Here is a 288,358-nt window from a genome sequence, read left to right as displayed (position 1 = left end):
TGTGGCTTTCAGAAGATTTAAATAAATATTGCCGCATAGACCTAATTTGTTAATGCTGTTGTGTAGTGACTTTGGGACGATGTCAGTTGTAGACATTACTGTTGGGACAACATGTTCATGTTCCATTGTCTTTCAATTTCCTTTTTTATTTCAGCATATTTCTGGTGTTTTTCACTTACTGATTTCTGTGTGTTATGTGTGTTTGGAATGGCTCTATCTATTAATTAAATTGTTCTTGCATAATAAAATCCTCTCCGGCTTCCAGCTGGGTATAGGTATCGATCATTATCGATGTTTCATTTTGCAAACTCTGCCATCTTCTTCAGGGATGATGCCTGGGCATATCTAGACTGGTGGTATTTATACCCCCATCGTCCATCCCTCCTGATTGGTTAGTCCTCGTCCAGTCAGGTTTCCACTCTGTCACCTTATTTACAATCAAATTCCAGTTCTTACTTAGAGTGAGAGCTTCATCTTTGTTAAAATTCTTTCCCACTAATTTTATTTCAATGCCTTCCTTCACCATGCAGTCCCAAAAGCCATTGACACGACACAGTAGTTTTGTGCTATTGAAGTCAATCCTATGGCCATTGTGAATGCAATGCTCTGCTACTGCCGATTTCTCAGGATAACCCAAATAGATTCACCTCCTGTGCTCCTCAATGCAGGTTTCCACCAAGTGTCCCATCTGTCCAATATACACTGCTCCACATTCACAGGGTATCCTGTAAATACCAGCTGACCTGAGTCCCAGGTCATCTTTGACCCCATAAGCTGTGATTTGAGCTTCCTGATGGGTTTGTGGATGGTATTAATCCGGTATTTCTTCAGGATCCTGGCAATGCTTCCAGAAACCATGGAAATACAGGGAAGACAGGTGGTAGCGATGGGTTCCTCCTCGTTGTTAGGTTTCCTGGTTTTTCCGTCTGCCCTTTTAAGGGACCGATTGATTTCTTTTATCTTGCAGCCATTCAGGGACAGAATTGAGAGCATCCTGACTGGCTGCATAACTGCCTAGTATGGAAACTGTACCTCCTTCAATCGCAGGACTTGGCAAAGAGTGGTGCAGACAGCCAAGTGCACCTGTAGTTATGAACTTCCCATAAGTCAGGACATTTATAAAGACAGGTGTGTAAAAAGGGCCTGAAGGACCTTTGGAGACCCGAGCCACCCAACCACAAACTGTTCCAGCTGCAATCGTCCGGGATGCGGTACCGCAGCATAAAAGCCAGGACCAACCAGGCTCTGGGACAGCTTCTTCCACCAGGCCATTAAACTGATTAATTCATGCTGATGCAACTGTATTTCTATGTTATATTGACTGTCCTGTTGTACATAACATTTATTACAAATTACTATAAATTGCACATTGCACATTTAGACAGAGATATAACATAAATATTTTTACTCCTCATGTATATGAAGGATGTAAAAACTAAAGTCAATTCAATTCAATTCTGTCGGAACATCGTGCATAATTGTCTTATTTCCTTTGGGAGACTCTTCAGGTCTGAAGTAGTTTTCGCACTGTTACTCAAAGTTTATTGGTCATATATGCCGGGAAAGCACTAGATCCTTGTTCTTGCTTGTTTATCCTGTGACATTAAATCCAAATGGATTTTATGGATTGTCCTATCTGTAATAATGATTCAGTTGTAATAGAATTTGTAGGACTTTAACTCTAAAACTGGATCAGACTTGTATTTGTAGCAAGGTACGATGTTTTTTATGACTTTGTATTTTAAAGCATGATTTTGGTGAATGATGTTTGCCACCTGATTGAGCCTGTGTAAGTAATCGTATTGAGTTAAACTGCTACAGGATCCTGTAATGCGTTGGATTGTTTCTGGTTTCTCTTAGCATTTTCTGCAGTTATTGTCTCAAATTTGTTGGTCTTTTCTTATGTATTTCTGATAATTTTTTGTTTTAATCACCTGGTCCTGCATTGCCACAAGGAACCTTTCTGTTCCTGGGAAGAGGTTTCCAACTCTGATCCAGATGTTTGACACTTCCTTGTCGACATCTAGTCTGCTCAGATCATGGGGACATCTTCCATGGAGAGTCATGCTCTTCCATTGGTTAACTTTCCCTACCATTGAGAGTCATGCTCTTCCATTGGTTAACTTTTCCATCCATGGAGAGTTATGCTCTTCCATTGGTTAAATTTCCCTACCATGGAGAGTCATACTCTTCCATTGGCTCCATGGAGAGTCATGTTCTTCCATTGGCTCCATGGAGAGTCATGCTCTTCCATTGGTTAATTTGTCCTTCCATGGAGATCATGCCTTCATTTTTTCTGGGTTGTGCTCTCATTTAAATTTAGTGGAGTTTGCTTCTTATCGGAACTGTATATGCTGACGTGGAGCACTGAATCCAGTTTTCATTGATGAAAAAATATCCTTTGAAGTATTATCTGACTGGTGTGTAATTTTTTTTTCTCTGTCTGCTATTCCTCTTTCTCCTTTTGTTCTAGGCAGTGTTAATCTAAGTGTGTTCGAGTGTACATAGTATTCTCTAAAATCTGTCATTTCAGTACTTCTTTTTCCAGATTTGTAAAATTTGTAAAGTTTCCAGATCAGTTTCAGACCAAGATATCATGCCAAAAGAATACGTCAATATGAGTACAGCGAACGTGTTTATTGCCTTTGTTATATTTTTACTGTTGAGCTCTGTTTGGCAGATTCTCTGTTTGTTCTTTTTCTGATTATTATTATTGTCATCTGCAAGAAGCTGGCAAGGAGCCAGCTAATTAAATCTCATGCTTATGAGGTCGATTCAGGATCTGGCATATCAGAATCACTGACATATGTTGTGAAATTTGCTGTTTTGTGGCATCAGTACAGTGCAAAGCATAAAATATTACTTTTTTGTGTGTGTGCCATACTCTGCCAGAGCCTTGGCGACCACTTTTTCAAGTGGTTGTCTTGGAGGAAAGAACCTGTGAGTGGTCCCCATGTCCTTCTCACAGCGCAGTTTTTTTTTTAAGAGGCTGAGTTGCGAGCTCGACACTCAGCCCGGCATGGATGGAAAGCGTGCCTGGGAGCGGCCTGACTGGGTTCGAACTCGGGAACCTTCGCTCCAGATTCCGGCGCTGATGTCACTGCGCCACCAGCCGGCGCAAAAAATTACGGTAGGTTACAATAAAGAATATTAAAAATAAATGAATGCCAAAAGAGAACAAAATAATGAGTTCGTGTTCATGGGTTCATGGACTGCTGAAAAATCTGATGTCGGAGGAGAAGAAGCTGTCCCTAGAACATTGAGTTTGCATCTTCAGGCTCCAGTACATCTTCCCTGATAGTAGTAGTGGAAAAGAGACCTTATCCTGATGGATGCTTCTTTCTTGAGGACCATCTTTTGAAGATGTCCTCAATGGTGGGGAAGCTAACGCCCATGACCGAGCTGTCTATGTTTACAACGCCTGCTGCGTTCACCAGCAACTTTTATGTGTGTTGCTTGAAATTCCAGCATCTGCAGATGACCCGACGCAGACTGGGAGACCGCTTTGCTGAACATCTACGCTCTGTCCGCCAGAGAAAGCAGGATCTCCCAGTGGCCACACATTTTAATTCCACATCCCATTCCCATTCTGACATGTCTATCCACGGCCTCCTCTACTGTAAAGATGAAGCCACACTCAGGTTGGAGGAACAACACCTTATATTCCGTCTGGGTAGCCTCCAACCTGATGGCATGAACATTGACTTCTCTAACTTCCGCTAGGCCCCACCTCCCCCTCGTACCCCAGCTGTTACTCATTTTTATGCACACATTCTTTCTCTCACTCTCCTTTTTCTCCCTCTGTCCCTCTGAATATACGTCTTGCCCATCCTCTGGGTCACCCCCCCCCCCCGTCTTTCTTCCCGGACCTCCTGTCCCATGATCCTCTCGTATCCCCTTTTGCCTATCACCTGTCCAGCTCTCGGCTCTATCCCTCCCCCTCCTGTCTTCTCCTATCATTTTGCATCTCCCCCTCCCCCTCCAGCTTTCAAATCCCTTACTCACTCTTCCTTCAGTTAGTCCTGACGAAGGGTCTCGGCCTGAAACGTCGACTGCGCCTCTTCCTATAGATGCTGCCTGGCCTGCTGCGTTCACCAGCAACTTTGATGTGTGTTGCTTGAATTTCCAGCATCTGCAGAATTCCTGTTATCTGCAGATTTCCTTGTGTTTCCTTCTGAAGTAACCATGTTTGGAAGCAAACCCACATTTATGAATGAAATAATCTGAAATTTGATCATTGTAAATTAAGACACAAGATGCCAGATTACCAGTAGGTGCTATGGCTTGAAACACCTGGAAAACATACTTTGCATACAGTAGGGCTTTTTCCTTGTGCTATTTTCTCCACAAGTTTTCCTTCGACAGAATTCAATTCAAATTGAAAGCGTGTTTATGATTAAAGAATGTATACATTATACAACCTTGAGATTTGTCTGCTTACAGGCAGCCACGGGGCAAGAAACCCAAGAAAAAATCCACTCTAAAAATAAGAGCAACACCCGACGTGCAGAGAAAGAGAAAAAAAACACAAATCATGCAAATAAAAGGCAGCCACAGATTAATGCTTTCTGTGCTCCTTTTCTGGAGATATAGTGGCCCAGACACCAAATGCCTCCAGCTGCTTCCTAGTTATAACATCTGCTGCTTTTGATTAACTTATCATTGCAAGCAGGCAGAATTGTGGTGTGCTGGGCTATCCGAACACAGCAGAAAAATCTTGCATTGATATGACATGCATTCATCCCAAGGAGGTATGGTATGCAGCCAATTAAATGCTTTTGAACTGACCATTGATCTAATGGAGAAACATTCCACCCAGATTTCTCACATCAAGGTTCCTATATCAGACTGACTTTCAGGACCATATTAGTCAGGATCCTGGATAGAACCCGCCAGCTTTTCTTCATGTTACTTCCATGGAGTCTTTTTCATCTACCAAACATATATCCCTAAAACACATTAGCAAATCAGAGTAATTTTATTGAGATACAGTGCAGAATAATTTATTTATGTTTTTTCTAGATTATCATGTATTGCATTGAACCACTAAGTTAACGAATCTCACAACACATGCCGGTGATAATAAATGATTCTGATTCTCATTCATTCTTCTAAACTCCAGTGAGTACAGGCCCAGAGCCATCAAACGCTTCTCATACAGTAACTCTTTCATTCCCAGAATCATTCTCATAAGCCTCCTCTGAACCCTCTCCAAAGCCAGCACGTCCTTTCTTAGATAAGCAGCATTTGATAATGAGTAAGCCAGGATCAAATGGCAGAGCAGATTCGATGGGCCAAACATCCTAATTCTGCTCCTATGTCTTATGGTCATATTATTGACTAAAAGCCAAATTAAATAATTTAATATCTTAGAAACAAAAACTTTCATGGCTAGGTAGCTATGAAGAAGTTGTGGCAGACTTACTGTGAAAAATTTGTTTTAAGTGTCATTCCTAAATCATGGCGATGCATGACATTGCTTTTCTGATTCTGGTGAAGAATAATCTTTCTATCCCAACTATACCTGTCTTGCTAGGGCTTTGCAAAAGAAGCATGTAATCCTCAAATTTGAATTTGAACTCTCTTGAGTTAATGCCTGACATTCATTAACAATCTAATTTTGAAACTGTTAAGGTGCATTAATTTATCATGACGTTTACATATACCCTCTTCCTGAATTCCCAGGCTCAGAAAACAGAGTATGAAAGGAAAGAACACTCAACAAATTCCATTGGGTGCTTTCTGTACGATTTGCATTTGCGTATCTGACGTGATTTCAGCAAGTAATACATTTAAAATTAGGTCAGCATGAAATAGTTCATGGAGACCGGTTCTCGTTTATATTTCTTATATATGTTTTACTTTGTGGCTGCTTCTTCCAAATGGACATTTCCAATAGCTCTCTGGACAGAAATCTGTCTCAAGCTCAAACACTGGGGAATAATAGTTCACAGGGTTGCAATGGCCCTCACTAACCCCATCCCTCACAAATACTTAGTCTGCTATATCTCCCTACAAGCTACGTACTTCAACACTATTTATAGATATGGTGCAGGATAGGCTCTACTACCCATGTTGCCAGCAACCCCTCATTTAACACCAGACAAATCATGGGACGATTTACAATAACCAATTAACCTACTAAATACCAACCTCCCACAGTCCAAAGACTGTGAGGTGAAACCAGAGTACCTGATGCATTCCACAGGGAGGACATTCAAGCTCCTCACAGAGGATACCAGGACTGAACTCTGAACTCCGATCCCCGAGCTGTAGTAGTGTCGTGCCAACCTGTTATTTATTAAAATATTAACCCTAACTGGTTACAGTGTAAGAAAATAACTTGATTTAGTCTTGACAGTGGCAAAACACTTCTCCAGAAGTTTGATCATATCCTCGTTTGGATGTCTGTGCTGAATATGTCCCATTTTCCCCAGCTTCTAGCCACCCTGTTTTGCTATATGAGGGAGTGTGGCACAGTAGCATGACGGTTAGCATCGTGTTATTACTGCGCTAGTAACATCCGGTTCAATTCCCGCCGCTGTCTGTAAGGAGTTTGTACGTTCTCCCGGTGATTGCGTGGGTTTCCTCCGGGTGCTCTGGTTTCCTCTCACATGTAAGGGTCAATGAGTCAATTGGTCAAATGGGTGAAATTGGGCGGTGTGGGCTTTTCGGACTGGAAGGGGCTGTGACTGTGCTGTAACACTAAGAAACCTCAGAGCATGGTCTATCCCTGTCACGTCCATGCCTGTGTCGAAGATTTCATTTCAGCCGCACGTGTGTTGCAATATTTATTACGTCCTTGTCTCTCACACTTAGTGACACCTGTTTGATGGACGAGAGGTGCTAGCATGAGGATCACAGGTACCAGGTCATGTGGGGTCCCATGAGAAGGAGGTATTCTGGTTGGGAGTATCGCTGCCTACAGGATGGTTTGAGGCAATAGGAATCTGATGGCTACCCCAGTGACACTCCTTGTCATGTCTAGTGCTAGACGGCCCTACCACTAGCATGCTGATTTTCATTCCCATAAACGCTGGAGTGACATGTCTGTGATATTCATTGACATTGCTAGATCGGTTTGGTCACAGGAGACCATCTGGTCGTACAGTGGTGTACATTCCTTTGATTTCCTCAGCCAACCATTTTACCATTTGTTTTCTTTCTTGGCCCAATCTGCCTGACCATCAAAGTTTAGAGCTCGGTATCTCTTAGACATGGACTCTCAGAACACTAAGTCACTAACTCAGAATCAGAGCCTTCAGCTCATCCGGCCTGGGCAAAATCATTATTTTGCCTAGTACCTGAACCATAGCTGCCAGAGCCCACCCTTCCAAACTTCTCTTAAGTGTTGCAATCAAACCGGCATCCAGCACTTCCACTGGCAACTCGTTCCACACGCACCACCCTCTGACTGAAGAACATCCCCCTCATGTTCCCCTTAAACATTTCACCTTTCACCCTTAACCTATGACCTCTAGTTTGAGTCTCACCCAACCTCAGTGGAAAAAGCCTGCTTGCATTTACCTTAACTAAACTACTGGTAATTTTGTATACTCTGTCAAATCTCCCCTCATTCTCCTTTGTTCCAGGGAATGAAATCCTAACCTACTCAACCTTTCCCTACAACTCAAGTTCTGGCAACAACCTTGTATATTTTCTCAGAACTATTTTAATCTTATTGATATCTTAGCTGCAGGTAGGTGACCAGAACCGCACATAATACTCCAAATTTGGCCTCAGAAGTTTTTTTATAACTTCAACATAACATTCCAATTCCATACTCAACACTCTGATTTATGAAAACCCATGTGCCAAAAGCTCTTTTTACAACCCTATCTATTTGTAATGTGCCTACCAGGAATTATGGACCTGTGTTTCTAAACTCACCCCCTGCCCTGCCCCGCCCCACCCCCGGCTCTACTACACTCCACAGTGCCCCACTGCTCATTGTATTAAGTTCCACCCTGGTTGGTTCTGCCAAAGTGCAACACCTCACTTCTAACTGCATAAAATTCCATCTGCCCATTTTTCCAGCTGGCTCAGACCCCACTGCAAGCTTTGAAAGGTTTCCTCACTGACTACTGCGCCCCCAATCTTGGGGTCATCAGCAAATTTGCTGATCCAGTTTACCACTTTATCATCCAGATCACTGATATAGATTTTAAAAAAACTGACCCAGCACCCGTCCCTGCGGCCCACCATTAGTCACAGAGGCAACCAACTGCTATTATCTGGCTTCTCACACATCTGGCATATCTGGTTTCTCCCTCTTGTCAAAACTCAGGTCCCTGATCTGTGTCTTTGTCTGTGTCCTGATGAAGGGTCTCGGCCTGAAACGTCGACTGTACCTCTTCCTAGAGATGCTGCCTGGCCTGCTGCGTTCACCAGCAACATTGATGTGTGGTCCCTGCTCTTCTCCTTTTCCAATCTATCTATTCCACTAAACCTCTAACAACCAGAACTTCTCCATGGATTGTCACCTTGTTGTGGTGGAGAAGCTTGTGTGGTCCTGTGATCCCGAGAGCAATGCCGTCTGGAGCTATGTTCCTGGTAGGGTCACCCATGGCGGTAAGGTCGAGGGTGAGGTCCCTGACAAAGAACAATCCAACCAAGACCTCAACGGTGGAACAGGCGGATGAAGTTACTTCGAACTCAACGGCTGTGAAGGCGGATGAAGGCTGCAACAAATCCATCAGCTCTAATCGTCGTGGTTTCCATGCCATTGGAATCAGTTGGTTGATTTGTGAAGTATCGTGCGCTTCTTGGAGTGCAACATCAAGTACACGTTAAACAAATACATGCACAGGCGTCTTCACTCTGTGGGCCACTTCTTCAGAACGAAGACCATCATCCTCGACTTCGAGGGATAGCCATGATGACGAACAACCAGAACAACCCTTCATTACAAAACATAATTATAGAAAGTACCATAACACTTTAGAGCTTCCTGCTGGCATGTGTTAGTGTTCCTATGCATACAGAGTCCATTTTCTTCAAAGCAGTGATATGAGAAGCAGTAATCTGGTGTTCATTCTTTGAGGTTCTTGTAATAAGATTGGTGGTGGGTTGGGTCCTTTGGTCAGCAAGGGATTGCTGCTGTTTGGGTCATTCCCTGATCTAAACTAATTCCTTATTTGAATTCTAGGAGACAAGAGTAAACTCTACCATGGCTGTCCATTTGCAATTTGCTATAATTACAATCTTTCCAGAAATACCCCAAAACTTCAAAATTCATATGTCAACAATATCAAATATCCTTTAAACTTCAACAAAAATTTTGGGATTACCCTCTGTTACAAACCATCTCCCACCAACTTCAGCTTTTCAACATAAATATACACTAACTACCAATCTCCCAAATTACCAATTTCTCTACAATGTGGAAATATTTGGAATTTGAGGCACTGTAACATTTTTAACACCTTGTCCTTTTGCACATGGCCATTGTGGAATCCAGACCATTCTCTCTCTCTCCCCATCAAATGCAAAGTGAAAAAAAGAAATTAAAGAACACAAATATAGAACAGATGTTTGTAAAAACAAAATCTATGCTTGTATATTCCTTCTGTCACAGCCTTTACAAATAACTGAGAAGTTTTCAATAAACAGTTACTTTCCACAGTGGAAAAAAACTTTAATATAAATTCCAAAGAATAACAGAAAAACTGGTTTGGTGTGGCCCCACGCTACTCACAAATTTACACTGCTTCTTAAAGAGATCGTGTCTCCTAAAACAAGAGTTCCTGTAAATTTATCAGAATCAGTTTTATTATCACTGACATACGTTGTGAAATCTGTTGGCAACAGGACAGTGTGATACACAAAAGATACTATAATTTACAATAAGAAATACATTAAAAAATAAATAAATCGTGCAAGAAGATAGCAGAGTCGCCGACCACTCAGACATCGGATGGTGGAGGGAAAAGCTGTTTCTAAAACATTAAGTGTGCATCTTCAGGCCACTGTACTGCCTCCCTGATGGTTGAAATGAGAACACAAAATACTCTGCAGATGCTGGGGTCAAAGCAACACTCACAACACGCTGGAGGAACTCAGAAGGTCAGGCAGCATCCGTGGAAAAGATCGGTCGACATTTCGGGCCGGAACCCTTCGTCAGGACTGTAGAGGGAAGGGGCAGAGGCCCAATAAAGAAGGTGGGGGAGGGTGGAAAGGAGAAGGCCGGTAGATTCCAGGTGAAAAACCAGTAAGGGGAAAGATAAAGGGGTGGGGAAGGGAGGCAGGGAGGTGATAGGCAGGAAAGGTGAAGAAGGAATAAGGGAAAACACAATGGGTAGTAAAAGGAGGCGGAACCATGAGGGAGGTGATAGGCAGCTGGGGGAGGGGGCAGAGTGAAATAGGGATAGGGGAAGGGAGGGGGAGGGAATTACCGGAAGTTGGAGAATTCTATGTTCATACCAAGGGGCTGGAGACTACCTAGACGGTATATCCCCTATCCCTATGTCACTCTTCTCCCCTCCCACAGCTGCCTATCACCTCCCTCTTGGTTCCACCTCCTTCTACTACCCATTGTGTTTTCCCCTATTCCTTCTTCACCTTTCCTGCCTATCACCTCCCTGCCTCCCTCCCCCACCCCTTTATCTTTCCCCTTACTGGTTTTTCACCTGGAACCTACCGGCCTTCTCCGTTCCACCCTCCCCCACCTTCTTTATTGGGCCCCTGCCCCTTCCCTCTACAGTCCTGACGAAGGGTTCCGGCCCGAAACATCGACCGATCTTTTCCACAGAGGCTGCACGACCTGCTGAGTTCCTCCAGTGTGTTGTGAGTGGTTAAAATGAGAATAGGACATGTGCTGGATGGTAAGGTTCTCTGTTGATGGATGCTGCCTTCTTGAAGATGTCCTCAATGATAGGGAGGTAAGTTGCCATGATGGGATGGAGTTGACTGAGCCCAGAACCTTCTTCAGCTTGTTTCAACCCTGTGCGTTGGAGCTTCCATGCCAGGCGGTGTTGCAACCAGTTAGAATGCTCTCCACGGTATATCGGTAGAAACTTGCAAGAGTTTTTGATATACCAAAACTCCTCAGCCTCCTAATGACACACATAAAAGTTGCTGGTGAACGCAGCAGGCCAGGCAGCATCTGTAGGAAGAGGTACAGTCGATGTTTCGGGCTGGAACCCTTCATCAGGACTAACTGAAAGAAGAGCAGGTTTGCAACCTCCTAATGAGTTCATATTGAGTGACAGAATCTTTCTCTTGCTTGCATTCTAATTCCTTGCAGTACAGGATTAATTCAAACATCCTCTAAGTACCCTAACACAGGTTTGACAAACAGCTAACACACTTCCTATTCACTCCTATTCTCTCCCTCTCTCTCACACACACACACACACTCTCTCCCTCTCTCTCACACACACACACTCTCTCTCTCTTTCTCACACACTCTCTCCCACCGTCTCTCTGCCTCTCTTACTCCTCCCCCCATGCAAAGGGTAACTCTGAAATAGCTCACCAGTTAACAGCATTTTCACATTTTAGGAAAGCCCTGTAAGAGTTAAAACATTGTAAACTACAGTCATATACTCTTTAAGGAGACTATTTAAAGTGTTAAAACCAAAGAATGTTGGAAGTTAATTGATCATGGACAAGTAAACATTCAAACATCCAACATCCACTCAAACTCTAACAACTTCCTCGCATTCCAAACTCTGACCTGTGATTGTACACAGATTACTTGAACTATTTGTTTTACTGTTTTGGGGAATGTGTCCCAACTTTGAACAAGTTCGAATGTGACTGTGATCCATATAGACACCAATGACATAGGTAGGAAGAGAAAAGAGGTTCTGCAGAGTGAGTTCAGGGAGTTTGGTGCTCAGTTCCTCCACAGTTGTTATCTCAGGATTGTGACCAATACCAGGTGCCTGTGAGGCCAGAATAGGAAGGTCTTACAGTTTAACACGTGGCTAAGGAGTTAGTGCAGGAGGGAGGACATAAGATTTTTGGATCGTCGGGCTTTCTTCCAGGGAAGGTACAGAAGAGATGGTTTGCACCTAAGCTGGAGGGGGACTGATATCCTAGCGGGAAGCTTTGCTAGTGCTGCACGGGGGAGGGGGGTTAAACTAGAGCAGCAGGGGATGGGAACCAGAGCGCCTGAACAGATAGTTGACTGGTAGGAGATGTTGTTAAAGACCTCAGACAAAGCCAGAAAGTAAAATGTAAGGCACGGTGGGACGAATGTTCTGAACTGTGTACACTTCAATTCAAGAAGTATCGTAGGAAAGGCAGATGAGCTCAGGGCATGGATCGACTCCTGGAGTTACGAAGTTGTAGCCATCAGTAAGACTTGATTGCCGGAGGGGCGGGATTGGCAGCTCAGTATTTCAGAGTTCTGTTGTTTTAGATGTAATAGAACAGGAGGGATTAAAGTGGGAGGGATGGCGTTACTAGTCAGTGAAAATGTCATGGTAGTGCTCAGTCAGAATGGACTGGGGAATTCATCCAGTGGGGTTTTATGAGTGGAACTGAGGGATAAGAAAGGTATAGCAACACACATCAAAGTTGCTGGTGAACGCAGCAGGCCAGGCAGCATCTGTAGGAAGAGGTGCAGTCGACGTTTCAGGCCGAGACCCTTCGTCAGGACTAACTGAAGGAAGAGTGAGTAAGGGATTTGAAAGTTGGAGGGGGAGGGGGAGATCCAAAATGATAGGAGAAGACAGGAGGGGGAGGGATGGAGCCAAGAGCTGGACAGGTGATAGGCAAAAGGGGATACGAGAGGATCATGGGACAGGAGGTCAGGGAAGAAAGACAAGGGGGGGGGACCCAGAAGATGGGCAAGAGGTATATTCAGAGGGACAGAGGGAGAAAAAGGAGAATGATAGAAAGAATGTGTGCATAAAAAAAAGTAACAGATGGGGTACGAGGGGGAGGTGGGGCATTAGCAGAAGTTAGAGAAGTCGATGTTCATGCCATCAGGTTGGAGGCTACCCAGACGGAATATAAGGTGTTGTTCCTCCAACCTGAGAGTGGCTTCATCTTTACAGTAGAGGAGGCCGTGGATAGACATGTCAGAATGGGAATGGGATGTAGAATTAAAATGTGTGGCCACTGGGAGATCCTGCTTTCTCTGGCGGACAGAGCGTAGATGTTCAGCAAAGCGGTCTCCCAGTCTGCGTTGGGTCTCGCCAATATATAAAAGGCCACATCGGGAGCACCGGACGCAGTATATCAACCCAGTCGACTCACAGGTGAAGTGATGCCTCACCTGGAAGGACTGTTTGGGGCCCTGAATGGTGGTAAGGGAGGAAGTGTAAGGGCATGTGTAGCACTTGCTCCGCTTACACGGATAAGTGCCAGGAGGGAAATCAGTGGGGAGGGATGGGGGGGACAAATGGACGAGGGAGTTGTGTAGGGAGCGATCCCTGCGGAATGCAGAGAGAGGTGGGGAGGGAAAGATGTGCTTAGTGGTGGGATCCCGTTGGAGGTGGCGGAAGTTACGGAGAATAATATGTTGGACCCGGAGGCTGATGGGGTGAAAGGTATGACCAGGTTAATGTGGCTATATTATACACCATCCAACAGTCCATGGGAATTAGAGGAATCTGTAGAGATTGCAGACTGTTGCAAGAAACATAAAGTTGTGATAGTCAGTGATTGTAACTTTCCACATATTGACAGGGACACCCATACTGTAGAAGGATTAGGTAGGACAGAGTTTGTCAAATGTGTTCAGGAAAGTTTCTTTAATCAGTACCTAGAATCCCCAATGAAAGAGTGGCAATTCTTGATCTCCTCTTAGGGAATGAGACAGGGCAGGTGACAGAAGGTTGTGTAGGGGAACACTTTGCATTAGTGATTATAATGCCATTAGTTTCAGGGCAATTATGGAAAAGGACAGGTCTGGTCTTCAGTTGAGATCCTAAATTGGAGAAAGGCCGATTTTGGTGTATTAGAAAAGATCTGGCAAGTGTGGATTGGAACAGGCTGCTCTCTGGCAAAGGTGTACTTGGTAAGTGGGAGACATTCAAAAGTGAAATTTTGAGTGTACGAGTTTGAATGTGCCTGGCAGGATAAAAAGCAAGGATAACTGGTTTAGAGAACCTTGGTTTTTGAGAGCTATTGAGACCCTGGTTAAGAAAAAAAAAGGATGTGCATAGCTGGAACAGGCAGGTAGGAACAAATGAGGTATTTGAGGAGGATAAGAAATGCAAGAGAACACTTAAGAAGGAAATCAGAAGGGTTAAAAGAAGGCATGAGGGTTGCTCTATCAGACAGGGGGAAGGAGAATAGTAAGGGATTCTACAGATATGTTAAGAGCAAAAGGATTGCAAGGGACAAAGTTGGTCCTCTGGAAAATCAGAATGGTAATCCATGTGTGGAGCCAGAACAAATGGGGGAGATCCTAAGTGGAATTTTTTTGCATCCGTATTTACTCAGGAGATGAACACAGAGTCTATTGAGTGAGGCAAAGTAGCAGCAAGATAATGGACACTGTACACATTACAGAAGAGGAGGAGTTCACTGTCCTGAGGCAAATCAGGGTGAACAAATCCCCAAGGTCTCACAAAACTCTTCCCTCAGACCCTGTGGGAGGCAAGTGCAGAAACTGCAGGGGCCTGAGCAGAGATATTTAAATCATCCTCAGCAACAGGTGAGGTATTGGAGGATTGGAGGATAGCCAGTATCGTTCCACTGTTTAAGAAAGGGTCTAAGATTAAACCAGGGAATTATAGTCCGGTGCGCCTGATATCAGTATTGGGAAAGTTATCAGAAAGTATTCTAAGAGGCTGGATATATGAGCTTGGACAGACATGGATTGACTAGGACTAAGACAGCATGTCTTTGTGTATGGTAGGTTGTGTCTACGTGATCTTACAGAGTTTTTCGAGGACGTTACCAGGAAGGTTGATGAAGGCAAGACAGTGGATGTTGTCTATATGGACTTCAGCAAGGCATTTGACAAGGTCTCACATGGGAGGCTGGTCAAGAAGGTTCAGTCGCTTGGTATTCAGGACGAGGTATTACATCGGACTAGACATTGGCTTTGTGGGATAAGCCAGAGAGTGGTAGTACATGGTTGTCTCTCCAACTGGAGGCCTGTGACCAGTGGAGTGCTGCAGGGATCAGTGGTGGGTCCATTGTTGTTCGTCATCTACATCAATGACTTAGATGATAATACAGTTTATGGATCAGCAAATTTGTGGATGACACCAAGACTGGGGGTGTAGTGGACAGTGAGGAAGACTATCAAAACTTGCAGCAAGATCTGGACCAGCTGGAAAAATGGGCTGAAAGATGCCGGGTGGAACTTAATGCAGACAAGTGTGAGGTGTTTCACTTTGGGAGAACCAACAGGGTAGGTATTACAAGGTGAGTGGTAGGGCACTGGAAAGTGCGGTAGAACAGAGTGATCTGGGAATACAGGCCCATAATTCATTGAAAGTGGCGTCACAGGTAGACGGTGCTAAGAAAGCTTTCGGCACATTGGCCTTCATAGACCCAAGTATTGAGTACAGGAGATGGGATGTTATGTTGAAGTTGTATAAGATGTTGGTATGGCCAAATTTGGAGTATTGTGTGCAGTTTTGATCACCTACCTACAGGAAAGGATGTAAATAAAGTTGAAAGAGTCCAGAGAAAATTTACAAGGATTTTGCTGGGACGGGAGGACCAGAGTTACAAGGAAACTATGAATAGGTTATAACTTCATTGCTTAGAACGTAGAAGACTGAGGGGAGATTTGATCGAGGTTTACAAGATCATGAGGGGTATAGGTAGGGCAAATGGAAGCAGGCTTATTCCACTGAGGTTGGGTGAGACTATGACTAGAGGTCATGGTGAAAGGTGAAATGTTTAAGGGGAACATGAGGGGAAAACCTCTTCACTCAGAGAGTGGTGAGAGTGTGGAATGAGCTGCCAGTATAAGTGGTGGATGTGATTTTGATTTTAACTTTCGAGAGAAGCTTAGATAGGTAGATGAATGCAACACACATAAAAGTTGCTGGTGAACGCAGCAGGCCAGGCAGCATCTTTAGGAAGAGGTGCAGTCGACGTTTCAGGCTGAGACCCTTCGTCAGGACTAGGGTCGAAGGGTCTCGGCCTGAAACGTTGACTGCACCTCTTCCTAGAGATGCTGCCTGGCCTGCTGCGTTCACCAGCAACTTTTATGTGTGTTGCTTGAATTTCCAGCATCTGCAGAATTCCTGTTGTTTAGGTAGATGAATGGGTGGGATACGGAGGGCTATGGAGCAGTTCGATGGGAGTAGGTAGTTTAAATGGTTCGGCATGGAGTGGATGGGCCGGAAGGCCAGTTTCTGTGCTGTAGTTTTCAGGACCCTATGACTCTATTTGAAACTCCTCTTTCCAAGCCCATCCTTTATTCCAGATCTTTGCTTCCAGTTTGTCTGGTATATGATGGTCAGTCTTCCTCTGTCCTCATTGGGCCTGTTATTTCCTACACAAAATCTTGCTTGTATTTAGCTCATATACCTGAGAACATCTGACATGATGCTTACATATTGTCTTGTCTCTGCTGATCGGCGCTGCTGTGGGCGTGTGGTATGGTCATGTTGTCTGTGTTTTCACTCATACGTGTTCACCAGCTTTAACTTGCCTTCTCCTGTCAGAGTCTGAAACATTGCTACCCCTCTAACTACTCCTATTCCCAAAAAGGTACCCTCTTTCTTTGGGCACACCCAGAAATCCAATGCAAGTTGCACTCCCCCTCTCTCTCAAGTACCTAAAACTGGCTTCTCTTTGCCCTCATACTTTTGCATCCTCATCAGTCAAAGTCGAGTTGATTGTCCTGGGCACGAATACACACTTGTCCAGTTGCAGCGAGAAACACCTGCAGCTGCACCACAGGTACGTAACGCCACAAAGTTATACTCAACCACGCAAGAAAGAACCAATTAGAATCAAAGGAAACCAACTCCATTGCAATGCATTAAAGTTATGTCGCACCTACAGCTGAGAGATAGCCTTTCAATAACGTTATTGGCAAGGTAAGGTTGTATTTGATATTGATAAACCTGTTCCACTAATGCTTTTCATCACTGGCCCCCTAACACTGCTGCTGAATGCATACTTGCGTGACCATCGCCGACTCGGGCTGTTTGTCCAACCTGCTTGCTGTCCTTACTACGTAGTTCTATAATCTAGTCAGCAACTTCTGCTATTGCAAACGGAGCATGTCCCAACTGGCCAGAGCACCTCTGAATAGTTGAGCATCTTTTTTAGGAATCTAGACACCCAAAACAGCTTTTTAATTTAAGCATTAATACTGAGGGATGACCCTCTGAATACAAAAACATTCAAAATATTGATTAACAGGACATGTATATCTATTACCATGTTTGAAGTCGGTCTGGACCCCTTCCCTTATCTCATCTGTTGTGGGGATGGGTGATGGTTTCCAAGTAGACAGACACAGAAAGGATGCAGATGCTGGAATCTGAAGCAAAAACAAAGAGCTGGAGGAAGTCGGCCGGTTGATCAGCATCTGTGCGGGAAGGAAATTGTCGAGACCTTGCACCAGGACTGAGAGCGACAATGGGAAAGAGGAGGGGGAAATGGATGAGACCAGAGATGGTAGGTAGTAGGTGGGCCGAGGAGAGGTGAGAGGTGATGGGCAGAGGGAGCCAGTTGGGTGGGAAAGGGGAAGAGTTGAAGTTGGGAGACTAAGGCGTGTGTGTGAGAGTTGGAAGTGAACAAAGTACTGGAGCCAGATGGAGCAAGTAGGGAAAGGGGGGTGGGGGATGAGGATGTTGACAGAGGCTGAAGGTGATATGCAGAGACAAAGATACATGTACTGGAATCTGATAAAGAAGGAAGGCGATAATGGGAACCACTTAGGGAGAGGTGACGGGAGATGAAACAAAAAAATTGCCGGATAAACTCCATGGGTAAAGCAGCCTCTGTGGTGGAAGATACACAGTGTCTATTTCTGCACCGGCAGAAATGACAAAGCATGATGTGCTGGGCGTGGAGGCTAGTTGCGTGAGAAGTGAGGACGAGGAGAACTCTCGAGATGTTTGGCCTGGAGGGAGAGGGGTGAGAGCAGAGCCACAGGAAATATATGAGAGAGAGTTCCATCGACTATCAAACAGAACCTTGAAAACAGAGAACTTCTCAGATGTCCTGGAATGGAAGGCTTAATCTTAACAGCAGATGCAGTGGAGATGGAGAAAGGGGTGTCGTCCTTATGAAAGACAAGGTGAGAAGAGGTGTAGTCTTTATAGCTGAAGAGATCAATATTCACCTTTTGCTTTCCCTGTCCACCCCTTTATCTCAACTAAATTATTGCAGCGAGATGGTCACTATAACGAGGCGAAGGGAAGGGGTGGAGCCAGATGTAGAAGAAAGATCTCAGCTTGAAACATCAACTGTTTACTCTTTTTCATAGACGCTGCCTGGCCTGCTGAGTCTTGTGTGTGTGGCTTTGGATCTCCTGTGTCTGCAGATTTTCTCTTGTTTGCAATAGGTGAATCTGGGTCAGGACAGGTTATAGGCAAATTGTGGAAGGGAAAGCGGAAATAGTGACAGAGTCTGGGAGGTGAAAGGTGGGGGTCCAGATGATGGAATGGGACAGGAGAAAGGTAGAACATGGAATCAAGTACTGGAGGTGGTGGTGAGGCAGTTGGGAAGAGTAGAAAGAAGAGAACAGTGAGAGTAATGTTCTGAGAAATGATTGCTCAGTCTGCATTTGGTGTCGTCAACACTGTGAATCTTTGCTTAACCTAGGAAGGCTGACTTTAGGTACCTAAATAGTGATGAGAGAGGAGGGATGGGAACAAGCGTCAGACCTCTTACAGTGCAGGGCGAAGTGCCAGTGGTCAGGGGTGAGTGGCTGGGATGAGATGAGTGGATCAGGGAGGCATGGAGAAAGTGGATACTGTGGTAGTGGAAGGGGATGGAGAGGGGAAGAAGTTGTTATTGCTGGGGGTCTCTTGACAGATGGCAGAAATGACAAAACTGGATGTGCTGGACGTGGAGGCTAGTCACGTGAGAAGTGAGGATGAGGAGAACTCTCCTGATGTTTGGCTTGGAGGGAGGGGAGTGAGAGCAGAGACAGAAGAAATATATGAGAGAGGGTTCCATCAACTATCAAACAGAACCCTGAAAAAATAGAGGACTTTTCAGATGTCCTGGAATGAAAGGCTTAAGCTGGACAGCAGATGCAGTGGAGATGGAGAAAGGGATGGCATCCTTACAAGAGACAGGATGAGAAGAGTCTTGATGGCTGTGAAGATGAATACTGTATTCATCTTTTGTTTCCCTGTGTGTTTGACAGGACAGGTCAGGATCTGCCATTCTTAATGGTTTCAGTATTCTAAAGTAAAGCTGGGTATTACATTATTTAACAAAATATCTTTGAGTTAGTTGTCAGTAACTGATAGCCTGGTGTGGGACGGTAACCCATTATCTTAGCAGATGGTGGTGTCTGTTTTATTACCGTCTGCAATTACATATGGAATAGTTCTCATTGCAGTTAATGGCTCCTATATCCTACACATGTTCGTTCTCACTCTGACTGCTTCTCCTCAGTTTTTTCAAGATACAGCACGGTAACCGGCCCTTCTGGATCAACGGGCCTGTCCCGTCCAGTCACACCAGGTGACCAACTAACCTACCCGCCCATACGCCTTTGGAATGTGGGGGAGAAACTGCCGCACCCAGAGGGAAGCCGGGCGGTCACGGGAGAACATACAAACTCCTTCTATACAGCAGGTCGCTGGTGCTGGAAAGTGTTGCAGAGTTGGGCCATTCACTCCAATGAGAACTGCTCTTTATGATTATGTTATATGTAATTGAAGACAGTAATAAAACTGGCAGCAGCATGCCGAGCTGACGGATAGATTCAACATCCCTCTGGAACAATCCATTGTCCCCTTGGTTTCCAAGGCAGCAACCATCATTCCAGTACCAAAGAAGGTGACAGTAAGCTGCCTAAATGACTATTGTCTGGTGGCATTAACATCAACCATGATGAAATGCTTTGAACATTGGACCCCTCCTAGTTCGCTTATCGCTCAGTTCAATCCACTGACGATGCAGTAGCCTCTGTCCTCCATTCTGTCCTGTCCCACCTGCAAAGTGGGGTCCCATATGCAAGACTGCTGTTTATACATCTCAGTTTGGCTCTCAACACCATCATACCCCAGAAGCTGGTGGGGAATATGTCCTCGCTGGCTCTCAACACCTCCCTCTGTAATTGGATACCGGACTTCTTAACACTAAGGTCACAGCCAGCCCATCTTTCTCTCATCCCACTACGCTGAACACTGGCACTCCCCGAGACTGTGTACTCAGCCTGCTGCTGTTCACACTGCTGACTGTGTGGCGGGATCCAGCTCAAACTGTGTATTCAACCATCGCCCCTGCAAACACATGGCTCTTCCTCAGAGAGAGTTAAGTGCACAAAGTTCCTGGGAGTTCACATCGCATATGATCTCACCTGGTCCCTTAATATCCCCTCCCTGAACAAGGCAGCACAGCAAGTTCCTTCACTTCCTAAGAAGATTGAGGTAAGCAAGGTCCCCCCCACCGCCTGCATCCTAACTGTGTTTTACAGGAGCACCATTGAGAGTATCCTGACAAGCTGCCTCTCCGTCTGGTACGGGAGCAGCCAAGCATTGGACCTGAAGTCCCTACAAGGACTCTGAGAACAGCTGAGAAGATCATAGGGGTCTCCCTACCATCCACCAGGGACATTTATCAGGAGCGCTGCATACGCAGGGCCCTTAATATTATCAGGGATCCCACCCATCCATCCAACATCCTCTTTCACTTTCTACCATCAGGCAGGAGACTCCGATGCATAAAAACAAGGACGGTCAGGATGGGAAACAGCTTCTTCCCTCAGGCCATTAGGCTTCTGAATTCCCTGCTGCATCATATTCGAAGAATCACTGGTTAATCTGTTCCATACCTTATAATATTTAATATTAATGCACTTTAGTTTGTGTGATACATCTGTAGATTTTATCCTTACCTTCATAAATTCTCATGTGTTATGTGTACTACTGTGCTTTACATCCTGGCTTGGAGAAACATTGTCTCATTTCTATATACATTATATGGTTGTATATGTTATATACATGTATGTAGTTAAATGACAATAAACTTCACTGGACTTGAGATAATGGGCTACCTTCTCACACCAGGAACTCAGCTATGTTACCATGTCACCCATATCTGCCATTGCCCTTCTCCTTTCCCATTTTCTTTCTTGTATCTCCCCTCATCCCCTTGATATATTGAGGCAATTGTGCAATTAGTACCCGCCGTACAGTATCAGTTACAATTATATCCTGTCCGAAAGCCACACACGTCTATTCATAATTAGACCATGGATTTGTGTCAAACGTTCCACAATAAGTAAAAAGCAATTTACATCTAGTGATGCAAGATGATGAGATCATCAATTATTCTGACTCATCGGCGTTCTTGTTGTTTACTTTATAACCAGTTCTTTCATTGTTTTATTTACATAATAGCCATTAGATAAAACATAAACCAAAAATGGCCTTTTGCGCTGAATTGCTTGGTGCAGTTAAGATTTGTATCCTGTTCAGGCTTAGCCAAAGTGGCTACCCTTCCTTTCCCTTCCCTTCCTTTTGAAGTAGAAGTTCTGTTGATTGCTATCTTTTAAAGCCGTTCATATGCCCGTCACATAAAGCCTGGTCCCAAATGCAGGTAAAATATGCACAGCGTATCCGTGAGAGGTGCAAAGGGGAATAACTCTCATGAGTTCAGTTCGTGCTTCCAAAAATGAGACACCTGTCTTCTCCTATCATTTTGGATCTCTCCCTCCCCCTCTCACTTTCAAATCTCTTACTAGCTCTTCCTTCAGTTAGTCCTGACGAAGTGTCTCGGCCTGAAACGTCGACTGTACCTCTTCCTAGAGATGCTGCCTGGCCTGCTGCGTTCACCAGCAACTTTGATGTGTGTTGCTTGAATTTCCAGCACCTGCAGAATTCCTGTTGTTTGCGTTTTTAAAATTCACTACTGCGAAGCCTCTTCTGGTGATGCCTACACCGAAGAAGTTTAGATCCTCTCTTCAACGGGAGTTCAGTGAAACCATCTCTCACTGCTCCCCATCTGTAATTTCTTCGGCTCTTCAACTTTTCAACCAAATTTTGACTCAGACTCGCTATCACAGCCATATATCCTTTCTTGGAACGTGCCTCCGTCGCCAACTTACTCCAATTGGCTTTAGGATTCGTTTCCGAGCCTCTCAATTTGGACCTTCTGAGGATCCCAGGTACTCACATTTTATTGACTCTGCCTCTCGCCGCTCCTCCCGTCAAACTCTGAAGGCGACCCTCTCCGCCATGAGGAGGTGTTTGGTGTCCCTATCCCAGACCCTTCCATACCTTCGGGACATTTTCTTCGCCGTCTGTAATGGTCCTACCCATTATTTCATCCTCCGTCGGATCCACGCCTGCAATCGCTGTTTTTTTGACTTTGTCATGTTAGGCAAAGATCGCAAGATCCTACATCTACGGACTCCAGAGCCTGCTGGCCATGAAACTAGCAGGCATGAACTTCAGATTGCAGCCTCTGCCATTGATCTCGCCGGCTCCAACACCTCAGGGCATATTCAGAACCCGGACTCCAGCAACGACCATGGACACCTTCAAAGCGACTGCGCAACCACCAACTGCGACTCCAGCCTTGAGTTCCAGGCCGGGTCTTTATGTGCTGCTATTGTGACTCCCATCTCCCCTTCCCCCACCAATACTCTGTAATCCCGTCTCCTTCAGATCCCAACGTCAGCTCCTGGGTACTCAGAGGCTCCATCTTCCTCTCACCCCAACCCTCCCCTCTCTATTGACACCCCCAGCCTCCCCCCTCCCCCCTCTGATCCCAGCTCTCATCCGTGCCGGGTCTTTACCATCCCCTCCGACCTTCAACTGTCAGAGGCAGAACGCTCTGTTCTCAGTAAGGGCCTCATCTTTGTCCCCCTTCGCCCACACCTCAGCGAGTTCCGTGTTCGCCATGATGCGGAACTTTTCTTCCGCCGTCTCCGTCTCCGAGCCTACTTCTTCGGCAAGGACTCTTCCACCCCCACCAATGACCCCTTCTCCCGTCTTCAACCCTCCTCTTCTTCATGGACACCCCGCTCTGGTCTTCTGCCTGCTCTGGATCTCTTTATCGCTAACTGCTGACGGGACATCAACCGTCTCGACTTCACCGCACTTTGTTTCCATTCCAACCTCACTCCTTCGGAACGCTCTGCTCTCCACTCCCTCCGCACTAATCCTAACCTTATTATTAAACCCGCCGATAAGCGGGGTGCTGTTGTAGTCTGGCGCACTGACCTCTACCTTGCCGAGGCACAGCGACAACTCGCAGATACCTCCTCTTATTTACCCCTCGATCGTGACCCCACTAAGGAGCACCAGGCCATTGTCTCCCACACTATCACCGACTTTATCCGCTCAGGGGATCGCCCATCCACTGCTACCAACCTTATAGTTCCCACACCTCGCACTTCCCATTTCTACCTCCTACCCAAGATCCACAAACCTGCCTGTCCTGGCAGACCTATTGTCTCAGCTTGCTCCTGCCCCACCGAACTCGTTTCTGCATACCTCGACACGGTTTTATCCCCCCTTGTTCAATCCCTTCCTAGCTATGTTTGTGTCACTTCTCACGTTTTTAAACTTTTCGATGATTTTAAGTTCCCTGGCCCCCGCCGCTTTATTTTCACCATGGATGTCCAGTCCCTATATACTTCCATCCCCCATCAGGAAGGTCTCAAAGCTCTCCGCTTCTTTTTGGATTCCAGACCTAATCAGTTCCCCTCTACCACCACTCTGCTCCATCTAGCGGAATTAGTCCTTACTCTTAATAATTTCTCCTTTGGGTCCTCCCACTTCCTCCAAACTAAAGGTGTAGCTATGGGCACCTGTATGGGTCCTAGCTATGCCTGCCTTTTTGTTGGCTTTGTGGAACAATCTATGTTCCAAACCTATTCTGGTATCTGTCCCCCACTTTTCCTTCGCTACATCGACGACTGCATTGGCGCTGCTTCCTGCACGCATGCAGAGCTCGTTGACTTTATTAACTTTGCCTCCAACTTTCACCCTGCCCTCAAGTTTACCTGGTCCATTTCCGACACTTCCCTCCCCTTTCTAGATCTTTCTGTCTTTGTCTCTGGAGACAGCTTATCCACTGATGTCTACTATAAGCCTACTGACTCTCACAGCTATCTGGACTATTCCTCTTCTCACCCTGTCTCTTGCAAAAATGCCATCCCCTTCTCGCAATTCCTCCGTCTCCGCCGCATCTGCTCTCAGGATGAGGCTTTTCATTCCAGGACGAGGGAGATGTCCTCCTTTTTTAAAGAAAGGGGCTTCCCTTCCTCCACTATCAACTCTGCTCTCAAGCGCATCTCCGCCATTTCACGCACATCTGCTCTCACTCCATCCTCCCGCCACCCCACTAAGAATAGGGTTCCCCTGGTCCTCACCTACCACCCCACCAGCCTCCGGGTCCAACATATTATTCTCCATAACTTCCGCCACCTCCAATGGGATCCCACCACTAAGCACATCTTTCCCTCCCCCGCTCTCTCTGCTTTCCTCAGGGATCGCTCCCTACGCAACTGCCTTGTCCATTCGTCCCCCCGATCCCTCCCCACTGATCTCCCTCCTGGCATTTATCCGTGTAAGCGGAACAAGTGCTACACATGCCCTTACACTTCCTCCCTTACCACCATTCAGGGCCCTAGACAGTCCTTCCAGGTGAGGCGACACTTCACCTGTGAGTCGACTGGGGTGATATACTGCGTCCGGTGCTCCCGATGTGGCCTTTAATATATTGGCGAGACCCGACGCAGACTGGGAGACCGCTTTGCTGAACACCTATGGTCCGTCCGCCAGAGAAAGCAGGATCTCCCAGTGGCTACACATTTTAATTCCACATCCCATTCCCATTCTGACATGCCTATCCACGGCCTCCTCTACTGTAAAGATGAAGCCACACTCAGGTTGGAGGAACAACACCTTATATTCCATCTGGGTAGCCTCCAACCTGATGGCATGAACATCGACTTCTCTAATTTCCACTAATGCCCCACCTCCCCCTCGTACCCCATCCATTATTTATTTTTATACACACATTCTTTCTCTCACTCTCCTTTTTCTCTCTCCGTCCCTCTGACTATACCCCTTGCCCATCCTCTGGTTCGTCCCCCCTTGTCTTTCTCCCCAGACCTCCTGTCCCATGATCCTCTCATATCCCTTTTGCCAATCACCTGTCCAGCTCTTGGCTCCATTCCCTCCCCCTCCTGTCTTCTCCTATCATTTTGGATCTCCCCCTCCCCCTTTCAAATCTCTTACTAACTCTTCCTTCAGTTAGTCCTGACGAAGGGTCTTGGCCTGAAACATCGACTGTACCTCTTCCTAGAGATGCTGCCTGGCCTGCTGCGTTCACCAGCAACTTTGATGTGTTTGAATTTCCAGCATCTGCAGAATTCCTGTTGTTTACACCAAACATCAGGTTGCTTTTCACATCTCATTACTTTCTTATTTCAAAAATCAATTTCATTCATTATGAAAAATACACCCAGTAGGCACTGTATTACCCTAGGTTCCAACTGTACCTAACAAAATTTCAAAGGTTTCAAAGGTACATTTAATGTCAGAGAATTGTATACAATATACATCCTGATATTCTTCTTCCTCACAACCATCCATGAAAACAGAGGAGTGCCCCAAAGAATGAATGACAGTTAAATGTTAGAACCCCCCAGCTCCCCCCTCCCTCGCATAAGCAGCAGCAAAGCAACAATCACCCCTCCCCCACTAACTAAAAAAGCATTGGCCTCCCCACCAAGCACTTAAGATTGAGCAAAGCAACAACAAATACACAGACTTGCAGTACCCCAAAGACTACTCGTTCACCCAGTTATTCAACATACCACAGGTTCTCTCTCTCTCTCTCTCTAATAAGGGAAAAAGAGGTGTCTCTGTTTCATAGCAAGAGGGGAGACATAACAAACAACTAGCTGATTTGCAATGTTAGAAGTCCGTTGCATCGCTTTTTCTGAACTCTGTGCCCAAAGAATTCGGGTCATGTCTCCCATGACACACCGATTTCCTGCAGAGGCACCAACCTCAAGTCCATCCGCCTCCAGAGCCACAAAATCCCGAAATTCCGAATGCGTGCTAGTTTTCTAGGCAGCGTCCTTGGTATATTGAATAACGGCCAGTCATGAGACCCCAAGAGTGGGTCCCATTCTCACAAGGAGCCGAAGTCAGCATGTAACTCCAGGTCAGGGTCTTCAAAAGAGCCCTGAAAGGGAAGAATAGAGATATTAAAGATGGAAATAGAGCTGTTTCTGAAGATGCAAGCAAATGAGTCGCCACTAGGCACCATTGTCTCCTGAGCTCCACTGAAAGTATCTTCGCAGTCTTCTGCTGCCCTATAGCCCATCCACTTCAAGGCTCTTCTGCACAAGACTGTTGTAACACATGGTTATTTGAGTTGCTGTCACCTTCCTGTCAGCTTGAACCAGTCTGGCCATTCTCCTCTGACCTTCCTCACTAACAGGGCTTTGTCGCCCACAGAACTGCCGCCCACTGGATGTTTTTTGTTTCTTGAGTCATTCTCTGCAGACTCCCAGGATTTGTTGGTGATTGTTGGTGTCAGACGGGGTGGTTTGAGTATCTCAGAAACTGCTGGTCCCCTGGGATTTCCATGCAGTCTTTGGAGTTTACAGACAATGGTGCAAAAAACAAAAAAAAAACAGTTCTGTGGGCGTAAATGCCTTGTTAACGGGAAGTCAGAGGGGAACAGTTAGACAGGTTCTAGCTGACAGGAAGGAGATACTATGTCTTACAACAGTGGTTTGTAGAAGAGCATCTCTGAATGCACAACACATGGAACTTCGAAGTGGATGGGCTACAGCAGCTGAAGACTACGAACAGACACGCAGTGGCCACTTTATTAGGTACAGGAGGTACTTACTGAAGTGGCTATTGAGTGTAATTTTCCCTTATGAATTTCCTTCTGCCAACAACCTTAAAGCAAGAAAAGTAGGAGCAAAGATCAAATTACCATAAAGCACAACCACAAACCCAAAGGAGCGTGACTTAATTTACTATGTTTTTTAGTGTCTAACTTTTGCTTTTCCTGGTTTCTTATATGTTCAGTTAGTGAGTGATTTAGTTTGCTTTTTAAATCTAGCAGCCAATGCAAACAGCTTCAGTTAGTTTCAAAACATTGTATCTGGGCTTTCCTGCCTTTCATGCAATTTTGCACGCTCGCTAAAAATACACACTAAAAAGGGTGGTAAATCTCACCCTTATCAGTGTGGAACCTGGAGTCCATGTTTTCCTGAGGTGCTAGACAGAAATAACAGCAGTTAAAGTTTGACATCAGACCACACAAGGAGATGTTAGGACAGGTGATGTATGCTTGTTGAAAGTAGTAGGCTTTTTAAATCTTCAAGGGAATGAGAGATTTGGAAGGTTTGGGGAAGGAATAAATACGTGACGACATGATCACCAATAGTAAGGCAAAGAAAACTGCGTATGCATAAGATGTCGTTAATGGAGGAACTGTGAGGCTGTTGAGCATTGTAGCATTGGAGAAGTAGGGAGGGCAATATCACAGAAGGACTTGAACAGATGAAAGAATTGTGCACTGGAGTCCACACCAGTGTTGCACGAGCACCTCAGTTACACGCTAGTGTGCCCAGGACTCAAAGGTTTGTGTGCATTAGAATAGGGCTTAGGGACCTTGCAGTTTTCTTAGCTTATTCACCAGCTCTGCTGTAGTGGAGATTTTGGGAAGGGGAGGAAGAGAGGAGAAGGGGAATGGGACTGCTGATGGAAGCGGATGGTGGGGAGGGGGGAAGTGACATTAGGTCTGCCTTGGAAAATAGTGATTAGTGCTAAGATTGATCTTAGAGTAGGTCAAAAGTTTGGCACAATATCCTGCACTATTCTGGGTTCTCTGTTCTAATGGAATGGAGACTGAGCAGCACAGATCAGGCATCAGACAAAAATCAGCGTTGCACTAGAGGAAAAGGAAAATCAGACATAGGTTGGATTTGTACAGTGGAAGTTGGCAGATTCATTACTATGTTTGTAAGGGGTGCATTCACCTGATTAGGTCAAGTCTAGGCAGAGGAGTCAGTTGGACAAGCAAGTTTGTGGTGGGTGGGGTTATAGCCGCTGGCAATTCTATTATGAACAGGTGAAAAGTGAAAACAGATTGTCTACTTGTGCTAACAAATTCAATATTGAGTTTATTGTCATATGCACAAGTACATGTCAGAGACACAGCATTCACAAGAAAAACATAAATTAAACACAAATTATGCAAATTTATACAAGAAACACAGGTAAAACGAAAAAAAGTCTATTGTAGTGCAAAGCGGTCGGTGTTACTATAATGAAGTAATGATTCTGGTTGTGCAGGACAGTTCAATAACTGAATGGTTGATGAGAATATGCATATCCTGAGCTCACCTCCCTCTGGCTCCCGACCTCCTTCCCTTTATTCAATGGTCCACTGTTCTCTTCGGTCGGATTCCTTCTTCAGCCTTTCTTCCACCAATCACCTCCTAGCTTCTCACATCATTCCCCCTCCTCCGCCACCTACCTTCCCATCTCACCAGGACTCACTTCTTTCCTGTCAGCTTGTTCTCCTCCCTCTCCCCCCACCTTTTCATTCTGTCTTACTTCTCCCTTCCTTTCCAGTCCCAATGAAGGGTCTTGGCCCAACTGTTTATATCCTCCATAGATGCTGCCTGACCTGCTGAGTTCCTCCAGCATTTTGCGTGTGTTTCCAACATTTTGCGGGCTGTTCTTGAAGAAACCTGGCTCCTGGACAACATCCATGCAACATCAACTTACAGGCCATCACACTCAGAGACTTGGGCTATATTATTACTTTGTTAAAATATTATTTGTTCCTCTATGTTTATCTGCTGCCATAATCATAGGTGCTGTGCGTGACTATTGGTTCTGTGTTTTTCACCTTGAGGGCCCTGGAGGAACACGGTTTCATTTGGCTGTGTTCACATGTTTGGTTGAACGACAATTAAACTTGAACTTGAACTTCCTGTGTTCCCACGCATTCAAACTGTGGCACCAAACTATTGTTCAACCAGTCAGGATACTTTCAACAATGCCCCTCCGGATGTTTGTTGGGTCACTTGAACCTAAGAAAGTGAAAATGCAAGTGTGCTTTCTTTCTGATCGCCTCTGATTGCTGCTGCAGCAACCCTCCAGTGAAGTGTTTTGGTAGGAGTGATCTGCATCCATTGCAGATATCAAAAGTGTAATAGAATTAAATGCAAGTGAGATCAAGACGACACGGCCACTGATTTCTCTACACGTGCTTATCAGTTCCTATGTGTAACCCTGTCACGCGTATTGCAAACACTTTTCAAATTTACCGAAAGGTACTCCATGCATCCACAAAATCGATATGCACAATTTGCAACAAGACTTTAGATCGTTCAAAGGCCACAACATGTTGAACCATCCAAAGGAATTCCTGACCCCCTGTGCCGCTCCAGAGTTGTCCTCTGACTCATTTGCAGTTTAAGCATTTCCACCATGTCCTCTGCTGCCAAATCCTGGACAGTCCAATGCCCATCCGAACTGCCGTTATTGTTTTCTGAGCTAATGTATGGCTTCATGTGCAATCTTAGCTCAATATCTTCTGATGAAAGATATTAAGTAACTACAGCACATACAGTGCCTATAAGAAATATTCATCCCCCTTGGAAGTTTTCACGTTTAATTGTTTCACAACATTGAATTGCGGTGAATTTGGTTTGACTTTTTTGACACTGATCAACAGAAAAGACTTTCATGTCAAAGTGAAAATAAATTTCTAAAAATTGGTCTACATTTATTACAATTATTAAACACAAAATAATTGATTGCATTAAGTACTTACCCCGTTCAAGTCAGTATTTAGTAGATGCACCTCTGGCAGCAAATTACAGCGTTGAGTCTGTGTAGACAGGATTGTATCAGCTTTGCACATCTGGACACTGCAATTTTTCCCCATTCTTCTTTACAAAACTGCTCAAGCTCTGTCAGATTGCATGGGGATTGCGAATAAACAGCACTTTTCAAGCCCAGCCACAAACTCTCAATTAGATCGAGGTCTAGACTCTGGCTTGGCCATACTAACTTTGTTGTTTTTAAGCCATTCCTGTGTAGCTTTGGCTTTATGCTTGTGGTCGTTGTCTTGCTGGAAAACAAATCTCTCCCAAGTCGCCCTTCTCTTGCAGACTGCATCAGGTTTTCCTCCAGGATTTCCCTGTATTTTGCTGCGTTCATTTTACCCTCCACCTTCACAATTCTTCCAGGGCCTGTTGCAGTGAAGCATGCCCACAGCATGACGCAGCCACCACCATGCTTCACGGTAGGGATGATGTGTTTTTGATGATGTGCAGTGTGTGGCTTACGCCAGACATAGCATTTAGTCTGATGGCTAAAGAAGCTCAATTTTGGTTTCATCAGACCATAGAACCTTCTTCCAGCTGACTCCAGAGTCTCCCACATGCCTTTCGGCAAACTCTAGCCCAGATTTCATGTGTGTTTTTTCAGCAATGGCTTTCTCTTTGCCACTCTCGCATAAAGCTGTGACTGGTGAAGCACCCGGGCAACAGTTATTTTATGCGCAATCTCTCCCATCTCAGACACTGAAGTTTGTAGCTCCTCCAGAGTTGTCATAGGTCTCTTGGTGGCCTCCCTCACTAGTTTCCTTCTTGGATAGTCACTCAGTTTTTGAGGACAGCCTGCTCTAGGCATATTTGTAGCTGTGTCCTATTCTTTCAATTTCTTGATTATTGACTTAACTGTACTCTAAGGGATATTCAGTGATGGAAATGTTCTTGTATCCATCTCCTGACTCGTGCTTTTCAATAACCTTTTCATGGAGTTGCTTAGAGTGTTCTTTTGTCTTCATGGTGTAGTTTTTGCCAGGATACTGACTCACCACCAGCTCACTTCCAGATACAGTTGTATTTTTACCACAATCAATTGAAACACCTTGAATGCACACAGGTGATCTTCATTTAACTAATTATGTGGCTTCTAAAACCAATTGGCTGCACCAATGATGATTTGGTGTGTCGTATTAAAGGGGGTGAATACTTGTGCCATCAATTATTTTGTATTTTATATTTGTAATTATTTTAGATTACTTTGTAGAAATCTGTTTTCACTTTGACATGAAAGATGCCAAAACCTCCTTGGAAAGATGCCACATTCTCACTGGGAATCTGAACCTATAACAACTTAGTTTGGTTCATTTGTGCTGGCAGAGGAGAGCTTTGAGGGCCTGCCAAAGAACCCCTGCACTTCACAATTTAGCAACCACTCCGCCCGCCCGACTGCGAGTATCTGTCCTGTCTCTGAAAACGTCGGTGGTTCACACATTGACAGCACGTTGGTGCAGCCAGATGAGCTGCTGCCTCTTGGTTCCATTGACTCAAGTTCAATATTGATCTCTCGTTCTGCCTGTGTGGAGTTTACGGTTCCCTGTGATTCTGGGGGTGGAAGGGTTCCTCTTTATCCAAAAGATGTGTACTGGTGGAGTAATAGATCACTAAGTTGTCCCTAGTGTGTAGCTGAGTGGTAGAATGTGGGGGGGGGGGGAGTTAATTAAAAAGTCGGGAGAACAAAATAGCTCGGTGTAATGGCAGTTTGATAATTGGCACAGTCTCAGAGATTCTATTTCCATGTTACAGAGTAAGGCTCTATGAGCCATCAGGCACTAAAAATCCACAAAACCAGAGGGGAAGTATCATTCTTCATCCTGAGGGACAGCTTAGGCAACAAGGATATAATAGAATTTGAGTAAAGGAAATATTTAGAAAGGAAATTTCATAAACATCAGTTTCATGAGTCTCTGTGTTTGCTTGCCATTATTGGTTCTCCCCAGCTTACAAATACCCAATTTGGTGTACAGCCTTAACACCTACAGTATATGAGCATTTGGGAGACTAGTATCTTCTGCCACGGCTGCATTTTCAACTTCCGAACTGCTCAGGTTGTGAACAGTTGATAGGAACGGAACCCTGTCATAATCTGGGAAGGACCTGTAGTGTTCTGGGATCTGTTTCAAGTGAAAGAGGGGAAATCCTGTTACCCAGGCCAACAAACAGCCCAGACTCAACACTGTTAAAAAGAAACACATGATTTTGTCATTTATTATATTGCTATTTGCGGGAGTGTGTTGCGCACATGTTAGCAGCTATACTTTCTACACTGTGAACAGCAACTATATCTCAAAAGTCCTTTATTAATTATAAAAGAAAATCTGCATCTGGATTTGTTGCCTTGTTCAGCAGTTAAGAATTCGGACTGATGGAACAGACAATTTAAAACAAAGTTTGTTTGAATTTAATAATTCTCCTTAACTCAAAAGACCAAAAATGTTACAAGATGTTCTACAAAAGTATTTATGAGTGCCCAGGCAGCCAATGAGCACCCGGACTGCCAATGAGTACCCAGTCTGCCAATGGGCACCAGGACTGCCAATGAGCACCCAGACTGCCAATGGGCACCCCGGCAGCCAATGAGCATGCACATCTCATCTACATTAACATAATACTTATTTACTACACAAGGTCAAATGGGATATTATTGAAGTGATTCACAGAAAGTAACAGATAGAGTAATCTCTAATTACTGACTAAATATAATAACATACAATGATTTCTGATTACAGCTAAGCAAGCATAACTTCATACGTCAATTGTAAGGCACCTGGTTATTTATATTGCGAATGGATATGGATTTTGAAAGGTAACTGACTATATAGCCTCCAACTGAACTGCCAAATGTTTTCAAAATTTTATGTCTCAAAATTTGACAAATTTTCAAGCTGGTAACTTTCCATTTGATTAGAATAGCGGGTGTAGTTGACTGGTCAAATCAAAGGCAACTTTCACAAACATTGCAATGTGTTTAAATGAATGCAAGTCCTTTGCATTTTCTGAGTCATCGTTGAAAATTAAAGGAAAACAAAAATCACTGAGGTTTAAAATGACTTGAAATGTAGCAATATTTCAACCCTTTGCTCGCAAAAATACTTTCAGAGTTAAGTGGGAGCAATCTGGCTCAAACTGGTTCATTAGTGCATGACCAGTCATTTTTGCTAAGGGAATGTCTCCAAATAACAAATTTACTGAACAAAATTATTACAAGGAAGGCAAAAAGACCCTGTGGTAAAAATAGATTGACATGTCCACAAAGACCAAATGACCATAAGATATAAGAGCAGAATTAGGCCATTTAGCCCATTGATTCTACTCTGCAATTTCATCATGGCTGATCCATTTCCCTCTCAAGCCCTTTCTCTGCCTTTTCCCCATAACCTTTCACACCATGACTTATCAAGAATCTATCAACCTCTGCCTTAAATACAGCCAATGATCTGGCCTCTACAGCCACCTGTGGCAACAAATTCCTCAGATCCACCACCCTCTGGCTAAAGAAATTCCTCCTCACCTCAGTTCTCAATGGATGCCCCTCTATTCTGAGATTGTACACTCTGGTCCTAGACCCTCCCACTATAGGGAACATCCTCTCCACATCCACTCTATCCAGGCCTTTCAACATTTGAATCAGTTTCCCCCTCATTCTTCAGAGTTCCAGCGAGTACAGATCCAGAGCCATCAAACACTCATCAAATGATAAGCCTTTCATTCCTGGAATCATTTTGTGAACCTCCTTTGAACCCTCTCCAATGTCAGCACATCCTTTCTTAGATAAGGGGCCCAAAACTGCTCACAATACTCCAAGTGAAGCCTCACCAGTGCCTTATAAATCCTCAGCATTACATCCTTGGTTTTATATTCTAGTCCTCTCAAAATGAATACTAACCTTCCTCACAACCAACTCAACCTACAAGATAATCTCTAGGGGATCCTGCACGAGGACTCCCAAGTTCCTTTGCACTTTGGATTTTTGAATTTTCTCCCCATTTAGAAAATAGTTAATGCTTTTATTTCTTCCACCATAGTACATGACCTTGCACTTCTTGACACTATTCCATCTGCCATGTCGACCCATTCTTCTAATCCTTCTGCAGCCTCTCAGCTTCCTCGACACTACCTGCCCCTCCAGCTATCTTCATATTATCTACAAACTTGGCCACAAAGCCATCAATTCTGTCATCCCAATCACTGATATACAGAAGCACAAATATGTAGCTGGGGTGCCAAAGACTTTTGCACAGTACAGTACTAATTTCTTGTATTGCACTGTACTGCTGCCACAAAAAAAACCCCTTGACATATGTGAGTGATGATAAACCCGATTCTGATATGGGTCTCTATTGCGGACTGAGAGTGGGAAGGGAATCAAGGTTGGGAAAAGGGGAAGGGAGAGGGGAGGGAGTGGAAAGCACCAGAGAGGCATTCTGTAATAATCAATAAACCAATTGTTTCAAATCAAATGATCTTATCTGGTGTTTCAGGGCTGTGTGTGGCTGCCCCTACACCAGCCCCTCCGGCCTAGCACTCCTTTTCCCTCGCCCCATCCCGTAGCTCTTAACCTTGCCATTTCTGATCTCCTTTGCTCCCACCAGATTTACAAACACGCTCTCCACCCCTCATTGACAAAGACTAGTTACCGGCATCTAATCAGAAAAGGCTCCCTTTATTCCCACACTCTGCCTCTGGCCAATAAGTGAATCCTCTATCCATGCTAATACCTTTCCTGTAATACCATGGGTTTTTATCTAGTTAAGCAGCCCCATGGGCAGCACCTAGTTAAAAGCCTTCTGAAAATCTAAGCAAGCAAAATCCACTGCACCTCCTTTGTCTATCTTACTTGTTACTTTTTTTAAAGAATTCCAACAGATTTGTCAAGCTTTCCCTTAAGAAAATCATGCCTATTTCGGTCAATTTTATCATGTGCCTCCAAGAATCCCAAAACCTCATTGTTAACAATCAGCTCCAACATCTTCCCAACCACTAAAGTCAGACTAACTGGCCTATAATTTAAGCAACACAGACAATATGCTGGAGGAACTCAGCAAGCCAGGCAGCAAAAAAGTAGTGTTGATGTTTCGGGCCGAGACCCTTCAGCAGGACTATAATTTGTTTTTCTTTTTTTACTTGTGCCTCCCTTCTTGAAGAGTGGAGTGACACTTGTAATTTTCCAGTCCTTCGGAACCATTCTAGAATCTAGTGATTTTTGAAAGAACATTATTAATGCCTTCACAATCTCTTCAGCTACATCTTTCAGAACTCCTGGATGTAGCCTATCTGGTCCAGGTGATTTATCTACCTTCAGACTTTTCAGTTTCCCAAGCACCTTCTCCCTAGTAATAGCAACTCTACTCATTTCTGCCCCTTGACACTCTCAAATGTCTGGCATACTTCTCGTGTCTTACGCAGTGAAGATTGATGCAAAATACTTATTTTGTATGTCCACCATTTTGCTGTCCCCCCTTACTACTTCTCCAATGTCATTTTCCAATGGTTCGATATCTACTCTCACTTCTCTTCTATTCTTTAAATATCCGAAAAAACTTTTGGTATTCTTTTTGATATATTATGTCAGCTTACATTTATATTTAATCTTTTCCCTCCTTATGGCTTTTTTTCTGTTCCCTTCTATTGGTTTTTAAAAGCTTTCCAATCCTCTAGCATCCTATTAATTTTTGCGCTGTTATATGCCTTCTCTTTTGCTTTTATATTGGCTTTCACTTCCTTTGTTAGCCATGGTTGTGTCATCTTGCCTTTAGAATACATCTTTTCTTTGGGAAGTATCTATTCTGCGCCTTCTGAGTTCATCCCAGAACCTCCAGCCGTTGCTACTCCGCTGTCATCCCTACTAGTGTCCTCTTCCAATCAACTGTGGCCAGCTCCTCTCTCATGTGTCTGTAATTCCCTTTACTCCAATGTAATAATGATACATTTGACTTTAGCTTCTCCCTTTCAAATTGCAGGGTAAATTCTGTCATATTACGGTCACTGCATCCTAAGGGTTCCTTTACCTTAAGCTCTCTAATCAAATGTGGTTCATTATACAACATCCAATAGAGAATAGCTGATCTCCTGGTAGACTCAGCCACAAGCTGCTCTAAAAAGCAATCTTGCAGGCATTCTACAAATTCTTTCTCTTGGGATCCAAAATCAGCATCAACTTGATTTTCTCAATCCGTCTGCATATTGAAATCCCCCTTGACTATAGTAATGTTGCACTTTTGACATGCATTTTGTATTTCCCGTTGTAATTTGTAGCCCATATCCTAGCTATTGTTCAGAGACCTATGTATAACTCCCATCAGGGTCTTCTAACCCTTGCAGTTTCTTGCTCTATCCACAAAGCTTCTACATCTTCCGATCCTATGTCACCACTTTCTAAGGATTTGATTTCATTTTTTACCAACGGAACCACGTCACCTCCTCTCTCTACCAGCCTGTCCTTTTGATACAATGTGTGTTCTTGGATGCGAGGCTTCCATCTATGATCTTCTTTCATGACTTGAGCCCCAACTCAGTGATGCCCACAACATTATACCTGCCAATCTCTAACTGTGCTTACAAAATAATCTACTTTATTCCTTATGCTCTGTGTATTCAAATATAGCACAGTCAGTCCTATATTCATCAGCCATTTCGATTTTGTCCCCATGTTACACTGCATCTCATCCCACTGACTGCAATTTTGCCATATCATCTGACTGTACCTCACTACACACTGTCTCTGCTTGTAAGCCATTTCCCACCTCCTGCCAAATTAGCTTAAACCCTCCTGAACAGCTCTAGCAAACCTACCTGCAAAGATATTGGCTCCCTTCATGTTCAGGTGTAACCCGTCCCTTTTGTAAGGTCGTACCTTCCCCTGAAGAGATCCCAGTGATTCTGAAATCTGTACCTCTGCCCTCTGCACCAGTTCCTCAGTCATGCCTTCACCTGCCAAATCATCCTATTCTTACCCTCACTGGCATGTGGCACAGGCAGCAATTTAGAGATTATTACCCTGTAGGTCTCTTTTCACCTTTCTGCCTAGCTCCCTTGGTGATCTCTTTGAAAAAAACTCACCCGGCAGAAGGCAATGGCAAACCACTGCTGTAACTTGCCTCCTATGTGATTTCCCACTATGTCAGAGCGGCATGGGAGGAAGTCGTCCGTTAACCGGAGAAATTCCGGATGTGACGAACCTTTTCTTACCTAGCTCCCTAAATTCGACCTTCGGGACCTCCTCATCTTCCCTACCTATGCCATTGGTGCCAATATGTACCAAGACTTCTGGCTGCTCACCCTCCTCCTGTACAATGCCATCGGCCTGATCTGAGATGTCCTTTACCCTGGAGCCTGAGAGATTACACATCATCCGGGTATCTCTATCACATCCACAGAATCTCGTGTCTTCTCCCCTAACTATGTAATCCCCTATCGATACTGCAGTCCCCTTCTCCCCACTGTCCTTCTGAACCACAACCCCAGACTCCGTGCCAGAGACCTGGTTACTGCAGCTTTTCCCTGATAGGTCATCCTGCCCCAACAGTATGCAAAGCGCTGCACTTATTATTAAAGGGAATGGCTGCGGGGATATTCTGCACTAACTTCCCACTTGTTTTTCCTCTCCTGACAGTCTCCTGCAACTTAGGAGTGACTATCTTTCTGTAGTTCCTATCTATCATCTCCTCGGTTTCCCGAATGAGGTGAAGGTCATCGAGCTGCAGCTCCAGTTCCTTAACGCATTCTCTGAGGAGCTGCACTCAGTGCACCTGGTGCTGAAGTGGTTATCCGGGAGGCTGGCGGTCGCCCGGAGTCCCCACATTTCACACAAAGAACACAACACTACCCCTGGAGCCATCCTTACTACTCTAACTATGTACAAACAGATGGAGAATGAAGAAGAAACTTACCAGATACATAGCTCGGCCAAGCCTAATGAGCCAATGCCCTCCCACTCTAACATTGGTCCAATCCCATAGCGGCTGCTCGCTGGTCCGTACCTTATTTTTATCTGCCCTTCCTAATGAATCGTTATTTGATTGGACCATCAGAAAATGGCAAAAGCCGGTGAACACTCCTTTTTTAAATCTCACTCTTGGACCTGTGAGTTGCCTTCTCTCTCTCTCCCAAATCGATTGGGCTGCTGGAAACACATAAAAGTAGATAGTCACAACAGAAAGAGTTAATTCTGATTCCAAATGAAAGCATAAGAAGAGCATCACAATCAACAAGGTCTCATAGCTGCAGAAACACAGGTTCTTCAATTCTGACCCTCAGAACTGTCTGTGTGGACTTCACATGTTCTTCCGGTGACCCGATTTTACCCACTGATTACCTCCCACGTCTCAAGGACATGCTGGTATGTTAATTGATTACATTGCTTCTTAAAGTAGGTAAATCACAAAAGAATTAATCACAGAGACACAGAACATGACAGCCCAGAAACAGGCCCTTTGGCCCATCTAGTCCATGCCAGACTATTATTCTGCCTAATAAAGTGGGAGTGCGTGGACATGTGAAAGAGAGTAAATGGCAAGCTCAAGTTTTGCCTCAGCTATTTCCTGTACTAGCAACTTCCTTGGTCCCATTACTACCTGGGTAAAGAAGATCCTTGCAAATTCCTTGCTGGATTTACTGGTAGTTAGCTTATATATCTGGCCTGTGGGTTTGGATTCATCTGGAAGTGGCAACATCTGCCTCATGTCAATACTTAGAGCACCTGCACTCCACCCACCAGAATCGGAATTTCCTGGTGCCAACCATTTTAATTCCTATCCCCAATCCCGTTCTGACCTGCTAACCCACGGCTTCCTCCTTTGCCATGATCTCCTTTGCCACAATGAGGCCACCCTGAAGATGGAGGAGCAACACTTCATATTCTGTCTGGATAGCCTCCAACCTGATGGCATGAACTTCAGTTTCTCCTTGCAGTAATTTTTTTACTTCACCAATCATCTTCTAGCTAGTCCTCCTTCTCCTGCCCTGATCTTTTTACTCAAGCATCTCCCCCCCCCCACTTCCTTTCCAGTCCTGATGAAGGGTCTCGGCCTGAAATATCAGCTGTTTATTCACGCCCATAGATGCTGCTTGAACTGCTGAGTTCCTCCAGCATTTTGTGTGTGTTATTCAAGTCATCTGTGCTTTAATTTCTCTGCCCCAGCCTCTTGCATCCTGTTAACATGTGTAACTACCTAGTGGTGGTATCATAAACACAAGAAATTCGGCAGATGCTGGAAATCCAAAGCAGCATACACAAACTGCCAGAAGGAACTCAGCAGGCTGGGCAGCAGCAATGGAAATGAACAGACAGTTGATGCTTCAGGCCGAAACCTTCCATCAGAATGGGAAGGAAGGGGAAGGTTCCAGAACAGAAAGGTGGGGGAAGGGAAGAGGGATAGTTCAAAGGTGAAGGGCGAAGCCAGGTAGGTGAGAAAGGTAAAGGGCTGGAGATGAAGGAATCTATTAGGAGAGAAGAGTGGACCATAGGAGAAAGGGAAGGAGAGTGGACACAAGGAGCAGATGACAGGCGGGTCGGAAGAGATAAGATGCCAGAGTGGCGAATAGAAGAAGAGGGCAGGGGGAGAGACATTTTTTTTACAGGGAAGAGAAATGGATATTTATACCGTCAGGTTGGAGGTTGTCCAGATGGAATATGAGGTGTTGCTCCTCCACCCTGAGGGTGGGCTCATCGGCACATGAGGAGGCCGTGGACCAACATGTCAGAATGGAAATGGGAACTGGAATTAAAACGTTGGTCCACCAGAAAGTTCTGCTTTTGCTGGATGGAGTGGAGGTGCTCGACAATGCTGTTCCCCAATTTACGATGGGTCTCACCGATGTAGAGGAAACCACATCAGGAGCACCAGACACAGTAGACAACCCCAGCAAGTGTTGCCTCACCTGCGAGGACTGCTTCGGGACCTGCATGGAGCTGAATGGGCAGCTGTAGCATTTTGGTTGCCTGCAGGGATAAGCACTGAGAGGGAGATTAGTGGGGATGGATGAATGGACAAAGCAATCTCAGAGGGAGTGATCCCTGTGGGAAGCAGAGAGAGGGGAGAGGAGGTAAAGATATGTTTGGTGGTAGGATCCCCTTGGAGTTGGTGGAAGTTGTGGAGAATGTGTTGGATGTGGAGGCTCATGGGGTGCTGGGTAAGGACAAGAGGGACTCTATCACTGTTAAGGCAGTGGAAAGATGGGGTGAGCGTGAATGTCTGAGAAATGGAGTAGATAGCGGTTCCAGTTCCCCTCCATCATCACCCTCCTCTGTCTGGCAACCAGTTCCCCTCCACAACCATCCTCCTCCATCTTGTAACCAGTTCCCCTTCATCACCACCCTCCTCTGTCTGGCAGAACTGGTCCTCACCCTCAGTTGGCCCCGCCCACTTTCTCTAGAATTGACGGGCAGCCGTGGGCACCTGCGTGGGCCTCAGCTATGCCTGCCCTTTTGTTGGCTACGTAGAGCAATCCATTTTCCAAGTCTTCCCTAGTAATGCTCCCCAACTCTTCCTCCAGTACATTGACAACTGCATTGGTGCTGCTTCATGCACCCATGCTGAGCTCATCAATTTCATTAACTTTGCCTCTAACTTCCACCCTGTACTTAAATTCACTAGGCCCATTTCTGACGCCTCTCTCCACTTTCTTGATCTTTCTGTTTCCACCACTAGAGACAAACTGACAACCAACATCTTTTATAAACCTACTGACTCCTTCAGCTAGCTTGACTTTACCTCTTCCCACCCTGTCTCCTGTAAAAATGCTATTCCCTTTTCTCAGTTTCTTCATCTGTGCCACATCTGTTCCCAGGATCAGACCTTCCTTTCCAAATCATCAGGGATGTCCTTCTTCTTCAAAGAACGGTGTTTCCCTGCCTCCATCATAGATGCTGCCCTAACCCACATCTCAACAACACACACAAAGTACTGGAGGAGCTCAGCAGGCCAGGCAGCATCTATGGAAAAAAGTACAGTTGGCATTTTGGGCCATCTCCTTCATTCCCAGATAAATGCGCTCACCCCAACTTCACATTATCTTAACAGTGATAGAGTTCCTTTTGTCCTTTCCTACCATCCCATCAGCCTTCTCATCCAACACATTCTCCACAACTTCCGCCATCTCCAGAGGGATCCTACCACCAAACATATCTTTACCTCCTCCACCATCTCCACTTTCCGCAGGAATCACTCCCTCCGTGATTCCCTTGTCCTTTTGTCTCTCACCAATAATCTCCCTCCCAGTACTTCAGAATCAGAATCCGCCTCACGGTTAATATTACTGGTGTATGCCATGTATTTTTTTTGTTATCTCTGCATTTATTCTGACAAGCAGTCAAAGTGCTACACATGCCCATTCACCCAAACAGTCCTTCCAGGTGAGGCAACACTTCACCTGTGAACCTGCTTGTATCTGGTGCTCCCGATGCGGCCCCCTCTACATTGCTGAGAGCCATTGTAAATTGGGGGGACCACCTCGTCGAACACATCCAGCAAAAGTGGAACTTCCCAGTGGCCCCAAATTTTAATTCCGATTTCTATTCCCATTCTGACATGCCAGTCCATGGCTTCCTCACCTGCCATGATAAGGCCACCCTCAGGGTGGAGGTGCAATGCCTTATATTCCATCTGTGTAGCCTCCAACCTGATGGCATGATTATCAATTTCTCCTTCCAGTAAAAAAATTTCCTTCCCCTTCCTCTCTTCTATTCCCCACTCAGGCACCCTACCTCTTCTAACTTGCCTATTATCTCTCCCCAGTGCCCTTCCTCATTCCCTTTCTCCTACAGTCCACTCTCCTCTCCTATCAGATTCCTTCATCTCTGGCTGTTTACCTTTCCTACCCACCTGACTTCACTGCCTAACTATCCCTCTTCTCTTCCCTTCCCCCTCCCAGGTTTTTTTTATTCTGGCATCTTCCTCCTTTCTTTCCAGTCCTGAAGATGACTGTTCATTTCCATGGTTGCTAACTGACCTGCTGAGGGTGTGTGTGTGTGTGTGGTCTCACCAAATTTCTCTGATAGTTTTGCATGACCTCTTCGCTATTCATTTGATCCTTCTGACCCTCAGCGCTTGACTTGTATCTTTTATTCCAGCAGCCAAACCAACTATAGACGTTTTCCTTCAAGTAATGTCCCCATGTAGAACTGCAGAGTAAACTGGAAACAATTATCACAAGCTTTCCTCGCAATGCTCGTGGTTTCTTCAAGGGCAGTGAAGGTGGTGAAGAAGATAGGGCTTCTGCATATTGTTGTTCTTGGGCCATGCTTTGTAGGAACCTGATGTTCTGACTTTGAGACTACATTGGCACTATTGACGATTCTTCAGTCCCAATAAGCAATAGAAACCGATGAATTAAGTGTCAACCATGACTTAGTTCTTGACTCACAGTGAAATAAAGAGACATGTCTATATCAAGTCAAAATACATCTATTATCAAAGTACGTATACTTTATACAACCTTGCGATTCATCTCCTTACAGGCAGCCACAAAACAAAGAAACCCAAAACAACACATGAAGACAAAAGACCGCCAAACACCCAACGTGCAAAGAAAATAAAGAAGAAAAAACTGTGCAAGCAATAAAAGAAAGCAAATAACTGAAGAACTGAAGATCACGGAAGTGAGTCCACACTGTGATAGTTGCAGGCCACAGCTACGGTTCAGTGCAGAGATGAGTAAACCTTGCAGAGCAGCGATTTAACCGGCACGTGCCTGGCCTTCGGCCCCAACACCCTGTCCTTTTCAATCTGGCCCAGCGCTAAAATCGTCTAGACCTTGTTCTTGGACCCCGATCCGGACCCTGCCGCTTTGATACGCTTTCGGGTCCGTATAATTTAATTAAAATAATCATGCAACAGGGTGCAGAACTGGTGACAATTACACAGTCCATCACAGGCAAAACCCTCCCCACCGTTGAGCACATTTACAAAGAGGACTACCACAAGAAAGCAGCCTCTATCATTGAGGGTCCTCACCATCCAGGCCAAGCTCTCTTCTTGCAGCTATCATCAGGCAGAAGGTACAGGAGCTTTAGTCTCATGCTACCATGTCCGGGAACAGATTTTGCCCTGTTGCATGGAGGTAATGCAACACATTTTCACCTGAATTGTATCTTGTGCACAAAGGATTACATTTCAAACAGGGGTTTTGTCAGGCAAAATTTACCGGAATCTTGAGAGGTGAAGGAGTAATATGATCTAAGTTGCCAAGTTAGTGAGAGGAACTGATAGGAAGAGTAAAAGGGGAATTATTTCCACTGCCTGGGGAACCAAGCACACAATTTGAGGTAGGTCTTTTTAAAAAAAACATAAAAAGGCTGATTCTTTTCTCCAACAGCTGTTTATGAGGTGTCAAATATCAGTTTATATCCAAGACAGATAGATTGCTATTAACTGCTGGTTTAGGGGTTATTGGGTAAAGGAAAGTATATACAATTAGATCAGCCTTGTTCTTAGTGAGTAACAGAAGATGCCGGAGGAGTTGTGTTAACTAATTATACTAATTCAGTGGAAAACAAGCAAGATTGCTTTCATCTGCAGACTGCTGCAGGCTTGCTTTTGCCAACAACAGGGACTTGGGCTATATTATAATTTTTTGATGTGGCTGTATGTTTATTCGCCTTATATGTGCTATGTGTGCTGGGTGCTGTATGACTGTTGGTGCTTTGCACTGCGTATGACCGTTGGTACTTTGCACTGTGTATGATGGTTGGTACTGTGTTTTGTACCTTGGCCCCAGGGGAACACTGTTTCATTTGGCTGCATTCATGTGTGGTTGACTGACAATTACACTTGAACTTGAACTTCATGTTTCCATATTCCTAACTGCAGAAAAAACTATTTGAAGTTATGTTATCATTGTGAAAGCATTTGAAATGTGGTTAGCGCAGGAAAAAAATGGCTTCAGTAATGATTTTATGGAGCAGGAATTTTGACAGGTAGTTACTTCCATCTGTGTAACTAATATGTCTGAGTAAGCAAGAAGCTGTGGGCCACTGGCTGGACTTTATTGATGTCATCTCTTTGCTGTGAGACAGACATTCTTCCTGCCTAAGGCAGTCGGTGAATGAACCCTTGGCCCAGCTAAACACCATTGTTCACTGAAACACAGCAAATAAAACTGCAGATGCTCTAACTCCAAGACAAGAGCATACAAAAAAACTGGAAGTATTCTATAGGTCAGGCTGCATCAATGGATAGATTTTATGAATGGATTTTATGAATAGAATTTCATAAATTCCATTGTATTTCTTTATATTCCTGTAAATACCTACAAGAAAATGAATCTAAAGGTGGTATATAGCAACATGTCTGTACATTGATAATAAATTTACTTTGAATTTTGAACGCAATTGCAAGAGAATTAACTTTTGCATGTACCTGTAGCTTTGCAGATTTCAGTTTAGGACCTTCTGCAGTTCTGATGAAGGTTTCTAACCTGAAACAATGACTTTCCCTTCCCCATAGATGCTGCTTGACCTGCTGAGTGCTTCTAGCATTTTCTGTTTTTATAAGACCATAGAACATAGAACAAAATAGAATCTGCTCTGCCATTTGATTATGGCTGATTTATTAACCCTTTCAACCTATTCTTGTGCTTTCTTCCCGTAACTTTTGACATCTTTACTAATTAAGAACCTGTCAGCCTCCACTTTAAATATACCCAAGGACATGGTTTCCACAGCCATCTTTGGCAATGAATCCCACAGACGCACCAGTATCTGGCTGAAGAAATTCCTCCCCATCTCTGTTCTAAAAGGACGTCCTTGTATTCTGAGGCTGATCCCTCTGGTTGTAGCCTCTTCCACTATTGGAAACATCCTCTCTATGTCTCTTCACATTTTTTTAATAAACTGGATGTCTGTACAATAATAAAAAAAGTGAGTCTAACAGATTTTGAAATTCTCCATAGCCTCAGCCTGCCCTAATTTTGTAACCTGTTCCAGCCTTATGATCCTCTAATGTTCTTTTCCAATTCTAACCTTTTATGTAATCCCAATCTGTTTGCCCATTATCAGTGTCTGTGCGTGAGGCAGTCACATCCTCTTCATTTCATCCCAACTATCCATGTGACACAAGAGTCCTTCAAGTCTGTTCCAACAATTCCATCACCTCACTTACTTCCCTGTAATCTTCTCCCCAAACATTCCCGTCCTTTTCCTCCAGATCCTGACACTCGCTTACACATTGGGGCAATTTACCACGGCAGTCTGCACGTCTCTTGGAAAATGGAGCAAACAGGTGAAACTCACACAATACTGAGAGAACGAGCACACTCCGTCTGGACAGGACCAGAGGTTAGGGTTGAAACTCACACGATAACTGAGAGAACAAGTGCACTCCATGTGGACAGGACCAGAGGTTAGGGTTGAAACTCACACGATAACTGAGAGAACAAGTGCACTCCATGTGGACAGGACCAGAGGTTAGGGTTGAAACTCACACGATAACTGAGAGAACAAGTGCACTCCATGTGGACAGGACCAGAGGTTAGGATTGAAACCAGGTTGTTGGAGCTAGGAGGTAGCGGTTCTACCAATTCTTCTCCCGTGCCTGCAGTTTTTTGTACCAAGCGCCAGGCTATCGCATCAGGAAGGCACCGAAGGACTGCCGTGGTCAGAGATGCAGTATTCTAATGAAGCATTAAGCTGAGGCCCCTTCGGCTCTCTCAGATGGACAATGACTCCTTGACACCCTTTTAAGTACAACTGGGGTGATTGTCTATGTCTTCCTCAAGCAACATGTTTAAAGTGGGTGATCTGAGTGTTATTATGACTCTGTTTGCAGTAGTCAAAAACGGAGATTGCTGGCAGCATCTATTGAACAGAGGCAGGGTCAACATTTCAGCTTAATGACCTTTTATCAGAACTGGAAAACTGAACAATAAAGTAAGTTTTACGTTAAAGGAAGACAGAGGCATGGAAAAGTAATGTCTGTCATGGAGTAGAGACCAAGATTGTCCAGGTAAAGCAAGTATTTTCAGAAGCACACAAAAAAATCTGCTGATGCTGGAAATCCAAAGTGACACACACAAAATGCTGGAGGAACTCAGCAGGCCAGGCAGCATCTATGGAAATGAATAAAGAGACACCATTTCAAGCCGAGACCCTTCTCCAGGACTGAAATATTTTCAGTGCCAACAAATAGAAAGAGAAAACACGATGAAGAATCAGTAATCTGAAAGATGGTCCTAAAATTCTGAAGAAGGGTCTTCGCCCGAAACATTGACTATTCATTTCCACAGATGCTACCTGACTTGCTGAGTTCCTCCAGCATTTTGTTGTGTCACAATCTGAAACGTTGATTTTTTTTTCTCTGCTATGCCTCTCTGATGCTGAGTATTTCTGTTTTAAATATAGAAACATAGAAAATAGGTGCAGGAGTAGGCCATTCGGCCCTTCGAGCCTGCACCGCCATTTATTATGATCATGGCTGATCATCCAACTCAGAACCCCGCCCCAGCCTTCCCTCCATACCCCCTGACCCCCGTAGCCACAAGGGCCATATCTAACTCCCTCTTAAATATAGCCAATGAACTGGCCTCAACAGTTTCCTGTGGCAGAGAATTCCACAGATTCACCACTCTCTGTGTGAAGAAGTTTTTCCTAATCTCGGTCCTAAAAGGCTTCCCCTCTATCCTCAAACTGTGACCCCTCGTTCTGGACTTCCCCAACATCGGGAACAATCTTCCTGCATCTAGCCTGTCCAATCCCTTTAGGATCTTATACATTTCAATCAGATCCCCCCTCAATCTTCTAAATTCCAACGAGTACAAGCCCAGTTCATCCAGTCTTTCTTCATATGAAAGTCCTGCCATCCCAGGAATCAATCTGGTGAACCTTCTTTGTACTCCCTCTATGGCAAAGATGTCTTTCCTCAGATTAGGGGATCAAAACTGCACACAATACTCCAGGTGTGGTCTCACCAAGGCCTTGTACAACTGCAGTAGTACCTCCTTGCTCCTGTACTCGAATCCTCTCGCTATAAATGCCAGCATACCATTCGCCTTTTTCACCGCCTGCTGTACCTGCATGCCCACTTTCAATGACTGGTGTATAATGACACCCAGGTCTCGTTGCACCTCCCCTTTTCCTAATCGGCCACCATTCAGATAAGAATCTGTTTTCCTATTTTTGCCACCAAAGTGGATAACTTCACATTTATCCACATTAAATTGCATCTGCCATGAATTTGCCCACTCACCCAACCTATCCAAGTCACCCTGCATCCTCTTAGCATCCTCCTCACAGCTAACACTGCCACCCAGCTTCGTGTCATCCGCAAACTTGGAGATGCTGCATTTAATTCCCTCATCCAAGTCATTAATATATATTGTAAACAACTGGGGTCCCAGCACTGAGCCTTGCGGTACCCCACTAGTCACCGCCTGCCATTCTGAAAAGGTCGCGTTTATTCCCACTCTTTGCTTCCTGTCTGCTAACCAATTCTCCACCCACACCAATACCTTACCCCCAATACCGTGTGCTTTAAGTTTGCACACTAATCTCCTGTGTGGGACCTTGTCAAAAGCCTTTTGAAAATCCAAATATACCACATCCACTGGTTCTCCCCTATCCACTCTACTAGTTACATGCTCAAAAAATTCTATGAGATTCGTCAGACATCCTTTCACATTCCTTTCACAAATCCATGCTGACTTTGTCCGATCATTTCACCGCTTTCCAAATGTGCTGTTATCACATCCTTGATAACTGACTTCAGCAGTTTCCCCACCACCGACGTTAGGCTAACCGGTCTATAATTCCCCGGTTTCTCTCTCCCTCCTTTTTTAAAAAGTGGGGTTACATTAGCCACCCTCCAATCCTCAGGAACTAGTCTAGAATCTAACGAGTTTTGAAAAATTATCACTGATGCATCCACTATTTCTTGGGCTACTTCTTTAAGCACTCTAGGATGCAGACCATCTGGCCCTGGGGATTTATCTGCCTTCAATCCCTTCAATTTACCTAACACCACTTCCCTACTAACATGTATTTCGCTCACTTCCTCCATTTCACTGGACCCTCTGTCCCTTACTATTTCTGGAAGATTATTTATGTCCTCCTTAGTGAAGACAGAACCAAAGTAATTATTCAATTGGTCTGCCATGTCCTTGCTCCCCATAATCAATTCACCTGTTTCTGACTGCAGGGGACCTACATTTGTCTTTACCAGTCTTTTCCTTTTTACATATCTATAAAAGCTTTTACAGTCCGTTTTTATGTTCCCTGCCAGTTTTCTCTCATAATCTTTTTTCCCCTTCCTAATTAAGCCCTTTGTCCTCCTCTGCTGAACTCTGAATTTCTCCCAGTCCTCAGGTGAGCCACTTTGTTTTGTGCCACATTTCCAGCATTTGCAGCATTTTTTTTGCTACAATCATTGTTGATGGGATCTTGCTGTGCTGATGTGTTTCCTACATCCTGACATTGATGTTGTTTGAAAAGTATTGCATTGACTAAAACACCTCAATATTTCTGAGAAGGACAAGTAAGGTGCAAAATAAATATAATACTTTTTTGTACAGTCTTAAAGCTGCTTCTTTGGGAAGGTCCTTGCATGCAGTCATAATGGTTAACAGATTTAAGGTACTTTTGTGTTCTTTGAAAAATTGCACTTGTTAACTATTATCAACTAATCTAGGTTAGGCAATTCACTAAACAACTCTTAATCAAAATTTGCTCTTTAGTTTTTCTACACAAATATCAATGTTGTCCATGAATTCTGCTATCGCCTCCAGTACTGACTCAGATCACTTCTCCAATTTAAAACACTGAAACAAGGAATCTCCCATTGGCCAAACGATTAATCCTGGCATGGGATTCTTCCTTGCAAAGGTTCGTCTCCAGAGTTCTCGCAGCTTTGCATTCAAAGCCCCGAAATCTTATACTTTTTGCTTATCAGTTCAGATGTTGTGTTTCAGTCTCGTTAGCTCTGGCCTATCCAGCTAAAGTATGTCAGCATCCCGTTGGCTCTCGTCCAAGCTGGCATCATTTTGTTGCCCTTCTCACAAGTAACGACATGTAATTATAATTAACCGCCCCGCACTTTTCCTACGCTGCATCGATGACTGCATTGGTGCTGCTTCCTGCACCCATGCTGAGCTTGTCAACTTCATCCACTTTGCCTCCAACTTCCACCCTGCCCTCAAATTCACCTGCTCCATTTCCAAAACCTCCCTTCCCTTTCTCAATTTCACTGTCTCTATTTCCAGAGACAGCATATCCACCGATGTCTATTACAAACCCACGGACTCTCACAGCTATCTGGACTATACCTCGTCCAGGACACTGAAGGGCCTCAGCCCGAAACGTTGACTGTACTCTTTTCCATAAATGTTGCCTGGCCTGCTGAGTTCCTCCAGCATTCTGTATGAGATAATGCTGAGCCTTTATAAAACACTAGTCAACTCGCACTTGGAGTATTGTCGACAGATTTGGGCCCCATATCTCAGAAAGGATGTGTTGGCATTGGAGAGAGTCCAAAGGAAGTTCACGAGGATGATTCGGAAATGAAGGGGTTAACATATGAGGAGTGTTTGGCAGCTTTGGGCCTGTACTCACTGGAATTTAGAAGAATGCAGGGGGATCGCATTGAAACTTACCAAATGTTGAAAGGACTAGATAGAGTGGATGTTGAGAGGATGTTTCCTATGGTGGGGGTATCAAGAACTAGAGGGCACAGCCTCAGAATTGAGAGGGACCTTTTAAAACAGAGACATTGAGGAACTTCTTTAGCCAGAGAGTAGCGAATCTGTGGAATGCACTGCCAAAGTCCATGAGCATATTTAAAATGGAAGTTAATTGTTTCCTGATCAGTCAGGGTATCAAATCATATGGCAAAAAGGCAGGCGTATGGGGTTGAATGGGATCCGGGATCAGCCATGGTGGAATGATGGAGCACACTCGATGGGCTGAATGGCCTAATTCTGCTCCTATGTCTTATGGTCTTAAGCAAATAGGAAGAAAAGTTACATACCTTAAAATAATTTTTTTAAATGTTTTGTAAGTATTTGTGGTGCTTTAACTTTAGTCTAACACAAAAAGTAATTTGTTTTAAATACTTACTACATTTCTACACCTGGACCAGATAAGCATTTGGTGCAGGAGGACAGCAGGCAGAGGGAAGACTGAGAAAATAAACTGTAGCCTGGTCAATTGAGCTTTCTCACATAGTGCGCGAAGGCTGCGCCTTCTTTCTTACTCATTCACATGGTATTGGAAGGCCACAGGTCAGTGGTGTTGCTCTTGCCTGTGAGCCAGAAGCCAAAGACCATAATCTGCTCTCCAGACTTTATATAACCCAGGCTGAAGCTGATGAGGAAGTATTGGTTGTGCTGACTTTCAGAAACGATGACTTCCAAAAACTTAAGTCTCACCTGTGTATTTGCTCTCTCAGGTGGATTTTGAAATCCCATGCTACAATTTTGCAAGAAAACAACATCTGACTCAGGCTCCTGATCAGCTGTGTAGTCAAGTGATTTGACTGCAAGTGATGCCCCCTCCCTTCCCGCAGCACATAACCCAAGGTGTGCCTTTCCAGAACTTCCACTGAGGAGGGCTGAGAGGTTCCTTAGGGGACTCCTGAGTGCTCTTTGTGTACAAGCTTCCCCATCCAGTGGTGGCACCATTGAACTGATGACAATGAATGACCAAAGAGCACCTCATATTGATTGTGCCAGCTGATACACGGTCACCCAGAAATACATTTAAGGTTGATCACTGACTGAAGTACCGAGGAACTGACAGCACTGGGTCAGCACCTGCATGGAAAGAGAAAAGATTTACCCACACGAATGTAGCTTAGGATCAGAGGAGATGGCCGCCTCTCTTACGTGAACTACTGTGCAATAAGATTTAGAAAATCTTTAGTGAACCGTTTGCACATATCCATAACAAACAATTTTGTGTTAACTTCCATTTGTATAGACTGTTCGGTTTGTAAAATTATTAAAAATCATTGGACACAGAGACACCTAAAGAGTTAACAAACTTACAACAAAATTGAACTTTTATTATATTAATAATGTATTGTATTAATTCACAAGACCGGACACCCCAAAGTTGCAAAAGGGCTTTTCTTACCGCACAGAGAATAAGGCAGATGGGAAGCAGGACAGAAAAAAATAAGTGATTGGGATCACATCTAAGATATGTTGCTCAAAACAATGAAAAACTTGTATATTATATCTGATGATGATTGCAGAAGTTAGGATTACTGTGTGTGGGTACATCACCCACACAGCTAGATGAATAACGGCTGCGGTTATTGCCTGCATCCACACAAATTCTTTTGTGAATACATATTTGTCTTATTATTTTTCCAAAAATATATATTTTATTCATAAAATATGCAGATGTACAACGTGGGATATTCTGTGTCACCATTTACAACTCAAGATGCATCATTCCATTGGCTTGTCAGATGTACACTGTCTGCACAGAATCAATTTTCTTTCATCTATGATTGAGGCAAAAGGCTTCTTTTCACTAGCTTCAAGTGTTCATTACATAATGGGGTCTTGGTGATGGTTGCAGCAAGCTTCAGTGTGCCTTGTCAGCAAGCAGCACTGGAATTTGGAAGGTGCCAGTCTGCAACATTCGGCCATGGTCAGATCCTTGGGAGTGAACACCAATGGGCTTTCTTTATTCCCAAAGAGAAAGGGACAGCAATAAATTCCAATAAAGATCAGAATCAGGTATACTATCGCTGATATATGTCATAAAACTTGTTTTTTTTTGTATCAGGATCTCAGTGCAACACATTAAAAACTATAAATTACAATAAGAAATACACGCACAGTGGATTCCTGTTATTGGGACATATTGGGAACAGTACATATTGGCCCAATTAAGCAGCTGCCCCAATTAGCCCATTTCATGGCAACAGTTAAAAAGGTATAAAAAAGACAAACTACCATTCAACTGAGTATCAAATTATGTATTTAAGTGAAATACAGAACAAATCAGAACACAACCAACAGCATTACAGTATTATAAACCTGTGTATTAGTTGCTAATGGTTATCAATGGAGGAACCACACAGCCTGTTCTTTTGATTGTCTGTAAATGAACAAAATCATTGACAGCTTGTACAGCTAATGGACTGCCTTCATCCAATGCTATCGACGATTGCACCCTCCAAATCTTCACTTCCATTGCAACATTCAAGATGATTGTCAGTACTTTTTGTAATACTTTGTAGTTCCTAACTTGTGAAATTGTTTTCATTTCTGACATCTCCAACCCTGAATGCTTGAAACCACAGTGAGCAAAGCAATTCCGAATTGCCATACTGCTTCTACCTCGCCAACTATATCAGTGCAAAAATCATTGTTTTTTGAACTCGAAAGCACGCAACTGACACTATTTAAAATCCATTTGCTCTAAGCACAGTGTAGTGTCTAATGGCCACACAACTGCCTGTGTGATACCAGTTAGAAACTGTTCAGTGTCAATCTCCTACCTCAATTAAGTGGAATAGTGTCCCAGATAAACAAAGAGGCTCTTGGCTATTTTCTTGATTAGATTTTGTTCTTTAAGAATTAGCCCAAGTGGCCTTCCCGATTAACCAATGGCCCAATTAACCGGAGTTCACTGTATACAGTATATCTATATCTACATATATAATTTTTTAAATAATCCAAAAAGAGAGCAAAAGTAGTGGGTAGTCTTCAAACATGTTGGTTCACTGTCTGTTCAGAAATCTGACTGGCATGTCCCAGGTGATGTGGGTTCTTAAAGATGGATGCCACCTTTTTGAAGGATTGCCTTTGAAGAAACTCCGATGCTGGGTATTGTCCATGATAGAGCTGGCTGAGTTTACGAGCTCCTGCAGCTTTTTCCGATCCTGCGCAGTGGCCCCTCCATCATCGACAGTGATGCAACCAGTCAGAATGCTCTCCTCTGTACATCTGTAGAAATGTGCAGAGGGTCTTTGGTGACACACCAAATCTCCTCAAGCTCCAAATGAAATACTGCCACTAACTATATTTTATTGGGAGCTTAAGGAGATTTATTCTCCACGGGGCTAATGGCAGAATGCATTGCAAGTTTCACCAAGTCATTTCCAGTTATCTATCCAGTCCTGATCCTCCATCCTCCACTTGCCCACTCCAACCCTGCAACATTCATTGGATAGCTTATAAATCAAAACCTTAATTTCACCTGACACTTACTTCCTCTTTTCTTTTAATTCTCGCTTTCATTCCGTTAGGATTCTCCCAATGCTTCCAAATTAGGAATTTGCCAGAGCTGCACAATATCATACTCACAGCTGATATTCTGGATGCTTGCCTATATATGGGAGGGTGGACTGTGGGAGTCTGGAGCGGGGAGCTCAGCTGCAGAAAATGGAAACAATTAACTAATTTCCACAAAGCTTAACCCTCTCCTGTCTGAAGTTGTTAAATGCATAACGCTAGATTTGTGATGTACTTTTGTATATTTTTAAATACAATTTAATCTGCCTGTCTCACTGGACCCACAGCATTGGTGGATTTTTGAAGAGGTATGCTGATGATACAGTCTATCTATTCAAAGTTCAAAAATGTTTAAAGTAATTTTATTATCAAGGCAGATATGTCACCTAATACTACTCTGAGATTAATTTTCTTTCAGGCATTCACAGTAGAATACAGAAATACAATGGAATCAATGAAAAGCTATACACAAACTAATACAGACAAACAACCAATGTACAAAAGAAAACAAACTGTGCAGATACAAAAAATATGAATAATAACAATAATAAATAAATACCAAATAAATAACACTGAGAACAGGAGCTGTAGATTTCTCGAGAGTCCGTAGGTTGTGGAATCAGTTCAGAGTTGAGGTGAGTGAAGTTATCCACACTGGTTCAGGAGCCTGATGGTTGAAGACTAATAACTGTTCCTGAACATGCTGGTGTGGGACTTCAAAGTTCAAAGTAAATTTATTATCAAAATTCATATATCTCACCATGTACTGGGCTGACATGTCAGAATGGGAATGGGAAGTAGAATTGAAATGGGTGGCCACTGGGAGAACCCCCTTTTTCTGGTGGATGGAGCGTGGGTGCTTGGCGAAGCGGTCTCCCAATCTACGTTGGGTCTCACGGATATACAGGAGGGCAAACCAGGAGCACCAGACACAGTAGATCACCCCAACAGGCTCACAGGTGAAGTGTCGCCTCTCCTGGAAGGACGGTTTGGGGCCCTGAATGGGAGGGGCAAACATGCACAGAATAGAAGAGGTGGGTGAGGACACCATTGATGGTGAGGAAGGAAAGCCCCTTTCTTTGAAGAAGGAGGACATCTCATTAGTTCTGGAATGAAAAGCCTCATCCTGAGAGCAGATGTGGTAAAGTTGGAAGAACTGAGAGAAGGGGATGGCATTTTTACAAGTGGCAGGGTGGGACAAAGGAGATGATTATCAACTTCACTCACATTCTCTTTACATTAGCAGCACAGTAGCGGAAACAGTGAGCAGTTTCAAACTCCTTGGAGTGCACATCTCACACAACCTCTCATGGTCCCAGAACACATTCTACACAATATCAACACCTCTACGTTCTGCAGAAGCTGAAGAGAGCTGGACAGTGCACATCAATACTCACGTCATTCTCCGGATGTGCAGTACAGAGCATCTAAACATCCTGCATCACTGTATAATATGGAATCTGCCCTGTGGCAGACAAGGCTCGACAACAGGCGGTCAAAACTGTCCTACGTATCACTGGCACCAGCCTACCTGCCGCCAAGGACATATATACAGATAGGTGCTGGAAAAGGGCCAGTAACATCATGAAGGATCCTACCAACCCCGCTAATGGACCGTTTGTCCCACTCCCATCAGGGAGGAGGCTACGGTAGCATCCATGCCAGGGTCACCAGACTCAAAAATGGTTACTTTCCCCAAGTAGTCAGACTGTTCATCAATTCCACCCACTAACCCACCCCTGCACACCTCCCTTATCATTTCCTGTCAGTCACCTTACATACAGACAATCCTGGGCCCAGCGTCTCTTTATGGACACACAATCAATCTATGTATCTAGACCATCTTATGTGTTTATGTTTATTGTGTTTTTATTATTATTGTGTTATTTATCTTACTATGTTTTTTGTGCTGCATTGGATCCAGAGAAACAATTATTTCATTCTCCTTTACACTTGCGTACTGGAAATGACATGAAACAATCCTGAATCGTGAATTAAATACTATCGACGATACCTCAAGGTACCTCACACCACGCACCATTCTCCATTAGACTGACAAACCAGCATTCACTGTATAAAGCGTATCATTTCATTTGTTTACAAGATTCACATCATATCAGCAGAGCCATGCTTTTTCCTTTCACACGTGGTATGTCTAAGAAGTCTTACATGGGCTCCAGCCCCCTCAGTGTGCAGTTTTTTTTTGGGGGGGGTGCTTCAACTGCAGCCTTTCCTGGTGGAGTTTAGCTGTGGCTGAAGCAAACTTCGCTGCCCCTTTCAAAACGTAATCCTGTACCTTGGAAAGGGTGATTTGCAGAGAAATCGATACACTGGAAGGCAAGCAAGTCAGGCAGACCAGAGGGCTCATCCACAGCAGTGATTGATGTTTCTCTCTAGGAACAGTGTGTGGAGCACCAAAATCTTGTACAGAACTGGTCAGACCCAACTAGAACATAAAACATCACGGCAAAATGCAGGCCCTTCAGCGCATCAGGTTCTGCTGACCTTTCAACCTACTCCATCCTTTCCCTTCTACATGGCCCTCCATTTTCCCAACATCCACGTGCCTCTTAACTGTTCCTGATGTATCTGGCTCTACCTCCCCCCAGTCTGTAAGAGTATCTGGCTCTACCCCCACCCCCCCCACCTGGTCTGTAAGAGTATCTGGCTCTACCCCCCCCCCCGGTCTGTAAGAGTATCTGGCTCTACCCCGCCCCCCCCAGTCTGTAAGAGTATCTGGCTCTACCCCCCCCCCCACCCCCAGTCTGTAAGAGTATCTGGCTCTACCCCACCCCCCCCGGTCTGTAAGAGTATCTGGCTCTACCACCCTCCCCCGGTCTGTAAGAGTATCTGGCTCTACCCGCCCCCCCCCGGTCTGTAAGAGTATCTGGCTCTACCACCCCCCCCCACCTGGTCTGTAAGAGTATCTGGCTCTACCACCCCCCCCCACCTGGTCTGTAAGAGTATCTGGCTCTACCACCCCCCCCCCGGTCTGTAAGAGTATCTGGCTCTACCACCCGCCCCCGGTCTGTAAGAGTATCTGGCTCTACCACCCCCCCCACCTGGTCTGTAAGAGTATCTGGCTCTACCACACCCCCCCAGTCTGTAAGAGTATCTGGCTCTACCACCCCCCCCCACCCGGTCTGTAAGAGTATCTGGCTCTACCCCCCCCCCCGGTCTGTAAGAGTATCTGGCTCTACCACACCCCCCCAGTCTGTAAGAGTATCTGGCTCTACCACCCCCCCCACCTGGTCTGTAAGAGTATCTGGCTCTACCACCCCCCCCCCTGGTCTGTAAGAGTATCTGGCTCTACCACCCCCCCCCCCCCGGTCTGTAAGAGTATCTGGCTCTACCACCCCCCCCCGGTCTGTAAGAGTATCTGGTTCTACCACCCTCCCCCCCTAGTCTGTAAGAGTATCTGGTTCTACCACCCCCCCCCCGGTCTGTAAGAGTATCTGGCTCTACCACCCCCCCCCCAGTCTGTAAGAGTATCTGGCTCTACCACCCCCACCCCCTGGTCTGTGAGAGTATCTGACTCTACCCCCACCCCTGGTCTGTAAGAATTAGAACACAGGAGATAGCTAAGTACTGCACAGAACAGGCCCTTCAGCCCACATTGTGGCAGGTGACCCTCTAACCTAATCCACAATCAATCTAACCCTTCTCTCCCACGTTGTCCTTGACGTTTCTATCATCCATGTGCCTTTCTAAGACTTGCCTAAATGCCTCCACCACCACCCCTGGCAGGGTATTCAATGCCTCCACTACTCTCTGTGTGAAGAACTTCCCACTGACATCCCCCCTATACTTTCCTCCAATCACCTTTCTTCCAGATCTTCTTAACAAATGCACACACCAGAAGGAGTGACCCCGTTCCCCATCACCTCACGCCAGGTTTTGTGCACACAAGGGCATTACACAGCCAAAGCCGACCAAGTGGGTGGTGGTGGGACGTCACTAACCTGGTCTCTCCGGTGAATCAGCTGCTTAACTTGTTTGAGCGTTGGATTTTATCATGCACTGAGCTTTCAGACCAGCCAGGGGCACCTGATACTGGATGGAGGCGTAAAAGGGCAGCTTCCCATGGTGGCTGGATTCAGGAAAATGGGAATTGTCAAGATGGCAGAGAGCATCAGAGGTTCGTGATGCAAGTGGGAAGGAGTTGGACAAGGCAGGGAAAGAACTAAGTCAGGGTGAGAGTATTGCATAAACACCAATGCCCATGTACGGAAAAGCCTACCCAAAGTGGTGGACACTGCCCAGTCAATCACAGGCAAAGCCCTGCCCACCATTGAGTACATCTACAAGGAGCGCTGCCACAAGAAAGCAACATCCATCAGCAGGGATCTCCATCATCCAGGCTATGCTCTCTTCTCATGCTGCCATCGGGAAGGAGGTCCGGGAGCCTCAGGTCCCGCACCACCAGGTTCAGGAGCAATTATTACTCTTCAACCATCAGGGTCCTGAACCAGTGTGGATAATTTCACTCACCACAACACTGAATTGATTCCACAATTCAGTTTCAAGGACACTACAATTCGTGTTTTGAGTATTATTTATTTACTTATTTATTTATTGTTATTATTATTATTTGTATTTGCACAGTTTGTCTTCTTTGCATATTGGTTGTCTGACCGTCTTTGATTTTGTGTAGTTTTTCTTCGTTCAACAGTGAATGCCTTTGAAAAAATGAATCTGAGGTCAATATGCGGTGACATGATAATAAATTTACTTTGAACTCTGAGGGGGAGTTGGGAGGAAGTCACTGGTCAAATATTTGGCATCTGGGATTGGAAGGCAATTCACCAACCACAAGAATATGGAAGCAGTCCCTCAGCCAGGGGCATCTGCACAAACCGTGATAGCCAACAAAATTAAATCTCTTCTGCCTGCACATGACCCATGTTTCTCCAAAGTCAAAGTAAATTTATTATCAAGGCATGTTTGTGTCACCATACCCTACATATTCATCTCTCTGTCCAACAGCTTCTTAAACAGCGCTATTGTATCTGTTTCCACCACCATCACTGGCATCACGCTCCAGGATCATGTACAAGACTAGTCCTTTAAACTTAAACTCTCCCTTAAGTGCACGCCCTCTAATACTTGACATTTCTACCCTGGGGGAAAGATTCTGACTGTTTATGTCGCTCATAACTTAACAATCTTCTCTCAGGTCTCCCTCAGCTGCCTCCGTTCCAGAGACAGCAGTGGAAATTTCCTCAACCTCACCCTATCGCTCATATCCTCTCATTCAGCAGCATCCTGGGAAACCTCTTCTGTCCCCTTTCTAAAGCCTCTACATATTTCTTGTAATGGGGTGACCCCAGCAAACATCTTCTGCATCACTCCCAAAGCCTCCTCACGTTTCTTGTGCTGTATGACTAGGATTGCACATGGTACTCCGAGTGTGGCCCAGCCACAGCTTTGAACATACTTTCTTTTGGCTGCAGGTTTGATGACAATGTTGGAGCTGGTCCTTAGTAAGCTGTAGGCTATAACTTCAGGGAGGAGGCAACAGTTCAAGTGGGTGAATGCTAATTTCCTTTCCAATGTTCCTATCACAAACTGAAGATTAAATCTCAGCCTGTGTGGTCCCATAACCATAAACTAGCCCTCTCATCAAAGAGACAGTCCCATCTGCTGTGACTTCACTGTTTCCCTTGTCTGCCGTGCCTTGTGGCTGCTCTCAGTAAATTTTCCAACTTCCTGTCGAGATCCTTCCACATTTCGCTCTTGCTGAGGTTGATCAAAGAATGAGCAGGTGTGACCTTCTTTCCAAAGGAGGCATGAAAATCCCAAATTCTTTCCTTGCCTCTTTGAGTTTTCTCAGCAGAGCCCAGCATGGGTCTCCTGGACAATGTCTCTCAGACTTCCAGCTGTTCCGCAGACGGTTCCGTGGCTGGGACACTCATACCTGACTCCTACCTTTCAATCACCGGTATCCACTCATCCCAGTGTGACGGAGCTTGACGTTGACTTACGTCCCATTGGTGAACTGCACAAAGCTTGGTCTCTTTCACATAGGAAATGTGTGATACTGAATGCCAGTATTACACAGTGAACAATAATTACACTGCAGTGTTACATAGTGTCTGTCTGTTCACTGTACTCTCTCCCTGCCAAGGTAAATTTTTAAATAGATAGAATCTGAATCACATTCCCAGTCAGAAGAGGAATTCGCTGCTGGAGCTCTTCAGTGAACACTATCATTATCTGGGAACATTGGAAAACTCAAAGGAACAGAAGAATGGTATTCAGCTACACAAGTGTGTTCATCATTCAATTAGATCATGTCCAAACTCCATTTATTTACCTACACTTTACTCATTAGAGCCTTGCTTGGGAATCTGTTGCACTCTGTCTAGAAAATTTCAACAGCCTTTCAGAGGTGGGATTTTGGATTTGTGTGGAAAATTGCTCCTTGCCACCACACTAAAGTGCTTAGCTCTAATTTCTTTTTTGCCACCTTGCTAGGAAGCTGTTGCCTTGCACTCTCTCCCCTGTGCAATGCTTTAAATGCACCGGCCACCTTGAGCTGATCATTTTTAAATTTATATATTCATGGATCCATTCGATGGGCCAAGCGGCCCAATTCTGCTCCTATGCCTTGTGGTCTTATCGGCATCGAAGATTACGGGAGACGGCCGGGGAGCGGAGGCCAGAAAATGATCAGCCATGATGGAATGGCGGAGCAGACTCGATGTGCCAAATGGCCTAATTCTGCTCCTGTGTGTTTTGGTCTTATGGATATGCTGGTCAATACAAGCTGTCTTCTTGATTTTCACAGTTTTATAAATATACAGTATTGTTTAAAAGTCTGAGCTAGGTTGATTTAGACTTTTGCCCAGTACTATGTTAATTTTATGTATTGCACTGTACTGCTGTCACAAAAAAAACAAATTTCATGACATATGTGAGTGACGATAAACCTGATTCTGATATGGGTCTCTATTGTGGGACTGACAGTGGGAAGGGGGTCAGGGATAGGGGAATCATGCTTGGGAAAAGGGGAAGGGAGAGGGGAGGGAGCAGGAAGCACCAGAGAGACATTTAATGATCAATAAACCAATTGTTTGGAATCAAGTGACCTTGCCTGGTGTCTCTGCACCCATGCCATGCCCACACCTGGCAATCCTTCTCTACCACCTGTCCCACATCCCTCCTGCGATGTTCCACTCTCAGCATTTCCAACTTCCTTTGTTCCTGCCAGATTTGCAAGCTCAATCTCTGCTCCACGTTGACAAATACAGTACTGTGCAAAAATCTTGGGCACCCCAGCTAAAGACTATTGCCCAGTAGCATGTGGATTAAAGGGGGTGGGCACAGTGACATGGTGGTTAGCATAAAGCTATTACACCAGTGACCACGGATCGATTCCGTTGCTGTCTGTGAGGAAGCTTTCACACCCACCCCCCCGGGACCCCCTGTGTGCTCTGGTTTCCTCCCACTTTCCAAAGGCACACTGGTTGGTAAGTTAATTGGTCACTGGGTGGGTGTCGCAGCCTCAATGGGCTGGACGAGCCTGTTGTATCTCTAAATAAAAATAGAATAAAAGCATATGTAAAGTAAGTCACATATTGGTTTCTGCTGCGAACTAGGCCACCACACCGAGTGAAGAGCAGAACTTTGTCAGGAGGGGACAAGGAAATGAGGCCTGGGTGCTGTTGTGGGGATCTGAATTCCAGCCATCTGTAGAATTAAAAATGCAGACACGAGGAAATCTGCAGTTGCTGGAAATTCAAGCAACACGCACAAAAAAGTGCTGGTGAATGCAGCAGGCCAGGCAGCATCTATAGGAAGAGGTACAGTCGGTGTTTCGGGCCAGGACCCTTCGTCAGGACTAACTGAAAGAAGAGATAGTAAGAGATTTGAAAGTGGGAGGGGGAGGGGGAGATCCAAAATGATAGGAGAAGTCAGGAGGGGAGAGGTGGATCTAAGAGCTGGAACATTGATTGGCAAAAGGGATACCAGGCTGGAGAAGGGAGAGGATCATGGGACCGGAAGCCTGGGGAGAAAGAGAAAGGGGGAGGGGAACAGGCAAGGAGTTATAGTGAGAGGGACAGAGGGAGAAAAAAGAGAGAGAAAAAAGGGGGGAAAATAAAAAATATATGAAAAATATATTAAATAAACAAATAAGGGGTGGGGTGTGAAGGGGAGGAGGGGCATTAACAGAAGGTATTGAAGTCAATATTCATGCCACCAGTTTGGAGGCTACCCAGACGGAATATAAGGTGTTGTTCCTCCAACCTGAGTGTGGGTTCATCTTTACAGTAGAGGAGGCCGTGGATAGACATATCAGAATGGGAATGGGACGTGGAATTAAAATGTGTGGCCACTGGGAGATCCTGCTTTCTCTGATGGACAGAGCGTAAGTGTTCAGCGAAACGGTCTCACAGCCTGCGTCAGGTCTCGCCAATACATAGAAGGGCGCACCAGGAGCACCGGACGCAGTATATCACCCCAGCCGACTCACAGGTGAAGTATCGCCTCACCTGGAAGGACTGTCTGGGGCCCTGAATGGTGGTGAGGGAGGAAGTGTAAAGGCATGTGTACACAGGGCAAACAAACTCTGTTAAGTTGAAATAAATGCGCTATTCTTTTCCCACACAATATTTTCAACGCCTCTCCCTCCCACCCACCACATTAACCATTCCGCTTCCCTCCCTTTCCTTTTTTGTTGGCCTCATATATTTCTCTACTTTCATCTTCAGGGTATCTGTGCTGGTCAGATTATCTGTTTCTGTTGGTAATGACTCCCACCCTGCTGCTCGATTGTGCAACAGCATTAGCTACTGAGTTCTGCTCAATTGCGGCTTTAAGAGACCATACAAAAGTTACTTCCTAACTTGGTAAGACTGATGCCGCAGTTGCCTGAGTCAGTGTAATGCCTCAGCAATCTGGCTGTGATGTATCTGGGGTTGAATGTTAATAACTTCTTCGCAGTTTTTTGGAACTCAGCATTCTATTTGATCCTGAGCTGAACTTTCTCCACAGCCTCTTCAACAAGTCTTTCTGCCAGCAGTGCAACATCTATTCTTCATTAGTTCAGCCACTCAGGTTACCTAGCAATTTGACCATGGTGATAACATCCCCTCCTCGCTGACGATCAACACTGGCGCACCCCAGGGGTGTGTGTTTAACCCACTGCTCTACTCTCTGTATACACATGACTGTGTGGCGAGGCATAGCTCAAATACCATCCATAAATTTGCTGACGATGCAACCATTGTTGGTAGAATCTCAGGTGGTGACGAGAGGGTGTACAGGAGTGAGATATACCAACTAGTGGAGTGGTGCTGCAGCAACAACCTGGCGCTCAACATCAGTAAGATGAAACAACTGATTGTGAACTTCAGGAAGGGTAAGACGAAGGAACACATACCAATCCTCATAGAAGGATCATAAGTGGAGAGAGTGGGTGGGTTTCTGGGTGTCAAGATCTCTAAGGATCTGACCTGGTCCCAACATATTGATGCAGTTATAAAGAAGGCAAGACAGCGACTATACTTCATTAGGAGTTTGAAGAGATTCAGCATGTCAACAAATGCACTCAAAAACTTCTATAGATGCACCATGGAGAGCATTCTGACAGGTTACATCACTGTCTGGTATGGAGGGGCTACTGCACAGGACCGAAAGAAGCTGCAGAGGGTTGTAAATCTAATCAGCTCCATCTTGGGTACTAGCCTACAAAGTACCCAGGACATCTTCAAGGAGCAGTGTCTCAGAAAGGCAGTGTCCATTATTAAGGACCTCCAGCACCCAGGGCATGCCCTTTTCTCACTGTTACCATCAGTTAGGAGGTACAGAAGCCTGAAGGCACACACTCAGCGATTCAGGAACAGCTTCTTCCCCTCTGCCATCCGATTCCCAAATGGACATTGAATCTTTGGACACTACCTCACTTTTTTAATGTACAGTATTTCTGTTTTTTGCACAATTTTTAATCTATTCACTATATATATATACTGTAAACAACAGGAATTCTGCAGATGCTGGAAATTCAAGCAACATACATCAAAGTTGCTGGTGAACGCAGCAGGCCAGGCAGCATCTCTAGGAAGAGGTGCAGTCAACGTTTCAGGCCGAGACCCTTCGTCAGGACTAACTGAAGGAAGAGTGAGTAAGGGATTTGAAAGCTGGAGGAGGAGGGGGAGATGCAAAATGATAGGAGAAGACAGGAGGGAGAGGGATAGAGCCGAGAGCTGGACAGGTGATAGGCAAAAGGGGATACGAGAGGATCATGGGACAGGAGGTCCGCGAAGAAAGACGGTGGGGGGGGACCCAGAGGATGGGTAAGAGGTATATTCAGAGGGACAGAGGGAGAAAAAGGAGAGTGAGAGAAAGAATGTGTGCATAAAAATGAGTAACAGATGGGGTACGAGGGGGAGGTGGGGCCTTAGCGGAAGTTAGAGAAGTCGATGTTCATGCCATCAGGTTGGAGGCTACCCAGACGGAATATAAGGTGTTGTTCCTCCAACCTGAGTGTGGCAAATCCCTTACTCACTCAGTTAGTAAGTTAGTCGTGACGAAGGGTCTCGGCCTGAAACGTCGACTGCACCTCTTCCTACAGATGCTGCCTGGCCTGCTGCGTTCACTAGCAACTTTGATGTATATATATACTGTAATTTATTTATTTATTTATTTATTATTATTATTTTATTTTGTTTATTTTCTTCTATATTATGTATTGCATTGAACTGCTGCTGCTAATTAACAAATTTCAGGTCACATGCGGGTGATAATAAACCTGATTCTGATTCTGACCTTTCCATTCAGCCTTCATCTGCCACACAAATACCCTGCTGCGTACCTCCTTACCCGCTCTGAAAACCATGCCGTACCCTCCTGCACGTTTTCTGTCCTTCAGCAGCTGCTGGTGAAGCAATGCTTCCATTTTTCACCTGGAACCTACCAGCCTTCTCCTTCCCACCCTCCCCCCACCTGCTTTACAGGGCCTCTGCCCCTTCCCCCTACAGTCCCGACGAAGGGTTCCGGCCCGAAACGTTGACTCATCGTTTCCACGGATGCTGCCCGACCTGCTGAGTTCCTCCAGCATGTTGTAAGTGTTGCTTCCATTTTCAATTCCAGTCCTTTCGGCATGTCATTTGAAACTTTGACAAACTTCTATAGATGCATGGTGGTGAGCACACAGACTGGTTGTTTCACGGCCTGGTCTGGAAACACCAATGCCCTTAAATGGAGAAGCATACAAAAAGTAGTGGATATGGCCCAGTCCATCGTGGGTAAAGCCTCCCCCGCCCCACTATTGAGCATATCTACAGCGCCGCCACAGGAAAGCAGCATCATCACCCAGGCCATGCTCTCTTCTCGTTGCTGCCATCAGGAAGAAGTTACAAGAGCCTCAGGACTCACACCACCAAGTTCAAGAACAGTTATTACCCCCTCATCCATCAGGTTCCTGAACCAGAGTGGATCACTTCACTCACCCTATCACTGAACCGATTCCACAACCTATGGACTCACTTTCAAGGACTCTACAACTCATCTTCTCAATTTATTAAATTTATTATTATTATTTTGGTTTTTTTTCCCTTTTCATTTGCACAATTTGTTGTTTTTCCATCTTTGTGTTCAGTTTTCCATTGACTCTACATGGGTTTCTTCGTATTTACAGTGAATGCCCTGAAGAAAATGAATGTACTGATACATGGCGACATGCAGTATATGTCCACAATCCCTTATCCGAAATTCTGAAATCCGAAAAGCTCCGAAAACCACAGTTTTTTTCGCGGAGTGTGGAGTGTGTCGTACCAAGGCTTGTTTGGCACGCCAACAGCTGACGTCACTCAGGTGTGACGTGGCAGCACTAGCAGAGGCCGCCAGACGTCAGTTGTGGTTCAGCGCTCGTACTGGTTACATGTGCATTTGCTGTTCGCTGATATTTTGTGTTCACTGTTGACTTTGTGTTTAATTTCACTGTGAAAATGTCAAAAAGAGCTGCACGGGTAACAATGAGAAAAAGAGAAGGAAGCATCTATCATTATCAATAACGCAGAAAGTGGAGTTATTGCAGAAGCTTGACCATGGTGTGTATATGCGGCGTCTGACTGAAGAAAATTGTGTCGGAACTAGCACTGTATATGACTTAAATAAACAGAAAGACAAGTTACTGAAGTTTTATAGCGGCAGTGATGACCATAAACTAATGGAAAATAGGAAAATACTGTATAGGGCAAAAAATGAAGATCTTGACCATGTGTTGATTGAGTGGATTAGACAATGAAGAAGTGAACGTATGCCACTGAATGGCATATTGATCATGAAACAAGCTAGAATATACCATGAACAACTGAACATTGAAGGTGAGTGTCAATATTCAGAAGGTTAGCTGCAGAAATTTAAGAAGCATCATGGTGTAAAATATCTGAAAATCTGTGGTGAAAAAGCTTCTGCTGATCATGATCACCAGTGAACACAGGTGAAAAAATCCCCATAGACAATATGGTGAAAATGTGTGATCAGTTAATTGCTGGCCTTGAACGATGAGCATTTATCAGTGAGCTAGAGATTATTGCAGTTAACTCAGTTAAAGAGAGATTGTTTAGACATAAACCTATGTTAATGAGACAGATGACACTTGAAGAGGTCTTTAAAAACTGTCGTAGTGGTGTTTCATAACTTGAGAATCCTGTTCCTGGCCCATCAGGTACCTGTAGAGTATTTAGCTTTGTTTGCCAGGCGTAATGCAACTTAACTAGAGGTACCTGCACGTATTTAGCTTAGTTTGAACCTGTATATGTCCTAGAGTATTTACGTTCTACATTTACTCCAATAAGTCATTCACCATGTGTTTGATTCGGTTAGTTTGGAACTGTATATTTTTATGTTTTATTGAACGTTTTTCTTGGAAATAAAATGTACTAGTGTATTTATGGTCTATAATTATCCCATTATTTCATTTATCAGTATATCACTCTATAAATAAACTGTAATAGTATTTGTAAAAGAGCGCAGATTGGGAAAACCCGGAAGTTCTCTCTCCAGCACTCGTTGTTTGGGCATGTACAGACTTTTTTCTTGTCATTATTCCCTACACAATACAGTATAACAACTATTTACATAGTATTTACATTGTATTAGGTATTATAAGTAATCTAGAGATGATTTAAAGTATACAGGAGGATGTGCGTAGGTCCGGAGATCCCCCAGGTCCTAAAGTCCACTCACAGTTAGACAGGTTAATTATCGATATAATTATCAATTTTCTGAAATCCGAAAAATTCTGAGTCCCGAAATGCAACTGGCCCCAAGGATTTTGGATAAGGGATTGTGGACCTGTGCCTTGAAATTTGAACATACTCTTTTTCTCCCTTCCTTTGGAGTCTTCCCCTTCCGATGTCTGGGGGGTTCAGAACTTACTCCCTTCCCCACTTCATTACCCCTGGGCCTTTGGTATTCTAAAATTAAAGATTAGCTTTATTTGTCACATGCGCATTGAAACATGCAGTGAATTTGCATCACTTGTGTCAAATCATATCAGTGAATATCATGCTACGGGCAGCCCACAAGTGTTGCCACGTTTCTGGCGCAAATGTAGCATGTCCGCAACTCAGTAACTCTAATCATACGCCTTTGGAATGTGGGAGGAAACCAGGGCACCCAGAGGAAACACACGCAGTTAGGGCGGAGAATGCGCAATCACCTTACTGACGGCGGTGAGAATTAGAACTTAGGACATAGAACACTACAGCTCAGTACAGATCCTTTGTTGTGCCGACCTTTTACCTGCCTCCAAGGTCAGTCTAACCCTTCCCTCCTACATAGCCTTCCATTTTTCTATCATCCATGTGCCTTCATCTAAGAGTTTCTTATATGCCTCTAACGTATCTGCCTCTACCACCACCCCTGGCTGGGGATCCATGCACTCACCACTCTTTCTGTGAAGAACTTACCTCTGACAACCCTCTATACAAGTTCAAGTTCAGGTTTATTGTCATTCAACTGTACACGTGTACCACCGAACGAAACAACATTCTTCCAGGCCAGGGTGCATAATGCAGTATATATAACTCACACACCATGCATAAAATAATATTACCAAATAATAAAATATACTCCAGAAGATTAACATTTAGCATATGGTGGATTTATGACACAAGTTTAAAAGTAAACAGTATAACGCTACTGGCATTTCGTGTGTGATGAGAGCTGGGTGGTGGCAGGGAGTTCAGTAGACTCACAGCCTGGAGAAGCTTCTCTAAAATCACCTTAAAATGATGTTCCCTGATATTACCCACTTCCCCTTTGGGAAAGACTCACTAGCTCTATGAACCAAAATCTTACAGCTGGTACCATCGATGTTGGCATCTAAACTCCTCCACCCTCTCTATAGCCTTTCTCTTCTTTTATGTACTTATTACAACCTACCATCTGAGCTTTCGGTCACCAATCTTCTTAAATAAAAAGAGAAGATGCTGGAGATTTTCACCAGGTCAGGCAGCAGCTGTTGCAAGAGGAGAGAAGTTAATGTTTCAGGTCAGTGACTGAAGGATCAGTTTGTGTTTTTATTTCAGACTTCCAGCATCTGCAACATTTTGTGCCTATTTCAACTATGTGGCGCAGTGTCAAGTTTTGGATGATAAACGATCCTGTTTGGTTGCCTTGCTATGCCAGGGGTGTTTTTTTTATATAAATGCAGGTTGTTGTTCTGCCTGGTTTTCATATTTATTTGCTTACTGAGACTATCTCTGGCTTAGACTAGGGCCGAAATAAAGACACGCTTCCTGCCGGCTATAGTACTCAATGAAAGGATCCAGTGAAGAATTGAGACTTGAACTGTCCAGAACAGACAGAGGACAAGGCAACGGATGTACACCTTGAGTCAGACCCTTTTCATCCATGCCAGGAACATGGAGCTCTTGCAAGATCATGTTAATCATCACTTCCTTGTCCGTCTGCCAGTGCTCGGGCTTAACATGCTGTTTCTCCTGTCTGCAGAACATTCCCCAAAATAGCCTCATCAGCTAGCACAACCCTTCTCTTATCCACAGGAAATTCTCCAGAGCAACACCCACTAAATGCTGGAGGAGCTCAGCAGAGAGGGGAGTAGGAAGGAGAGACCTGATGCAGGGCTGCAGCCGAAAACGTTGACTGTTTATTCCCCTCCGTTGATGCTGCTTGACCTGCTGACTCCCTTGCGCATTTTGTGTCTGTCCAGCTCTTAGAAACACAAACTTACCCATCATCTGCTGCATGGGTAGTCGAGATAAGGCTGATTTATACTCGTGCGTCAAACGTACGCCGTAGGTACCGCGTACCCTACGCCGTAGGGTGTCGTGCACCTCCCCAAGAATGTAACACATGCGTTGTGGTGATGCAGACTGCAGCAACTGTGATTGGTCTGCTTGGTAGCATCGCATTTTCTCATACGCATTTCCGGTTGCTTTTCTCCACCACGTCTGTACATTGATGCGAAATAAATGGTTGGAGACGATGAACCAAATCATCAAATCTACCTGCCGACATCTGAAAATATTTGAAATGCATTTCCTCGTCCATGTCCCTCACAAAGAAACTCAACACAGTGGCATAGAAACCCCACCGCCAACTAGCGTTTTGGCGGTGAATTGCAGAGTGACACAGACCCAACTACGCATGCTCGCTACGGCGTAGGGCTATGCAAAAGTATAAATCAGGCCTACGGCATAGGCTACAGTGTAGCCCATACGCACAAGTATAAATCAGCCTTTAGACAAGCTTTCTCAAATTCTTACTGTGCTCACTACAGACCGGTGATTGACGAGGTGACACACCTATCATTGTTTTTTGATCTTTGATGTTTTTAGGTTTCCTACACTACAAAAGAGTGACCAACTGCTCATAAAGTACTCGGAGACATCCTGATATTGTGGTGGGCTGTTGTGGGAGCCTCCAGTTAAAAGTAGCTGTAAAATAATACGATATCCTGCTCAAATGCTGACAGTTAAGGTACAGTGGTATGGCCAAAGGGAAGACAGGAGTTACACGGCTAAGGGTTTTTATTTTATTTGAAGACACAACGTGGACAGGCCCTCCCGGCCCAGTCTGTAGCACCACCCAGCAACCCACCTATTTCACCCCAGCCTAATCACAGGACAATTTACAATAATGACCAACTAACCCACTAAGTAGTACGCCTTTGGCCTGCGGGAGGAAACCTGAGCACTCGGAGGAAACCCACGCATGATTCACGGGGAGAGTGCACAAATTTCTGACAGATGTGCAGGAATTGAACTCCAAGTTCTGGAACGCCCCGAGCTGTAACCATGTCGCACTGACGGCGTTGCATGTCAACTTAGAAAGTCAAAGTCATTTTACTATGAAACTGTGTACCTATATGTCACCCTGTATACTCCCTTGAGATCCATTTTATTGCGGGCATTTACAAGAAAATATAGAAAAACAACGGAATTTATGAAAACCTGTACATAAACAAAGACTGACAAACAACCAAGGCAAACTGTGCCAGGAATAGAATGAACAACACTGAGAGCACGAGTTGTCGAGTCCTCGTGAGCGAGTCCGTAGGTTGTGGAGTCAGTTCAGTGTTGAGGTGAGTGAAGCCATTCACGCCGGTTCAGAAGCCTGATGGTTGTTCCTGAACCTGGTGGCGTGGAACCTAAGGCTCCTGGACCTCTTGCCTGATGGTAGTAGCAAGACGAGAGCGTGCCCTGAATGGTTGGGGTCCCTGGATATGGATGCTGCTTGCTTGTGGCAGAGCCCCTTGTCTACATGTTCAATGGTGAGGACGGCTTTGTCTGTGACAGACTGGGCTGTATCCACCACTCTTTGTAGATATTTCCATACCTCGGTATTGGTATTTTCATATCAGGCCATGATGCAACTAGTCAGGATACTCTCCACTACGCACCTATAGATGAACGTCCCAGTTTTAGGTGACACCTACCTTTCTACTCCCACCGTGACCTGTCTGTCCCCGACCTTCTCCTTTCAGGAGAGGGGAAACACAAATCAAAAGAAAAATATCCCTGTTCTGCTTAGAATACGAAGGTTCAAAGGTTCATTTTACTGTCAAAGTGTGCACGTATAATCCAACTCTGATACTTGTCTTCTCCAGATAGCCATTAAAGACCATAGGTGCTGATGAAAGATATCAGCTCCACCCCCAAAAAGAAACAGAACTCGCAGACCCCAACATCACACAGCAAAAAACAGCCGCAATAATAATCAATGACCCCCTGCACATTACAATTCCCGACCCCCTCACTCGCAGAAAACAACGACGGTAGCACCAAATCCCAACAACCCCCCCCACACACATATAAAAATTAACAGATCAGTCACCTGCCTATCATCCACAAGAAAGAAAACACCGAGAAACTGAAGGAAACCGAGATAAATGCAGTCCAATAATCACATAAATCTCAGAATTTGAGTAAGGTCTTTTTGTCTGCATACAAGGAGAGCAGCCGCACAAACTCAGTCCTTCCATAAAGAGTGACCACCAACCTGGGTCCGAACAACCAGTCTGGCTGCAGACTGCCTCTGTTGGGAACCATCTCTGACCCCTCCACATTCACCTCGATGCTTCAATCTTCCTCGCTGCTTTGATATGGAGTCCTTCATGACCCCCCACCTCGTCCCTGGTCTTTTCCACAAGGCAGCTTGTGTTCTTGGTAATTATCTCCCCCCCCCCCCTCCCGCCGCCACCCTGCCCCTGTCTTTGACCTCCACGAGGCAGCTCTCCGGACACAGCATAATGCTGGATCCTTTAATCAAGATTCAAATTGTACGTCACAGGCTCCAACAGTTTCCGTAACACACACGGGACAAAAAGAACAAGCAAAAGGCATAGAGAAAGTGAAATAATTGGAAAGATTTGCTATCTGAAAACGTCACCTAAGGAATCGTTGTTCGCTGGCGCCATCTTGACTGGAAGTTCTGACCCAATGGTACAAATTTTCTGACATCAGGGATCCCACACTCCCAGCTTCCTCCCACTCACACTTCCCTGTGCAGCTCGTTCTCATCTCCTTTCATTCATTCCTCCCATCCCCTCCCCCTACCCGGTCTTATCTCCCCATCATCCCCCTTCCCAGCTGGTTCCACCTATCACCCACCAACCGCCATCACGACCACTACATCCTGTTGCCTACTAGCAATTCTTCCTGGTCCCCCTCAGCCCCAATGTAGAGCCTCAACCTGAAATGCTGACTTACGCCTTCTGCCTCTACAGACGCTGCCTGACTTACTGTTCTCACAGCCGCCTGCTTTTGTTCTAGATTCCAGCATCTGCAGCCTCTTTCACCTTCTTTGTCATCTTGCACAGCAACATCAGCATCTTGTACAACCTTATGCACCCACCCCCCCCCAAAACATTCAACCAATGATGTACTGGGATGTATTGTCAGCTGTATTTATCAAACATGTCAGATAATTTGTATTTAGCAAGCATCCATACACTGGTCCTCCTCAGCCTACAAATGCCCATCTTATGTAAATACCACCACGTGTTTGGTACGGATCCTGTAAGGCTGCAGACATCTTCTGTCGTGTGGGAACACAGGTCAGAATCAGATCTTACTAGTTCTGACTTAAGTATGATCTGTTGTTCTGTTGCAGCAGTACTGTGCAAATGTATAAAATTACTATAAGTTGTCAAAAAATAAATAAGTAGTGGAAAAAAGATATATCGAGACATTGCTCACGGGTGCATGGACTGATGGCAGAGGGGAAGAAGCTGTATCGAGATCACTGAGTGTGGGTATCTCCTCTCCAGAGGTAGTCATGAGAAAAGGGCATGGCCTGAATTGTGAGAGCCCTTAATAATGGATGTGGCCTTCTTGATGTCTTCAAAGGTGGGGAGGGTCACCCCCCCATGATGGAGCAGGCTCGGAATACAACCCGTGGCCCCCCCACCCCCGCAGCATAGCATTATCATTGCACCTTGCAGAGAAATGTGGATGATTGAGTTGAACGTTGTATATCTACATGTTGCCCTTGGTTGCCCTGTGTTTTGATTTAAACATATGGCTGGGCAGCCACATTTCAAACACGAACTGTTTAGGTTAGGAACAGTTCTCAGTAACAGAGTCCTGTTGTAACCTGGGGAAAACCTGCAGCGCAATACGAAAACACTGATGTTTGACAGGGAAATATTTAACCTTACTTTCTTTATTTAGACAGTACTGTGGATTTTTTATATCCATCACAGAGAGAAATGTCCGGTCTTATGTTTCATAACCATTGCAGGGAGAAGGCAGAAGAATGGGGTGGAGAGGGAAAATAAATCAGCCATGACTGAATGACAGAGCAGACTCAATGGGTCAAAGGGCCTCTCTGCTCCTATACCTTATGGTCAGTGGAGGACTCTCATGGGATAGGTTTAAGAGTAGATTTTGTGTTCAAGTCTTTTGCAATCATCCATTCACGTTCTAACTCCAAGGCAAGAGTTCCACAACAGGAATGGTGTAAACGCATTCCTCGCCATGCACCAGTCAGTGTTCCAGTCAAAGTGCCAGAGTCAACAGTCAGGACAGCTTCACTGCACCTGGTAGTGGTTCCAGTCCTGTCTGGGTTTTTTTTCTGTATGTTTCGCAAGTGCGAAGTGTGGTCGGGGATGAAAAAAAACAATGGTCTATCAGTTATAGACAATGAGTCAGGGGATTGGTTCTCAAAGCTGCACAGAGCAAGGCAGTTCCTCAGTCAGACAGCAGTCTGCTGCAAATGCCTTGCAGACTGGCGCATAATAAACAAAGGAGGGGCCAGTCGACAGATGAGCTGCGGATGGATGCGAGGCACCTGAAGTTTGATCAAGCACAGAGCACCTCTGTAAAGGGAAAGGGAGAGAAACAAGAGAAATGGCTTTCTCAGTAGCTGCTTTGAGGTTAGTATGTGTACTCCAAACTGGAAATAGGCAGTTTGCCTGAATATACCCCAGAGGGCCCTTTCCCCTTCTCTAGACTGCTTAACCTCCTCATGAACAGTTTTTTTCTTTATTTGGCCAAACTGAGAATGCTAGGGAAGAAAAAGAATTGCCGTTCCTTACAGTCAGCACCTTAAGGGAATTGAGAGGAATTTTTCATTCTGAGAGGGTCTGAGTATATTTTCCTCCAGTTGCTGGACCAGGATGGTGGGTGGTGGGAGCTTGCCTGGTAGGGTTGGGGAAGTGCAAGATGCTGTGGGGACCCCTTCCCAAATTCATCACACTAACATCCCACAGCCACGTCGTCATGCCGGATCAAGAATTATATTATCAGGGTGTTTTGTTCATGTAAACAAAGGCAAATACTGTTTCCAAAGCAGGGTAATTTGAGGTAATAATTGGACTAAGTGGTTAACAGTGTTATTTCTAAGAAGAATACAGAACGAGTTAAGAGCCCGTGGATGAGAAAGCGTTAGCAAGAAGACAGACAAGTAATGAAGACAAATGGTATATTGGCCTTTATTTCAAGAGGAACAGTGTTTAACAATTGAGTAGCATTGCTGCATTTGTACATGGTGTCAGTGAGACTGCACCTGCAGCTTTATTTAAGAAAAGCTATGCTAGCATCGGAGGCAATTCAGAAAAATGTTCATAAGAGTAATTCCTGGAATGAATGGCTAAAAACAAGACAAGATACTTTCACTGTGGCTGGGATGCTGGACACATCCTGAATGGCTTAAGACGGAGTTAGATCTGTCTTCTATTGTGTTTAAAGGGATGTGAGATGATCTTATTGATGGCTGGGGGAGGTGTGCGTGACCAGAGTAGATGTTGAGGTTATTCGAACAGTGAAACAAAAGTTACAAGATAAGGGGGCAGTCACTGAAAACCGAGCAGAACATAGAACGTAGAACATTACAGTCCAGTACATCCAGTCATCCACGCGCCTACCCCTCTACCACCACTCCTGCCAGGGCGTTTCACGCACCCAGCACTCTGTGTAAAGAACTACCTCTGACATCCCCCTGTATTTTCCTCCAATCACCCAGAAATTATGCTCTCTTAATTAAGCTACATCTGCCCTGGGAAAACATCTCTGCCTATCCCCTCTATCTGTATCTCTGACCATATTATATACCTCTATCAGGTTAGATCTCATCCTCCTTTGCTCCAAAGAGAAAATCCTTAGCTTGCACAAACTATGTTCATAGGGCGTGCCCTCCATTCCAGGCAGAATCCTGAGAAATCTCCTCTCTAAAGTTTCTACATCCTTTCTATAATGAGGTAGCCAGATGCAAAGCATTTTCTTCACCCGGAGGCTGGGCATTCCCTCCCGGAGGGGGTCATTCTCTCCCGGAGGGGGTCATTCTCTCCCAGAGAGGGTCATTCTCTCCCCGAGGGGGTCATTCTCTCCCAGAGAGGGTCATTCTCTCCCGGAGGGGGTCATTCTCTCCCAGAGAGGGTCATTCTCTCCCGGAGGCTGGTCATTCTCTCCCGGAGGGGGTCATTCTCTCCCAGAGAGGGTCATTCTCTCCCGGAGGCTGATCATTCTCTCCCGGAGGCTGATCATTCTCTCCCGGAGGCTGGTCATTCTCTCCCGGAGGCTGATCATTCTCTCCCGGAGGGGGTCATTATCTCCCGGAGGCTGGTCATTCTCTCCCGGAGGCTGGTCATTCTCTCCCGGAGGGGGTCATTCTCTCCCAGAGGGGGTCATTCTCTCCCGGAGGGGGTCATTCTCTCCCGGAGGCTGGTCATTCTCTCCCGGAGGCTGATCATTCTCTCCCGGAGGCTGGTCATTCTCTCCCGGAGGCTGATCATTCTCTCCCGGAGGCTGGTCATTCTCTCCCGGAGGGGGTCATTATCTCCCGGAGGCTGGTCATTCCCTCCCGCAGGGGGTCATTCTCTCCTGGAGGCTGGTCATTCTCTCCCGGAGGCTGATCATTCCCTCCCGGAGGGGGTCATTCTCTCCCAGAGGGGGTCATTCTCTCCCAGAGGGGGTCATTCTCTCCCGGAGGGGGTCATTCTCTCCCGGAGGCTGATCATTCTCTCCCAGAGAGGGTCATTCTCTCCTGGAGGCTGGTCATTCTCTCCCAGAGGCTGGTCATTCTCTCCCAGAGAGGGTCATTCTCTCCCGCAGGCTGGTCATTCTCTCCCGGAGAGTGGTCATTCTCTCCCGGAGGGGGTCATTCTCTCCCAGAGATGGTCATTCTCTCCCGCAGGCTGGTCATTCTCTCCCGGAGGCTGATCATTCTCTCCCGGAGGCTGGTCATTCTCTCCCAGAGAGGGTCATTCTCTCCCGGAGGCTGGTCATTCTCTCCCGGAGGGGGTCATTCTCTCCCAGAGAGGGTCATTCTCTCCCGGAGGCTGATCATTCTCTCCCGGAGGCTGGTCATTCTCTCCCAGAGAGGGTCATTCTCTCCCGGAGGCTGGTCATTCTCTCCCGGAGGGGGTCATTCTCTCCCAGAGAGGGTCATTCTCTCCCGGAGGCTGATCATTCTCTCCTGGAGGCTGGTCATTCTCTCCCGGAGGCTGGTCATTCTCTCCCGGAGGGGGTCATTCTCTCCCAGAGGCTGGTCATTCTCTCCCAGAGGCTGGTCATTCTCTCCTGGAGGCTGGTCATTCTCTCCCAGAGGGGGTCATTCTCTCCTGGAGGCTGGTCATTCTCTCCCGGAGGCTGGTCATTCTCTCCCAGAGGGGGTCATTCTCTCCCAGAGAGGGTCATTCTCTCCCGGAGGCTGGTCATCCTCTCCCAGAGGGGGTCATTCTCTCCCAGAGAGGGTCATTCTCTCCCAGAGGCTGGTCATTCTCTCCCAGAGGCTGGTCATTCTCTCCCGGAGGGGGTCATTCTCTCCCAGAGAGGGTCATTCTCTCCCAGAGGCTGGTCATTCTCTCCTTGAGGGTGGTCATTCTCTCCCAGAGGCTGGTCATTCTCTCTCGGAGGCCGGTCATTCTCTCCTGGAGGGTTGTGGAGGCTAGGTTATTGGGAATATATGAAGAGAAAGTAGGAGCACTTCTGCTTTCTGTGATCTGGGAAGTGAGGACTGTGGAGAACTGGCTCAAACAAGGAGCTGAGTAAGGCCTGGTGCAGCCAAGCTATGAACATATATAAGAGTGGAAAGGTTGAAGAGCCTGGTCCATTTCTCCTGTGTTCTTGTCCCAAAGCCAGGAGAAATGTCATGGAAGTGGAAATCTTCCACTTTTTAACCAAGTCTTGGATGATAGCAATTGCAAGTTGCAGATTTATCTTCACTTTCCACCCTCCTCTATATCCAGAGGTACTGAAGTCATTCATACTTTTTTTTGGATTGCATATTCAGTCATTACTTCACCCAGAACTGTTTAAGCTGTGGTGCCCAAAAGGCCTTTGAAAACATTTTTCAATTTGTAGGTGGGCTTTGTTTGGCCATTGACTTGTTTTCTTTGCTTTTGCCCCATTTTGAAGAATATTTTATCGCACATTTAATATCTGCAGCTGTTTATTTTGTTGACATTGTTTAAAAAGCAGGAGGCAGCAAAGGAGGGTCAAAGCAGAGACTTACTCACTGCCTGGCAAACCATCCACCAGTCAAAGGGCAAAATCCTGCAGGGACCATAAAACTGAAATAAACACTCTAGATTACAAGAACACAGAACAAATGTGTGAGCAACACGAGGGATTTGCCCCAACTGACTATTAAAACAAGAGATTGTATTTAAATGGCACCTTTTTAGATCTAAAGTATTCTATGGTAAACTATGGACTTTTGAAATGTTGTCATCTTGAACCTCCATAAACACAGGCAACAAATTTAGATGTATCACCACTTCGATCTTCAGTCGCTAACTCTGACTCAATCAACGGTGAATCCTAGTTGATGGGTGGGACTTGGTGACTGCAATGCTATTGAAAGTTGTGACAAACAGAAACACACCAAGATCTGATGAGAAGTGATGTGTTAACAGCCAGCACTCTGTTCTAACAAAGGAGAATTATTGGCCTGGATCTTGGTGAAATTTCTTCTGCTCTCTTTCAAAATAATACTCAGTGATCTCTGATCAGGTGGACAAAGCAATGGTCAAATACTTCATTCGAAAGACATGGAAATGGATTAGATGCAGAGAAGACTGTGAATTAAACAGGTTTACACAGCCCAATACTGTGTGTATAAGAGGTGAAATTCATTAAATTTGTGGTCAGAACATTCCTTGAGACAACGAGAGGGGCACAAAACCATACTGTCATCCACAGAATCTCAGCACTGAGTGGTGCCATAACAACTTCTCACTCAATGTCAACAAAACCAAGGAGCTGATTATTGACTTCAGGAGGAGGAAACCGCAGGTCCATGAGCCAGTCCTCATCAGAGGATCAGAGGTAAATAGGAACACCAACTTTAAATTCCTCAATGTTGTCATTTCAGAGCACCTGAACTGGGCCCAGCACAAAACTGCAATTACGAAGAAAGCATGGCAGCTCCTTTCTTTCTTAGAAGTTTGCAAAGATTCAGCATGACATCTAAAAACTTGGCAGACTTCTATGGATTGTGGTGGAGAGTTTATTGACTGGTTGCATCATGATCTGATCCTGGTATGTAAGCACCAATTCCCTTGAACGAAAATCCTCAAAAAGTAGTGGATACAGCCCTGGCCCACGGTAAAGCCCTCCCCACCATTGAGCACATCTACACAGAGCACTTCCACAGGAAAGTAGCGTCCATCATCAGGGAACCCTGCTGCCCAGACCATGCAGGCTTCTTGGTGCAGCCATCAAGAAGAAGGTACAGGACTCATACCACCAGATTCAGGAACAGTTATTGCTCCTCAACCATTAGGCTCTTGAATCAGAGGGGATAACTTCACTCGGCCCGTCACTAAACAGTTCCCATGACCTATGGTCTTAGTTTCAAGGACTCTTCAACCCATGTTCTTGATATTAATTGCTTATTTGTTTTCCTATAATCTTTTTATCTTTTGTATTTGCACAGCCTTTTGCACATTGGCTGTTTATCCTTCCTGTTGGGTGTGATCTTTCAATGATTCTATTATATTTCTTTGATTTACTGTGTATGCCCTCAAAAAATGAACCTCGGGGTTGTAGATGACGACATGAATGTATTTTGATATAAAATTTACTTTGAACTTTGAACTTTAAACATCACAGGCCATGAGGTAACTGAAGGCCGGGAGCAACAAGCTGAGGCTGGCTGATTAGACGAGTAAATAAAGATTGTGGAAGAGAGCTGGGATAAATAGGCTGCCGGTGATGAGTTGGAAATGGGTGGCAGGTGACTCCGTTTAGCTGGGTGGAGACTGGGAGGAACCTGCATGCACAGGCCCGACAAGATCACCTCCCCTACAGCCAGCCCTCGATGGCCCAGGCCAATCAGATGGGTCTGGAGGGACTCCTCGAAGACCAATGGATCCAGGATGTAAGTGGCCGGCACCCAAGACCTCTCCTCCCACCCGCACCCTTCCCAGTGGACCAAGTACTGCACAGCCCGTCCAGGACAATGAGAATCCATCTACCGGCAAACCGTGTACACTGGACCACCTTCCACCACCCTTACATGGTAGGTGTAATCCTGAGGGATGGCGGCAGCTGGAGATGGTAAGTAAGTGGGTTGATGTGATGGGTAATCTTGAAGGGACCAATGAAGTGGGACAAGAGCTTGCGGGAGTCGGTGCACAGCGACAGATCTCAGGTGGACAGCCAGACACGGTCCCCAGGTTGACGTAGTCTGGCTGGATGCTGATGGCAGTTGGCCTGGTGGCAGTAGGCACAGTTAGCAGCAGGGATGACCCTCTTCTTTCGACATTGGTGAACTAGGGCCCTGGCAGACGGGATCTCCCATGCTGGCTCCTACATGGGGAACAACAGGGGTTGGTAGCCATGAAGCACTTTAAAGGGTGGCATATCTGTGGCAAAGGAGGTGAGTAGATTGTGGGACAGCTTGGCCCAGAGCAGATACCTCTTCTGTGTGGAAGGGTTAAAAGCCTGAGAGCATTGTAGAAACTTCTCCACTTGCTGGTCGGCTCTTTCTGACATATCCATTAATCTGCAGATGATGGCCTGAGGACAAACTCACTGAGGTACAGAGGAGGTAGCAGAAGGCTTGCCAGAAATGGGAAACGAATTGTGGGCCTTGTCCGACACAATGTCCTGAGGGAAGCCAAGGTGCAGAACCAGCGGCTGATGGAAGTTTGGGAGGGTAATGGAGTGAACTGCCTTGGAGAACCGGTCCACCACTGTCACGATCAGTGTGGCTCCATCGGAAGGTGGCAAATCCATAATGTGGGACCATGAGTGTCGAGCGACTGGTAGGAGCTGCAGGAGCCCAGAGGGCTGTTAAAGAGATTAGACTGGAGAAATTGAGGGCAGGCAGTGACGAAGTGATGTGCTGAGGGTCTAACTGTCGTGACAGGGCATCTGCCTCAGTGTTCTTGGAACTGGGTGGGCAGGAGATGGTGAAGTTGAGTTGCTTGAAGAACAAGGCCCAGTGAGCCTGGCGTAGGTTGAGTTAGTGGGTCTGTTGTATGGATATGAGGTTCTGGTGGTGAGTACAGATCAGGAAGGGCCTGACGTCTCCATCAGCCAAGGCCCATTTATTGGTGAGTGGCTCCTTGTCTCCTGCTCCACAATGCCACAGTGTAGAGTGGAACTTCCATGAGAAGAAGGCACAAGGCTGTGTCTTCCCATCTGGTCCTGGCTAGAAGAGAATGGCACCAGCACCCACATCAGATGCATCCACCACTACCATAAAAGGTCCAGAGGGGTTTAAGTGGCAGAGAAAGGAGCGGTGGTGAAGCATCTCTTGAGTTCCTAAAAAGCAGCAGCACACCAGGTTATCCATGAGGTAGGTGACTTGATGAAGGGGGTCAGATGAGAGGCGATTTGGCTGCAGGTTCTGGTGAAAGAGCAGTAGAAGTTGGAGAAGACCAAGAAGCACTATAGCTGTTTGAGGGAGCGAAGTCGGGGCCACTCAACCACAGCGCGCACTTTGTCTGGGTCTATGGTTACGGCTTGGGGTGGAAAGGACGTAACCCAGGAAGGAAATGACCAGGGTCTTGAACTGGCATTTCACTAATTTGCAGGACAGTTTGTTTTCGAGGAGATGCTGAAGGACGAAACAGACCTGGCAGAACTCTGCAGATGCTGGAAATCCGAGCAACACAGACAAAATGCTGGAGGAACTCAGCAGGCCAGGCAGCATCCATGGAATAATGTACACGCTCATTGTCGACTGTTTGTTCTTTTCATAGATGCTGCCTCGCCTGCTGAGCTCCTCCAGCATTTTGTGTGTGAGACCTGGCAGACGTGGACTTGGGGATCCCTGGAGAAGATGAGGATGTCGTTGAAGTAGACAAGCACATATCTGTGTCTCATGTCTCAGAGGATTTTGTTAATGAAGGCTTGGAAAATTGCTGAATGGCATCACCAAGTATTCGTAGGGGCCAGTGGGTGTTATGGACGCCATCTTCCACTCATCTCCCTCGTGAATGTGGTTTAGGTTGTACACACTTCGTTGATCCAGTGTGGTGGAGACCTGGGCCCTGTGGAGAGTTTCCAATGCGCTATCCATCAAGGGGAGAGGGTAGTGGTTGTTAATGATGATTTTGCTGAGAGCACGGTAGTCGATGCAGGGAGAAAGACCACCATCTTTGTTTTTGACAAACAGGAATCCTGCACCGGCTGGCGACTGGGATGGTCAAATGAGTCCGTGCTTTGGCGATGTAGCCATTCCTGGATTGGACCTCGGGGGGGAGGGGAGGGGGAGAACAGATGACCCTGTGGAGGGCTGGTGCCCGGGAGGAGGTCGATCATACGGTCGCGTGCTCTGCCAGACATCAGAGTGTTGGCTTCCCTTTTACTGAAGGCGATGGCAAGATTGTATTCCTGTGGGAACTCGGTGAAATCAAGTGTTTCCTATGTCTCCACGGATTTACGGGCTGAATTCAACTGAGGATGCAGGCAGGCACCCAGCAGGTTGGTCCCCAACTCAACAGTGAACCGGATGACCATGCAAAGTGAGGGCCATGAGTGGAGAGCCGGGGGTAACCCAAGATGAGAGGAGTGTTGGGTGAGTCGATCAGGAGGAATTGGATGGACTCGCGGTGCTCTCTGATGTTCATGTACAGAGGCCGTGAGTGCGCTCTGACCATCCCAGACGCCAAGGGACACCCGTCAGTGGCCGTGTTGCAGAAGGGCTGAGAAGGCTCAGTAGAAAGTCCAAGCTGCACACACAGCCTCCAGTCCAGTAAGTTGCCTGCTGCACCGGAGCCCACCAAAGCCTCCTGTGTACATACAGAGAGGCCCAGGGGGAGCTTACCGGAACGGCCCCTCACCTCTACCTGGTGGGTGATAGCCCTGTGGTAGCTCTGCAGCAGGCAGTTGTTCCTCTACTGATGCTCACACTCCTAGGGAGGTAAGGAAACTCACCCTAACTGCCTGGGTTCTGGAGGTGTTGGCGAGAACGGCCCTGCAGCCTGAAGTGGTTCTGGAAATGTAACAGGGGCTGTGGCTGACAATCTGGAGGGTTGTTCCATAAGAACATGAGAAACAGGAGCAGGAGTCGGCCATCTGGCCCATGAAGCCTGCTCCGCTGTTCGATTAGATCATGGTTGATCTGGCCATGGTCTCATCTCCACCTACCTGACTTTTCCCCATAACCCTTTATTCCCCTACTATGCAAAAATCTATCCAGCCTTGCCTTAAATATATTTAATGAGGTAGCATCCGCTGCTTTATTGGCCTGAGAATTCCACTGATTCACCACTCTCTGGGATAGCAGTTCCTTCTCATCTCCATCCAAAATCTATTCCCCCGAATCTGGGGGCTATGTCCCTGAGTTCTAGTCTCACCTACCAGTGGAAACAACTGGTGAGGCTTTTCATTCTAGGACGAGGGAGATGTCTTCCTTTTTTAAAGAAAGGGGCTTCCCTTCCTCCACTATCAACTCTGCTCTTAAACGCATCTCCCCCATTTCACGTACATCTGCTCTCACTCCATCCTCCCGCCACCCTACTAGGAATAGGGTTCGCCTGGTCCTCACCTACCACCCCATCAGCCTCCGGGTCCAACATATTATTCTCCGTAACTTCCGCCACCTCCAACGGGATCCCACCACTAAGCACATCTTTCCCTCCCCCCCTCTCTCTGCATTCCGCAGGGATCGCTCCCTACACAACTCACTTGTCCATTCGTCCCCCCCATCCCTCTCCACTGATCTCCCTCCTGGCACTTATCCGTGTAAGCGGAACAAGTGCTACACATGCCCTTACACTTCCTCCCTTACCACCATTCAGGGCCCCAGACAGTCCTTCCAGGTGAGGCAACACTTCACCTGTGAGTCGACTGGGGTGATATACTGCGTCCGGTGCTCCCGATGTGGCCTTTTATATATTGGCGAGACCCGACGCAGACTGGGAGACCGCTTTGCTGAACATCTACGCTCTGTCCGCCAGAGAAAGCAGGATCTCCCAGTGGCCACACATTTTAATTCCACATCCCATTCCCATTCTGACATGTCTATCCACGGCCTCCTCTACTGTAAAGATGAAGCCACACTCAGGTTGGAGGAACAACACCTTATGTTCCGTCTGGGTAGCCTCCAACCTGATGGCATGAACATCGACTTCTCTATCTTCTGCTAAGGCCCCACCTCCCCCTCGTACCCCATCTGTTACTTATTTTTATGCACACATTCTTTCTCTCACTCTCCTTTTTCTCCCTCTGTCCCTCTGAATATACCTCTTGCCCATCCTCTGGGTCCCCCCCCACTTGTCTTTCTTCCCAGACCTCCTGTCCCATGATCCTCTCGTATCCCCTTTTGCCAATCACCTGTCCAGCTCTTGGCTCCATCCCTCCCCCTCCTGTCTTCTCCTATCATTTTGGATCTCCCCCTCCCCCTCCAACTTTCAAATCCCTTACTCACTCTTCCTTCAGTTAGTCCTGACGAAGGGTCTCGGCCTGAAACGTTGACTGCACCTCTTCCTGCAGATGCTGCTTGGCCTGCTGCGTTCACCAGCAACTTTGATGTTAGTGGAAACAACTTTCCTGCCTGTATCTTATCTATCCTTTTCATAATTTAATGTGTTTCTTTAAGATATTCTCTTATTCTTCTGAACTGCAGCAAGTACAGTCCCAGGTGACTCAATCTCTCCTCATAGGCTAACCCCAACATCTCTGAAACCAACCCGGTGAACCTCCTCTGCATCCACTCCAAAGCCAGTATATCCTTCCTCAAGTAAGAAGACCAGAACTGCACACAGTACTCCAGGTGCAGCCTCACCAGTACCCTGTACAATTGCAGCATAACCTCCCTGCTCTTAAATTCAATCCCTCTAGCAATGAAGGCCTTCTCGATACTTGTCAATGTGGAGGGCCAAGGTGATGAAGCTTTCGAGGTCAATGAGCATCTTCCCAGGTAGCCAGCTCACCTTTCAAGTGCTCTGAAAGGCCACAATGATAATGGGCCAGGTTCAGATTTATTTACCACATGTACTATACATCAAAACTTACAGTGAGGTGTGTCGCTTGCGTTAACAACCGACTCAGTCAAAGATGTGCTGGGAGTAGCCTGAAACCTGGCATAAACGTAGCATGTTCAGCACAACAACACAAGCAGCAGCAACAACGATAGAACATAACAAGACAGCAAGGGGAAAACGAGCCCTTTCTCACTCGCCCACCCCCTCACACACACAGGTCCCCAACCCAAACAACAGGCTGCCTCCAGACTCCAGTCTTTGGCTCTGGACTCTCAATCTTACAGACATCAGGCCTCCGGCCTCCGGCCTCCAGCCTCTGGCCTGGGCGCGCCCTCTACATCCAGACCTGCTGAGTGATGGACTTTGACCTTCCGCTTTGCCCTCTGCACTTCACCGACCTCGCGACATCAATCTGAAGACCCGCCAATCATGGGTTTGACCTTTGCACCTTGATCCTAGGAGGTCAAACCTGCAATTGGGGAAATGAGAGAAGTAAGAGCTGTTTATGTTGTTTGGCAAAATAATAAATTCAAGTGACATTAACCTACCACACCAGCCAGCAATATACACCAGAGCCTCACCACACTGTGGGAGAAGTACTTCAGGTCTAATTCATTACTGCACAAACATAATTTGAATTTCTAGCAAGCATCAGAGATCTAATGGCATATCAAGTGAGCACGATACGATCTTTCCATTACTTAAAGGGGTCCCTCCCTGTCTCCTTGAAATCTGTGCTACACTAATAAGACTGAGGTACTTAAATCTATCTGAGAAGATTTATTTTTAAATCTACAAATTACTGTTCACTTTTCTCAATCATTTGCAAAGTAATTTTATCATCCAAAACGTGGAGAAACAAAACTGCAGATGTGGTCTGATCATCAGCGTCTGCTGAGTAATCCTTTGATTTGTACGGAATGTTTCCATAGTCATGACTCAATACCGTGTTAATTTTAGCCGTATTTTATCAGCCTTGCCAAGACTTTCAGCACAGACAGTCAGTGGCTTCTTAAGTGCTCTGTAGTACAGAACAAGTACAGTAAAAAGTCTATGACAAGACAGACAGTCCTCTTTTGTGGAATGCTGCATTGGAAACTTACTTTTGGAAGCCTTGTCCTGGGCCCAGCACGTAGAGCAGTTACAAAAAGACCACGGCAGCATCACTACTTACTCAGGATTCAGCATGGCATCTAAAAACTTTGACAAACTTGTGCAGATGTCTGGTGGAGAGTATATTGACTGGCTGCATCACAGCCTGGTATGTAAACACCAATGCCCTTGAATGGAAAATCCTACAAAAAGTAGTGGATACAGCCCAATCTTTCACAGGTAAAGCCCTCCCCATCTTTAGGCACATCCACAAGAAACGTTGTCGCAGGAAAGCAGCATGCATTTTTAGGGAGCCCCACCACCCAGGCCATGCTCTCTTCTCGACGCTGCCATCAGGAAGAAGTTACAAGAGCCTCAGGACTCACGCCACCAGGTTCAGGAACAGTTATCACCCCTCAACCATCAGGCTCTTGAACCAGAGGGGATAACTTCGCTTGCTTCATCACTGAAATGTTCCCACAACTTATGGACTCACTTTCAGGGACTCTTCATCACACATTCTCGATATTTGTTGCTTATTTATTTATTATTTTTCTTTCTTTCTTTTTGTATTTGCACAGTTTGTTGCCTTCTGCATACTGGCTGAATGCCCAAGTTGGTACGGTCTTTCATTGATTCTATTATGGTTATTATTCTATGGATTTTTTGAGTATGCCTGCAGGAACATAAATCTCGGGTTGTATATGGTGACATGCATGTACTTTGATAATGAATTTAATTTGAGCTTTGAGCATCTCCTGAAGCTGGAAGTCAATTGAGTATTTGTAAACTGCATTGACTCTTACAGCAAGAACGGAGAATTCATTCACAGGTCCGTTATTGGAGCTGTTGACAACTCCCGTGACCTGAGTTGCATCTTGTCCTCCAATTCTGCCTGTGTGGAGTATGCATTCTCTCCCTGTGACCGTGCCAGTGCCCGTTTCTCCCTGGTGCTTCAGTATCCACCCGCAAGCCAAAGGGGGTCTGGTCCACAGGTCAATTGGCCATGGTAACTTATGCTTAGTCCCGCTGGATTGAGAGTTGGTGAGCGAGCGAGAGAGAGAGGTGATCACTCAGAAATAAATGAGTGGATAGGATTGGACTGGCAGTCAACACAAACTCATAAAGCCAAGCGGTCTATGCCGTAAGAAAAACTGAGTATTTGATTATTGTTGGAGCAGACTCCAAGCACCATATAGTCTATTTAACTCTTACGTTTTTTACAAGAATTTGCAAAGAAGTATATGGATCTCACTCGCAAGCTTTCATCCCAAACCCCAACCCCCCTGTCCCATTTCCTTTAAGGGTTTAGGAGCTATTGGATAATTATCTTAAGCATACTAGGGCACAAGCTTTTCATTATCTTTTACTGCATGTGTTTAGTCCAGTTCCAGCAACACTGGGGAAAGGAAAATGGACAACAAAAACAGCGTCATAAACACTGGAATAGCCAAGTGGCATCCTTTGTAATGCTCAGTCCTTCAGTCAAGTTTTCTGGTACCACTCAACTTCACTCAAGATGATACCACTTAGTCTAAATGTCAGTGTGCTTCCCTCCAAACACAAGGGGTCTTTCTGCACATGTTTTGCAGGTATACTTCGGCACTTCTGGTAAAGAACAGTGGTGAACAGTGGAGAGTGGAGTGGAGACCAGTCAGTCTGTTTTAGTGAGGATGTTCTGAATGACTTGCTTCAATTGAAATACTTGGCAAGTGGTCGAGAGTTGAGGAGTAGTTGGGGAAATATTTTACAGATATGGTCTTAAGGTGAGCCTCAACCATGATCTTATCGCATAAGATAACAGTGCACTGGTATGGGGGTACTATACTGGCATAGTCAGGGACTTGTCTAGAGTGGGATGCATAAGCCGTGTTTCAAACTGATAATCTATAACCAATGGAGCAACACCAGATCAGAGCTGTAGCCTCAACTATTGAGCCTGTATTAATAACTTCCAATTAACATCTTCTGTTCTAACTGGAAATGAATTTTAACTCTTATGAGTGTTATATACACAATTAATTTCACATAAAGAGAGGGATCGGAGGAGGAGCGGGTAGTGTTGAGGAAACAGAGAGCCTGCAGAGAGACTTAGATAGTTTAGGGGAATGGGCAAAGAAGTGGCAAGTGAAATACAATGTTGGAAAGTGTATGGTCATGCACTTTGGTGGAAGAAATAAACGGGCAGACTATTATTTAGATGGGGAGAGAATTCAAAATGCAGGGACGCAAAGGTACTTGGGAGTCCTCGTGCAGGATCCCTAGAGGTTAACCCCAGATTGATTCAGTGGTGAAGAAGGCAAATGCAATGTTGGCATTCATTTCTAGAGGTACAGTATGGAATATAAGAGCACGGATGTGATGCTGAGGCTCTATAGGGCACTCATGAGACCACACTTGGAGAGTTGTGTGCAGTTTTGGGCTCCTTCTTCTGGAAAGGATGTACCGACGTTGAAGAGAATTCACAAGAATGATTCCAGGATTGAAAGGGTTACCATATGAGGAACATATGGCAGCTCTTGGGCTGTATTCCCTGGAGTTCAGGAGAATGAGGGGGCATCTCATAGAAACGTTCCAAATGTTAAAAGGCCTGAACAGATTAGATATGGCAAAATTATTTCCCGTGGTAGGGGATTCTAGGACAAGAGGGCATAACTTCAGGATTGAAGGACGTCCTTTTAGAACAGAGATGCAGAGAAATTACTTTATTCAGACAATGGTAAATCTGTGGAATTTGTTGTCACGAGCAGCTGTGGAGGCCGTCATTGGGTGTATTTAAGGCAGAGATAGATAGGTTCTTGATTAGCTAGGGCATCAAACAGTATGGGTGAAAGCAGGGGAGTGGGGATGACTGGAAGAATTGGATCAGCCCATGATTGATTAGTGGAGTAGACTCAATGGGCTGAATGGCCTACTTCTGCTCCTATACCTTATGGTCTTATGGAAATGTTCTTGAATTGTAGAATATATAGATAGCTTTCAAGAGCACATAGGGTGAATATCTGCTGGGACACTGAGGATATGGAACAGTGCAGGTAAAGTGAATAGTGGAACAGGTTCACAGCGAAGAATAAGTTCAAAGTAAATTTATTATCAAAGTACATAAATGTTACCACATACAACCCTGAGATTCATTTTCTTGTATTTACATATAAAAGAAATACAATAGAATTTCATGAAAAATTATACAAAAACAGACAAAGAATGATAAATAACCAATATGCAAAAGAACCTGTGCAAATAAAACAAAATTAAGAACACAAGTTGTTAAGGGTCCTTGAAAGTGAGTCTGTAGGTTCAAAGTTCAACGTTCAAAGTACATTTACTTTCAAGGATGTATACAAAGGTCAAAGATTCATTTATTATTAATCTAGCGTCTTCTTACAGGCAGCTGCAAAACAAAGAAACCCCAAAAGAAGCCATTAGAAAAAGACTGTTAAACACCCAATGTGTGAAGAAAAAAGAAAACGAATTGTGCAAACAAGTAAGCAAATAGAATTCAGCAAGTAGTTTCATGAGAGACACGGAGCCAGGCCTCACTGCAGCTGGAGAAGGCCAGAGCCTCAGTTGAGCGCAGAGCTGAGTAAATGTCACAGAGCAGCGAGCTGAACTGGCCCATCCCTCAATCCTGATACCGACACCCTGACTTTCATAATCTGGCCCAGTGCTTAAATCACCCAAACATCAGTCACTATCATTCCTTGCCCTTGATTTGCTCTGAGACCTGGATTCTGCCACCATATCCGGCCCATACCCGACTTTCCAATTTTGCATGGCTCTTAAATCGATCAAACATTGGCTTTTCCCTCGCTCTCGGGGATGCCTCGACTCTGCTTCAACCCTGTCTCCACTTGCCTCAACCATGCCTCGCCTTCACACCCATCCCCATCTCCGCTCACCTCGCCTCTCCATTGTCAGCGGCGATCGTTATTAATAAGGTCCTTAGTAGTTTTTGTTGTTTTGTTTGCCACTGATAAGCAGTCGCTGGGCATCCCCGGCGCCATTTAAACTGGAAGGTTGTAAAGTCAGTTCAGAATGGTAGCGAATGAAGTTGCCCGCACCAGTTCGGGAGCCTGATGGTCAAATGGTGATAACTGCTCCTGAACCTGGTGGTGTGGGACCTAAGGCTCCTTCTCCTCCTTCATGAGGGTAGCAGAGAGAGGAGAGCATGGCCTGGATGGGGGAGAATTTTTAATGATGGACGCTGCTTTCTTGTGGCAGCGCTTCATGTAAACATACTCGAAGGTGGGAGGGCTTTGCGTGTATCCACCACTTTGGTGACATGCTGAGTCTATGCAAACTTCTAAGAAAGTAGAAACACTGTAATGTCTTCTTCATGATGACATTTATATGTTGGTCCCAGGACAGGTCCTCTGATACATTAATCCCAAGGAATTTAAAGTTATTGACCCTTTCCACCTTTGATCCCCTGATGAGGACTGGCTCATGGAGACCTCTGACTTCTTCCTCCTGTAGTAAATACTCAGCTCTTTGACCTTGTAGATGCTGAGTGAGAGGTTGTTATGGTACCACTCAACCAGTGTCATGGTCCAGATCGGGTTCCCTTTAAATTTACCTTGTTTGTGTTACGATCCAGACCGTTGACTCCATGTTTCCCTTTGGTTCCCTGTTTTTCCGTGTCCCTCGGGCTTGGTGATTAGAGGCAATTTACTCTCAGCTGAACCAGCAGTTTATAGTCTCCAGCTTTCAGCCGCTCGGCACGAGAGCGTTTACGAAGTCGCCGAAGGTAGTACCAGCCAATGTCATCTGGCTGGAGTCAACTAAGTTTCTTGCCAGAGCAAGCCTAGTCTCCTCCCGAAGCAAATGCCAGCAAGCCGCCTTCCCTTGCCAGAGCGGGTCAGTCAAAGTTAACCCGCCGGGGTGAGTCAAGAACTCGCCACTGCTTGAAGCATACTTGTGCCCAGTTATAGTACTGTCTATCGTTGTGTGGTCTCCGTATCCATGTCCTGCATCTAAAAGGGATCCTGGCCCTGTACCCTGGAAGGGTCCTGATCCTGTGTCAAGAAGAGTCCTGACTCTGTCCTGTGTCTGAGGAGGATTCCCGGCTCAGTGTTTTATGTTCTGTGTCCAATGAATAAGAAGAGTCCCTGGCTCTGGAGGTTTCAAGCATCAAGTCCTGGCCCCGGAGGTTTCAAGTGTTAAGTCCTGGCTCTGGAAGTTTCAACTATCAAGTCCTGGCTCTGGAGGGTTCAAGTATCAAGTCCTGGCTCTGGAGGTTTCAAGTATCAAGTCCTGGCTCTGGAAGTTTCAAGTATCAAGTCCTGGTTCTGGAGGTTCAAGTATTAAGTCCTGGCCCTGGAGGCTTCAAGTATTAAGTCCTGGCCTTGGAGGTTTCAAGTATCAAGTCCTGGCTCTGGAGGTTTCAAGTATCAAGTCCTGGTTCTGGAGGTTCAAGTATCAAGTCCTGGCTCTGAGGTCCGTGTTCCGAGTCCTGGCTCCGAGGTCCGTGCTCTGAGTCCTGGCTCCAAGGTCCGTATTCCGAGTCCTAGCCCAGACCTTTAGTCCCATCCTAGTCCAGGGCCCGAGTCCTTGTCCATTACGCTATTCTTTACTTATACTTTGTACTTTATGGTCGCCAAACAATTGATACTAGAGCGTAAAATCATCACAGCGATATTTGATTCTGCGCTTCGCACTCCCTGGAGTACAAATCAATAGTAAATATTAAAAATTTAAATTATAAATCATAAATAGAAAATAGAAAAGGGAAGATAAGGTAGTCCTAAAAAACTGAGAGGCAGGTCTGGATATTTGGAGGGTACAGCCCAGATCCAGGTCAGGATCCGTTCAGCAATCTTATCACAGTTGGAAAGAAGCTGTTCCTGTCATGGTCCGGTCCGTGAAGTCTGCATTCCGGTTCACGGTCTGGTCCGTGAAGTCTGCATTCCGGTTCACGGTCCGGTCTGTGGACACAGGACTCCAGGTCTTCCAGCTGTCCCTTGTTTGAGTTAATCATAGGCACCAGATGCCCATCTTTGGGCTTGCAATATAAGTAGCCTTGGGATTGAGTGTGGGCGGCTGGTTTGTCTTGTCAGTCCCCCTTGGAGCAACCTGCTGATGGAAGGCTAGTGAAACCATTTGTGATCTCTAGGCCTGGTTGGAGGACCACTGCTTCATGGAGACTTGTTGCCACTTGTTGGAGTTGTCTTTGCGGTATGGATTTGACTGTTTCCCAGGCCAGCTGAGTCGTTGCCAGCCACTCCGAGCTAGGTAGGGATCTGGCTGTTTCTGTAGCCAGCTGAGGTTGCTGGCCGAACTGAGACTCGGAGCTTCCCTGGAGCAGAGATGGAACTGTCTGTTGTTCTTTGGTGTTTGTCTCTTCTTGTCCTTGCCTCTGTGGGGTAAGCCAGGCTGTGCTGCCGTTGCCCTGCAGGGGGATCTGTCTTGTCTTGTCCTCACCTCCGTGGGGTAAGCCAGGCCGTTTTACCGTCGCCCTGCAGGGGGATCTGTCTTGTCTTGTCCTCGCCTCCATGGGGTAAGCCAGGCCGTTTTACCGTTGCCCTGCGGGGGGATCTGTCTTGTCTTGTCCTCGCCTCCGTGGGGTAAGCCAGGCCGTTTTACCGTTGCCCTGCGGGGGGACCTGTCTTGTCTTGTCCTTGCCTCTGTTGGGTAAGTCCAGCCTTTCTGCTGTTACCTGACGGAGAGAGCTGTCCCACCTCGGTGTGGAGATGAAGTTGAGTCCTGGCTTGTCGTAGGATAAGTCCCAGCTCTATGTCTATGTTCTGCCTGTCTCATGTTTGTGTTGTGTTAAAGATGAGTCCTGGCTTGTCAAAGGATAAGTCCCGGCTCTATGTTGATGTTCAGTTCCCAGTCTGTCTCTCAGCTCCAGTCTCCGAGTTATCAGCCTCCGCATTTCAAGACAAAGATCCTGCAGCCAAGCTCCAAGAACCCTAACCTCGACGATCCTGCAGCCAAGCTCCAAGAACCCAAGCCTCGAGGATCCCAAGCCAAGCTCCAAGAACCCAAGCCTCAAGGATCCCAAGCCAAGCTCCAAGAACCCAAGCCGCAAGGATCCCAAGCCAAGCTCAAGACCCAAGACCCCAGCCTGCAGCCAAGCTCAAGACCCAAGGCCCCAAGCCTCAAGGATCCCAAGCCAAACTCAAGACCCAAGACCCCAAGCCAAGCTCAAAATCCAAGACCCCAAGCCTCGAGGATCCCAGCCAAGCTCAAGACCCAAGACCCCAAGCCTCAAGGATCCCAAGCCAATCTCAAGACCCAAGACCCCAAGCCTCGAGGATCCCAAGCCAAGCTCAAGACCCAAGACCCAAAGCCTCGAGGATCCCAAACCAAGCTCAAGACCCAAGACCCCAAGCCTCAAGCCATGTCTTGTCTTTGCCTGGTTCTGGGGTCCGAGCCCGAGGCAAGACCCAGGTTCTGAGTCCTTGTCCAGTCTCGGGCTCGGAGTTCAAGCTTTGTCTCCTAGTCCATGGTTCCTAGTCCTGGTCCTGCTTTCCCTAGCCCAACTCTGCGTTCTTGTCCCTGCTCCTTGCCTGAATCCTGTCACGTCCCTACTCTAGTCAAGTCCTGTTCCTTGTACTTCAGTGTTTGTCTCTTGCATTTGGGTCCGTTCCCAGCACCCCCTTGTGACAGTTCCCAAATCTGGCCGTACGAGTCTTCAAGCTCCTGAGCCTTCTCCCAGAGGGAAGAGGGACGAAAAGTGTGTTGGCTGGGTGGGTCGTGTCCTTGATTATCCTGGCAGAACTGCTCCGACAGTGTGCAGTGTAAAGTGAGTGCAAGGGCGGAAGATTGGTTTGTGTGATGTGCTGGGCTGTGTTCACGATCTTCTGCAGCTTCTTCTGGTCTTGGACAGGACAACTTCCATACCAGGTTGTGATGCACCCTAGAAGAATGCTTTCTATGGTGCATCTATAAAAATTAGTGAGGGTTTTAGGGGACAAGCCAAATTTCTTTAGCTTTCTCAGGAAGTAAAGGCGCTGGTGGGCCTTCTTGGCAGTGGACTCTGCTTGGGTGCTTCCGCTTTGCTCTCCTTGTAATGAGCAATAAACTCAATTTAGTGAACCTCACAAGACGTGTTTGTGTCTTGCATCTGGGTCCGCTCCCAGCGCCCCCGTGTGACAACTAGATTTTCCATCTCCCCCCATATGCCAATTTGTCACCACCTTTGATTTGGCCAACAAAAGTGGTGACGTCAGCAAAGTTAAATATGGCATTGGAGCTGTATTTAGCCACACAGTCATAAACGTAAAGCGTGTAGCCTTGTGGAGCACCTGTGCTGTTGATGGGCATGGAGATGATTTTGCCCTATAGTATTAACTGAGGTCTGCCAGTGAGGATCCAGTTGCACAGGGAAATACTGAGGGCTAGGTCTTAGAGATTAGTGATAAGCTTTGAGGGTTTGATAATGTTGAACACTGAGTATCTTCATTGTCCAGCTGTTCTGGAGCTGAGGGAAAAACTAATGAATCCTGTTGTGCAGTACTGAGATTATATGCTTCATTATGGATTTTGCGTAAATGACAAAGACTTTCTGTACAGGGGAGGCATTTAGGAAAACTATGGAATACAAGTTTTGAGTTGGACCTCTTGGATTCAGTGCTGTCTGTGTAGGATTGGCACATACTCCCAGAGATGCATAAGTTTCTGCTAGGTGCTCTGATTCTCAGATCTGGCTCAAAGATGTGAAGGGTTGACTGACCAGCCACTGTGAACACTGATAAATAAAGGTAAGGCAGTGACAAAATCTGGCTGGAGTTGATGGAAATGGAGGAGGGTGTAAGAATAAACAGGATGATGATAAAGAAATATGTAATGGGATGTGGTCTGAGTGGCCTAAATCTGTGTCTTGTGAATCTGTGACTGCAAAGAACTTCTTACTAATGCAGGCCTAGGGCTCCCACCATTTTTCCAACCTATCCCTCCTGCCATTTCCACACAAGCTGCTCCCACCCAAAACAAAAGCACACACCAAGAGTCCTGATTGAGTCCGGACGAAGAGTCTCACCTGAAATGTTGACCCATCTCCCTCCATAGATGCTGACTGACCCCCTGAGGTCCCCCAGCGTTTTGTGTTTTGCTTCACATGCCAAGACGCTGGAGGAACTCCGCAGGTCGGGCAGCATCTGTGGAAACGAACAGTCAACGTTTCGGGCCGAGACCCTAGACTGTTCATTTCCACGGACGCTGCCCGATCTGCTGAGGTCCTCCAGTGTGTTGTGCATGTTACTTTGACCCCAGCATCTGCAGAGTATTTTGTGTCTACGATTCACACGCCAAGGATGTGTTGAGGGTCAAGGTGTCAATTGGAACTGACAGTTAGTTATTGGGCCGGATCACTAAGGATATCAAGGGTCAAGGGTCAACTTTATTCGCCATATACGTTTATATGTTGTAGGAGTTTACAGTGGTGTGTTGGTGAGACATGCAACAATTATAAAGAATAAAGAATTATGTAAAAATATACATTTTATGGTTAAAGAAATAAAATGTGCATAAATGCATAAGTAACCACTTGTATTTGCAATGTAAACAGCATTGTATGTGACCAGTGAGAGTAAATAGAGTTAAGATACTGAACTTTAAATGCATTCCAGAACATTTACCGTAAGTGGGTGAATGTGCTCTGTCTGTTATAGCAGCCTGGTACTGGGATTAACGTGATGACAGGAGCAACCGAACAGAGCATAAGCTCACTCAATTAGAGTGTAGTCATGGACTTAATGCCATTACATTTTGTAAAGCCGGTGTTTTGGGCTCCGGTTTGTTGTTAAGATGTAGCCTGGCACTCATCACCTACTTGACTCAGTGTGGTAATTCACAGCAGATTTCCGTTTGAGTCTAGTCTAGTTTGCTCTGAGCAAGTTGTTTACTAGCTCTTTCAGGTAAGGAGAGAGAGATATCCGTGACTGATCAGACACTTTGCCAGATTCGCCGTGTTCTAGTTTAAATATCAGAGCTTGGAAACATTTTGAGGTCAGTTTGCCCTGACACTTGGAAAATGGGGAGCGGGCTTGTTGCCAGCTGACCCTGGTTTGGATTTCAGTTCAAGTCACTACTTCCTCTGCAGCTTCCTGTTTTGTTTGTCAACCTGATTCTCACCGAGCACGTGATCAGAGTATCCCACGGGATCTCTCAAGCTGCATTTATGCACCACTTAGTGCATGCAGATCATCAAACAGCTCCCTATAGATTGATGAGGAAACTCTGGCAGACAGCATGGATCAGTGGGGTTTACCTGGGGTGTACCAGAGTGGAATACAACTTCCACACTACCGCTGTCTGCAAAGTAACACAACGAGCAACTTAGTCACCACCTCTGAAACCACATTCATGCTCATTTCAAGTCAAGTCACTTTTATTGTCATTCCAACCGTAACTGCTGGTGCAGTACACAGTGAAAACAAAACAATGTTCCTCCAGGACCATGGTGCTACATGAAACATGGTGCTACACAAAACTACACTAGACTACCTGAAACAACACAAAACTACATTGGACTTCAGGCCTACACAGGACTACATAAAGTGCACAAAACAGTGCAAGACAGTACAATAATTAATAAACAAGACAATAAGCACAGTAAAGGACAAATTACAATATAAAAATAAATTATGTAAATGTAAACAATGTAAATGAGCAAAAATTGCAAAGGGAGTGGAATGGTCAGGTGGGTGTGGGTGTGTGTGTGTGTGTGTGTGTGTGTGTGTGTGTATGGTTGGAACCAATTTCCCCCAGGATTAATAAAGTATGACTGTGGCTATGACCATGACTATGACTATGTGTAGGTTGGTGTCAGACTAGACTCTGGGAATTGAGGATTCTAATTACCACAGCTACTATTACCACAGAACCAGTGAGCACATTTCCAGGTAGTGCTGCCGCCCCATCGGCATCCTCCATCAACGACCCCCACCATCAGGCCATGCTCTCTTCTCACTTGGGTCCCACACCACCAGGTTCAGGAACAGTCATTACCCAACCACCACCAGGCCCCTGAACCAGTGTGGATAACTTCCCTCACCCAGCTCTGAGCAGATTCTACGACCTACAGACTCACTTGAAGGTCTCTATCCACTCATGTTCTCGACATTATTCATTCGCACAGTTTGTCTTTCTTTGCACATAGGCTGCTTGTTCCAGTATATTATCATTAAGGAGACACCCACGATTAAAATCCCTTGGGTCACAACTAGAGGAGCCACATGAAAATGTTAGTTGAAAGAGCAGATCTGAGGGTAGGTAGTCTATGCCATCTGACTCATCTCCTGGCTCCTCAAAGCTTTTGCTCCATCTACAAGGCAAAACTGCAATGGAGAGCAGCAGCAAGAATACTCAGGGGCAAGCAGACAGCCTGAACATCGCCAGTTAATATTTATTGTTGCTGAATCTACAAAATACAGTCCAGAAGCTCACCTTGGCTGCTTCAACAACACAGCTCAAACCCCTTAAAATGACAAGGGCAACAAAAGCATTTAAAGCCATTAGCTGCAGCTTTCTCCTTAAAGTCTATCAGTATCTTTACTGGATAAACGTACCTTATCCTTCGATGACTCTGTGCTAAACCCTGCCAAGGGTTTGTTTCTCATGTTCTAAGGATGCCATGGCAGCATTGCAGTTAGCGTGACGCTGAAACTTTACGGTAGTGTAGCAGTCAGTGCGACGCTGAAACTTTATGGCAGAGTAGCGGTCAGCGTGATGCTAAAACTTTACTGTAGTGTAGCGGTCAGCGTGATGCTAAAACTTTACTGTAGTGTAACGGTCAGCACGACGCTGAAACTTTACTGTAGTGTAACGGTCAGCACGACACTGAAACTTTACGGTAGTGTAGCGGTCAGTGCGACGCTGAAACTTTACTGTAGTGTAGCGGTCAGCATGACGCTGAAACTTTACGGTAGTGTAACGGTCAGTGCGACGCTGAAACTTTACAGCAGAGTAACGGTCAGCGTGACACTGAAACTTTACTGTAGTGTAGCGGTCAGTGCGACGCTGAAACTTTACGGCAGAGTAGCGGCCAGCACAACACTGGAACTTTACGGCAGAGTAGCGGTCAGTGCGACGCTCTAACCTTACAGCAGAGTAGCGGTCAGCGCAACGCTGAAACTTTACAGTAGAGTAGCGGTCATCGCGATGCTCTAACCTTATGGCAGAGTAGTGGTCAGCGCGACGCTGAGATTTTACGGCAGAGTAGCGGTCAGCGCAACACTGATACTTTACGGCAGAGTAGCAGTCAGTGCGATGCTCTAACCTTACAGCAGAGTAGTGGTCAGCGTGATGCTGAAACTTTACGGTAGTGTAGCAGTCAGCGCAATGCTGAAACTTTACGGCAGAGTAGCGGTCAGCGCGATGCTGAAACTTTATGGCAGAGTAGCGGTCAGTGCGACGCTCTAACCTTATGGTAGAGTAGCGGTCAGTGTGACGCTGAAACTTTACTGTAGAGTAACGGTCAGCGCGACGCTGAAACTTTACTGTAGTGCAACGGTCAGCGTGACACTGAAACTTTACTGCAGTGTAGCGGTCAGTGCGACGCTGAAACTTTATGGCAGAGTAGCGGTCAGTGCGACGCTCTAACCTTATGGTAGAGTAGCGGTCAGTGTGACGCTGAAACTTTATGGCAGAGTAGCGGTCAGTGCGACGCTCTAACCTTATGGTAGAGTAGCGGTCAGTGTGACGCTGAAACTTTACTGTAGAGTAACGGTCAGCGCGACGCTGAAACTTTACTGTAGTGCAACGGTCAGCGTGACGCTGAAACTTTACTGCAGTGTAGCGGTCAGTGCGACGCTGAAACTTTATGGCAGAGTAGCGGGCAATGAGACGCTCTAACCTTATGGCAGAGTAGTGGTCAGCGTGATGCTGAAACTTTACGGTAGTGTAGTGGTCAGCGTGATGCTGAAACTTTTCGGCAGAGTAACGGTCAGCGCAACGCTGAAACTTTACAATAGTAGTGGTGGTCAGTGCGATGCTCTAACCTTATGGCAGAGTAGTGGTCAGCGTGACACTGAAACTTTATGGTACTGTAGCGGTCAGTGGGACGCTGAAACTTTATGGCAGAGTAGCGGTCAGTGCGATGATCTAACCTTACAGCAGAGTAGCAGTCAGTGTGACGCTGAAACTTTTCAGCAGAGTAACGGTCAGCGCGACGCTGAAACTTTACGGTAGTGTAACAGTCAGTGTGACACTGAAACTTTACGGCAGAGTAGCGGTCAGCGCAATGCTGAAACTTTACGGTAGTATAACAGTTAGTGTGACACTGAAACTTTACGGCAGAGTAGCGGTCAGCGCAATGCTGAAACTTTACGGTAGTGTAATGGTGAGCACGATGCTGAAACTTTACAGTAGTGTAGCAATTAGTGCGACACTGTTATAGCTTGAGTTTGAGTTCAATTCCGATGTCATCTGTAAGGAGTTTGTACGTTCTTTTGTGTTCTCTGGTTTCCACCCACAGTCCAAAGCTTTACTAGTTAGTAGGTTAACTGGTCATTGTAAATTGTCCTGTGATTAACTAGGGTTAAATTGGAGGGTTGTTGGTGGAACAGGAGGGCCTATTCTGCACTTTATCTCTAAATAAATAAATAAACTCCATACATCCTAGCATTATGTCAGACATCATGCAGGATATATTGGGTCAGAAAGGCGGAAGATATTGCTAATGGTGCCTCACTTCCTATGCTTGCTGCTGATGTAGGGAAAAGCTTTGCACTTACCTCTTGCCTCGTTATTGACGTGTGCAATCAATAACAGGAGTAGCAAAGTTTGTACGGCAGCAGGCATCAAGAGAATGGGCCAAATCGAGCACCATGAAATGACAGACATGCATAGTGACAGACAGCTAAGCCAACCTACTGCTTTACCACCTGTCAAAGATGGTAAACCCTATGAATGTTTCTGAATGTCCCTCATTTGCAAACATTCAACAAATAATAAACCAATTTAACTATAAGAGGTATTAAGATTTATAAATATTTAAAAAGTTAAGAATTAAAATTATTAAAGCAAATTATATTAATTTTTATATGCCATATTTATATAAATAGCTCATTTCTTCACTTTTGTTCTCTTAACCATTCCCCATTCATGACAGTTCCTGCACAAAGTTAACTAGCCACAAGTTCAGTGAAGTCACCTCGAGCATGTTTGGAATTCAGGAAGGTTGTACTGTGCCAGAGTCCAATTTAGGATCACAGCTAGATCCCACCAACAGAAGCAAGCCAGGAGATTTGGGACTTCCAATTCATGAGGAGTCCAGAAGCTGCTGAAGCATACAAGGCTAAAGGCTGGCAAATTGTTGGGGAGTTGCTAGAATTTCCCTTGGGTGTTCCCAACATTTTCTGAATACATTTCTGCTCTTTGTAATCTGTGGACCAAGCAAGCAGTGTGAATGATCAGGAGATAAAGATGGGTTATGGAGAGATTGATCTAAGTGCATACAGAGTTGCCTTCTTCCTGGTGGCAGCAGCTTCCCCTATCAGACAGAAGCTAGCGAGTTCCAGGTCTCAGACCAGACCCCTGCGCGGTAAATGCAGGTGAAATGGAGTGCTGCATTGCTAAGGCTGTCATCCTTCGAAGTGTATCTGAAATGGATGGCCAATCTGCTCTCGGAGGGACGTTTTGTAATTCTTTCCGATATCGAAGGTCATTCAACCTATCAAGTCTGTGCCAGCTCTCAGAGTCGTCCCATTCCCCCACTTATTTAACCTGAAAAATATTTCCCCCACAAGCCTGTTTACTCTACTCCATCACCCCCCTCTTCCCACCAAATCGACACATGGTATATTGGCTACAGCCAGTTAACCTTACAGTCCAGGCCAGTGGGACAAGGGCGAAAACTGAAGCAAACCCGCCCAGGCACAGGGAGAAAGTGCAAACACCACACGGACAGCACCAGGAACTGTGTGCATAGTCTGCTGCTTCCCTCTATCCCAGTCTGATCTATATGTAATATAACCTGTTCCTCTCTATCCGTGTCCGATCAGTGTGTAATATTCCTGTTCCTCTCTGTCCCAGTGTCCGATCAGTGTGTAATATTCCTGTTCCTCTCTGTCCCAGTGTCCGATCAGTGTGTAATATTCCTGTTCCTCTCTGTCCCAGTGTCCGATCAGTGTGTAATATTCCTGTTCCTCTCTGTACCAGTGTCCGATCAGTGTGTAATATTCCTGTTCCTCTCTGTCCCAGTGTCCGATCAGTGTGTAATATGGCGGGAGGAGAGAGAGCAGTGCACCGTGCGTGCACAGCCCTCCGGTGAAAAATAATATCGTATCCGTTAAATAGGGGCCGTGGACAATTCTGATTTGATGGAGACAGATGTGAAAGCACAAAGGAACATCTGGAGAAATTTCTGAAACGCTCGATCGCTGCTGTCGTGACTGCGTGGTCGGGAATCTTCCAGAGGGAAGGCCTCAAAATCCCTGGCTTTGCCTGCTGTTCACGACCGAGATCAAGGTCGAATCGTTCGGACAGAGATGGCGCTCAGTACTCGGTGTCGGGAGCTGATCGGAGGCTCGAAGTTTTCAGATGACTCAGAGTTGGACTGTGGTCGGCATGGCAGGGAGAGTTTTTCTTCCTTCTCCCGTCTGCGTGAGATGTGGGACATTTGAGAGACTTTGAACTTTTTACTGTGCTCATGGATTTCTTCATCAAGTTATGGTATTGTTGCACTGTTGTAACTATATGTTATAATTATGTGGTTTTGTTAGTTTTTTCAGTCTTGGTTTGTCCTGTGTTTTGTGATATCACACCGGAGGAAATATTGTATCATTTCTTAATGCATGCATTACTAAATGACAATAAAAGAGAACTGCGTGTCTTCATTATCTAATCTAATCTAAATATGACCTGTTCCTCACTGTCTCAGTGTCCAATCAGTGTGTAATATGACCTGTTCCTCTCTCTCCCAGTGTCTGATCAGTGTGTAATATAACCTGTTCCTCTCTGTCCCAGAGTCCGATCAGTGTGTAATATAACCTGTTCCTCTCTATCCCAGTGTCCGATAGTGTGTAATATAACCTGTTCCTCTATCCCAGTGTTCGATCAGTGGGTATTATAACCTGTTCCTCTCTGTCTGTGTTCAATCAGTGTGTAATATAACCTGTTCCTCTCTGTCCCAGTGTCTGATCAGGAAGCGAAATAACTTGCCCTCTCCTCTCTGTGCCTGAGTCAGATCGGTGTGCAATACAGCCTGCTACTGCTATCTCTACCTGTCCCTTCCTGTTTATGTTTCCACGTCTCTGTGTGAACTTCTTGCACTGATTATCTGTCCCTTTCAGTGCACCGATCTTTCTCACTGACCTAAACTTCCTTTCCTGTTCTCTGTCCCTCCTACACTGCTTTCCAGATGATCAATTTTCATGTCTTCACTCAGCAGCAGTGCCAATCATCTTAGAAAGAATAGGACAAAGGATTGTGAGGACTTCTGAGAGGATCATCGCGGTCTCTCTTCCTCCCATTAGAGGTATCTATTAGGATCACTGCGTACACAGGGCCTTCAGCATTGTCAATGATCCCTCCCAACCATCGAACGACCTCTTTGCCCCTACCAGCAGGCAGGAGGCACCGTAGCATTAGGAAAAGAACTGTTAGGATGGGAACCAGCTTCTTCCTACAGGTCATAAGGCCACGGAACTCCCTGCCACCATGCATGAACCTCATCATATGGCGTCATCACATATGAAGCACAAGTAGGGTTATACTGCTTACTTTTTAACTTGTATCCTATATGCACCCTATCATTTGTTAAATTATTGTATGTGCAGTGTGTGTGAGTGATGTGTACCGCAGTCTGGAGGAGCGTTGTTTCGTTTGGCTGCATACATGTCTGCAGTTGAATGACAATAACCCTAACTTGAACTTGATTACGTTGTGTTTGGAACTGCTTGGGTAATGGACTGGAGTGGTTTACTGGGGATGTAATTATAGGTTGCATTTTTAACATCTGTTTGTGGGAAGTTATCAATCTTTCCCTTGAGTGATCCAAAATTTCAACATTACTTAAAGATGACTTGCTAAAAACTCCATGTCCCACCCTTCGCTTTGCAGAACATTAGACTCAGCAGCTACAAGGGGTGATTCAGATTTCTTTATATCTTGTTTAAATTGACCAGTCTCTTTCCAGATCTCACCAAACCTAGACAACCACAACCCATGGTTCTTAATCCATGTAATTCATCACTATTTTCCTACTTTAGGAAGTTGGTTGTGTGTTTTTATTATTCTGGTTCTTTTTCATCTGACTGTTAGATGGTGGGTGGAACATTCATTTGAAACAGATGGTAAGAGGAGCCCGATTTCGTAGAACTGTGCAAAGGCCCCGGGAGTGTATTACATCATTCTTTGAAAAGAATAGGTTGAGATGTTTGCTTAAAATAATTCAGAATCCCTTCAGATGAGAAGCTACATTCTTAGGTGCATGCAAATGACATCATTTCAGAGAAAAGTTGAAAAATCGAAGTAAATATATTATCAAAGTATATCTATATACATATGTCACCATATACCGCCTTGAGATTCACTTCCTTGCAGACATTTACAGGAAAATTTAATTGAATTGACTTTATTACTTACATCCTTCACATACGTGAGGAGTAAAAACCTTCATGTTACTTCTCTGTCTGAATGTGCAATATTATAGGAACTTGTAATAAATATTATGTACAGTAAGATACAACAGAACAGTTAATATAGCATAGAAATACAATTGTGTCAGTGTGAATTAATCAGTCTGATGGCCTGGTGGAAGAAGCTGTCCCGGAGCCTGTTGGTCCTGGCGTTAATGCTGTGGTACCGTTTCTGGTACCAGTATTGTATTTTAAAGAAATACAATAGAATTTATGAAAAGATATACCTAAGCTAGGACTGATAAACAACCAATGTGCAAAAGAAGACACATTGGGCCAATAAAACATAAATAATAGTGAGAATGTAAGTTGTAGAGTCCCTGAAAAGGTGGAATATGGTGACTTAGGTCACGGAATCAGTTCAGAGTTGAGGAGAGTGAAGTTACCCACGCTGATTCAGGAGCCTGATGGTTGAAGGGTAATGTCTGTTCCTGCACCTGGTGGTGTGGGATCTAAGGCTTCTGTGCCTCCTGCTTGATGGTAAGTCATGAGAAGGGACGTGGCTGGATGTTGGGAGACTTTGAAGATGGATGCTGCTTTCTGATGGTAACACTCCATTAAGTACACTCAGAGGTGGTACACTGGCTGGTATCCACCACCTTCTGTGGTTTTTTCCATTCCAGGGCATTGGTGTTCCATACCAAACCGTAATGCAATCAGTTAGAATACTCTACACTGTGCATCTATAGAAGTTTGTCAAAGTTTTAGCTGGCATGCTGCATCTATGAAGACTTCTAAGAAGATAGTGGAGCTGCCATGTCTTCTTTGAAGGCATGCTTGAGTTTTCCCTGGAGACCCTTGAATAGATGATCACTTGAAACAGATGTTCACTCTGGTTTCTTTCCTTATAGGATCTTGCTGGGTTAAGTCATCATTTCCCTTGTTACAACTGTGGCTACACTTCATGGACAAACGTTTGGAAATGTACCAGTACCAGGAAAGATAAAGGATAAATCAAAGTTTCTAAGATTTCCAGCAATTGTTCCCAATCAACAAGAGAGTGGGATCTTCTGCTGCCAGACCTGTGCAGTATTTCTGACATTAATATTTTTAAAGATAGACTCAATCAAATCAATTTAGGGGATTTAGTCAAAAAAGCTTACTTTACAATTTAACTCCCATGCCATTTACACCGACTGCGCGTTGTAACAGCCGTCCGGCAGTGCTTGCGCAGTACCAAGCAGAACGAACACCAGAGCACCCAGTCCTTAACCATATGCAAGGAGAATCAGACGGATTGACCATGCTTGCATTAACAATGAGTCTTATCTACGTACCCAGCCTGGATATTTGGACACCTTCCAAAGAGGTTGAGGAAAGAGAAACAACCACTGGGAAGCCAAGCAAAACTCATTTCCATGACACCAGGGTTAAAACTCCTGATTGAAGAGATATCTGAGTACAGGAATAAAAATAAACACCCTCTTAAAATGGTCTCTCGCCCCAGCTGTGAAGGAAAATGTCTTGGGAAGAAAGTAGAGGTTGAATCAAGCCAATGAGAAACACCATCCTGGGTCAGAAGGTTAGGTGGTCGAGAGTGGGATGGTTAGGGCAGGGTATTAAAGTACATGACGGAAGTCAGTGGGCGGTCACAGATGAGAAGCAGTGGAGCCTCAGACATCAATTGCCACCAAGGGACACAGGTGGTCAGTTTCTAAATGTGACTCTGTGTTTGAAAGGGTGTGGGGTCTTTTATTTTGCAAGCATATGTTCTTTGTTGGTGCAGCCCCCATGGAGAATTCCCAGACAAAACCTGGGAAAGTGAGTTGTAGGATAAGGCTGAAGCAATTAGTGCAGGGATGGCAACACTACAACAAAGTGATTAACTCATGCTTCTGTCTGTTTAATGTGCTTCAGGATTGAAAGTGAAACATGAAAAGGGAATTAAAAATTGATGATCCATGTTCTTGTCACAGCTTCCATGATCTTGATGTACAAGGTGCTTTACAGCTAATGTAAAGAAAACAGGCCGTCAGTGTTACAAAGCTCCACCAGTACGCTTTGATATTGGCAAGACAATCTGATTTAGTGAGGTCTCTTGCGAGTTTTAGCCGGCCGGTGGTGTAGTGGCATCCGCACCGGACTTCGAGGTGAGCGGTCCCGAGTTCAAATTCGGCCAGTTCCTGGCACACTTTTCATCCATGCTGAGTTCGGTGTCAAGCTAGCAACTCGGCCTCGTAAAAAACAGTTAAATGCTGAAGAAACGGCAAAGTTGCCATCCAATGCGTCACAAGTTGAGGGTTATGTATTTCCTAGGAAGCCTGGAAAATACCCTGACCATATTGCCAAGGGATCCAGAGATACATTCGCCAGCACAGAGGATGAGTGTCTCATCATGTGGACAGCCCCTCTGATAATACCGCATTCCCTCGGTGTCAAGAAACCAAAAGTTAAGAACAGAAAACTGCTGAAAGCTCTCTGCAGCTCAGGCAGAATCTGTGGGAGGACTGTGTTGTAACGTGGATGAAGTCACCGGAGAGACAGAGTCACTGGTAGATACAAAGCAGCTTCTTTATTCGACACAACAAGGTACAGCAGGCGTCATACAGATGGAGGCGCTTTCGGTAGAAAGGTCTGCTAGCCCAATGTGGGCTCGATATTTATATGCTAAACACAAAGGCAATCGCTACTTAAAAAGTTATAGACAATGCATAGACAATGCTTCCTTTGGAAGCTACATACAAAATATCACACCACCTAACTTCATCCTTTCCTTCCAACGCCAACATGTCTGGATTGGTACTCACAGCCTTTAGGAATGCAAGTTAAATCCACAATACATTTATTTGGCATTTTACGTGCTAACATAGAAGACAATTAATATTTATAATGTATAGATAATAATATCTTTGAAACTACAGCATCTGGTCAAACTACGGCACCAGAAGCATCTGGTATTCTCACCTTTTTAGGAAGCGCATTGTTGTGGACTCCATCTACAGTACTTTGTCAAATAGTCAAATAGAAGTCTGGTGGCCAAAGTCATTTAAGCGTAAACAAATTGTCTACCCAAAAAGACTCACTCTAACAGAACGTATGTTAACATTGGGAAAAAGAGAAAATAAGTTAGCCTTAATGTGGAAGATGGTTGGCTAGGACAAAGCGGATATCCTTGGTAGGGCTGGTGTGCGGATAGGCTATAGAACTCAGCTGGTCGATGAGACAGAGTGAGGTGAGGACAGCTGGAGGGTAGGTAGACAAACAAAGAAACATAATCGTTGCAATTCATAAACACCAGAGATTCCACAGATGCTGGAAATCCAGAGCAACACACGCAGAATGCTGGACGAGGTCTGACTAAGCAGCAACTATGGCGAGGAATAAGCAATCAAACTTTCAGGCTGAGACCCCTCATCAGGATTGGAAGGGAAGGGGGAAGAAGGTGGAAAATGAGGGTGGGGTTGGAGAAGGAGTACAAGCAAGCAAAGTTTGCAAAATGCAAGGATAAGAGCGCAGCGCTAAAGGAGAGGGAAAATCTGATTCAATCTCACAAATGGATAAAGTACAGAAGAACTGGCTAGTCCCAACACAGACCACAAAAACAGCCCTGAAGTGATGTACATCCAGAAAGCTACAGTGTACTCGGACAACAGATGAGGTGTATTTTTCAAGCCTATGTTCGGCATTGTTATAATGCTGCTGATAAACCAGGATGGAAATGGAATGGTGGCCTGGAGTGGCAGACAACAGAGCATCCCTAAACTCCCCAGGTGCTCCACAAAGTAGTCACACATCTGTATCCGGACTTGTTATGTCATTCAAACACTCACAAATTTCTGCAGGTGTACTGTGGAGATCATTCTAACTGGCTGCATCACTCTTTGATATGGTGGGGCCACTGCACAGGATTGGAAAAAGCTGCAAGGGTTGTAAACTCAACAGCTCCATCATGGGCACCAGCCTCCCCAGCACCCAGGACACCCTTAAAAGCCAATGCCTCAAAAAGGTGACATCCATCATTGAGGACCCTCACCACCCAGGACATGCCTTCTTCTCATTACTACCATCAAGGAGGTGATACAAGAACCTGAAGCCACACTGAACATTTCAGGAACAGCTTCTTCCCTTCCAGCACCAAATTTCTGAATGGACACTGAATCCATAAACACTACCTCACTGCTTCTGTTCTCTTTTTGCACGACTTACTTAATTGTAATTTATATTGTTAACATTATGTACTGCTGCCACAAACGAACAAATTTCTCAACATATGCCAATGATATTAAACCTGATTCTGACTCTGAATGAGGAGGAGCCACTGCATGAAAATTCAAAGTTGTGGGACTTTAGAACTCCCTTCCTCAAAGAATGAAGAAAATTGAGTCTGTTTGTTTTTAAATGCCATGTTTGGATTCTTGATAAGCAAAGGGGAAAGCTAATGTGGGTAGCTGGGAATGTGAAGCTGAGGTGCCAGTCAGAGTAGCCATCATTATATCAAAATGGTGGAGCAGGCTTGAGAGGTCAAGTGGCTAGATAGACGGACATTGAAAGGATGTTTTGAATCGTGGAGAGTCTTGGATGAGGAGGCGCAGCCTCAGAAAAGGACATCCTGAAGGAGATGAGGAGGAATTTCTTTAGCCAGAGGGTGGCAAATCTGTGGATTTGATTGCCACAGACGACAGTGGAGGCCAAGTCATTGGATATATTTAAAGTGGAGGTTTTTGGTTTTTGATTAGTAGGCATCAAAGGTTACAGGGAGAAGGCTGAAGAATGGGGATGAGAGGGATATTAAATCAGCCGTGATGGAGTGGTGGAGCAGACTCGATGGGCCAAAGGCCTAATTCTGCTCCAGTGCCTTGTGGTCTTCCAATTCACCTTTCACATACTGTATACTAGCATGCCAGAAATGGAAACCTTGCCAGGAAAGCAGACCACAGCAATAAAGAGAAAAGGCTATGAATTTGTGTTTACATAAACTCTGGGTGTATGGTGGGCATGTCAGGAATAGCACAAAATCAGATTATTCTATCAAGAAGTGGGCTTTACTGGGCTTGGTCCATTTGAAACAACAAGCACAAGTTTATCTTTAGAAGTCTGAACGTTTTTGTTAGGAAACCCCCTCACAGCCTCTGTCGAGATAAGATCACAGGACATAGAAGTGAGGGTCAGCAAACCTCTCCAAAAATCAGAATTTACGGTCTATTTTTTACACCAAAATAGGCTTGCTCTTACTTATTGTACTTCAATTTTTACGGATATTTTTGAGCTCAAATATAAATCATCATTGTTGTTGGATTCTGTCCAGTATTCTACAGTTAACTCTTTCCCTTAAGCTTTTGTCTTTGATGGTATTCCATTTAAGGTAGGGAAGAGAAAATATAAACACTCAACCATCAGGCTCTTGTACCAGAGGGGTAACTTCACTTACCCCACACTCACATGTTTTCACACCAATAGATCCACTTCCAAATTCTCTTCATCTCAGGTTCTCGATATTTTTTGTTTATTTATTTTATTACTGTTATTTCTTTGTGTGTATATTTGCACAGTTTGTTGTCTTTTGCACGCTGATTTTTTGAGTATGCCTGCAAGAAAATGAATCTTAGGGGTGTATATGGTGATATATATTACTTTGAAAATAAACTTACTTTGAACTTTGAATCTAATTACAGCCCTCTCACTGAGATCTGATAAGGAATCCATTAAACTGATAAAAACAGTAACAAATAACAGTAACAATTTGTTTCCTAATGTGGTGGATTACTTTCTTTTTCAGTTCAATTTATTTTTTGTATTCTTTATTGACATATTACAAACAGTTGGATGAACTATCCTCAACCCTATCTACAATTGGTCAAAACAATTACACTTAAAAATCCATGCTAAATTAAAAATAACTTGAAGTTGTTTGTGCCACTAATCAGATTAAGCCCAGTGAGAACAATTGCGATCCACGAAATTTCCTGAACAAACTGTTCAATAGTACAAGTATGCACAGATTGTACGGATCTCATAGTTACCTGATTGTGGACACATTTTATCTAAAGCTCCCCAGTTGAAGGTAGTCCTGAATTTCTGCACTTTCACATTGAAAATAGTTCTGTAATTCTATATGCCCATTGGAAAAAAAAGTTCTGCATTTCTACAATCTCATGTTAAAGATGGTTCTGCATTTCTAACCTAAGGTAGTCTTGCATTTATAAGTCCTCACAATGTAGATTCTTGCATTACTCTCACTGAAGGTAGCCCTGTATTTCGAAGGTGTCTCATTCAAGGTTTTGTTGCATTTCTAAATTGTTACATTGCAGTCAGCCCTGTATTTCTGTGTTCTCACATTTAAGATAGTCATGGGTTTCTAAGCCTTCATGTTGAAAAGTTATACATTGAGGCTGGTCCCACAGTTCATTCAAGACTATCGTGCATTTCTGTGTTCTTACCTTGAAGATAGACTCTCATATTGAAAGTAGCCCTGCATTTCTAAGCGTCCACATTGAAGACAATCCTGCCTTCCAGGGCACCCACGTTGCAGATGGTTTTGCATTCTACAAGGGGTGATTGATAAGTTTGTGGCCTAAGGTAGAAGGAGATGAGTTATACAGCTCCCGTTACATGCACATGCAGTTCAACTCTTTGAGTGATTATGCAGAAAGTTTGAAGTTAATAACTCATCACCTTCTACCTTAGGCCACGAATTTATTTATCACCCCAGCTGTGGACCACTTCTGGAGGTCCAAGACGCCGACTTCTACAAAGAAGGGATCTGTATGCTCCATGACCGCTGGACTAAGTGTGTACATGTAGGAGGGGACTATGTTGAAAAATAAATGGACTAGGTTTTCTAAAATTGACTCCTTCTACCTTAGGCCACAAACTTGTCAATCACCCCTCGTACATTCCAATTTTGTAATCTGCCCTGCATTTGTAGGATGTCACATTGAAAATAGCTTTGTATCTCAATGCTTCCTTGCTGAATAGCCCTGCACTTCAAGCTGTCTACTTCAAGGTAGTCCTTCATTTCTGCACACTGAAGGGAGTTCAGAATGTCTAAGCTCTCTTGTTCAAGGTAGTCCTGCAATTCTAAACTGTAATGATCACGGTACTTATGCACTTTGACATCCTCGTGTTGTAGAGAATTCTGTATTTCAACCTCGTCAAGTTGAAGGTAGTCCAGTAATTTGACACCTTCAGTTTGAAGAGAATTCTGCATTTCTACATTCTCATATTGAAGATAGCCCTGCGTTTTGACACCTTTGTGTTGAAGAAAATTTTGCATTTCTACATTCGCATGTTGAAGATAATCCTGTGTTTTGACAGACTTGTGTTGAAGAGGATTCTGCATTTCTGCATTCTCATGATGAAGCGAGCACTGCATGTCAAAGCATTCCTGTTCAAGGTAGTCCTGTATTCCTCTGCTACATCGTTCAAAGTAATCCTGCACTTTGACACCCTTGTGTTGAAGAAAAGTCTGCATTTATTACATTCACACGCTGAAGATAGTCCTGTGTTTTCACACCCTTGTGTTGAAGAGGATTCTCCATTTCTACTTGAAGACAGTCCTGCATTTCTAAAACGCTGGTGAACGCAGCAGGCCAGGCAGCATCTATAGGAAGAGGTACAGCTGACATTTCAGGCCGAGACCCTTCGTCAGGACTAACTGAAAGAGGAGATAGTAAGAGATTTGAAAGTGGGAGGGGGAGGGGGGATCCAAAATGATAGGAGAAGACAGGAGGGGGAGGGATGGAGCCAAGAGCTGGAAAGTTGATTGGCAAAAGGGATACGAGACCGGAGAAGGGAGAGGATCATGGGACGGGAGGCCTAGGGAGAAAGAAAGGGGGAGGAAAGCGCAGAGGATGGGCAAGGAGTATAGTGAGAGGGACAGAGGGAGAAAAAAGAGAGAAAAAAAATTAATAATAATAATAAATAAATAATGGATGGGGTACGAAGGGGAGGGGGGACATTAACGGAAGTTAGAAAAATCAATATTCATGCCATCAGGTTGGAGGCTACCCAGACAGAACATAAGGTGTTGTTCCTCCAACCTGAATGTGGCTTCATCTTGACAGTAGAGGAGGCCGTGGATGGACATATCAGAATGGGAATGGGACGTGGAATTATAATGTGTAGCCACTGGGAGATCCTGCTTTCTCTGGCAGACAGAGCGTAGGTGTTCAGTGAAATGGTCTCCCAGCCTGCGTCGGGTCTCGCCAATATATAGAAGGCCGCATCGGAAGCACCGAAGTGTCGTCTCACCTGAAGGGACTGTCTGGGGCCCTGAATGGTGGTGAGGGAGGAAGTGTAAGGGCACGTGTAGCATTTGATCCGCTTACAAGGATAAGTGCCGGGAGGGAGATCAGTGGGATCCCATTAGAGGTGGCGGAAGTTACGGAGAATTATATGTCTACTATAAGCCTACAGACTCTCACAGTTACCTGGACTATTCCTCTTTCCACCCGGTCTCTTGCAAAAATGCCATCCCCTTCTCGCAATTCCTCCATCTCCACCGCATCTGCTCTCAGGATGAGGCTTTTCATTCCAGGACAAAGGAGATGTCCTCCTTTTTTAAAGAAAGGGGCTTCCCTTCCTCCACCAGCTCTGCTCTCAAATGCATCTCTCCCATTTCATGTACATCTGCTCTCACCCCATCCTCCTGCCACCCCACTAGGGACAGAGTTCCCCTGGTCCTCACCTACCTCCCCACCAGCCTCCAGGTCCAACATATAATTCTCCATAACTTCTGCCACCTCCAACGGGATCCCACCACCAAGCACATCTTTCCCTCCCCCACCCCCCACTTTCTGCAGGGATCGCTCCCTACGCGACTCCCTTGTCCATTCGTCCCCCCTATCCCTCTCACCGATCTCCCTCCCGGCACTTATCCTTGTAAGCGGAACAAGTGCTACACATGCCCTTACACTTCCTCCCTCACCACCATTCAGGGCCCCAGACAGTCCTTCCAGGTGAGGCGACACTTCACCTGTGAGTCGGCTGGAGTGATATACTGCGTCTGATGCTCCTGATGCGACCTTCTATATATTGGCAAGACCCAACGCAGGCTGGGAGACCATTTCGCTGAACACCTGTGCTCTGTCCGCCAGAGAAAGCAGGATCTCCCAGTGGCCACACATTTTAATTCCACGTCCCATTCCCATTTTGGTATGTCTATCCACGGCCTCCTCTACTGTCAAGATGAACCCATAATCAGGTTGGAGGAACAACACCTTATATTCCCTCTAGGTAACCTCCAACCTGATGGCATGAACATTGACTTCTCTAACTTCCGTTAATGCTCCACCTCCCCTTCGTACCCCATCCATTATTTATTTATTTATTATTATTATTAATTTTCTCTCTCTCTCTCTTTTTATTCTCCCTCTGAGCTTCTCACTATACCCCTTGCCCATCTTCTGGGCTTCCCCCCCCCCTTCTTTCTCCCTGGGCCTCCCGTCCTATGATCCTCTCGTATCCCCTTTGCCAATCAACTGTCCAGCTCTTAAATCCATCCCACCCCCTCCTGTCTTCTCCTATCATTTTGGATATCCCCCTCCCACTTTCAAATCTACTATCTCTTTTTTCAGTTAGTCCTAACGAAGGGTCTCAGCCCAAAACGTCGACTGTACCTCTTCCTATAGATGCTGCCTGGCCTGCTGCATCCACCAGCAGTTTTTGTGTGTGTTGCTTGAATTTCTAGCATCTGCAGATTTCCTCGTGCCTGCACTTCTAGGCTTTCTTATTCAAGCTAGTCCTGCATTTCTGTGCTGTCATATGTTAGTGAGTATCCTCCAATTCTATACCGTCACATTGAAGGAACTCTTACATTGTTTTTAGTGCCTCTATCAACCTGAGTTGCCACCATTCACTCTTCTGCTACTGAAGTGCTTGTTGGATCAAGTTATTTTCATAATATGAGGACTTGTAACATCTTCATTTGGACACCCATAAGTCTTGAATATTTCACGGAAAGCAATACAGAAATGAGAATGAACATTTTTGAACTTGAATCTAATTTACTTCTTAAGTTAGGTTGAGAGGGTTCCTACAACAGGCACGTGATGTCAGTTTAATAAGTTCAACAAGTGTTATTAAATTTGCGGCTAACGTGTTTCTATTTCAGTTGTTACTATGTCTGGGTATGATTTTTATAAATGTGCGATGTCATTTAATTTTCTGTGGAGATCTGAGGTTTCAGAGAGAATGGTGTGTTTATGGCACGACATCATGACCTGCTGGTGCAGTGACACAGCATGATCACATGATAGTTATCTGGGAGCTGATTGGTTTACAGCAGGGCAGGTGATGTTCTCTTGGTTCCAAGGTACTCTGTTCCCAGGCCTTGGTTGGACTGTAATTACCGATGAAGGCAGACAGATTTTAAACCATCTGCACTAGTAAAACAAAGAAACTGATCTTTCCTTACTATCTCTTCTTTCAGTTAGTCCTGACGAAGGGTCTCCACCCGAAAAGTCGACTGTACCTCTTCCTATAGATGCTGCCTGGCCTGCTGCGTTCACCAGCAATTTTTATGTGTGAAACTGATCTTTCCACTGGAAAACAGATCTGCATAATTTGTATTCATCTAATCAGTTGATTTCACGAACAGCAAAGAGATAAATCAGCAGCTTTTGTCTGTTAATTCAGAGTGGAGTACGTTTATTATCAAATAATGTATAAAATATACAACCTTGAGATTTGTCTGCTTACAGGCAGCTACAAAGCAAGGAACCTGATTTTAAAAAAAAGTAAGACCAACCCCCAGTGCCCACACAAAAAGAAAAACCATAGAAACCATAGAAACTACAGCACAGAAACAGGCTTTTTGGCACTTCTTGGCTGTGCCGAACCATTTTCTGCCTAGTCCCACTGACCTGCACACGGACCATATCCCTCCATACACCTCCCATCCATGTATCTGTCCAATTTATTCTTAAATGTTAAAAAAGAACCTGCATTTACCACCTCGTCTGGCAGCTCATTCCATACTCCCACCACTCTCTGTGTGAAGAAGCCCCACCTAATGTTCCCTTTAAACTCCCCCCCCTCACCCTTAACCCACGTCCTCTGGTTTTTTTTCTCCCCTTGCCTCAGTGGAAAAAGCCTGCTTGCATTCACTCTATCTATACCCATCATAATTTTATATACCTCTATCAAATCTCCCCTCATTCTTCTACGCTCCAGGGAATAAAGTCCTAACCTTTTCAACCTTTCTCTGTAACTGAGTTTCTCAAGTCCTGGCAACATCCTTGTAAACCTTCTCTGCACTCTTTCAACCTTATTTATATCCTTCCTGTAATTTGGTGACCAAAACTGAACACAATACTCCAGATTCGGCCTCACCAATGCCTTATACAACCTCATCATAACATTCCAGCTCTTATACTCAATACTTCGATTAATAAAGGCCAATGTACCAAAAGCTCTCTTTACGACCCTATCTACCTGTGACGACACTTTTAGGGAATTTTGTATCTGTATTCCCAGATCCCTCTGTTCCACTGCACTCCTCAGTACCTTACCATTAACCCTGTATGTTCTACCTTGGTTTGTCCTTCCAACGTGCAATACCTCACACTTGTCAGTATTAAACTCCATCTGCCATTTTTCAGCCCATTTTTTCAGCTGGTCCAAGTCCCTCTGCAGGCTCTGAAAACCTTCCTCACTGTCTACTACACCTCCAATCTTTGTATCATCAGCAAACTTGCTGATCCAATTTACCACATTATCATCCAGATCATTGATATAGATGACAAATAACAATGGACCCAGCACCGATCCCTGTGGCACACCACTAGTCACAGGCCTCCACTCAGAGAAGCAATTCTCTACCACCACTCTCTGGCTTCTTCCATGGAGCCAATGTCTAATCCAATTTACCACCTCTCCATGTATACCTAGCGACTGAATTTTCCTAACTAACCTCCCATGCGGGACCTTGTCAAAGGCCTTACTGAAGACAATATCCACTGCCTTCCCTTCATCCACTTTCCTGGTAAGAGAAAAGAAACACAAAGCAAATCATACAAACAACAGAAACGAGCAAAAACAACAGCATTCTGAACCAAATTGTGCCCTTAGTTCCAAATCCCCAAGCAGCTCGAAGTAGGCCCAAAGCCTTGGTATTCAGTTCGTCGCATTAGCGGGGCAAATCGCTGCAGAGTTCACAGACATGAAGCACAGCAGCTGGGGTAATCTCACAGCCTTAGCTTTGCGGAGAGTGGAGCCCCCAGACTATCTGCGCCAGTGTTTAAATTGTTCAATCCCCACACTAAGTCTTGGCCCTGCTGCTCTGGGCCTAGATTTCACTGCTGGAGAAGCTGTTCTCAACCTCTCCAACTCGGCTTGGTGCCCAGAGCAATCCAACCTCGCCTGACACCATGCCTTTCCATTCCATCTGGGCCGGCACTAAGATTGTCTAAATAGTACCTCACATCAGGACCCGGGCTTTGCTGTGGCAAATTGCTCCGGCCGCCGCCCAGCGATGTGCTTCCAACCTGGATTTTGCTTCTGAAGAAGCCATTCTCGAGCTCACCGAATCAATTCAGCGCTTAGAACAATCCACCCTCGCACCTGGGCTCGCTGGACGGACATTGTAACTCCTCCTTCTCTCCAACCAGCACGCTTCCAACTCCAAGTGCGTTGATTTTGCAGCACACCAGCAAGGCACACCTTATGAGTTTGCTTCGCCTTCTCTCACCTCCTCATTCTTTGTGCTGATAGTTTACCACAATTTACTTCAAAAAAATGGTACTAATGATGTTTTTAATCAAATTCCTCCGCTTTCTAACTAGTAGTAAGCTATGTGTGTCTTTGGTAGCGCCATCTTAAACCGGAAGTTGGTTCAGGTGTAACATTAACTAAGAGAATGGCAAAACTAAACTTGTTATTCTAATTAATGCCTAGATTTTTTTTAGTATTGTTCTTTGTTGCGTAGCAGACTGGACATATTACACTGGCTTTTCCATGAATCATAGTACAGCTTTCCTTTCACAGTTGGACATTTGATTCCACAAAGTAGGCTAATGATTATAATGGGGAGGATGATTTTTGCCAGATGTCGAGTAATCAGTAGAGTAGGCACAAAGATGGAAGTGAATGGGAACAGGGCAACTCTGCATGGTAACACTGGGCCCGTTTCCAGGGTTTACTCTGACTATGCAGCACTTTCCTGACATTCACCCAAGATTCAAGATTGTTTAATGTCATTTCCAGTACACAAGTATAAAGCGGAAAAAGAGCTGTTATTCTGGATTTATTGCAACACACGAAAAAAAACACAGTAAGATTAAGTACACAATGAAAACTAAAAAACACAATAAATTCAAATATGTAAGACAGCTACATATACACAAACACGAGGAATTCTGCAGATGCTGGAAATTCAAGCAACACACATCAAAGTTGCTGGTGAATGCAGCAGGCCAGGCAGCATCTCTAGGAAGAGGTACAGTCGACGTTTCAGGCTGAGACGAAGTTAGTCCTGACGGAGGGTCTCGGCCTGAAACGTCGACTGTACCTCTTCCTAGAGATGCTGCCGGGCCTGCTGCGTTCCCCAGCAACTTTGATGTGAGTTACATATACAGATTGATTGAGTGTCCATAAAGTAACATTAGGCAGGATGGCAGATAGAAAACGATAATGCAGTGCTGTTGGGGGTGTGGTGGGGTGGATTAGTGGGTGGAGGTGTTGATCAGTCTTACTGCTTGGGGAAAGTAACTGTTTTTGAGTCTGGTGTCCTGGCGAGGATGCTATGAAGCCTCCTCCTTGATGGGAGTGGGACGAATCTCATTTCTGAAATGAGACTTGAGCCTTCTGTCAGAGGGGAGAGTGCTCCAGGCTGAGCCAACACTTACATGAACAGCTGTTTTCCACTACATTGAAGGCAGATCCCATGTGTGGAAGGTAGAGGAGACAGAGCTGAATTCCTGCTGGATGGAACACCATGCTGGACAGCGGAGTTACCGGTCCACCTTAGAAATGTTCAGCACCCCTGGGTCCTCCTGCCTGGTCATCAGTTCCCATTAATGGTCACCTGGCAAATTCATCCTCCTTCCCAGACCAATGACAAATGTTTGTAGAAACCAAGTATATTTTGACCATCCTGCTTGATAACTCTTGGTTGTCACTCAAACCATCAACTCAATCCTCACTCCTCACGCATCAGTTTGCTGAAACCAGAGTGGATAACTTCACTCACCTCGACACCAAACTGGTCCCGCAACCCATGACCTCCCTTCCTATGACTTTACAATTTATGTTCTCAGCATTATTTATTTATCTATCAATTTATTTATTACTTATTCATTTTGTATTCGCATAGTTTGTCTTCTTTTGCATATTTTTGCTTGTCAGACTTTGTGTGCAGTTTTTCAATGATTCTCTTGTATTTCTTTGGCCTACTGTGAATGCCTGCAAGGAAATTAATCTCAGGGTTATATATGGTGATATATATGTACTTTGATAACAAATTTACTTTAAACTTTGAACAGATGTTACTTCCTATGTCCAATATTAGTAAAAGATAAGGTTGTATGCACTGTGAAGTGTGTGTCAGAAAGTGGCTGGGCAGTGCACCATGACCATCTTGGTTACACAGTAAGTCCAATGTGGAAAACTTCAGTTGCACACAGCTCCAGTATTGTGGGTGCCATTGAATTGTACATGAGTGTAAGTTTGGCATTCACTACCTGAGGGTGGATTCAGGCAGGCATGGTGTATGTGGAAAGGTGTAAATGTGGTTGCCTTAGGCCTAATGAGGGCCAGTGGTGGGCAGGGGTGCATTTGGGAAATGGGCACCAGGACAGGAGGCAGAGACAGCGGACAAGAGGATTGCATGGGAAATGGTATCACTGCACATCTGGTGTACAAATCAGGTCAGGTGTGTGCATGTGACCTGCACTGGGAGCTCCAGAGAAAAGGGCCACTAGCATAAACTATACCGGCTGCTTGTATTTTGTTTATTAGTCTTACAGTTGAAGGCAGCAATGATAAAGAGATCAGTTCTGAACAGGTCAACACAAAAAGGCTGGCAGATCTTTGCTGAGCTGTGCTCCTGGCTGGTAGAGGTCTAGGACATCTGGCTGACTGACACAAAGTGCTCCGGCAACCCCTTTCCCTGATGACTGGGCGGGAGACAACTGCTTTGTTGTCACAAATATCCCACAAGGTAACCGGTACTGTACTTCTGGAGCGAGGCCTTTGCTTCAGACACTGAAATGGAGGACTAGTACGGAGGAGCCCCTGCACAGGATCGGAAAAAGTCCAAAGTTTTTTATCAAAGTATATATATGTCACCATATACAACCCTGAGGTTCATTTTCTTGTAGGCATACTCAGCAAATGTATAGAATATAGAATAGTAACTATAACAGGATCAATGACAGATTAATCAGAGGGTGCAGAAGACAACAAAACCTGCAAATGCAAATATAAATAAATAGCAATAAATAATGAGAACGTGAGATATTGAAATAAAGAGTCCTTAAAATGAGGTCATTGGTTGTAGGAACATTTCAGTGATGGGGCAAGTGAGTGTAGTTATCTCCTTTTATTCAAGAGCCTGGTAGTTGAGAGGTAATAACTGTTCTTGATCCTGGTGTTGCGAGTTCTAAGACTCTGATGGCAGCAGTGAGAAGAAAGCATGACCTGGTTAGTGGAGATATCTGAAGATGGATGCTGCTTTCCTATGAAAGCATTTCATGTATAGTAGATAAGACATGGGAGCAGAATTTGGCCATTCAGCCCATCGAGTCCACTCCGCCATTCCATCATGGCTGATCTTGGATCCCATTTAACCCCATACACCTGCCTCTCACCATATCCCTTGATGCCCCAACCAATCAGAAATCTATCAACTTCGGCTTTGAATATACCCACGGACTTGGCCTCCACCACAGTCTGTGGCAGAGCATTCCACAGATAAACTACTCTCTGGCTAAAAAACATTCCTCCTTAATTCTGTTCTAAAAAGTCACCCCTCAATTTTGTGGCTGTACCCTCTACTTCTGGATACCCCCACCAGAGGGAACATCCTCTCCACATCCACCTTATCTAGTCATTTCAACATTCGGTAGGTTTCAATGAGATCCCCACTCATTCTTCTAAGTTCCAGTGAGTACAGACCCAAAGCTGCCAAATGCTCCTCGTATGTTAAACTCTTCATTCCTGGAATCATCCTCGTGAACCTCCTCTGAACTCTCTCCAATGACATTACATCCTTTCTGAGATAAGTAGCCCAAAATTATTAACAATGTTCCAAGTGCAGCCTGACTAATGTCTTAATATGATGTGCTCAATAGTTGGGAGGGCTTCACCCATGATATACTGGGCTAAATCCACTACCTTTTGTATGATTTTCCATTCAAAGGCATGGGTGTTTCCATACCAGGTCGTGATGCAGCTAGTCAATATATTCTCCAATACAAATCTATATAAGTTTGTCAAAGTTTTAGATGTCATGCTGAATCTCCACAGACTTCTAAGGAAACAGGGGTACTGCATGCATTTATAATTGCACGTGTGTATTTGTCCCTGGACTGGTCCTCAGAAATAGTAATACCAAGGAATTTAAAGTTACTGACTCAATCCATTTCTGATCCTCCAGTGAGGACTGGCTCATGGACCTCTGGTTTTCTCTTCCCGAAGTCAATAATCAGCTCCTTGGTCTTGCTGACATCGAGTAAAGGCTACTTTTGTGTCAAAATCAATGCCGCAGGTACGGCGTCGCTGCGAACCCTACGCAGTACCTACGCGGATCCCTACACCGTAGCCTGACGTGCACCTCTCCCAAAATGTAACTACGCATTGTGGCAACGCAGACCGCAACAACTGTGATTGGTCCGTTTGGTAGCATCGCATTTCCTCCTAGGCTGCAATAGCTTCCCATTGGGCGACTGAAGGGCAGGGAAGGAACTCTGGCTGCAATGCTTTCCATAAAGCTTTACAGACCTCCAAAATTATGGAGGACACATTTCGCTTTTACAAAAAAAAAGATGCTCGCTTTAAACTTGTTTACCCCGAGAAAGACTGCCATGACCATGAAGCCTTGCACGGGCAGGTGTGTGCACATGCATGACGTGTTCAAATTGCAGAGCGACACAGACACACCAATGCACAAGTATAAATGCTCACAATGGCGTTGCCCACTTGCGTAGGCTACGGCGCAAGCTTGACGCACAAGTATAAATCAGCCTTAAGAGGTTGTTATTATGGCACCACTCAGCCAGAGTTTCAATCTCCTTCCCACATGCTGATTCATCAGCATCTTTTTTTCAGCCCACGACAGTGGTGTCATCAGCAAACCTCAATCGCAGGACTGCAGAGGGGGGTGCAGACAGCCCAGCACATCTGTAGATCTGAACTTCCCACTATTCAGGACATTTACAAAGACAGGTGTGTAAAAAGGGTCCTAGGGATCATTGGAGACCTGAGTCATCCCAACCACAAACTGCTCCAGCTGTCACCATATGGGAGACGTTACCACAGCATAAAAGCCAGGACCAACAGGCTCCGTGACAGCTTCTTCCACCAGGCCATCAGACTGATTAATTCATGCTGATGCAACTGTATTTCTATGCTATATTGACTATCCTGTTGTACATAATACATGCTATTTATTATAAATTACAATAAATTGCATATTGCTCATTTGAAAGGAGTCATAACATAAAGATTTTTACTCCTCATGTATATGAAGGATGTAAGAAATAAAGTCAATTCAATTCAATTCAAACTTGAATCTGGCATTGGAGCTGTGCTTAGCCTCACAGCTATAGGTGTGAAGTGAGTAGAGCAGGAGGTTAATCACACAGCCTGCAGTGCAACTGAGTGATGGAGATGTTGTTGCCAATCCAAACTGACTGGGGTTGTCATCGTGGCTATCCCTCGAGGTCGAGGATGATGGTCTTCATTCTGAAGAAGTGGCCCACAGAGCAAAGGCGCCTGTGCGTGTATTTGTTTAACGTGTACTTGATGTTGTACTCCAAGAAGCACACGTTACTTCACAAATCAACCAACTGATTCTAATGAAATGGAAACCATGACGATTGGAGCTGATGGATTTGTTGCAGCCTTCATCCACCTTCACAGCCGTTGAGTTCGAAGTAACTTCATCCGCCTGTTCCACCTTTGAGGTCTTGGTTGGATTGTTCTTTGTCAGGGACCTCACCCTCAACCTTACCACCATGGGTGACCCTACCAGGAGCATAGCTCCAGACAGCATTGCTCTTGGGATCACAGGACCACACAGGCTTCTCCACCACGACAAGGTGACAATCCATGAAGAGGGGAAATCTAGGATTCAATTCCACAATGGGGTATTGAGGCCAAAGTTTAGGAACTTCTTGATTAATTATGAGGCAATAATGGCTTTGAATGCTGAGCTGTAGTCACTAAACACCATCCTGATGCATGCACCTCTGCTGTCCAGATGCTCCAGGAACAAGTGAAGAACCTAAGAGATGACATCTGCTGTAGACGTGTTGCTCCGGTAGACAAATTGGAGTGGATCCTCGTTGCTTCTCAGGCTGCAGCTGATATGTTTCATCACCAAACTCTCAAAACACTTCATCACTGTGGCTGTAAGTGCTACTGGATGACAGTCTTTGAGGCAGGTCACCTCGCTCTTCTTGGTCACTAATATAATTGAAGCAGGTGAGTACCACACACTGTCGATGCAAGAAGTTATAACTCTTAGTGAACACACAAAGCCATTTGGTCAGCGCAGGTATTTAGTACGTGGCCAGGTACCCCGTCTGGTCCGGATGCTTTTTGTGGATTTACCATCCCGCACGTCGGCTTCAGAGACTGAGATCATAGTATCATCGGGGATGTGGGGGTTCGCGATGATTTCTCCATGTTCTGACAGTCAAAGCTGCAGAGGACTGCGAATTCAGCCGTCTTCCATCATGGGCACTAACCTCCCCAACATCGCGAACATCTTCAAAAGGTGATGCCTCAGACAGGCGGCATCCTTCATGAAGGACCCCCACCTCTTCTCATTGCTACCAGGGAGAAGGCACAGGAGCCTGAATAAAGACACTCAACACTTCATCCCCTCTGCAGTCAGATTTCGGAATGGACAATGAACTAACCCAGGAAGACTATCTCACTGTTTTTTGCTCTCTTTATGCACTACTTATTTAATTAAATTTTTCCAATATATTTTATTATAATTTGTAGTTTTGTAATGTATTGCAATGCACTGCTGCCGCAGAACAATGTCACATGCCAGTGATATTAAACCTGATTCTGATTCAGAAAGAAAGTTGCCAAAATTTTCATACAGTAACCCAAAACCCTGTTGATATTGACCCTTTTTCCAACAGACAGTGAACTCCAGATCACAGCAATATGATCAGTGAAAAAAAGTGTTCTTCAAGTCTTGAGTCAATTATTTTAAATAGCCACCGAACAGCTGTCTCATTATAAATTTTCTGCACGTGGAGGAAGACTGCATCAGTTGAATGGGAAAACGGGCAACGTAGCTTTGTGATAGTAATCTCAGCTGGCAGTGCCCCTGTGCTGGTTCCTCAGTTGTGAGACTCATTTGTAAATGATTTATGGTGTGTGTAAAGGCACAGAAGAAATTCCCAGCTGTGACTGTGTGATGCAGGGGAGGCTTGTTTCATGGTATGTACCTCTGGCAGTGTTGTATTTTCCCAGCCTTTGGGTTAACGGAGGAGGGTGGCAAGACTGTATGAGACAATTTATCACCGGGTTTGGTTGTAAGGGGTTACTTAAAGCGAATTTTGAATATCAAAACACAATGACTGCATTTCATCCCCCCTTGCATCTTTGAAATTTGCTTTCAAGCCATTGTTCAGAGGGGAGGGGACTGGGCACAGTTTGCACTCAGTCTGCCCACAGAGTCAGAGAGCTCTACTGAACAAAAACAGGCCCCTCATCCCATCTGGACAATGCCAAGTTATTAATCTGCCTCGTCCCATCGACCCGCACCCGGACCACGGGCCTCCATACCCCTCCCATCCATGTACTTACCCAAGCTTCTCTTAAATGTTGAAATCAAACCTGCACCCACCACTTTCACTGGCTGCACATTCCACACTGTCACCACCCTCTGAGTGAAGAAGTTCCTCCTCACAATCCCCTTAATTATTTCACCTTTCACCCTTAACCCATGACCTCTAGTTCTAGATTCACCCAACCTCAGCGGAAAAAAAAACCTCCTTGCTTTTACCCTGTCTATAGCCCTCATAATCTTGTATACTTCTATCGAATCTCCCCTCTTTCTCCTACACTCCAGGGAGTAAAGTCCTAACCTACCCAACCTTTCCCTCTAACTCAGGTCCTCAAGTCCCAGCAGCATCTTTATATATAAATTTTCTCTGCACTCTTTCAATCTTATTGGTATCTTTCCTGTTGGTGCAGTAGGTGACCAGAACTTCACTCAATGCTACAAATTAGGCCTCATCAACATCTTATACAACTTCAACACGACATCCCAATTCCTGTACTCAGTACTCGGATTTGTGAAGGCCAATGCGGAAAAAGCTTTCTTTACAACCTATCTACCTGTGATGCCACTTTCAAGAAATTATGGATCTGTATTCCCAGATCCCTCTATTCTACCACAGTGACCTACTGTTCACATATCCCCTGGTTCCTGCTGGGCTACGTTTTCACTGGGTCTGGTTTCCCAGAAATACTGGAAATGCCAGTCTACAAAAAATGGTGGATGCAGCCCAATCCATCACAGGCAAAGTCCTCTCCACCCCTGAGTAATCTGCAAGGAACACTGCCAGGAGAAAGCAGCATCATTCATCAGGGACCCCCACCACCCATCCAGGCTCAGCTCCCTTGTCGCTGCTGCCATCAGGCAGGAGGTACAGGAGCCTCAGGTCCCACACCATCAGGTTCAGGAACAGTTATTCCCCGTCAACCATCAGGCTCCTGAACCAGCGAGGATAACTTCACTCACCTCAACTCTGAACTGATTCCACAACCTACAGACTTCCTTTCCAACTCATGTTCTCAGTTTTTTTTATATTTACGCAGTATGTCATCTTTCATTAGAGTATAGAAGAATGAGAGGGGATCTCATAGAAACGTTTCGAATGTTGAAAAGGTTGGACAGAGTAGATGTGGAAAGGTTGTTTCCCTTGGTGGGTGAGTCCAGGACAAGAGGCCATAGTCTTAGAATTAGAGGGTACCCAGTTAAAACAGAGATGAGGAGAAATTTTTTTAGCCGGAGGGTCATGGATTTGTGGAATTCGTTGCCACGTACAGCTGTGGAGGCCCAATCATTGAGGGTGTTTAAGGAGGAGATTGACAGGTATCTAATTAGTCAGGGTATCAAGGGATATGGGGAAAAAGCTGGAAATTGGAACTAAATGGGTGAATAGTTTAGCTCATGGGGGAGCTGCGGAGCAGAGTCGATGGGCCGAATGGCCTACTTCTGCTCCTTTGTCTTGTGATCTTGTGATCTTTTGCACATTGGCTGTTTATGTCTTTGTTTATGTGTAATTTTTCATAAATTCTATTGTATTTCTTTATTTTCCTGAAAGTGCCTGCCAGAAAATGAATTTCAAGGTCGTATACGGTGACAATGTTCAAAGTTCAAAGTAAAATTTACTATCAGAATGCATACATGTCACCACACACAACTCTGAGATTCTTTTTCTGCAGGCATATTGAGCAAATCTTCAGAAACGTAGCTGTAAAACTGTAAAGATCAGCAGCTATAAACTGTAAACAAACTGCAAATGCAGATGTAAATAAATCGCAATAAGTAACAAGCATGAAATAACAACATAGCGAAGTCCTTCAATGAATATCGTTACGCCCTTTTGTTCAAAAGCCTGATGATTGAGGGGTAGTGACCGTTCTTGAACCTGGAGGTGCGAGTCCTGAGGGACCTGTACCTTCTACCTGATTGCTGCAGTGAGAAAGAGGATTGCCTGGGTGGTGAGGATCTTTGATGATGGATGCTGCTTTTCTACGGCAGTGTTTCATGTAGATGTGTTCAGTGGTTGGGAGGGTTCTATCCGTGATGTACTGGGCCGAATCGAATACCTTTTGTAGGATTTTCCACACAAAGGCATTGGTGTTCCTGTACCAGGCCATAATGCAGCCACTCAGCAGACTTTCCACCACACAGCTATAGAAGTTTGCCAAGTTTTTTGATGACATACCAAACCTCCGCAGACTCCTGAGGAAGTAGAGGCACTGTCGTGCTTTCTTTGCAATTATATTTCTCTGATGGGTCCAGGACAGGTCCTCTGAGATAGTGACACCTGGGAAGTTAAAGTTACTGACCCTCACCACCTCTGATCCTCCGATGAGTACTGGCTCATGAACCTCTGGTTTCCCTCTCCTAAAGTCTACAATCAGTTCCTTGGTCTTATTGACATTGAGTGAGAGGTTGTTGTTATTACACCACTCAGCAAAGACTTCAACCTGCCACCTGTATGCTGATTCATCACCCCCATTGATAAAGCCACAACAGTGGTGTCATCAGCAAACTTGTACAGATCGACCTTCTATAATCCAGCACCATTGGGACCTGAGGAGTGCCGGATTAGTGAAAATGCCGAATTACAGAAGGATCACATTAAGCAATAGCTAACCGCCTCATCGTACCTTTAAAATATCATGTAAATCAGTACAAGCTAGATAATAATGAAACAGAAATATTAAATGAGTAGCAAGTGAAGTTTTAATAAAGTAATATACTGTACAGGCACAGATAAAATAAAGCATATAGGTAAATGTACAGGAATTGACATGCAGTTTCTGAAGGAATCCTCGTTAGTTTCTTTTCCTCCGCTTAAGTAATATGCTTAAATTCAGCGGGTCACCACGTCTGATCTGAGGTCGTAGGCAGAAGAGAACGGATTGCCGGCCGGGCAACTGCGGCTGGAGGGCAGTGCGCGACTGCCGGCAGGTGGGCGAGAAGGCGGACCGACCCAGCGTGCGCCAGCTCCCCCGCCGCTGGCAGGTGAGACGGGCGGGTGCTGGGCAGCTGCGCCTCACGCAAATGATATTAATAAATGCAGGAAAACAAGCAGGAATCGCCTGTCTGTGCTTACAAGAGCACGCCAACACATGAACAGATCTAGCGCAACCAAAACAATGCGCAGCAGATTGGTACGGTGGCCCGGGAAATTTGAAATTACAGTTGCGTGGAAAATTTGAAATCAGTGCCAGATTACCGAAGGAACCGGATTACAGGTAGTTGGATTAGTGAAGGTCGACCTGTATATGTTCTTGGAGTTTACAGATTAATTTTGAGAGGATGATGGTGTTAAATGCCAAGCTGTTATCAATAAAGAGCATCCTGATGTCTACATCTTTGCTGTCCAGATGTTCATGGGTTGTGTGATAACCAGAGATGGCATCTTCTGTGGACCTAGTGCTTTGGTCGGTGAATTGGAGTGAATCTAGTTGCCATTCAGATAGGAGCTGATATGCTTCAACACCAGCCTCCCAAAACATGTCATCACTGTGGATGTAGCTGCCACTGGGCGATAGTCATTTAGGCAGGTTACCATGCTCTTCCTGGGATTGAATCCTGCTTGAAGAAGGTGGGTACCCCACACACTGCCAGAGTGAGAGGTTGAAGATATCTGTATACAAATAGGTACTTTGACAATAAATTCACCCAAGTTCCTGTTGATAATATTATACAGCCTGTAAGTTATGACATTCACCCAGAGAAGGAATCAGGTATAACCTTCAGTTACGCTGATCTTCGGGGTTCATTGTCCATAGAGAAATCTGATGGCAGAGGGGAAGAACCTGTCCCTGAAACATTGAATGTGAGTCTTCCAGCTCCTGTACATCCTCATTGATGGTAGCAGTGAGAAGAGGGCATGCCCTGGGTGATGTGGGTCCTTAATGATGGATGCCGGATCTTTGATGCATCACCTCTTGAGAGTTTCCTCGATACTGGAGAGGCTAGTGCCCATGATGGAGGTGGCTGAGTTTACAACTTTCTACAGCTTTTTCCAATCCTGTGCAGTGGCCCCTCCATAGCAGACGGTGATGTAACCAGTTAGAATGCTCTCCACAGTACATCTGTAGATATTTGCAAGAGTTTTTAACGAATGCCAAGTCTCCTCAAACTCCCAGTGAAATATAGCCACTGGTGTACCATCAATAGGTTGGGCCCAGGTTAGGTCTTCAGAGCTGTCCACTTTTCACTGATTTTCCCGCAAGGAGGATTGTTCCCTCAACTTCCTCTTCCCGAAGTCTACAATCAATTTGCTGGTCTTACTGATGTTGAATGCAAGGTTTGTCCTTACCACCCTATCTAGCTGTGTTGCAAATTTAAGGATCAGTGAAATATCAGCTTGTAGTCTAAAATCCTTTTGGGAAGGAGGGTGGGAAGAATGAAATAGAAGAAGCAGGATGGTACCAGCGACCAACAGCAACATTTTTCACACAGTTCACAATACTAGATACACTAATCGATATACTTCTTCTGAACTGCAATTGCTATAGACAGCAGCCTGTAATTTCCCTTTTAAGGATGTTCTTTTGCACTGACTAAACAATCTGGCACTTCTTCACTCTCTTGAGGGATTCGGTGAACTAGACTCTCAAGAGCACAGCTACAGCCAGGGCAGCCATTGCAGGGGTTGGACACTGCGTCAGGTGAAAGACAAACCTATTCCTCCTGCCTATGACCGGTCTCCCTCTCTTCTCACTAGTACTGTCGGGCAGGAGGTGCAAGAGTATTGGGTCCCACACCGTCAGCCTCGGGAGCAGCTATCAGGCTCCTAGACCAGCTCCACTTGCCTCAGCGTTAAATAGGCTCTGTAGCTGTGGCCTCACATTTGGGGACTCTGCAGTTAATGTTTGCGTGTTACTTGTTGACTTTTTTTGTTGTTTGCACGATTTGTTCTTTTTTCATACATTGGGTGTTCGACAGTCTTTGTTGTGCGGGGTTTTTAATGGGTTCTCTTGTGTTTCTTTGTCAGTGGCTGCCTGCAAGGAGACGAATCTTGATGTTGTGGACAGTATGCATACCTTGAACTGTGATCAATGTAGAATTAGTGTAAATGGGTGCTTAGTGGTTGATGTGGACAGTGTGTCAGAGGGATTATTTCCAAGTCTAGAGTCTATGGTTCAGCTTTTAAAACTGTCCATATAAAATTGATGACTGGTTTGTGATTGTGACAGGTATTGAGGTTCAGTCTTGCATTCTGTTCACACAGAACAATTCAGTACAACAGTGCCTTGAGGTAGTACAAGGTAAAACGATAACAGCAAACATGAGAAATCTGCAGATGCTGGAAGTCCAAAGCAAACACACAAAATGCTGGAGGAACTCAGCAGATCAGGCAGCATCTATGGAACAGAGCATACAGCCGACATATCAGGCCGAGACATTTCTTCAGGACTGAGAATGAAAGGGGAAGACGCCAGAATAAAATGATGTGGTGGAGGGGAAAGAGGTTAGCTGGAAGGTGATAGGTGAAACCAGGTGGTTGGGAAAGGTCAAGGAATGGAGAAGAAGGAACCTAATGGAGAGGAGAATGAACCAGAGGAGAAAGGGAAGGAGGAGGGGAGCCAGGGGGAAGTAATAGGCAGGTGAGAAGAAGTGAAAGGTCAGAGTGGAGAACAGAAGGGGGAGGGATTGTTTACTGTAAGGAGATATCAGTATTCATGCCACGAGGTTAGAAGGTACTCAGACAGAACATCAGGTGTTGCTCCTCCACCCTGAGGGTGGCCTCACCTTGGCACAGGAGGAGGCCATGGATCGACACATAAGAATGGGAATGGGAACAGAAATTAAAACGTTTGGCCACCAGGAAGTCCAGCTTGCGGACAATGGTGCGGAGGTGCTTGGTGAAGCAGACCCCCAATTTACAGCGGGTCTCACCAATGTACAGGAAGCCGCATCTTGAACACCGGACACAATAGGCGACCCCGGCAGATTCCCAGGTGAACGTCTGTCTCACCTGGAAGGACAGTTTGGGGCCCTGAGTGGAAGTGGGGGAGGAGGTGTCACACTTAGTATAGAGTATCGTGCTGTGGTTCTGGAGAAAATGCAATGCAGTCAGACAATAAGGTGCAAGGTCTTAACGGGTCAGACTGTGAGGTCAAGATTCCATCTTGTTGCATTAGGGAACCATTCAATATTCAAATAGAAGTCATGGGTCCATGAACCTAGTCTTACATGCTTTCAGACTTTTGTATCTTCTTCCAGATAGCGGGGAGAGAGAAAACAGGATGTCTAGGTGTCTTTGATTATGCTGGCTACTTTACTGAAGCAGTGAGGGGAGGCTGGCTGTCGTGATGTATTGAAGTGTCCTGACAACCCTCTGCACCTTCCTGCGGACACAGGCACAGCAGTTGCTGTATTAAGACCTGTTGGGCATGGATAGGAAGCTTTCTATGGAGCATCAGTAATTGGTGTGGGTCCCCGAGGGTGTGCCCAATTTCTTTAGCCTCCTACGGAAGTAGAGTCATCAGTGAGCTTTCTTGGCTGTGGCATCAACGTGGCTGGATGAAGACAGGCTGTTGGTGATGTTCCCTTCTCGGAAACTGAAGCTCTTAACCCTCTCCACCTCAGCACCATTGACATAATAGAGGCATTTAGACTGCCCTCTAACTGGTCAATGACCAACCCTTTTGTTTGCTGATATTGAGGAAAAGGTTGACTCCATGACTCTCCATCTCCTTGCTCAGTGCTATTTTTGATAGGCTCACTACAGTGGTGTCTGTAGATGGGGTTAGAGCAGAGTCTGATCACACAGTTGTGAGAGAGTAGGGGGCTGAGGGCCGCCATGTGGAGTGTCAATATTGAGGGACAGAGGTGTTGCTGCCTGTCCTTACTGATTGCGGTCTGTTGGTCAGGAAGTCAAGGATCCACTTGCAAAGGGAGGTGTTCAGTACCAGGACTAATAGTTTGGAGAGATGGCATCTACTATACTCCTGTTTTGACGGTTGGCGAATTGCAGCAGGCCAAGGTCGTCTGGGAGGCTGGAGTTAATGCATGTCTTGAGCAGCCTCTTGAAGCACTTCACGATAGAGAATGTCAGCGCCCGCAGACAGTAGTCATTAACGCACTCTGTTTTTCTATGATAGCCATCTTCTTAAGGCAGGTGGGAACCTCAGACTACAGTACAGAGGTTAGAAATGTCTGGTAACACCCCTGCCAACTAATCTGGACAGGATCTAAGGATTTAGTCAGAGATATCATCCAAGACAGGTTCATCTGATCTTACATTCGCAGTGGTGACTGTGTTCAGGTGCACTGGAGGCCGTCGGGGTGGGTGGTGACATTTGTCTTGTTAATCACCTGCAGTGTGTCGATTTTGTGGACAGCTCTGGAAGCCCATGTGTTTCTGAGCAACCTTCTGCTCATTTGTCTGCGCCAGGGGAAAAGGAATCCACATCACTGGCTGGAATGCTAGGCTTTGCCTCAGAACTGATGACTCACCACTGCCTAGGTAAGGTAGCTTGATGACTTAGATGCAGAGTTTGCTCAGATGTTAAAAATACTAAACCAGATCAAAAGATTGCTTATCTTTGTGCATTGGCAGGCTATGTCATGCATGGTTCAACCCTCCAATTTAGAGCCTACTTACTATGATGGCGTCTGCGTCGTCAGGGGGGGTTCGGTTATCAGACAAATGGTTCTGCTTTGTCCTGAAAGTAACTTGCCTAGCTGGAGACAAACTTCAAAGAGAATTTATCTTAGTTTACATCTCAGCAGTCAGTAGAGTAGGATCACAGGAACAGGAAACCATTCAGGCTATTGTGCTTTTCAACTATCTGATCTCCATTTAGCTTTCATGGCTGCACCCAATTTTCGGTGAACCGAAACAAGATCAATGTTTGCTAAGTGTTTACTCCCTTGCAGTAATGCAGAATGTGGCCATTCAGCCCATCAGATCCATGTTAGCTCTCAGTAAGCAATACCACCCCCCCACCGCAAAGGACCAACTAGGACAGATACGTTCCAGTAGGAAGTAAGATCCAGGATGTTGAAAGTAAGGGAAACTTAGATGTCTAATGCATGGTGAATTTAGTCAGGGAGTAAAAAGAACCACTAAAGAACGCACAGGGTTTAAGAAGCTAAAATCAAACAAAGCCCTTGAAATTTATAAAGAAACCAGAAAAGAACTAGCAAAGCCAGGAGGGGACATGAAACAGCAAGCAGGATTAAAGAGAATTCCAAGGCATGCTGTACACACATCAAAGGGATAACTAGGAGGTGGGTAGGACCACTCAAGGATAAAGGAAGGAACATGTGCTTGGACAAGGAGGATATTGGTGAGGTCCTAAATGAACCACGGAATTTAGCAAGGAGATGGATGTGGAGAAAAGGGTGGAGTGTGCTAATTTGCTAGAGTATTTTGAGATAAAGAGGTAGATCTGGGTCTCTTAAAGGATATTAAGATGGATAAGTCCCCAGAGCCTAAAGGGATAGACATCAGTTATTGAGAGAAGCCAGAGATGAGATTGCTAGGGCCTTGACCAATATCTTTGTGTCCTCTCTAGCCACAGGCAAGGTCCCAGAGGACTGCTGTTCCATTATTCAAGAAGGAAAATAGGGATAATCCTGGAAACTATAGTCCAGTGAGTCTCACATCAGTGGTAGGGAAACTATTGGAGATAATTCTTAGTGATAGGATTTAGACCATAAGACCATAAGATAAAGGAGCAGAATTAGGCCATTTCAGAATCAGAATCAGGTTTATTATCACTGGCATGTGATGTGAAATGTGTTAATTTAGCAGCAGCAGTTCAATGCAATACATAATCTAGCAGAGAGTGGGGAAAAAATAAAATAAAACAAAATAAATAAACAAGTAAATCAATTATGTATATTGAATAGATTATTTAAAAATGTGCAAAGACAGAAATACTGTATATTAAAAAAAGGTGAGGTAGTGTCCAAAGCTTCAAAGTCCATTTAGGAATCTGATGGCAGAGGGGAAGAAGCTGTTCCTGAATCACTGAAAAGGGCAAGCCCTGGATGCTGGAGGTCTTTAATAATGGATGCTGCCTTTCTGAGACACCGCTTCCTAAAAATGTCCTGGGTACTTTGTAGGCTAGTACCCAAGATGGAGCTAACTAGACTTACAACCTTCTGCAGCTTCTTTTGGTCCTGTGCAGTAGCCCCTCCATACCAGACAGTGACGCAGCCTGTCAGAATGCTCTCCACAGTGCAACTATAAAAGTTTTTGAGCATATTTGTTGACATGCCAAATCGCTTCAAACTCCTAATAAAGTATAGCCGCTGTCTTGCCTTCTTTATGACTACATCGATACGTTGGGACCTGTTTAGATCCTCAGAGATCTTGACACCCAGGAACTTGAAGCTGCTCACTGTCCCTACTTCTGACCCCTCTATGAGGATTGGTATGTGTTCCTTCATCTTACCCTTCCTGAAGTCCACTATCAGGTCTTTTGTCTTACTGACGTTGAGCGCCAGGTTGTTGCTGCGGCACCACTCCACTAGTTGGCATATCTCACTCCTGTATGCCCTCTCGTCACCACCTGAGATTCTACCAACAATGGTTGTATCGTCAGCAAATTTGTAGATGATGTTTGAGCTATGCCTAGCCACACAGTCATGTGTACACAGAGAGTAGAGCAGTGGGCTAAGCACACACCCCTGAGGTGAGCCAGTGCTGATTGTCAGTGAAGAGGACATGTTATCACAAATCTGCACAGATTGTGGTCTTCCCATTAGGAAGTTGAGGATCTAGGTGCAGAGGGAGGTACAGAAGCCCAGGTTCTGCAACTTCTCAATCAGGATTGTGGGAATGATGGTATTAAATGCTGAGCTATAGTCAATGAAGAGCATCCTGACATAGGTGTTTGTGCTGTCTAGCTGGTCTAAAGCCGTGTGAAGAGCCATGGAGATTGCGTCTGCCTTTGACCTATTGTAATAGTCATAGTCATAGTCATACTTTATTGATCCCGGGGGAAATTGGTTTTAGTTACAGTTGCTCCATAAATAATAAATAGTAATAGAACCATAAATAGTTCAATAGTAATATGTAAATTATGAAATAAGTCCAGGACTATTGGCTCTGGATGTCTGACCCTCCAAGGGAGGAGTTGTAAAGTTTGATTGCCACAGGCAGGAATGACTTCCTGTGACGCTCTGTGTTGCATCTCGGTGGAATGAGTCTCTGGCTGAATGTACTCCTGTGCCCACCCAGTACATTATGTAGTGGATGGGAGACATTGACCAAGATGGCATGCAACTTGGACAGCATCCTCTTTTCAGACACCACCGTGAGAGAGACCAGTTCCATCCCCACAACATCACTGGCCTTACGAATGAGTTTGTTGATTCTGTTGGTGTCTGCCACCCTCAGCCTGCTGCCCCAGCACACAACAGCAAACATGATAGCACTGGTCACCACAGACTCATAGAACATACTCAGCATCGTCCGGCAGATGTTAAAGGACCTCAGTCTCCTCAGGAAATAGAGACGGCTCTGACCCCTCTTGTAGACAGCCTCAGTGTTCTTTGACCAGTCCAGTTTATTGTCAATTCGTATCCCCAAGTATTTGTAATCCTCCACCATGTCCACACTGACCCCCTGGATGGAAACAGGGGTCACCGGTACCTTGGCTCTCCACAGATCTACCACCAGCTCCTTAGTCTTTTTCACATTAAGCTGCAGATAATTCTGCTCACACCATGTGACAAAGTTTCCTACCATAGTCCTGTACTCAGCCTCATCTCCCTTGCTGATGCATCCAACTATGGCAGAGTCATCCGAAAACTTCTGAAGATGACAAGACTCTGTGCAGTAGTTGAAGTCCAAGGTGTAAATGGTGAAGAGAAAGGGAGACAAGACAGTCCCCTGTGGAGCCCCAGTGCTGCTGATCACTCTGTTGGACACACAGTGTTGCAAGCACACGTACTGTGGTCTGCCAGTCAGGTAATCAAGAATCCATGACACCAGGGGAGCATCCACCTGCATCGCTGTCAGCTTCTCCCCCAGCAGAGCAGGGCGGATGGTGTTGAACGCACTGGAGAAGTCAAAAAACATGACCCTCACAGTGCTCGCTGGCTTGTCCAGGTGGGCGTAGACACGGATCAGCAGGTAGACGATGGCATCCTCAACTCCTAGTCGGGGCTGGTAGGTGAACTGGAGGGGATCTAAGTGTGGCCTGACCATAGGCTGCACTTAGGCCATAATGATAGGCAAACTGCAATGGGTCCAGGTCCTTGCTGAGGCAGGGGTTGATCAGGGATCAGGGCTGATCCAATTTTCCTCTCAGTCCCAGTCTCCTGCCTTCTCCCCTATCCCTTCATGCCCTGATCAATCAAGAATCTAACAACCTCTGCCTTAAATATACTTAACAACTTGGCCTCCACAGCTGCCTGTGGCAAAGAATTCCACAGATTCACCACCCTCTGGCTAAAGAAATTCCTCCTCATCTCCGTTCCATTGGATGCCCCTCTATTCTAAGTCTGTGTCCTCTGGTCTTAGACTCTCCCACCAAAGGAAACATTCTCTCCACATCCAAGACCTCTCACCATTTGATAAGTTTCAATGAGGTCACCCCTCATTCTTCTGAATTCTAGTGAGTACAGCCCAGACCCATCAAACGCTCTTCATATGACCAGCCTTTCAATCCTGGAATCATTATCGTGAACCTCCTTTGAACCCTCTCCAGTTTCAGCATATCCATTCTAAGATAAATCCAAATAATGCAAATGAGGCCTCACCAGTGCTTTATAAAATCTCAACATTACATCCTTGCTTTTATATTCGAGTCCTCTTGAAATGAATGCTAACATTGCCTTTGTCTTCCTCACTACAGACTTAACCTGCAAATTAACCTTTAGGGAAGCCTGCACAAGGACTCCCAAGTCCCTTTGCACCTTGGAATTTTGTATTTTTTCTCTATTTATAAAATAGTTAACCTTTCTTCTCCCAAAGTGCATGACCATACACTTCCCAACACCGTATTCCATCTGCTATTTCTTTGCCCATTCTCCTAATCTGTCTAAATCCTTCTGTAGCATCTCTACTTCCTCCAAACAACCTCTCCTTCCACCTATCTTCATATCGTCTGCAAATTTTGCAACAAAGCCATCAAATTTACAAGCATTTGGAAAACCATGGCTTAATTAGGGTCAGCTTTATGTGAGGCAAGTCTTCTCTTATTAACAATTTGAGTTTGTTAAGGTGGTGACAAGGGTAATTGATGAAGGTTAAGCTGTGGATGTTGTCTACATGGATTTTAGTAAGATGTTTGACAAGGTCCCTCACGAGAGGCATATTCAGAAGATTAGGATGCATGGGATCCATGGAATCTATGGCGAATTGGCTGTTTTAAATTCTGACCATAGAGGCAGAGGGCCATGATCAATGGAACATATTCTGGCTGGAAGACGCAGCAGGCCAGGCAGCATCTCTAGGAAGAAGTACAGACGTTTCAGACTGAGACCCTTCGTCAGGACTAACTGAAAGAAGAGCTAGTATGAGATGTGTAAGTGGGAGGGCGAGGGGGAGATCCAAAATGATAGGAGAAGACAGGAGGGGGAGGGATGGAGCCAAGAGCTGGACAGGTGATTGGCAAAAGGGATATGAGAGGATTATGGGACAGGAGGCCTAGGGAGAAAGAAAAGGGGGAGGGGGGAAAAACAGAGAATGGGCAAGGGGTACAGTGAGGGGGACAGAGGGAGAAAAAGGAGAGAGAGAAAAAGAATGTGCGTATATAAATAAATAACGGATGGGGTACGAGGGGGAGGAGGGACATTAGCAGAAGTTTGAGAAGTCAATGTTCATGCCATCAGGTTGGAGGTTACCCAGACGGAATATAAGGTGTTGTTCCTCCAACCTGAGAGTGGCTTCATCTTTACAATAGAGGAGGCCGTGGATAGACATGTCAGAATGGGAATGGGACGGGGAACTAAAATGTGTGGCCACTGGAAGATCCTGCTTTCTCTGGCGGACAGAGCGTAGGTGTTCATGTGTGTGTTTTATGTATTTTATGTGTGTGGCTTGAAATTCCAGCATTTGCAGATCTCCTCGTGTTTGTGTTTTTATATTCTGGCTGGAGATCTCTTACCAGTGTGTTCCCCAGGGATTTATACTGGGACATCTGCTGTTTCATATATATATAAAGGGACAGCATACTATGGGTGGTAGGATCCTTAACAGTGTTAATGTGCAGAGGGAGCTTGGGGTCTAAATTCATAGCTTCCTGAAAATGGCTAAAGATTGATATAAATAAAGAAACAAACAAATTAAAGAACAAACAAACAAATGAAACAAAAAATAAAGATACAATTTCCAGCCCTGCCGAGGGGTTTCGGCCCGAAATGTCGACTGTACTCTTTTCCATAGATGCTGCCTGGCCTGCTGAATTCCTCCAGCATTTTGTGTGTGTGGCTCAGATTTCCAGAATCTGCAGACTTTCTCTTGTTTCTGATATATAATTCTGTTTGTTTACATTTCTTTTTGCAAATCATGCTAGTTTTTAATGTCTCACACTGCAATGGTGCCACAAAGGAACACATTTCACAACATATGTTAGTGATAATAAAGCTGATTCTAATATATGGTGAAGAAGATATTTGGTATTGTAGTCTTTAACCAGTCGAGGAATTGAGTTCAAAAGACGAGGTTATGTTGCAGCTTTATAAAACCACATCTGGAGTACCCCACCTCCCCCTCATACCCCATCTGTTACTTATTTTTATACACACATTCTTTCTCTCACTCTCCTTTTTCTCCCTCTGTCCCTCTGAATATACCTCTTGCCCATCCTCTGGGTCCCGCCCCCCCCGTCTTTCTTCCCGGACCTCCTGTCCCATGATCCTCTCGTATCCCTTTTGCCAATCACCTGTCCAGCTCTCGGCTCCATCCCTCCCCCTCCTGTCTTCTCCTATCATTTTGGATCTCCTCCTCCCCCTCCAACTTTCAAATCTCTTACTAACTCTTCCTTCAGTTAGTCCTGACGAAGGGTCTCGGCCTGAAACGTCAACTGCGCCTCTTCCTAGAGATGCTGCCTGGCCTGCTGCGTTCACCAGCAACTTTTATGTGTGTTGTCTGGAGTATTACATTCATTTCTGGTCGCCCCATTATAGGAAGGAAGTGGAGGTTTAAGGAGTAGCTGAATAGGTTTGGATTAGAGGGCATGTGCTATAAGGAAGAGGGTGGACAAACTTGGGTTGTTTTCTCTTGCCTTGCAATGGCTGTGGGGAGATCTGATAGAGGATTATAATTTTATGAGAGGTATAGATAGATTCCTCCGAGAGGACCACAGCCCACAGCCACATCGTGGTTTGGAGGCTTGCGTGCTTCAATGACCCAGACGGCTATGTTGGCTGGAATCAGGGTCCTGTGCCTTGACTCTTGGTAGGGTCACAGGTCAAAGGGTAGAGGCCAGATCGAAAGAGGTCCACCGGTCCTCCAAGTTCGGGGGTTCAGCTCAGGGCTAACACCACTGACTGGTTAAAAAAAACGTTGTTACGTAAACAGCAATGATGATCCTTCTGCATCTGTGTATGACTGTCTAGATAAATTAGACAGCTTGTATCTGTTTCACAGGGTTGAAATGTCTGCTACCAGAGGGCATACACGTAAGGCGAGAGGGCTTTAAGTTCAAAGGAGATGTGTGGGGCAAGTTTCTGTTTACACAGAGAGCGGTAGGCGTCTGGAATGCATGCCTGGGGTGGTGATGAGGTAAATCTGATAGAGGTGCTCAAGAGGCTCAGCAATGTGCAGTAAATGTAAGGATATGGAAATCGTGTAGGCAGAAGAGATTAGTTTAGTTGGGTATGTAAGTACTAATTAAGTTTGGCACAACTTCATAGGCCAAAGGGCCTGTTCCTGTGCTGTTCCATGTTTCCGTGTCTTCCATATTTCCCTGAAACTTATTCTCACTCACAAGCCTACCAGCTTCCCTTTGATTATTTTGCCCCTTAACTACACCAAGGAGTAATTTATGGTTGCCAATTAACCCATCACTAGCCGGCTGCTGTTTCTGGAATGCGGGGGTTAAGTAGAGCACCTGAGGGAAGGCACGCGGGAAACAGTGCACATTCCACACAGCCCGCCCCAAGGGCCAGGATCAAATCCTGACACGGTTCAGTGGGACCATGAGGCGGCCCATTTGAATTAACCCCTGTCACCTTGGTCTCACCTCAACCTTAATATTTTTGGGGGAAGTGGCCTCCGGAGAAAGATCTTTGAAGAGGCTGGCTCCAGTTTACTTCTCCTTGCGCTGGAAGTTCACCTCTACTACGCCCACTACAGCACAGGCCCCTTGGCCCACCAGGTTCTGTGACCTTATAAACTAGGATCAATCTGACCCTTCCCTCCTAGATACAGTAGCCCTCCATTTTTCTGTCATCCATGCGCCTACCTAAGAGTTTTTTAAATGTTCCTCCACCACCACCTCTGGCAGAGAGCTCCATGCATCAACCACTCTCCAGGTAAAAAAACTTACCTACGACATCACCCCCATACTCTCCTCCAATCACCTTAAAGTTATGCCTCATATTGTTAGCGATTTCTGTTCTGGTGAAACGTCCACTTGAGCTATTCCTTTTGTCATCTTGTAGAACTCTATCAAGTGACCTCTCACCCTCCTATACTCCAGAAAGAAAAGCCCTGGCTCGCTCAACCTATTTTGATAAGGGATGCTCGCTAATCCCGGCAGCATCCTGGTAAACCTCCTCTGCACCCCCGCTAAAGCTTTCACATCCTTCCTATAACTGAACACAATATCCCAGGTGTCACCTAACCAGGGTTTTAGGGAGCTACAAGATTACCTCGTGGCTCTTGAACTCAGTCTTCCAACTAATGAAGGCCAAAACACTATACACCTTTTTACCAACCCTACCAACGTGTATGCTATCAATCTCCTAGTTTAACATTGTCCTTTTAATCATCAGTCCAGGTAAAGGGGGGACTTAATTTGTTCACCAAAAAAACTCTCAAGAATAACGCCTGTTGTTTCAAGTATAGCAGCAAAATACTAAAACATAGCTGACTTCAAATGGTTTGTGAGAGACAGAAGGAAACAATTTCAATATCAATCATTCACACTTCTCCAGTCCTTTTAAAAATGCCTTTCATTTTAACAGTTCTCTTAACACAGGAATGACACAACAAAAGGTTACAATGGTCCACAGAAAATGGTATTAGGGCAATTAGAAAGGGCTGTCTTAAAGAAACAGCGAGGCAAGAAGACAGTGTGAAGGATTTCCAGGCGTGGGAGTTAGATAGGAGATACATTCTTGCCAGTCATTGGGTGATGAAAATTGGGTAAGTATGTAAGGGTAGAATTGCGAATTCTGTAAGTAGCTGATGAGTTTAGTTGCTCAGTACAAAGTATCAATCTTGTTCTGGCATTTCTTGAATGGGACTTGAAAGCCCCAGTCTACTAAATGACCCAGTCAGACGCTGGGAGCTTCTTTCTATCTGAACGCAAGATCATCCCCGATAATCCCGTATAACATTTAAAGGTGTTTCAATGAAAAGAATTGACTTGCCACAATGGAGTAATCTCTGTGTAACACACATAAAAGTTGCTGGTGAACGCTTACAAGGATAAGTGCCGGGAGGGAGATCAATGGGAAGGTATGGGGGGAGCGAGGGAGACGAATGGACAAGGGAGTTGCGTAGGGAGCGATCCCTGTGGAAAGCAGAGAGGGGGGAGAGAAAATTGTGCTTAGTGGTGGGATCCCGTTGGAGGTGGCCTGTCTCTGTGTAAGCTCACCACAGTCTAATACCGGTCCAGTTTAAATACCAGGCAGACGAAAGCCAGAGCAACACACACAAAATGCTGGAGGAACTCAGCAGGCCAGTGTGGCCTTCTCCACCTTCCATGAGTGGCAGTCTTCATGAAGACAAGGGTGATTTTATATTCCAGCAGTGTCGCTGATTCAGAAGTACAGCTTCCCCAGTGGGCCAGATGCTACAGCGCAACCAGGCTCTTGTTAAATGTGTCAGCCCAAATGGTCTGATGCTGGATTAGGGCTTTATAAAGATAATGCAATCTCCTGCACTAAAAAGTTCTTGAATCTGTACATCATCTTCCATGACTTTGTGTTGTCCCAAAGTGCTTTACACTCAACGAGTTGTCTTTGAGATGGAGGTACATTGTAATATAGGAAGTACACACCTGATCTGTGCACAGGAAGCTTCCACAAGCAGCTGTTAAGTGGTGAACAGACAAACTACCTTTTTTCTTCACTCAGAGGGTGGTGAGAGTGTGGAACAAGCCGCCAGTGGCAGTGGTGAATGCGGGTTTGATTTCAGCACTTAAGAGAAGTTTGGATAAGTACATGGACGGGTGGGGGACAGAGGGCTATGGTCCTGGAGCAGGCTGACGGGACGAGGCAGAGTAATAGTTTACCATGGAGTGGATGGGCCAAATGGCCTGTTTGTGTGCTGTAGTGCTCTTGGCTCCATTTAGTATGATTGGGTGAGAGAAAATATTAGGCAAGATATGAAAGCTTTCCCTGCCTCTCGAAAAAGAGCCCTGAAATTTATGTCTGAGAACGCAGACGGATCATTGGTTCATCACCCATCCCAAAATGGTACTCGGCACTTGCTCAACAATGTGCAGGAATTCTTCCTTCCTTCCTTGCGCCCTTAACACCTGGTGGAGTCATTGGGGTGCCGTCATGACAAGCTTTGCACCAGTCTGTTCCATCTATCATGGTTGTGTGCCAGAGCCTGGGTCACCGCAAATGTTTTCCCTGTCCATTCTTTAATGTTGTTCATCCATCTTTTCCTCTGTCTGCCTCTCCTTCTTTTCCCCTCCACAGTTCCTTGTAGAACGGTCTTTGCAAGGCCACTGGATCTTGTTACGTGGCCATACCATCTCAGCTGCCTTTTCTTCACCGTTGTGAGAAGGTCTTCACGGGGGCCAATATGGTGCTGGACGGTCTTGCGGACCTGCTCGTTTGTGATGTGGTCCAAGTATGAGATGCCCAAACTGTTGCGATAGCATCTCACTTCCAATGCCTGTATCTTCCTCTGTAGCTCTGCTGTGAGGGTCCATGTCTCACATGCGTACAGGAAGATGGAGAATACCAATGCACGCAGGAGTGTGATCCTGGAGTAGAGGAGTGCAGGAATTGTACCAATGTTATTGTTGTCTTCAGTCTCTGGGACAGAACCTGAAACTGTTGACTTTCTTGCTCAGTACAAAAATGCTACCATGGCCGAAAGTTACAATCAACACAAGCGCGAAAGATGTGATGCAAAACAGCTCAGCTGAACACATAAAGGAGAAAGAGGCAGGTGACAGAGCTATAGACAGACAACATAGAAAGAGAAACACAAGCAAGTCTGCAGATGCTGGAAGTCCAAGGCAACACACACAAAGTGCTGGAGGGACCCAGCAGGCCAGGCAGTATCTATAGAAATGGATAAACAGTTGATGTTTCAGGCTGAGACCCTTCTTCAGGACTGAGAAGGAAGGGGGAAGATGCCAGAATAAAAGAAGGAGGAACCTGATAGGAGAGAAGAGTGAACCATAGGACCACTATGTTACCGTACATCCCGCAATGAAATGATTTGTGTTGATGGCATTCAAAACAAGTTTTTATTGTACCTCAGTACATGTAACCAATTTATCAATCTCCTCTGCATCTTCCCCAGTAAAATCATGTCAGGTCCTGTAATGTACTAACCAGGACAGTGCACAACATCCCAGCTATGGCCTAACCAAGGTTTTATTTAAGTGTACCAAGACCTCCCTGTCCTCATGTTCTGTGCCCAGGCTAATGAGAGTAAGTATCTGATATGCCTTCTCCACCAACCCATCCACCTTTACTTCCCCAATACTCCATCAGGACCTGTACCTGACACATACCCTATCCTACCTGGCCTCCCAAAATGCATCTCACTGTACTTCCCAGAGGGCTGGGTTATTAAGTTTACAGATGACATGAGGGTGTGTGGAGTTGTGGATAGTACAGAAGGTTGTCATAGGTTACAATTGGACATTGACAGGATGTAGATCTGGGCTGAGAAGTGGCAGCTGGAGTTCAACCCAGAAAAATTCACTTTGGAAGTCTGAACTTGAAGGCAGAATAGAGAGTTAATAGAATTCTTGGAAGCTTTGGAGAGGGTACAGAGGAGATTTACCAGAATGCTGTCTGAATTAGAGATCATGGCTTATGAGGACAGGTTGAGTGAGCTAGGGCTTTTATCTTTGGAGTGAAGGAAGATGAGAGATGACTTGATAGAGGTGTACAAGATGATAAGCAGCATAGATTAAGTGGACAGCCCAGGGCGGAAATGTCTCAACGAGGGGGCATGATTGGTTGAAAGTACAGGGAAGATGGCAAAGCTTCGTTTTTCACATAGAGAGTAGCGGGAGCATGGAAAGCCCTGAAAGGGGTGGTGGTAGAGGCAGATACATTACGGACATTTAAGAAACTCTTAGATAGGCATATGGATGATAGGAAAATGGAGGGTAATGCAGGAGGAAGAGGTTAGATTGATTTTTTTAGAGTAGATTAAAATGTAGGCACAACATCATGGGCTGAAGGGCCTATACTGTGCTTTAATTTTATATGATTATCCAGATTAAATTCCATTTGCCACCGCCATTCCCAATTTATTAGCTGAACAAAATCATTTTGTAGCCTCAGCTATCCTCCTCACCATCCATAGTGCAAATATATGAACGTACTTTGCTACATTCACATCCAGGTTGTTAGTGTATCGAATCGCACATGTCTGACTGGCAGGAACAATTGTGAAATCGGGCGATTAAACGCGTCTATTCAGTTTCAGTGTACTTCCAGTACGGGATCGGAATTAATGCAGCTCGTTAAAGTCGAGAAAGGTTGCAAGGCCCTTCACACAAGTGCAAACAAACACATTTGATGCCGTTTCATACCCAGTCTTAACATTGGTGACTAAGGATTTGTTTCAAGAGGTAGGTCTCAATGAACCTCCCTCTCTCCTTTTCAGCCTGGTCAAGTGGAGAGGCAGAGACTGTCGGAGGGAATTGCAGAGACCCAGCCAGCGTGCAGTAGAGGCACGGCTAGAATATTTGCAACTTCAGCAATAAACTTCCACTTTAATAAACTTCCGTCCTTCCCCCACCAGTACTTCAATGTCCCTGACTCAAAATATATATAAACAAGGATTTGATTTAATCAGTCTTGGAGGATGTTTTTGATATATAATTAAGTATGTTTAATTTAACCCAACTACATCCATACAATAGCCTTGGGCAAGGGACTTTGAAATACTTTTGAAGTGAAGTCTGTAGCCTTTGTCCATTTATTAACCAGGATTTGTGAATGTCTGTTTCTTTACTGGAAGGGAAAGGTATCAGGATGGATAGTCAAGAATTCTAATGACATCATTCTCTGCAGTAAATCCCTGTGATTCAATGAATCCCAAGGTTTATTCTCAGTGCAAACTATGTACGGGCAGATCCCGACCGAGATGGTGTCCAGTTACAGTTTCCTCACCCCCAACAACATTACTCCCCTCACTTCCTCCCCAACTCTCGCTCCTGACCGGCAGCCGATGAGTCAAACAGGAAAGCTAAACCTTTCACTCTCAGGGCTGAAAACAGCTGGAACATTCTGATCAAAACAGCAGAGCTGGTGTGATTCATTTGCACAGGAACAGCCCAGAGCAGCCTGCCTCGTGCCCGTGGCACAGACTGACGCACGGGGATTACACTATAACAGAGTGCTTGTAAAATACACTCGCACATTGCAGAAGGTCATTGTAATTCCAGTATAGTTCTGGGGGCATAAGTATGAAGACATTTTTGGCAGGAGTCCTCATCACCTGTGAAAATTCAGAACCTAAGCCGGGTAAAAGGGTAAAGTGATCGAAGTTAATGAATTGCACACAAGTTCACAACATGGTAAAAGAGAACAAGATTTATATAGAGAGATAAACAATAAAACAGGGAATTTGGTTAATGCACATGAAGTGCTGGAGGAACTCAGCCAGTGGGTCAATCAGCTTCTATGGAGTCAACATTTGGGCAGACACCCAGACTGGAAAGGAAGATTTGGTTGCCAGAGGCTTGGTTAAAACACGCTTGCATTACTTTGTACAAATCTGGATAGAAAAGCAAGGGGGACAGAATAGATTTGATAGAATGATTTCCTTTGGGCAGTCCCTTGGGATTGAGGAGGGCTCTGCTTTGACCTCAGCATCGAGGACATCTTGAAAAGGCAACGCCTCAAACAGGCGGCATCCATCATGAAGGGCCCCCATGACCCAGGACATGCCCTGTTCTCCATCAGGGAGGAGGCACAGGAGCCTGAAGACACACACTCAACATTTTAGGAACAACTTTTACCTCTCGGCCATCAGATTTCTGAATGGACAATGAACCAACTCATCAACACTAACTCACTATTTTTGCTATCTTTATGCAGTATTTATTTATTTACATATTTCATTGTAGCATAGTAATTTTCTTTATGTATTACGTTGTACTGGTGCCACAAAACAACGAATTGCACGGCGTATGTCAGTGATATTAAACCTGATTCTGATTCTGACTTTGTGAGCTCGAGAAAGGACAATGTGGGAATGCCAGGTTCTTCCGCAGACAGGGTGGGTGAATGCGTAGTTTGTGAAGTGATACCATTTGTGCAGGTCTTCTGTACAGTACTGTTTCATGTCCTTAAGGTTCTCAATTACACCCCAAGTGTACACCCCACATGTTCTAAACTTTTGTCAGTCAAAAGCCAGATGTTCCCGGGATCAGCAGGTGAAACTGCACTTCTTCAAGGAAACTTTTACTGTTCACCTGGCAATTTTTTTCCATGACCGTGCAGACAGGGAATAGTGTCTGATGCCAGGCATTGAAAGTGACAATGGAGTCAACTAAATGTAATTAGAAGCCACATGACTGGGAATATTGGCTAAGAAGAATGGAATGACGCCAGGGTACAAAGAAAAGAAACAATTGAATAAGCCAGGTGCCACTTCCTTTCAAAATATTTGACTTGATAAGCTTGTAATGAAAAGCAACTAGAAAGTAACTGAGGAGAGGATATGTCCAGGCCTGGGAATCCTAAATTTGGGCTGATGGATGGAAGATGGTTACTGAGCCTCAGGGGAAAGGCTCATGGCCTAACAAGTGATGAGAATATAAAGAACCTGTTTCCAGAAAGAGTAGTTGGTTAAAGAATACCTTAATGGAAGCTGGCTTCGTAGATGTGTCTCATAAGGATAAAAGGAGAGGTTGCTAGCATTAGAGAAAGTGAAGGGAACTCCGAAATTTGAGGACAAATTGTGATATTATTAGAAAAAACATACAAGCCGGAATGGATTTCAGAAATGGTTGTGCCAAATCAAATTTCAGAAAGAATTAAGTGTTAGTCAGAACTCTGAAGTACAGTGAAAGCAAAAACATCTGCCTAGCTCTGCAGAAATTAAACACCAGCCTGGAGTGATTGGATGAAACAGTCTGCTTCAGCTATGCAACAGTTAAATGCAACAGTATATTCTCTGTAACTTCCGCCATCTCCAACGAGATTTCACCACCAAACACATCTTTCCCTGCCCCCCACTTTCTGCATTCCGCAGGGATCACTCCCTAAGCAATCCCTTTGTTCATTCGCCCCTCCCGACAGATCTCCCTCCTGGCACTTACCCTTGCAAGTGGAATAAGTGCTTCATCTTCTCCCTCACTACAATTCAGGGCCCCCAACAGTCCTTCCAGGTGAGACCCGACACAGATTGGAAGACCGCTTCGCCAAGAACCTTGCTCTATCCACCAGAAAAAGTGGGCTCTCCCAGTGGCCACCCATTTTAATTCCACTTCCCATTCCCATTCCGATATGTCAATCAATAGCCTCCTCTACTGCTGCAATGAGGTCACACTCAGGTTGGAGTAGCAACACATATTCTGTCTGGGTAGCCTCCAACCTGATGGCATGAACATCGATTTCTCAAACTTCCAGTAATGCCCTCACCCCTTCACCATTCTCCATCCCCTTTCCCACTCTCACCTTATCTCCTTACCTGCCCACCGCCTCCCTCTGGTGCTCCTCCCCCTTTTCTTTCAGCAATGGCCTTCTGTCCTCTCCTATTGTGTTGGGCACATGGCCAAGTGGTTAAGGCGTTCGTCTAGTTACCTCAAGGTTGCTGGTTCGAGCCTCAGCTGTGGCAGTGTGTTTGTGTCCTTGAGCAAGGCATTTAATCACACATTGTTCTAGTCTGTGCAAGGAGATGCGCCCCACATAGACTTCCAATCTGTGCCTTGTAAGGCATGAAAATGCCGACGCAGGCCTCTCATGGTCTGAGTCAACGTTCCCCTCCCTCTCCTATTAGATTCCCCCTGCTCCAGTCCTGTATCTCTTTCGCCAATCTACTTCTCAGCTCTTTACTTCATCCTTCCCCCTCTCAGTTTCACCTGTCACCTTGAGTTTCTCCCTCCCCTCCCCCCACCTTCTAACTAATTCAATCCGAAACATCGACTATACTCTTTTCCATAGATGCTGCCTGGCCTGCTGAGTTCCTCCAGCATTTTGTGTGTGTTGCTGGAGTTTATTTCTGAGCTCGGAGTTGAGTGAAATTTAACGTAATCTGCTGTACATTTCAGTCATGGTGAAGGGCAGATTTTGGAGATGGGCATACTTTGTCCTTTACCACTCATTTCATTTGAGCTTGTCTATCTGTATGGCAGGTGAAGGCTTGATGGAAGACGGTCTCTATTGAGTGTACAGGGCAGGAATTCAGTGAGCAGTGGATTACAATGGAACTGAGGAGAGGTATTGCTTGATATTTCACCAAAAATACACAGATATGTAGGCAATAACATTAATTTTTAAACATTAATTTAAACTTACAGCATAAAATGAGAAATCTATTCACAGAGGCAGAAAGGGTAGCTGAGGTAATGGATGATTACATTGTACAGTAGACGGTTAGAAAAAAGTGGAAAGGTGGTATAAATCAGAGGGCACAATTCAAAAGGTTATGTGTTCAATCTAACTTAGCTGGGGTTGGGCATAGGAAAGCAATGTTGAAAAAGTGAGACAGATGACATTAGATCAAGAAATAGTAACATTTTATTATAAGTCACTGAAGCTGGCAGGAAGAATTGAGAAAATGGTTTAAAGAGCACACTGGAACTTGGCTTTATTTACAGACAGAAAGCACAAGAGTAAACAGAAATCACGGAAAACCTCCATAAAACCCAAGTACAGCTCTAACTATGTCCCTCATTCTGCAGAGGTGTGAAAGTTTTGGCAAGGCTTCAGAAAAGATTAGGCACGAGAGAAACTGTGGTATTCCACAGAATAGAGGAGGGTGTGACGAGTCGACGGGCAAGTGGGAGGTTTTTAAAACTGCAATACCAAAAATCCAGGAGCAGAATGTTGGTAGATTTAGGGAATCCTTGTTGATTTGAGACATATAGGCTCTGTCAAGATAAAGAAGGAGACATACACTGGGTTTAGGCAATCAGGAAGAAGCAAATCCCTCAATCTACATACGTATAGGAGCACACTTAACAGGGAAATCAGGAGGGCAAAAAGAGGGCATGAGATGGATCTGGCAGGCAAGAAAATCCCAAAAGGTAGCGTTAAAGAAACTAAAAGAGCTCTGAGGGAGAGAATAGGTCCTTACAAAGAACAGCATGGCCATCTATGTGTGGAGCTGCAGGAGATGGACAAGACTCTTAATGAGAACTTCTTAGCAGTTCTTACTGTGGAGAAAATCATGAATTCTTAGAAACTGAGGCAAATGAGTTGTGATGTCTTGGACCATTTACGGATTACCAACGAGGAGGGATTGGTGGCCTTAAAGAACATTAAGATGGATAAATCCCCAGGGCTTGACTGCTCGTTCTTAGACCTAGTGGGAAGTTGGAAAAGAAGTTGTGGAGGTCCTGGCAGAGAGTTGCTTCATCATTAGCCACAGGTGAAACTTTGGAAGACTGGAGGGTAGCTAATACTGTACCATTATCAGGAAGGGCAATAAAGACAAGTCATGGAACTACAGACTGGTGAGTCTGACTTCAGTGGTGGATAAATTACAGGAGGGGGTCTGAGGGACAGGATCTACCATCATTTGAATAGACAAGGGATTAGGGAGAGTCAGCATAGCTTTGTGTGTAGGAATGAGCATCTGACAAATCTACTAAGAGTTTTTTGATGAGGTAACCAAGAGGGTAGGGTGGTGGACATCGTCTATCTGTCTTTGACAAGGCCCCACATGGTGAGCTAGTCTGGAAAGTTAAATGGCATGGAATCCAGGGAGAGCCAGCAAACTGAATTCATAATTGGCTTGATGATAGAAAGCAGTGTGTGATGGTGGAAGATAGGTTCTCAGAACCTTCGACTAGTGGTGATTCTGGGACTTTGGTTGTTTGTTATTCATATTAGCAATCTGGATGAGAATAGACAAGGCATGGTCAGTAAATGGCTAAGTACTGGCAAATGCTGTTCAGTTCATAACTGTGAGGTAGGGCCCTGGGGAATGTGGTAGAACAGAGGGACCTAGGAGTACTGTGCATAGTTTGCTGTAAGTGATCATCATTCAGAGCATTGAGCACAAAGTTGAGACACTTATGCGGCAGTGTTCATAATATGATAGAATTCACCCTTTAGTTTGAGAGAGAGAAAATAAAGTCAGTATTACAGTGAAGGAAAGGGAATAAAAGAAGCACGAGAGAGGAATTGGACAAAGTTGATTGGAAGGAGACACTAGCAGGGGTGATGGCAGAACGGCAATGGCTGGAATTTCTGGGGGCAGTTTGGAAGGCGCAGGACAGATACATCCCAAAGATGCAGAAGCATTCTAAAGGGAGGATGATGCACCGTGGCTGACAAGAGAAGTCAAAAATAGCATGAAAGGAAAAGATAGGGCACATAACGTAGCAAAAATTAGTGGGGAGTTAGAGGATTGGGAAGCCTTTAAAAACCAACAGAAGGCAAGAAACAGAACTATAAGGACAGAAAAGATGAAATATGAAGGTAAGCGAGCCAATGATATAAAAGATGATACCTAAAGTCTTTTTTCAGATATATAAAGAGTAGAGAGTGGATATCTGATCACTAGACAATGATGCTGGAGAGATAGTAATGGGGGACAAAGAAATGGAGGAAGAACTTAACGAGTATTTGGCATCAGTCTTCACTATGGTAGACACCAGCAGCATGCCAGAAATTCGAGTGTGTCAGGGGATAGAAGTGAGTGTAGTTGCTATTACTAAGGAGAGGGTGCTTGGGAAGCTGAAAGCTGTGAAGGTAGATAAATCAGCTGGACCAGATAGTACACCCCAGGAAAGAGGTAGCTGAGGAGATTGTGGTGTAATTGGTAATGATTTTTCAAGAATCACAAGATTCTGGAATGATTTAAGAGGTCTGGAAAATTGCAAATGCCACTTCACTCTTTAAGAAGGGAGGGAGGCAGAAGAAAATAAATTGTAGGCCAGTTAGCCTAAGTTCAGTTGTTGGGAAGATGTTGGAATCCAGTTTTAAGGAAGAGGAGTGGTACATGATAAAATAGGCTGAAGTCAGCATGGTTTCCTTAAGGGGAAATCTTAACTGACAAATCTGTTGGAATTCTTGATGAAATAACAGGCAGGATAGACAAAGGAGAGTCAGTGGATGTTGTTTAATTGGATTTTCGGAAGGCCTTTAACAAGGTGCTGCAAGATAAGAGTCCACGATATTACAGGAAATTTACTAGCATGGATAGAAGATTGGCTGATTGGCAGGAGACAAAGAGTGGGAATAAAGGGGGCCTATTCCGGTTGGCTGCCAGTGACTAGTGGTGTTCCACAGGGGTCGGTATAGGGTCCGCTTCTTTTCACTTTATATGTCAATGATTTGGATGACAGAATTGATGGCTTTGTGGCCAAGTTTGCGGGTGATACGAAAATTGATGGAGGGGCGGGTAGCAGGGAGTCTACGGAAGGACAGATTGGGAGAATGGGAAAAAAGTGGCAGATGGAATATAGTGTAGGGAAGTGTATGATCATGCAATTTGGTAGAAGGACTAAAGGAGCAGATTATTTTCTGAACGGGAAGAAAATTCAAACATCTGAGGTGCAAAAGGGAGTTGGGAGTCCTTGTGTAGGATTCCCTAAAGGTTAACTTGCAGGTTGAGTCAGAGGTAAAGAAGCCAAATGCAATGTTAGCATTCATTACAGGAGAATGAGAATATCAGAGCAAGGATGTATTGCTGAGGTTTATAAGGCATTGGTTAGACCACATTTAGAATTTTGTTAGTAGCTTTGGGCCTCTTATTTCAGAAAAGATCTGCTGGCATTGGAGACAGTCCAGAGGAGGTTCAGAGAAAAATGATTCCGGCAACGAAAGGGTTAACATGTGAGGGGTGTTTGATGGTTCTGAGCCAGTACTACAGTTTAGAAGAATGAAGAGGGATCTCATTGAAACATATTGGATATTGAAAAGCTTAGCATGGACATGGGGAGGATGTTTCCTATAGTGGGTGAGTCCAGGACCAGAGGGCTCAGCCTCAGAATAGAGGAATATTCAGTTAGGACAGAGATGAGGAGGAATTTGCTTAGTCAGAGGGTGGTGTATCTGTGGAATTCATTCCCACAGAGGGCTGTGGAGGCCAAGTAATTAGGTATATTTAAAGTGGAAGGTGATAGGTTCTTGATTAGTCAGGGTGTCAAAGGTTATGAGAGAAGGCAGGAGAATGAATTTGAGAGGGATAATAAATCAGGCACAATGGAATGATGAAGCATACTGGATGTGTTCAATGGCAGAATTCTGCTCCTATGTCTTATGGTCTGATGTTGTAGTTGTATAAGGTGATGGTGAGGCCCCATTTGCAGTATTCTGTAGTTTTTGTTACCCTGTTGTAGGAAAGACGCCATGAAGCTGGAAAGAGTGCAAATAAGATAAGTAAGAATGTTACCAGGGCTTGAGGGCTTGAGGGACAGGCTAGACATTCCAGGACCTGAGGGACAGGCTGGACATTCCAGGACTTTATTCCCTAGAATACTGAGGGGTGAACTTACAGAGATGCAGTATATAAAGTCATGAATGACATAGAGTAAATGCACGGTCTTTTTCCTGGGGAAAAGGAACCAGAAACTGGGTTTCAGGTGAGAGAGGATAGATTTCAAAGAGACATCTTGATACAGAAGGTGATGAGTATATGGGATGAGATACCAGACAAGGTAGTTGAGCGAGGTAAAGTGACGGCAGTTAAAATACATTTGGATAATTATATGGACAGGAAAGGTCTAGAGCAGGGGTTCCCAACCCTTTTTATGCCATGGACGCTTACCATTAAGCAAGGGATCTATGGACTCCAGGTTGGGAACCCTTAGCTTAGAGGGACGTAGAGCAAAATCAGGTAAATGGGATAAACTCAGGTGAGCACCTTATTTGAATGTAGAGTCTGATTCAGTGTTGTATGACTCAGAATCCTGATTGCGGCATTTAAAGTGTTGAAGAGTACGCACAGAACACCTTTTTTCACTTGGTGGAGGGGTGAAGAACCATAAGACCATAAGGTATAGGAGCAGAAGTAGGCCATTCGACCCATCGAATCTGCTCCACCTTTCAATCATGGGCTGATCCAATCCTTCCAGTCATTCCCACTCTCCCGCTTTCACCCCATACCCTTTGATGCCCTGGATAATCAAGAACCTATCCATCTCCGCCTTAAATACACTCAATGACTTGGCCTCCACAGCTGCTGGTGGCAACAAATTCCACAGATTGACCATCCTCTGGCTAAAATAATTTCTCTGCATCTCAGTTCTAAGATGTCCTTCAATCCTGAAGTCGTGCCCTCTTGTCCTAGAGACCCCCAGAATGGGAAATAACTTTGCCATATCTAATCTGTTCAGGCCTTTTAACATTCGGAACGTTTCTATGAGATCACCCCTCATTCTCTTGAACTCCAGGGAATACAGCCCAAGAGCTGCCAGACGTTCCTTATATGGTAACCCTTTCATCCCTGGAATGATGCTAATGAAGCCGTGGAGCATCATTGATGAAAGAATCAGAAGTGACACGAGGAAACGCTATTTTGCACAGGGAGTAGTTTAGTTTGGGTCCGGAAAGTACTCCAGCTGGGATAGTAGAAATTAATAAATTCTTAAAAGGGGGGAAAATGGAGTGGCTGGAGAAGTGAGATCATTGGAACTGCACTTGCATTGAGGTACAACTCAATGGGCTGAATGGCCTCGTTGCCTGCTCTAGTCGGTCGTTTCGGGGTTAGGGTGAGTTCAGACGGTACCAGTCTAACCTTGGGTTAGTCGGAACAGAACAGGAAACTGCTGTGATTTATTAAATGATTGAACGTTCCTTTGTAAATAATTAAATCTAAATTGATAGGGGGAACGAGCTATCTCTTTGAGAATTCAAAATAAACGAAAATCAGATCCTCTTTCTGTGGAATAACTCAGTCCCTGTGGGTTCCTGCCGCTCTGACGGGGCAGGGATGTCTGGGAGGGAGGTACGCCGGTAAATTTTGTAAGCAGGCTTGCCTTTTGGCAGTGTTCCCTCTCCGGAATTGCACACCATTCAAAACGGTTGCCGTGCTGCCCTCAGGCTAACCGATAACAAACGGCGTCTCGTCTCTTATCGAGAGACCCTGTACTGCATACTCAATCATTGACGTTAGCCCTGCAGACTCAATTGCAAATAAACTTCGAAAGAATTCTCTTCGCTTAAGGCGCAAGACGCCTAAATTTTGCCTGAACGCCCTTCGCTTCTGAGCAATAGTTTTTATTCTGATTGAAGGAGATTAATATGTTGACTCCTGTTACATGTGTTGCTTGTTTTACTATTCTGCTTCAAGGTGCTAGACTATACATGTGGTCCAATCCCTTCCTTGCTAGTATTTTTAATGCAAATACAAAGCTTAAGGGGTTCTGATCCTGATTATGCCTCAAACCAGTAATGCGGTTCTGATCCTGATCACTCCAAGCCCACTGCCAACACCGAGAGTGCCGATTTACCATAGGGATTGAAACATCAAGTCCTAGTAGCTCTACTAACCAGCTAATGGAGTGTTTCTGCGAAGCTCGATTTTCATTTGCTTTTGGTACAGTTCTTAGACCGATCCAGATTGGCTGCGTTTAAGAAAGTGTTTGTCACTTACTCTGCACTGGAGCCAAATACAACCGCTTATAATCCTACCTTTTGTAAAAGTATAAATTTGCGGAGGGTGGAATAGATCAGTAATTGCCTCTTCAGCGGAGTCTGGATTATCAATTCCTTATAAAAATCAAGGGCTGTTTCGGTGCCCCTCATAAACTACCCTCCCCCCTCCCGCAAAGTATCTCCTATTCGCATATCCCCCATTGGAACCGCTCAGAGCAAACAACATCGCACATCTTCCATTAGAAGTGCACGCATTCTGCATGACTCTACTTTTTATATCTGTGCATCGTGCGAGTGACTCGCAGATCTGATATAAAATAAAATCTCTTGTCGTGGGGCTCCAGGGCCGCCGATCGAACATCCCCGCGCAGTGCTGGCGCGGTTTACAGCTCGTTTCGAGCCGGACTCGAGCGCAGCTCCGGGCTCGAAACGCTGTAGTACTGCATCTGGAAACAGGCGCCCTTTTTTTTGCGTTCTCGTAACACAAAATATTCTTTATTGCAAATAAACAGTTCCCAGTGATGATTAGCCAATCTTTAAATGCTTGAAAGCTCTACCAAGTAAATAGCTGGCAAGAGTTTTAAAAAAAAACCTGACTTGATTAATATATGTAAACTTTTTTGTCATCAGTCTTTTTAGTAGAGTGGTGATATACTTAATATAATAACTTTCCCTTCTGTTTGCTCGTGGCTCATCTCTAATGGAGGGCAAAAACAGCAGTAGCCCTTTAAGAGAGACGCCTTGTATCTCCTCGGAGTCTGAACAGATATTTTAAAGTCATGCAGTGATGTCAGCACCAGACTTGTAAATATTATTGAAGCACCCCCCCCACACACCCCCCACCCAAGCTCCTCCTCTCCTTCCTGGCTGGTGTGGCAAGGAGTAGAGAACGTTATAAAGGGGGTTGGAGGGACAACTATTCGATCACTGACTGGCAAGGTGTAGAGAGAGGAAGGTTGGTATTGGAGCGCCTTCTCCCTGCTCTGGCAGATCATCCTTTCAATGTGCCAGTGCCTGCTGTCTCTCCACTGCCTGAGATAGAGGGGTCTCCTTGTACCTACTCCACCGAACTGTCTAGGGAGCTCCTGTGCTGAGAAGATGCACCGCTCCATGCTCGAGGGCTTCCTGTTGCTCGCCTGTCTCAGTGTAACCAACGGCGTGAGGCCCAACAAGAGACAAACTTACAACGCGCCTACCCAGAACCAAAGTAAGTATGAGCAAAAAGCTTTCTTTAAATCCTCTTGAAATGTTCTCCGAGATCTCATAAAATTATTAATATTGCAATTTTAACTTCTATTGCAATCTCTCAAATGTCTGTAAGGAACATGTTAAAGTTGCATATTAAAATAATGAAATCATTGGATTTTTCCAATTATCAGGAAGGTTTTTTTTAACTTGTGCATTACCAAAGTTGACTTTTCTTAAAGAGGTGTGTATTAAACTCCCAAGGTGTTTTAAACATGTTCAATTTCTCTGTACTACCACTGTTCAAATAACTTTCATAGCCCCCCTGAGACTTAAAAGCTTTTTGAAGTTTAAACTTCCAAATTATATTCCTTATAGCCGTATGCCAATTCCCTATTAATATTCCATGATAATTCTTGTAATTCTGCAAATGTGGAGAAAGTGACTGTTCTGTAATCAAATCTTGCATTTATGCAAATCTGTTTGAAGATGCATCTTGGTTTACATTCAAAGTGTGTCGACTTGGCTGGTGTAGCGAACTATTGTGGTATTTTTTGCTGGGTCCCTGATCAAAATGACCCTTTCAGTGGTAGGTGTGATGGCTTTGTAGGTGCCAATTGTTTGTAGATGAATTTAGATGAGAAACAGGCTCTCCACATAAGGGGTTAACCCAATATTCATGTTGGGTCTGCAGCTGGGAGTTGTTCATTGTTCTAAGGCTGCTGTTAATCTTCCTCTCTCCACTCCAGACACTTACTTTCAACAGCATCTAATCTAATACAATTCATTTTAAGGACAGTGTTGACAAAATACCATCAACTGCTCTTTCTTTTCTCCCAACAGATGTTTCCTGACCTGCTAAATGTTTGCAGTTATTGTGTTTGTGTCAAAAAAAGTGTTATCAGCAATATTTTGCACTTCTGGACCAATTCCATTAGAACATTAATTGGAGCATTCACCTCTCTAACCTAACAAAGAAACTCTGGCAGTAGGAGTCTGTTTGCTTTCTTTCCCTTGTAGTGTTTTGTGCTTTAACCCTGAACATTGGACAGATGTTTGACAATGGACAGGGGAGCTGGATTAAGCATCAAGATCCATTCATGTCACTGAATTGCATAACTGTCCTGAAGGGATCAAAGCTCAGGCTGACTCTGTGTCATAAAGCTGTGTGGAGTGTATTACATGGGTAATTAGGTTGGCCTTTTGCCAGGAGAAATCCTGACAGATCCATTAACACTAGAGACAGGATTTAGGAAGGTATGCAGTTGGGTTGCATACAAAGGGAGACTGCAGTGAGTAAAAATTTGAAGTGGGATTAGTTCACAATTCACTCACTGACTGGTTTAACTGAGTCCAACTGAGTTCATTTCATTCAGCTTATCAAAACATTTCTGAATGATCTAAGACATGCAAATTGCTGGAGGAGCTCAGCAGGTCAGGCAGCATCTATGGAGGGAACAAAGGCTTTGATGAGACCTGAAACGTTGATGGTTTATTTCTCTCCATTGACTCTGCCTGATCTGCTGAGTTCCTCCAGCATTTTGTAGGAGTTGCTCCAGATTTCCAGCATTTGCAGAATCTCTGCATTTCATTTTTTGATGTCTACCGTCTGGAATATGAGCTGGAGCGTGTGGTTGAGGCAAGGAACTGAGTTATTCTGAAGGAATTGCTTAAATGGGGGAAATCATTTGTGTTAAATATTGTATATCTGCAAGATAAACGATCTGGAAACACAGTAATGACTAAGAAGAAAAATAGTTCAATATCATCCTCACTTTTGTTTTGCTGGAATCTCAAGACCATCATTGCTGCCACATTTTAAAATAAATGTGAAGCAACTTTGAAAAATGGATTGGTGTTTAACAGTGTTTGGGCAGAGTTGTATAACTCTCACCAAGCTGAAATAAGACAGCTGTGAAAGGGAGCGATGAGTTAATGTAAAAGTTGGAAGACTCTGGAAATGTGAAATAAAACAGGATGCAGAAGCTTGCAACAAGCCAGGCGTCGTCTGGGGAGAGGGCAAAGCAGTTAATGCTTCATGTCATTGACTGACAGAAGTATGAGCCTGAAGCATTAACTCTCTTTTCTCTCTATCCTCTTATGCTGTTTCACTTGCAAGTTTACTCCAGAACGATCATGGTTCAAACGATGTCCTCACCACGGGTGAGGAGTTCAGCAGCCTGAAGAGCCACACTTAATTCAAGAGCAGCTTCTCTCCCCGTGGACACTACCTTCTTTGCCCAATTTGTAATGGTAATTTAAAGGAACTTTATGGATTTGCAGTGTACCACCGTCACATAGCAGCAGATATCACAGCACATTAGTCAGTAACAATAATAATAACCATTAGTGATCATCGATTCTGATGGTTCAGGAGTGGCCCCGCCACAACCTAGAGATCTAATCGGAAATGCAATTTTGGCATCTCAGTTACAATGAGTGTTTAGAGCTCTTGGAATGCATCCTTGGTCTTTCGGGAGACATTTGATTTGATCTGTGTGTGTGTGTGTTTTGCCCCGTTCAGATTCTTGCTATGACAACGGGAAGGTTTACCAGATCAACCAGCAGTGGGAACGCACCTATCTGGGTCGAGTGATGATATGTACCTGTTATGGCGCAGGTCGCGGCTGGAATTGTGAATCCAAGCCTGATGGTAAGCAAACAGTTAATAGTCTTTCCTCCTCCGCATCCCTTACAATCCATCTTGGGGTTTTGCATTGACTGCAGGCAGCAAATGTCACAACTATTTCGCCCCGATTTTCAGGAGTTTGTACATTCTCCCTTTAATGCGTGGGTTCCTCCAAGTGTTTCTTCCGCTAGTTCAAAGACGTACTGATTAGTAGGATATTGTAAGTTGTCCTGTGATTAGGCTGGTGTTAAATAGGTTGGTTGCTGGGCGGAGGGGCCCATTGGGCTAGAATGGCCCTGCCTCATACTTCTAAATAAACAAATAGACGACACATACATACATAAATATTTTATATATATCTACAAATTAGGTTGTGGCATAACCAGAGGTGGGACACTAGTACAAGTGAACGCCATTCTGTAGTGGAATGTGCTGTATGGCCCCTGCTGTCTCTGTACAGCTGCCCTCTGGTTATGTCTACTTGGTGATGTGTCTGGTTGCACAAATATGCCTGGAAAATTGGGCTGCTGGAGCTGGACACAGTTGTCTACCATTGGTGCTGGGCTCTCACCCAGCTCCCCCACTCTTGCCTGCGACAATTGCTGTCAGCAGAGCAGGGCAGCGCACCACACGTGCCGTGGCCATTTACTTCCTCTGGAGGGTGCTGTACTGATGCCTAATTCACAGTGGGGCTGGGACTTGAACTCCCTCCACCCTCTACCTGGATGGCTGTGACTAGCCTCCTGAACTCCCTCCACCTTCTGCCTGGATGCCTGTGACTAGCCCCCTGCAGACCCCACACCTAGCCTGGTGTCTTATCCCTCTGTGCGTGGCACTCAGTTTGGGATTTGAATACTGAGGTCAGGCTGCTCTAAACTAGTCCAAGTGTTAGGTCTGGGGAGAATTTGTGTCTTTGAGAGAGAGAGTTGGCTGCAGGGAATTGACGAAGAGAATGCCACTGATGGGAATGTGGTAGACTTGATGGGCTGAATGGCATCCTGCATCATCGATTAAGAGTAAAAGATTTACATTAAGAGTAAAAGATTCCACAACCTATCAACTAACTTTCAAGGACTCCACAACTTGTCTGTGTTAATTAATAAATACTGTTTTACATTTGAAGTGTGTCAACTTGGCTGTGACTTTTTTTGCTGAGTCCCTGATCAAAATGACCCTTTCAAGGGTAGGTGTGATGGCTTTGTAGGTGCCAATTGTTTGTAGATGGATTTAGATGAGAAACAGGCTCTCAACATAAGGGGTTAATCCAATATTCATGTTGGGTCTGCAGCTGGGAATCGTTATTGTTCTGAGATTTAAAGTTTAAACATTAGCTTTATTTGTCATAAGTCCATCGAACATCTGGGTGGCGGGCTGGAGATACAGCTACCCAAAGGAGGTGTAAGATGTTCCTTCCCTCCACTAGCCTATAAGTCACTCTTGGACAAAGTATAGCACCTGCCTAGCCCCGTGATCAGGGTCACGTGAAGTCATAGGAGCTGGTGGGGGACGGTCGCATGAGAAGCTGGTGCACATCACAAGTCCTGGTGATGCAACCACTGATGCCATGATGCAGGCAGACAATCCCTGAAGATTATCGATGATGGCTGGGGTCACCCGTCTTGTAAAGACGCTGCTCAGAAGGCGGCAATGGGACCATGATCACCAGCGTCATACGACACAGCACATAATGATGATGATGGTGACATTGAAAAATGGGTTGTTTTGTGTCAACAACCAACACAGTTCAAGAACTGTGCAGGGGCAAGCGTCACCCACATAGCATGCCAATAACTTATTGATCCTAACCCGTATGTCTTTGGAAGATGGGAGGAAACTTAGAGTACTCAGAGGAAACCTGTATGATGGGGAGAGCGTACACGCTGCTCACAGGCAGTGGTGGGAATCGATCACTTATCTTACTGCTGGCGCTGTAAATCGATGGCGCGAACCATTATTGTGACTTGTAGGCTAGCAGTTAGCATAACGCTTTACAGGGCCAGCGATAGCGATTCATTCCCTGCTGCCGCCTGAAAAGAGTCTGCACTTTTCCCCGTGACCGCGTGGGTTTCCTCTGGGTACTCTCCATTTCATCGCAACTCCAAGGACCTACAGGTTAGGGTCAGTAAGTCGTGGGCAGGCTACGTTGGTGCCAGAAGCCTGGCAACACTTGTGGGCTGCCTCCAGTACATCTCGGACTGTGTTGATCTTTAACGCAATCGACACATCTCATTGTATGATTTGATGCACGTGTGACAAATAAAAGATCATCGAATATGGGTCTTTAGCTTAGCTGGGGCAATCTGCCTCCTCTATTGGCACAGCTAATCAGGCAGACCAGTAGACCCAACGAGTGGACTGACAGTGGGCTGACGGGCCCTGTGGTGGTGGGTGATGGTGAAGGCTGAGCAAACTGTTTGGAAGGACCTTCAGAGGCTTTTGAATTTAGCACCCCACCCCCCGCCTTGCCTTGACTGTGCTTTGCTTGTTTCAGTGGAGGAGATGTGCTTCGATCAGTACACTGGTAACAGGCAGCGTGTCGGTGACACCTGGGAGCGCCCGAAGGACGGTATGATCTGGGACTGCACCTGCATCGGAGCGGGCAGGGGCAGGATCAGCTGCACCATCGCAAGTAAGTAACACCGTTAATGGGCAACCTGAAGGGCAATGAATATGACGGGATGTAGCCACTGCAAACTTCTAGGGTGTGGTTAAAATAGTTCCAGACCTGACTCGGGTATCCGGTGGACTCTCCCCGACCACTTCCTTCTGTCATCACCTGGATGACGGGCATCTGTTTTGTAAAAGCAAGTCAATGCGGATACATGTTAGATATTGGGGAAGGTTGCAGAGGGATCAGGAATTTTGACTTTTATAAGAAGGTGGTTAATATTAAATTAAACAATATTAAACACTAGGTGAGGTTTTAATCACAATAAAGGCCAATATTTCTCCCTTGTTGAGAGACCATATGCCTCTCCCTCTCATATTGTGCCCCAAATCTCTCAGAATCTATTATGGGGATTGGCCATCAATATTCTTGTGCCTGCCGTTCCCTGTCTGGGTGTCCGTCATCAGTAAAGCCCAACCCTGCGTGCCCTGCTGCAGAAATCTCATTCGCTTGCCCCTTCATCTTCCCTGGATACCTTCCCCAATGTTGTACTCCTCACAGATGCATTCCTTAAAGTTCCTGGCGCACCATCTCCATTCTCGGCTCCTATCCCCGATCACATCCGTCGCTGCCTTTGGGAAGGAGGTACAGGAGCCTTAGGTCCCACATGACCAGGTTCAGGAACAGTTATTACCCCTCAACCATCAGGTTTTTGAACCAGCACGGATAACCTCACTCACCTCAACACTGAACTGATTCCACAACCTATCAACTTAACTTTCAAGGACTCTGCAACTCATCCTCAGTGTTAATTAGTAAATCAATTAATTCATTAGTTAGTTTTGCAGTTTGTCTTCTTTTGCACATTGGCTGTTTGTTAGTCTTTGTGTGCAGTTTTTAATCGACTCTAATGTATTTCTTTGTTATATTGTGAATGCCTGCAAGAAAATTAATCTCAAGTGGTATATGGTGACATATATGTACTTTGAAGTTTGCATGTACCTCCTAGTGATTTTGCAGATCTAATCAGCCCTCTCCTGACTTCTTCTGCCAATGCCAGCAATATTCTTTCTTTTTTTTCAAATCTTTATTATTATTATTATCCAAAATTAACAAATACATCGAAGTAGACAACACTTATAATGTCTGAAGAAAAAAACATTGTTTTAAAGATTGAAAAAATTTTGGTGACAAAAAAAAGAGAAAAAAGGAAAAAAAAACCCTACTAAAGCAAAGTGAGGGAAAAAAACCCATTAGGTATTCAACCCCGGAGCCATGCGTCATACAAAAAGCTTCCAAATATAAACATCAAACCGCCAGCAAGAAAATAAAATGTACCAAAAATTTACAATTAGATCATGGAGGAAATCTATCAATTAACTCAAATGGTAGTAAGGAGCAAATGAGCCTCATCTTTTCTCAAAATCAAACATGGGTTCAAAGGTTGGACTTATAATTTTCTCCAAACTAAGACATTGAATTGCTTGAGAGAACCATTGTGACAAAATGGGAGCCGACGTATCTTTCCACTTCAATAGAATGGCCCTCCTAGCTATCAATGTAACAAATGCAATATTCTTCACATTCCTTCCAATCCACAGGGAATGAACCTCCCAATTACTCCTTCCACCTCCATTAACTAATGTACATAAGACAGCATGAAGGTGAAATTTCAAGCTTCTGCTGCAGACCAACCAAAGCACTGTCCACAACAACAGAGCTATTTCTGAAGATGCTGAATGGAGCCTGCCTGTCCTGGGGTTAGAAGACTGTGTATGTGGGTGGGTGGGTTGGTTGGAAAAGGAACGGGGCTGTTTTTGTTTCGCTGTTGTTTCTTTGCCACTTGGTATGTTCTGTGTTCTGAAGAGCATGTGAGTATGCAATTTTGGCGCCACTGGAATGTGTGGCAACACTTGCGGGCTGCTTCCGGCACATCCTCGGGTGTGTTGGTTGTTGACGCAAACGACTCACTTCTCTGTATGCTTCGGTAAATCTGATGGTGAGTGGGCTTCACAGGCACTGAGCATTTCCCTCCCTCGCAGATCGGTGCCACGAGGGCGGCCAATCCTACAAAATTGGAGATACCTGGAGGAGACCTCATGAGACGGGTGGCCACATGCTGGAGTGTGTCTGCCTTGGAAACGGGAAAGGAGAATGGACCTGCAAACCAATAGGTACTTGCTTCTGTGTTGGTATCAAACTCTTAAGTGAGAATGCCCATTCTCTACTCTCTGCGCAGTGTGCAGCGTGAAACCATTAAACTGGGGATTGGATTTCACCATTACAAGGGAGTTTTTGAATTGCGCCCCGAGTGACATCACAACATTGAGAAATGTCCAATCCAGAACAATGACAAATTGGTTCGGTCGTTGTACTGTTTCACCCTGGGGGAGGCAGAGGAAGGTGTGTGGAATGCCCTGCCTCTGTCAAGGCAGACACATTGGGAACATTTAAGAGACTCTTGGGCTCGTGGATGACATAAAAATGGAGGGTTGGTTATGTGAGCTGGAAGGGTCAAATTGATCTTGGAATAGGTTACAGGGTCAGCACACTGTGGACTGGAGGGCCTGTATTGTGCTGTCTTCTGTGTTCTTTGAAAAATTTTCATTAGCTTTGAAGATTAGAATTTAACATCCACTTTGGCTGCAGACTTTTGAATGTCCAGGTGCTGTCAAAATGCAAATATTTCTTCCACTCTGTAAGACTGGGGTTAAAATCTCCTACAATGGAGAGAATTGTGAATTGATACCAAAAAGATTAAAATGGAATTTCTCAAAGGCTGCAAGTTCACAGTTATGTTTTCTGGAATGACTTGGATACAGTCTCTGCTTTCTGTTAATTTTAGTTCAGCCTCATGAGAATTAGATTCAGTCATTGAGAAAGCACATATCTTCAGAAAGCGTCCAGCCAATGGGGTGGACGCTTCATTGTCTCCATTGATACTTCCTACACAAGCATGGACTCATTGATAGTTGCCTATGCAACTGCATCCAACTGAATCACCTTCAAGTGAAGGGAAATCGGATAAACTGGGAGGCACAACCAGTAGAGCAGTGCTCTCACTGTTCCAGCGACTAAGGTTCAATCTGACCTTGTGTGGGTGCACTCTCTGTGTGAAGCTTGCACATTCTCCCTCTGGCCCACATGTTTCCCTCTGGGCGTTCCGGTTTCTTCCACATCCCAAAGATGTGCAAGTTGGTACGTTCATTAGCCACGTGTAAGTTGCCCCGTGAGTGTAGGTGGTTTGTAGAGTCTGGAGTGGGTAAGCTGCTCGGAATGTGTGGGGAGTAGCAAAAATTAGTGGGGAACGGGATTGTTCTGTGAAGTGGCATAGACTCGATGGGCTGAATGGCCTCTTTCTGTGTTGTAAGGGTATGGAATATGAACTGTGCAAGTAAGTAGCATAATCGAGGAGAAGGGGGGAGTGAGGAATAGAAATGTAGGGACAACTCTTTTAGAAAATGTTATCTGTGTGAATGGGTGGTTGGTGGTCACTGTGAACTGTGTGTTGGAGCACTGTATAACACTGATCCTGTGTCCATGTAGCGGAAAGGTGCTATGACAATGTGGCTGGGACTACCCATGTTGTTGGAGAGACTTGGGAAAGGCCGTACCAAGGCTGGATGATGATAGAGTGCACCTGTCTGGGAGAAGGCAATGGACGCATCACTTGCAGTTCGCGAAGTAAGTTTGCCATTTAATCTTGAGGTGCTTAGTTTAGACATTCAACCATCTACTAAAATCGCCTGAGTGTAGACTTGACTATTTATGCAATCTAATTGAAGTGCTTAAGATGATTCAATGATATGATGGGATCAATAGGGAGAAATTATCTTCTCTGCTGAACAAACCCAGAACAAGACCGCTTAACATCAACTGTTCACTGGAAGTCCCTAGGGCACTTTCTCACATATTCAGTAAATGAAAATCTGGGGCTCTTGTCCCCAAACACCTGAGGCAAGAGTAAAGATTTCAACATTGAGAGGGATCAACTTTTCAATCTTGGTTGTTGACACCAGATGAAAAGTAGCAAAATCATGCAAATGCAAATACAGGTTAGCCATGTTGCAATTCCCTGGAGAGGCCTGAGGGGTTCAGGGGACTCCTATCTATTGGAGTGAAAGAATACATGATCTTTTTTTTACTGTATGTATTGAACTGTTTGTGTCCAGTATGATCCAAGTGCAGTAGAGGTGTTGATTCCATGGTTTAAGAATAATGTCTGAAAGCTGTACCCAGCCAATCATTTACCCCTTCCCCCTTCCCTCTACCCTTTCATACTCGCTATCTCCCAGCTTCTTTTCAGTCCTGCTGAAGGCTGAAATGTGCACCGTCCATTTCTCTTCATAGACGCTACCTGACACGTTATGTTCTTCCATCTTTTTGTGTGTTGCTCCAGATTTCCAGCACCTGCAGTCTCTTTGTGTCTCCTAACCAATCTCCAGTCTTATGCATCTGAACCTACAGTACGTAGGGTCCCCTTCCAGTAGTGCCTCTTTCTTTACCATCCCCCCCAAGGCTTCACTCTTCTTTCTCCTGTGACCTCCATTTCTGTGCCCTGAAGAATTGAGTCTTGGGGGCACCCATGATTTTCATTGGAGCAGTGTGCATTCAGCTGTCAATAAACTCTGGAGTACTTTCCCTTGTTTTTTAATTTAAGCCGTGTCTAGAGGCCAACCTCTTTGTATCCGTTTTGTTTTCATGCATGGTTTGGACTAAAAATTAAGACTGCTTTAAAAAGGTTTTGGCCTGGAACATCGACTGGTTATTTATTTTCGTAGATTCTGCCTGACCTGCTGAGTTGCTCCAGCATTTTGTGTGGGTTGCTCTGGATTTCTAGTATCTGCAGAATCTCGTGTGCTTGTGTGTTTACATTAGTACAAGTTTGTGTTCTTGGCCAATTGGCAATTCATTGAATGAAGTTGTAATGTTTCTTCTGCCAGCTCTGTCACTGAGGTAGCTCAAGCAAGCACCTCAACTAGCTCACTTAATGACAGTTTGGGACCCTCACCTTTGTTAACCTATATAAATCTATGACTAGTATGTTTTGCTTATAATTACTGATTTCAAAAGATATAAGTGTTAGCCTTTTCTTGAGTCTTTCTCTTCATGAAAAGGGAGATAACTAAAGTATTTTAAGGAAATTCTAGGAGGGAATGTCAGAGGTAGGTATTTATGCAGAGAGTGGCTGGGTGCATTTAATGGCCTGCCAGAGACAGTGGTAGATGCAGATCAATTAAGAAACTCATTGGATGATAGGAAAATGGAGGGCTATGTGGGAGAGAGGTGTTCAACTGGTTGTTAGAGGGTTGCCACAACAACATGGACTGAAGGGCCTGTTCTATACAGTACTTATCCACATTCTACGTTCCAACTCTTACAGACCGATGCAACGACCAGGATACCCGGACGTCCTACAGAATTGGTGACACTTGGACCAAAGCAGATAACAGGGGAGGCCTTCTTCACTGCACCTGCTTTGGCAAAGGCCGTGGAGAGTGGGAATGTGAACGCCACACAACTGTAACATCAACAGCTATTGGTGAGTGTGGGATAATTTCAGGGTTGGCCCGCTGTAGTCCAGTAGGGGCATGTCATTGGCACAAAAGCAACACTTCGAAGCATCCAGATTCGATGATCATACAAATCGATTATAATTCAGGAGTCAGGCAGGAATGGAAAATCACAAATCACTCCAGTCTTTAAGAAGGGAAGGAAGCAAAAGGCAGGAAATTATAGGCCAATTAGCCTGACTTTAGTGGCTGGTGTTTAGAGTCCTTTAGCGAGGATGAGGTTTTGGAATACCTGAAGGCACATGATAAAATAGGCTGAAATCAGCTTGGTTTCCTTAAGGGGAAATCTTGCCTGAAAGCTTTGTTTCAATTCCTTGAAGAAATAACAAGCAGGCTAGACAAAGGAGTCAGTGGATGTTTCTGACTTGGATTTTCAGAAGGCCTTTGACAAGGTGCTGTACATGAGGCTGCTAAACAAGATAAGAGCCAACGGTATTTTAGGAAGTTTACTAGCATAGATAAAAGATTGGCTGACTGGCAGGAGACAAAGAGTGAGAATAATGGGCCTGTTCTGGTTGGCTGCCGGTAACTAGTGGTGGTCCACAAGAGTTGCTGTTGGGCTTGCTAATTTTCACATTGTATGTTAGTGATCTGGGTGATGGAATGGATGGCTTTCTGGCCAGGTTTGCAGATGATACAAAGATAGGTGCTGTTGCAGAAGCAGGGAGTCTGCAGAAGGAATTGGACAGATTAGGAAAATGGCTGATGGATTACACTGTCAGGAATTGTATGATCATGCACTCTGGTAGAAAGAATAAAGGCATAGGCTATTTTCTAAACGGGCAGAGAATTCAGAAATCGGAGGTGCAAAGGGAATCAGGAATCCTAGTGCAGGATTTCCAAAAGATTAATTTACAGGTTGAGTCAGTAGTAATGAAGGCAAATGCGATATTAGCATTCATTTCTAGAGGACAGGAATGTAAAAATAAGGATGTAATGCTGAGGATTTGTAAGGTCAGTCTCCATTGGGTATTATGAGCAACTCTGGGCCGCATATCCAACAGAGAATGTGCTGCATTGGAGAGGGTCCAGAGGAGGTTCACGAGAATAATCCCGGGAATGAAAGGGTTAACGCATGTGGAGCATTTGATGACTCTGGGCCTGTCCTTGCAGGAGTTTAGAAGAATAAAGGCCATCTCACTGAAATTTACTGAATATTGAAAGACCTCTCTAGAATGGCTGTTTTCAATAATGGGAGAGTCTCTGACCAGAGGGCACAAGGGTGTCCCTTTAGAACACAAATTAGGAGACATTTCTTTAACCGGAGGGTGAATCTGTGGAATTAATTGCCACAGATGGCTGCAGAGGCCCAGTGAATGGGTATACTTAAAGCAGAGGTTGATAGGTACTTAATTAGTAAGGGTCTCAAAGGTTATGGGGAGAAGGCAGAAGAGTGGGGTTGAGAGGGAAAATAAACCAGCTGTGATAGAATGCAGAGCACACTAAATGGCCTAATTCTGCTCCCTTGTCTTATGGTCTTATATTTGGCTGTTGTTTTGTCAGGATTGTTGCTGATGCGAGGTGGAAGATGGTGGAATTTTGGTGGTGTGCTTGCATTGAGATACTGGCCATATTGGGAGGGAGTGTGAGGGCAGTGATCAGCAAAGTGAGTGGAGAAGTGGCCTGTGATGACGATGAATATTCTAATTCTGTCTCGAAGAGTTTCTGCAAAGATAGCATTCAGATCTCGGTGGTTGGTGATGTGGCAGCTGCCACAGGTGGTCTTGCGGAAGGAGCCTAATGCACATTCCAGGGGTCAGGACCAGTACCCATACGGTAGCTGGCCCGTCTCCTCCTCATTACCGCTTCCTCTTCTGCCTGCCAGGTTGGAGGCTTTTTATTGGCCGACAAATGGGAGGTGCTGGATCAGATTACTAACTTCAGGCCGACGAACTTTAGTCAATGGGAGTATTTTACACGGATTGCTAATTAGAGTGCTTGATCAGGGCCTTTTCCCATCACTCTGACTCCACCGCCCTCACCCCCACCTTCAGGAAGGAGGCACAGGAGCCAAGAAAATTAATCTCAGAGTAGTATTTGGCGACATATACGTACTTTTACTTCCTGACCAACCAACCACCTAAACCTTCTGACACATTGATTCCAAATGGATGGAAAAGTAGGCATAATGCTGTAAGTGGGAAGCAAATGGAGGAATGGCTGCCGTAGCAGAGCGGACTAGATCAGCTCGAGGAAAGTTTGCAAATTCTCCCTGTGACTGGATGCTTTGGTTTCCTCCCATGTGCCAAAGGCATGCTGGTTGGTGGGTAAACTGGCTGCTGTAAATGTTGGCACATGGCAGGAAAACCAGAAAGAATTAATGGACCTGCAAGAAAGATTAGGTCACGGGTAAATAAGCCGAGAACGAGACAGGAATGGACTCAATAGGTTGAATGGCCTCCTGCGTTAACAAAAAATAAAGGGTTTGTTTACTGAAGGCTTCTCTTTTAACAAAGCCTCATTTCTTATCTAGATAATAGCAATCAGGGGCGCCGGCACCCTGTTCCGGCAGTTTACCAGAAGCAGTGTATGAGTGATGGAGGCATTTTGTACTCTGATGAGATGCAGTGGCTGAAGATGCAAGGGAACAACCGAATGCTGTGCAAATGCCTGGGCAGCGGCGTCAGCTGTCAGGAGTTGTGTGAGTATTAACACCCGCTATGTTACTAGTCACTATGCATTAGTCACTTCCTCGAACATTACATCACACCTGATTTTAATGGTTAGCCCCCTTCAGTCCCCATAAACTAGAGTGTAGCATTATCTTCCCCTTGGCTTGAAAAAGAGAAATATTAACTTTATTTGTCACGTGTACATTGAAGCACACAGTGCATCAAATCAAATCAACAACAATTGTGCTCGGCAGCCCGCCAGGCTTCCAGCACTGATGTAGCATGCCTGCAACCACTAACTGTTCAGCTTTGGAAAGTGGGAGGAAACTTACAAGGTCACAGGAAGAAATACAAGCTCCTTATAGACAGCAGCAGGAATCGAACCCCAGTCTTCGCAGCTGGTGCTGTAAAGCATTGTGGTCTCCACGAATTGCTCCCCTGGTGACTTGCACTATGCTACCTACTGTACCTGGGGTATCGGGAGCGAGAGGACTCGGGTTTAAGGCAAGAAGATGAGTTTGTAAAGGGGTTCTTGGTTGGGGGGGGTAGTATTTTACAGAGTGGTTAATATCAGAACTTGCTGCCAAAGGGGGTGGAATGTGATAAATGTCTAAATTAAGTATTTCGACGGGCACTTGAATAGGTTAGGCTGGAAGGTTATCAATACAATGCGTCCAAGTGGAGTTAGTATAGGTGGGCAGAAAAGCTAGCATAGATGTGGCGGGCCGAAAGGCCTGTCTGTGCTGTATGATTTGTCCTCAGACTATGTTAGTCATTGATAGAAGTCGCGTATTCCACTGCAGGGTTCGATGTACGTGTGGCAAATAAAGCCAATTTTTGAAAGGTCTTTATCCTGAAGACTTACCAATCACAGAAGAGTTATAGCGGCTGTGTTCTTGTTGGAATTTGCAAGGTCAGGGAAGGGATTTGTGTGTGAGCGGGGGACACTGAAGCTGTAAGGAAATGCAGGTTCGCAGGATCATTGGATTTGTGTGCCCTGCATGAGTTGCTTCCCTGGTGATTTGCAGTCTTGCTAAGGAGAGCAAGAAGTGGGGTGATTTTTGTTGAAATAACTGTCCCTGAAAGTCTTGCCAGTCATTAGTTTGAGCAATTGAAATATCCTCAAGGTACATTCAAACTCAATTCATCCGATCTGGTAAGATGTGAAAATAATAAGTACTAACTGCAGACCTTGCATATTCACTCTTTCAGCATCCCAGGACAGAGTCAGGAATAGCTCTTAGTTTTGCAACCTAGTGCATTGCTCCTTATACACGGAGTGAATGTGACAGCAGGTTCTGTCATTGGTGCTTAGCTGGACCAGCCTGGGAATTTGGAGAGGGTGCATTATCAAATTTGCTCTGTCATCGTCCCTCACATTCTCCCCTGTCCCTCAATAGAAAAGGAGGCTGCTCTGCATTAATTTTGCCCCTGAGCTCCAGCTTTCATCTTCTTCCCTGTCTTGCAATCACATTGCATGAAGCTATAACCTTGTGCTCTGGAGAGAGTGCAGAGCAGATTTACAAGGATTGGAGGGCGTACCTTATGAGAATAGGTCGAGTGAATTTGGCCTTTTCTCCTTGGAGCAACGGAGGATGAGAGGTGACCTGATAAAGGTGTATAAGATGATCATGTGATGATCATGTGGACAGCCAAAGGCTGTTTCCCAGGGTTGAAGTGGCTAACACGAGGGGGCATAGTTTCAAGGTGCTTGGAAACAGGTACCGAGGGGATGTGAGGGGTAAGTTTTTCACACACAGAGCGGTGGGTGCGTGGAATGGACTACCAGCGGTGGTGGAGGAAGCGCATACGATTGGGTCTTTTAAGAGACCCTTAGGTAGGTACCTGGAGCTTAGAAAAATAGAGGGCTATGCGCTAGGGAAGTTCTAGGCAGTGGATTACATGGTTGGCACAACATTGTGGGCCGGTGGGCCTGTAATGTGCTGTAGATATCTATGTTCTAATCCATAGTGACACTCATGCTGATGCTAGCCAGGGCGTGGGTTCAGGTGTGTTCAGGAGACTCATCCCACTCCAAAGAGCTCGGCACTAAAGTGCAGGCTGACCTTTGTCGTGTGGTATCAAGGGAGTGCATCACTGCCAGGAGCTTTGTCACTTAGGGGAGAATCATACTTGAGAGAGGGCAGATGGGTTCTCTATGCTGTCTGGTCATGGTCAATCTTCACCCCTCAGCTAAAGTATTGATCTACATTGGAACTTCCCGTGCAGAATCTGAGTGAACTGTTTCCCCCATTAGAACGGTGACTACAGTCCCAAAGGCTGTTTGGTTGTGAGGTGCTTTGGGACGTTCTGAGATGGTAAATTTTGTTTTGTTTTGTTTCATCCAGTAAAGCACACTTACTACGGAGGGAATGCAGATGGAGCTCCCTGTGTGTTTCCCTTCACCTTCATGGGAAAGACCTACCACGCCTGCACCACAGATGGACGGCAAGATGGCAAATTCTGGTGCAGCACCAGCGCGGACTTTGACAATGGCCGCACTTACTCCTTCTGCAACCAGCAGGCCTGTAAGTGAGGACGCCTTCCCGAGTCCGTCTTCGCGGTCGTTTTATGGTTCAGCTTAATAGTCCGGTGCACAGCAGTGCCCCCTACCTAACCCACTGGCTGGCTGACTTGAGTTGGACAGGAACCACAGGCCGTAGCGGTCTGCAGGTACCTGCCCCATGTCCCCTCCATTTGGGGTGGTGCCTGGGCTGACCGTCCTGTGCTGTTTGGCCATTCGTTAATGAGGGGACAGCACAAGCATGGCTGAGGGGAAACTGGCATTGAATCCCCACCCATGTCAAATAACTTGCTAGGATTCACTTACAACACGGCAAAATAGACTGATACCCAGTGCCGAAGGTGTAATTAAAGGGCATTTTAGGAGAAAGTGGCTTGGCAAGTGCTTTAGGGGGATGAAGCATTAAAATGCCTGAAAATAATATGGCATTGCTCCCTCCTGAGTTCGTTGCCTGCAAGTTTCTTGTATGTAAAGCCTCTTAATAGAGCATGTGTTGGGCACATGGCCAAGTGGTTAAGGCGTTCGTCTAGTAACCTCAAGGTCGCTAGTTCGAGCCTCAGCTGTGGCAGCGTCTTTGTGCCCTTAAGCAAGGCACTTAATCACACATTGCTTTAGTCTCTGCGAGGAGTGGCGCCCCATACAGACTTCCAATATGCGCCTTGTAAGGCATGAAAATGCCCTACGCAGGCCTCTCAGTCAACGTTCCCCTCCCTTAATAGAGCAGGCCACATTTGGTTTCTCTAGGAAGAGTCTCAGGGAGTAAACTGTTTCCTGTCGGCTGCATGCGGGCAGTCGAGTGCCCAGGTTGTGCCAGGGTTCCATTCTGGAGAATTGCTGATCACCCTCAGTTGTTCGTCAGGTCAGAGATGAAGGGCAGCGTGCAGGAGAGGATCACAGAAACAGCTGTGATGGGAGTATGGGCAGGCACAGGAGAAGCAGCAACTGGTGCAGCTCACTGACTCGGTGAGTGAGCAGGTCAGCCTGCCGCACAGCTCGACCCAGCCCTCCCCCTTCCCCCCCCACACCCCAGTTGTTGCTCAGGAGGAGCATTGGGTGGGGAGAGAAGCTGTGAGGAAATGCCCTGTCACGATCCACCAGAAGATGCTTGTAACCCCGCCGCAGCTGTAAATCCCCGTTCGTATGCACGGGATGTCCGTCTGTCAGGCAGCTGTAACTTGTGGAGGCCTGCATCACGAGCTTTGCAGTCGTGACGGGAGGACCATCAATGCTGTTTTCCTTCAGGTGCAGTAGGCAGGCCGACTCGCAGGTGGTCAAGTGGGTTGAGGGCATTGGAGAATGTGTATGAATCTTCTGCGGGGGTTGTAAGCTTTTCTCTTCCACTCTCTCCTACCCCACCCCACCCCACCCTGACCTTGCTCAACAATTTGCTGCAAGCAGCCAACTACGTCCAGACGAGAGGAGGGAACTCGAACGGTGCCCTGTGCCACTTCCCCTACTTGTACAACAAACAGAACTACACTGCCTGCACATCAGACGGCAGGAAGGATGGCATGAAGTGGTGTGGGACAACTGCTAACTACGACAGCGATGGGAAGTTTGGCTTCTGCCCAATGGCAGGTATGGCTGGAGAGAAATTTACGGTATTAGACATTCTAATATTGCAGAAGAGACAAGGGAATAGTGAAGACCTTTAGAGCTTTGTGCTTCTAGACCTGTATACTGAGCTCCTGTTCTAAATTCATGGAGCAAGCCATTCAATCACTCGCTCCTGTGCTAATTCTCCAGTAGATCCACCCACCAGCCCCCTCTGTCTCGCTTACATCTGTCCATGCCGTACCCTTATCCAGGTTACAAAAGTAACTTAGATATTCTGCATCGGAAAGAATCCATTTTGCCAGTAGGCAACTTGGAAGTGTAGACCATTCCTGGCCTTGTCTGTCACTGTTAGAATACTGCTGATCCACTTCTTCTCTATTTATTCATCTTGTTAACATACCCTTCGATGGACTTTCTTGCAAATGTCTTTTAATCTCACTTTCAAAATTAATATCTGTCCCCAGCCTCCAGAAGTTTTTTTTTGAGGGAGAAAATTCTGTATTAGTACCATGCACTGAGTAACAGTTTAAAGGTTAGCTTTATTTGTCACACCTACATTAAAACCTGCCATGAAATGTTGTTCTGCATAAATGAATAACACGGTCCAAGGATTATGCTGGGGAGCAGCCCACAAAGATCACCACACTTCCAACACCAATGTAGCGTGCCCACAACTCTCCATACCACATCTTTTGGATGTGGAAGGAGACCGGATCACCCGGCGGAAAACCCCACGGTAATGGGGAGAACGTACAAACACAGACAGTGGCGGGAATTAAACGTTGACAGGCTAACCTCTATGCTACCCTGCCACCCTGACCAAGTTGGCTCCTATTCCAAGCTCATGCCCCAAACACTACAAGTCAATCTGGTGTCCCTTGTAATCTACAGCAGTATCTCCATACAGTAAGAAAGCTCAATGAATTTAAAATAGTGACTGGAATTACATGAAGTTTGGGAGAAGTGTTCAAATGCAATGAATCACATCAATACAGCATGCTGTGTGAGTACAGTGTGAACTTTGTGCAGATTGGTATATGATTTCATCACTAGCTCCTTCGGACTCCTGTTGTTACTTACGCTGCCACTCCATTCCCTTCGCTCCTCATTAGAACATGAAGAAGTGTGCACCACCCAGGAGGGGGTCATGTATCACGTTGGAGACCAGTGGGACAAACGCCATGACCAGGGCCACATGATGAGATGCACGTGTGATGGAAATGGCCGTGGGGAGTGGAGCTGCATTTCATACACTCAGCTGCGAGGTCAGTCAACGTGCTGTCTGTACGTTCCGGTTTCTGCTCACAGCCTGACCAACCTGTGTACTTGCTCGTCCAGTAGTGATACCGGAAACGGTATACTCTTTATCTATCACTCACATTACTCCTGCTTCCCAATCTCAAACCCCATTCCATTGTTTTCTAATTTGTGCCTTTCTGTTTCTGTCTCAATTTGTTCTTCTGTCTTCCCCTTCTCCATCCTTTCTTCTCTCCACCCCCCCATTGTCTCTCTCCCTCTTTCTCACTTTCACCTCTCTATCCTTTTCTGAATCCTTTTTTCTGTCACTTTCCCTCTTTTTTTCTCTCTTTATCTTACATATCCATTTTTCATCCGGTTGGAGCTGAAGAACAACTACAGAGGGGAAAAAATGATTTAATAATCTGTATGAGTGGAGAAATGCAAGTGATCTCAGCAATAACCCAACAGTAGAACCCACCTGTCGGCGTGTGCTGAAAGAAGTAATTGAGGTGACTGTTTAGACAAGTTTCAACAAGGGAGCCTTTATTTCTGACAGGATTATATTATAAACACTGACTTCAGGTGCACTAGCATAACATACACAATGTCAATACATGAAAGCTATAGTTAGTATAGAGGAAGATTGCGACAAAAGTTCATTCAGAAACTTGCAGGATGATGGAAAATAAATCTGTGTAGATCAGTGCAAGGTGTGGTATTTGGTGTGTAGACTAAGGAAGCCGTGCACAGAGTTGGACGGAGATGCAGAGGGATCTGGGATACAAGGTACAAATCATTACAGGCAGCAAGGCAGAAATGTAATGCCCTTTGCAAAGCAAAGTTCTGGAGTTCCTGTGTAGCGGGATGGGTTTGGAGGGTGGGAGCTTGTACAGAATACTATGGCACTCTTTGGAGGACAGTTCTGCTCCTCGCATTTGAGAGAGGGTACAGGGCTGATTCTATAGGATGGCATCAGAGTTGAGGTACCATGCACTTCAGGAGCAACGCAACGTCCCAGAACTGCTTCTTCGGGCAGAGGCGTGACAGGCGAGGTTCTTGGAGGGTGTTTCCTGTGCCAGGGGAGAGGAGGCTGAGGGGTTACTGGATAGATAAAGGACAGCACAGATGCCCTGTCTGTCAGTACGTTTAGGAGAGAGACGAGCATGGAATTCATGCAGGAAGGTAGTGGTGAACAACTGGGTATTGGACAGGCTGAAAGGGCTGGATGTTATGTTCATCCTGCTGAAGTTCTTCCTGGGGTTTGATGAGATAACGAGCGGGGGTTGTGCTTCTCTTCGTGCAGGAGACACTTCTTAAGCCAGTGAGTGGGGAACCGGTCGCCACAGGCTGTGAGTGAAGGAAATGTTTTAGATTTCTTTAAAGAGAAGCTAGGTAGGTGGGATTCAGGATTCAGATTTATTTATCACATATGCATTGAACCATACGTTAACCAACACACCCAAGGGTGTGCTGAGGGCAGCCAGCAAGTGTTGCCATACATTCCAATGCCAGCATTGCACACCTTCAGTGTTCAGCTGAACAACACAAAACACAGCAGGTGACACGACAAGAACAGCAAAACAAGTCCCTTCCATCCTCTCACCCACGTACACAGTCCTCCAACGACAGTACGGGCCATCTTTGGCTTCCAGCGGACTCAAACTCATAGACACTGGGCCTGCAGCCTCCCCAGTGTGCCCTCAGACTCGGGGCCTCGAGTTCCGGACTTCCAATTGTGTGAGGGAAAGTGGAGCAAACATTTGGAATGGTAGGGACGGATGAAGGAGAGACTTGGAATGTTGAAACTGAGTAGTGGTGAGACTTGCCACTGTGACCTGACGTAACTCCACGTCTTCTATTCTGCCCACAGACCAGTGCGTGGTGGACGGAGTAACGTATGATGTGAACCAGAGGTTTAACAAGCTGCACGAACAGGGTTACCAGATGAACTGCACCTGCTTTGGGCAAGGCCGAGGACGGTGGAAGTGTGACGCCATTGGTATGTCTTCCCCCTTAGAAGTGATTTGAGCTAAGGTCTCTGGTTGCTGGGGGGGGGGGTAGTCTTGGGGTGAATTTTCTTTCCACCCCACGCAACAAACCCACAGTGGGCTGATAGAGAGTTGGCCCAAGGAAGGGCAGCATAAATCTTGAACCTACTGTGTTTTCATTTTAGTTAGTTAGTTATTTAGAGGTACAGCTCAGAACAGGGCCTTCTGTCCCAATGAGACGCACCACCAGCAACCCTCCTATTTAACACTAGTCTATCCACAGGTCAACTTACAATGACCAATCAATGTACGTCTTGGGCTTGTGGGAGGAAACCGGAGCACCCTGAGGAAAGCCACACGGTCACAGGGAGAACGTACAAATGGCACTGGGATTGAATTTTGAACTCTGGAAGGCCCCCGAGCTGTAATAGCATCACACTAACCGCTACGCTACCGTGGCGCCCTTTTCAAATGACATAAATGGAGACAGATCCAGGGGGGCTGAGGGAGGGATCACTCAGGGTCAGAATCAGATTTGTTGTCACTTTTGCGACGTGAAGTTCATTGTGTTGTGACAGCAGTACAGTTCAAAGACTTAATTACTACAAATTACAGAAACAAATAATGCAAAAACAAAGGAATAATGGAATGGGCAGTGTACGAAAAGGAAGGCCCCAGGAAGTTGTTCCCTTACAGAACAGGTGAGGGACAACCTGACCAGCCTGGTCCTGGAGGAGCAACATGGTGTCGTTAGGATGGGCAAGGATGGGACCAGGAGATGTTACCGATGATTGTAATCATGCCAAGACCAGATAGGATGGTAATATTGAGCGGCAAGAAGTTCAGGCACAGGTTAGATTAGATTAGTTTAGCTTTATTTCTTGCATTCATCTGTGAAATCATCCTATTTTTACCCGCACTGGTGCGTGACACAAGCAGTAATCCAGAGATTACCACCCCTGAGGTCCTACTTTTCAGCTTCCTATCTAGCTCCCTGTATCGCCTCTTCAGGGCCTCGTGCCTTTTCCCTCTGAAACACGCTGGTTCCATTGGCTGTGTAAGTCTAGGGGAGACACCCTCCGGCCCTGCCAAACGTGGGAGATTGAAGCGCAAGTCCCCGAAACCCCCGTTTGTGTGGGTGCTGAGTGATTTGTTACCCCGTTACAAATCAGTACCACGAAATAACAGTACACTGCATACAATTAAATGATTTAGCTTTATAATTCTTAATTTGACTAAAGGGTTAGTAACGAAAAAGCAAAAATATAAAAGGGCCCATTTTAATGAGACAGTCTAATGTGCACAAGTTGGATCTCACCGTTTCCCCTTCGCTGATCCTCCTTCGACCTCCCTGGGATTCGTCATGTCATGGCCCCGCTCCTGGTTGAGTCCTACGACCTCTTCTCTCTAGCATCTTCTCTCTTCTCCCCTCTCAAAATCCCCAAGCCCAACCTTCGTGTCCCTCACCAGAGAAACCTCCTCTAAACCCGGCCATTCTAACTGAATGGGATACAATTCCCCTATCTCTTATCTTCAATAGTAACCCAAACAAGCAGCGTACACAGAACAGAGCAGCATACCAGAGAGAAACCACGAGCCATATGAACCAGGGCATTACACCCGATGTTGCTGTGCCAATATGTATGGCAGCAACATCAAGAAACAGAGTGACATGCATCATTTTGCATCGACAGTCAGCACCGTCTATGTGCTGGGGCCAGCCCACAAGTATTGCCACACCTCCAGCACCAACATAGCATGCCAGCAACGTACTAACCCTAACCCTTTGAAACGTGGGAGGAAATCGGAGCACCCAGGGGAAACCTGTGTGGTCATGGGGAGACAGAAGCAGGAATTGATCACTGATCTTTAGAATGCTGGTGCTGTAAAGTGTTATTCTAACCCCTACCCTGCCCTGGCACTTGGTTGAGAGAACTTTGGAGGGAGAGATTCAAGATGGGACAGGGTGGTTGCATAGACAAGGGGGTGCACATGGTTTTCCGAGGAGGTTTGCCGAAACAGCACGTTGCGACAGATTTGTCGGCACAGGACCCAGGAAGGGGAGTTGGGAGGCCAACAGGTTTTTGTGGGGTAGAGAATGAGAGAAGGAACAGCTTGTGCTGGGCCTGGAGAGGGCTTGAGGGAGAGTAGTTGGAAAGAGGTGAGAGTGTGGGGCACCATCTTCTTAATTAATGCATTCCTAATTATTGAACACTGGCAGAGTAGGAAAAAAGGGTTTCTCCTCATTCCCCCCCCACCATACCCCCAGACCAGAATCTCCGGCCAATTAAGTTCAATTAGTCTTCTTTGATTACCAGCTTTCCTCTCCTTGTAAAGTACGGCTAGCTGAGGTTAATTCCTCCTCCAGTCATAAATCAAGCCCCTATTTCAAAACAAAGTGCTGCCAAGGAAGTGGTAGACTGCTGAAATCCTTTTGAACTTTCATTCCAAATCTGAATGAATTCCCCTTAGAATCCTTCACCAGCACCATGTCTGGCATTCCAGGCAGCTGGTGAACCTTTTAGCAAACACGGCTCTGATTTTAACTTTACACATGTTGAAACAAATGCAGCACAATTGTTGTAAGAGCAGAAGCAGGGAATCTCCTCTTTGTACCCGTTTCCTGCTGGCTCATGCTACCCGTCCCCTTGTCCCTCGGTGTGCAGTACAGATTTTGCACAGTGTTACACTCAACACAGCTGGGCGTGAGTCTGCGAAGCCCAGGCATGCCCAAATATGTGAGATTAGACTATTAGATGTAATACTATACAACATTGTCAAATGTGCAGATGATTTCAGGCATAATCCCAGTTAAAAGTAGAGCTCAGCAAGTTTTTGTGCTTTTTGTTTCTCTTTATGTTTTTTTACTTTTGTGGTGAGTCTAGATTTTGAGGCTGAAACTTCCTGGCATTCACGTTCCTGTCATAAGTAAACTGAGCGCTCCAGTGGTTTTAGTGGGCAAGCCTGCGCCCTGATCTGAAAATGGTGTCTTTTCATGATCTTATTGGAGACAGCATTGACTGAATTTACAAAACCACGTTGAAGAGGAAAGACTTAATGTATTTCACCTTTCCACGTAACAGTGAAGGAGACCATTGGGTTATAGCGGCTCACAGAGCAATCTGATTTGCCGCCTCGTTGCTCAGTGGCCTATTCCCATCATCTCGCCGCAGGTTCTGCAGCTCATCTTCACTATAGGCAATTAACCAGCCAACCTGCACACTTTTGGGATGTGAGAAGAAACCAAGCGTTCACAGGGAGAATGTGGAAGCTCCACCCAGACGGCACTGAATCCAGGCCACACGAACTACAGGGCAGCATTGGGTCACCAACTTTACTAAAGTGTCAGCCGAGGGGTGACTGGATAGAGTTAGTGCAGGTCCTCCCTAGGTTGTGATCATCCATCTTGTGTACGGCCTGTGTTTGTGACTGGACAACTGAGAGACCACCGAGATGGATTTTCCATCGGGTATCTTCTGTGCTGCACGAGTAGGGTTCACAGCAGTAGTGAGTGAAATGAATTGGATTCACGACATGTTGCCCTTGGCCTGTCTATGTTTTTATTTAAGTATATTGCCGGATGACCACAATTCAGACATGCAAACTGTTTGGGTTCCAAATGGTTCTCGGGAACCCAGGGAGAAATTGTCGTTATACAAGTAGGTTTTTACACTTGTACAGCAAGCTAAAATTAAGAAGTCCGGGTAAATCAAATGAGTAATTTTGGAGAAGCTATTTTACTGTAAGAATGATGAAAATGTGTGGAGTGGTTGAGACCCTCTTCTCAACACTACCATCAGGGAGGAGGTACAGGAGTCTGAAGACCCCTCTCAACACTACCATCAGGGAGTCTGAAGATACACATACCGTATATATTTTACTGTAATTTATAGTATGTTTTATGCACCGTACTGCTGCCACAAAACAACACATTTCACGACATGTGTCAGTGACAGTAAACCTGATTCTGGGGAATAGGATTGAGGGGTTACGGGAAGCTGGAGAACTTGGAGTGAATGTTATGGTGAAGGAAGCGGGAGGGGGCTTGTTGAGAGACAACACTTGCCGCTAAGTGGCCTGCTGGTGTACTGTCTGTGACCTTGTGTCCGCTGTTCCAACCACTCTCTAGATCAGTGCCAGGACACCGAGACAGGCCAGTTTTACCAGATCGGTGACTCGTTTCCCAAGTATCTCAACGGCATCCATTACTTGTGCCAGTGCCATGGCCGGGGAGTTGGTGAATGGACCTGTGAACCAGAGAACTCGGAGAGAGGTAAGCATGTGTCCAGTGTTGAACTCTGACCAAGTGCCCAGCAAGAGTCACCAGATGATGCTCAAGGATGAGAGCCCTGGTTGACCCCTGTGTTCACTGACCCAAGAAAATTGAGGCCTCCTGTACAAAGCAACCATTGATTTGGCTGAGTGATTTAGCCTTGGAATGGTGGTGCTGCTCTGACTTGTGTGTTCGTATAACACGGGACCGTGGCTCATTCCGGACCCGCGCCAACCTACTGCTGGTACCGTGTTTGGGAGTGCGTCTCATTTTCCAGATGGGCTTAAGAGATGTCAAGAAAGGCATGGGAGCTCACGGGCCAGTGCTTGCTGCTCAGTCTGAGGGTCACGAAGTAACTGAGAGATGCAGGTGTTCTGTGCAGGCTGCAGAATGGAGTTGTGCTTCAGTGACCAAGTGAGCCACCAGCACTAAAGCCAGGTCCAGAGCATCACGGACGGGCTACTGGGCCTAAATTTTACCCAAGGTGGGGTAGGTCAGTGATCTGGGTAGGCAGGAAATATGTGATCAGGTTCGGAGATATGGTGCAGTTAAGATTGGAGGGTCATGGCCTTGGGGAGACTGTTGGGTTGAGGGATTGGGACCTTGGGGTAATTGAGGGAGTACTGAGTGCTGTAGGGGGTAATAGGAATCTGAGCTGAATGGCTTTGGATGAGAGGAGAGGATGTTGGAGGTGAGATGGTGTAGAGGGAGCTTCACTCTGTGTCTAATCCTGGGAATGTGATAGGATAGTGTAGCGGGAACTTCACTCTGTGTCTAACCCTGGGAATGTGATAGGATAGTGTAGAAGGAACTTCACTCCGTGTCTAACCCTGGGAATGTGATGGGTTGGTGTAGAGGGATATTCACTCTCTGTCTAACCCTGGGAGTGAAGGGATGGTGTAGAGGGAGCTCCACTCTGTGTCTAACACTGAGAGTGTGATGGGATGGAGTAGAGGGAGCTTCACTCTGTCTAACCATGGGAATGTGATAGGATAGTGTAGAGGGAGCTTCACTCTTTCCAACCCTGGGAGTGTGATGGGATGATGTAGAGAGAGCTTCACTCTCTGTCTAACCCTGGGAGTGTGATGGGATGGAGTAGAGGGAGCTTCACTCTCTGTCTAACCCTGGGAATGTGATAGGATGGTGTAGAGGGAGCTTCACTCTGTGTCCAACCCTGGGAGTGAAGGGATGACGTAGAGGGAGCTTCACTCTTCCTAACCCTGGGAGTGTGATGGGATGATGTAGAGGGAGCTTCACTCTCTGTCTAACCCTGCGAGCGTGATAGGATAGTGTAGAGGGAGCTTCGCTGACTTGGCCGGGAACAGAGACCCCGGATATGTGTGTGCACAGTCGCCTGTGCCAGTGGCCTATCTTCTCATGAGTTCAAGTTCATTGATAAGTGGTAGTGATCACTGGATAAAATTTACTCTCCCTACACCTGAATTCCATTGAGTTGACTGAATTTTAAGAGACCTGTTAAGAAATAATTGTTCATTTAGACGGGTACTATCTGCCTTCAAAGGAAAAATTGAAGGCTAAAACTGTTGGGCCAAGATACAAAGATGGATAAATTGGGTTAAACTAGAGGTCAGCCAAAGTCTTAAGATGCCAGATGGCTTCATTTCAACTTGGACTCTAAAAGCACTGAATGCCTGAGAGAATAAATGTCAAATCTGAAAGTTGATCTTTGATAAGAACATAAAATTCGGCCAGTCGTCCCATAGAGTCTGCTCCACCATTTCGTCATCGCTGATCTATTCCCCCCAACTCCATTCTCTTGACTTCTCCCTGCAACATTGCACTCCCTGACTAATCAAGAACCTATCAGACTTTGCCTTAAATACATCCAATGGCTTTTCTTCCACAGCTGCCTGTGGCAATGAATTCCAAAAATTCACCACCCTCTGGCTGAAGGAATTCCTCCTCATCTCCATTATAAATGGACATCCCTCTATTGTGAGGCTGTGCTCTTTTGTCCTAGGCTCACCCACTACAGGAAACATCCTCTGCACATCCACTCTAACTAGGCCTTCCAATATTCAGTAGGTTTCAATGAGATTTCCCCTCATTCTTCTGAATCCCAGCATGTAAAGGCTTAGAGCCTTCGATCGCTCCTCATCTGATAATCCTTTCATTCATGGAATCATTCTCGTGAACCTCCTCTGAAACCCCTCCAGTGTCAGCACATCCTTTCTTACATAAGGGCCAACAACTGCACAATACTCCGTGAGGCCTCACCAGTGCCTTATGAAGCCTCAAAATTACATCTTTGCTTTTATATTCTAGTCCTCTCAAAATTAAAGGTAGCATTGCATTTGTCTTCCTCACCACCAACTCAACGTGCAAGTTAACCTTCAGGGAATCCTACAAAGGACTCCCAAGGACTTTGCAACCTTGAATTTTTGAATTTTTTCTCAGTTTAAAAAATAGTCTACCTGTATGCTTTTGTTCCTCCTACCAAAGTGCATGACCATACACCTCCTGACACTTCTTCTCCCGTTCTCCTGATCTGTCTAAGTCCTTCTGCAGCCGCCCTGCTTCTTAACAGTACTTGCCCCTCCACTTATCTTTGTATCATCTGCAAACTTGGCCACAAAGCCACCCATTCCATCATCCAAATCATTGACATGTAATGTAGAAAGAACAATTCTCAACACTGACCCCTGCAGAACACATCTAGTCACCAGCAGCCAATCAGAAAAGGCTCCTTTTATTCCCACACTTTGCCTCCTGCCAATCAGCTGCTGATCTATCACGCTAGTATCTTTCCTGAAATGCCATGGGCCCTTAATTTATTAAGCAGTCTCGTGTGGCATCTTGGCAAAGATCTTTTGAAAATCCTAGAACACAACATCCACTGGTTCTCTGTGGTCTGTCCTGCTTGTTAATTCCAACAGATTAGTCTACCAAGATTTTCTCTTAAGGAAACCATGCTGACTTTGGCCTGTTTCATCACGTGCCTCCAAATAGCCCAAAACCACATCCTTAATAATCAACTCCAATACCCTCTGAACCACTGAGGTCAGGCTAACTGGCCTATAATTTCCTTTCTTCTGCCTCCCTCTCTTCTCGAACAGTGGGCTGACATTTACAATTTTCCAGAATTTAGTGATTCTTGAAAGATCATTACTAATCCCTCCACAATACCTTCAGGCATCTCTTTCTGAACCCTGTAGGCCATCTGGTCCATGTGACTTAACTATCTTAAGACCTTCCAGTTTCCCAAGCACCTTCTCCCTAGTCATGGCAACTTTAATCACTTCTGCCCCCTGACACTCTTGAATTTCCAACATACAGCTACAGTGAATGAAGACTGATGCAAAATACTTGTTCAGTTTGTCCGCCATTTCTTTGTTCCCCATTACTACCTCTCCAGCATCATTTTCCAGTGGTCTAATATCTGCACTTCCTCCCTTTTACTCTTTATGTATCCTCTTTGATAGTATTGGCTAGCTAATATTTCATCTTTTTCTCTCATCTTTTTGAGCTGCGTTTTGTCGGTTTTTAGAAGTTTCATAATCCTTCAAACTTCTCACTAATTTTTGCTGTGTTATATGCCCTCCCCTTGGCTTTTACATTGGCTTTGACTTCCCTTGTCAGCCATGGTTGCAATATCTTGCCTTTAGAATACTTCTTTTTCTTTGGGATGTATCTGTCCTGCACCTTCCGAATTGCTCCTGGAAACTCCAGCCATTGCTGCTCTGCCATCATTGATGCTAGTGTCTCCTTCCAGTCAACACTGGCTAGCTCCTCTCTCAAGCCTCTGCATTTCCCCTTACGTCACTGTAATACTGATACATCTGACTTTAGTTTCTCCCTCTCAAACTGTAGTGTGAATTCTATAATATGATGGTCACTGCCTCCCAGAGATTCCTTTACCATAAGCTCCCTCATCAAATCATGTTTATTACACAACACCCAATCCAGATTAGCTGACCGTTAGTGGGCTTAACCATAAGGTGCTCTAAAAACCCATTTTGGGGGCATTCTAGAAATTCTCTCTTGAGATCCAGCACCAACCTGATTTTCCATATCTACCTGCATATTGAAATCCCCCATCACTATCATAGCATTGACCTTCTGACCTGCCTTTTCAAGTTTATTAACTATGTACATGTATATAACATATATAACCATATAACCTATGTGGAAATGAGACAACATTTCTCCGAACCCCTAAGTGTTATGTGTACTACTGTGCTTTACATACGATAATTTATGAAGGTATCCCCCGTTGTAATTCGTGTCCCACTTTCTAGCTACTGTTCAGAGGCTTGCATATAACTCCCACCAGGGTCTTTCTACCCTTGCCATTTCTTAACTCTACCCACAAGGATTCTACATCTTCTGATCCTACGTCACCTCTTTCTGATGATTTGATTTCATTTTTTACCAACAGATCCACACCACCCCCTCTGCCTACTTGCCTGTCCTTGCGATATAATATGTATCCTTGGATATTAAGCTTCTAATTATAATCTTCTTCCAGCCATAACTCAGTGATGCCCACATTGTCATACCTCCCAATCTCTTAACTGTGCCACAAGATTATCTACATTATTCTGTATACCATGTGCATTCAAATATAGCATTTCCAGCCCTGTATCTGTTCAGCTTTCTAAGTTTTGCCCCCTTTTACACTGCTGCTCATCCCACTGACTGCAATTTTGCCCTGTCCCTTCTGGCAGCCTCTACTTGTAAACCAACAGAGGGAAAATGACAGAAGCTTGCACTGTGGAAGGAGGTCACTTTGCCCTCCAACCCAATCTCTGTTGGGTCTTTCAAAGAGCAATCCCGTGCCTTCTGCATTTGGCTCTTTACTGGTCAAGATGCACAAGGTCCTCTTGTTCTTCCTGCCCACTTCGAGCAGGGACACAAGACTGCTCATTATTTGTGCTGTTTGATTTGAAGTCCCAGTCACATGGAAAGAGGACAATTAATTGTTGGCAGTCACCCTTCCTAATCTAGTTGATTTATCCCACTTGGCACATAGGACACTTTTAGTGCTCTCCCTGGGGACTTGTCTTCAACATTTTTTAATCATTATGGCCCAGCAAGCTCTGCCAAGTACACACTTAGCTGGATTGGATGTGCTTTCACATCTTTGCGAACACCATAAAGTTTGTATGTGGGTGGTCTGTGAACCAAGGACCTGATGATGTCACTATGCTGCAATAGAGGAGCTGTAGGCTCAGGACACTTGGTGTAGATCCATTATAGATGACCAAGGTAAGACTCTGCTGCTGCATTCATTCCTGCTACAGCGAGGTGTGAATATTGGCCAAGAGACTACCTGCACATTCTCTGGTCTTGGTGCGGACCGCAGGAACAGTGAGACACTTAGGACAAAGTTTTTGCTGTGCGGGCCTATCACTGTGTTTCCCTGGGCCATATCACAGGCATGTTAATCAGTGTCAATGCATGGAGAAGGAATTGGCCCCCAGCGGGCCATTGGCAGTCTGGACACGAGGTGGCGTGTCTCTGGAAGGACTTCGAAAGTAATCATCCTTCAAACTGCCTCGGTTCAAGTCAGTGAGGATGTTGCAGTGCTCAGTTCTTCTGAATCAAATTTAACAATAGACAAAATGCAATAACGGGCAAGTATGTGGATAGGCTTCGAAGGGAATGTGCTAAACACAGTCCAGTACGATTGGTTTGATGGACATCTTGGAGGCCATGTACGAGTTAGGCAAAAGGACTGGTGTCCATGCTCTGTCCCTCTGACTCTATGCCTGAGTACAAGTAGGCCAGGTGGGAGGAGTGGGAGAATGGTAGAATGGGGATTGGTGTGGTGTCGGGAAGGCACTCTGATCAGACACAGTAATGCAGACCAATTAGAAAGGTGGCAGAATCTCCAGCATCACTGTTGCCAGTTGCTCGTAGAGCATGGATGTTAGAGAAATGGAGGGCTGTGTAGGAGGGAAGAGTTAATTTGATCCCAGGGCAGGGTAAAAGATTGGCACACTCTAGGCCGAAAGGCCTGTACTACTGAAAATGAAGAGCAACACACAAGATGTTGGAGGAGCTCGGAAGGTTAGGCAGGCTACGGAGAGGACTGTCCTGATGAAGGGTCTCGGCTCAAAATGTCAACTACAGTATTTATTCACCTCCATTGATGCTGCTTGACCTGCTGAGTTCCTCCGGCAGAGCTGGTGTGCTTCATAAGTCAAATGAATTTCTTAAATCAACTGTGTAATTCGGGGTGGGGAAGTCAAGAGCAGAGAATGATATCTGGTGAAATAGAGCAGCTGGTCTGAGCAGCACTTTTCTGTCCTTATTTGGACTCTGTTATTCTAACTCAGTATCAGGTTTAATATAACACGCATATTTTGTGAAACTTAACATGCAAAGTGAATTTTTGGCCATTGTAAATTGTCCTTCAGGAACTGGACCTGTGCAAGTGATAATCACAGAGATGGGGAACCTGACCAATTCACATCCTATTAAATGGAGCGCACCAGACTCTGTTCACTTCAGGAGCTACATCCTGCGCTGGAGGCCTGTAAGTAAACCAGCCGACCTGCAGTGATTAATACCAGTGTAGAACCTTTGCTGTCCTCGATTGCCTTGTCCTTCGGCAAATAACAGTATAAAGGCTGTGGCCCCCTATTATTGCATCTCACTGGAGAGAAGTACTCGTAGCTTTGAAGCAGCCTCTTTATACGACAAAGCAAGATACAGCTGGCATCATACTGAAACCCTTTCTGGAAAAGATCTGCCTGGCCCTGCCCTACACATTATTTAATGTGCTGACAGATGCATCTGGGTGAAACCTCTCCCAGAAATATCTCCACCAATTCCCACACTACGCGAAACGTAAATGACAGATACAAGTTAAACAGTGCACACTTAAAATCGCTGAGTATGTACTCCACAATTTGCCACTTTTGTGTGTCTAAACTCATGCTGCCTGCTGTACGTCACACTCGTAAAACGCGTATGCTAAAATGCAGCTCTTGGAACGAGTACACACGCCCCCACTCTGGCGTCCCGAATCATCGGTAACCACCCTTTGCAACTGGTGGCTCCGTCTCACTAAATTAACACACAAAGTTTAGTATCACACATGAAAACACACACACAACTTTTATATCTATCAGTTCAGCTCTCCGCGTTCATGATACCTCGTGTTCCTGTGTACCATTGACATGAACAGATCCAAGTGTGAGTGCTAATTTTAAAAATACTCACCCACTTAACTGCTAATATCACTGGGCACATGATGGGTCACATAAGGTATCCAACTCCTGACACCAAATGTTGTTGCATGAATGAAGTCACTGGAGAAAAGTACTGGTAGATATAAAGCAGCCTCTTTATTTACCAAAACAAGATACAGCTGCCATCATATTGAGACTCATTCTGGGAAAGGTCTGCCTGCCACAGCAACTTCAGATCAAAGAAAAATTGAGGACAATTCAAACAAATCCATGTGCTTCCTTTGAAACACACATCCCTTTTACAACTCCCCCCTTGCACCTATACTACAGACATCCAAATACACACAAATATTGAATTTCTGTCAGCGTTGTCTACCTGTTGCTCAGAATTGCATTTTAGGTTTAATCTTCATTGCATATTCAGATCTGGTCACCGAAGTCAATAAATAGTGTCCTAACCCCAAAAATGCCTTACAGCCCCAGGCCTCCTTGGGGTTGCACTGAGCTCCCTTTATTTCTGGCGGAAGAGCTAACAGTGTCCAGACTGCTCTGCCTGTCTCTCAAAGCTGCATTCCATGTCCACTTGAACTAGCAAAGGCTCTTACAAAGGAGGTAATGGATTCAGTTCAAAGCAAGGCTCTTCTCCCAGACAAATTCTTAACACATCCAGGGCACTGTGATCATTATGTCCTTTGCACAGTGTATTAGCTGGTGTGAAACCCCCTGAGTCCTTTCCTTGACATGTTAACTAGTGTGAAATTCCTGGAGAGTACACGATCATTTAAAAAGGTTGGAGCCTGGAAAAATAATTAACCACTATCTGCAAAAAAAACTATTGCCTACAGTTGTATCCTTACTGTGCCCTTCAGTCATGGGGGCCAGTAGATGTGTATAGGGAAGGAAGATCTAAACCTTGTTCTCAGGACGTGAACAGTTATTTTTTGTAAGTTTCTATGATGTGTAGTGAGCATGCCAAAGGTTCACATTCATGTTGATATATACATATACGTTTGTGTTAGCGGCCAACACTCCCAACGAGGACTAAGGAATGGCAGATGGAATTTAATTCTAACAAGTGTGAAGGGATGCAATTTGGAAAGCTAAACCAAATTGGACAGAAATAGAATGGTGAGAATTTGGGGCCAAAGAATGTTTAGCAGCACAACACAAGCAACAATAACAACAAGGGGAGTGTGAAGAAATCTAAGTTGGCAGTGGTGTCCTTATTATGAAATGCTATATCAGAGATGTGACTTTCAAATAAAATGTTGGCATGATGGAGAGCTGAGAGTCCATGGACAGTTTAAAGAGCAGTAGAGTTCTCTCAACAGCTGCACTTCAATCAATATCACATTGTTATCAGTAGGACCTTTAACTATTATCTGGTAGAATGAAGTGGCAGCACTTCAGAAGCACTCTGTTCGTTAAATCTCTTTAAATACCCTGAGGTTATGAAAGTCACATTCTTTTACCTGGATGTAAACACAGGAGGAGACTGGACTTTAATTAGTAAGCTAGTGCCTCTTTTAATTTGTTTAATGTGCAGAAGTCCACAGGATTTCACAGTCGTTTAAAACAGCCCGCAAATTGCCCAGCTCATTGAATTTATTTTACCACAGTGTGATTTCAACTAACAAACTTTTGGGTTCTCAGTATGGCTTTGTAACCACGGGTCGCTTGTACAAAATTTGCCCAGAATCCATTCCCCGGTGCTTCAAGCCCACCAGGCTTATTTATCCTGCTTGTCCGGTTCACCTTCATGTGGCAAGCAGGCAGGCCAGACCTGTCCCGAGTGGATAACAGCTTCCTGAAACATGAGAAGTAATGCACGGAAGCTGAAAGAATTCGCCACCCAACTTTACAGGCAGAAATCCTGAACGTTATCGAGTTCTGCAGAGCCATAGAATTGAAGGAACAGAAGCGAGTTATTTAGCCCTTGTCCATGTTGCCATACACTAATAAAATGCTGAATAAAATCATTAGGGCTGACGCCCTTCACTAATGAGCAGCCCCAAATGAAGGATCTAATGAAGACCCTTCACGGCCTGAAACATCAGCTGTATTCCTCTCCATAGATGCGGTCTGACCCGCTGGGTTCCTCCAGCCGTTCGTCACATCTGCATCTACAGAATCTCTTGTGTTTGTGCAATACATGAATCCCATTTTCCTGCACTAGGTCAATAGTTCTTTCTATCTTGACGATTCAAGTACTTGTCATGAGTGTGTCTGGCTCGAACACCTCCTCAGGTCCACTGCGGGCTCCAGCCGCTCTTTGGGGAAAAAAAACCTGCCCCTTCCATCCCTCCTTCCTGACACAAGTTGCAGTCAGCCTGCCCTTTGACTTCAAGGGTCACTGTACAGAAGGGCTAGCTAGCTTGGAGAAAACAGGATGGAGCTTGCACAGTGTTCCATTGCTCAAGCCGTTCACAGAAAGGAACTTGTTATTTCCAGCTTGGTCTTGGCATATAATCAGGAGCCACTGGAGGCAGCCAAGTGTGCTACAACTTGAAGGCCCACACATTGGAAATTAAGACCTAAGACAGGCCTTTATTTCATGCCAAAAGATTCCACATCTCTGAGGTTTCTTTTGATGCCTGTTCTACTTTTAAAACCAAGACAGCCTCTCCCCAGTGGCCAACCACCTGAAACCTCATCCACTTACAAGATGGCCACCGGACTGCAACTTCTCTGATGGGTTCTCCTGGTCGTCTACTAACTTCAGATCAAAGATGCCCAGAGTGGTTGTGAACCCTGCAAAGGTGTGAGTTCCCCCGTCACTTGATCTGAAGTGAAGTTTAAGTTCTCTGGCGTGATCATATCAGTGGCTCTGTCCTGGGCCAGCATGTGAATGCCATCACAAAGAGGGTACCCGACAGCACTTCCATTTTCTGAGAAGTTTGCACGGATTTGGCATGTTACCTAAAACTTTGGAAAAGTTCTATGGTTTGTGGACGGTGGAGTGGAGAGAATGCTAACTGAATGCATCTCTGCCTAGTATGGAAACACCAATGCACAGGCATGGAAAAGTGGTGGACACAGCCCAGACCACCACAGGCAAAGCTTCCCAACATTAAGCACATTTACAAGGGACTCTGCCAGAGGGAAATAGCATCCATCATATCATCAAAGACCACCCCCGCAACCCCACCTTCCAAGCCATGCTCTCTTCTCACTACTACCATCAGGCAGGAGCCTTAGATACAAGATACAAGAGCTACACGACCTACACGAGCAGATTCAGGAATAGTTATGACCCTATCAACCATCAGGCTCCAGCATCATTTTTTCTTTGTAAATGCTTGCAAGAAAAGAATCTCAGGGTGGTTTGCAGTAACATACACACACTTTGACAATAAATTTACTTTGACTTTGACTTCCCTACAGGTCTGTCTTGGGCACACTGAAGTAGGTGGTGCCTCTGTTTAGAGAACTAACTTCTCGCTCTGCTGTAAGACCGGAAGACATAGGAGAAGAATTAGGCCATTTGTCCCGTCAAGTCTGCTCAACCATTCCATTGTCGCTGATTTATTACCCTTCTTGACCCCATTCTCCTGCCTTCTCCCCATAACCTTTGACACCCTGACTAATGAAAAATCTATCAACCTACACTTTAAATATACCCAATGACTTGGCCTCCACGGCCATCTGCGACAATGCATTCCAAGGATTCACTACCCTTTGGCTAACAAAATTCCTCTTCTAATTTCCAGCGAGTATAGGCCCAGAGCCATCAAACGCACCTCTTACATTAACCCTTACATTCCCAGAATAATTCCGGTAAACCACCTCTGGACCCGCTCCAATACTAGCACATCTTTTTTTAGATAAGTGGTACAAAATTGCTCACAAAGTGCAGTCTGAACAGAGCTGTATAACGCCTCAATGTTACATCCATAGTCTTGTATTCCAGTCCTCTCAAAATGAATGCCAGCATTGCATTTGCCTTCCTGTAAGTTAACCTTTAGGGAATCCTGGGCTCCCAACTCCCTTTGCACTCCTGATATTTGAATGTCTCCCCAACTAGAAAATAGTCTATGCCTTTACTCCTACCAAATTGCATGACCATACACTTCCCAATCTGTCCACGTCCTTCTTTAGACTCATTGCTTCCTCAACATTACTCGCCCCTCTTTGTATCAACTGAAAACTTGTGAACAAAGCCATAGAGTCATCCAAATCATTGACAGAAAATGTGAAAAGAAGCAGTCCCAATGCTGACTGATGCGGAACACCAGTAGTCACTGGCAGTCAACCAAAAAAAGGCTCCCTTTATTCCCACTCTTTGCCTCCTGCCAGTCAGCCAATCTTAGTATCTTCCTGAAAAACCATGAGCTCCCATCTTGTTAATCAGCCTCATATGCAGCACCTTGTCAAAGGTCTTCTAACTCTCACTAACTCTCCTTTGTCTATCCTGCCTGTTATTCCCTCAAAGAATTCCAATAGATTTGTCAGGTAAGATTTCCCCTTGTGACCCCAAGAACCCCGAAACCTCATCTTTAATGATGGACTCCAACATCTTCCCAACCACTGAACTCAGGCTAACTGGCCTATAATTTTCTTGATTCTCTCTCCCTCCCTTGAAGAATGGAGTGACATTTGCAGTTTTCCATTCCTCCAGAACCGTTCCTGGAATCTATTGATTCTTGATCGTTACTAATGCTTCCACAATCTCCTCAGCTTCAGCTAGTCCATCTGGTCCTGGTGACTTATCTACCTTCAGACCGTTCAGCTGCCTGAACACCTTCTCCTTAGTAACAGCAACTATACTCACTTCTGCCCCCTGACTCTGGCGAATGTCTCGGATTCTGCTTGTGTCCTCCACGGTGAAGACTGACACAAAATACTCATTTAGTTTGTCCGCCATTTTTTTGGCCCCCAATATTTAGTGGCTCCTGCTATAAGGGAACAAGTGAGTGTGAACACTCTGATGCCCCCCCCTCCCACTGGGGCTCATATGTGAGCTTCGACAACCTGGACAAAGTGTCAGATAGACCTCCAGAGTATAGCTGGATAGTTTTGAAGAAGCGTCCAAGACCCGGAAGAGTATCTATCATTTGGAATAAGTCAGGAGACTGGAAAAAGTAACCATTTATGCACAAAAAAAAAAGGATTGCTAGTAATTGCATCCTGATTGCATGCTTCCTGCTGGATGAAATTTTTATAAAAAGCCCCTCAGCAGTTCTGCAATAATTTACTAGTCTGAAACAGCTTGCGATTTGGCACCTGACCAGCTGGTGAGCAGAAATGAGATTGGAAAAACCTTGTTAACCATTTAAAAATGTGGAGCAGTTACATGGTCTGGGCTGGCCGTTGGCAGACTGGAGAGAGATCCTGGCACACTGTGGCATTCAGTGCACATGCATGGACACGGGTCTGAGTATTGGTTACGGCTCGTGTCTGCATGGAATATATTTGTACACGAGAATATATCTACAAGGGTGTAAATTGTGTCCTTGCATATGCAAATATCTGCACACATTCTACACGTGTGCGTGCACACACTCTCTCACTCTCACGCGCGCATGCAGGCAAATTTGAATCAGAATCAGATTTGATATCACTGACATATGTCATGAAATTAGATTTATGGCAGCAGTGCAGTGCCAACATAAAAATACTATAAATTACAATAAGAAATATATAAAAGTGGTGCAGAACAAGCGAGATAGTGTTGATGGGGTTCATTGTCTGTTCAGAACCTTGACAGCGAAGGGGAGGAAGCTGCTGTTAAAATGTTGAGTGTGTATCTTCGAGCTCCTGTGCCTCTGCTCTGATTGTAGCGATGAGAGACCGTGTCCTGGGTATTGTGGGCCCTTAATGGATGCTGCCTTTTTGAGGCATCGCCTGTTGAAGATGGCCTGGTTGTTGGGGAGGCCAATGTCCATGTGGGACTGGCTGGGTTTACAACTTTCTGTGGCTTATTCCGATCCCGTGCGGTGGCCCTTCCATACCAGGCGGCAATGCACCCAGTCAGAATGTTCTTCGCAGTACTTCTGTAGAAATTTGTTAATGTCTTTGGTGACTTACCAGATCTTATCAAATCTCGCTAGTGCCACACTCCTGCACACGCACACAGACATACACACACATGCACACACACTCACACTCACCATATCTGAGCACGCGTACACACTCCACACACACAACAAACGTGCACACTTGGACGTTGCCTGAGGCCACCCTTAAACCTGACCGGTGTGTATGTGTTTTTGAACAGAAAAACTCAAGGATCCAGTGGCGCAGCGTGACCATTCCGGGCAACATGCACTCCTACACCATCGATGGCCTGAAAACAGGCCTCATCTATGAAGGCCAACTGATCAGCATCACACGCTATGGCCGGCGAGACGTCATCCCATTCGAATTCTCAACTTCTGTTGCACCTCGTAAGTAACAGATCTAGGTGGGTGGGGGGGGCACTTCCTCCTCCTATCCCTACCCCTCCTCCAGCCTTTTTGCCAGTGTTACGGAGTGGGGATATTGGGTGGCCACACACAGCCTCTTGACTGCAGTGGTCCTGTATCTACCTGCCTGTCTTGTTGTGACTTAACTGCGGGAGCAGGCGAAGAGGTCACATTATCATTCACCACAGCCCCTTCCCATCCTGTGTCGAGGCCCACTCTCTAATATGGTCCCTGCACGTGCCTCTCCTTTGCCCCAAATGAGCATGCGATCACACCCATGAGTGTCCTGGGCATGGGGAGAGGTGAGGAGGAACACCCTCCAATCGACAGGTTCACCAGGTTAATTCCTGGGATGTCCGGACTGTCTTACGCAGAGAGGTTAGAGAGACTGGGCTTGTACACGCTGGAATTAAGGAGATTGAGGGGGGATCTGATTGAGACATATAAGATTATTAAGGGATTGGACAAGATAGAGGCAGGAAATATGTTCCAGATGCTGGGAGAGTCCAGTACCAGAGGGCATTGTTTAAGAACAAGGGGTAGGTCATTGAGGACAGAGTTGAGGAGGAACTTTTTCTCCCAGAGAGTTGTGGAGGTGTGGAATGCGCTGCCTCAGAAGGCAGTGGAGGCCAATTCTCTGAATGCTTTCAAGAAGGAGCTAGATAGGTATCTTATGGATAGGGGAATCAAGAGTTATGGGGACAAGGCAGGAACCAGGTATTGATAGTAGATGATCAGCCATGAGCTCAGAATGGCGGTGCAGGCTCGAAGGGCCGAATGGTCTACTTCTGCACCTATTGTCTATTGTCTATTTACAGTGGCCCACTTTGCACCATGAACCAAACCCTGGAAAAAGTGGCACCGAATGAGCACCAGACCGTGGTCTTAATTTGAGCTGTTGATGGTGCAGGTGTGATGTGTGGCAGTCTTTGTGTAGGATACTCAACAGCCATTGTGATGTGCTCTAACCCTCACATAGTTAAATTTATTGTTTGTATATCCATGCCCAACAAGAGTCGTCTATCCAATTGACGTCTTTTATAGTTTTTGGGGAGAGATCAGCATCATCCTGGTGGGTCAAATATGATGACAGAATATAGTATTAATGGAAAGACTCTTGACAGTGTGGAGGATCAGAGGGATCTTTGGGACTGAGTCCATAGGACACGCAAAGCTGCTGCGCAGGTTGACTCTGGTTAAGAAGGCATACAGTGCATTACCTTTCATCAATCGTGGGTTTGAGTTCAAGAGCAGAGAGGTAATGTTACAGCTGTATAGCATCCTGGTCAGACCCCACTTGGAGTACTGCGCCCAGTTCTGGTCGCCTCACTACAGGAAGGATGTGGAAACCATAGAAAGGGTGCAGCGGAGATTTACAAGGATGTTGCCTGGATTGGGGAGCATGCCTTATGAGAATAGCTTGAGTGAACTCAGCCTTTTCTCCTTGGAGCGTCAGAGGATGAGAGGTGACCTGATAGAGGTGTATAAGATGATGAGAGGCATTGATCGTGTGGATAGTCGGAGGCTTTTTCCCAGGGCTGAAATGGCTAACATGAGCGGACACAGTTTTAAGGTGCTTGGAAGTAGGTACAGAGGAGATGTCAGGGGTGAGTTTTTTACGCAGATTGGTGAGTGTGTGGAATGGGGTGCTGACGACAGTGGTGAAGGCGGATGCAATAGGATCTTTTACATTGAGCTTAAAAAATAGAGGGCTATGGGTAACCCTAGGTAATTTCTAAGGCAAGTATATGTTTGGCACAGCTTTGTGGGCCGAAGGGCCTGTATTGTGCTGTAGGTTTTCTATGTTTAGATGGCAGGATTCCCATTGCTCTTCCTTCAGGGATTCTGCACCACTTACAAATGACTGTCTCAATTTTTACTGCTGTGTCTTCTCCCCCAATCTAATTCGCCAACTTCAGGGCTCAGCTGGTATACTTCAGTGAAGCCCGAAGCAGAAGCCTTTTCTCTGTCTCCAGAGCATTAACTCCATTTCTCTTTCCGTGGATGCTGCCTAACCTGCTTCACATTTCCAGCATTTTCTGCTGTTGTTGCAGATTTCCAGCATCTGCAGTTTTTGTGATCTTTCACCTCAGTCGGATCATCATCTCTGCTCAGGAGGACGCAGGCCAGGCCCCTCTAACCTGGTCTCATAACCCTAAGCCAGCAAGGTTCTGACAGATTCTCAACCCTAAACTGTTGTGATTGTGTGTGTGTGTGTGTTCTTTCCCCTCTACAGCAACTGACTATCCAGGCGTTACAGATGTGCGTGATGTGCAGGACCGAATTATTGAAACATCGGACTCCGAATCCATCACAGAGGTCACCTCCAGCAGTTTCGTTGTGTCCTGGTCATCTGCCTCTAACATGGTGTCAGGCTTCCGGATCAAATACGAGCTGAGTGAGGATGATGCTCAGCCCCAGTACCTGGGTAAGTTGCCCCCGCCTACGGCGCCGTGCAGGCATGAGCTGGTACCGAGGGAAGGGCACGAGGTGTCTGCTTGGGTGCTCCCCTAGATTTATAAAGTGAAGACAGTGAGATGGAATTCAAACACCACTAAAGCAGATCCTTCAGAATAAATTACATCCCTTTAGATCAGAGATGAAGAGGAATTTCTTCAGACAGAGGGTGGTGAGTCTGTGCGATTCATTGCCACGGATGGCTGTGGAGGCCAAGTCTGCGTATACTTAAAGTGCAAGTTGATAGATTTTTGAGCAGTAAGGGTGTTAAAGCTTACTGGGAGAAAACAGGAGAGTGGATTTGAGAGGGATGATAAATCAGCCATGATGGAATCACAGAGGAGACTCGATGGGCTGAGTGGCCTAATTCTGCTCCTGTGTCTCATGATCTTAGCGTCTTCAGCACACCCCCACCCCTCCAGTCTGTGCTGACAACATTTTTGTATGTATTCTACAGTATATTGTCTCATTCTGTTCTCCCCACCACATACACCCACCCCCACCCAGGATTATTCGGCTTCACCCAGTAAGGGCAATTTGCAGTGGATCTGCTGACCTGCTTACTTTAGGGACGTGTGGGGGAAACTGGGGCAGCTGGAGAAAGCCAGCATGGTCATAGGGCGAACGCGAAAACTCCACGCAGGTGGTACCAAGGGTCAGGATTGTGTCTGGCTCACTGGAGCGGCCCTTCCTCACTGAACTCTCCTGCAGGTCTCCTCAGGAAGGGCCCTTGCTGAACCATCCTCCAGCGCTCGCCTGAGCCTCAACCTCCCAACTGTTGCTAGTGCCTCTACCCTGATGCCTCTCCAGGCTTCTTTAGGTCTGTGCTCTGGGGGGGGGGGGTTTCTTTTTCCTCATTTGGAAGGGTAACTACATAAAGGGTTGCTGTGACCGAGCTAACCTGACACTGACACAATGCTTGCCAGAGCATTGGGCCCTCAACAGTCTTAGCCGACAGGTCAATCGGCTCATGATCTGGGTTGAAGGGGTGCCTGCCTGCTTTGAATCAGATGGGAGCTTGACTTCTGTTACAGATGAGCTCGTAGCTGAGTGTAGGGGGGTTTCGTCTCTTGTGTTACTGTCTAGGCTAATTAAAATGGCTTCTTTGTTATGTTAAACGCTGAGAAAGTCCTTCCCGCTAGCTGTTTGTTTTGTATTATCTATTGATATGAGGACGAATATCCATGAGTGAACTTGACAGGACAAGATGGCAGGAGGACAAGGGGTTATGTCCAGATCCTGATCTTGACATAATCCCTTGCTGCAGGGAGCATCTGAAAGGGAAAGTCGTACTGATTTATCACATTGGAGTTTAACTGGAGGGTAGTCAATGTTGTCACAAAACATTGCTACCAAGGTACTAAGCCTGCAGTAAGCAGTGTTATTGACCAGGAGTCTGTTATTGTAAAGATGGTTGATGACTAAATATTAGCTTGGATCTCATTTGGAGCTTCCCTTTACTATCTGACATCGTTTATATCTACCTGAGAGAGCTTATTGGCCGTCAGTTTGATGGCACATTGTAAAATCTGTACCTGTGAGTGGCGGTACCATGGAAGCAGGATTTCTGTGTCCATTCCCTGCAATGGAGTTCAAAATTGTTTCCCTTCAGACCACCTATCAGAAAGCAGTGGTGGTCTCTTCACCGTCTATCAAGCTTGTTCTGGTATGTGGTGGGAGTGGGCACAGCAGTGGACTGTTCCTCCCAGTACCACAGCCAAAATGAATGGGTTCAGCTCGAGGCTGTTCTTGTGTGGGGAGGGGCTGGTCTGGCAGTGCCACTCGCCCAGCTAACAGCACAGTGACCTGTTCTAACAGCGCGCTTTTAACACGGATGTGATGGGGTTATGACTGCTGACCAAACGCAGGGTCGAAGAAGTAGGTGTTAAGAATCAGTTTAAAGGGGAAAGGGAATGTGGAGATGTTTAGGGAGGGAATTCCCAAGCTGAGGACCATAGCAGCTACCAATGACGAAGCTTTAAATACATTTGACTGTACAAGAGGTTAGAATTGGAGGAGCACTAAATTGGTAAATTGGTGTAGTATTGTCCCATGTACTGAGGTAGAGTGTAGGAACTTGCACACTTTTTGCACAGGTCTATTGATTACAACAGTGCATTGAGGTAGTACAAGGGAGACAATAACAGAATGCAGAATAAAGTGTTACAAAGAAAGTGCAGTGGAGGCAGATCATAAGGTGCCAGGCCATGACGAGGTGAGGTTAGGTCCATCTTAATGTACTATCAGATGTTCATTAGTGGGATAGAAGATACCCTTGAGCCTGTTCTTACATGCTTTCAGGCTTTTTGCATATTCTGCTTGGTGGGAGGGGTGAGAAGAGAGAATATGCGGGTTGGGTGGGGCCTTTGTGATTACACTGGCTGCTGTACCAAGGCAGCAGGAAGTGCAGACAGAGTCCAGAGAGGAGGTCAGCTTCCCGTGACGTGCTGAGCTGTGTCCACAACCCTCGGCAGTCTCTTGTGAGTCGCAGGCAGAATGATTGCCAAGATGTTTTCTATGGTGATCAATAAAAATTGATGCCAGTCAAGATGATATACCCAATTACTCCACAAGGTGTTGGAGACTTGAGGGGTGTTGAGGAGGCTGCAGATAGGGAAGGGTGAGACTGTGCAGAGTTGAAAATATGGATGAAAATATAATGAAAGAAGGAACATTATTCAGTTTTGAAATGCTCAAAGAGGAACACTTATTAGAAAAGCAAGACTTATCGGTAATTACAGATGCAACAGTATGTTAATAGGATGGTTAAAAATGTAACCAAGGCAAGTACATGTTTGATAGAGCTACTTAGAAAAGCATATAATTCAGACAACGATAGTAAAATCATTTCAAGCGTGTATAAGGGTTTGTCAAATCTTAAAACATGTTCAACTTCATACATTAAAACAAAATGGGAGAAGGAAGGAGGGATAATAATATCTGAGGAAGAATGGACAATAATATCAGTGGAAGTGTACCAGTTTCCAGAAGTGGAGGGAGTTCGGGTGGAAAAACTTAAGATATTTTAATATACCCTCTCAGAAATCCCATTATGATAGTAACCTCCCTGTTTGCTGGAGAAATTGTGGAAATCAAAATGCAAACCATTATCATATTTTCTGGGAATGCCCCGTTATCAAAGACTATTGGAGTGGAATACACAATGCCCTACAAGACATCTTTAAATGTGAAATACCGTTAGCAAGTAAGACCATATATTTTGGGCATATACCTCAAGAGTGGTTTAAAAGAGACAAATATTTAATGAATATACTGCTGATGGCTGGTAAAAAGACCCTTACCAGGAAATGGTTATCACAGGAGAGCCCAACTGTAAATGTATGATGGAAGTTACAATGGACATTTACAAAATGGAGAAGATAACCCCATCTGTTAATCATAAGTTGGAACAATTTGATTCAAACTGGGAAAAATGGTTTAACTACATAACTCCTCATAGGCCTGATTTTATTCTCGCAAGTCAATGGGTGTGTTGTTAAAAAAAAGATCACTCCCTACTCTGTACATAGTTTTCTTTTGATTGTTCATTCTTTCCTCTCCTTTCTGTAAGTGTATACCTCAGATAAATATTATGTGGAAATTTGTGACATATATGACTATATGATATATATGTACAGTATCTGAAATACATCTTATGGAAATGTTTGATGATGAACTTCACTAAAAAAATAAATTACAAAAAAAATTTAAAAAAAAGAAAATATGGATGAGAGTTTTACAGCGGAGCTGCTGGTCTGTAGAGATTTATGTAGGACGTTAGGAAGCCACGGCAAGATGAGTTTTTCTTCTAACAATCTTTCCCTTTGGACTTCCAGATGTTGCAAGCACAGCCACATCTGTTACCATTCCCAATCTGCTGCCAGGGCGCAAATACATTGTGAATGTTTACGAAATTTCTGAAGATGGAGAAAAACTGATTCTAAGAAAGACGCCCACGACAGGTTGGTCACCATCTCGGGGGACAGCTCTTCTGCACAAGCAGTAATATTTCTGAATTTATTCAATAACCTTCTGCCTTTCCTCACAGCACCGGACACTCCCACTGATTACAATGTGGACAAAGTGGATGAATCCTCCATTACTATCAGTTGGTCCAGTCCTCAAGCCCCCATCACAGGTACCTTGACCCTTGTCTGCAATATTTGAAACAACAGGATGGAGCTGTTTAGAGATAGTGGGATCTGTTCTGAGACATAAGGACAGTGGTGTAAATTACTTATATTAAATTTTTTTAAATCCTGGGGTAATAACTGTTTCTTTACCTTTTTCTTGGTATCAAAGCTAGTGCTTATTGCCCATACCAAATGACTTTAGAACTGAGCGGCCTCCTAGGGGCATCAAAAGTCAACCACATGGAATGTGCTCTGAGTCACATATAGATCAGACCAGGTAACAATGGCCACCTTTGTTCCCTTGAAGGATGTAAGTGAAAAAGGCGGGCTAACAACTATCCGTTAGTTTTAGTAGTGATTATTATGGGTGATTAGATTTATTTTTCATTCAAGTAAAATTTTGGATTGCCGTGGTGGGATTTACTTTATTGTCGCCAAACAATTGATACTAGAGCGTACAATTATCACAGTGATATTTGATTCTGCACTTCACGCTCCCTGGAGTACAAATCTGAACTGCACAGGCTTCTGGGTTTTGAATCTCAATAATTTAACCATCACGATACCATAAGTATCAACTAAAGTTGTAATCATTTCAAAAAGAGTCCTTTTTTTTTAAGTGTAAGTTTTACAGGGGTGCATCTTAATTAGGAGGCCAGTTAAGAGCTTCAGATGACCAGTTTGCCACCAGGACTAAGTAGTGCTGATCTTGTGGGGTTCTGTTGAGTGTTCTGCATGACTTCCTAGCTTCCCTTGTATCCACTGGGAGGGGGAGGTCTTTATGAGAATAACATTGTTCTAATTCCCAATAATTGAATGTTTTTGCCTGTCTATACATAACTGAGGAATACAGTGATGCCCATGGCTGTGGAACAGCCCAAAGCCCCCTGGCTCAAAAAACATTTTGAACTTATTTGCTCTTCAGACATTTTTAACTTAATGGGAGGTGAAAGGATAGAATAGGCAGGAGCAGGAGAGGGCATGGAGCCAGTTGAAGATGGTGGAGATATTCTGTTAGGCAAGCAGCATCTACGGAGAAAGAAATACATTTAATGTTTGAGGTCAGAATTGGAAAGGAGTGAAAACAAGATAGTTTTCAGCAATAGAAGGTAGCAGAAGGATCATTGGGCATTGGTGATAGTTTGGCAGAAAGAAGGAACCATATTGCTTATGGTGTGGCTGACGTATTGCCTGGGTTTCACTCTGCAGGCTATCGGGTGGTGTACACACCGTCTGTGGAAGGAGCCAGCACGGAGATCATTCTGCCCAGTACCACCACCAACCTGACCCTCAGCGACCTCTCCCCCGGCGTCCTATATAACATCAGCATCTACGCTGTGGAAGAGAACCAGGAAAGCGTCCCTCTGGTCATCCAGAAGACTACACTGGGTGAACCACACCCAGGTACAATGCTAGTCCGCGTGGGCCGTGGTAGTGAAGGGGTAAACCGCTGGGTTGGTGAGCACTGACTACTTGCAGGCAGGTGTGAAGAAAGGGAAGAAGAGCTAAAGAAATGGTGGGCAGAGAAGGTCCTGCCTGCATGTATTTTAAAAGGAAATAGCAAGGCTGTGTAAGTTGGTACTGTTGCAAAGGGTGAACTTCCATTACTAAAGAAAGAAGGAATGGCAAAGGACCTTGGGTAGTGATGGCATCCGAAGCTACACTGGAGTGAAGGAGGAGTGCCCAAGCCCATATTCAGCATGAAGGGCCACCCACAACAGACTCTGTCCTCTTCATATAAGATCCACCAGTTAAGAGCTGTCAGCTAATTCTCACCTCAGAGCCAAAGGTTGAAAGGAACAAAATTATTGAGAAGTCCAGTTGGCATTTTCAAATAGCCACTTAATTGAACCCCGTTCCATCCATTTCTACTATTTCACCGATCACCTGCCAGCTTGTTCCCCTTCCCCTCCCCCACCTTATTCTGACACCTTCCCGCTTCCTTTCCAGTCCTGATGAAGGGTCTCGGCCCGAAACATTGACTGTTCATTCCCTTCCACAGAATACCTTCGTGCTGAGTTCCTCCAGTAGTTAATGTGCGTTGCTCAAAGACTTCCAGCATCTACAGAATCTCTTGTGTTTATCCATTTCTTGTAGTCATACAGCGAAGAAAAAGGCATTTAGGCCCCAAGACTGTGCCCCATCGAGTGCCGCATCTATACTAACCTGACGATCTTCAGCCCACGTTTTCAGAGTCTACCGCTCACCTACGCACGAGGGCAATTTATAGTGGCTGGTCAACGTACCAAGCTTCATTTCTTGGGGTATGCGGGAGGAAACCCACACAGTCACGGGGAGAATGTGCAAACTCTACCCGGGGGGGGGGGTGGAGCGGGGTGTCAGGATTGAGCTCAGCAGAAGGAAGCTCTCTTACATGAAAACGAGGGAGGGGATGTGGGTAGTGGACCAAGGGTCAGGGGTCAGTCAGCTTTTGCTTTCCTGACAGAATACAAGGCCTTTTGTGCAACTGTTCACTTGAACAGTATTTCCAACTTGTGGTAGTAAACAGGAAAATTGTGGGATTCCACCAGCGGATGAGATGGATGCTGGGAGGAAACCCATCGACAGCTTGGACCACGCTGTCAACTCCTTCCATGAGGTGGAATTGGCCTTCAGAACACACAATGGCAACTGGGAACTGTCGAATGTCTGTTCCAAAAGAGACACTGCCAGCAAGGGCTGTTTCTTGTCTCTTCTCTTCAGTTTACATGTCCTGTTGATCGCAGCCACTGCCAAGAACTGCACACGATGCTGCTTTCCCAGAAAGTGGCTGGGCAGGAGGTCACTGACAGGGCACTGACCAAGAAATTGGAGAGGGTTGTTGGAGTCTGTCAGTAGTCAGAAAACAGCTGGGTCTGGAGAAATTAGAGGAGAGGTTATCTGGAGGAACAAAGGGCAGTCGGCACCACCCCAAATACCACCGCGGCCGATTACCATGAGAGAATGCAGGTGATGTCCTGGGTAGTGTTACCGACAAGAGCCCACACTATCGGTTTATTTCATTTGAGATCAGAGAGTGTCTGGTATTCCACAGAACCGAGGGATTAATGAATGTTTGAAAGATTCCCAGCCAGGCCCTCATCAGACTTTAGAGACATTATGTCTCGCAGCTGATGAAGCCGAATGATATCTTGGTTTGTTCTCAAGCTTCCAGATGACGTTGAGGTGAAAAGAAGGAGTGGGATGTCTGCACAGAAACTTTGACCTAGCGATAAGTTCTGCCTGCTTCTGAAGTCGGGGTTATGTTTTTTGTCTAAAGGCAACTGACAGATCAGCTGTGGGTACTGGTAGGAAGTTCCCTTCAGAATCCCTGGTGGAAGCGGCCTCTTTTCTTTCGGCTTTCTATGGTTATTAGTCTGGAATCTTCCACTTTGCAGACGTGGTAACAGTGCAACACACAAAATGCTGGAGGAACTCGGCAGGTCAGGCAGCATCAATAGAGAGGAATAAACAGTCAATGTTTTCAGTTGAGACCCTTCATCAGGACTGGAAGTATGGGGATAGAAGCCAGAATAAGAGGGTGGGAGAGGGGAGCGAGTACAAGTTGGGAGGCGATAGCTGAAGCCAGGTGAGGGGGAAGGTGGGTGGGTGGGGGAGGGATCATGAAGTAAGAAGTTGGGAGGGGATGGGTGGCAGGGGTAAAGGGTTGAAGAAGGAATCTGATAGGAGAGGACAGTGGACTATGGGAGAAAGGGGAGGAGGAGAAACTAGAGGGAGGTGTTGGGAAGGTGAGAAGAGAAGGGGTAAGAGGGGAGCTAGAATAGGGAATTGAAAAAGAAGGGGAAAGAGGGAGAAACTGCCAGGAATCAATGTTCATGTCATCAGGTTCGAGGCTATCAGACAGAATTTGAGGTGTGGCTCCTCCAACCAGAGAGTGGCCTCATTGTGACAGTAGAGGAGGCCATGGACTGATATGTCAGAATGGGAATGGGGAGAAGAATTGAAAAGGGTGGTCACCAGGAAATCCTGCCTGTTGTGGACAGACCAAAGATGCCCGATGAAGTGCCCCCACCCCATCTACATTGTGACTCATTGATATGGAAGAGGCCACGTCAGGAGCACCGGATACAGTAGATGACCCTGACTGACTGTGGAGCAGTAAAGGTACTTTTGCCCAGGTCTCAGGAATGGGGGTTTGGCGGGGCTAGAAAGGTAATGTTGCTGTGTCCATCCCGTGCTCATGTCTGGCCTTTTTCCCAGTTGTCGTCCAGCCTCCTTCAAGCCTGCAGTTCATTGACGTCACCGAGACCAAGATTACCATCACGTGGACCCCGCCGATCGGCAAGATCACGGGCTACCGGGTCACGGTTCAGCCAGTTAGTGAGCAGGGCATGTCGTCCATCAGGCTGCCTATTTCCAGGAATCACTACGCTGAGCTCACCAACCTGTTCCCAGGGACTACCTACCGCTTCTATGTGTATGCAGTGGACAAGGGTATAGAGAGCACCCCGCTGGTCGGGGAGCAAGCCACCAGTAAGTCTGAGAAATGTTCATGTTTATTGTCATTCAGCTGTTTGTACACATATACAGTATACAGCCAAACGAAACAACATTCCTCTGGACCAAGGTGTACAGCACCGTACATATAACTCACCTACAACACATAAAGTAATGTTACCATAAATAAACTACAATATATATTCCATAAGATTGACTTTTAGCACAAAGTACATATACAATATGGTGAAAAGTAAACAGTATAACACTACCGGTGTTGGCGCGTGGACAAGTGGTTAAGGCATTGGACTAGTGATCTGAAGGTCGTGGGTTCGAGCCTCAGCTGAGGCAGCGTGTTGTGTGCTTGAGCAAGGCACTTAACCACACATTGCTCCAGCACGTTTATAGCCCCGAGGCAGTGGTTGGTGCAGTACGGACAAGACAAGACATAGGGATGAGACCTGGGTGGTGGCGGGGAGTTCAGTAGTCTCACAGTCTGGGAGAAGAAGCTTTTTCCCATTCTAATTGTCCTTGTCCTAATGCGACGGTACTTCCTGCCTGATGGTGTGGGGGGCGCCTGTTACAGTTGGGCTTTGCTGCCAGTTGAGTTGGGGGCAGGTAAAGTTCTGAGATTCACCATTTCTGAGATTCTGGGATCTCAGAATGGGAATGGGGAGTAGAATTGAAATGGGTGGACACCAGGGAATCCTGCCTGTTGTGGTGGACAAAGTGGCCCCCAGACCAAAGATACCTGATGAAGCGCCCCACCTCCATCAAGAGCACCAGATACAGTAAATGACCCTGACCGACTGTGGAGCAGTAAAGGTATTTCTGCCTGGGTCTCAGGAATGGGGGCTTGGTGGGGGGGTATGGAGATTCATGAATGGTCATTGTTTCACCTTTCCTCCCATCCAGTTCTGAGTGTTGTCATTCTAGATTGGACTGTTGTCTTGCAGCCATGATCACTACAGGCTCTGAGGTTACAGCCCCTGTGTTGTCCTGATAGTACGTTTTCATATGATACTAAAATAGGAGGTGTTAGAGACAGTGAGCATGATTATCAAGAAATACAAGGGGATTTTGATAGCTAGGTAAGTAGGCCAAAGAATGGCAAATGGCACTCAATCCAGATAGGTGTGAGGTGTTGCATCTTGGGAAGACAAATTAGGGTAGGACTTTCAAACTTAACCATAGTCCCTAAGGTGTGTTGTACAACAAAGGGTCCCTAGGAGTACAAGTACATGGATTCCTGAAACCACTGTCACAGCTCATTAAAACCACCTTCAGGCACGCTGTCCTTCATATATCAGAGCATTGAGTGTTGAAGTCATTTAGTTGTGTCCCAGTTCTGCAAGATGTTGATGAGGCCACATTTGGAATATTGTGTTCAGTTTTGGTCACCCTGCTTTAGGAAAGATGAAAAGAGTGCAGAGGAGATTTGGGAGTTATAGAGAGGAGTTGAGCAGGCTTAAACTTAATTTATTGGAGCATAGGATGAAAAGTGATTTGAAAGAAGTGTATAAAATCATGAGAGCATTATAGCGTGAATGCAATCTTTTTCCCAGGTTTGGGAAATCAAGTACAAGAGGGCAAAGGTTTAAGGTGAGCAGGGAGAGATTGAATCGAAATCTGAGAGGCAACGTTTCAGTCAGAGGGTGTTCTGTACGTGGACTGAGCTGCCAGAGAAAGGGACTGGCACAGCTACATGACACAGCTGGAAGGTGCATGGAATGGGAAGGTTTCGAGTGATGTGGGCCAAACCGAGACCGATGTAGATGGGAATTTTGGTCAGCATGGACTATTTGGGCCAATGGGTCTGTTTCTGTGCTGTGTGATCCTGTTGATCATCACCATGTATTTCATTCACCCCCTCCCCCCTTCAGAACTTGACGCTCCAACCAGCCTGGACTTCAGAAACATCACAGAAACCTCAGCGACAGTGATCTGGACCCCTCCCAGAGGCAAGATTACCAACTACATCCTGGCTTGGCACCCGACGACCACCAACCAACCCAAAACTCTGAATCTCCGGCCGAGTGTCACACGCCGACAGCTGACTAAGCTGCAGCCTGGGACCGAGTACATTGTGTTTCTCACAGCAATCCGAGGCCATCTTCAGAGCGCGAGGGTTCACAAAATTCTGACGACTTGTAAGTTATTTTTCCACCCATTGTGTCCAGTTCTCGGCGTTTCTCTCCTTCCATTCCCACACAGCCAAAACCACCATAACCAACTGTGCTGCAGAGAAGGTCCTCGTGTTCCTCCCGTAGCTGATTGTGAACCTCCTGCAGCCACAGTTGCAGAGGCTTAACATACATCCAAGTGGGGTGGGGGTGAAGGGAGCTTGTAATCATCATACTGGCCGATACACCCTGGGCCTCATATCCATGCACAAATGCACAAATGCACAACCGTCCCAGGACAGCCACTGCAGGCCAGTCTTGCAGCAGAGCAACTCTGCAAAGCCGAAGTTAACAACGGGGCTGCGCCCTCACCAATGGTGGGGGCCTCCAGCCCCTTGAGTAGATGGTCAACATCTGGCAGTTGCTGCAGGCGGAGCCCCAGTTCTTGCGGTGCAGGCGGAGGGTGGTGCGGCTACAAGTTCAGTGCAAGCCCCAGCCCCATCAGTTCCTAGCTTTTCCCACAGCTGTGTGCCTCCTGGTAGTAGGTTCAGTAGCCTATCTACGCCCAGCACCTGTAGGTTTGGAGTTGCCTCAGCAGTTTGAGAATTTAAGGAGTTTTAATGTCTAAAGTACTAGTGATATTCCTTCCTGGGCTGAGGAGAGTAAGTTGCATTGTCTGCTTCACTGTTAACACCCACTGTTCCTCCCCTTGACATTTCAGACTGGGCAATGTCACCATTTTCTTCCATTGTTGAGGCGTTTAATCTAGGGTGAGTCTTTCAAAGTGTGAGTGGTGGAGGAGGGGCTGTGCGGCTCATGACCTCTCCCTTCCATCCCTTTAACCCAACTGCAAGCATAGGTCCCTTTCTGATTCCTGCTGCTCCAGACAGTTACCGAGGCAGGGGGAAAAGAACACCGACCAACCATTTAAATATCTCCCAAGTTCACACTGACCCACTGATAATGGGAGCTGAGTGAATCCCTCCTTCATCTGCCCCCCAAAAAAATCTCAGAGCAACTTGCATCAGCTGTGTGTTTAATTAGGCCATTTTGTATGTTGCAGCAGAGGCAGTGGGGCCAATACCCCACTACACCACTGACGTGACAGACACAACGATTACAGTCCGTTGGACACCCACTCACAGCGTATCGTTCAAGGTAAACAGCAGCAAAGACGTGAATTTCAGAGCGTATGTTCAGCCATGGTAGAATGGGGCTGGGTATGTGGAAATGAGAATGTTTTCCTGTATTTGGGGGAGCAAGGGCCAAAATGGGCAGTGGGATTAGGGTACAGTGTCAGCGGCCGTGTTCATTTCCTGCTACTGCCTATAAGCAGATTGCATGTTCTCCCAATGATTGTGTAGAACTCATTTGCATGCTTTGGTTCCCTCCCAGCTGCCGAAGATGTACAGGTTAGTAGGTTTATTGGTAACATAAGTGTATTCGGGTGGCACACGTTTGTCGGGCTGGAAGGCTCTAGCGATAATGGACGAATGAACAAATAAGTAGGAGGTTTTGGAACAGTTGAATGTACGCTTATTGAATCGGGAGGATCGGCAGAGTGGTGCAGGAGGTAGTGCTGCTGCCTCTCAGTTCCAGCTCCAGCAGTCCGTATGAAGCTGGTACATTCTCTCTCTGAGCCCATTCATTTTCTCTTGACTGCCCTGGTCTCCTGTAACATCCCGATAGATGCGCAGGTTGGTTGGGCGAATAGCCACTGTAAATTGCCCCAGTGAGTGGTAGACTCTGGAGCGAGTTAAGGGGACTGTGTGGAGAGCGGGGTTGCTCAATGAGCTGGCATAGGCCTGAGGATCTGCGGTGATCTCTGTGCCATCTGGGAAAGGGAGATGAGGTAGGTTCAAGCCTCAGTCCTGTGACCAGCACCAAGCTTGCTTGGTCATTCTTGTGCAGAACTGATGCTTTGCTCTCTGGGACATTGAGCCAAGAGCTTCAGTGCTTTAAAGCTCAGTTTAAAAGATCCCAAGGCAGTAGGGTGTTAGCACTCAAAAGTATTCCGTCACTTCGTTTGCAAAGATCCAGCAAAGTGTCGAGGGGCTCCATATTTTGCATTACGTTCCTGGGGGAGGGGAAGGTTTGGTGGGGGAAGATGTTGGCCATGAAGGAATTAAAATATAGAAGAAAGAAGAGTTAATCATTTGACCAACAGGAGATTCATCCCCCCCCCCATTTTAGTATTATATAAATTGGGGGAGTGGTCTGAATGAGTATTTGGTACAAAGGAAACAGAATTTATGATTTGCTTTGTGAGCCTGGGGTCAACATAGTATGACTACGTTCATATATGGTGTTAAGACAATAAAGTGCGAGATTTGAATTAACAGAGTTGTGCAGTGAGTTGCTTAGCCTAGGTCAGTTGGCGATGTGTTAACATTACCTTAAAGAAGTGTGGGTTTCTGCAGTGCCAAGTATTCCCTGTCACCATCCTGTTGTTTGCAGATCCACCTAGGTGCAGATGGACTCCTGCATTCCAGTGTACCTCCCGAGGTCATGAGCCTTAACTGGAACTCTCTGACTTAAGTTCTGCAATGTGATACCAGGATATGTAGACTTTGAGAAAGTTGGGACAGAATGGGAGCTTTGATGTAAGGTGCTTGCTGAATGGTTTGAGGGATTGGAGATATTTTATTTACAGAGCTAGGAATTGTGGTCTGGAACACAGAGAGCACGAAAGGGTAATGGAAGCGGGTTTAATGATAATGTTCATAAGGGAAGTTCTTGAATAGCAGAGCTTTGAGGAAGGCTAAATGGACAACCAGCGTAAATACTGGGCCAAACAGCCATTGTACAGTTCTTGAGGTGCACACACACACAAAGTGCTGGGGAAGCTCAGGAAGTCAGCCAGCATCTATGGAAGGGAATAAACAAGTTGAAGTTTAGGGCTGAGACGCATCATTAGGACCGTTGAAGGGTCATGAAGTCAGGCGTGTTGCTCAGGATTTCCTGCATTTGCAGAATCTCTTGTGTTATTGTATGTTTCTCACTCGTCGCCCCATTTTATTCTTAAAGGTCAAAGTTTGGCCGTCCCAAGGAGGAGAATCTCCTCGTGAATTAACCACGGACTCCGGAACTATCATGTTCACCAGCTTGACCCCTGGCACAGAGTACACCATTTCCATTACAGTGCTGGTGAATGACGAGGAACAGGACACCGCCCTCGTCAAGAATGTTGTTACTGGTGAGTCTCAATGACACGATCACTCCCAGACAGTGGTAAGTAATCTGCCGAGGAACACGTAGTAGTTACAACTCGACTTACTGCTCTCTTCCCCCATTCTGTCAGCAGGACCAGCCGTAATTTCCTTGTGGACCTGTACGCTTCTTTAATAGGTCTCCTACTTCCACTGTATCTGATTGGAGAGATCTCCTCTCCTATGAGATTACTTCTTGCATAGTCCCTTAGCTCTTCCACCTAGCACCTCCCAGCTTCTCACCTCATCCCCCACCCACCCACCTTCCCCTCACCCAGTCTTACCTGTCACCTGACAGCTCCCTCTCCCCACCCTCTTATTCTGGCCTCTTACCCCTTCCTTCCACTCCCATTGGGGTTCACTGCCTGAGACGTCAACTATTCATTCCTCTCCATAGGTGCTGAGGTTTCCCAGCATTTTGTGTGTGTGTTGCTTTGGATTTCCAGCATCTGCTGAACGTTTAGTGTCTCTGACTTGTTATCTGTTGTGATACGACCGATGGAGCGTCTGCTTATGGTGGAGGCAAACTAAAGGACAGTACCCTAAATTCATTGGACTGAATTAGATGCACTGATCTTGCCTTCGTCATGAACTCTGCCAATAGCAGTAGTGTATCATGTAGAAAGATACTTAGCAGAGCAAGGCTATTCCATGCAGTGACCAGCTTACTCATTGTGACTTATTGCCCAGGTGTCTAGCCCCATCCACCTGACTTTCCCTCCCCATCTCCATAAGACACAGGAACAGAATTAGGCTATTTGGCCCATCGAGTCTGTTCCACCATCCCATCATGGCTGATTGATTAGCCCTCTCAACCCCATTCTCCTTCCTTCTCCCCGTAACCTCTGATGGCTTTACTAATCAAGAACCTATCAACCTCCACTTTAAATTTACCCAATGACTTGGCCTCCACAGCCATTTGTGGCAATTAGTTCCACAGATTCACCACTCTCTGACCAAAGAAATCCATCCTCACCTGTGTTCTAAAGAGACATTCTTCTATTCTGAGGTTGTGCCCTCTGGTCCTAGATGTCCCCACCATTGGAAACATCCTCTCCACATCCATTCTCTCTAGGCCCTTCAATATTCAATGGATTTCAGTGTGATTCCCCACCCCACCTTCATTTTTCTCAACTCCAGCAAGTGTAAGAGCAGAGCCATCAAACACTCCTCATACATTCGCAAACACGAGGAAATCTGCAGATGCTGGAATTTCAAGCAACTCACATAAAAATTGCTGGTGAACGCAGCAGGCCAGGCAGCATCTCTAGGAAGAGGTACAGTCAACGTTTCGGGTAGAGACCCTTCGTCAGGACTAACTGAAAGGAGAGATAGTAAGAGATTTGAGAGGGGGAGGGGGAGATCCGAAATGATAGGAGAAGACAGGAGGAGGAGGAGGGATGAAGCTAAGAGCTGGCGAAAAGTTGATTGGCAAAAGGAATATGAGAGGATCATGGGACAGGAGGCCTAGGGAGAAAGAAAGGGGGAGGGGAAGCCCAGAGGATGGGCAAGGACCATACATTAACCCTTTCATTCCGGGAATTATTCTCATGAACTTCGTCTGAACCCAGTCAATTTCCGTTCACCACCTCGTACCAACGGCAGGCCCGGATCTTTGCGGGACATTGGGAATGCTTCCTTGTGCATATTTGAAAACAATGTCACGTGGTGGAATCAATCGTATCCCAATCGGTTTCAGGTTGGCATTGTATGAACGTTGTTTTCTTTGTGTGCTCCTGTAGAAATTGCCCCGCCCACCAATCTGCAAGTCCACTCGAATCCAGCCACCGGGCAGATGACACTGACTTGGCAAGCAGGATCGACACCAGGTAAAGGCTGACAAGGGTCTGGCTGTTTTGCTTTTGGCAGGTGCCAGCCATGGATTAAACCTTGCAGGGGTACCCTCTGTGGTAACAGTAATGTTTTGCATCTGGGAGCCATTATCTGTACCATAGTGTGCAGCACTACAGCTAAGATGTTAGGACCATCCCAGTCTCCCTCCTTGCCATGGTTGTGTTCTCAAATATGACCTCAATAAGAGCAGGAGAATGCCCATTTGTTTCCTTGTCAACTTTGCTGTCTGCCTCAGTGCTACTTTTTAGCACAAACCTCACTTTTTTTTAAGAGGCCCAACAATCCCACACTGCTCAGTGACAGCTAAGTGTCTGATGAACCTACTAAACTGTACACATGGGAGGAAACTGGAGCATGCGGAGGAAATCTGCACGGTCATAGGGGGAACATAGGAACTTCTTAGAGACAGTGGTGGGAGTTGAGCCGGAGTCGCTGGCGCTGTATAGATTTGCGCTAACAGCTACATTACTGTGCGCGCAAAAAGAAATCTTGTCACCTTGTCACAACATTGCCATCCCCGGTGGTTCCTGTCAAGGGTACCAGCTGGTGCCCGGGCAGTAGAAACACTCTGGCACCTTTGCTTCTGTGTCCTACGGGCCAGGTTGCATTGAATAGCATCAGTCTGTCCCCTGTCCACAGCCTTTTGATGACCATCATACTTTGAAGCCGGTGAGGTTCGAAAGCACTTACTGCCTTGTTCTCCCCACTCGCCCCAGTCAGCGGGTTCCTACGTCACAGGGCGGCACAGTAGCATAGCGGTTAGTGCCAGTGACCCTGGTTCAATTCCCGCTGCTGTTGGTCGGGAGTTTGTACCTTCTCCCCGTGACTGTGTGGGTTTCCTCCGGGTGCCATGGTTTCTTCCTACAGTCTTGTGGGTCAGTAGGGTAATTGATCACATAGGCACACTGGGCCTAAAGTGTTGTTACCCTGCTGTATCTCTCATTTAAAAAAAAAATCACTTTCCATGCCATCCTTTTCATCTTCCACTACCCACTGTAAGCCTGAAGTTCTTCCCAGATCCTTTCTCCCACTCCAACCACAATCGGCCACTTGGGTCTCTTGACACCTCACTCCTGGGCCTCTAGCGGCCTTGAGCAGTTTACCAACCCATGCCAAGAGAAAGCAGTATCTACTACATTTTCTTTCCTGTGCAATGTCGTGGCCACCATTGTCTTCCCTGGGCCTCTATCTTCCACAGGTTCTGAGTTCTATGGAAGTTTTAATTCTCCTTGAAGAGGGTTCTCTTATCTGTTGTAAAGCTGCAGCTCCTTCACAAGCATCCTTTAGAAAGGAAGCTTGCCTTGCTGAATCACCCAGCACCATCACATACTACACGTCACCCACTGTTACTTGTGGGAGATTGGTTGCTTGCATTAAATTGGTTGCCATGCATTTTCCTTCACAACGGTACCTTAACGAGTAGTTAACTGACTGAAATGCACGTTGGGCTACTTGAGGTTCCATAGAAATGAGGACCTCCTTTACTTCAGCAATACCACCCTCGAACCTTGTCGTGCTCCCCCACCAGAGTTGACAGCCTGTTGGCAAGTGAGGCACTGACTCATTCCACTCTCAGACTCTAACCTCTCGGCCCACAGGGCTTGCTGTTGGCCCGTCAGGAAGGTCCAGGCTTTGCAGACACCTGCCTCCCTCTCCAGTTCGTTAACAATTCGGAAGCTCACTTAGATTTGAGGCAAAAAACAGCCGGGTCACAGAGGCACCTGCCTTGTTTCTGAAGCATTTCAATTATGGCAGAAAAAAAGGCTTTCCTGCACTTCTGACTGAAACGTTCCTTTTCTGTTTGTGCATGTCTGACGCAGGTATCAGTGGCTATCGGGTATCCTGTACTCCAACAGAAGGTCAACATGGTAACCTGGTGGAAGAGGTCGTCGAACAGACATATTGGAACATAGAGAACCTGAGTCCTGGCATCGAATACCTCATCAGTGTTTATGCCCTCAAGGATGACAAGGAAAGTGTTCCGGTATCCACAGTGATAACCCAAGGTAATTCAGCCAATAGTTGGGCCTAGTCTTTCATCTCAAGCCCAGGCGTGAGGACGGAGACTGATACACAAGATCCCACCCACAGAGTCCCTACCTTAGCTTCTGAACCTGCACGCTTGCTTTCTCCCAATCCCATAGCTGAAGCGCTCCATTTTCATGCTTGAAGTGCAGGCACCAAAGCCACAAAATGGCTTCCATTAAGAGCTTGGGCTTTGTTTTTATTTGCTTCAGATTTTTTATTTAAAGCTCTTGTTTTCCTTGAGCTGTGCCTTTCAACTAACTTGATCATCAGTAATTTAAAGCTTTCCATTACTAGTTGTAAAGGTGATATGAGGAAGATTCTAAAATTCCTTCCATGTATCAAACACGGGATCATCCAGTGTCCCAATGCCTGGAGGCTGCTGGGAGCTCAGCTGGAAAAGGCAAGCATGCAATATTTGAGGGTGATGATGAGATGTATGGGTGAGAGCTGCTGAAATGCTGTAGTTAACATCCACAACTGAGTGGGACCACTTCTTGCTCCTCTGACTGGTCTTGAAGGGGAGAACAGGTCGGTAAGAGAATCTGCAGTTGCTGGAGATCCAGAGCAACATGCACAAAATGGTGGAGGAACTTAGCAGGTCAGATAGCATCTGTGGGGGGGCTGAGCTTCCATAGATGCTGCCTGACCTGCTGAGAGCTTCCAGCATTTTGTATGTGTTGCTTTTGGCTTGGGTCATGGCACTCAGCCATACATGGGAAAGATGGGGCCCGTACATCTGTTAGGCAGATTTTTGCAGTGGGTGGAGCTGGGTAGGGAAGAAATCCCCATTGCTGTGGAAATATCTCCTAGGACTAAGGAGATAATGGACATTGTGTCGGTAGAAAGGATGAGCTTAGGGTGGGTGTTTAATTAATTACTGGTTCAATCAGTTCAACATGACATCATGGGCCAGAGCTGTACCGTTCTACATTCGAATTAATCCCTAGCCCCTACAGTGTAAAACCACGTGTGGTTGACATTTAGTAAAACTGCAGATACTGGAATCCAAAATGCAAACAGAGGAAGATAGGAGCATTCAGTAAGTCGGGCAGCATTTGTTGGGGGGGGGGGGAGAGAGAGAGGGAGTTGGGGTTATGTGTAATGATGGCTTGTATCCCATTGGATGGCGAAGAGAAGATCCTGTTGCATATCACCTTTCGAACGCTTGCTATCTTCATCCTTTACTGCGCTGTGTGGCATTTAATCTTTTGTTTTGCACCTTTAATGCTTCCTTGTCGCCATTCAACCGACCAGAAATCCCCCAACTCACTGACCTCACCTTCGTTGACGTAAGTGACTCGACCATCGGCTTGAGGTGGACGCCACTTAATCTTTCGGCCATTACTGGCTACCGCATCACTGTCCTGGCGGCGGGGGAGTCCGTTCCCATTTTTGAAGACTTTGTGAGTGCGTCGACGGGATACTATACTGTGCAAGGCCTGGAACCCGGAATAGATTACGACATCAGTGTTATCACCCTGATAGAGGGTGGCCAGAGTATTGCAACCACTCGGAAACAGCAAACCGGTGAATTTTTCAGCTCGTTTTTCTCCCACCCCTTCGTTCTAACATCTCCCCCACCCGTCGCTGCACATGGAAATCGATGGCCAGTCTGTGTTCCCCGAGTGTGCGAGGGCCGGATGTCTTTCCCGCCACCGACCCTCCTCCCACCCATCCAGACCTTCCTTCCCCCCCCCCCCACGAAGGTGTGCATGACATCAGTTTGGGCCAGGGGTGCATGCATGCAAGGGTGTAGGGGTGGGGTGGGGAGGTAATCTACAAGGGGTTGTACCCTTAACGTAGAGTGCCAACAGACGGGAAGGACCCTTTTCTTCACACAAAGGCCAGTGGAAATCTGTACCTTTGGAAACAGGGCAACTGAAGGTCCTGGCATCACGGTGGGGTGGGTTCATTAGACGGCCTTGACCAAATGCAACAGTAATCGAGGGCCTGGCCCTTCGGTTTTGTGGGTTTGGGTAGAAACCTACCCGTTGAGCCCCCTGAGGTGATACTACAGGCTTCATCCTGCCAACGTTGTGAGTCCCAGTTCCCGAGTGAGCACAGAGGGAGCTCTCCGACGGGAGGATGAACCAGGGCACCCGGAGGAGTGCAGAGTTCTCTCCTGGTGTCCTGCTCGAAATTCGTCACCCAATCACTGCTGACGGTCGGCTCGTTGCTGTGCACAAGATCTTCTTGTCTTGAACCCCAATGACTGTGGTCTCGGGGCAATCGCCTCGTTGAGTAAGGGGCATTCGCGGACCGTGAGACGAGGCTGAAGTGGCAGACTCACTTTGGCTCAGATCTCCCCGGCTGTTTGAGACTGCTTGGGGGGGGTGGGGGGGGGGGAGTGACAGTAGGATTAGATTCTGTGAAGCACAACGGCCGAGAGTTCGAATGCAGTTTCCCGTTCCTTTCTGTGAAGATAAGGCTCCGTGGGTGGGGAGGGTTATTTGCAACATCCCTGACCCCTCCCCTGAGCTGGGCACCCAGTGCTAGTGTAACTGCTAGCGAGCGGGCCCGGTGTTGAGGCGTGCGTGCATGCAAACCTAACGGTCCCAGCCTGCGTGTGTTGGCATGTGTCCTTGCTGCCCGCTCACACCGAGAGCTGTCACTGACCAGGACGTGTCTCCCTTCCCTCCTAGCGGTACCGTCTCCCACTGACCTGCGCTTCACCCACGTGCAGGCAGACACCATGAGGATCATCTGGTCTCCACCAGACTCTGTCGACCTCAGCAACTTCATTGTGCGTTACAAGCCGTTGAGGGACCAGGACACCTTCACTAACCTCACCATCCCTCCAACTGACAGCATGGTTATCCTGACAGGTATGGGAACAGGTTGAGAGTGTGTTCAGTGCACAGTGCGTGGCCATTTGTATGATGTGTGTGTGTGTTTGTGTGTTGGTGAAGGTTTCTTTGAGTTGTGCATGCAACAATATGGTTGTACGTGCGTGACTACGGGTGCACAGTTCATGTATGGGATCACATGCAAGTACACGTGTACCTGTGTGTAGGACGTATGGGTAGCTACATGCATGTTTATTGCACACAGGATACTTTCAATGTTAGCCCATTTAATTCGTCAGTGGATAGAGAAAATGGTGTTTCACTAGAACGCAGACCAGTTTAGATTCTGGGTCTCACCTGGTCTCGCCTCCGCCCCGGTTAGAAGCTCCGAGTAGCTTGTAAAACGGGACTGTCAGGCTCTCGTCGTGACAGAGCCACAAGAGGAAAGGCTTGGCCCATTGATCTCTCTCCTCCCTTTGGCCTTGTCGCAGAACCTTCTGACCAAAGCCCTCCGTCACGAGTTTCCCCAGTCACTTCATTGGTTCTTCAGGTCTTGTCACTGAGTTGGCTCACTGATGCCCCCTGTGGCGAGTGAGGTTTCTCAATTTAGTCACGTTAGCTGTGGGCTTCCTCGCACCCGCCCCCCCCATCCACCGCCTTGTCCACCAGCTTATCTTCCTTTCTCACTACAACTGCCTGATAGAGCAGCTCGTTCAGTGGAGCACAGTGTCAGATCCTCTTGTAACCAAGGACCCGTGCCCACCATGGTAGCAGTCCCTCATTCTTTGCGGCAGAGCTAGGTTGTAAGGATGTGGAATAGTCGACCTCGGCTTAAACCAGCCCAGGTGGTTCTTCAGTTGAAGGTGGTCTCCGCTGGGCTGCTGACTGAACTTGCATAACTCACTTAACATTTCAGACACTCCAGAGGAAGGATGTGCACTGGGGTGACGGTTGTGGTTAAGGTCCTGTATCCCAGCACAGGCAGGTGCTTCAGGAGAGGAGGAGGTAAATCTCGTGCTGTCCCCTGCAGCGATCTCCAGAGAAATGTTATTTTTAGTGATTTTGGGGGTGGCAGGTGAGGTTGGGAGGTGTCGTGGTTTCCAGTTCTTCTTCCAGGTTCCGGCATAATTAGTTTGATCTAACCTGATTGACTGTGACTGTTCCTCAGGTCTCCTGCCTGCTACTACCTACCTAGTGAAGGTCTACTCCGTGATTGACAATAGGGAGAGTGCCCCGCTGACTGAAACCCAGACAACAGGTAACCTCTGAGCGAGAACTCCGTGGATCCTGGGCGCGGCTGGGGGCGGAGGGGGCCACCTTAGACTCAGCTTGCCAGAAGTTGGGGTTTCCGCCATGCTTCCCATCTATATTGCCGGGTCATTCCGTGCATCCAGGCACTGTGAGGTTAACTCTTCCCACTTGGAGTTTCCAACTCCCCCCACTTTGACTGGGTCCCTTTAAGGGAAGAGAGTGAGGCGAGCCCCCTAAATCAGATGGTAAGCGCCAGTGTGAATGGTGGGCTCCTCACACAGAGTTGTCGCTAGGGTTAAATCTGTCCCGCTGTGAGGCCTGGTTTCACTTGCATCTTCCACCAAACGCACACAGCATAGTGGTGCTCGTCTGGCAGCTTAAATTCTTGCCCGGAAGCTGAGTGTCCACTGAAAGAAATGATTTTGGCATTGGCAGTCTCAGTTAGGCCGAGTGTACAGCCTCCCATCTGCTAACACAAGTTCCACACCTTGGGGCTGGAATACAGGCCTAGACATTTACCGGAGTGGAGATTGACAATTCAGAATCAGAATCAGCTTTATTATTGCTGACATAGGTCATGAAATTTGTTGTTTACTGGCAGCGGTGTAGTGCCATGCATAAAATACTTCTTATTAATATACAGCAGTGTTCATGGGTTCATTCTCTCCCCCCCCTCCCCCCCACTCTCCCCCTCACTCTCCCCCTCGTGAGATGGGAGATGGTACTGGATAAAACATTCTGTGTTTTCTAGCTTGCATTAACACCTGTCTTTTATCTCTGTGCCACAGGTATCGACTCTCCAACTGGCATTGACTTCTCTGACATTGCCACCAACTACTTCACCGTGCACTGGATGCCACCCGTGGCCCCCGTCACTGGCTTCCGGGTGCACGTCCAGCCAGAGAAGGGGGGCAGGCCCAGGATTGACAGGTTGCCGTCTTCCCACACCTCCCATGTGCTGACCAACCTAATCCCTGGCACTGAATACATCATCAGCATCTATGCCATGAGCGGCCGGAAGGAGAGCTTGCCTTTGGTTGGGCATCAGTCCACCAGTAAGTGTAGCAGGTTGTGCGGGTCTTCGGTTCAGGCAGAGTACTTGGAGTCGAGGTTGTCTGCAGCCTTGGTTGCTGTTGGTGATGGGTCTCCAAATCTGAAGGTGGACCCTCATTGTGGGGGGTAGGTTAGGGGGTCTGGAGTGGGGCCGAGGTTTCAGTATACTTCTGGGGGTGATAGAGAGGTGAGGGAGTTGGGAATTTGTGCTGGAACTGGATGCTCTTTGGGCTGATACTAGGAGAAAGCAAACCAAGTCCTACCATTTGCGCAGGATTCTTGGACCCCCTGGTCTGATGTCTCTCCAGAGCAATTAGATTGCTAGCACCTGGCTGGAAAATGAGGTGGAAGTGAGGTGTTTAAGGTGGTTATCTGAATGCTACATGTGGTCAATATAGCTTTTCCCCTCTTGACCACTGGCCACTAGGAGGGGCAATTGGTGAAGGCAGGGGATGTGACTGCATGTCAGCTATCTACTGATAAGCAATTGTGTCAACGTGCGTCAGTCCAAGCAGTTGCCCTCTTTATTGACGTTGAGTCGATGAGGAGCATGGCAGTGAAGTGAATGAAGATGAGACCAGGTTGGTGCTGAAGTAATACAGTACTTTTGGAGTGCACCATTCGAAAGGAAAGTAAATTAACTCGCATACGGTCTCCTGTTTGGGTAAGTGAGACCTTGCTGTGCTCTGATTCTGTCCTTGCAGCAAGAGCTGCTTTTCATTGAACCTGGGTTTCCTGGCAGTGTCCTGAGCTGGTGCAGTGACAGTGCAAAGCTTCCTCCTTGTGCACGAGCTGCTGTGGCCTTGTTTACAACTCATTTTTTGTCTCTCTCTCTCCAGTCACTTGAGAGGGAGAGGTGGGCAGATTATGTATTGGAAAGGTTTCACTACACCCATGCTCAGTATTGTGAGTGCAAAGCCCCAGGCTACTTTCACCTCCAAGAATTCTCCTGAACAGTCAGGTTAAGGGTGGAACATTCCTGTACTGATTAACTCCACTGAATTGTTCCCTTTCTGCCCTCCCAAATCAACTCCTGCCGCTGCAGTCTCCGATGCGCCAACCAACTTGGAATTCTCCCGGGCCACGCCTAAAAGCCTGACCATCAGCTGGACCCCACCGCCTGTGACCGTCAAATTCTACCGGATTACCTTCAAAGAGACTGGTAGGTCCTGGCTTCATCCTTCACCTAGCTGGGGACTAAACTTTATTTCAGCTTGCCGTCATTGAAGACTTAGTACTGTCATTGCTGCCAGTCTCGAACTGGAGGCACGTTCTCACCTCGGCCCTGCACCCGGACAGGTCCCTCAGCAAAGCCCCTGCACCCTGACTATCTCCCCTCCGATAGGGAGCAAGAAATGGCAGCTGACAGAAATGTATGTAGGGGATCACTTTGGATCATAATTCCATTTGCTTCAAGATTATTATTAAGAGGGATAAGTCTAGTCTCTGGTTAATATCCCAAATTGGAGAAAGGGCAATTTTGATGATATCAGAAAGGATGTGGGAAGTGTGGATTGGGACAGGACGTTCTCTGGCAAAGGTGTGCTTGGTAAGTGGAAGGCTTTAAAAATGAAATTTCGAGAGTAAGAGTTTGTATGTTCATATCAGAACAAAAGACAAAGCTAACAGGTTCAGGGGCCCTTGGTTTTTGACAGATATTGAGGGATTAAGGAGAAAGCAAAGAGTAAACCCCAGGTATAGGCAGCAAGGAACAAACGAGGCACTTGAGTACAAGAAGTGCAAGAGAAGGCTAAGAGGAAAATTAAGAGGGTTACAGAAGTCACGGGGTTGCTGTAGCAAACCAGATAAAGCAGAAACAAAAGGGCTTCCGGAGGTTATATAGTAAAAGCAAAAGGATACCAGGGACAGAATTGATCCTCTTGAAGATCAGTGTGGTCATCTGTGCCTGGAGCTGAAAGAGATGGGGGAGACCTTAAATGGACTTTGGCATCTATATTTACTCAGGAGGTGGACACAGAGTACAGAGGTGAAGCAAAATAGCAGTGAGATGGACCATACACAGATTAAAGAGGAGGAGGTGTTTGCTGTCTTGAGGCAAATTAGGTTGGATAACTCCTCAGGACCTGTAGGAGACCTTGTTCATTCAGATCTTGCAGGAGATGTGCAGGAATTGCAGGGATATTTAAATGTCCTTAACTACACGTGAGGGACTGGAGGATAGCTAACGTTGTTCTGTTGTCTAAGAAGGGCTCAAAGAATAAGCCAGGAAGCTATTGGCCAGTGACCCTACATTGGTAGTGGGAAATTTATTGGAAGGCAATTTAAGAGATTGGATATATACAGAAAGTATTTGGATAGTTTGGGACTGACTAAGAATGGTCAACATGGCTTTGTGTGTGGTAGATCATACCTAACCAGTCTTTTAAAGTTTCTCAGGGAGGTTACCAGGAAAGTTGATGAAGGAAAAGCAGTGAACTTTATCAAGGCCTTTTTACAATATCCCACATGGGAGGTTGGGCGAGGAGGTTCAATCATTTGGCATTCAGGATGAGATAATAAATTGGATTTGACATTGGCTTTGGGAGAGAAGCCAGAGATTGGTAGTAGAGGGTTGCCTCTGTCTAGAGGACTGTGACTGGTGGAGTGCCACAGGGATCAGTGCTGGGTTCATTGTTGTTATCTATATCAACGATCTGGATGATTATGTGGTAAACAAATTTGCAGATGACACCAAGTTTGGGGGCATTGTGGATAGTGAGGAAGGATATCATGGCTTGCAGTGGGATCTGGACCAGCTGGAAGAATGGCAGATGGGATTTAATGCAGACAAGTGTGAGGGTTCCACTTTGGGAGAACAAGCCAGGGTCGGATTTACACAGTGAAAGGTAGGACACTGAGGAACAGAACAGAGGGATCTGGGAATACAGATCCATAATTCCTTGAAAGTATGGTCACAGGTAGATGAGGTTGTAAAGAGAGCTTTTGGCATATTGGCCTTCAGGTTGTTACCTTGTTCAAGAAAGGGAGTAGAGATACCCAAGAAATTATAGACCAGTGAGTCTTACTTCAGTGGTTGGTATTTTGATGGACAAGGTCCTGTGAGTCAGAATTTGTGAACATTTGGAGAGCCATAACATGATTAGGAATAGTCAGCATGGCTTTGTCAAAGGCAGGTCGTGCCTTACGAGTCTGATTGAATTTTTTGAGGATGTGACTAAACACATTGATGAAGGTAGAGCAGTAGATATAGTGTATATAGATTTCAGCAAGGCATTTGACAAGGTACCCCTTGCAAGACTGGGACCCCTACTCTTCATGATTTTTATAAATGACCTGGATGAGGAAGTGGAGGGATGGGTTAGTTAGTTTGCTGATGACACAAAGGTTGGGGGTGTTGTGGATAGTGTGGAGGGCTGTCAGAGGTTACAGTGGGACATCGATTGGATACAAAACTGGACTGAGAATTGGCAGATGGAGTTCAGCCCAGATAAGTATGAGGTGGTTCATTTTGGTAGGTCAAATATGATGGCAGAATATAGCATTAATGGTAAGACTCTTGGCAGTGTGGAGGATCAGAGGGATCTTGGGGTCCAAGTCCATAGGATACTTAAAACTGTTGCGCAAGTTGACTGTGTGGTTAAGAGAGCATACGGTGTACTGGCCTTCATCAACCGTGGGATTGAGTTCAAGAGCAGAGAGGTAATGCTACAGCTATTAAGGACCCTGGTCAGACCCCATTTGGAATACTGTGCTCAGTTCTGGTCGCCTCACTATAGGAAGGATATGGAAACCATAGAAAGGGTGCAGAGAAGATTTACATGGATGTTGCCTGGATTGGGGAGCATGCCTTATGAATAGGTTGAGTGAACTCAGCCTTTTTTCCTTGGAGTGACAGAGGATGAGAGGTGACCTGATAGTACGTACAGAGGGGATGTCAGGGGTAAGTTTTTTACACAGAGAGTGGTGAGTGCGTGGAATGGGCTGCCGGCGACAGTGGTGGAGGCGGATACAATAAGGTCTTTTAAGAGACTCCTGGATACGTACATGGAGCTTAGAAAAATGAGGGCTATGAGTAACTCTAGGTAATTTCTAAACAGACATGTTCAGCACAGCATTGTGGGCCGAAGCATCTGTATTGTGCTGTAGGTTTTCTATGTTCTATGTTTGTAAATCAAAGTACTGAGTACTTGAGATGGGATGTTATGTTGAAGTTGTACAAGATGTTGCTGAAGCCCAATCTGGAGTATTGTGTGCAGTTCTGGTCACCTAATTATAGAGAAGACATCAATCAGATTGAAAGAGTATGGAGAAAATTTACAAATATGTTGCTGGGAACTGAGGACCTGAGTTATAGGGAAGGTTGACTTAAATTCCTGGAACGTAGGAGAATGAGGGGAGAAGTAGGGGATGATGGTTTGATTTCAACATTTAAGAGAAGTTTGGATGGGAGGGGTATGGAGGCTACGGGCCAGGTGCAGGTCGATGGGACTAGTTTGGCACAGACTAGATGATCCAAAGAGCCTGTTTCTGTGCTGTAGTGCTCTTTGACTCTTAATTAAGTGAAAGGCCAATACTAGCTCCAAACAGGTTAAACTCTGGACTTTGAAATGAACCCATTTAACAAAAGGCCTAATGGCTGCTCTAAACTTTGACCCTAGGATTTGAAGCTTAGTAGCGCTTAAGCCCAGAGTGCATCAAAGAGAGGGGCCGATGGCTTCCTGCCTTGTTTCGGTGGTCTGCTGGCTCCACCTAAGGGTTGGAGAGTGTGGGTAGCGGCTGGAGGTAATGGGAGAAACAAACAAGCAGAGGCCATTCATTTTCAGCAGCTCATGGAATGAGCATTTAACTTGTCTATCGGATGCTGGCGGCCCTCCTTAGAGTGGTTAAAGAAGCTTGGTATGTGGTCCTTCGATCTGCTGACCATTTTGACAAGAAAAGGCACAAAGTGAGCGTTAGGCAAGGGGCCCAACTTTGGCGTGAGTGCTGGCTCTGTATCTCAACAAAACAGAACCTCAAATTGTGCCTCCTTGGAGTTACTGCCGCTGACTATGTACACATGAAATTAAGTTTACACTGTTTCTCACTGGCAGTTTTACGTGTGATGTGGTTTAAGGATAATGCTTAATTCATGTTCACCTCTTCCCCTCTAATTCTCTGCCACCCCCACCCCAACACACGCAGAAGGCGAAGGGCCCAGGAGGGAGATGACAGTGTCGGGAGCAGACTCATCAGTCACCATCACCAACCTCCGCCCAGACACCGAATACACCGTCACCGTGTCTGCCGTCACTGGCCGTGGCGACAGTCCGGCATCCAGCAAACCTATCGAGGGCTCTGAGAGGACAGGTAAGATGGGGATCAGCCGATTGTGACCATGCAATCCACCAGACCCTTTTGCCCGTACAGGCTGGGTTACAGACTCCTGATTTACAGACACACTTGTGTATGAGCAAACTCCCTCATGTATGGTGTTCTTGTACTTGTGCACTCTTCTGTACAAATTGTGTGTAATTAACGTTTTCGTTGTGAATGCTGCTTACACTATTCTATATGCCCGTGGCGCTGCGGTAGGTTTTTTATTGCACCTGTACACACGTACTTGTGCATATGACAGCAAACTCCCCCTCGCCCTCCCCATTCTCTCTCCCCCCTCTCCCCCCCTCCCCCCCTCTCTCCAACCCCCCCTCCCCTCCCCTCTCTTTCTAATTAGGTCTTGAACAAATTGTTGATGGCACCCACCAGGCCTGAAGCGATCACTTGTCAGTCACAGTCCTGCAGAGCACTTTGCCATACCTAGCCCATTATATTGCTATCTCTCCACTATCTCCAACGGGACGCAAGAGGGACTGCAGACGGCTGCCTCCTTATTGAAGACTCTGCCTTTTATCTTCCTGCAGAAATTGACATGCCAACTGCTCTGAAGGTGGACAATGTGCAAGACCACAGCCTGACCGTCAGCTGGACCCCTCCCGTTTCACCGGTTAAGGGTTACAGAGTCACCAGCACGCCGAAGAATGGGCAGGGCCCAATCATATCCAAAATGGTCCCCCCAGGTCAGTCAAAGGAACTGCAGTGTTTGCTCGACCGGGGCCACAGGAGATGGGTTTGTTACCACGATTGTCACCGTCTCTCTGTTAACTTCATGATTATGTCAGTGTGTTGTGTTGTAGGCTGGCTGATGTTACCCCAGTAGGGGTCAAACACATGGGAAGGGAGGGGTTTCGTCAGAAATGTACAATGTGGTGGGTGTGCCTTGCGGCCTTCAATTTTATCTTACCGTTTTTTAAGTCCACCCCTCCCCCAACTCATTTGAGTGGAAAGTGAAAGGGGACCATTGCCACTTCCTGATGACTCATTCTCTCATTTTTAATGTGTTAACATGGTAATTTAATAACTTATCCAGGGAAACGAGGGTGAATTCAAAGGGAATGTGGAAATGCAGCCTGGCAAGTTTGAAAGGAGCATGGGAAATGGGGAGCAGTGATTAAAAGGGAATACAGGAAATAGAATGGAGAAGGGGAAAGGCAGCCATTTTGAGTACAGTGATTGCTGGATAGAGATGACAGCTAATATGGAACCGATTCTGTGGTGTGCGGCATCTTTTCAAATGTGCAGTCAGCTTGAGAGTGAAACTCAGAACCTAAACATGTGGACTGGCATGAATATGGAGTGTCTGAGAGGTGAGGTTCAGGAGAAAGGTAACTTTTCGATTGTCATCTACTTTCAGGTCAGAACCGACTGACCATCGAGGGTTTGACGCCAACAGTGGAGTACCTGGTCAGTGTGTACGCTCTGGGAGAGCGCGGGGAGAGTCCGCCCCTCACCGAAACAGCAGTAACGAGTAGGTATTCGGAAGGATATTTATGGGAAATCTGAGGGGGAGCAAGGTTCTGAGAGTGTGGAGTGACTGCCAGTGGAGGCGGTGGATGTGGGTTCATTTCAAACATTTAGGGGAAGTTTGGAAAGGAACGTGGATGACAGGATTATGGAGGGATATGATAGGGGGGAGCTGGCTGGTGGCGTAGTGGTATCAGCGCCAGACTTCGGAGCGAAGCCTCCCGAGTTCGAATCCAGCCGGCTCCCTTGCACGCTTTCCATCCGTGCTGGGTTGAGCGTCGAGCTAGCAACTCGGCCTCGTAAAGAAAGCCTGCTAAAAAATGCCGTCATGAGGGTGTCCCAATGACTCCACTTGGAGTTAAGGGCTATTAAGTAAGTGATGATAGGTTGGGGGGTGTGGGGAAGAGAGTGGGAAACAGTGTGTGGGGAAAGAGAGGGAGGGGAGGGGGTGGGAGACCTTTTGGATGCTTTGGACCCATTAATAGGCCTGGAAAATTCTGAAGGGAGATGGTGCTAACAATTTGCAGGGAGGATTCAGGGGAAAGATTTGGGGCAATTGCTAAAAAGCTCGGATGGGGTGTGTACTGGATAGGACAAAACATGCCAGTTTCCCGCTGGTGTTCTTTCTCAAGCTGCAGTCCAGCTCCAGTGCAATCTGTTCAGTGTCCTTTTAGACCAGAGGCAGCCGGTCAGCAAGAGATGCTTAAAAATTCCTTTTGTTGCTTTCCCCTTGTTTCTTGTAAGCGCACACTGGCCGTCCCAAAGAACTGATCTTCTCGGACGTGGATGCAGATTCCATGCGGCTGGCATGGGAGAAACCAAAGGGGAAGGTCACGGCCTACAGAGTAATCTACTCCAGCCCCGAAGATGGAGCCCGGGAGCTCAGGCCCAGCCCCAGCTCTAGGGATGTTTCTGCTGAGCTGACTGGCCTGCGCCCGGGCACGGAATACCAAGTGGAAGTGTACGCTGTATACGACGGCAGAGAGAGCTCCCCTTTCATGGGCAAACAGACTACAGGTAAGCACCTGGGATTTGACGATCTGTGAACAGCAGGTGGTGACAGATTTGAGACAGTTTGTTTAATCCATCACCCAGTATTAATTTCACACACCTAGTCTGTGTTATGTAGAAACAAGCACGGTAGCATAGTGGAGGGCATAACACTATGACAGTATCAGATGTGAAGTAGGGGTAATCGTGTTTCCTCCCACACTATAAAGATGTACAGATGGGACTGGGGAGTCGTAGCCACGCTACGTTGCATAGCGGTGCTGGAGGGTAGCGCCCAGCACAGTCCTCACTGGTTTGTCTTGATGCAAACAACGCATTTCATTCCATCTTTCGAGGTACCTGCAGCAAACCTTTAAAAAGAAGCGAAACGCAAACTCTTGCCGTATTTTGACGGTGAAATAATCCTGCTCTTATCGGGAGACTCAGCACTGGTCATGGTCTCTGTTTGAAATGGAGTGGACATTTTGCCCCCGCTCGTTTGCTCACTTTGGGTTATCAGTACTTAATTCTGAGGGTGAGAAGGCTCTTCCAATTACATGCTCTGTCTCTCTAAACCTGTGCAGCCTTTTAGCCTACTGAAAGGTGGCAAATTAATCTAATTGAATGAAGTAAATAGGTTGGCACAATTACTCTAGGCCTTTGTAAAAAGGGAGCTAAATTTCAGCCTTGTTAATATGGGACATGAGTCACAGATCGTCCTGGGTTCATTCATACTGGGAAGTATATTTTTCTTCCAAAAGCAACATGCATGAACCTACTTGAGTTCTTGCAACGGACCCACAGCTTCAACAGATCTTCCTTTACAGGCTTTTAAAATTAACTCCTGACTTTGCGAGGTGCCCTTTGAGTTCACTTTCTGGATTATTAGTTCAGGGGCCAAGAGAAACAGGGAAGTGTGACCTCAAGCTGATTTCCCCTCCCTCGCCCCAGCCCAAAGTGGCTGGTGGTCTGACCAGGCCAGCTCCATCACAGGCTCTTCTGGCAACTAACGGCTTGGATGCAGGTCAAAGGCTGGCCCAAGCTTGGGTCCCAGAGACAAGTTCAGCCGTTGTTCTTGTGTGATCGGCTGCAGCTCAGTGGCGATGCTGTTAAAGGCTAAGGGTGAAAAAGCTCTTCTCCGGAGAACTAGGCTTAACATCTTAAAATGAAAGCGAACGATTAGCTTCATTTGTCACATGCGCATCGAAACATACAGTGTAATGTGGCATTTGCATCAAATTAAATCAGTGAGGATTGTGCTGGGCGACCCAAAATAGCATGGCCACAACTCACTAACCCTAGCCGCATGTGGGAGGAAACCAGAGCAACTGGAGAAAACCCGGGTGGTTACGGGAGGAATGTACAAACTCCTTACAGACAGCGACGGGAAGCGAACCCCAATGGCGCTGAAATGGCGTTACACTAAACGCTACACTACCGTGATTCTGGAGAGTGCGACAATAGCACATCAGCATGCTTGTTCCCCCATTTGGATGTAGAGGCCTTGGCCAAATTTTCAAGCCAACGCAGAGATAATGGTCAAGCAAGAGAAGCACTCAGAAATCAGTTGACCTGTTATTCCCCATGTGTGTGAGCGCACGTCAGAAGTCATTTACAGGTCAGAAAATACTTGTGTTTCATGAAGTTGTTGAGGTGTGGAATAACTGCCGATTTCTCTCTTCCTTGCAGCCATTCCGCCACCGACTAACCTGGAGTTTGTGCAGGTGACTCCGACCAGTTTGACCATTAGCTGGCACGCCCCTAATGCCGAGCTGACTGGTTATCGTGTGGTGGTGAAACCAAGGGAGAAGGCCGGTCCAAGCCAGCAGCTGACCATTGGCCCCGATAACACCAGTGCCACCATCTCTGGTCTCATGGTGAGGCTCCCTCCTGCCACCCCTGTACTGGCTCCTGTGGGACACAAGTGCCAGCACAGAGTTGTTGGGCCAAATGGCCTGTTTCTACTCTGAGTAGATAGAGGTGCACTAGATAAGAGGCTACTGGATAGCCAGAGACTTTTTCCCAGGGTGGAAATAGCTAATATGAGGGGGCATAATTTTAAGATGGTTGGAGGAAAGTATAAGAGGCAGGGGGGAATGTCAGACGTAAGTTTTTTTTCACACAGGGAGTAGTGGGTGCATGGAATGTGCTACCGGGTGCTGGGTTGGTAGTAGAGGCAGATACATTGGGGGCATTTAAGAAACTCTTAGACAGACATTTGCAGAGACGGGTTAGATTGATCTTAGAGCTGGTTAGAGGATTGTACAGTATCATGGGCCGAGGGGCCTGCTTTGTTTGTTATGTTCTGTGTAATTCCTGTCCAATCCTATTTCTGTAAACACAGGTCGCCACTAAGTACAACATCTTCATTTATGCAGTCAAGGACTCCATGACCAGTCAGCCCTTGCAAGGCATCAAAGCTACACTGGACGGTGAGTTCTCTCCTTTGTACTCGTTGTCCTCTCTCACTGTCTGCAGAAACTCTCACCCTCGCGCCTCCTGGACCCGGCTGTTCCCTGCCAGCTTGTGCCCTCGGTACCCGGGGGGTATCCTAAAGCTCTCCCCCCATCCCCCCGTGGTCTCTGCTGACCCCCGATCTCTGCCACCCCCTCTAGCCTTCCACGTTTGGTGCCTTATCTGCCCCTGATTTTTATCACCCCACCCCACCAAATGATCGGCAGCCAGACTTCCCACTGCTGAGGGCCTCATTCCCGTCAATGGCCTACTTAACTTCCTCGTCCAAACCTCTGCCCGCCTCGCCGTGCGTGGATGAGCTCCTCCATCCGGTAACGCCGTGCACCTGACAGCTGATGTTGCACCCCTCTTCCAGATATTAGCTCGCCGCGTCGGATCTACATCAGCGACGTGACGGAGACCAGCATCACGCTGCAGTGGCGCACCAAGATGGAGCCCATCACCGGCTTCCAGATCGAAGCTGTGACTGCTGGCAGTAGAATCCCCATTCAGAGGACACTGGGACCTGATAGTCGCACCTACACCTTGACAGGTAAAGCCAGTGGCATTTGCTGCCCACAGGTTGAATAGCTCCAGTGTTTTTTCTTCCATTTTACCACCCACTTCGCAGCATCCTACAGGCGTCCACAAGGAGAGTACTTGGCCCACTGCAGCCCTGATTAAAACATCAACTCTGAGTTTTGCTTGTTCCCTTGGTTCTGTGTTCTCTCAGTTACTGAATATTATGAGTAGAGCGGATCTCTCTTCATTTTCGACCAGACACTCAGCACGCCGAGGAGTCCTATGGTCTACCCTGTCCGTGCCATTTTACACTAATCCCATTTTATTCTCCCCATGTTCCCCCATATCCCACTGCTCACTCATACACCAGTGGCCTATTCATCCATCAACCCGCGTTCCTCTGAGATGTGAGCGGGAAGTGGAGCGTCCGGGGAAATACTCACACAGGGAACACGGCTATCGCCAGAGGTCAGGACTGACTCTGGGTCTCTGATGCTGTGAGTCAGCAGCTCGACCAGCTGTGCCGATATGTTACTGTGTTAAATCTTTCCTTCGCGTTCTCTCCTCTTCAAGGGATTATAGTCTGAAGTCGGTGGCCATTACCTGTCTGCACACCCGTTTCATCCTTTCCAAGGCCCTGGTCCGCACTGGTGTGTGGCGGTCCCTCAGAAGTAATTCGTTCAAGGAGTTCTGAATTATCCGTGACATGATTGTGCTGGGGTATACGCTGCTAAACTGCCTCTTCCTCATCACATTTTATTCCTGCTGTGACAGCACTTCATTTCCCTTCAGTCTGATGGTGGTGTTTTTCCTTCCACAGGCCTCAACCCCGGCACGGAGTACAAGATCAGCATCTACACCCTCAGCGGCAACTCTCGCAGTCCACCTGCCATCGCCACAGCTCGAACGGGTGAGGACCCCCTCATCTACGTGAGGTGGGGGGTTGGGGGGTGATTCGGGTTGCTTTGACAGTGTCGTAGCGTTGAACAGGCCCTAAAGCGCACCAGCTCAATGCTGACCAATGAGCACCCACCTACGCTAACCCTGTTTACTCCATCAAGGGAGAGAAGGACTTCTTAACTATTGTGAGAGTAGCTCCCTCCACCTCTCCAAAAAAAATCTTCTGATCCCCTCTCTAAATTTCTTAACCCTCTACTTTTAGAGAAGAAAGTAATCTCCATGTTCCCTGTTCTATCTGACCCCTCGAAATTTTGCACACGCACCTTTTCAGGTTAACTTTTAGCCCCCCTCTGAAAGCAAGCGCGGCCTGTTCAGTCTCTCACTTGAAAACTGAATCGGCCAGCCCAGCCTGCTTCCAGTCAAGATCGTGCCAAGCTGTGGTCTCCGCCAAGGTCACAGCTCAGACAGTTTTTAAAGAGTTTTTTAGGTTCATATGGGTGATTTTGGGGGCAGTCAGGGGTCAGGTTAGGACTCGGGAGACAGGCATGTGGTCGATTCAGAGGTCAGGCCAGAGTCTAGGCCTCTGCTCTACATTCAAAGTCTCTGCGAGTCTGCTGGGAAAGTTGAAGCGCAGTGTCTGCATATCCACAAGTCTGCTGGAGGTCGAGGTCGGCCTGTCCTCGGGTTGGACGGATGGGATGAGGGTGGGAGGGGGGAATGGGGCTCGTTTTTTGCTGCTGCTGTTGTATTGCTTGTTGTGTTCTGCCGAGCCTTGTGGGCACGTTATGGCGGCTGTGCTTGTGGGCTGCCCTCACCACATCACTAGGGTGTGTTGGTTGGTAACGCAGTGCACTGTTTTGATGTTCAGTATGTGCGATAAGTAAACAAATCTGAATCTGCTCTGCCAGTGTGCCATTGCCGCTCCCTGAAGAGCGGGGTGGGCCTGTCCTTGACTTGCTATTTCAGGGCTTGACCGGCACATCGTGGAGAAAGGAGAGTTCAGTGGGACATCTTCTCTGCGCCCACCGATTCAACCATCTCCTTATTGTGACGGTGCCCGATCTCTGAAGTCAAGGCTGAGTGTGTTGGGATGTCGGGATGGGCGAGCTGCAGCTTGGAGGCCTTGCCTAGAGCAGGAGCTGCCATTCTGGACTTTGGGGTGGTTACCAGATGGGGAGGTGGGATGGCATTCATCTCTGAGCAAAGAAAGTGAAGTAACCTGTTTCTCCCGTGTTTCAATCCCTCCTCTCCTTTCCCAGCTATTGATTCTCCCTCCAATCTCCGATTCATCTCTGTGACGGAAAACTCCATGATATTCACCTGGCAGCGCCCCCGCGCGAAGGTCACGGGGTATCACATCACCTACCTCCCCAGGGGAGGCTACCCCAAGGAGCTTCGCCCTCAGCCAGGACCCAACACTCAAGAGGCGATAATCACAGGTAAACGTCACCCACAAGCACCCCAACGGCAGCGGCTGATGGCTCCACTTGGCAGGCAGGGAGCTTCGGGGTACATGAGATCACCAAGTCAACTCACAGCCATCTTGGTTTTGGTAAAAATGAGCTGCTGGAGGAACTCAGGATATATGAACATTTGGAGAGGTATAATATGATTAGGAATAGTCAGCATGGCATGACTTTGTCAAAGGCAGGTCATGCCTTACAAGCCTGGTTGAATTTTTTGAGCATGTGACTAAACACATTGATGAAGGTAGAGCTGTAGATGTAGTGTACATGGATTTCAGCAAGGCATTTGATAAGGTACCCCATGCAAGGCCTATTGAGAAAGGAAGGAGGCATGGGATCCAAGGGGACATTGCTTTGTGGATCCAGAACTAGCTTGCCCACAGGGGGAAAAGAGTAGCTGTAGACGAGTCATATTCTGCATGGAGGCTGGTGATCAGTGGATCCCTCAGGGATCTGTTCTGGGACCCCTTCATGATTTTTATAAATGACCTGGATGAGGAAGTGGAGGGATGGGTTAGTAAATTTGCTGATGACACAAAGGTTGGGGGTGCTGTGGATAGTGTGGAGGGCTGTCAGAGGTTAAGCGGGACATTGATAGGATGTAAAACTGGGCTGAGAAGTGGCAGACGGAGTTCAACCCAGATAAGTGTGAGTGGTTCATTTTGGTAGGTCAAATATGATGGCAGAATATAGTATTAATGGTAAGACTCTTAGCAGTGTGGCGGATCAGAGGGATCTTGGGGTCCGAGTCCGTAGGACACTCAAAGCTGCTACGTAGGTTGACTCTGTGGTTAAGAAGGCATACGGTGCATTGGCCTTCATCAATCATGGGGTTGTGTTTAAGACCTGAGAGGTAATGTTACAGCTATATAGGACCCTGGTCAGACCCCACTTGGAGTTCTGTGCTCAGTTCTAGTCACCTCATTATAGGAAGGATGTGGAAACTATAGAAAGGGTGCAGAGGAGATTTACATGGATGTTGTCTGGATTGGGGAGCATGCCTTATGAGAATAGGTTGAGTGAACTCAGCCTTTTCTCCTTGGAGAGACAAAGGATGAGAGGTGACCTGATAGAGGTGTACAAGATGCTGAGAGGCATTGATCGTGTGGAGTTTCAGAGGCTTTTTCCCGGGGCTGAAATGGCTAACACGAGAGGGCACAGTTTTAAGGTGCTTGGAAGTAGGTACAGAGGAGATGTGGAGTAAGTTTTTACGCAGGGATTGGTGAGTGCATGGAATGGACTGCCGGTGACGGTGGTGGAGGCGGATACAATAGTGTCTTTTAAGAAGCTCCTGGATAGGTACATGGTGCTTGGAAAAATACAGGGCTATGGGTAAGCCTAGGTAATTTCTAAAGTAAGTTCATGTTTGACATAGCTTTGTGAGCCGAAGGGCCTGTATTGTGCTGTAGCTTTGTAGCTTTTCTGTGTTTCTAAGATACAGGAGCAGAGTAGGGCCATTTGGCCCATCGAGTCTGCTCGGCCATTTCATCATTGCTGATCCATTCCCTCTCAGCCCCAGTCTCCTACCTTCTCCCCGTAATCCATCGTTTCCGGACCAATCGCGAATCTAGTAGGACGTAATAAAAAGTAAACAAGTAGTACAAAAAGTGAAGTCGTGTTCCTGGACCGTTCAGAAATTGGATGGCGGAGGGGAGAATGGCTGTTCCTGAAACGTTCCCGACTGTGCGCTGTCAGGCTCCTGTACCTCCTCTCTAATGGTGGCAATCGGAAACGGGCACATCCTGGGTGGTGGGAGTCTTTGATGACAGATGATGTATCACCTTTTGAAGCTTTCCTCATGCTGTGAGGCTAGTGTCCATATTGGCTGAGTTTACAACCCTCGTCAGCCTTTACTGATCCTGGACAACCAGTTAGAAGTACCTCATCTTCCAAACTACATATATACGATCAAAGTACAAAACTCCACCAACGTCCCAACCAACTGTTAACCATCACAGCAGCATCCGGATCTTCAGGAAGCAACGGAGATGCGCAGTCTATTGCAACAATATAAATTACATTTTCTCCCCCTCATTAGGACTAAAGCCTGGAACCGAGTACATTATCAACATTCGAGCTCTTCAGTACTCTCAACAGAGTGAACTGCTGACCGGGAGGAAGAGTACAGGTGAGGGGTTTCTTACAGCAAATAAGATGCGGGGCAAACCATTTCTCGCACCTCTTTGTCTTGTATGTGGGCCACTCGTTCAGCACAGTTTGACTTCACCCCGGCAAGGCGAGGTTTTATTGCAGCTTCTCACAGTTTAAAACGAGGATCTGTCATTTGTGGAGTTTATTCCCCTGAGGGCAAATTTACAAATGGTGCATAATAACCTCAGAGTTTGGATGGCAACGAAAGCCAGATGCTTGGACTTCAGAAACTGCTGGCTTTAATCAGGAAAACTTTTTGGCAGGTCTCGGTAAGTTCCAATTAAGCAATCCATGTTTCCGGCTGCCTTGATGAAAAGAATGTCTCGGCAGCAAGATCAGCTAGTTGACAAGACCGATTTTTAAGCTGCTGGTACCCGTTGGTGCAAACTGTTCTTGCGCTGTGGTGTGGTGTGGAAAACATAAGTCAGTGGAGTGTGGGGTGCACACGTGATTGTGTCCATGTGTGAACATGCATGTGTGGGTTTGTAGAATGTGCCTTTGTTGCAGGTGCACTAATGGACGTGTGTGTGTGCAGTACAGCAGTTTCCCTTCCAGGGTATACACCATTCTGACTTGGCATCTCCTTTCCCAACACCACTTTAGAATCGTAAGAAGTCCTCGCCTATCAAAATGGTGGGGGCACCTGTGTTCAATTCAAGAAGCTTCCCTTCTCAAAATGGTGGGGGCACCTGTGTTCAATTCAAGAAGCTTCCCTTCTCGCCTGGGACCCACAGAAGTGGCCAGTAATTGTTGGTCCCGGTAGTGACATTTCCTTCTTGGACTCGTTGAATGTGATGATGCCTTGCTGTCTTTCTAACACAGTATGCATGCCTGCACATTCTGAGATCTACGACCAAGTTGAAGTGCTTACAGCCCTTTCAGTCTTTTTTTTCTTAATCAGGTTGAGTATACTCCCGAGGCCAACTAAAGAACACAAGTCAGTTTCATTAATACTCCTCAATCGTGAAATATTTGGGTGTTAACTATCTGTCCCAAGCTCCACTGTCCATTGCCCTTGCAGAGCACAGATGTCTTTGCTGTGCTGTTGGACTCCAGTCTTCCCTACCCTTCACGAAGGTAGCTCTCCTGGCTCAGGCCTGGCAGTGCCAGAGTAACCTTCAAAACAGCTAGCTGCGCTCTTTGCTGGCTCCTGGCTGCTGATCGCCCGGTAAAGTTACCCTTGCTCTGATTTGCTGGTGGGGTGTGCTGAGCATTCTTGTCTTTCTCTCACCCTTTCAAGCAGTGAGTTTCAAATCCCTGTCGTCTTCAGGGTGAAAAAAGGTTCTCCATACCTGTCCTCTAATCCTTCGACCATTGACTTTAGATTTTTTTTGCATACTCTTCCCATTTACTCTGCTCCCTCACTGAATTGCTAAATGGTACCGGTGCGCCAGTGCAGGAATACATTTTTCAGCCGGCCACCTTGCCTGCAGGCTCTTACTTTGGCCAACCCGCACGCTAGCTCAGCCTGACCCCTGCCTCCTTATCGTGGGTGCTGGATAGCCCATGCTGCCCCCTAGTGCATGCTTTGTTCAGTACATGCAGACCATCTTTGCTTGTGTTTTTTTAACCCTGCTCTGCGCAGCCATCAAAAGCAATCGCTGCTTGCTAACCTGCACCATTCTTTTGCTTCAGAAGCTCTCTTCCCGCAGCTTGCCACTTCCCTGCCGCCTGAAAGACCCCAGCAGCCCGCGTCCTGGAGTGATCGCTTGCCCCTTGACTCGTCAAGGCTGCCCACAGATTCCAGTCCTGACAGGGGGCATGGTGTATCAGTTTCAGGATCGGGTCAGGGCCACTGGACCTACCCAGTGCCTGTCGGGGCGAGCGAACGTGACAGCCATAGGAGACCGCCCATCCATTTCAAGCCGATCAACACCACAGTGGACCACCGGGAAGGCGAGGATGTCAGTGAGACAGGGCACTATGTCATCACCCCCACCGTGCCCTCCCATCATGTAAAATTCGTGGAAGAGAGTGGGCGGCAGCCAGACCACGCCGGCAGCCATCCGCATGGAAGGGACGTCTTGCATACGTATACCATCTCCTGGAATCCGGTTGCCGATGCCATTGAGTACCTGGTCTCGTGTTACCCTGCCGACAGTGACAAGCTATTGCTTCAGGTAACAGCAGGCCTCCCGCTTAAACATTCACTTCACCATATTGCACGCACATCAGTGGGCCCTTCCTGCACCTGGAGAACGGGCAAATGTACCAGTGCTCAGGGTTGAGCTCAGATCAATGGAAGTGTGAGGGAGTAGGTGTACTGGCTTTGGGCCACAATACAGTCCTAGGGATCTGCAGCAAGATCCTATTCAAAATATCCTGTCCAGAAGTCCCAGGCCCTGTGTAGCTCACTGTGTCATCAAAAAGACCCACCCAGACACTAATTCTGTGGGTTCTGAGGAAACAGGGGCACACTAGCATACCCTTGGTCAGATAAAAACGAGAGCATGTCCTCGATGACTGGAAAACAAGGGAGGGTGAAAGTGCAGAGAACACTATCAAGCCAGGCAGCGTCTGGGGAGAGGAACACAATTAGTGTAATGTGATGGACTTTGTCAGAACTGGGAAAGGGGGAATAAATGGGGAAGCTTTAAGCAGCCGACAAGGGTGGGTATCCCCTTTGAACTACCCTCGATAGGACGAGGCCAGGGCAGCCGTGGTGATAAAGCTGTTATGTTTGCCTTCCAGGTGCGGGTACCAGGAACCGTATCTTATGCTGTGCTTCACGACCTGAAGCACGGGGAGCGGTACAATGTAGTGGTGGAAGCTCTGAATCACGACAGGAGAGAAACAATACTGGAGGAAACCATCACCGCCGATCAGCAATGTAAGTCTGAATTAAACTTTTGCAGCAACCTGGGGGCTTTTTCACCTCCCCCTTCAACAGCACCCTTCTCTATCCGTCATCAGTGGTGGTGAATCTCCTCACCTCCATTAGCAGTCCAGCCAATCAAACTGTCTCCATCTGGCTTGTCTGCCTCCCACCAGGATGGCCTGTGCTAGCCCATACTCGTTCCACATTCCGCTCCTACCTTGCTGAAACACTTCCCGCCACCTCTTGTCAGACATCTTCCCCTGTCTCCTATCCCCACCCCCGATGCCCGATGAAGCCGCATTCCGTTCAGAAGTGGTAGGGCATTGAAATAACCACCCCCTCCTCCCCAAACTCTTTCATGGATCTTCTTTCTCAAGTTGTGTTTGACCAGCGACACAAGATGTCCTCTGGCCTAGCCCTAGTGTCCAGGGGTAATGTGGACGAACTACAGGACCCTTTGGAAGTGCAGCATATCTCCACGTGGACTCTTTATGGGCTGAATGGTCACGTAAAACTCTGTAGCACAACGCCTTCTCCCACCTTCCCCCTCTTCCCCAGCGGTAGCAAATCCAAACCAAGCTCCCAGCTAATTCGCCCACAAAATCTCAGAGATAATCAGCACCAGAGACTCCGTAACCGACCAAGCTGGCAACTGCAGTGTGAGAGAAGCACAGGCCATCTACCTTGCCACAGGATGTTTGTGTTACAAGGGAGATCGGCTGGGTTGTGGGCTGTCGACCCTGACCACGTTCGGTAGTGCGACTGTGACCTGAAGGTAAATGTGGCTGGGCGAAGAGGGGCGTGTTTCGCTCATTGCGAATTCTGCTTTGATGCACCTGGATCTCCACCAGAAGGGCTGTCCAACAGAAGTGGGGAATAAAGTTGGGATTGAGAAGCTGAATGGTCATTTGGCCCCGTGTCACGTTCTGGCAGTGAAGGGAGGAGCGCTTTAACCTTTGCTGGAGTAATCACATTTCAGAGGGACACCAAAATCCCTCCCGTTGCCTTGGCAACTGAATGTGCAGCAAGGTGGTTGATGTCTGGTTGTCCTGCCTCAAGGTGCGCCAGGGCCACAGGTGCTGGGGCAGATTCACCAGTCCTGCAGGTCCATGATGGAATATAGAAGATAGAATATTACAGCACAGTACAGGCCCTTCAGCCCACAATGTTGTGCTGACCTTTCAACCTACTCCAAGATTAGTCTAACCCTTCTTCATCCATGTGCCTAAGAGTTCCTTAAATGCCCCTAATGTATCTGCCTCTACCACCACTCCTGACGGGGTGTTCCACACACCCACCATCCCCTGTAAACAAAATCCTACCTCTGACTTCTCCCCTGTACTTTACTCCAATCACCTTAAAGCTATGCCTACCAGTATTAGACATTTCCACCCTGGAAAAGTCTCTGGCCATCCACTTGATTTATCCGCCTTATCATCTTGTATGGGGTGTCTGGAGAGGGGTAGCACCTCTGGTGGGGGGGCCTGCCATGTCCTTTTTCAGGACAGCTCGTCCACCTGGCGCTCAGCTCTCACCTGTGGCTCCAAGTAGCTGTAGCACGCGCAGCGGCCACACCCCGGTAAACCGTCTTGGCAGACGGGCCAAACCAGGTGAGGGTAGCCAACGGGTCTTCGACCCTCGGTGAGGTAGGGGATCTGCTTGTCCCAGCATGTGAAGTCTGGCCCTGGCAGACTGAGCGGAGGAGACCGATTAATGGTCCAACGGTCAAGAAGGCAGGCCAGCAGGCATGGTGGAGCGCTAAGAGCACGACAAGGCACTTAGACGTCGTGGTCATCCACAGCAAGAGGTGGTGTCCTCTTTAAACTCACCCGGCAGAAGGCAAAGGCAAACCACTGCTGTAACCTGCCACGAACATGATTTCCCAATATGTCAGAGCGGCGTGGAGGAAAATCATCCACCAACTGGAAATTCTGCCAACTGGAAACAACAAATCATCTTGTACAGCGCTGTCAAATTGCCTCTAATCCTTCTTCGCTCTAAAAAGAAAAGCCATAGTGCACTTGGCCTATCCTCATAAAACTAGCTCTCTGATTCAGGCAGCATCTTGGGAAATCTCCCAGCACCCTCCATTATTGTGTGTGTATGTGTGTTGTGTGCGCGCGCCCACACGTTTAATCCAGGCCAGGTGAATTTGCTGTGTCCGGACCATGTGTGTCATATTGGAGTCTGGGCTCAGCTGCTCATCATGTGCACAAGCCTGGAGAGTGGAGTATTTAGCCGTGTCAGTCATGTTCACTGCTGCAGTTAGGCGTGGAGAGTAACAGCCTTAAGTCAATAACAAGCAGCCCATGGCATCTGAGAAAATTAACCATAGAACTAATATCCAGAGTTCACCTCAACTCAGCTTCTTAGTATTCGTTATTTATATAGTTTTTCATTTGCACTATTTGTCTTCTTTTGCACATTGTTTGTCAGTTTTTACTTATGAATAGTTTTTCTTTAATTCTATTGTATTTCTTTATTTTCCTATAAATGCTTACAAGGAAATGAATCTCAAGGTAGTATATGGTGACATATATGTACTTAGATACTAAGTATGTCTTGACTTTTAATTCAGTCTAGGATAGACCTAAAGAGAGAAGTGTACTGATGTGAAAGTTTACCCTTAACATTTAGAGTAAATATTCATGTATCGGATAATTCCACCCCCCCCCCCCAACCCCACTCACAAGGCAGAACCCTTCCTCTGCTGCCTCCAGGGAATTTACCACTCCTCTTTGAAAAATATTCTGCTTGTTAAAATTCCAGACATTCGTGTCTGCACCCGACCGTACATATACACTGGCAGGATTCTCTGTGGGTAGCCCACTTCCTTTTAGTGTTAAGATCCAGCAGTCCCACAAACGGCGGTGCCTGTGTGTACAGCCACTGTGCCCGGCTGGGTTTCAGCACAGTGTTGGCCAACCTATGAGGCAGCACCACAGACTGTGCTGGACTACCTACAGGACCGTCAGCTCCTACGTGAGAAGAGGGTCCTGGATGACCACTGAAAAGATTTGTGGTTGGCGAGTCACGGTTGGCAAGGGTTCGTGCCTGGCGAGTCACAGTTGGCAAGGGTTCGTGCCTGGCGAGTCACAGTTGGCAAGGGTTCGTGCCTGGCGAGTCACAGTTGGCAAGGGTTTGTGCCTGGCGAGTCACGGTTGGCAAGGGTTTGTGCCTGGCGAGTCACGGTTGGCAAGGGTTCGTGCCTGGCGAGTCACAGTTGGCAAGGGTTTGTGCCTGGCGAGTCACAGTTGGCAAGGGTTCGTGCCTGGCGAGTCACGGTTGGCAAGGGTTTGTGCCTGGCGAGTCACGGTTGGCAAGGGTTCATGCCTGGCGAGTCACAGTTGGCAAGGGTTCGTGCCTGGCGAGTCACAGTTGGCAAGGGTTTGTGCCTGGCGAGTCACAGTTGGCAAGGGTTTGTGCCTGGCGAGTCACGGTTGGCAAGGGTTTGTGCCTGGCGAGTCACGGTTGGCGAGCTGGTCCTGGTTAATTGATGCCATTCTTTGTATATCCTCCCTACAGCTCCCACCCAACCAGATCGGCTTGTCCCTTCACAGGAGTACTGCTATGACGCCATCACCAGGACCAACTACGCGGTTGGCGAGGAGTGGGAACGCATGTCTGAGACCGGATTCAAGCTGTGGTGCATATGCACAGGTTATGGAAACGGTTATTTCAAGTGTGACTCATCTAGTGAGTAGTCGGTGGTGCATTCTTCAAACCTCATTCCAGCTGCCTTTACCCTTCACCCGCACCTCCCTCAGCATGTTTGGGACAAGCAGATTTCTCTGGGAATAGCACGGAATGAAGCAAACCTAAACAGGCCAGAATGGTTGACAATCGCACGGGCAGTGCAAATTTTCAGAGGTGACCACTGGCACGTGACCTCAGTAGTCACGTGGATAGTGCCTTGTTTCCAGATCTCATTCAGACCAGTAAGTTGGAACACTGGCTGAGATACACGTGGAATGAGTTTTACTTAGCACATAGAATAGTTCATAACGGCCCACGATCCTGTTCGGATCTTTTAACTCAAGATCGATCTAACACTTCCCTCCCATGTAGTCTTCCATTCCTCTTTCATCCATGAGTCTATCTGAGTGTCTCTTAAATGTCCTATAATACCTTAAGACATAGAAGCAGAAATAGGTCAATCAACTCATCTAGTCTGTTCCCTATTTCAACATGGCTGATTAATTTTCCTCTCAACCTCATTCTCCTTCCTTCTCCATGTCATCTTTCGTGCTCTGACTAATAAGAACCTATCGGCCTCTGCCAATGACCTAGCCTCCACAGCCATCCCTGGCAACAAAATCCACAGATTCACCACCCTCTGGTTAAAGAAATTCCTCCTCAGCTCCATTCTGAATGGATGCCCCTCTGTTCTGAGGCTGTGCCCTCTGGTCCTAGACTCCACCACTATAGGAAATATCCTCTCCACACCCACTCTATCTAGGCTTTTCAATATTTGATAGGTTTCAAAGAGATTCCCCCGCCCTCATTCTTCTAAATTCCAGCAAATACAGACTCAGAGCCGTCAAACCCTCATACGGTAACCCTTTCATTTCCGGAATCATTCTTGTGAACCTCCTCTGAACCCTCTTCAATGTCAGTACATTCTTCCTTAGATAAGAGGCCCAAAACTGCTCATAATTCTCCAAGTGCAGTCTGACCAATGCCTTGTAAACCCTCAGAATTACAATCTTGCTCTTATATTCCAGTCTTATCAAAATAAATGCTAACATTGCATTTGCCTTCCTCACCACAGACTCAACCTGGTAAGTACAGTTAACCTTTAGGGAATAATGCGCAAGGACTCCTAAGTCCCTTTGCACATCTGGTTTTTGAATTTTCTCCCTATTTAGAATAGTCTACACTTTTATTCATTCTACCAATGTGCATGACCACACACTTCCCGACACTATAGCACTGTATTCCATCTGCCACTTCTTTGCCCATTCTCCTAATCTGTCCAAGTCCACTTTCAAATCTCTTACTGTCTCTTCTTTCAGTTAGTCCTGACGAAGGGTCCCGGCCTGAAACGTCGACTGTACCTCTTCCTATTGATGCTTCCTGGCCTGCTGCATTCCACCAGCATTTTGTGTGTGTTGCTTGAATTTCCAGCAATCTGCAGATTTTTTCGTGTTTGCGTATCCAAGTCCTTCCGTGGCCTCCCTGCTTCCGCAACATTACAGTGCCTTGTAGAAGGATTCAACTGCCAACCCTTTGTTCACATAAATGAGTATTAAACCAGGGATTTTGATCAGTTTAACTGAGAATTTTTATTTGTGTGTCATATGATCTGCTTTTCAAGTCGATCGTAAAAAAGAAAATTGTAAGGCATGAAAAACTAAAAATTTAAGAACAAAAATGTCAACAATTCAAAAGTATTCATCCACTTTGCTCCGTACTTAGTTGAACTTCCTCTCACAGCTATTACAGTCCCTTTGGATAAGTCTTTATTAGCTTTGCACAGTGTGATGGAGCAAGATTTGCCCTTATTGCAAAATTACTCAAGTCATGCCAGATTAGTTGGGGAGCAGTGGAGGACAGCAATCTTGAGGTCTTGCCAGAGATGTTTGATTGAAGGTCAGGACTCTTAACATCAATTTTTTAAAATTTGAAGCCACTCCATGGTTGCTCTGGCAATGTGCTTTGGGTCAACAGCCTACTGAAAGACGAACTTTAAGTTTTTTGGCAAAGGCTAGCAGGTTTTTATCCAGGACCTCTCTGTATTTAGCAGCATTAATTTTCCCATCAGTCCTGACCAGATTTCCAGTCCCTCCTGCTAAAAAGCATCCCGATAGCATGATGCTACCTCCACCATACTTTAACAGTAGGGTTGGTGTTCTCTGGGTGATTCGTAGTATTAGATTTACACCACACATACTCCTTAGTGTTAAAGGCCAAAAAGTTCCAGTTTAGTCTCAACCGACCACAAGACCTTCTTCCACATTTTTACAGTATCTTCCAAGTGACGCTTTGCAAAGCCGCTACAGGCAAGGATATGCTTATTTTCTTAGATAGGATTTTTTTCCTTACCACTCTTCCATAAATAACCTTTTAGTGCAAGGCCTTGGAGATTTTGGAGCCACAAACTTTATCTCCAGTTGCAGCCACTGACTTCTGCAGCCTCGCCCAGAATGATTGTTGGCGTCACAGGAGCCTCTCTTACAAGTGCCATTCTTCTCTAGCGACTAAGTTTAGAGGGGCTGTGGTTTCATATTTTTCCACTTTTTTTACGATGCACTGCACTGAGCTCCGAGGGATGTGCAGTGCCTTTGAGATGGTCTTGTACCCTTCCCTAGATTTGTGCTTCTCTATTACCATTTCCCTGACTTGTCTTGAATGCTCTTTTGTCTTTGTTTTGGTCTGGCCTATTGAAAATCTACCATACCTTACAGAGAAAGGGGGTATTTATTCAGGCGAGCCTCCAATTTTCTACACAAACAAATTGGGTGAGTTAGTAAGATAATATACAGTATTGCACCTGAGGAAAGTTAGCATAGTAACTACAAAGGAGATGAATACTTTTGCAGTCTCACAATCTTGGTTTTAATTTGTAGTAAATTGTTGACAGGTTTTGGAATTTTTCTTTTGATTTGTCATGATGCACGTTTTATCGATTAGCTCAAAAATCCTACTTTAATATATTTTATATTTAGAAAATGAGATAGTAAAATCTGAAAATAGTTGTGGGGGCTGAATACTTCTTCAAGGCACTACACTTGCCCCTCCACCTATCTTCATATCATCTGCAAACTTGGCCACAAAGCCATCAATTCTGTCATCCAAATTATTAACACATAACATAAAAAGAAATGGTCCCAATACTGACCCGTGTGGAATACCATTAGTTACTGGCACCTTATCAGAAAAGGCTTCCTTTATTCCCACTCTTTGCCTTCAGCCAATCAATGAATCCTCTATCCATGCTAGTATCTTTCCTGTACCACCATGGGATCTTACCTTGTTAAACAGCCTTATGTGCAGCACCTTGTCAAAGGCCTTCTGAAAATCCAAGTACACACATCCACCAATTCTCCTTTGTCTATCCTGCTTGTTATTTCCTCAAAGAATTCAAATTTGTCAAGCAAGATTTTCTCTTAAGGAAACCATGCTAAATTTGGCCTTTTTTTCAATCTTGTGCCTCCAAATACCCTGAGACCTCATCCTTGACAGTCAACTCCCAACACCTTCCCAATATTGATGTCAGGTTAACTACCTTATAGTTTCCTTCCTTCTGCCTCCCTCCCTTCTTGAAGAGTGGAGTGACATTTGCAATTTCCCATTCTACCTTCAGACCTTTCTGTTTCCCAAGCACCCTAGTGATAGCAACTGCAGTCACTTCTCGAACATCCAGCATACTGCTAGTGTCTTCCAGAAGACTTGCAAAATATCTATTCAGTTTGTCCACCATTTCCTTGTCCCCCATTAGAACCTCTGCAGCATAATTATCCATTGGACCTCTCGCCTCTCTCTTTATATCTGAAAATACTTTTTTGGTTTTCCCTTTGATATTATTGGCCAGCTTACCTTCATATTTCATCTTGTCCCTCCTTATGGCTTTATTAGTTGCCTTCTGTTGGCTTCCCAATCCTCTTAACTTCCCACTATTTTTGCTCTATTATATGCCCTCTCTTTTGCTTTTGTGTTGTCTTTGATTTCCTTTGACATGCGTGGTTGTGTCATCCTCTTTAGAGAACATCTGTGAGGCATATCTATCCTGTGCCTTCTGAATTGCTCCCAGAAACTTCAGCAATTGCTGTTCTGCTGTCATCCCTTCCAATCAACGTTGGCCAGCTCCTCACTCATGCATCTGTAATCCCCTTTACTTGTCTAATACTGATACACATCTGCTTTAGCTTCTCCCTCACAAACTGCAGGGTGAATCCTATCATATTAAGATCATTGTCTCCTAGGGGTTCCTTTGCCTTAAGCTCCGTGATCAGGTCTAGTTCATTATACAACACCCAGTCCCCAAGTGGGCTGAACCACAAGCTGCTCTAAAAACTCATCTTGTAGGCATTCTACAAATCCTCTCTCTGGGGATTCAGCACCAGCCTGATTTTCCCAATCTACCTGCCTATTGAAATCCCTCATCACTATCATTTCATTGCCCCTTTGACATGTCTTTTCCCTCTCATTATAATTTGTATCCCATATCATCGCTCCTGTTCTATCTTGCACTGCGACTTTGTGGGATGGATGAACATGGATCCCACGGTCCCTTCTACTGAGAATCCCGACAGTAGTTGGATACTCTGCCTTCAAATTCCACCTTCCAAAATCTATCTCTACACACTGTTCCAGAATGAACTCCAGCTGGAATTCAGGATACACGTGAACTACTTTGTCTCAAGTCTGAGGAAATGTATTGAAATGCATCTTAAAATATGTCACTTTATACAAGGGCAGTTACATGAGTCTGCTGACTTTTAGAATTTGTAAAATTTACCCGGGGTTTATGAAGGTTACACTGAACCTTTCCATACGAGTGATTTGCCTTGAACTGGGGTATTGTGTCGTCACTCCTGAGGAATAGAGAAAGTGCAGATTTAGTATGAACAATGAGCAGAGAAAGGGTGGGAGATGTACCAGAGCTGTTCTAGTCTGCCTGGCTTTAATGAATGGATGGTTTGCACTGGCAAGAGCCCCAAACCGATTCAAAAGCAAACTTAAGTCAACTGTGGTGGATATTTTTGTGATCCTGTATAATGGTACATTCAGCAATCAGGACATCAGAGGGAACTTGGCTAAGTTCATCGAAAAGATGGCATTACTACAAAAGAAAAGCAAGGGGAGTAGAACTAGTTTAATGACTGATGAGGATATTAAAACAGCCTCCCTTGAAGTTGTTCTGGTCAGACGGACTTTTTTTGTGCACCCATTATTGCACAGAGTACAATGGCCCATTCTAGGATTGAGCCCAGGGGACTTGGGGTGGCCAATTAGATATAACTGTCAGTACTGGTCTCTCTCCTACTCCACATTTTGTTCAAATGATGCATGAATATTCCTAAATTTGGTTGCTTTTGCTGATTAGGCAGTTATGAATGGCCTTGTGCAACTACCATGGCCACTGTCAGCTAGAAGACAAATGCAAAGTGGGAGTGAAGGGATGGTCTGCTAAAGGGGTACTGATTGTGGGTTGTTATTTCCTTGCGTTGGCTCATGTGATTAACCATTGCCTTCACAACCTCTCCTGTCCAGAATGGTGTCATGATGGTGGCAACAACTATAAAGTGGGTGAGAAATGGGATCGACGGAATGAAAATGGACAAATGGTCAGCTGCACTTGTCTGGGCAACAGGAAGGGAGAATATAAGTGTGAACCACGTAAGTTCTTGGACAAATGTTCTTGTTTCTGACTTCTATCGGATTCTCCTTGACCGTTAGGTTCAACCAGTAGCAGGAATCGTGTGCACCCATGGCAGATGTGGTCCCAGATGGCTTGGGCCACCCAGGTCAAAGTGTTGAGGGTTGGGGTGTCCAGTTCTACCTGTGCCATGATGGGAAACTGCTCAACATGGAGAAGCCCAGACAATAGCTGATCTGCACCGTTGAGATCAAAGCAAAGCATTATACTCCATACACCACAGGTGTAATGTTGCATGTACCTCGTGACCAAGGCTGAATTCTTACCCCCTGTGAGTGCACACATACCACAGGTGTCTCCCTCTGCCCACCACTTTCAACTTTGCCAGAGTCGATTCTGCCCCATGTTCACATTAAAAACTAAGCTGGAGCTGGCACTGAAACTTAGCCTGCCTTACTGACTCTATCTCCTTACAAATTGAGGAAGTCCTCCAAGCTACTGCACTAAACCCTCAGCACCAAACCCCACTCACACCAAGTTAGTCTCAGCAGGCTGTGGCTTTTCACGAGACCCTTGATACCCCGTCCCCCACAGCCTCCCAATAAGATTCTCATCTCTAATTCAGGAGAACCTTTAATCTAGCATACATCCTGAACTCTCTTGGATACGTGGCAGTGTCAAAATGTTGTGTTTGTTCATTACACAGATGAAGCATCATGTTACGATCAAGGGAACATGTACAACGTGGGCGAACAGTGGCAGAAGGAGTACCTGGGTGCCATTTGCTCATGCACCTGCTTAGGAGGACACCAGGTACTTTAGTTTGACATCTACACTTTCAAGTGATTACCATTCCGTTGCGATCAGCCTCCGTAGTTTGCCACAGTCTTCTCCCAATAACTGAAAGGGTCCAAGGTGAAATTCATTCGGACCCAACCTTGCCTGGTAATTTGTGTTTCAGAGGGGCAGAACAAAGGGGGCGATTCCCACTGGAAACATATATATATATATATATATAAAAGTTGAAGAATCGACCCCACTTACAATCCACAGCACTCTGTTCAAGTCCAACTTCAGCCCTGAGATGGAGCACACACAATCCAGGCTAAAAATGTGTTTAAGACCAAGTTGCTAAAAGTAAGGATGTAAAGGCTTCAACTAAATTCTGCACTCCTGTTTTCACTTGAAAAGATTCTCAGAAAAATACTTGTCTGATTAGGAGCATCGGGGATTGCCAAATGTGGTGCGATAGTCAGGAAACGGCAGAACTCTTGTGCAGTGCTGATCCCTGGCAGAAAGGCGGGTGGGGAGGGTTAGGGGCTGCTGTAGGGGAGGTCGAGCTGAAGCGTTGTTCCAACTTGAAAGAGAGAGCTTGCATTCCTATTGCGCCTTGGGACACCCAAAGAGGTTTTGTGCTGATGCAGTTCTTTTGGAATGCAGCTGCCCTTGTAATCTAGGGAACACAAGCAGCAAATAAGGTCATTCCTTGATTTAGAATCTATTTAAAGATTTTGCAATTATGCCTTTGTTTCATATTCTTAGTTATAATGGACGGTGTACCATTTCTGCATGTAGGGATAAGACTCTAAAAACCTTTTTACAAATTTCAGTAAATCCCTGGAAAACATTCCTTTTGCAAATGTAGAAATTACTGTTGATAATAGTTTTCACTTTTTGTGGAATTGTGCTTTTACACAAAGTTATTCCAAAATTACATTTTGACCACGTCCCCTAAATTACATTGGGAGCTGCATTCTGAATAAAACAGTATCAGCTGTAAATCCTGAGGTTGTGACAGGTGCTTAAGGGAATGCTGCTGTGAACTTGAAGGAAGCGGCGAACCCCACTGCAACACCCTTGTCTCCAACAGTCAGTACTGCAGAGAGCCCTGCATTTCACCATTGTTCACCACGCATGGGAATGCATGATCTGAACAAGCAGGGAATATGAGCATTCTGTGGGAGTATCTTTCACCCTGCTGTCCACACCCTACCCTGGGTCTATGCTGTAATTCTCAGCCATGCAGCAGCTGTGGACAAGTCCTACAACGCTAGAATGCGCCTGTAGCAGTGGGAACAGTGGCACACCCAGGATAAGCTTTTGGAGGCCAGGATTGACACCGAGCAGTTAATGATTCCAAGTTCACTCTCTTCAAACGCTGAATGTTGTTGCTTTTGTGAACTAGTGTCTACTAGCTCTGAAACTTCCCACTGCTTGCTTTCTGCAACATTCAGAAGTGCAAGGGGGAAGAGATGAGGACATTCACCTGTGCCAGGAGGGTGTGATTAAGGTAGTGAAAGCGATGAATGCTCCCGCTTGGACTCTCTGAACCTCACCCTTTCTCCTGGCCTTCTGCCCCATTGGTCAATGGTCTCGGGACCAGGTGTCACACTCGATTTAAAACAAGCACCCTGAGACGTCTGAAGTATCATTTGCTGCTCTCACACACGTCTTTACTTCCAGGGCTGGCGCTGTGACAACTGCCGAAGGCCCACACTTGACACGACGGGAGATGGACGCAATTTCGCCAAGCCAACTACCAACAGGCCAAGGGTGAGTACAGCTCAGAGGGCAGAAGTCTCAGAATGTTACAGTGCAGAAGCAGGCCCTTTGGCCCATCTAGTCCATGCCAAACCATTAATCTGTCTGGTCTATTAACCTGCATCCAGACCATACACCCCCATCCATGTACCCATTCAAGTTTCTCTGAAATGTTGAAACTAAACCTGAATCTACCACTCTGTTGGAAGCTTGTTTAATACTCGGTAAATAAGTTATTCCTCACGTTTCCCCTTTCATCCCTTAACCCATAATCTTTAAGTCTTACCTAGCCGCAGCAGAAAAACCCTATCTATACCTCTCATCAAATATCTCCTCATTCTCCTGTGCTCCAAGGAAGAAAGTCCCACAGTACTTAATGTTTCTCTGTAACTCAGATCCTCAAGTCTTAGCAACATCCTTGTAAATTTTCTGTGCACTCTTTCAATCTTATTTTTATATTTCTTGTAGGTAGGTGACCAGAACTGCCCACAGTACTGCCAATTTAGGCCTCACCAATGTCTTCTACAACTTGTCCTGCAGGGCACAATGCTGAGGGCTTTAGTGAGCTGCTCACACCACAGGTAGTTGGAGGGTGCAGGATTCCCTTTGTGGCCATTTTGCAGATACGATTGTTGGGGAAGACTTTAAGATTGCGTAGTCACGGGCAAGACTCTAGGATGGCGTGTTACTTTCCTGGGGTCAGAGTCAGATAGATGGCTGAGCCTTGCAGGCCATTCTGAAAGGGGAGGATAGGCAGCCAGATGTCACTGTTGTCACTAATGAACAGTGTAGGGCTATTCGTGTGACTACTCTCCTCGGCAACAGCTATCACTCTCTGGGTTCTGCTGGGGTTGGGGATGCCCTTTAGCGAGACAGCAGTAACAGCCACACCTGTGACTGCACTCTCTTCTGTTAAGTGAGCCTCAGCGATAGAGGACTCACTACCTAAAGGGACAGACAGGAGATTCTGTGCCTGCAGACAAGGCACCAGGATGGTGTGTAACCCCATGGCTGTCAGGGTCTGAGCAGTTGCAGGCTGCCCCTCCCATTCTCATCGTGCACATTGGTACAAATGACGTGGGTAGAAAGAGGACAAGGTCGAGGTCCCGCTGAGTGAGTATAGGACAGAGGGTGGTGATTCCCTTCCCGTGCTGCCTGCTAGTGGGGCAGATGGAAGGTGGACCAGGTGGACGCGTGGCTGAGGAGGAGCTGATATGGGGGTAGGTTCTTGAATCATTGAGATCTCTTCAGGGGGACAAGATGATATGTACAGGAGGGTTGGGTTGCATCTGAACTAGATGGGTGCCAATACCCTTGGAGGGAAGTTTCCTGGTGTTCTCAGGAGTGTGTGGGGAGGAGGGGTGGTGGCCCAAGTAGTTGAAAAATTGGGGGTAAATACTGCCGTCAGTGACCAGGGCTAAGCACAAGCAAATGGGATTTGTATGGGCATCTTGGTAAAAACTTATCATACACCATATTCAAGAGTTAGGCATCAGACCAGATCTTCTAGACTACTGGATATTACTACACCTAAAACATCTTTATGTTACTCACTAGTTAACAAATCTAACATGAACCTAGCGAGTTTAAAAGGACCAGGAAAGATGTACTCTGGACCCTGGCTCCACCTACCAACCCACCCACATTCTAACCCCAGCTGTTCCAGACCTCTGCTTTGTCCAAAGTCCATACCCTCGGCTTGTAGTTGGCTAATGTCAAGACGATCAGATGCTGGGCTATCAGTTTTACTGTAATTAGTGCAAGTGGTACGGCACTTGAACCATATTGGACGGGGGCACAGAGGTTATTTTCTTGTATTTTTCTATAATCACCTATATACATGCAATTTTCAGTGGTTTCCCTTAAATACAACTTATTTGTTTTCAGTATCTGGTGTCACACCACTTGAATTTGACTGTTTTATAGGTTGATTGTTGAACTGGAATTTTGTTCTCTAGTCTGAGAACGAGATAACCACAACTGCTTTTCCCTTTCTTTTCTTTTGTTCTCAGCTCCTCATTCTTGTTTGTTTTCCACTCTTATAACATTTAACAAAAACTACCATAAGCAACAAGTTCTATGCCTCGTTCTTGTCTTCCAAAGAACCGTTGGATTGTGAAAGTATTAGCATCTAACAATCACTTTGTATGAAATATTTTTCTTTTGTCCTAGTTGAATTCTTCCTTGTTAAAAATTGCAATTTGTTTAATTTTGACTTCAGTGTGAATGCAGCAGTAAGAACACGTTTCCTTACTTGTGCACGAGACAATAATTTAAACACTGAAGAGTGCCAGCCAGTTTCTAACCATGTGTTTTCATTCTTTCTCCCCACTACTCAGTATGTGCATTGCCCAGTGGAATGCGGTGGCCCAAGGGATGTTCTGGCCGACTCCCAGGGCCCGGAGTGAGACGGCAGATGGTGAGAGCAGAGCTGTAGGCTTTGGACATGAGCTGCCAGGCTGTGTTCCGAGCCCACCCATCTACACTCTCCCAGCTTTCGCACTCGCAACCTCTCCGCTTCCTCCAACCTGTCCCGCCACAGCCTTACTGCCACATCAGCGAGTGAACAGCAGCAGGAGCCAACGGCAACCAGAGACCTCGTGAAGAAATTACAAGTTGGCCTATAACCTGCGACTACAATGAAAAAAATCCATCCAGCAACCCACTAAAGAGACCGGGCCTTTATAAGCTACACATGGATTGCTAATAAATACACTGCCTTCTCTTCAAATACCACAGGACTGTCCCTTCCCCAAGTGTCAAGTGATCAAAGTTGTAATTGTATAACTGAACCAGCTGTTATTTATCAGTATTTCCCCCCCTCCCCACCCCACCTCACCTCAATGCAGTGTTGTTACTTTCTTTACTCTTATACTTTTGAATAATCAAGGATACAACTGCTGCCGGAAGAATTTAATTCTTTGCTCGTATATTTTCTGGGATCAGTGACTGTTTTTATAAGTGACTGCTTTTCTGACAATGGAGAGATGAACCTTGTTTTAATAAAACTTTTAAACACCACTGACAGCAGTGTGGTCTTTCTCGGAGCTAAGGCGGCAAATTCAGAGTAACCGGTGAAGGGTAATTCCTGCAGCACATAAAGCCATTCAGCCCAGAGAATCTGTGCCAGAACAGGTCCTTGAGAATAATCTGTCACTCCTCTTCACCCAATCTTCTGTTGTTTTCACCCTCCTGTGACTTTATCTAGCTGCTTCTCAAACCAATTCAGGCCTTTTTTGCCTCAGCTGCTGCAAACCTCTCTGGTTCAGAGAACTTTCCCCGAGTACAAGTGATACTTCCCCAATAGTCAAGACCAACCATTACCTTAGTTTGGCCAAAGGTAGAGTGGGATTGACTGCTCTTCCAGTTAAGATGTCTGTCAAGGTTGTGGCTCAGAATTACTTGTGTTTTATTCGGTTCTGGGAACAGTGCAGGGGAGTTGGGGGTTTGTTTAGGTCAGGACAGTAAATGTAGTCACAGGTCAGAATCTGAGCGAACCACACTGAAGGGAAACAATCAGAGGTCAGTGGCAGCAGAGAATGGACAACAGTAAACCCCAGGCTGGCAAATCCCAGGTCGGAAATCCATGCGGGCAGAGGGAATGAAGCTAGTGACCTCCCCCAGGTCAGTGAGAACCAGGGTTGGAGGTCTATGTGAGTACAACAGATGAGTGGCAAATTCCAGACCTCTTAGGGCTACCAATCCTGGGGCTGGAGGCCACATCCATAGGTGAGTTGATTGTTAACACAAAACACATCTCACGATAGGTTTCAATGCACTTGTGACAGATAAATCCGCATACCCGCACTTGGAATGGGTTGGAGGAAAAATTAACACCAAATAGCTACAGATGAGACTTTGAACTCTCCAATCACTGCTGCACGACACCAGTTCTCAAAGTAACCCAACATGCTTAGGTGTTGGGACTGATTTATTTATAATTTGGCAGCTATTTGATCCCAGAGAATAATTTCCAACATCAAGATGGCAGCAGAAACATCACCACATTGCTGCAGGCCACTGCTAGGATGGCAAGAGAGGGCAAACCACCTAATGGTGGAAGAGTCGAAGGTTAGTGTGGAACAGAGTTATACCCAGCTGCTCACACGCTTCTATCACCAACTTGTCAGCCGCTGACCCTGACGGGGCAGCGATAAAATCCACGCCACTCTGTGGAAAGGAGAGAAAAATTAATTAGTGATGCGTTTGTTGTTAATAGTTGTATGAAAGATTCGCATACAACAGAGATGTTTAAAATGGAAGGGTAAGATTGGAGTCAGGAAAGCACTACTGGAAGGGGTGGTAGAGTCGAAGACTTGCTCAGTATTTAAGCAACACTTGAAATGACAAAGACAGCAGGAAATGGACAAAGTGCTGGTAAAGTGGGCCAAGTGTAGATTAGTAAATTGAAAATTGGCCTGTGATTCATCATCATACTCTGGTGCCATGTCCTATGACATGGGCGATCATGGTCTTTCCATGACCGTGACTGTCCTTGGCAAATGTTTCTAAAGTGGTTTGCCATTGCCTTCTTCTGGGCAGTGGCTTTACAAAATAGGCAATCCCAGCCATCATCAATACCCTTCAGAGATAGTCTGCCTGGTGTCAGTGGTTGCATAACTGAAGTTGTGATATGCACCAGCTGCTCACGACCATCCACCCTCTCCCCTGGCTTCACATGTCCCTGGTCACGGGGGGGGGGGGGGGCCAGGGAAGGAGATGACAGATAAGCAGGTGCTACACCTTGCCCAAGGATGACCTGCACACTAGTGGAAGGAAGGACACCTCCTTTGGAAGAAACACATCTCCACCCCATCTGTGATTAGGCTAGGGTTAAATAAATACATTGCAAGGAAGTTTTGTGAACGCTTTGCAATTACCTGGTTTTCTGCATTAATTACTCATAAAATGTGGTCACAATAACAGACAAACACAATCTGCCTAAATTATAAACACAAAACAATTGTGCTCTTTATGTCTTTATTGAACACATTGTTTAATCATTCAGTCCAGGCTGGAAAAGTATCTGAACCCTTGTATTTAATCAGGATAGAACCTCCTTTAGCAGCAATAACGTCCAACAAACATTTCCTGTAGCTGCTGGTCAGACTTGCACAATGGCGAGGAGGAATTTTGGACCATTCCTCCATATGAACCTTCCAGTTCATCATTATTTCTGGGATACCTTGCACGAACAGCCCCGTTCAGATCATGCCACTTTATCAACAATTGGGTTAAACTCTGGATTCTGACTTGGCCAGTTCAAAACAGGAATTTTCTTCTTGTTTAAACCATTTACTCAATTCACTGTCTTATTGCATCATCCAACTTTTATTAAGCTTCAGGTGATTGACCGCTACCCTGACACTCTCCTGTGAAATGTCTTGATACAATTTTGAATTCATTGTTCCCTCAACAATTGCAAGCTGTCCAGGCCCTGAAGCAGAAAAGCAGCCCCAAACCATGATGCTCCTTCCACCATACTCAGAGTTAGGATGAGATGTTGGTGTTGGTGTGCAGTACCCTTTTCCTTCCAAACATAGCAATATGCATTTCTGCCAAAACGTTCAACTTTTGTCTCATCTGTCCACAGAATATTGTCCCAAAAGCATCGTGGAACACGCAGGTGGTCTTTTGCAAACCTGAGATGCGCAGCAATGCATTCTTGTTCAGTTTTTCTCTTATGGTGGACACATGAGCAGAGACTTTTAGCAGGTCTTGCTGTTACCCTTGGGTTCTTTTTCACCTCCTTCACCACTGCACGTTGTGCTCCAGGTATCATCTTTGCAGAACACCCACTCCTGGGGAGAGTAGCAACAGTACGGCATTTGTTCCATGTGTAGACAATATCTCTTACTGTGGACTGAACATTGGGTCTTTGCACCTCTACAATTCTTCTAAGGTCCTCTGAAAGTTGTTTTGATCAAGACATGGTGTACATTTGCAAAGAGGCTCTGTCATTAACCTGACTGTTTTTCCCAAATTGGGCAGGACACCACTACAACCCACACCTCCAAAATGACCGGAACACCCAACTCCAAATAGTTTTTGTACAAGGCATTTCCCCAGGGATTCACATACATTTTTAAACCTAGATTTAAATGGTGCACTCAGTATCGACGCAAATAAGTACAACTGATTGCGTGTAATTAGTTTAGTGAGATTGTGCTTGCCTGTTATTTTGATTTAGATGAAGATGAGACCACATTTTATGAGTAATTAATGCAGAAAACCGGGTAATTGCAAAGGAGTCACAACTTTTTCTTGCAACTGTAGGTGTGTTGCTGGAGAGTATGGCTCATTGGGCCAGAGGGTCTGATCCACATGTCAACTTTAATTAAAAATAAAATAGAATATTTCGATTTTCAGAAATGGTTCCATTAAGATCTATCCACACGAAGAGCTTATGAGTTTGAAAGTGACAGAGATAAACTGATCATTTTAAGGTTTAGCACCAGCAAGGTAGCACAGGAATTGGTGTCTGGAACTGAACTGTTTACAATGCACAATAATGACTTAAATGACTGTGTGAAATATCCAACTTTTTTGACAATAGTACGTGACTCAAGAAAGAAAGAAAGCTGTAAGGTGGATGTAAGATTTCATACTGGCTAAAGTGAGCAAGTAATCTTTCCCATTGGCGAGGAACAGAAAGGGATATTTCAAATACCTTAACTATTGCTGCTTGGCGAAACACGGGTGACCTTTTGTTGGAGGCCACCTTGTAGATTAACCAAGCAATTTGGAAGGAAAATGGTAGGTAAGGCTTCACTGCAAGGAGGTTGTTTCCTAAAGGACATGTATTTTTGAGTGCTGAAGACACAACCAGAGTACTACATGCAATGTGGATCGCAATATGAACAAGAATGTCTTTTTAGCTGGTGGACCTAGGAAAAGGGATCATCTCACAAAAAGGTGAAGACTTGCTGAAATTTGCTGGAACTTGGAATGAATAGTCCTGGTCACTGACACAAGGCATACAACATGCAACACAAACAAAATGCTGGGGACACTCAGCAGGTCAGGTCGCATCTGTGGAGGGGAGTATCTAGTCAATATTTCATCTGACTGAATCTCCACAGCCCTCTTGGGTACAGAATCCAAAGAATGTAGAAATTTCTTCTAAAACTGTTCTAACGGTCAACGACGTTTTTTGATGATAACCGCCTGGTTTCTGATACCCAACCTCGGAAGCATCTTCCTCATGAGAACCCTGCAGGTATTTTGTATGTTTCACTGAAGCTACCTCTAATACTTTTAAACTGAAGCAGTACAGGCCCAATCTAATTGATCTCTCCTCAGAGAAAACGTCTTTCTGTGTGCGAATCAGTCTTGTGAACCTTGTGCTACCTCTATGTATGAGTGTCTGGAATGATCTGTCTGGAAGGCATGCAGTCAATTTTCACTATCTCAGTCCATGCAACCATAAAGCAATTACTTTTCAGCACTCGCTGTGTATATTCCTCCCTCCCACACCCTCCAGATGTCATCTCACCAGGGTCCTGTATCCTAATTCAAGCAAGACAACTCTATTATTTTACTGAAATCTCTTTTGCATGAACAAAGGCCAGCCAGCACACCTCTTGCCTTCCCGTCACTTGCACGTTAACTTCCTACAAACCCTGTCCCCCTCAACACCAACATCTCTCACCATTTAACCATGGGGAGAAACGATAGTATAGCGGATAGTGAAACAAAATTACAGCGCCAATGATCACAGGCACGGGTTCAAATTTCGCAAGGCGTTTGTACGTGCTCCCCGTGACCGTATGGTTTTTCTCCGGGTGCTCCAGTTTCCTCCCACACTCCGAAGGCGTATGGGTTACGGCTCGTGAGCTGTGAGCATGCCACATTGTTGCCAGGATCGTGGCCCAACCCTCCAGTCCGGTTGCAGCCCAGCACAACCCTCACTGATTTGATTTGACACAAACAACTCATTTCATTGTATGTTTCAGTGTACACGGGATAAATAAAGCTGATCTTTAAAATTTTGTCCTTTTTGACTAAATTACTATCTAAAACTTTTCTGGTTTGTCTTCTGCCCTGAGGTTCTCTGATACCGAACAGTGATACAATGGAGACCCAGGGAACGTCGAGATTCCCACCTGCCAGCAAGCCTGCCTACCACCCCCACACACACTGCCCCGAGGGAGATCCGTGCAGGTCCCTGCCGGGGACACTGATCCCAAGTGTCAACCTGCTCTAGGATGCTTGGAACTGCAGACTGGTGCACCTTCAGCACTACCAGAAAACCACCAGCATTTTGGCAAGCGTACCATCGATCCTCTTTCACCCTATTCACGCGTGTTCAGTTCCAGTCGCCCCATTACAGGAAGCACGTGGAAGCTTTAGAGGGTGCAGAGATTTACCAGGACACTTCATGGACTAGAAAGCATGTCTTATGAGGATAGGAGGAGCAAGCCAGTGCTTTTCTCTTTGGAACAAAGTAGGATGAGAGGCAACTTGATAGAGGTGTACAAGATGATAAGAGGCAAATATCGAGTTGACAGCCAGAGACTCTTTCAGGGCAGAAGTGACTAATATAAGAGGGTGCAATTTTAAGGTGATTAGAGGAAAGTACATGGGGGATGTCACAGCTAAGCTTATACTTACACACACACACACACACAGAGCTGGGTACCTGGAATGCCCTCTCACAGGCAGTGGTAGAGGCAGATACGTTAGGGCATTTACGATAGGGCATGTGTGGCGTGTGGCCAAGTGGTTAGGGCGTTGGGCTCACGACCTGAAGGTCGTAGGTTCGAGTCTCGGCCACGGCAGCGTGTTGTGTCTTTGAGCAAGGCACTTAACCACACACTGCTCCAGTCTACCCAGCTGAAAATGGGTGCCGGCAAATGCTGGGGGTTAACCTCACGATAGACTGGCATCCTATCCCGGGGTGGGGGGGGGGGGGGGGGAGTCTCGTACTCTCAGTCGCTTCACGTCACAGAAACCGGCATAAGCACCGGCCTGATGGGCCACAAGGATCGGGACACTTTAACGAAATAGACACATGGATGATAGAAAAATGGAAAGGTTAGATTGATCTGACCTTTAAAAGGTTAAAAGGTTGGCAGACCATTGTAGGCTAAAGAGCCTGTACTATGCTGTAACAGTCTCAAAAACCCACTGCATGCCACCACAATGTCCCTGCATTTAAAGACAGTGGACCAGCACTCACCTTCTTGGCCCGTTCAACATTGTCCCGGAATGGAAAGAACGCATCAGAGCTCAGAGCAACACCTCTCAGCTTGGAGATCCAGTTCCTGCGCTCCATCTCCGACAGCGGCTCAGGAGCCTCCTCGAACATCTCCTGCCACTTGGGCAGCTCGGCGGCCTGAAGGAGTGCCACAAGAGAACATGCGATCAGCTCTGGGCGTGACAAATGTGCGTCGATCAGCCAGCCGTGCCTTCAGCGAGTCGGAATCCAAGCCGACTGGCCTGCCCGGGCAAAATGAATGAAATGGGTACCTCTGAACTCATACACTGGTTTCCATGTCAACCCACTTAGCACAAACTGGCCTTGGTACTGCATTAATGTCACAGGAGGCACAGAGTCATGATGGAGTGATAACTGATTCATACGTAGCATTTTTTTAAAAACACGTGCAGCCAGACAAAAGAGGTCAAGTATCCCAGCAGGCTCTGGGAGCACACGAGACAGACACATGTGTGGGGGGAGGGGTGGGGACAGAAAGAGGCTGAGAACCACAGGACTAAGCCGTACAATGAAGAAAGGTTTGTGATTGACGTACTGCAAGCGTAGCTGACAAAACTTTCTAGCTACGTGAACTGGCCATGGGAAACAGCATGGACAAGATAAGAATGTCTGAGAATAGCTATCCCGTAAAGAGACTGCAAGATGTACTGGAAGTACAATTAAGAACTCTCAAGCCTGACATTGAAAATAGATGTTTTGTTTACCAGATTTTGGAGAAGAGACAACTTTAAATGATTGAATTCAGAATGAGTACTGGGCTTGGGCAAGGATAAAGAGATCCCGTGGAAGACGGTTCAAGACCATCAAGGAGTGTCCCCGAGTTCAGAACTCAGCCAAGGTTATGAACATGCTGCTATGAGTCTGGCCACACAGTATTAAAGTCGAGCTGTAAGTCTTGTGATTTAATGTGAGGGACAAGTTGGGAAAGTGGCAGCAGCCCAGTAATGCAGCAGTTAGTATAACTATCAGAATGCCAGCAACTCGAGTTCAGTATGGAAGGAGTTCCTACGTTCTCCCTGTAGCTGTGTGCCTTTCCTCCCACTCTCGGGTTTCTTCCACATTCCAAAGGAGGGTGGGTTTGCAGACTAAAACATCACATGGATTTAACTGGAGGGGCTGAAAAGGCCTGTTACTATGCCGAGTCTAAATAAAATTAAATTATGAACCTGCTAGCAATCAGTGGGTCACATACATGTTTAAGTAGAGCGATCGCAAATAAAGGACAAGTTGACTCAAATCGGCTACATTCTACACATCAATTGAAACCATACAGAAGTAATTGGATCAATACATGGGGGACCAGAAAGTAGCAAGACATGGCACAATAATTTACATGCTCACTCAGACCCACTGGATCAAGGACAGATGGGTTTTGTAGATGAAGGACATGCAGACACAGGCAGCCCTTTTCTAGAGTCTCAGGGAATGTAAGCTTCCAAAGCTCCCATTAGGTTCTAGCTCGATGACTGCAACGCTACCTCTCCAGGACAGGCAACTGCCTGGGCATCGGGTGTCACTTTACCTCTATTAGCCCGCTCACGTACTGATCGATGGCATTGGCAATCTCAGCCCGCTTGGTGCCCGCTTTGAACTTCATGGCCAGCACCCTTGGGTGGTGACGCAGCCACCAGAGGTCGGTCTTGTCCCCTGCCAGCCTGGTGCAGTGAATGCGAGACTGTTGACCTGCACCGATGCCCAGAACCTGCGAAGAGCAGCCGAGAAACCAGTGAGGGAACAAGTACCTACAAAGCCACCAGATGCTCAATGCCCACCACCTCTGCCCCCCCACCAATCGTTCCGCTCTCTCCGCCCCTCCCATCACAGAGGTGCAGACTTAATTTCAAAGAGCCAATTGATACACAATTACTTCTCTCACGTCCCCTTGTTAGAGCTCATGCTATGCGGGTTCCCCAACCTTGTGGGCCACTCAATTACTCCTGCAGCTATTGGGCAAAGGTAGCCCAGAAGTCGCATTTGATGGCCAAAGCCTGCAGGCCTGACCTGGAAGTGAAGAACTGTCTATGTGCATGGCTAGGAGAGTGGGCGGGTGCTGGATCAGGGTGTAGAATTGTTATTTTTCTAGTTGTTTAATTTTCCTGTTCTTGCTTGTAGTTTGTTCTACATGCATGAAAATGCTCAGTGAACTTCCTAGGAATCATGGTCTGTACTTTTCTAGAAACTTAAGTTTACAATAGCAAGTGTTACATTACTTGAATCTGACCATTTTAATGTTCGTTCTGAATGGAGCTTAGATATCTAGTCTGAGTGTGAGAAGACCTTGACTATTTTTTAGTCTGTTCTTTTCTTTGATCTCTTGATGCTTCTCCTTGTTCTTACGACGATCACAAGCAACAACTTTAAGTATCAGGGTCCAGCAGTGGAAGGAGGCTTGTTTCGTTGCTGGCATTTCGTTACTTGTTGTGTTCAGTTTTGAGCCCATTCTTCGAAGTTGCAAATACCATCTGCCACACTCACACCGGAATATCATCAATACCCCAGAAATGAGCTGGTTGTGCCTCCCTTACCCTGGTGAAGGTCAGTGACGGTGGTCCCAGTGGGAGGGAGACAGCAGTACGACACAGAATGGGATCAGACTGGAGCAATGGTACTGGAATGCCGAGGAACGGAGATGCGCAGGTGGGTGGGAAGGAGAAACGGGGCTCGGTATGCTGTTGCTCTCTTTTTGCAATTGCTCTATTTTTGTTGCTGCTGCTTGTGTAGTTCTGATGATGACGTGTTGTGTCGGTGCTAGAATGTGTGACAACACTTGCGGGCTGCCTCCAGCACATAATTAGATTAAGGCATAGGACATATTTCACTATACAATTCATTGATAAATTAAACTGAAGGGGAGTCTGAATCCACGGCGAGCAGGGTGTTGGGGGAGGGGGGGTGGTGGCTGGAGAAAAGGATACTTGGTAATTGGGGAGGAAACACGATGGAGGACTCAGGAAAATCAGAGGAAGGCAGGACTAACAGAATCATGGAAAATCCTAGCTACACAGGTTGACTCTGTGGTTAAGGAGGTATACACTACATTGGCCTTCATCATTCATGGGATCGAGTTTAGGAGCCAAGAGGTAATGTCGCAGCTTTATAGGACCCTGCTCAGACTCCACTTGGAGTACTGTGCTCAGTTCTGGTCACCTCACTACAAGAAGGACGTGGAAACCATAGAAAGGGTGCAGAGGAGATTTACAAGGATGTTGCCTGGATTGGGGAGCATGTCTTATGAGAATAGGTTGAGTGAACTCGGTCTTTTCTCCTTGGTGCGGCGGAGGATGAGAGGTGACCTGATAGAGGTGTACAAGATGCTGAGAGGCATTGATCGTGTGGATAGTCAGAGGCTTTTTCCCAGGGCTGAAATGGCTAGCACAAGAGTGCAGTTTTAAGGTGCTTGGAAGTAGGTACAGAGACGTCGGGGTAAGTATTTTACGCAGAGAGTGGTGAGTGCGTGGAATGGGCTGCCGGCGACAGTGGCGGAGGCGGATACAATAGGGTCTTTTAAGAGACTCCTGGATAGGTACATGGAGCTTTGAAAAATAGAGGTCAGTGGGTAACCCTAGGTAATTTCTAAGGAAAGGACATGTTCGGCACGGCATTGTGGGCCAAAGGGCCTGTATTGTGCTGTAGGTTTTCTACGTTTCTCTTTCCAGCTTCAACACCTTTGGATCTGCCCACCCTGAGCTCCTGTGGGCACCCAGTGGTCCACAGGGCACCAGTCCGAGGTAGAAGAGGTGGACGGTTTTAGCAGTAAGAGCGAATTCCATGGGTGGTGGGGGAAAGTGTTCCCAGTCTCCATCATCATTAAGCCCCTACCCCTTCCTGCTGAGGAAATACTCTATTTCCAAGCCTGAACATATTCCCCATGAGACACCCTCCGAAATCTCCCACAGCATTTATTCCAAAACAGCAACTGTGGCAGGAAGGGGCTGATATCTGGTCATCAGACAAGTTGAACTGCAGGATTCTGTGTGTAGGTGGGCCTGCGGCAAACAGTTTACAATCAGAATCAGGCCCGGGTGGTGGGTGAGGGGAGAGTTAAAAATGGATGCCATCTTTTTGAAGCATCACCTTTTGAAGATATTCTCAATGCTGAATTGTCCCCGACACATCAGTGCCCAGCACTCAACATCTCAGCCCACTGAGGGAAATGCTCAGCAGCATCCAGGGAGGTGGGGGAAGTGTAGCTACGGCCATGGAGGGGAGGAGAGATCGGGGGGCCACGAGGCAGCACTCAGACGAGTTAGTTGCTGTTAAGTGTTAATGGGTGTTACCGAGACCGGGTGATGCATTCGGGTCCTGCCTGGACAGGTGACGTATCTGGCCGACTGCTTCCTCTGCAGAAGCGTGGGCCTGCTTGCCACCTGAGCACCCCCACCCCCAGAAGCCAGAAGGCAAGGGCTACCCACTCACCTGACCGTCCTTGGCGTAACACACTGAGTTGGACTGCGTGTACTTCACGGCGATGCTGGCTACTATCAGGTCGCGCATGGCAGACTCTGGCAGCTGTAGCGACAGAGGAAGAGCGTAAGTGTGGGCAGGAGCGAGGGGTCAGGGAGAAGGAGGAGGGAGACTGAGCAGGGAGAGGGGAGGCAGTGGAGAGGGTGGAGGAGGGGGAAGACAGACAGACGGACAGCGACAAAAAGAGAGTTGTGTGCATGTGGGGTGGGGGTCGGGTGAATGCCAGTGAAATAACCAATGGCAGGCTGCTGCCCCTGCTTATGAGTTATTCCCAGTGACCCACGGTCCCTGAAGATGGCTGCACTTGACTGGAGGATGCCAAAGGCGATCAAAGATTGGGTGATTTGACCAGGAGAGGCCACTAAGATGATGGATTTCCCCACAAAAGAGCCAGCCCTTTGAGATGCCCTTTGCCTGCTAACACAGACTTCAAACTGAACCGAGGTTTGACCATGCAGAATGGCATCTCTCTGATCCCACGTTTTACGATATAGTCATCGGACGTAGTATTCCCTGCTGAAATACCCCCCCACTGCAGCCAGGCATCAGACCTTGGGTCTGGAAACCACCACTGGAACAACCAGGGGGAGAAGGCAGAGGGATCATCTGAGCACCTCCATTGGCTCAAGGCGATCACATGACCCTGCAGACAACTTCATGGTGGCCTGTTTGTGATGGGAGCCCTAATGAAACAGGAGCCAAAGATGAGATTATACACCTGGTCGACTTCAGGCTGGTCAGGGGACAAGACCAAATGCTCCTCTGGCAACAGCACGAGGCTCTAGTCCAAAGGGGTCCAGTTACAAAAGCAGCTTAAACAGACTCCTATCCCTGCACTCCTGCTAATCAAAGGTGCAACTCGGTAAAAACAAGCAGCCCTTCAGCAGTGCACGCATTATACAGTTAACAGGCCCTCTTCGTAACCAGAGAGAAGCCTTCAGTGTGTCCGTGAAGGAATGTAATCAGGAACAGTCAGCTCACTTGACATATCATGCAGGCTTAATTGCCAGCACCCAATCTTGCTCATTTTGTCCTGATTTCGAAATAGATAATTTCTGTTGAATGATCCCATTCAACTCAGGATTCGAAAAGCAGCCAGGAAATTGCAACAAGAGTTGCTGGAAACACTTGGCAGATCAGGCCAGGCTGATGATCTTTTGTGATATTCCTGAACTGCCAAGCTCTCCCACAATTTTATGCTTTTACTGGCCCAGATTTCCAAAATCCACAGTTTCACCCTGTCGGTCGATTACCCTGAGCCGAGTTAACAGTTTCAGAGGATCGTCCCAGCGACTTGAGCACAGGTCCCTGGCGAGCACACAGGAAAACCTGGCTGGGAGGGTACCCTTTGGGCGAGATGCCAAACCAAGGTCCCAGCAGCCCCGTGATCTCCCATCAGAAGGGAAGCTTCTAACCACTTACATCTGCAGACGAGGTGACCTGGTTTTTGAACAGCAGGCGATCGATGGGTGCATTGTTCCTCTTCTGGGCCAGGTGCAGTCCAAAGATAGTCCGGGTTTCAAGCTCATCTGGTTCATACTCTGGGTCCATCTAAGAAAAGAGAGGCAGTCTCTGTATCTGGGCACAGTTCATTCCTAAATCACCTCCTTTGACATGATTACGAGTGATGCAGTCCTAACGTCGGTGCACGTGTTCGCTCAAACTCCTGGCACGTGAATACACTAGCCAAGCGTGAACTCACAGGGACACAAACACACAGGCCGTGTGTGGCCAGGCAGTCAGCCCAAACGATTAAAGGGTTTGCCTGTGCGAGAATACACCCATGGGGTGGGGTGGGGTTCAAGAGTAGGGATAAAAGGCTAAGAAAGATACCCCCCTCCCTCAGCAAACCCTAGACAGAGAACCAACCTCTGTCCACTCAACAGCACGTTAACAACTTGAAGAGGGGAAACCCCAGCGTAACTAACAGACCGCCAGCAATGAGAATTCCTGGTCCACTCTCTACAGACCCCTGATGACCAGTGAGCGATGGAACTAGGGTCAGAGCCGACAGGCCTGTGTAATTCACTTACCCGAATGACACAATAGTTCCCGTTTTTCTTCTTGGACAGGATTTCCAAGGCCTCCGGCTTGTAATCTGGAGCAATGATTCCATCTGACACCTGCAAAATGGACACCCTCAGAGAAGCTGCAGGAAGCCTCCACGGCTACATCCCTACAGTCAACGTCCACTGCAGTGCAATTCCTACTTCCCGAGCTTTTCAACAAGGGAACACAACTCCCTATCACCCCTCCCTTTTCCCAGTGCGCTCCACTCATAGGGCATAATAAAATGTGGAAGACGACAAGTGTGGCAAACATAAAAGGGAATCTGGTCTCTCTAAGCTCCGCATTCATCGGGGTAAGGAGAAGAGGCGAGAAGAGAGACTTAACTCATGGAGACAGAAGACTGCTGAGAAACTGAGTAAATGTCACCACAGAAGACAGCAGAGATAGAGCTCAGAGGCAGTAAAGGACTTAGATGGGTTAAGAGTCGAGGAATAGAAGGTGGTGGACAGGCTGCCATACTTACACAGGGTGAACAACCCTGTCCAGATGGGGTGCATTCTAGGTGAACACACCCTCCAAGAAGTCCGTACCACAGGGCCTCCCGCAAGAGAGTTGCCAGCATTGCACTTTTTTTTTAAAGTTAAAGAATCTGAGGGTAAACCCAGCAAATCCAGGTCAGGTTAACCTTGGTGGTGACAAATGTTCTAGAAACAATCAGAGGCAGAACCCGCGATTGCATGCATGACTGATCAGAGGGGCTCCGCACAGATTTGCTGAAGGCAAGTTTACCCTGTGCAAGGACTTCGGGACGGTGTAAGTGAGAGGATGAACGTTATGTGGCTACAGTAAACTGCAAAGAGACGGGGAACACACCAGCTGAGAGATGGAAGTTGATGCTGTGATGTGAAGTATGACACTGGTTAAAAGGAGCAAGGAGAGGAAATTTAACCCGAGGGTTTAACTCCTGAAGGGGTACAGGAACCCAGAGATCTGAGGAACTGCAGACATTAATGAAAGTGGCTTGGCAGGATAATAAAGCATTGAAAGCCAGATTAACAAAGCACTCGTTACTAGACAGGTAAAGCTAAACCTTTATAAACCACCATTTGACCAGAATCCTTTATAATCTTTTTATTTCTTCACATTTATTTAGAATTCCTATATAATTTTTTTGGATGAGGGAATCACTGGCAATTTAACACTGATCCTCAGTTGCCCCAGTGAAGGCAATGGTAAGCCAACATCTTGAAGTACTGCAGACTTTCTGCTGAAGGTGCTTGCACAGTGGTATTGGGGAAAGGAGTCCCAGCATTTATACCCAGAGACAATGGAAGAACCAATGGTACCTTTTCAAGCCAGGGTAGAGAGAAACCTACAGATATCAGCCTCCTCCTTGGCGGTAGAAGCAATGGGCCTGGAAGGCAGCGGGTTGCCAGAGTAGCCTGGGCAAGCAACTACAGTGCATTTAGTGGACGCACTGCATGCGTAATCTGGGGGTAATGAATGTTTACAGTGGATGGGGGAAGAGGCAATCAGGTCAGGGCTGCACCCAGGCTGGCATAGATAGCCCACCGTACTCATGACTTATGCCTCGTCGATGGTAGAAAGATTTCTGCTATCGAGTGAGTCACTCACCAGTGACGCCCAGTCTCTGAACTGCTTGTAGCCACAGTATTTATGCAGATGGTTCAGCTGGGGTTCTGGTTAATGTTGCCCCCCCCCCCCACCCCACCCATGTAGATGGCACAGTAGCTAACGCTTTACAGGGCTAGCAATCCGGGTTCAATTCCCAATGCTGGCCGGAAGGAGTTTGCCTTTTCCCGTGGGTTTCCTTTGGGTACGCCGGATTCCCCCCACATTCCAAACACGATGGGTGGGGGCTAGTAAGCTATAGGCAAGCTTTGTTGGTACCGGAAGTGCAGCATCACTTGCCCTGGCACATCCACAGGCTGAGCTGGTCATCGAAGCGAACAACACATTAAATTTTATTGTGACAAATAAAGCTAATGTGTATCTGTTAGGATGTGGTTAGACCCTCCCTCATTACAGATGGAACGGGCAGGCATCACTGTAGCAGACTGGCCGTGGAGCTGCTGTAATATTTACAATAATGATGTTGCAACACCCATATCTGCTCCACACTGCATACTTCACAGTACTGTGGGACATTTTGCAAGGATCTGCCACGAGGCCTCTCTCAGGTTGGAGGAGCAATACCTCATATTCTGTCTAGAAAGCCTCCAATCTGATGGCACAAACATCAATTTCTCCAAATTCTGGAAATTTATCTCTCCCCCCGCCTCATCTATTCCCCACTCTAGCCTCATACCCCTCCACACCTGCCCATCACCTTCGCCTGGGTCCCATCCCCTCCTTTCCTTTCTCCAATGGTCCACTCTTCTCTCCTATCAGGTTCCTTCTTCTCTAGCCCTTTACCTTTTCCACCTATCACATCCCAGCTTCTTACTTCAATGCTCCCTTCCCCCCACCCGCCACTGACCTCACCTATCACTTTCTAGTTTGTACTCCTTCCACCCTCCCCCACCTTCCTATTCTGGCATTTATCCTTTTCCAATCCAGGCTTGATGAAGGGCCTCGACCCAAACATCAACCGTTCATTCATTTCCGTAGATGCTACCTGATTGGCTGAGTTCCTCCAGCATTTTGTGAGAGATGCTCTGTATACATGCACGCTTGTATAAAATGCAAGGCTCTGTATAAAAGCACATAGTTGATGATGGTGGAGACCACTTTCTTTTGCCCCACAATGTCCACTTTTCAACACCCAAAACAAGCTTTGGAATTTCAGTTACTGCAAAATAAAAGCACCTTCCCCTTCTTGGACTTGCCTCTCTGGAGATTATCCGGGCAGTCTGGACATCACAGGCATCTGACAAAGCCACAAAGTCACCGAAGGAGGACATCCTGTCAGCACCTGCAGGAAACAATGCCAGGGTTTGGGAGTTATTCTGTGCCAGCCCGTTCCAAACCACAGCCAGGGGAGTGACAGCACGCTTATTGTGGGCCTGCCCCAGGTCATAGCAAGGTTTCATTCCCACAAACTATTCCCAACACCGACTGTTGGCAAGCGGGAATGCAGCCACGAGCAGAATTTCCACACGGCAGAAGGTGCATTAGCCCCTCAGTAAATGGCACCTCTGTCCTGCCAGTCTCCCAAACACTTGTTCCTGTGTACTGGCTTTACGAAGGTCAGGCTTTCATAAAGTGGGGAGGACCTGTACCATCAATCAGAAAGAAATTCACTAGGTAGGGAAACGAGCAGATCCTTCAAGATGCTTAAGGGACAGTGAAGGAAAAGAAACCAGTTCAGTATTGTTAGAGTGACTTTTTTGGGCAGATGATTCGTTTACACTTAAATGACTTTGGCCACCAGACTTCTATTTGACAAAGTACTGTGGATTGAGTCCACAACAATGCGCTTCCTAAAAAGGTGTGAATACCAGATGCTCCTGGCGCCGTAGTTTGACCAGGTGCTGTAGTTTCGAAGACAGTATTATTTATACTTTATAAATATTAATTGTCTTCTATGTTAGCACATAAAATGCCAAATAAATGTATTGGGGATTTAACTTGCATTCCAAAAGGCAGTGGATACTAACCCAGACATCTTGGCGTCGGAAGGAAAGGATGAAGTCAGAAGGTGTGATGTTTGTAGGTAGTTTCAAAAGGAAGCATTGTCTATAACTTTTTACGTAGCAATTGCCTTTGTGTTTAGCATATAAATATCGAGCCCACATTGGGCTAGCAGACCTTTCTACCGAAAGCATCTCCGTCCGTATGATGCCTGCTGTACCTTGTGTCGAATAAAGAAGCTGCTTTGTATCTACCAGTGACTCTGTCTCTCCGGTGATTTCATCCATGCTACAAGTATGCCTCGCTGCTCAGTGCATCCAGAGCAGAAATCATGCATCTTTGTTCTCTGAGACTACTACGAGAATCGACAAGTTGAGGGGAGGGAGAAGGGTGTGGATTGCAATGAAAGAGTCAGGCAGAGTAGGCGAGCAATCTGGGACTCAGCAGGCGTCAGCTATGAATGTGATGAGGTCAGGCCCAGTGGTGGGTGGGCGTGAGTGAAGTGTGGATGAATGGGTCAGGCTGAGGGAAGGGTTCATAACTCCTCGCCAACAATTCACAGATGAAGGAGTTAGTCGCTGCTGCACACAGGGTAGTAATTTATACTTTGGTTGGAGAAACACATTAAGTAAAGGGGAAATAACCCAAAGCTCAGATCTCGGTCATAGGGAATTCTCTTGGATTAGACAGCATTAGCTGCCAGGTGGACCATTTGCTCTGCAGCAAAGGCCAACCGGGGGTGGGGAGTGTTGCTGAATAACTATGAGAGTCTCTTCCTCGGTGTAGAAAGGGCAAATACAAGACGGCATTGCTTTAAAGTGGAGGGGTGAAGTTTAAGAGAGATGTGTAGGCCAAGTTTTATTTTGAAACACAGTGTGTGGCAGTTCTAGAACAGGCCACCTGATGTAGTGGCGGAGGAAGCAGGTATGACAGCAGCATTTAAGGAGCTTTCAGATGTGGAGCACATGCAGGCAGAGGGATTGTTTCTGAATGATGGCAGCACAGAGACTGTGGGCCGAAGGCCTGTTTCTGTGCTATACAGATCTATGCTCTACGACACCCTCCCGCACTTCAGGTGTGGAAAGTCAGGACTTGCCCTCTGACACGTTAAGTGTCGGCGAGCAGCTTTGCTGCTTTGATTAATGCCATAAAGGATACGGAATTGTGGAACAACTTCAAGGGGCCGACTTGGTCACAGGAGTTATCTTTTCTTTCCACAATCAAATCACGTTATTTCTCTCTCCTGGTACTTTAAGCAGCAAGGAGACTGAGCACTGACCTCTGGCTCTGGCGTAGGCTGTGGCCAGAGGAGTGAGATCACTGAACTTGTCGTACACCATACAGACCTTGGCTTCCTCCTCTGTCAACGGCACCCCAACAGCTGCACCTAGTGGCAGAACAGCAACATTACAGCACCAAAGTACAGAACACACCCAAGCACCTTTCCCCCTACAAATACTCGCACCTTTGCAAATCAGAACCAAAACACAGGTTAGCTGCAAAATATCCAAACCATTAACCTGCAAAAATCGTTTAACAAAAATCTCTACCCTATAAAAGTTACAAGAACGAGTAATTTTACTGAAAAGAAAGCAGAGCTAGTGTTTCCCCTGGCTTTGGGACCACAGTCCCCTTGGCTGTGTCCAGGTTCAGAAGTTACAGTCTCAATATTTGAAGGAGGCCATAGAGAACTGAAATGAGAAGAAATTTTTTCAAAGGGGTGGTGAGTTTTCTACCCAAGAGGACTTTGAAGGCGTAGTCAGTTTATGCCCAAAATGAAAATCAACAGGTATGTGAACATTCAGGATACTGAGGTGTGGGGCTAGTCCAGAGAAAGGGTGCTGAGGAAACATGTCAAACAGAGTGGACAGATAGTCTACTCCAGCCTCTGACTCCTGTGGACAGGGTCAGAAATGGTGAGCTTGGGAGGTACCAGGAGTCTGGCTTACACAAGCAGCATCACAAAGTTCAAACGGAGAAAGTGATCGGGTCAAATCAGGCCAAGTAAAATAAGGACGACTAGATTAAGAGAAGGGCATGAAAAAAATGGTAATGTTTACAATCTACAAGGAAAATGCAGAAAAAGAACAAGTAACACACCATACGTACTAGAAGTTAATTGCCAGTGATTAAGAAATAATGCACTGTTACTCAGCTAATGACGAGCCCAAACTTCATGCAGTGCTGAGCGCCAAAGTCCATTACTAACTGGAAGGTGAAGGACAGGGTGGCCTCACATGAAGGATCCAGCTGAATGCAGCATGCTCTGGAGACTCACCAGGCTTAATGCAAGTGCACGTCAGTAATGGTGCGGAGACGTAGACACATCACCATGGCGACACCTCGCCGTTCGCACCGAGTGTATTCGACACCTACTGGCTTGTGCTTCACACCGACAACTCACATTTATGACGAGCCAAGGTGCTCCAGTCCTTACCTGCAGGGCTGACATGTTTGAAGGAAGCGGCAGCAGGCAGACCCAGGGCCTGTTTCAGCTCCCTCACCAGCTGCCAGGCATTGAGAGCATCACACAGATTGATGAAACCAGGTGATCCATTCAGAACTGTCAGGGCAGAGAGGCAGAAGATTATCTTTAGTGGTCTGATGTACATGGAAACATTTTGTGTCAATGATCAACAGAATCCAAGGATTACAGGAAAGTTACTAGCAGTGGTTGGCTGCCGGTGACTAGTGGTGTTCCGCAGGGGTCGGTGTTAAGACCGCTTCTTTTTATGCTGTATATCAATGAGTTAGATAATGAAATAGATAGCTTTGTTGTCAAGTTTACAGATGATACGAAGATTGGTGAATGGGGAGGTAGTGTTGAGGAAATAGGTAGGATGCAGAAGGACTTAAATTAGGAGAATGGGCAATAAAGTGGCAAATGAAATACAATGTTAGGAAATGCATGGTCATGCACTTTGGTAGTAGAAATAAATGTATGGACTATTTTCTAAACAGGGAGAAAATCCAAAAATCTGAGATGCAAAGGGACTCAGGAGTCCTTGTGCAGAACACCCTAAAGGTTGACTTGCAGGCTGAGTCGGTGGTAAGGAAGGCAAATACAAAGTTAGCATTCATTTCAAGAGGTCTTAGAATACAAGAGCGGGGATGTGATGCTGAGGCTTTATAAGGCACTGGAGAGGCCTCACCTTGAGTATTATGAACAGTTTTGGGCTCCTCATCGAAGAAAAAATGTGCTGGGAGGTTCACAAGGATGATTCTGGGAACAGAAGGGTTATCTGGGTCTGAATTTAGAAGGATGAGGGAGAATCTCATTGAAACCTTTCAAACGTTGAAAGGCCTAGACAGTAGATGTGGAAAGGACGTTTCCCATGGTGGGGCAATCTAGGACAAGAGGGCACAGCCTCAGGATAGAGGGGTGTCCATTTAAAACAGATGCGGAGAAATTTCTTTAGCCAGAGGGTGGTGGATTTACCACAGGCAGCTGTGGAGGCCAGGTCATTGGGTGTATTTAAGGCAAAGCATGATAGGTTCTTGATTGGACATGGCATCAAAAGTTGCAGGGAGAAGGCTGGGGAGTGGGGCTGAGGAGGGGAAAAAAGGACCAGCCATGATTGAATGGCGAAGCAGACACGACCAGCCAAATGGCCTCATTCTACTATGTATTATGGCCTTGTGTGGTGGGGGCAGCCTGCAAGTGTTGCCATTTTTCCAGTGCCAACATACCATGCCCACAACTTACTAATCAGTACGTCTTTGGAATATGGGGTTAGACCAGAGCACCTGGAGGAAACTCACGCTGTCACGGGGAGAACACACAAACCCCTTACAGACACGGCACAGCATTCGGCCAGCCGCTAAGTTACCGCGGTGCCTACAGAATAAGGGTCGCATCCGCTGTCTCCCCTAACGCAGCGCTCAGCCTTTACAATGCGGCAGTCACAGCTCAAACTGGTCACTTTAAATTGTGTTCAAGCCCGTGGACCGTTGAGCTGGTCCCCCAGGCTGAAGGAAGGGTTGCAACATCATTGTGCCAGTTTTTGTAATAAAGTCCTCATTACACCGCAACATAAATTTTAAGGTGATTACAAAGTTGTGGGTTCTTGGAGACATTTAAGAAACTTTTAAACAGGCACATGGATGACAGAAAAATAGGGGATGATGCAAGAGGGAAGGGTGAGACTGACCTTAGAGTAGGCCAAAAGGTCAGCTCAGCACAACATTGAGGGTCGAAGAACCTGAACTGTGTTGTAATGTTCTGTGTACAAAAGCATTTCAAAAGTCAACAACTAAAGGTAGAGAAGTGGCTGTTCTCCCATCCAGTATTCACCGAGGGCAGTTGTACAGATACAGGCCCTTTGGCCCAATGTGTGCTTATCCCATCTTATACCCCTCATATTCTCATCATGACCCGGCTGGTGGCATAGTGGCATCAGTGTCAGACTTCAGGACAAAAGGTTCTGAGTTCGAATCCAGCCGGCTTCCCCTGCACGCTTTCCATCTGTGCTGGGTTACCAGTTGGTGATCTCTTTGGAAACTCACTCAGCAGAAGGCAATGGCAAACCACTGCTGTAACTTGCTTCGTATGCGGTTCCCCACTACGTCAGAGAGGTGTGGAGGGAAATCATCTGCTAACCGGAGAAACTCCGGATGCGACATACTTTTCCTTTTTTATTCTGATCAAGCTGCTTCCCCAATCCCCCGATCTATCACCCACCTACGTACAGAGGGCCGATTAACCCACAAACCCGCATGGCTTTGGGAGGAAATCGGAGCACACGGAGGAAGCCCGTGCTGTCACAGGGGGAACGCGCACCACTGCGGCCAGGACTGAACCCCGGTCACTGGTGCTGTCCTCTGTGTTTCACAGGAACGCAATCACGTGGGATCTTGCTGTGCGCACACCAGCCATCACGAGCCCGACCCCACAAGAGCGTTCACACACAGAAGCTTGGGGCATCACTAAACGGTACTGCACAAACTGGCGCCCCTCCCCCACCAGCCTCCAATCAGGCATCACCCAGGCACCCCAGCTCTTGGTGACTGCTTGCTAACCTTTGAAGGGGAGCTTGGGCCCCAGCGTGTAGATCTGCGCCGGAGTCTGGTGGGGATTCATCCCGTACCTCAGCTGGAGCTGGGATTCTCCCTGGCCGCACTCCTTCCGGAGGTAATCGGAAATCGCTGCATCATACTGGGCTGTGTGAGTGAAGGCCTCGGGGAGAGAGAGTGACAAGAGTTAAACCACTGGCTTCACTTGGCTGCAAGAAAGGCCAGTCAGTACAGGATAGAACCTGGACCACAATGCTGCAGCAGTTACTTTGAAAGACAATGGCAACAAAGACAAAAGTGGACAGGTCCATTAATGAACGTAATACTAGACCAGCAAGACCCAGCTGTAGAGACCTCGGGTATCCAGCAGAATATGAGAGCAAGATGGCTGCGCAAAGAACAAAACCCAGAGCTTGGTTTAGAGTTCCACAGCGACACACCCGACGAGGAGGTCGGTTTATCACGGATGGAAGACTCCTGGCCGCAGCCCAGTTGCCAGCCGATTCCCCAGAACCCCCAAGCCAGTTCGCAAACGCCAAGCCAAATCCCAGTCCCACACAAGGTTTGACAAGCCCGTGGGCTCCTGTCAAAACTGAAAGAGGCTACCGAGGTTTGAGGCCCTCCCCAACATCAGGACAGCTTCAGGCAATGCCTCAAGACAGTATCCATCACTATGGACCCTCAAAGTCCCAGGACATGCCCTCTTTTTACAACAAGCATCTTGGAGGAGGCTCATGAGTTTGAAGAAGCACATTGAACGTTTTGGTAGCTTTTCCCTCCACCATCAGAATTCTGAAAGGTCCATGGACACTACCTCGCTGTTCCTCTTCAGCACTATCTATTTTTATTATAACTTATAATGATTTTCTTTAAATCACAAACATAAAAAAAGTCAGCAGATGCTGGAAATCCAAAGCAACACAACACACACGAAACGCTGGAGGAACCCAGCAGGTCAGGCAACATCTATGGAAAAGAGTAAACAGTCCACATTTCAGGCCGAGACCCTTCATCAGGACTGACAGGGAAGGGAGGGATGGCTGAATTAAAAGGTGGGTGGGGGCAGGGGGTGGAGAGAGACTGGCTGGAAGGTGACAGGTGGGTGGGAAAGGTCATGGGCAGGAGAAGACAGACAAATTATTTATGTCTTGCACTCTTCTGGCACTAAACAAAAGATTTCATGACAGGTCTGTGATAATAAACCTGAATTTGATTCACACAAAGGCCATAACCAAATCGGTGAAAACAGAATCACATCCACTGAGGCCTTCACAACAGCTAGAGGGGGACAGGAAACAAGGAAAGAAATCCAGAGCCCCCTCCCCACCCACTCCAAAGTACAAGTCCAAAGTCAGTCCTGAGTTTTCAAAACAAGAATACCTTCAACGCCAAGGCTCTCCTGGTCTCTGCACAAGTGTCCTTCTGCTTAGAGGCCTCCATTTCCATGGCAACAGTCTTGTAGTCACTGGGATCGCACACCACTGTCACTCGGCTCTGGTTCTTGGCAGCTGCCCGCAACAGGGTCACCCCACCTTTGGGAAGTTAGAGGGCACACTGAGCACAAAAGGCATGTCAGGGCAGTGGACAATGGGTGGTCAGAGATTGGAAATAAAAGGGATGCTAAAAACCTCAAACCCAATCACAGATCACCATGAAAGCCCTCCCCGTTCTCATTCACAAGGCACAGAACAACCAACCTTCACCCAAGGAGGTGGATTCCTCAGTGGAATATTTTAATGAGGTTACTTGCCTCAGATATTTGTACCTGTTGTAGCTTATTCAATGAGACTTCCCAGCTCCCAGCTAAAGAGCCTAGGAACACAAGAACTCTTCAGCGCCGTCTGCCTGCTCCACTCCACTCCAGAAGATGACCTTTCACCTCTGCACCACTTCCCTGCACTAACTAACCCCATACCCCTCACCATCAGCGACCCAGCCTCCGCAGCTGTCTAGGGTGAAGTATTCCACAAATTCATCCCACATCTCTCCCCCCCTCCCACCTAACTTAGTAAGAAAATTTCTTCAAGAAAATTTCTTCTAGAAACTCTCCCCCGTATTTCAGGACAGCAATCTCAACAATACAATCAGGGAACCACCTAACCCTCCCAAAACCTGTAAGAACTTTGTACCTTTTAATTTCTCCACCCAGAAATTAATATGGTGAACCTTCCCTGCATTCATCCCATCATCTACAGATTTCCTTTAGGCAGGAAGAATTCAAAATACCCGAGGTCTAAATAACTGGAGCAAAGATGTCCTCATTTGTACTCAAACCCTTTTGCAATGAAGACCAGCAATAATATGTTTTCTTTCCTAACTGCTTGAATGTGGACTTTTGTTCCACTTGGAACTGCCGATGAGGCAGGATGCCCCGACCGAACTGCCACATGAAGTTCTAGTGGGTTGTTTGCTGAAGATGGTTCCACTGCCTGTCACGTCTAGAACCAGGAGTCAGTCTCAAAATTGGACAACCCATTAACCTCCCCACTCTGCACTCAAGGAGATGACAGATTTCCTGCCGGTTGGTAGTTATTTAACCAGCAAAACGCAAGCGGACGTCCCGCGATGCTTGGGCGACCTTGCACCGCACCACACCACTTTTCCATGTTCAAACACTGACTCAAAATGCCTTTCCATCCACAAAAACTGCCACGAAAACGCACGCCCTTTCTTACAAGGAGGGGCGCAGAGAACTGGGAACATAAAGAGATTTGAAAGCTACTCGTTTCCAAGTAAATCAAACCCACCGATGTCGATCTGCTCCACAGCCTCAGCCAGGGTCACATCTGGAGCGGAGACCGTTTTCACAAATGGGTACAGGTTGCAGACGACAACCCTGAGGGCGAGAGATAGAACAGATTAACAAAAAAAATAGCTGTGGAGAGCAAGAAGGAACCACACAGAGCACCAAATCATCTACAGGTGACAGCTTTGGAGAGCTGATGGTACAAGAGGCAATGTTGGTCAAGGGTCAACTACTGTTCACAATACATAATTCCCCTGCTGGCAGCCACACCGAGACAAACACCCAGAGGAGATCGGACTTCAGCTTAATCTCCCAAGATTCAAGATTATTTATCACGCCGACATGGAAACCTACACTGAGATGCCTCAATTGGCTGGGGCCAAACTTCAGTGTAGCCACACATTCCGGCACCAACTCAGCATGTCCAGGCTGCTCGGCAGAACAACACAGAACACAACAAGCAACAAAACAACAGCAAAACAATCCCCTTTCCTCCCCTCCCACCCATGTCTGTACACAGTCCTTTAACCCCAGGTCAGGCCTCCAGCAGACAAGGACAGAGGCCTGCAGACACCAGGCTTTGTCCCCCCTAGTGGACTCACAGATTCAACTCATCCTAGACTGCAGTAGTCCCTGTAGGCAATGTTTAGTTGCGTACCTCTCTGTTCTGGAACCTGAACCGTACAAGCCAAGATGCCTCCTCTAGAGTCGCTACCCACTGAGCCTCAGCACGGAAACATCCTAAAATACCTCACAACGATGACAAAACACGGGAACTTCAGCTTCAGTTGTCCGGTGAGCATATATAACCGTATTCAAAAGCCAATTTATGAACAGACCAGCGGTCAAACACTCATCGTCTGAGGACACAGGAGGTCCCAGATCAACTCATCAGCCCTCCCCAATTTCTCACATCCTTTTGCAACTTAGTCTCTCACACATTTGCCCATGGACCCCCTCCCCCAACCCACTTGGTTATACATTTACACCAGGGATAAATATATAGCAGCTTTTTAAACAACCTGGTGCACCTCCAGGACTTAAGGGGACACTGGTGCACTCAGGCACAGGAGGCACATGCACATCCCAAAGAGGGAGCAGAGAGATCAGCCTCAAACCTGGGCCACTGAAGCCATGAGGCAATGGCATTTCCTGTTATGCCACAATGCCTCTCCAGATTAACCCATGCCTTAGCGCCAGCTTTGCTCCGCTGATTATCTGTGGCCCAATCGGTCTCCCGTGCCTCACTAAGTGGGGCCTTTGAAGAGCAGACACATCCCCAGGTCAGACTGTTGGGCGTCTCGACAAGACCCCCCGCCCTGACATCTAACCATGAGAAGGATGCTGGGCAACAAAGAAGCACCAAATTTCCCATCTATTTTAAAGGAGCAGGGTGAGAGCAGAAAATCCCATATTCCATAGGAGACACCAATGTGAAGTGTTCAACTGTTGGGAAACCTCCTGAACTCTGACCCTTCGTACAAATGACCTGAAAACCATTATTGTTCTTGTACTCATTAACTTTCTGTTAAGGTCAGTGTCTACATTGCTTCACTGACCAGTCAAGTCACTGACATCGACCACCGTGTTAAACAAATCATACATACATTTACTTTTATTCTCCCCACATCCCCACCAACTCTCTCCAGACTCCACCCCTCACAGGCACAACTTGTCACCCCACTGAAACAGGAGCAGCGTGGAGGATAACCACAGGGACACAGGGGGAAAACATGCAATCTCTAACACACAACAGCCCCCAGGGTCAGGAATGGGCTCTGCGAGCAGCAGCTCCACAAGCTGCTCTGCCAGAACAAAGGACATCCCAACTCAGTGCAGGCCCTGATCTACTCCAAGGTCAATAACTCTTCCTCTTTCCATAGCCTCCATTTTTTTTTATTGTCCGGGGTCTCAGCCTGGAACGTCGACTGTTTATTCACCTCCACAGATGCTGCCTGACCTGCCGAGTTCCTCCAGCATTGTGTGGGTGTTGCTCTGGATTTACAGCATCGGCACACTTTCTCGTACTTACACACGTCTAGAAGTTTCTTAAATGTCCCAAATGTTTCTGCCTCCGACACCAGGGTGTTAGGCGCACCCACCACTCCGTGGGCAAAAGCCTACCTATAGTTGCCTCCAATCCCCATAAAATTATGCCTCCTCATGTTAGCCAGAAAAAGTAACTCAATCGATGCCTCTCATCTTGTACACCTCAATCAAGTCATCTCTCGCCCTCCTTCACTTCAAAGAGTAAAGACCTAGCTCACTGAACCGCTCCTCGTAAAACATGCTCTCTAATCCAAGCAGCTTCCTCTACACCCACTCTAAAGTTTCCACATCCTTCCTATAATGAGGCAACCAGAAATGAGCACAATATTCTGTGCGGTCTAACCAGAGTTAGCTAGCTTGCTCCAGGGAAAACAAGCCCAGTTTGTCCAAACTCTCATTAATGTTCATGTTCTCCAGTCCAGGCAGCATCCTGGTAAATCTCTCTTACACCCTCGCCAAAGGTTTCACATCCTTCCTATAATCAGGAGGATCAGAACAGAAAACAATTTTCCAACTCTGCCACCTGAATTCAGACATGGGCCAGTTTGCAGCACTCTCACCTCAACTCAAATGATGCTAGTTGGTGTGGGTAAATAGTAACAGCTGTCCCTTCAGTGCAGTGGGAGTGCTGCACCATCAAGAGTATCGATTGGACCAGGGATGTACCCCTCTAGCTCCCAAAACAGATATCCACGATCAGCTGTGAGCGGGATTCTGTTTACAGGAGTACGCTGTAAACGCTTACTTTCCTTTTACCACCCCCCCCCAAACCCAAAAGAAAGTTTGCCAAATAAAGTTTGCTGATAACATTTCTTCGCTGGGTATCATGGCTGATTTATCATTCCTGCAAACCCGATTCTCTTTAACACCCTGTCTAATAAAAGAACCCATCTACCTCCGCTTTATGTATACCCAAAGGCCTGGCCTCCACAGCCATATGTGGCAATGAATTCCAGATTCACCACCCTCTGGCTAAAGAAATTCCTCATCTTGTTATGAAGGGGTATGCCCTTATTCTGATGCTGTGGCCTCTGGTCCTAGACCCCCAATACAGTATACGAAACATCCTCTCCACGTCCACTCTATCGAGGCCATTCAATATTTGATAGGTTTATACAAGACCACCCCCCACCCCCAAACCATCTATATCACTCCAGTGAGTACGGGCCCAGAGCCATCAAACTCTCCTCAAACATTAACCCTTTCACTCCTTGTGAACCTTCTTTGGACCCTCTCCAATGCCAGCACACCCTTTCTTCGCTAAGGGGCCCAAAACTGCTCACAATACTCTAAGAGCAGCCTGACCAATGTCTCATGAAGCCTCAGCATTACATCCTTACTTTCATATTCTAGTCCTCTCAAAATTATCTCATCTAAATGTGTTCGCAGAGATGAAAATTCAAACAAGTACAGACCAGGTACCGGAGACAGACAGAAGCTGCTGAAAGCGCTCATGGGTCCACTCCCACCCCCCTGGGGAGAGGAACAGGCTTAACATCTCAGCCCAAAGATGCCTCATTGGGGGGATGGGTTGTTCTGTGTTGGGTCATAAACACCCCCCAGCTGATCTGGGAAGCCAGCTCCTGTGTCGAGCTGGAGGACGAGGCAGGGAACTCCCTCACTTGCTGCCACCACTTTCAGACCGCACCGACAGGCGACAACATGCCAGTCCCAAGCGTCCAGCAGAACATATACTGCCGTCAGGACTTCCCTTCTGAGCATCAGCTTTCACACTTACTACCCGCAGACCGAGAAATCCTCCTCCTGAGGGGCCTCTTGCACACTGTTCACGCAGGCGAGTCCTCCCAGCTCGGAATCAGGATGTCCCGGGTTCAGCTCGCCGCCGCCTCAGAGGCTTCAGCTCAGAACGATGGGGCTCCGGGTGCCGAAGGAACACGGCGCCGTCAGAAGGGGCACCATTGCCATGAGGAGCTAAGATGGGCTCTGGCCAGGGACTCTGTGCAAGTCCCTGGCCATGCAGACTGGACAAAGGACAGAGAAAACCACCCCACCTAGTCCTGCGCACAAGAGGAGACAGAGAGGTCGTTCCTGATGTGATGTCCTGCACAGCGAAATAAGCTGTTGCTACTTTCTGAGAACCACATCCAGAGATGGCTGGGCTGGCCCCAACCTCATTCCCCTGTGAAAGGGAGGGAGGAAGAAAGCTCCTTCCAACCTCAGCAGTGAACGGGGTGGATTCTTGGCCTAAACCAAGACCTCTCATTGCTACCTCAACACCACCATCCAGTATCATAGCAACAGCACCATTACCCTCAGGGCATACTCCCTCTGTAGCTCTCCAACACATGGCCACCTCACCTTATCAAGCTGAAACCATGTTTCGCAACGTCAGACTCGTCTTCTGGAATGTTCCGAGCCAAGATACCTAAACAGGGAAACACACGGATAGAAGTTCACGCACAGCCAATCCAACACAATGGCTATTCAGTTTAATATGATATTTACACAACGTTAGAAGGGCAGAAAGAACGGGGAGTATTTAACTTAATGCATGAACACATCAATGATACTTTGCACACCAGGTCCAACCCGTCAACAGTTCCCCACCAGAACCCAGCCTCCATTCCCACTGGAAGATGGTCAGCAGTTCCAAAATCAGCCCTATAAACTCCATCCACTATACTCCAAAAGGACATCCACCTGAAAATGCTAACTGTTTCGAGGAATTGAGAAGACAGGTTATCAAGGACACCCACCATACAGGCCGTGCTGTCTTCTCGCCACTACCTTTGGTAAGGAGGTACAGGAGCTTCAGATTGCAGACCACCAGGTTCAAAAACAGATATTACCCTGCAGCCATCAGGCTCCTGAATCAGTGCAGATAACTTCACTCATTTCAACAATGAACTGATTCTACAGCCTCCAGACTCTGCAACTCAGTGCTATTTATTCACTTTTTTATTATTTGCATGATTTGTCCTTCTTTTGCACAAGTATGTTTATCAGTCTTTGTGTGTAGTTTTTCAGATTCTATTCTATTTATTTGTTTTACTCTGAATGCCCACAAGAAAATGAATCTCAGGGTAGCATATGGTGACATATAGGTACTTGGATAATAAACTTCCTTTGAACTTTGATTGCGTCTGACTGTGAGATGCATACTTCACAGATCTCGAAAGGATAACGCAAAGCTCTTGCAGGCAAATACGTAGCTTTAATAATAATGTGTATCGTACGAAGTATTTCACCCCTCCAGCCTCACAAACATGGTGAAACTTCTCACCTCCATGCACCACTGGATGCAGAGTCTTCACTCGTCCGCCCAACATTTCTGGAAACCCAGTAATCTCCGACACATCCCTTGGAAAATAAAGCAAAGGACACTAAATAAACAACAGAGCTGGACAGCTCTGTGACAAGGGATGGCATATATGTCCAGCTCCATAACTGAATTAGATATCCAAGCAGTCAGCCACAGCTTCAGAGGATTATGGTTTCCAGTCCAGTTGTGGAGATGAGCACAAAAAAAAAGGCCCCAGACCAACAGAATGCTACAATATCAAATGTGTTTTCATTTGGCAATGGACTTGTAAACTGAAACCATCTCTCCTGTCAAGCTGATGAAGATCATCCATGGCTCTACATTGGTTTGGAGCAACCAAGTCTTTCAAACAGTATTTAATCGTCCATCGGTGCAAGATCAGCACCCTTTACCACACTGCTATCAGTGCACAATTTAGCAGCCACATTTCTTGTTTTACAACAGCAACTTGATTTAAGTAGTGACTACAGAGTGTTTGGAGAACACCTCAACAGCATGAGAGATGCTACTGAAGAAAGTAATACCTTCCCTTTATGAAACAGGGTCATTAACCTTTGATATAAATACATTGCACAGCACATTCACATAGAGCTACGGTTCTAATTGCAACAGATTCAAACATGGAGAGCAAAAAATGGACTGAGCATGAAAACAAAGAATGGAACAATCTGAAACTTTACCGGCGGTCACAACTCTCTCAACCGTCCCCTTGTGGCATACTGAACCCTTGCTTCATTTTTGCTCACCTTGGCCTGACCTGCAGAGATCCGACTTGTGTCCATGAGCAATCAAGAACAGGAGTGGGCACTGCGATCCTGTTCAGCTTAATATGATCATGGCTGATCTGATCATAACCTCAACTTTACATTTACACCTGGCCCCTCCAAACTTCCAGTATCTAACTTAAAAATTCTCAAAGACTTCCAATGGCCTTGAAGGAAAAATGTCCTCAATCATCAGGACTAAATATTTTACCTCATCCCTGCTTCAAATGGCTCCCTGAATTTTAATATGTCTGACCCCCAGCTCAAGATTCTCCCACGTGAAAAAGCACCTTCTCACATCAACTGTCACGGCCCAGCCTATCTGTCTCTCCTCACGACAGGTGAATCTCCTCTGCACCTTCTCCGACTGGACAGCTAAAATTGCAAAGCAATATCCCAGGCACTGCCTAATCAAAGATTTCCAAAGTTGTCACTAGATCCTTCATGTTCTGTGCCCCAGCTAAAGAAAGTCAGCATCCCACGTGCCTTCTTCACCATTTACCTACCTTTATGACGCGACAGGTCTACACACCAAGGACCCTCTACCCCACATTACAGCCATTCTTGATGCAAATCCCATCATTTGTAGAGCTTCCAAAAAGCACGTATCAGGATTTCTTTCCACCAACCACTGGGGGTCCAACTTGCCTCCTCAAATGAAGAATGTTGTAACCCAGTGATAAATGTTCTGTAACCCAGAACCCTCCACTTCACTATCAACAGCACCGTCAATTATCATATCACCTGCAAACTTACAAAGTACTAATAGTGTTCACTACATTTCTGGTGTGAACGATTCCACCACGTTATGTACTGAAGCCAATGGACTACATAGCCTTTTGTCCTTTTAAGACCATAGCTAATTCTTCTCCCAAAGTTGCAAAGGGACTTCTTGCAGCTAACACCCAACACTGACAACTAATCTAACCGATGCACTTCAGCTCAGAGTAGACACTTTAAGGAAATTCTCTTTCACTGAGGACGTATACTTAAACGTTTGAAAAACAAATTGGTGCAAGATTAATAAAATCTGAAATGATTTTCAAATAATTGAACATTTCCAAATTGGAAGAAATAATCTGTTTATTTCAATTTAATCCAATAATTTAATTTTAGAGTTTACTGAATCATTCCTTAGCCTTCCTGTTTTAAGTAGATACCTATCTGATCACAGGGCATTACAGGTTCCGACTCGGGTATCTAAGCCGAGCCACGCATTAAGGAACTGCTCATGTCTCTCATCCTTCACCTGACAGCAAGTCCAGCATCTCGCAGAGCCTTAGCTGTGCCACCAGAAGCCACGAGGGAGAGGCCAACCGAAACCAGGCTCCTGGCGAAGTCCACCAGACCCGTCTTATCAGAGACGCTCAGCAACGCTGAAAGGCAAGATTGAAATGAGTGTCACAAGTAGTAGGCCGTAAATTCCAAAGTGTTGTTCCACACCGAGCCAGATCGTGGCTATTCTATGACCAAACTGCATACACCTGTTGTTATATTGTGACCCTTAATAACATTGGCCAATAGTTTATTAAAATCTCAGATTTCACATTATCCAAGCATAAACAGCCATTATTGTACAGCTGCTCCACAGGTTGTGAACACCCAGCTCCTGGACGATGGGACGGATTGCTGGCCACTGCAGAATTACAGGCACCTTCTGCCGGGCAGTAACAAGGCTTTGAACTCGGTCTCCGATAGCTCTCAGCTCAGCAACTCTGTTAAGGGTCTTGCCCGTAACAGTGTACTGACTCCTTGCATTAGCCCTTCCAAAGTGCAAAACCTCACATTTATCTGGGTTAAACTCCACCTGCCATTTCTCTGCCCATATCTGCAACTGATCTATATCACACTGTATTCTTTGTCAGTCTTCTACACCATCCCCAACTCCACCAATCTTGGTACCATCTTGGAACTTGCTAACCCACCCGTCTATATTTTGATCTTTATTTATATACATCACAAACAGCAGAGGTCCCACCACAGAAATCTGTGGAACACCACTAATTACAGAACTCCGATAAGTCCCTTCAATCACTGCTCCGTCTTCTACGCGCAAGCCAGTTCTGAATACAAACAGCCAATTTGTCGTGAACCCCATACATCTTAATCTTCTGGATGAGCCTCCCATGAGGGACTCTGTCAAATGCCTTACTAAAATCTATGTAGACAACATCCACTGCTCCACCCTCAATCTCTCTCATCACCACCTTGTCAAAAAACTCAATCAAGTTGGTAGGATACATCCTGCCTGCACAAAGCCATGATGGCTCTCCCCAATTAGGCCATGGGTTTCCAAATGCTAATATATCCTATCCCTAAGAAATTTTCTCTAGCAATTTCCCTACAACTGATGTGAGACTCACCAGTCTATCATTTCCAGGATTTTCCCTTGCTCCTTTCTTAAATAGAGAAACAACATTAGCCACTCGCCAGTCCTCCAGGACTTTGTCTATGCCTAGAAAGGTCCTGAAGACACTGGACAAGGTGACAGCAATCTCATCTCTTGGCTCCCTCAATAACCTGGGGTAATTCACATCAGGCCCCAAGGATTTATGCACCTTAACACTCTTTAGGAAACCCAACACTTCACCCTCCTTGACCTCTAAAGGCCTTAACACACTTACGCACTCAGCCCTGATCTCCTGGTCCTCCATGTACTTTTCCTTTGTAAACACTGAAACAAAGTACTCATTAAGTACCTCATTCACATTCTCCACGTCCTAGCAAATGTTCCCCTCTTTATTCTTGAGTGGTCCTACCCTCTTTATAGTTATTCATTTGTTCTTTATGTATGTATAGAATGCCTTGGGATTCACCTTAATCCTACTTGCCAAGAACTTTTCATGGCTTCTCCCAACTTTCCTAATTCCCTTCTTATTTTCTGCCTTCTTTGTCATCCTCACGTGCTCTATTTGATCCTAACTTCTGGAAGTTTACATACAAACGTTTGTACTTTTTCTTGTCTAAATTCATCACCTCTCTGGACATCCAAACTTCTTTTACCTTTCCATCCCAGTGCTTCCTTCAAACAGGAACATACATTTCCTGTACTCTGTGCAATTGATCGTTAAACACCCTCCACATGATGTCCAATGTGGACTTGCCAGAAGAAAGTGTTCCCAATTAATTGTCCTTAGTTCTGCTTAATGCCCTCATAATTTGCCCTGGTCACTGTTCCCTATCTTCTCACCCACTGTAGTCAGTCACCTGACCAGGCTCATTACACAACACCAAGTCAAGTACAGCCCCTCCTTCCATCCATATATTGATTTAAGAAACCTTCCTGGTTACCCTTAACAAATTCTGCCCCATCTAAACCCCTTGCACTAAGAAGGTCACAGTTTATATTAGGGTAGGTTACATGGTCTGCACAACATTGTAGGCCGAAGGGCCTGTACTGTGCTATTGATTTCTATGTTTCCATGAAATTAAAATCCCCCATGACAACAACCCTGTTATTTTGACACATTTCCTTAATCTGCCTGCATATCTGTTCCTCAATGCCCTGATGGCTATTGGGGGGTCTGTAGTGCAATACAATTAGTGTGATTGTACCTTTCCTCTTCTGAAGTCCTACGCAAATGTACTCGGTGTCTGAACCCTCCATTACGTCTCCCCTGAGCGCAGCTGTGATATTGTCCCTGATTCCTAGTACAACTCCCACCCACCCCCCACTTTTACCTACTTCTCTATCTAATCTAAAACTGATACATGAATCACCCATTCCCTGACCCTCTCACAACCAAGTTTCAGTAATGGCTGCAACATCGTAGTTCCATGTACTGATCCATATTCTAAGTTCATCACCCTTACCTATAATACTCCTAGCATTAAAGTATACTCACTTCAAACTATCCAACCCATCATACCTGTTATTCATCACCCTTACCCATAATACTCATAGCATTAAAGCATGCACACTTCAAACTATCCGACCCATCATACCTGTTATTTTGATTTTGCCTTTCACTATTTTCTCTGACATCTACCTTCCGGTCCTATCCTTCACTTAGTGACCTGGTGCTCTGGTTCCCAGCCCAGTGCAAAACTAGTTTAAACTCACCCGAGTAGCATCAGCAAACCTCCCGGCCAGGATAGTGGTGGCCCTCCAGTTCAGGCACAGCCCACTCCTCTTGTACAGGTCACCCCCTTCCCCAGAAAAGGTTCCAATGAACCAAGAATTTGAAACCCTGCCCCCTGCACCATCTCAGCCCCTCACTCATCTGTGCTATGATCCCATTCCCACCTGCTCGCTCACCAGGAGTAATCCAGAGATTGCTACCTCGGAGGTCCTTCAGCCTCTTTCTGTACCTATACTCACTGCGTTGGACCTCTTCCCTTTTATTGCCTATGTGCATCACAAACTCTGGCTGCTCACCCTCCTCGAGAATATTCTGCAGCTGCACCAATAGATCCTGGACTCTGGGACCCTGGTGTCTCTTTTGAGGCCACAGAATCTCCTGTCTGTCCCTCTGTCAAGTCCCCTCTCACTACCGCACTGCCTACCTTTACCCTTTCCTGCTGAGCCTCAGAGCCAGCCACAGTGGCACTGGCCTGGCTGCTGCCTGCCCTGACGATCATACCCAGGAATCCATCTTGTAAATCTCTGCCACACCAGCATACCATGGAAACCAACCTCATACTCTGTCCTCCAACGGTGGTCTCACCAACACCCCTTTGTATTCAAGCAATAAAACTCAATTTCCCATTTACTTTGTTAATTACTTTCTGGACTTTTAGATTTACTTTTTTCCATCTCATGAACCAGCACACCCAGATCTTTCTGCACACATCAGTACCTCACCATTAAAAAAAATTCTTTTCCCTCTGCTTATGTACAGATGTACAGCCACTCAGTTTATCATGTTCTGGAAAGGCTTGCAATTTCTTATGTTGAACCCCATTTGCTAGTTTTCCACAGTTTTAATCCTACACTGCTTCTGCACTACCTTGGTATCTTGGACACCAGGAATTCAAGCTGTCCATTGATAGTGAATAGCTGCAGAATAGAGCGAAATCCAGAGGACTCCATGGTTCAAGTCCTGAAAATCTGGCTGCCTTTTGCTTTAATTTCCATATCTTCAACATTGCAATATGGTAGCAGAGCACTTAGGTGCTAATCGCTCACAGTTCCAGAGACCAGGGGTCGATTCTGACCACCAGTTTTCATGTTTACCCTATGAATGTGGGCCTCCCGCCATATTCTAAAGGAGTGCTGGATTAGTAGATTAATTGGCCATAGTTAAGTAAAGGCATCTATTAGTCTTGAGAGACCATGGATCTGCGCCTGGAAGGTCTTCACTCTCCAGGGTGCAGGCCTGGGCAAGGTTGAATGGAAGACCAGCAGTTGAGAATGGGGGAGATTCAAACAAGAGAACATGAGTTGAGAGTTAAGGGGGAAAAGTTTAGGGGTAATATGAGGGGGAACTTCTTCACTCAGAGAGTGGTAACTGTGTGTAAGGAGCTTCCAGCAGAAGTGGTTGAGGCAGGTTCAATGTTGTCATTTAAAGTTAAATTGGACAGCTATATCAACAGGAAAGGAATGGAGGGTTATGGGCTGAGTGTGGGTCAGTGGGACTAGGTGAGAGTAAGAGTTCGGCACGGACTAGAAGGGCCAAGATGGCCTGTTTCCGTGCTGTAGTTGTTATATGGTTATATAATCAGTCAGGTGTGGGCACGTGGCCAAGTGGTTAAGGCATTGGACTAGCGACCTGAAGGTTGTGAGTTCGAGCCCCAGCCGAGGCAACATGTTGCGTCCTTGAGCAAGGCACTTAACCACACAGTGCTCTGCGACGACACCGGTGCCAAGCTGTATGGGTCGTAATGCCCTTCCCTTGGACAACATTGGTGTCGTGGAGAGTGGGGACTTGCAGCATGGGCAACTGCTGGTCTTCCATACAACCTTGCCCAGGCCTGTGCCCTGGCGAGTGAAGACTTTCCAGGCGCAGATCCATGGTCTCGCAAGACTAATGGACGCCATATTACTGTGGTGTAAGTTAATAGTAGCATTAATTAACAGGCTCAGATAAACTTTATTAAAAGCCTTTCATGAGTCTAGGAAATAACAAGGGCAGATCTGCCATCAGTGCTTCAACTACCTGTTCACACAGAGATAACTGGATTTGTTAGGCCTGACCTACCCTTCATAAACTCTTGTTGGTTCTCAGATCAGCACGAGCAGGATGACTTAACTTTGTAAGAGAAACATGGTGAAATAAGCAGCAACACTCACAAAATGCTGGAGGAACTCAGCAGGTCAGACAGCATCTGCAGAAAAGAGTAAACAGGACTCAGGAAGGGTCTCAGCCTGAAACGTCAACTGCGCACTGTTTTCCATGGATGCTGCCTGACCGCTCGAGTTCCTCTGGCATTTTGTGTGTTGCTCGGATTTCCAGCATCTGCAGATTTTCTCATGTTTGAGTTGTGGAGCAAGGCATGACAGCCTCTGGCAATGGTTTCCCCCAGAAACTCAGACAGAAAATGATCAGTAATTTAATAGTTGGTGTAACACATTTCATCTTCAGCAATCAGAAGATCGGGGGTCCTGCCACTGCCAGAAAGGAGCTTGTATGTTCTCCCGGTGCATGTTCCCCAAATGCTCTGGTTTCCTCCCACACTCCAAAGGCCTACGGGTTAAGGTTGATGAGTTGAAGGCATGCCAGGTTGCCACCAGACACTTGCAAGCTGCCCCCAGCTCATCTTCAATGTTTTGATGCACAGGTGACAAATAAAGTTAATCTTTATCCCTTCTCCAAAAGTAGCCTGCTCCCTTGAGGAGAGTGTCCCCATTCCATCGCCTTCTATGAAAGAACTGTGACCTGGTATCACCCTTCATTGTTCCTTTGAAGAGAAAAGTTTCCAACACCACAGTTAGAAAACTTCACTCATCTATATTCAAGTCAGGGCACCTTTCATCTGTGCCACAGGTTCTCATTTAACACTCTGGGTGATTCTGTATTATTCACCTGGTGAATTGATCCTAATCCAGGGACCATGCCCAGTAATAGATATTCAACTCCAATTAGGCTCTAAACAGTGCTCTGAATAAAAAGTTAATGACATAATGTGACCCTGCACATTCCTGAACCCCAACTCAGTAACGACAACTGAATACATTCTAGCCAAGGATTCTCTCTAAACTCCAGGAACTGTACAAACAGCCGAACATTTCAAACACATGCAAACTCACCAGTAACCCCCTCCCCCACCTCCACCCCTAATTCAACAATCAAGGAACTGCTTCCCACCCAGCGCAAAACCACTTTGCATCCACACCCCACTTCAAGCCCCAGGGTCTGCGCAAACCTTGCCCTCTATTCAACTACTTAGGACAGCATGCAAACTCCCCTCCGGCCCAGGTGCCCAGGGAAGTGAGCGACCTCCCCCACTTCCCGGTAACAAAAAACTCTCTTCCACTCCTTGTGCACAGGAAACCTTTCGCCAGGCCCCGGGTGCAGGCTGACGGGGGATCATGCAAAAACGGTCCCGAATACCCAGAAAGAGTGCAGACTTCTACCCAATTCCCGATGCCAGCAGCTCGGTGCATACTCCTTCCCGCCCATGCCCTGCCACACAAAAGACTAGTGTTCATTGACCCAGGAGTCTGTGCAAACTCTCAATCTCCTCCCCGCGGCTTCTTTATCAGCACCGGGATGGCGCAAATTCCGGCTTCTTCTACAGCCGGTCGCCGTACGCGGCACCTTACCAAGCTCGTTGAGGGCCATTCCGGTGGTCCTTCCCCCGCTCCGGCTCGGCGCCGTTCCGACCAGCTCAACACGTGGGCGCTGCTTACGCGGAAGAGCGGAGTGCTGGGGAAGGCGTGGCTACAGTCTGGGGATCGCCAACTGGCCGGACAAGGCGGCTATACACTCTGCGTTATCCTTCCACTCTTCTAAGTAATGATTAACAGATGCAAGAATCTCGAGCAAAAGGCTATTTGCTGGAGGAGCTCAGCGGGTTGAGCAGCTTTGGGTACAGCAGATGACCCCAGGAGACTCACAGGGCCGCCTCACCTGGAAGTAGTATGGGGCCCCTGGATGCTGGCACTTGTACCGCTTTGCAAGGATAA

General features: G+C 46.1%; 2 protein-coding genes across 3 annotated transcripts; one reads left to right on the top strand and one right to left on the bottom strand.

The window, feature by feature from the left end:
• The first annotated feature begins 153,019 nt into the window (after nt 1-153,019).
• On the top strand, nt 153,020-250,168 carry LOC134348354 (fibronectin-like). Of its 2 annotated transcripts, XM_063051579.1 has the most exons (46): nt 153,020-153,309; nt 155,812-155,940; nt 158,408-158,545; nt 160,567-160,698; nt 162,071-162,208; nt 163,908-164,066; nt 166,571-166,738; nt 169,058-169,237; nt 170,632-170,811; nt 171,903-172,055; nt 173,900-174,028; nt 178,147-178,290; nt 184,674-184,792; nt 191,668-191,836; nt 194,091-194,282; nt 198,148-198,273; nt 198,360-198,449; nt 199,654-199,848; nt 202,645-202,917; nt 204,765-205,031; nt 206,068-206,162; nt 208,032-208,200; nt 209,956-210,042; nt 211,888-212,073; nt 213,350-213,622; nt 214,738-214,920; nt 216,050-216,139; nt 216,921-217,187; nt 218,231-218,347; nt 222,328-222,492; nt 223,044-223,199; nt 223,874-223,987; nt 224,728-225,000; nt 226,663-226,850; nt 227,318-227,405; nt 227,804-227,980; nt 228,770-228,859; nt 230,109-230,288; nt 232,354-232,443; nt 234,240-234,586; nt 235,158-235,296; nt 238,810-238,980; nt 244,501-244,626; nt 245,313-245,419; nt 247,070-247,159; nt 249,487-250,168. In XM_063051579.1, the coding sequence occupies exons 1-46, from the start codon at nt 153,201-153,203 to the stop codon at nt 249,553-249,555; spliced, it is 7,227 nt and encodes a 2,408-aa protein (XP_062907649.1). In that variant the 5' UTR covers nt 153,020-153,200; the 3' UTR covers nt 249,556-250,168. The 2 variants fall into 2 exon arrangements, with proteins under 2 accessions (XP_062907649.1, XP_062907650.1); XM_063051580.1 differs by lacking the exon at nt 213,350-213,622.
• Nucleotides 250,169-250,292: 124 nt separating this feature from the next.
• Nucleotides 250,293-288,150, bottom strand: atic (5-aminoimidazole-4-carboxamide ribonucleotide formyltransferase/IMP cyclohydrolase). The gene is made up of 16 exons (XM_063051581.1): nt 287,996-288,150; nt 281,540-281,666; nt 279,488-279,564; nt 278,563-278,629; nt 274,196-274,284; nt 272,829-272,980; nt 271,455-271,611; nt 268,873-268,998; nt 267,715-267,822; nt 265,691-265,776; nt 262,865-262,954; nt 262,254-262,382; nt 260,784-260,876; nt 257,890-258,069; nt 256,329-256,484; nt 250,293-251,317 (listed from the first exon to the last, which is right to left on the bottom strand). Exons 1-16 carry the CDS (start codon nt 288,012-288,014, stop codon nt 251,198-251,200), a joined length of 1,776 nt encoding a protein of 591 aa, XP_062907651.1. The 5' UTR covers nt 288,015-288,150; the 3' UTR covers nt 250,293-251,197.
• Nucleotides 288,151-288,358: the final 208 nt, after the last annotated feature.

Source organism: Mobula hypostoma, chromosome 6 (genome assembly GCF_963921235.1).
Source record: "Mobula hypostoma chromosome 6, sMobHyp1.1, whole genome shotgun sequence".
In the NCBI taxonomy this organism is placed as follows: domain Eukaryota; kingdom Metazoa; phylum Chordata; class Chondrichthyes; order Myliobatiformes; family Myliobatidae; genus Mobula; species Mobula hypostoma.
This window is presented reverse-complemented; position numbering and strand designations above follow the sequence as displayed.

Coding starts and splice junctions, on each gene's coding strand:
- LOC134348354 (XM_063051579.1), top strand. CDS start 153,201: ATGCACCGCTCCATGCTCGAGGGCTTCCTGTTGCTCGCCTGTCTCAGT. Junction 162,209..163,907: donor CATCACTTGCAGTTCGCGAA/GTAAGTTTGCCA, acceptor CAACTCTTACAG/ACCGATGCAACGACCAGGAT. Junction 238,981..244,500: donor TTTCAAGTGTGACTCATCTA/GTGAGTAGTCGG, acceptor TCTCCTGTCCAG/AATGGTGTCATGATGGTGGC.
- atic (XM_063051581.1), bottom strand. Junction 260,877..262,253: donor AGGTCACCTCGTCTGCAGAT/GTAAGTGGTTAG, acceptor CTGTCGCTACAG/CTGCCAGAGTCTGCCATGCG. Junction 258,070..260,783: donor GTTACGCCAAGGACGGTCAG/GTGAGTGGGTAG, acceptor TGCTCTTCGCAG/GTTCTGGGCATCGGTGCAGG.